At 36.9% G+C, this 288,358-nt stretch overlaps 1 protein-coding gene and 1 pseudogene across 2 annotated transcripts; one reads left to right on the plus strand and one right to left on the minus strand.

Moving 5' to 3' along the window:
• Positions 1-16,047: 16,047 nt before the first annotated feature.
• Positions 16,048-217,416, plus strand: ALCAM (activated leukocyte cell adhesion molecule). 2 transcript variants are annotated; one of them, XM_029214019.1, is made up of 16 exons: positions 16,048-16,773; positions 158,266-158,366; positions 162,242-162,461; positions 169,337-169,401; positions 170,630-170,717; positions 171,174-171,356; positions 176,219-176,346; positions 177,838-177,970; positions 182,148-182,260; positions 184,339-184,474; positions 184,582-184,715; positions 187,224-187,356; positions 189,462-189,500; positions 189,791-189,908; positions 213,284-213,399; positions 214,962-217,403. In XM_029214019.1, the coding sequence occupies exons 1-15, from the start codon at positions 16,701-16,703 to the stop codon at positions 213,369-213,371; spliced, it is 1,752 nt and encodes a 583-aa protein (XP_029069852.1). In that variant the 5' UTR covers positions 16,048-16,700; the 3' UTR covers positions 213,372-213,399; positions 214,962-217,403. The 2 variants fall into 2 exon arrangements, with proteins under 2 accessions (XP_029069852.1, XP_029069853.1); XM_029214020.1 differs by lacking the exon at positions 189,462-189,500 and having other exon boundaries at positions 214,962-217,416.
• An 11,572-nt stretch (positions 217,417-228,988) lies between these two features.
• Positions 228,989-235,471, minus strand: LOC114890265 (annotated as a pseudogene).
• Between the last annotated feature and the right edge of the window lie 52,887 nt (positions 235,472-288,358).

Genomic DNA, 288,358 nt, shown 5'->3' on the forward strand with positions numbered 1-288,358 from the left:
GAAAGTAGACACCAGAGGGAATGGGAAAAAGGGTAGGTAAAATTTAATGAGGGAGGAAAAGGCCTGGAAAGATCCTAAGTAAAAGGCACTGGTCCAGGAAAAATATTTTCCTGGCTGAGTGTAGACAAGGGGCATTTCCTGTGTGCTGTGCACATGTGAGAGAAAGGTGAAGGGAGAGTAGGACAGCAAAGATATAAGACATACAAAAAACTTTCCCAGCCATAGCAGAGGCATCATCTGGACATCAGAAGTGAGGTTCCAAACACCGCATTTTGCTGATAGTCAGAAAGAACTAAGACAAACAAATAAGGGATATCATCTTTACATCAAGTGTCCAGAGACCTGCAGCGAGCTTCCTTTCATTACTCTTCTTGCAGATAATTAATTAGCACCCCTCCCTTACAAAAAAGCAGTGGCAGATAGATGCTAGTTAGATTTACATGGACTATTTTCAAGCCTTCATTCATTCATGCATGTGGGAATTCATTTAACAGATATTTTTTGAGTGCCTCCTATTTGCTAGTCACTTTTCTTGGCACTGAGGATCCAGCAGAAAAAGAGTAGTCACCATCTCACCCCGCAAAATAATTCCCTGTCTCCACTGAGTGTATTCTCTGGAGCAGAAAACCACATGCAAAAAAACAAGATGAATATATAAATGTAAGGTGTGTTAAAGAGTCAGAAGTGCTAAGGAGAAAAACAAAGCAAGGAAAAAGAATAGGAAGTGAGCACATATGGAGAACTGTTGAAGTTTTTGATCAGATTTTAACTGCTTATTCAAACTAAAAAGGAGAGAGGAAAAATGCTCAAGAAAAGAGGATGTGTTGAGGTCCAGTGTGGGTTTTAAGTTCGTGCTTATGAATCACAAGTACTGTGAAAGATTTCATGGCAAAGTGAAAAGGACATTGAGAAAATCACTTCCCTTCTTTTATCTTCATTTCCTCATCTTTAAAATGGGACTCCTAACATTAGCCATCTAGGCCACATGAGGCAGGCATGTGTATGTCTCAAATGAGCGTGGGCTTCACAATGTAAAACAATATATACATGACTTCCCTTTACTTATCCTCATTTCCTCATCGTTCAAATGGAATCCTAATATTAGCCCTATAGGCTACATAAGGTGTGTGTATGTCTCAAATGAATGTGGCCTTCAAAATGTAAAACAATATATTGTATGACTTTACTACAAAAATATTATTTCTATTTTTGAGTATCCCCTCCTCATCTCTGAATATAGAGAGAGATAGATATATTCACACACACACACAAATACACACATGTACACACGTACACACAAATACACACATAGAGAGGGAGGGGAGGGGGGAGAAATTTTTGTAGAGAATGAGAAGGATACACACATACACACACACATGTTGTATCCAACCCATCTCGTATCGCATGTAATTCATCTACTACAAATATTCAGACAAGGAATAAGCAAATCCGGGGGACTCTGAGGCTCCCGGGAGCCTCTCAGCAGACCAAGAGCATCACATTCCTCTTCCACTCAGTTCTACTTGGATTACTGAACACTCTTTTCAGAGCTTTTTTAATCACCACCTGAAAAGCTGGTTTCCTTCCTCCATTCAAGATACTCAACAAAATGGAACTTGTCAACTGTGTTTATGGTAATAAATCTCCTTTCCAGCATTTCTCCTGACATTCTAATGCCTTCCTGAACATAATAGAAAGGTCATTTTCCACCTGAATTCATCTTCTCCAAGCTACCTTATATTTCTGCAAATCCAAGTTTCAACAAGTTTGATTTCATTCCTTCTATAGTATTGTATTTGCTTTAACCAAGCTAAAAATCCCAACTGCAATCTCCCGCTCTCCTCTAATTGCTTGAGTGGAGATTATGTTTTATTGGCTGACTGTATAATGTAGATACATTTTGAAAGTTGAACTGTTCCTTTTTCTTGAGTGACAGAGAATTAAATGCTCTTTCAGATATTGCCCAAGGATTTCTTATGATTTTTTTTCCTGCCTCAATTCAATAACTTCCTATGTGTCAATTATGCCCAGATCAGCATTCTCACCTAAATATAAAAGAGTCCCCCAGAACTCCTAAAACCTGAGTGGGGCTTTCACTTCCTGCAACCAACTCAGCTGTACTGTCAGCTATTTCACAATCCTGTCTTGGGCTTCCAGAGGAGAATTCAAGTAGTAGCCTTCCAGAAGTCACACATTCTTCCTTGGTAAGGAATTCCTTCCAGTAAAAGTAGTTTGTATTTAATCTGAGTAGGGTCAGGTGTTGATTTAAGTGCAATCATCATTTCTAAACATTTTATGGGATATAGAGTCATTTAAAATGAAAGTTTGTGGGGGAGTGGAGCTACTAAGATTTTACTTGGGAAAATCTTGGACTTCTTTTGGCCAGTGATAATGACAAGACAGAGGCACGCACTTGCTTATTTTGTTTAACGTATTTGTGGCCTTTGTTCCTCTATGTATATCAGTCCATCCACTTCCCGGAAACGGTGGATTAGCGGCTTCTGACCCAGGAGGCAGGCTGCGGCCCTTCATCTAGAGGAACAGAATCCCCGGACGATTGCAGCGGACCACACCTTGACCGTGATCTCTTCTGTGCGAGGCTGGAAGCAAGCGATCCGCCCCTGGCGGGTGGCGATGCCCCAGCCGGTTGGGGCAGCGGAGCACGAGCACTTCCGCGGCCAGGGCGCCGCCAGCCGGGCTCTCTCGGGTCCCGAGTCAGGAGCCAAGAACCGCCCACGGTGTCTGTCCCGAGGGATGTAGACAGGACAGTCCTCGGCCATGGAAATCAGTTTCTGCTCAGAAAGACAGTGCTTTGCTAAAGAGGAAGAGCGGGGGTTCCCCTTGGGACCCTGCCAACTCTCCCGGAGTGTCAGCGGGCCCTCCTCCCAGCCGCGGGTTCGGGGACGTAGGTGTGGGGAGGGAGGGGAGCGGGTGACAGCCGAGCACAGGAGCGGAGGGACCAGAGGAAAGCGAAGGGAAGAAGCGGGAGGAGAGGAGAGAAAACGAGAAGGAGGGAGAACTGGATCTGCTTCCTGGCCTGAGTTCTCAGGACCAAACCCAACTCGGGTCTGGAGAATGGAAACCACGGCCAGTTTCTGGGGGTCCGGCAGGACGCGGCGGTGGACAGCAAAGGCGAACCTTCGCGCGCGGGCTCTGGGCCTGAAGGAAGGACTAGGTTGGAAGAAGGGAGGAGGAAGAGAAGACGAAATCACGCCTCTTTTTTTCTGTTTTTATTTCTGTTTTTGCTTGTGTGTTTTCTTTACCGAGCGCAAAAGAGAATCAGCCGCTTCTCTGGCCTGGGGAGCACCCAACATTTGATGAAAACAAGAGCATTTTTTTCTTCTTTGAAATAAATTCAGCAGCATTGCTTCTCTTTTCACCACCTCGGTTTTTCTTCTTCCCCAGTTTATTTTCTGGTATACCATTCCCACAGCATCTCTGGTCTAATTACCAGGTGTCTTTGGGACCAATTGAACGAACTTGTCTCGGTTTTTACGTCCTGTGTATCAGGGTTTGTTTCGATTTTTGTTTTTGTTTTAATCTGTGTAAATGCCTTCAGAGTTCACTATTCCGCTAAGCTGGACTTCCACTCTCAATGTTCCAGTCCTTTCTAGTCCAGGGGTTTCATCATGAAGTGAGCTCTGTCCCTCCCTACCCGCTTCCTTGCAGGAACACATTTTCATTCTAAGCTCCGTGCATTCCAACCCCTCGCTGCGTTGCTGTTTTGCCCTCAGGCTCTCAGAGCACATCAAAGGAGTTTGCTTTGACTGCCCTTACAACCCAAGTGGTGCCTACTGGTGGGGCTGCTCCCTAGACTGGGAATCCTCACCATTTAACTCCTTAAAAAAGAAAAGAAAAAAACTGTTTCAGTTCTCGATAATAACAATAAGAGAAATGCTTAGACAGGCTCTGAAGAGCTGTTCTCTGCACGCCCAACACAGTACTTCCTTTCTCCCTCTCCTACCATCCTTTTTCTCCACTCCTCTCCCTCTCTATCAGCACCTCAGTTGTTGGCATCTCAAAAACTAATTCAACATCGTGGACTTAGATATGAGAAAAGAGCTGGTATCTGTCATTTTAGCTGCACTGTAAAGTAGCACAACCATTCATTCTACTAACACGCATTGAGTACTTACTAGATGCCAGACTCTGGGAACTGGTCCAGGAACTGAAAAGATAAATGATGTGTTTTTTTTTCCATCACTTTCTCTCCCTCTCCTGCTGTCCTATCTCCTCTGTCATCTCCATCAACATTGAGAGTTATTGAGCTATTGAGCCCTTAATTTATGCCAGGCATATGGGTAGGAGCTCTACACGCATTTTCTCTTTTAATTATTATAAGGACCCTGATAATGGAACATTCTATTTTATAGGTGAGAAGACTGGTGATTAAAGAAGCTAAGTAGTTTTCTCAAGCTCATTCATCTAGTATGTGTTGGTGCAGGGGTTTATAAACCAGACAGTCTGACTCCAGACTTGTGGCACATCACTAGTAAGTCACTGTTCCAGTGGAGGAGCCAGACTTGTAAACAGATAAATATAATTCAAAGAGGTAAGTGCTAGCACTGTAGAAATACAGAGACAGCATGACTAACACTGCCTAGGGGAATCAGGAAAGGCTTTTTAAAAGACCACTTGACATGTGATGTGGGTCTTGAAATATGAGGAGCAGTATCCCAGGAAAACAAAGGGATAGATGTAGTAGGTGCATTTCAAGCTGAGGGAAACATATATGTACTGACACAAGTTGAGAAAGACTGCCAGGGTATGTTTAGGAAACAGTGAGTTCAACCTGATTGAAGCATAGTATTCATGAGGGAGGGTTGTGAAATGAAACTAAGATGGGGAAATATGAAACTGGGATGAGAATGTCAAGGACTTTAGAGATCTTGCTAGGAAGATTAGCTTTCATTTGTAGGTAAAATGACTCCAGCAGAGATTTTAAAGAAAGGGAGTGACATAATCAAATTTCTGTGTGTGTGTGTGTGTGTGTGTGTGTGTGTGTGTCTGTCTGTCTGTCTGTCTAAGATGACCACAGGGAAGTCTGGAGAAAGTAGCTTAGAGCCATCCAGGTGATGGGAGACTGGTTGGAAACTTGCTGTACAGGTGATGGGGACCTGGGCTAGGAGTATTGAGACTAGAAAGGAGAGGTTTTGTTCACCAAAGAAAATTGGCATTAGGACTTTATCTGTTTCTAGAATAAAGGGCTTTAGGCGCAAAGAATTTTATTCAAAATAAAAAAGGCCTCTTGAGAGAGCACCAAATTAGCCCTCTTACTTTTACAGATATAGTTAAGTCTATGAAGCTTTGGAAGATTAAACCGCACAATCAACTAGTGGAAGAATAATAGCCACTTTTTATTAAGAGAAGACTGCCCACACATTTAGCATCCTTTAATACAAGCAACCCTCCTAAACTATGAAGCTAAGTGCAAAGCTGCTCTTTTGTCCATTTAACAGATAAGGAAGCTGAGGTCAGTAACCTGATGAAGTCTGCACAAATAATTAGAGGCAGAACTGGGATTCAAAACTAGAGATATTTGATCCAGGATTTCTTACAGTTTTGTATGCTGCGTTCTGCCATTAGGCATCCTCACTCTTAATCTAGTGCTCTCAGGCATCACTGGCCACACATTTTCGACGGTTTGATTGTCTTCTGTATGACTATGCCCTGAAGTAGCATTTATTGTGCACTCACTATCTACCAAACACACGAGGCAAGATACTCTGATGATCCTTTTTAAGACTGGGGGTTTTATGATAAAAGAAAGAGCAAATACAAATGACATCAACATACAGCCAGAAACATAGCTAATCAAAACTATGAATGGAATACACATGGAATACACATGAAGGGCTATTGAAAAAATAGCTACTTTTATTCAGCACTTTCCTGTGCCAGGGGCTTCACATGTATTATTTTACTTAAGAAAACCGATGTAGACAGGTGAGATAACTTGCTCAGTGTCACATAAATACTAGATCAATGAGCCAGAACTCAAGCTCCAGTTTATCTGACACCAAACACTATTAGAGTGGTTAGTGAAGAATGAAGTCAGTTCCATGGACAGTATGGTATGCTAGTAGTTTAAGAACCACGTCTCAAAAACTAAGCCAAAAACAGTCTGGATTTGTAGTGTTTGCCAATTTCCGATTCCCACAGTGTGTAAATAATTCCACAATGGCAACTCCAAGCTACCAGCGTGACATCACTGAAGGTGGCGTTTGGAAGCGATGGGCACAAGCAGCTCTGGAGAGCCTGCAGTCTACAACCGTACCACAGAGGAGGAGATGCTCGGGCAGTGTGTTAGAGGAGAAGTGGGAAAGATTTGGGGTAATTCTTGGAGAAAGAAGGAGTAATGCATGAAGGCTGGAATGGGGATTAGTTTAGTTACATTCAAAGAAGGTAGGTAGATTGAGCTAACTGTAGTTGGATCAAGTAGAAAGTGTGATTGATGATTGGCTGCGGACAGCTTCTTGCTTAAAATCACCATTCCTGAAGGGTGGCAATTTGCTTGAAAATAAAAGACCAAAATGTTGACTTATTTCATCCAAAACTTTCTACAGGCACTTGTCTTAATCACTGCTAAAACTGAAACTATACTTAAAAGACTGAAACTGGGGCTAGATGAATTATAAAGACTGGCCAATATGAATGTCTGGCTATTTATCTACTTTTCTCTTTCTTTATGTAAGGACAACAGCAGACTGATGAAGGTGATAAATCGATGGAAAATGAGCTTTAGCAAACATATGGACAATAAAGTTGAAAAGAATTACTCAGTGCTCACTTTCAAAAGAAGTCCTGAGGAAATACTTGCTTGTTTGGCAGACTTTCTGAATGTACTTTATATTGACCTGTATTCAGGGGAAATAAACATATTTGCAAATACTTTAGAATATTTATTTTGTCACTTTATTTCACATCCTTCTAAGCATAGAACAACACTAATGCTTCCTTCCTTCCCCACAGAATCAGAGAGTGCATAGGACAGTGAGGAGAAAAAACATTAGCAAGTACCTGCAAATAATGCCTGTTTTCCCTTTGTGTCAATAATCTAGCCCTTTGAAAGAAGCAAGGACGAAAATAAGTTTAGGTTTCCTATGTTGCAGAATATTTCTATTTTTTCCCTCCATAATCAAAGCTCTTGTTGTACACAATCTGGACAGAAAGCATATTGGTCCTAAGAATCAATTAAAAAATGACATAAAGGAAATGAAATGGTTGTCTACTGTTTTTGTCTGCTCCTTGGGGAATGGCACCCATCTCTGTGATTCTGAGGTACTGTCAAGCATGATGCCCACTTGCCCTCTGGCTTCAGGGGTGGACATATGACTCAGGCCTGGCCAGTCATGTCCATCTCAAGAGACGGACAAAGCCAATCATATCTTTTCTAAGAGTGAGAGGCTACCTCTAAGATTTCAATCTCTGTGGATATAGGCTTAGGTTTGAAAGTATCTTTTTGGTCAAAAGTAGGTTTGAAGGTACCTTTTTGGTATGAAGGAAGTTGGGCTGCAGTAGAGAAACTGAGAAAACAGTCCAAGACAAGCAAAGGCATGTAGAGCTGGAATATGGAAAAAAGGACAAAGAGCCTTGACAACTTTGCTCAAATGCTTTGATCGTGATATGCCTAAAAATATACATACTTTGGGGATTCCCAAAAATTTAAACTAGTAAGTAAATCATTTAAACCCTCTTCTTTTCTTTTCTTTCTTTCTTTCTTTCTTTTTTTTGTTTTTTGGTTAAACTCTTTGGACTGGGTTTTTGTCACTTTCAGTTGAAAGTATCCTGACCATTAAAAAACTTTAGTAAAAATTTCCTGACCTGATGACAAACTCCTTTTGGCTGACTGAGATTATGAAAATAATGTCTTTCTAGCTAAAAACAAACAAACAAAAAAACTAGCAGAGTAAAGGGGGTGGGGAAATACCAAGAACTAAATTCCCTTTTGGGCCTATATTCTAAGATATGCTTATTTAATTTTGTGTTTTCCTGACCTATGATTCATCTCTCTTTAAACGTCTCTTTCTTTCATTGGCACACAGGCCACAATACTTTCATTTCTCCTTTCATAAATTATCACGGCTTTATTATTTGATTCAAAATGCTGAGCTTTCACTGAATAGGCAAAAGACAAGGTACTAAGTTGAGAGGAAAAGAAAGGAGAAGGAAATGCTGATCATTTTAGAACTGGAAGGACAAATCAGCACTAGAAAAAAGGTCTTCACATCTTAAGTTTCATGGCAGGAATTCGAGCAGATGGTGAAAAATCACCTCAAGATAGAGTAACTTGGGAGTTTTTCTTAGACTTTCTGGGAAGATCTCAGAAGGTGAAGTGAGAATAGATAATGCTGGTGTGGAAGAAAGACCTGAGTAACCAAGGCTCATCTTCTCAGTCAGGCTAAATATGTATGATTCCCCCTCTAGTCACACTTCTCAAGCTGCCTTTTGACGTATCTCTGCCTTTAAAGGTTGAATTCAGAGTTCATTTAATCCTGAACTCAAGATTTGTCTCAGCCCTGAAAAAAACCTGAGAAATCACCATGGACCTTGCCCTCTTTTGAAATGTCCTTGAGTCTAGGAAAAACAGTCGAGAGTTATGTTCTTTGGGGATTCTCTTCTAACTTGATATGTTAATAACACATGGACAGTATGCTTCACTCTATAACTTGGATGTCATTCTTTATAAAAAGGCAAATCATTTTCCTTAAGAGATGTATCAATTAACTGGTTTTAATAGAATTTCAAAACTGGAAGCAATAGCCAAAAATAATTTAATCTACTTCCCTGCTGGCTCTGACACATCACAGATTCTGGTGATTTCAATGAAAGCATATACATGTTTATAAATCTTTTTGTGCACTGGATTTTATAGCTGTTTTTAAATGTATTGCGTTTTCTCGTAAGTTTTTCACCTTGAGGTACAATTATTAAGTGAATTTCTTGCCCTTACAAAGAAAAGTAAACACATTAAACACCTCCATGTAACGTTAAAATGTTGGACATCAAATTAAATCAAATATTTGTCCTATAGCACTGTTAGCTGAATAGGTTATGAATCATCTATGTTCGTGGAATACATTGCTTTGAATTATAATGTTGCCAAATCCACCAGAAAAGAACAAAGTATAAAGAACACTGAGGCTTAAAATCCTGAATACTGAACCACCACTGTAGACTTTGCAATATTGATACTGCATCCATAATCATGCCTTAGAGAAAGTTTATACAGAACACTATTCAGAATGTCTGTTCTGAAAAGAGTTTGGGCAAATATACTGTATTTAAAATTGATTAATAATGTCTTATATGCATCCAAAATTTTTTATTGTTCTGAGAATTTGACTAAAAATTTACAGAGTATCTTGTGTATTTACTCTACCAGAAAGTGGTCCATTTTCATTTAAGCAAGAGTGGTACCCATACCTGTGTAAATTTTGGTTAAGACTTCTGGATCCTGGGACCTCAATGACCTCATCTGTCGTATGATACTGACCTGGTGGGTTTTCTAATTATGCTAAAAAGCTTTGAAGTATCTAAAGGGGGAAGTGAAACTTCAGGCTACTTATCAAACTTCAGTCAAAGCAGCCTCACCTGTATCAGTTTATTAATTACCTTTCATTATAATTTATTATTCATCAAGTATTCAAGAATTGATGAACTCATTGGTCAAGTAGTATTATGTGTCTACTAATGTGTCTGTCTATTCTAGGCATATAGCAGAGAGTAACACAGACACACATTTCTGCCCTCATTGAGCTTTCAATCTATTATGCTCTATAGGGATAGAGACAACAGAGAAAAAAATGAAGCACAAAAGGGAGATAAGGAGTACTGGGGATGGGGGTTGAAAATTTAAATAGTTGTTCATGGAAAGCTTCAGTGAGAAGGTAATATTTGTGCAAGTACCTTGAAAGAGGTGATGGAGTAAGCTACACTAATAACTGGGTTAAAGAATTCCGAGGATTAGAAACAGCAAGTGCAAAGGCCCTGATGTGGGAATATGGTAGGTATATTTAGGAATAATGAGGAGACCCGTACGGTTTGAATGGGTCAAACGGGGAAATAGGAAATTTGACTTCAGAGTGAGCCTTCATTAGAAGAAAAAGGTTTGTTTTTAAATAAAGATTGAAAACTCTTCATCTAAATTATTGTAAGGCCCTAAGAAACATTAAAATTATAAGATTCTGTCATATATTACATAATCAATGAGACTTCATTCAGTGTTATTCATCTTTTTTTTTGCTAATTAATATCACTCCTTAGGGATTATGCATTTACGTAAGAATTTCTTCTTAATACTTTCCTGTAAACTCTTGCAACTATCTTGCTTATTTTAAGGAAAACTAGTATAGATAACCTGGGCTTAGTTAATACTTCATTTTGGTTTTCCAGAAGTCCATTAAATCCATGGTGATCTGTTTTAGGAAATCAAAAATACATTGTTTTCAACTTCTATAGTCATTGCATGTCCACTTCAAATTCCTGAATGAAATTATCATAGATCAGAATGCCTAGCAGATATATGACAAAGCAAGTAGCGATAACTCTGGAGAACTTTTTGAGGGGTAATCAAGTTGAAATTTCTTTTGAGGTATCAAACATTTGAATAACTACACTCTGAATCACTTTTACTTACCCCAAACTGAAAGAACCATATATTTCAGTTAAAAGTTGAAAACACATAGAGAACTCTAAGGAGAAACTCTCAAGTTGTAGGAGGAACTTAGAATGTTATAATTTTTGAGTAAATTTTATGCACCTACCGAAAGCGCTAATGAATTATGAGTGTTTAATACACTAAGAGTTTTGGGAATCTATTTTATAGTTATGGTGTATGTTTCACGGTCAAAGGGCTTAGCTAGATTCTTTCTCCATTCCTCATGTCTAACACAGGAAGGAAAACGACTAAGTGGATTTCTACTTCGACTGAAATAGCTATGAATTTCTTTTTGTACCCAGACATTGAGCGAGCTACAGTCTGAAATAAGAACATAATGTTTACCATAGGCTTTGAAAGTTTTTGCGCTCCTGAGCTCCAGTGATACAGCTTTATTAGCTGATGTTATTGAAGATGTGAGTTGCAAAATTTTATTCAAAACCATGACTGATATTACTATTAATCAAAATTTAAAAATAAAGTTCAAGGGAATATTTCTTAGGAGGACAGATACCCATCTGTTCCCCAGGCCTTATATAGAGTCATTTTAGGAATCATTGACTTAAAAACCTTAGGGTCCAGAAATAAAACAGAGCTTTATCTTATACCTGTGTAATCTCTGTGCCTCTTTAAATAGTTATATCTTCTTAGACTTAATATAAATGCCACTTAGCCATCTATTTCAATTTTCTCATCAGTGCATTATGCAAGGCCCTTGCCCATTCCCTTCCTGGTCACTTGAAACCTTTACTAGTCAGGATTCTATTCTCCTGTGGCTCTGTTTTCTTCTCACTGATAGCAAATAGTTTTTTTTTTTCACTCTCTTCTTCCTGTAGATTAGGTTTCCTCAGTTTATATTTCAAAGTTTTTCACTATGATGACTAGGTCTTGACTCATTCTCTTTGCTTTCCCTAAACCTTAGTTCTGCCTAGTTGTGATACTGTGTGTTATACTAAGAAATTTAATATTTGGTCTTGACTCCATCCCTGGTAAGAGCTGCTAAAACCCTTGTAATTTCCTACGTGAGTACAGTGGTAACATAATGGTGCGTTTTGCTGTGTTAATGAGGTAACTTTGGAAAGTCCCTAGGTCACCTAAGGATGGGGCCTGGTTGCCAGGAGATCCAATCTGACTCTGTGATTAGAGGGTGAAACTTTTAGTCCCAACTCTGGACCTCCTGGGAAAGCAGTGGGGCTGGAGATTGAGTTCAATCACCAATGGCCTAGAATGTAATCAACAGTGCCTATGTAATGAAGCCTCCATAAAAACTTGAAAGGTCTGTGCTCCAAGAGCTTCCTGGTTGATAAACACGTGGTTATTTGGGGAGAGTGGCAGGCTCAGAGAGCATGGATGCTCTGCTCTCCTTCCCACAGGCCTTGCCCTAGGTATCTCTTCTATCTGGTTGACACTATAACCAGGCTGATACTGTGAGAATTTAGTTGAATTGTAGAACATCAACCTAGTGTCCAAGAATTGCTTTGGTGGTATGCAAAAAAAAAAAAAAAAAACCCACACGTTGGAACTGGTACCAGAATCATACTAGTCCAATCATTGAAGGCTCAGTGGAAACAGCTTTCATCTCCTTATTTCATTCTCCCTGTTAAGTTTGTTTCAGGGTCTATGTTCTATAAAAAATTTTCCTCACTATTTATCATTCATACATAAATACTTACAGAGTACCCAATGTATTTGCAAAGTATTGGCTAGAAATGTGTAATCATTGATGGAGAGGTGGGGTCGGGGAGAAAGTGAGTCAGATTTGTTGCATGCTCTTGAATTGCATACATGTTTTGTTCAAAAACTAGGAAGGCACACAAAACACTATGATAAATGTGGTAAAGAACAAATGCCACCAGCCTCCAAAGCTATCTTTTGGAAATTTCATCTCCAGTGGGAAATTGTTTACGTTGATCAGAAGAAAAAAATCACGTCAACTCTTCAGATGCTCACATGCCCCACCTAGCTATGTTGTCACATACTGATGAAGTAGTACAGATGGGGCAAAAGTTCCTGGCCTGAGCCTCTGGAATCCTGAGATCTGACCTCAACAGATTCTAAGCAGGAAAGCTGCCTACTGTGCTGTCACTGCTTTGAGCATACTGTCCTGACTGATGATGAATTCTTTTATACTGGAGATGCAAAATGCTTCTCATGTTTCAGGTAACAAGAAATACATTTTCCTCTGGCTGAACATTATTCATTTTATTCCTTGCAATAAGCAGTCCCCATTATGATGCTCTGAGGCATGATTAAACTGGTAAATATCATTGGAATACTATGTTTTCTTGGTTGTAACAAAAGCACTTGTGGTCCAGATGCAGCTGGAAAAGCTCTTCCTGTTAAGAACTAGGTAAGGTGGATCCAACCCCCCATTCCCCAAATCTTGACAGACAAATACTCTCTCTACTACATTATTTTGTGGAGCTTCCATCTCAAGTTTATTTCCAATTCTGAGCTCTTACTTATGCTAAATTACTAGAAATGGTCTTGTCATCTCATATGCACTGTATCTGTCTCATGCAGATAGGGTGCACTGCCTTATTAATTTCCTCAAGGACAATGTATTTGAGAGTAGGAGGCTTTATTAATGTTTTAGGAATTTATGTTTCAATCAAGCCCCCCTCAACCAAAAAGGAAGTCATAAATTTATTTTTGCACATATCTGATAAGTGAAGTGGATAGTGATGAGCAAGTAGATGGAAATGAAGCTCTAATATCAAAGTGCCTTTGGTAGAATGGTGGCATTACTCTTACTATGAATCACGAATCACTGTGTGAACTTGGAAAAGTTACTTCATATCTCTGGGCTTCAGTTTCTTCATGAGTAAAATGAAGATAACATTAACATCTCCCTCGCAGGATTTTTTTGGAGGGAGAATTATTCCACTAGTTCATATAAATTGCTTAGAATAACCTAACATATAGTAAGTGTTCAATAACTGCCATTAACTAATTATTTATAATATATTTAAAGGTCTTCCACCATTTCAATTTATAATTGTATGGCTTAGTCTTTGTCCCTTCTTCTTTTCTCAGCATCCCTGTCTTCACTCCCCTGCCAAATTCTTATTTTTATTATTTTGTAATTCCTCATTTTATTTTTATTATGTTAGTTAATATAGAGTAGTTTCACCATCACTTTGTGGCCTTAGCTATATAAGACTAATAGCTTTTGAAGTTACTGCTCCAAGCGGCTTGTTAAGGCATTTTCCTACACTAGGACAAATTCCTCTCTAAAAGGAATTCTGGACCAACTGACTGTACTACATACAATCATACTTGTCATAAATGTGGGTAAGTATAATATACTTAATTTATAGAATGTATTTTGATCCGACATAGCTGCTCACCTTTGAAGTTGGTACTCTGATGTGTCATCATACTTATCATACTTTGATTATAAGAGACTGACTTTTGCTCAAGGTCACTCGCTTGTGCAGAACAGGGGCTTTACCTAGGCTCTGATTGCTCCCCAAAGCCCACACTCCTTCTACTGTATCTAGCCAGTTATTTGTGTGATCTCATTTAATCATCACAGAAATCTCAAAAGGCTAGCACTATTGTTATCACTTTTTACAAGTAAGGAAACTGAGGCTTAGAGGGGTTGAGTTCACCAAGATCATGCCCCTGGGAATGTCAAAGCCCAAATCAGACAGTCTGCCTTTGCAGATCAACTTTTTAACAATTAAGCTGTACTAACTCCCACCCCAAAATAAAGGGGGTCAGATAGACAGAGGGTGGGTTGGGAGGGATCCAGGTTAAATATATAGTTAGGATGATTTGTTCGAGTAAGAGCTACTTAGAGCTGCTGTTAAAGGGGAAACAATTCCCTAAAGGAATTCTACAGGATCCCATGGGAATGCTAGCAATTCAGCCATACTTAGCTCATGGAATACTGAATTAAAAGGCATCTGCCTCATAGCATTAGCCTTCTTGTAGGTTCATAAGATGCAAATGAAATGCTAATGTTAAAACCAAAAGGGAGAAACTACTTATTCTGAGAGGAAAAATATAAGAGCTCTACTCTAGAATACTGCGAATGTAATGTAAGGAGAACCGGGAGGACAAGACTGGCAGGCTTTCGATAAAAATCACAGCGGAAGATGGAGCTTAATAGTTTGGAGCAGGAAAAGAGAAAGAATTCAAAGGCGTGTGTGGGCGCGCGCGCGCACTCCCGCTTGTTTTATTATTTCTCCTGCCACAAACTTCCCTCATCCCCATCTAGCTGGTGACTCAAGTCTTCTGATGAAAGCGTAGTATGTGACGATTACTAGTTGGCGTTCTCTGCTGGAGACTAGTCTCACACAGGGGTGTCCCTGTGATGCACGGAAGGCTATTTAATGCCCCGGTGAAGTGGTTCTGGGACCAAGATTTTATTATGCTTCGTGGATGAGACTTGTGATCCCACATCCCTGATTTAGAGCCACTTAGGGCTCCGACAGCTCCACCCCGGTGTTCTAGAGGGAAAAATTCCTTCATGCTCTCTGCCTGATCTGAAAGCGACACATCTTCCTGACGTTCCGCCTGGGAGGTGGTTCAATCTTTAGAAATTGCCAGAGAAGCCTGTCCATCTGCTGGGATGCCTGGCTTTCTGGAACGGACAAGGAGAAACTTGGCTTTTAATCTGAGTAATTTGAGGATTTCTGTTTGCAACTTAAAATCGCCGCTTCATTCAAAATAAAAGAGACACTCGCTCTGGCTTTTGTAGACATTGGGAAAATCCGTGTAACGAAGTATGATCTAGAAATTCCTGATTTAATTTCCCCCGGGAAAGAGTGAATATTTTCTATTTGCTAGTGGGCAGTCGACTCAAGTAATCTGCCTGCAAAACAAGGTGCGTGCGAGAAGGGCACGTGGCGGGAGTAGGGCGGAGGAATCAGCCTAGTGAGTTACCCCCCCACCCTACCCCGCCAACCAGTAGCTGTTCCTGTTAACTCCCAGGAGGCAAGTTCCCCGATTTGCCACCTCCTCCAGCCCCTTCCTCTCTCCTTCGCTCTCACGCTTGGACCCGAAGTGCGAGTCCCCGGGGAGGTCCCGACCCCCACCTCCCTGCCCCACTACTCTCCTTATAGGAGAAGGAGGCTGAGATATCACGGCCGAAAAGTCCCTGAGGAGTGAGCCAGTGGATAGGCGCCTGGGGGCAAGAAAAGGGCAGTTTGAACCGTGGCGAAGCTGCGTGGGCAGCGTGAAGTGAGAATCCGTAGGACGATGGCAAAGATAACGCCACAGGGAAGTGGCAGTACTGGGGGCCCACCCAGGAGCGCGCAGCTCTTGGGAGGGCTCCCTATTGGCGGGCGTGCCCCAGGGGCGGAGCCACTAGAAAGCCCCGCCCACTTGGTCTCCGGGACTCGGTGAGCGTGACAGACCAGTGGAGCTCCTGAGGCGGACTTCGTCTCGGACTCGGTCCTGCAGCGCCTCTAGGCTGCAGATCCAGCTCCTACCACCTGCGCTTGGCTCCACGTCCCGCGAAGCTGGGGGGAGAGAGGAGAGAGGGAGGAGGCGAAGGGAGGAGGCAAGCGGCAGCTTACACACGCCTTCCAGTCCCTCCACTCAGAGCAGCCCAGAGACCGCTGCTGGCGCCGCTGCTATCGCTGCCACCGCCGCTACCACCTGAGGAGACCGCCTGGACCTGTCGCCCCTCCCGGCAATTCTTTCCTAGCACCAGGCTTTTTATGCGCACTGCCACTACCATTATTATTATTATTCCAAGAGAAGGAAAATAAAAAGAACCACGTATACCTTTCCGAATTACTCAAGTGTCTCCCGGGAAGAGAGGGTCGCCGGTCCCGGGAGGAGCAGCCGAAGGGGCCAAGGGCGGGTGTTGACGGGGAGACAGGAGGAGTTGGGGCACTGCGTGGTGGAAAGTTGCGAGCAGCGGACACCCGAAGGTGCAGCGCCACAGCCCAGGGGGCGGTGTGTCTGGGACAAGCCGCTGCCCGCTGCGTCCGGACCCGCGAGCGCGCGGGCAGCGCGGGGCCGGGGAGGACGCCCCCTCCTGCGGCGCGGACTCTGTCAGTGGTCCCCGAGGAGGAGGAGGAATATGGCATCGAAGGCGGCCTCCTCCTGCCGTCTGGTCTTCTGCCTCTTGATCTCCGCTGCTGTCCTTCGGCCAGGTAAGAGCAGGGGCCTCAGAGCAGCCCCAGGCCAACCTGGGCAGGGAGGGCAGTTTCCTAGGTCCCCGGCCCGGGCCTCGCACCCCCGGGGAGGCGCGCCGGGGCGCGTGGGGGAGGTAAGGGGACGGCGGTGCGGGCACAGAGCTGGCCCTGGGTACCCTCACCTGTACCGCATATTTGGGCTCGACCGGTTGGCCGAAGTTGGGGCAGCGACTGGGGGGACTTGATAAATCTCCAGGAAGTTTGGGTGCGGCCGGGGCCGGGGCTCCGTGGGGCCCACGGGCAAGATTCATCTGGCTCTCTCCCCTTCCCCCCTGCGGCTCCAGCCTGGGCGGCGAGCTCTCGCCCTCTGACCACCTCTCCAGTCTCTGGATATCAAAGTCCACGTCACTGCGCTCTGGGCAGTTTTCCTTTCGCTTAGCTCTTGGAGGCAATAGCTCTCACTTTTTCGTGATAAATCCCCTGGTAACTTCCCGTGGTGAGAGGCGAAGGGAGGGGGAGGGGTAGAGGAGGAAGGGAGGACTTTCAATCACTCCCTTTTAAAACCTCCTAAAGCTCCGACCGTGGTTTGGACGTCGTCTCCCCCATTGTCTGGGTGGGTGGTAAGAGTAGGGGTGATGGCGGGCAAAGAACGCAGCCTGGACTGGAATTCGCAGCCAGGTTTGTGAGCCCTTAGTGAGGGGGTTGTGGATTGTTCAGGACCTGTGACCTAACCTCAGTTCTCAGTTCTGTATTGAGCCTCATAAGAAAAAAAAAAGCAAAAGCCCCAACTATGAATATATCTCGCCTGGAAATCTCTTTCCTTGCCCTTAGGGACGTTCCCTGGCACTGTCATCCTGAGACCCGCCGGGTGGCTGAAGTGAGTTGACCCTAACAGGAAATTCTGTGTGCTCGCCGTCGCTTGACAGAGCAGCAGGTTAATTTTTCTCTAGACACGAAGATTTGGGGGGAAATTTTTTTCTCCCTTTGAAGTTTTGATCTCTAGCCCCTTGTAGACAATTGCAAAAAAACCTCCTACTTCTTGTTATTTCGGCTTCTGTTTGTACTCTTGCCCCTCTCTTTAGTTTTTATCAAAGAAAAACTCACTTCCTTTTCGCGTCTTTAATTTCTGCACATCCCTTCAGTTGTTGGCATGCTGAGGTCAAAGAAGGGGTTTGAAAGCCTCTGGAGCTCTCCCAGAAAAGGGAGGAGAGTGGGGCTCGGGGTTAGAGTCTGCAGATCCCTAGTGTTTGTGAACTGCCGCCGCGGTGTGTGTTAGTGGTGGTGTACGCGCGAGGTGCGTGCCCCCTCCCGTTCTGCTCTCATTTTTAAAGTTCCATTTCGAGTCGAGGTAATGAGCTCACCTGCTGTTTTGAGGCTAGAGCAAGAGGCGTCTGTGACAAATCGCCGGCTCTGGGGCTGGGACTGTGAATCGAGAGTCGAACAGGATTTAAAAGCAGGTGGAGGGGGGTGAGAACCCCCCGGGAGGTGGGAAGGAGAGACGCCCTTGGCTTTGGTACTGTACGGATTTCACTTTTTCCTGATCCCAGTGGCTGGTATGGGATGGAGGGGCACTCACTCTGGAGCCGAGGGGAGAGAGGAGGGAGGATGAGGGTTCTGTAGTTTGTTCAGTGCGAAGATCCACACACCCACAGTCCCACAGCTGGTTTTCGATTTAACCCCCTCGCCACTTGGAGAGCGTAGTCTCACCTACACCACTACGCTCGGACCACAGGCACACGCCCAGTTTCCTTTTCCGTGCCAGAATTTATTTTCAGTTGGGCCACTTCAGAGGACAGGTTTTCCGCACATGTAACTGCTAAAAAGGGAGAGGTTCCTCTTTCTGATCTTCGCGGGGATTCTTTTGACGCAGCAAGCTCGCGGGTTTCTAGCCGGCACCCAGCTGCGCGCTTTCAGCTAGCGGGGCGGGCTCTCTCACCGCCGCCTACCCTCTGCTGATCAGCGGGTCAGGAGACTGAGACCCTCAGATCAGCGCTTTCCTTGAAATTACCCGGCTGGCAAATGCGCCAGATTTTCGGTGCGGCGTCAGTGTGTTTTAAAGGAAAGAATTATGGCACTAAAAGCGCCACGTCCAGACTCAGGGTGCAAGTCCTGGACGGCAAGTGCCCCTCCTCCAGAGCCTTCTGCACCGTTGAGCCCGGGGGTGATGCAGCACCAATAGCTGGCTTAGGCAAGGGGACTGAATGAAGGGCTGGCCCGCCTGCAGCCCTTCATTTCCGGAGCGGTTTTGATAGTGTGTCCAGACCTAGAGAACAAAAACTAGAGTTTGTGAAACTGCCTCTGCAGGTCTGTCGGTCTGTAGTCGCTACGTAGCCATGGATATATTTTAGGCATGGCATGTTACCTGTTTTGAAGGCAGGAGGAGAATTATCTATGAACCACGGAAACTGAATTCGGAGATGAAGGCAATGAAGTATGAGCTCAGCATCCGAGGGAGCAAGAATTTTATTATTCTCGTAGAAAGAGCGTCAGCCTGTGGTAACATTTTGTATTGCTTTAAAAAAAAAAAAAAAAAAGGCTTTCCTTGATTATTTACAACAAGGAGATGGGCCCTGAACTGTTTCTTCTCTTGGATCATCTGTGTGCACCCCCTCTGGAATGTTTCTTAATTGCTCACTGATAAAAAGTTCATTCCAAGACGTAAGCACACTTAAAGCTTTTTTTTCAGTGGGTTATCATGTTTGGAATGTATCTGTTTATCTCAGTAGGCCTTGGGAAGAGCATCAATTCAAATAATGTCCTTTCAGACTAACTGATGTGGGACTATTAAAATTTATAATTTCAAAACTGCAAACTGCTTAGTAGGCAGTAATACTGCTTTTTCTTTGATGATTTATTTAATCCAATAGCAATTTATGATTTAATGGGGCACTATTTTCAGTAGACTGCTTTCCTAGGTTTGTTTTGGGACCACTTACCTTCAGACACTTGAGCAAGTCATTTCACCATTTTGGGTTTCAGTATTCTCATGTGTAAGGAAAAGGGTGGACTAAGGCTCTGCTCTCTGAGAGCTCTGCCAGCTCAACTATTTGTTTCTAATGACCTAGGGTAAAAAGCCCATTTAGGCAAGGCAGAGTCATTTTCCGACTGTATTTTTCTAATGCTTTCAAACAGCCTGGACAGACACGATTCATATAAGTTGTATTACTAGAAAAATGACAGTGGCTCCCAATTGCTAGCTTTCTGTCTTTTTTCCTACTTTTATACACTCGTATCTTGTGATTACTCCTCCAAGCCTGAATAAGGCTATTAAAAAAATTTATACTGGAGAGAATTAGTCTCCCATTCTCCTGGGAAAAGAGACCCCAACAGTCAGAAAGGGCTTTAGGTCATAAAAAAAAAAATATATATATATATATGCAACCCATCCCTTCTGGAAGACTGGCTCTATTTAAACTTCATATATAGTTCCTAGAATAAAATGTTAAGTGATGGTTGATGCTAATATGTTTATGTGACAAAGCCTTATATGTACACCCTAAAAAGGCTCCTAAACAAGGAAGTTGATTTGCTCCATGGTTGTAAGTACAATATAGAAGGAAATAGAAAATAATAATGCTTCCCCATTGTTTTCAAATCTATAGAAATCCAAAATATTTTCATGACTAGATTCCAAACTTTTTCTGACTTTTTAGAAAATTCAAACTAGCATATCTTTTAAAATAGAAATTTAGAAGAAAATGCTTGTCTACTGTGGACTTATTAAAAAGAAGAAAATCAATAAAAACCTACTTTAAGACTCCTAAGTGTCAACAAAAAATTCTTTATAATGGAGTCAGTACTCATGTGTTCAGTTTTTAGCTGTGCTGCATAAGAATGTTGTAAACTTGGGGGAAGTTATTTTTATACTCCTTTTTATTTCCCATCTGTAAAATTATCTCCCTATGTAGTACATTGTTCTGATTTTGGTGAGATTAGTAACTCCCTTGCTCAGCATTTTGAATTTTTCAAGTAAAACATGCTATATTAAGACTTTTATTATATTCTTAATAGAATAACACTCTTTAACTTATTCCACTTAATTATCACTTTGACCATTTTATTAAAAGCAGGCAAAAATGTTTCTTTTCTTTTTTTTCTCCCTCAAGTTTTCATGACACTAAATATAGGCCTTTGTAAAACTGAGCACTAAGTTGTCAGCATTACTTAGTGTAAGATGGCAGCTTTTTGTCATATAGTATTTTAAATGCTTTATAATCACCTTGTTTTATATTCCCAAACACACCTCTTTTTGTTCTGGCCATCTATTTCACATAAAACATCATCAAAGAGTTCTAGCTCTCTGACACATGCAACATGTTATCCCAAATATGCAGGAGAGCAACATAGGTACAGATATGATAAAAGAGTATCTCTGTACCTGTGTGTATACATGGAAACTTAAATTTAGTTCTTCTCAAAGTGTTAATTTTATTCTTCACTGTTAGGTTTTCAAAAGGCCCATTTTATTTCTCACACATGAGTGTATGTGGCATATTAAGATGAGCTAACTCACTGGAATACTAAAGAAAAATTTCTTGCGAGTGCTGCGTGATGAATTAATATTTATTTGGTTATTACTTTTGGATATCAGCTCCTTTTTATTTTCAATAAAATGTCCAGAAAAATGTCCATTTATATTTCTCATTGCTTTTTTTTATTAGGGCAGAAGTTTCCTTTCCCTGTGGAGAACAAAGCCAAGACTAAAATATATCTTCTATGTTTAAGAAGAGGATATTATAGGCTCTTTGATAAGGTTAAATCCTACAATTATTACAAGTATCCCTATAGTGTACAAAATGTTATCGTATATTTGGAGTTACTGATATTTTCATCCAGCTAATTTCTCTGTTTAAATAACAAAATTTATGTTCTTTCCCCCCAACCTTATTAGACAGAATACCATATATATTTCAGCTAGGACTAGTTCCAATTGTGCTATGATATTCAGTAATTGTTTTATGGTAACCTATTATCATAGCCCATTATTGTAGTATATGTTCCAAGAATGAAATTAGCTTTGACTGCTTCCTCTCTTATTTATCCAGTCAGTTTTCAATTATCCATTCCATTCAAGGGGCAATCAGAGTTGTGCAAAATCCAAAATAGCTTCTAATCAAAGGATTACATAATTCAACTTTGAGTTGAGGTACTTCAATGAACATGACTGTGTCTGATCTTCTAGCATTGCAATAAAATGAAACAAAATTGTGGGAGAATAGACTAATCAGAAATTAGACAGCTGTCCAGTTTCCCTGGCTTGCTTCCTTGCCTTTTTTCCCCTAAAGCTCTGTTCTCCATCACTCCATGATCCATACATCCTGGTATATCCAAGACACTCCTGGTTTATGCCTGGTTTATTCAATTATTAATGGTACCCTTTTTACTCTCAAAAGTGCAGTTTGGATGGCAAATTAGATGATCACAATAATTGTTAATGACTTGACTATGTGTCTGTCATAGAATACTTAACTATAAGACATTCCTCAACCTGACAAACTGAATATTTCTAACCTTTTTTTTTTAAGTATCAGCAATAGTGAAGTATCAATAAGGGGTTATATGCCTCTTTAATGTCAAGTATAAGAGAGATATAAGGTTATGGCTGGAACCCCAGAATATTGTATTACGTGTGGAACATTAAGGATTCCGTGGATTGGAATGGAAACCGAATTGACCTGAGATGCCAAGAGAATAATTATGTTTGAAATTCACCTGGGAGCTATACTTAGCCATGCAGTTATCTAGGGAAGGCCTGTTTCAATTTGATACTGAAATCCTTTCTTAGCCAACTGCACAATTCCCATTCTGTTCTTCTGTGAGGTTTCTCAGTAGCTCCACTATCAATTTAGATCTAAAAATAAATTACCAAGGATGTCTATAAAATTGAAGGAGGGTCTCAAGTCTTTTTGTACATGTGAACTACAGTTGTATCAGTTAGGTATGGTGACCTGACTTGGGACAGCCAACAATATAGCCAGAACAGTTGGTGCCAAGACTGACTATTCCTAATTGATCACCCACATGTTATTTGGTTCAAATATCTCTGAGTGTCCCAGATATTCAGAAAACTCCAAAAGCAAATGGAGGTAGGAATGGTGAGAGGGTATTTTCTAAGCACACGGGTAAAGGATGCCATAGATTTGTCCTTAATAAGACGGATTGAAGGGAGCGGGCATTGGACACTGTGGCTAAAACTCTTGTCAGCATATTCCCAAGTACTTTCCCTAATAGTAGGGAGGTTTCTGGCTATAAAATTTGCCTAGCTCCAAATCAAGCAAAAAACAGAAAAATAAGTCTGCTACTCTTATTAAAATTTTGAACCACAGTGTATCAGTTAACTATGCCACATAATAAAGTACTCCAAAATAAAGTGGTTTAAAACATCAACCATTTTATGTAGTTCATTATTTTGCAGTTTGGCAATTTAAGCTGGACAGTTGGGTGCTTTTCTGATTTTAGCTCCATGCCATTCTACTGTAGGCTGCTGTGTGAGTCAACCTCTGAAGCTTTGCTTCTGGGATTTGGCTGGTTGTTGTTCAGGAAAAATTAATTCTTCTCCATGGTCTTTCATTTTCTAATAGGCTTCCCTAGGCTAGTTCTCTTGATGGAAGTCTACCTCTCAGGATAGTAGTGAGGGGTGTGGCAACAGCAGGGATCCTTACTGCAGATCCTCAGCCCCATATTCACAGTCTACACCCTCTTCTTTCAGATTATTGGGCAAGAAATATTATAGAGGCTCATATATTACAGAGCAGTGTCCAGTAAGAGTACTGTTTCCTACTGCTCAAACTTTATCTTCCCCAGGAATAAAATTATGGAAAGTGTGTGTGTGTGTGTGTGTGTGTGTGTGTGTGTGTGTGTGTGTGGAGAGAGAGGGAATAAAATTATGGAAAGTGTGTGTGTGTGTGTGTGTGTGTGTGTGGAGGGAGAGAGAGAGAGAGAAGTTGAAGGGTTAAAGGCATGCAATTCATGATCAGAAGCTAAAATGTGGTAGAAGAGGGGTTATTGGAAAAATGAGAAGGTGCCTTAGATGTCTATCTTGTTCAGTTCTCTTATTTGACAGCTGAGATAGATGAAAATACAGGTAAAGAGATTACCTAAAATTCAGTAGAAGATTAACCACCATTTTTAGAGTCAACAATGTTCTTAGTTTGATGTATGTTTAGACCCATAGTTTCAAGGTTTTGGAGCTACAAAGAGCCTTAAAATTACTTAGCTACTTGCCTAAGGTCATATTGTTAACCAATCCAAAATTAAAACTCTTGTCAATTAACCATTCAACGTTTAATAATAGCATTCAATAAATATTTATTGTGCTCAATATGTGCAAAGCATTGGGCTTGGTGCTGGGGCTACTGCCATGAGCTAGTTACTAAATAGCCAAGGTCCACTGTCTCTCCAAGAAATTATGTCCTCTCTGGGAAACAGACATCAGTCAACTAATTATATAATTATTTGCTAGAACTTTTGCTAAGTACGGCAAGGGCACATAAAGAGCACTTTACATCAGTGTGGCCAAATTTGGTCTGGAGTTTAGGAAAAACTCAGAAAAGTTCTTTCAGGAAGTGATATCTGAAGTACGAGATGAGAAATAATCAAACAAAAGATATGGGCTGAGAGAATGGAATGAGTGAAGACACTAAGGAGGAACATGGCTGTAACTCCTGGAGGTGACCAGGAATTCCTTGAAGTTGTTCAAATACTTGTTTTTTAATTTCCCTAATTTACTTACCAGTTACGGGGTTCAGAAGAGGATCTCTTTGATTTTATTCAAATGCTTATATACTAGCACATATTTGCATATAAACTTCCCACCCTTTAAACATATCTAGTGAGAACGTACTGTACCTTTCCTTTTTCACTTTGCAGCACATGTTGGAGATTAAGAGAATATCTAATATCAGCACATATAGCTCTACATCATTTTTTAACATGGTGTATTGGAGTTTATTGTACACACCATAATTAACCATTTCCCCAGCTCTTGGAAATGTAGATTGTTTCTAATCTATTTGTTACAAACAATACGGCAGTGGACATCTTAATACTTGTTCTTGTCCATATGAGCAATTATGTTGGCAGGAAAATGTCTTAGAAGTGAAATTGCTGAGTCAAAGAATATGTGTATTTTTTGTTTAGAAAGAAATTCTAAAATTACGGTTCAAAGAGTATATACTATATTGTATACTTGAAAGTTGCTGAGAAAGTAGTCTTAAAAGTTCTCATCACAAGAAATGATTGTAACTATGTGTGGTGATGAATGTTAACTAAACTTATTGTGGTGATCATTTTTGCAATATATACATCTATCAAATCATTATACTGTACACCTAAAACAAATATATGTCAAATATATCTCTATTTAAAAAAGAGTATCTTTAGTCCCAGCTAAAGTATATGGGAATGTACCTTCCCCATACTTCCTCCATAACTCTGTACTATTACTATAACTTCTTAAAAACCAGGATATGTTGGTTCTTATTTATTTAAAGTTTATGGAAAAAATGAGAATTATAGGAGTAATAGGCACACACACTCATATGTAAGGCAAAAGCTATAAACAGATTTGTGCCTAAATTTTTATACATGAGATGGAACCACAAATGCAGGAAAGAAGTGCATTTATTATGAATTATTATCATTGCCCTTTCCATATAAGACGGGTAACTTTTAGAACATAAACCATGTAATTGTAAGCCATATTTTCTTCCATTTTAGAAGATTCATACTCTGTGATATGAGATTAACTGAAGCAGTGGATTAACAGGCAACAAGATGTGAACCTTAAGAGTAGTTGATAATGTTTTTCATTACACAAATGGTTTCCAAATATTCGTGTTTGTTCATTGTAGATGCAATATACGTCTAACTAATGCCATTTTGTAAACCCAGTTTAATAGTTTTACTAAACAGACTTCAGTTATTTTTAAGTAAATCATATTTTGAACATTTCTTCCAACAAGTTTGTTTTAACAGGCTTGTCAAAATTGTTTATGAGCTGATAAAAATACCATCTTCTGTAAATTTATTTTAAAAATCAGTGCTACTACATGTTTCACCCTGTAATTTTTGGACCTATTGTGAAAAGGAGTAAAATATATTTTTATAGTTACTTTTAAAAAAACATAAAATATGTACATGAAGAGTTTTCAACAAGCATATGCTGAAGATATATTTTTAAAACAAGGCAACAAACACTCATAATGAACTTAATATTAGTATGTACATACTGTAATTTTATGAAACTAAAGCAGTTTCTGCTTAGCATTTAGTTTTAAATGTCCAAACTTGTGGCATTTATACTTCATTCTGCAAGCATTATCTCTATGTGGTGATAGGTATGACACTTCCCAAGAAAAGTGTTTATGTTGGTCATAAGGCATAGGTTTTATATTTTTGCAGAGATGAGCATGACTCTAAATATGAATAATGCTTTTGATATCAGATCTAAGAGTAAAATGCAATACATATTTGGATTTACCCTGTTGGATTAATCCCCTACTCAACCCAACCCCAGTATATGGTAATTTAGTTCTCAAATAGAAATTTTCCTTTAGAAATGATTTATTAGCATATGATAAAATTGCTTTTCTTATCATAGTAGAATGGCAAATAAGTATCTGTTTATTAAAACAAAACCTGCATCTGTTCAGCTTTTTTTCTCTTTGCTGATAAGAAGTATGTCTTCTTTCTAAAATAAATGGTAAAACAGTAAAAAGAATAGAGTTTCCAGGTATAGTTTAGAGGTGATCACTTTTTAGAATTGATCCTAAATGTTCAGCTAGAAAGGATTTGAACTACCTGAGTAGTGAGTTTTTGTGTACAGTGTGGCTATACCTCAGTGGTATTAAAAACTAATTGCTTAATTTTTATAGACTGTCAAGGCTTACAGATTTCACAGACTGTCAATACATAGCATATATTCCATTGCACAAGAGCTCAAGAGCTTGGGCTTTGTATCAGAACATTAGTTTGATTACTGTCTCTTGTCTTTTTTTCTGTTTTGTAAAATGAGGATTACAGTACTATCAAGTTCATTTGATATGAATATTCAAAAAGATAATGAGTGTATGGCACATGTCTCAGTGCCTGGCACACAGTGGACTCTCAACCAATAATAATCATTATGAATCACATTTTTAAGTAATCACAATATTATAATAAATGCCAGTTTATTCATATCAGAAAAATATGTGAAATACCGCATTTTACTGGTTGGAAGATATATTTAGTTCCATTAAACTACATTTTTGAGTTTCCATAACAAAATTGGAATTCATTTTCTTATTAGGATGTATCATAGTCCCAGTATCTGTCAAATAACTTTTTAGTTTTACCAACTCAAGGAAAACAAAAGAAAAACGCAAATTGAAAACTGCAGGCTTAAAATGTAATTTCCTGCAAACAAAAACCGTGAAAGAGAAAGAACACATTCTAAAATTATAAAGACATATGTAATTTACAATATTATTCTTAGAAATTGATATTGCATATGTGCTTCTAAAATTTGAAAGGTACTAGAGCTTAGAAAGAGAAAAAATTTACAATTATTATAATAGAATTGTTTTGAAGATAAAATTGTGATCTTAAATACAAGGCATATTTTCTCAACCATAATTCAATAGAGGGAGCTCCACTACTTTTTTTTTGTGAGCACTGGAGGGTGCTTTATTAATTATGATTTTCTGGTGACCTCTAATTTAATGGTGAAATTATTAAAAATCTGTAATTTTAATATTAATGTTTTTTTGAAATTGAGTAATATCTTCCTCTTGTTAATGGAATTCAAAAAATGCTTCTACAAATAATTGTTTTAAAACCCTAGTTCTTAGTTCCCTATACCCTTTGGATAATAAATCACTAGAAGAAATTAAAGTAGGTGTACTCTTGAGAAGCATACTTTAATATAGCAAAGCATCAAAGGAGAACAAAGTTTATTTCCAATAAAATAATGAATATTTTGATAATACTTTTGTGGTATCTATTAAGTGAAAACAGTTATATATTAGAATAGGAGAAGAAAAATAGTATTTTTCTCACTCTGCCTAGATTTTTAATCAAGTGATTATAGATTTCTATGTGGAAATGGCCTATACTCATATCTTTCCTTCTTTTTTATTTTCCCCAATATCCCCTTGATTTAGATAACTCCAACTATATTTTCAATCTAAGTTGATATCCATCACCTGACAATTCATTTACCCTTTATGAGGTTCACTTTTGTCAAGGAAGTATTGTCTCATATGATTTCTAAGATCTTTGCAGCTTAAAAATTCTAAGATTCAAAATTATACATTGATTTAGAATATTTTATATAGGTTTGAATCAATGGTAAGCAATAATTTTTACTGGAGGTCCAATTAAGGAAAAAAAGGTTTTAAATGACGATCCCCATTTACTCTTTATTCAAAATGGAAATTATTTTTTTGAGTTCTGCAGAAAATTGCATAATCTCACACATAGACCTCCTAATTTATTTCAAAAATGCCATCAGTTAAAGAAACGGCCCAGTTGTCTGGTACATGTAAGAATCTCCAAAACAGAGACAGATTTTAAACATTTCATATTAAAATTAGGTATGTGCTCTTGTGGCAGTGCTGGTAGGGAAGCCTGGGATTGAGGCCTGTAGTTTATGCATTAAGGTTTTAAGCGTTCTTTCAAGTAAGTGCTGGTTTTATTTAGTTTTCTTTCTGTGATAGATTAGAGTTTGAGAATGTGGCTTCTGGAGCCAGACTGTGTGGTTCTGAGACCTGTATCACCATCCTCCACCCTCCCAGCCGGGTGACACTGGGCAAATTGCTTAACCCGTCTTCTGTCCTAATTTGTGCAGTAGGGACAAACTCATCCAATCGTATGACTGTCAAATAATACGCTCTCAATAAATTGTTAGTATTATTGAAATATTTAATTTCAGTTAATCTTTCCACCTTCCCGCAAATACAAATATAAACCCAGCTTACTCTGATGAGTACATAAAGAAGAGAGGTCTCAGGTTGTTCAAAATCATAAAATTGATAGCTGTAGCTCCTCCCCACTCCACCTTTTTTCCCTACTCAAGAAGTGGAATATTAATGAGTGATGTCATATTATTTATTGGGCATAACCTTGAATCTATTCACTATATAAAATAAATATATCATTCACAAATGCCTAGACTTTATCCATTAATTATTAGTATCATATTCATGATGACACAATTCTTATCTGATAATAAATCATCATTGCATTGTGATCCTGTGGTTGAAATCTAAACTTAGAGGTAAAATTAAGGCTAAAGAAGAGACACCTTGCAGATTGTAGTTCACAATGTCTGAGAGCATATTGCTGTTTTAGGTCATTTCTGTAAGTTGGCCAGAGGTAACTTAGGAGTAAGAAAATGTGTGTGTGCTTATAACAGATTTATGTAGACTCTAGATTCTGAGTAAAATAGAGTAGTGATCATAAGAAGTTTTAAGGAAGTGAACAAAATAAACAGTCTAAAGTTTTCCCTAACTTCAGTCTAGCTCCCCTCCAATCTCTTCTCCCCTCTGCCATTAAAATGAGTAAGATATGAATAGAATCTTGTAACTGCTCTGCTTAAAATACTTCAATGGCTCCCTGTTGCAGTAAGGATAAACTGCAAACTTATTAGCATAGCATTTAAGGTCCTTCATGCATTTCTCAACACAGTCTTTCTTGGAAGTCCATGCTCCAGCCATACTTCTAAGTGTGCCATGGCCTTCTTGTTTCCTGTGTTGTTATTCATGTCACTGTCTTCTTCCAGAACTCTCTCTGCACCCTCCCCCATCACCCTCCCTTTGTCTGAAAAATAGCTAGCATCTCCATCCTTCAGAACACAGTTTAGATTCCATCTTCTCCAGAAATTCTTCGTTGATCGTCCTAAAGTGTCCGTTCAGCGTAGTTCCAGAGCTAATTTCACTTATTGCCTATTGCCTGTTTATTCATTTCTCTCTACTTTAGAATATTTTTGTGTTCTAGAGGCAGGGGCTATGTCTTAGTCTTTTTTCTGCTCAGTGTCTACTGATATACAGTATATCCCCAGTACATATATGATGATTGAATAAACACAGTCAAAATTAGAAATATCGATTATTAATAAAGCCTACATATATTCACATATGAATTAGAAATACCTGTATTGAGACAATTTTTCAATTGCTTTTAAAAATTTAGTTAGAGAATGACTAATATCCTGAATTATGGTTCTTTAAAAAAATAAACAAAACAGTATTTGCTGTATTCTACCCAAGCTACGCAATGAAGTATAAAAAGAAATGAAATAAAGTTAGACTAATTTTTCTTCCAGGTGTCAATCCAGATTAACATAAAATAAAAACCTTAATAACTGTCTTCTTTGAGTTTTCATAGACATTGAACATTAAATGTAAGATCATCCGGAGAAATACAAAAATTTATTTAAACTGATTTATTTAACTAAGTTTTTCTAGGATAATTCTAGGAACACATTCTCAGTAGGCAGTAAACGACTGGTAATATTTTTATTTCTCCTGTTTTTAATTCTTAGATTAAACCTTTGGATCAGGGCATTTTCCTGAATATGGCAAAAATAGTATAGAAAAGATTTCATGAGAAGTTGATCAATCACACAGGCAATATTGAATATATTTGTACCACAGAAAATATGTGTGTATTGTGGACCATGCCTTGAATGCTGTTAACAGTAAAATATCAGAGATAATTCAGAGAAAATCTAGTGTTACTTTTGCAGAAGGATTTTTTTATTGACGAATTAAAAGAATTCAGACACAAACCTAAGAAAAAATTGAAAGATTTTGTTTTTACTGAAAAATAAACCTTGTGCTCTTGAAACTGACATCTTTTCTCTGGGCAAAATAATCTAAATCCTTATAATCTTTTTAATTAAAGTCTTTTTTTTTAATAAGCCTTTATTTTATTTTAGTTTATTTTTACTTTACTTTGGATCCTTCCCAGTTGTTCTGAATTTTAACTTCCCTATGGTTTTATTCCCCATAGAAAACATTGTTAGTAAATTTTTACTTCTATGGTCTGATAGTCAAGTCCTGAATTCCCACAGAGAAATTCTAATATTTTTCTAATATGTTATAAAAGTTACTTGTCCAGATAAACCAATATAAATGCAACATGTTGTCACTGATAGCTCCCATGTATTGTATGCCTGCTGTGCTCCATGCACAGTAGTACTTTACAAAAGAATGACCAATATATTTGTATAATCAATTTTAAATGTAAAAACTGTACTTTTTATTTTATTTTTTGAATTACAAAATACTCTCACTTTCAGCCTTTACAATATAAGACTTTGAATGCAGTATAGCATATGTATCAAAAAGTAATCAGAGCGAAGGTATTATCAAATAAAGCCAAGTAAATGAGACTTTCTCTTTCTTTAAATATATAAAACTGGTTGGGCCATACCAATGACCTGTTAAGAGTCTGGATTAATCAAGTAGTCTACATGAAAATTATTATTTTTTATCTCTTCTACTTGAAAAAATGTTACCCATTTTTATGACAAATATTGCATGGATTCTTGGGTTCTAATACAGATTTCACATTAATGATATTGTGATCCAACAAAATAATCTTCCCACAGACATGTCAGACAATATAAAAATAATAGAGATTTCACTTTTCCATGGAAGCAGAATCTAAGGTTAATACAATGAAATAATTTTCTTCATCAACGAGCCTTATTTTATTCTATGTGAATAGGTTTAAAAAGTTAAATTTTACTATAATGGGTGTAATTACAGGAAACGTTGAGTGTTCTGTATATGCTGTAGAGGACATGTGATACTTAAGTGGGCAGCTTGTACTACTGAGGAAGGTACAGGAGGGAATGAGTGGACCTCTCTACAGAGAGAAAAGAGAGACAAAACCTGAATGCTAGCATGAAAGAGAAATTGCTGTTTAAAAAGAGATAACCACAGATTGCTTACATGGACCAGTAACATCATACTATAAAATAATTTTTATTTTCGGCTCTGCATGGAGTTGATAATACACTCTAATAATTCCAAATTTGAATCTCTCTTCTCAATAACTAAAAATCACTTAATTTTTTATCTTGGAGAGGGGAGAACAATGGCTGGAAAGAAACTTCTTACAGAGAAATTTTGATGTAAATCTCTATTGAAATCCAGATACTTATTGACCAAATTTAGCAGTGCTTATCAAATTCTACAATAGCAGAATGTGAATTCATGGTTCTTTATCAAAGTTGAGTAATTCTGAACAGTCTAAGGCATATCATTTAATAGTGAAATTATATAAATATACATCTGTCAGTTTCCAACTGAGCGTATTTGTGTATACTCAGATCTTTGGTGAGTGCTAAAGGCTTATCTGTACAGATTCAGTTCCCTGAACCAGTGAGAATCTAGTAAGACAGTGTTTTTGAAACTACTCCCCCCAAGAGATGGATGGAACGTATACTATTAATATAGTATTGAATGATCTGCTCCAAACCTAGAGATCAGTGGGCCTGAGATAAGACTTGAGCATTGGGATTTTATTTCAAAGAGTGGGGCTGGGCTGGAATAAAGAGTTTACTTCCCAAGTGTGCAGAGGAAGTTAAAATTAGAGAAATGAGTATAACAGAGAGATGAGTGGGTGACTAGTCAAGTTCTGGACAGGGAAGTCTGATGGGTGAACAAATCTGAAGGAAGAAGAAATGGGTTTTAGAAAACCAGAGTTAGGAAGACAAAACTGAACCAGTGAAACGTGTTTGGTTAGAACAGGTGCCTCTACATCTGTTTGGAATCAACTACGCAATGGTTCATGCATGGGCCAACTGAATAGAAATATTCAAGGTCATAATAAACTGAAGATTTGGTTCTACTTACAGCTTCCCTCTCTTGGTTTATTCATAAAGAGAGAGCCCAAACAAATCCATTCTCATTGGCTAGGGACATTATTACCCATGCTTAGATTTTGCACGACTTTTCCCTACATCCTACCTTCCTACCCCTTTTCCCTGTGACCTTTACCCCTAGACATCAGACCCCACTTCCTGAGAGCCTAAACTTGACCTATCATCATATTAAAGTAAATATATATGTTTAGTTGCTTTCTTAGTGAGTTGTGGATTTTTTTAAATTAAAACTATGTGGAAGGTGTTTATTATTTCCTATCGAGTTAGGCGTATTTATGAGAAGCATACCTGTTGGGACACAAAGCCCAATTCAGGAACTACCAAATAACTGGTATCACTGTATGCCTTTTTCAAGCACGGTCTACAATGTTTAAAATGCTATCCTTCTGAGCTTAATCCTTGAACATGAAAACAAATATCAAAGGTAGTATGAAGAAGTTATCTAATAAACATTATTTTCCCAGTAGTTTTAATCTCACTCTGGTTAATATCATATTAAGTGTTAATGCTATTTCAAATTGATAAGTTTTGAGTTTTATCTTCTTTTTTCACCTCAGATCATTTTCTAGATAGAAATTCAGAGATTTCTCCATAAGAGAAATAGAATAGCTGAGGAGTAATTACATTTTCACATTTTCCACAGCAGTATTTAGTAGTCAGACAGGCTGAGCTTCCAAATGAATTTGCTATAGGAATGGTAGGAGGAAATAAAAATAATAAATGATCCTCCCCACCTCTCTCAAAAAACCCTAAGAAACCGTCAAACAAAGCCCAGAAACGCTTCAAACATAAGATCATCCTTTACTTTTTTGTTGGTTATTTACTTTGCCCTCTGGAAATATTGCACAACCTGTTAGCTTTTTCTCTTTAGATGTTTGCAGGATACGGAATGTACTACTAAGTTTAAAAAAAATAACATTGATTCTCACAGCAGAACCAGTGTGTACTGGTTAACCACATAAGTACACTGTTAAACATAGTTGCTTCACAAATAATAAAATAAAATGAAAAAGAAGAAAACAGGCCCCATGCAAACAGTTCATACACTCCACTAACTTTATTATTTAGTAATTAAGCTAGAAAACATTTAATAGTGAGTGTTGGTTTATCATTGTTGAATCAATAACAGTAACCAGGATCATTGTGGCGTTAATAACAGTGACCAGGAGCTTTCCTACTCTGTGGGGCTTGACTGCCCATGGTCAATGGCAGAGTGATGTAGAAGACTGGAGAGGGAATATGAGCCCCAATTTTCGGTTCTGCCTTTCTCAACAGCCCTGGGATTTTGGTTAGTCACTTCATATATTTGTTCTTTATTTCTTTGCTTGTTCAATGATGATATTAGGCCAGAACTGGGTGGATTTCCTTCCATGTGATTATGTGTTGTGTGATTTAATTCCATTGCCAAATAAAAAGGATCTTTGCATTGTATCTTTTGGTATTATTTGTTCTTCTTTTGTTCTCACCAGCATGCTCAATTAAGGGCTAGACATGTAACATTTTGCAGATTGAGATTCCCAGTCACAGTGGACCATAAATAAAATAATAAGTCATAGAAATAAAGAATACAGTACAGACAAGCATTAACAGTGTGTGAAATTATGATAGACAAGGAGGGATACAACTTCTCCCCTGTTCAACACTGAACATACTTCATAAGAATACACTATTATATTTCATTTTGGTCTCAATATTTTAAATAAAGATTTAGAGAAATTGGATTTGGTTCAGAGAAAAACAATAAACTTGATTAAACCTTATACAATACAGGTTCTGTGAGGAAGAGTTAACGTCTGGAGAAGGAAGGTGTAAACTGTGAATTAATAGCTGTTGTGAAAACACTGATTCATGATTTCCTGTCTTCACAGACAGCTGTCCCACACCAATAATCACAAAACAGGATTCAGCAGCTGAAAGAAAAAGCTAGTTCCTTGACTTTGAATTTGCTGCTTTTGAGAACGACTGAGCGACCGCTATTGCTGATAGTGTTAGAAAATGTTATAGTCAATTGTCTGTCTGGAATGTTTTATATGTATTCCATACTCAAGGCAGAGATGTTTCTGATATCTCTTTCAATGTAGACATCACTATGAAAGGATAATAAATTTGGTGATAAATACTTCATTTTTCTAATCTGTAAAGTGATATAAACTGTAATTTAAGATCCCTTCTGGTTCAAATTGTCTATGATTTTTGAGTGTTGGGATGTTGGATCTACACCTTAGCTTAATATTTGATTGTAGAAATATCCTTCTAGGAAACTTAGTTTAAGAGACCAGACTTTTCTTTCTTTTTCTTTTAAAAGATAAAATGGGTAGATTTTGAACTTAATAATTATTGCAATAGATTCCAAATGAGTCTAGCCACACCCTGTGGATCTTTTAGCTCTTGGAGGCTCAAAATCCTGAGTCTTTACAATCAAGATATAAAGACTATAAATTGAATGGTTATATTAAGGATTTTGTGAAAGAAAAGAGAAAGAATGAATAACTGAAACAAGCTACTTAAGTGGGCAAGTTATGTAATGTCTCTAGGTCAGTTTACTTATCTGTAAAGTGAAAGGAATAATAATAATTATATCAGAGTTTTGTTGAAAGAACTAAATGAGATAATCTTTGTAAAGTAATTAGCAAATTGAATGGCAAGGAGTACAGGCTTCAGAAATGTTAGCTATTACTGTTAATACTGCCATTATTATCAACATCTTAAATAATGTTTTAATATACCGTACCTTCCATGAAAAAGTTTAAATATGACACATATTCAAATATAACAGATAAGAGGAAAAAATTTTCATGTAAAGTGGAAAGTTATCCCACTATAATTTTATTTATCTTTTTTTATTAAAAATATAAGGATAGTAAGAAAAATGTGGTGACAGAACAATGTATATGATATGCTTGTTTGCATGAAAGTGGAATATGTCTTTAAACAGACAAAAATTTAACATGCCTGTATACACATAGCTATTTTTTTCTGAAAAATATACAAGAACATTTAGTAATGACTGTCTCTGAAAGAGAGGGCTGGGGATATGAGATAAAAGGGAAGCCATTTTTTTTAAGTGCATATTCTTTTATGTGATTTGAATATTTATAATTTGTGTATTATTTTTAAATAAACTACTAGCACAAAGATCATTATAACAATAGTGCTACTACCAAAACTGTAGAAGAGATACATCTACTCAAGTAGTAATGTATTTATTTTGAATTGAGAAATTAGAACACTTCATTGCATATAGTGCTATCCATGATTATAAAATTTTAGAATAACAGTTATACTCATTTTTGCATGTTTCTCGCTTCTCTTTCTCTTCTTTAGGCCCATGAAAGTTTTCTGATTTATTACAGTAAACCTACAAATATATTGGAATTAAAATGACCCTTCATTTTTATTCACATTTTACAAAATAGTAGTCCACATTTAAGTTTAAATCAATTTAAGACAAGATTGCAGAGTTTGCTTGTTGACTGGCATTTTGAAGTGATTTGCAAATACAAATGTAAGCCTAAATGATGCCTACTAAAAGATTGTTCAGACATATAGTTAACGAATTCACACCTGTGTAGACAAGAAAGTAAGCATGAGAAGAAAACATACAAGAAGAATTTAAATTTTGTATCAGTAATAATTTTCTGACACCAAAGTTGTTGAACCATGTTTTATGAAATGGATAACTTTAGAAGCTTGTGGCATCGTAGTCCTGGAGAAATGTTCCTCAGACTCTTAATGATGCCAATAATTAGGCCATGATCAAATTCATTTGTGAAATGGTGCACATTTATGCGCACTCTTAAAATTCAGAATATGAATAAACTTTGCTAATGCCTGATGTAAAGAAATTTGTTTAACATTGTTTAATCTGGTGTGTGACTTTACACTTGGAGAAGCAGTGCTTAGGAAACATTACTTTAATCACATTGACAAATAAAATATATTACATTAAATATATTATGCAAATGAAACATATTCTCCAAATTTAGGATTATTTGATTTCTGGTATCATCTAGAACTATATTTCTGCATTAAAAATAAAAATACAACAACAGAAGAGCAAAACAGCCTGCAAAGGAAGCCTACAGTTCATTTCTTTGAAGCTGCATATAAGATTTCTTCATAATTTGGAATTTATATCATCCAGTTTTTAATTTTAAGCTTACTTAAATTATGACTAATTTTAAATTTGGGGAAGTAGCCAGTTATAATTGTATTTTTTTATTATTTTTTGCCTGGTATGCTGAATACTTAGCATCTCATAAAGGGAAGCTAGAGGCCTCAGGGATTATCAAAGATATAACTTTACTACACAGAATAGGGAAAATTTGTATTGCCAAACTAATTTTATCAATCGTAGAAAATTTCGAAGCATAAATATCTGCACGTAAAACATTTTTGTTATTCTAATTTAAGGACTACTTAGAGGAATGGAAGAATATTAAATCTTATCTCTTCATTGGAGGAATTAAGCAGGGCTAAATTCTGTGCGGTAGAGTTAACCCTCCTAGCAATCTTTGCAACAATAAAGGATGATTCTTTTCAAGTATAGATTAATACAAAACATGTTTATAACTCACTTGAATCAAAGAGACACCACTTGGCCACAATCTCCCTGTAGCTGTTACCTCTGGCATTTTTCAGAAACATCACTCATAAAATGATTCTTTTCCATACTGGCAGTCTAATGGTGTTTTACTTTTAGATTGTATTCTGGTATTTAGAAATCCAAATTGGTCTGATTTCTAGGCCCTCCTTTGTATCTGACATTTATTTCACAGCTAGTCAAGAGCTAATTCAAAAGAGATTAGACTTTAAAACACATGTAAACATGTTTTAAAAGAAACAACTGAAAGAATAAGATACTAAAATTAAGACAGGTAGTAAAAGGTTCTTGTTTTTTTAATTGAAAAATATAATGAACACCTGCCTGTAGGTAATCAACAATTCCAGACTACTATAACTGACCTCACTTGTCAAGTATTGAAGCAAGGCTGATTTAAGTAAAAGTGCTTTCAATTTATGAGCTGGGATGAATAGTATATGAAAGGCATTATGAATCCCCTCAAATTGCCATAATAATCCCATAGCTACAGGAACAAACAAAAAGGCTTTGTGTGTTTTTAAAATATAGTTCTAGTCCATTTCCTCAAGAATGCCACATCAGTAGCCAGAGTCCTACAGCACTTTCACTGAGCATGGTAACAGCGTGTAAAACACCTAAAGCTGAAAGAATTAAAATTAATTCTTAGATCACTGAACCACTAAGAAAGTACGGAATAGTTTGGGGCAGTGGGTTGAGTGTATTTAGTTCCTCTTTTCCTTTTCCGTGTAGTCCAACACCTGACTCACTGCCTGTGTGCATCTGTCTGAGATGACAGTACCTAAATTGGACATATGAGCAAGGAGGGAAACACAGGCATCTTGAGACATTTCCAGTTGGCTGCTGTAGACACCACAGGCCTGGCCAGCCAGCTACCACTCTCACTCCCGGATGCTTGGGCTTTTCCATCTTGAAGAGGCACATGGCCTGTCAATCAACATTTCTTTGCTTCGTTGCTACCATTTATATTTACTAAGCCTCAAAGGTTTCCATTAACTCCTTCAACCTAGGCTGACTTTGTAAAACAGACCTTTGTCCCAGAGGATTTTTACTAAGTTATCACTGTTTTTTAAGAAAATGCAAGATATGAAGCATATTCCACAAAGTACTCCAGAAAATTATTATTTTCCTTATTTCAGAGTTACATTGTTTACACTTAGAACTACGCAGCTCTATGGCCTATGGGTCTCATGAATTTATTGTCATGAGCAAACTTATTTAGTCTGGAAAATGATTTTTTTTTTCATTTTAAGATTAACTGCAGCCATACATAAAGTGTGGCAGGCCAATAACTATATTTTGGAAAATTATTTAATAATTCAGTAGCTTACAGAGATTGCCTTTACTTTTTCTGAATCCATCATAGTGGCCTTATAAGGTTTTGCTTTATGTTGTTATCCTTTCCATTAATATGGAAAGTAGGAGTAGTTTTATAATTGGTGAAAAAACGCAGGGTAGGTAATAATAACCAGGTTCATATAGAGTTTTTCATAAGGTTATAAACTGGAAGTGAGGTAAATAAAGCATGCATCTCATGCCACAGAATTGCACCTAAAGCTTATCATAAGTTAACAATCAGTATCTGTGATTTAAATTTTAATCAAGTGACCTTCCTGCCAACTTACTGACAAGGGATTTGTGCTATTGAAATTTTTTAACAATTACTTTGGACTCTTTTATAGCTCTCCATTAAAAAAAAATATTTAGTGACCACAACAGAGTATGCTTTTACATTTTATGTTGAATCATATTCAATGGAACTTTTTCATAGTGATGTTCCACATATTGTCACCTTCATCCTGTATAGTAAAATAGGTATCTAGAGCTTTTTGTCCTTGGAGAAAATACAGAAATGTAGAAATCCAAAACAACAAATAGACTCCTACTTCTCACATGTAGATGTTTTTTCTTACTTTCTTACTCTGTATACTCATGTTATATATTCTATCTGATTTCAAGTTACTTTTCCACATTGGATTTCTATTTTAGATTATTTACCCTGAAAATATGCTTTCTCTTACTAAGTCAAAAGTAATTAACTAAATATGACCTATGATTCTGGTACCTGTGTTGCTTAGGATCTTTTATGGCAGTGACAGTGGTCTACTTGATCTAGCTTAAGCAAAAAAGGGGATTTATAATGAGGGTACAAAAAAAAAAAAAACCTCTATAACAAAGGGAGATGATACAACTAGGACTTAGAACTTGGGAACTAAATAGAATCAAGGGCATGAACGCTGTCAGTTCTCGGTCTTCATTTCTCAGTTCTTGTTTATCTTTGTGTGCCTTCTCTCTTTCTACAGACTATACTGTTTTGATTCTAATGCTGAAGGCTAGTCTATCTCCTGGATTTAGTTCTCCTCCACTCAATAAACTAACCATCATGGTTTGCCTAGTTTCAGTTCCAAATTAGCATGGAAAGGATTCTTTTTGGCTCAGCTAGGATCAGATACTGACTTTGGATCAGTCAACTAAGGTTGGAGGAGGGGAAGTTGACAGGTTTCTGTGCAGTTTCGTGAAAACTGGGCATGTGGTAACAGAAGGGACTGGGCAGGCAAAATAATACTTGCTTACTACAGCACTTTTAATTTAATTTAACTAACCTAATGTTTATTGGACATCCATTATGAGCATGCCATTACATATAGCTATTGTGTTGAATAAAGATGAATAAGATACAGTTTCTGTATCAAAAGATGTAACAGGACAGAGCAGCTACACAAATCATTGGAGTACAATGCAGACAGAGAATGGAGAGAAATAGGAGGTCAAGGAGATAAGAGGTTTGATCCTCTTGAGAATATTTGGAAAAGAAGAGATCTAAATATGTATGTGGGTCAACAGAAAAGAAGGAGCAAGCCAAAGGGGCAGAACTAAACTGGGAAGCAAATGGGGATTGATTGAGCAAACTGTTAAAGTTGGAGGAGGAGAAGCCAAGAAATGGGAGAAGAGTACTTAGGAACTTGGGCTTCTTCCTCAAAGGTGAAAACAAAATATGGATAAAGGCGTTAATACCAGTTGAATTTTAAAAGTAGATCTGCAGTGGACTTAATAAAGTTTTTGACATTCTACAGTGATATCTACTCCCTACGAGTTAAAATATGATAGAACCATTGCTTTCTTCACTGCCTGGTCCTCTGTTTCTTTTGTTCTTTTCCCCTGTCCTGGATGCTCCTGTTGTCAGCAGTTATTGGAATAGCTAACCCCGCAGAAGAAATTCAGGAGAAGAGATTGTTCCCTTACAGGTTATCATTCCTTTCCAAAGGTCATGGCCTCTGGATTCATTTCGTAGCAGTTCTATAGTTCTTTTGTTATACACCAGCATGTGAAATAGTAATTTTTATAAAAAGGGAATGTATATCTTTAGGCATTAAATTGTTTGTTGACTTTCTATTTGTTGGCTTTCAGCAAGTTTTCAGATCATGGTGACAGATTTCCTATTGCAGATGGATTGAATTAATTTTTTGAAGTAACATATTTTTGTGAGGCTATATCAAATGGTGTGCTAGAGTTAAAATGTATTACTTTGCCCAATTTCCCACTTTCTAGTAAAATTTATAATTCAAACAAAAATACAATAAGAATGCGTCCTAAAATTGTACTTTGTGAAATGATGATGGCCATTATTCTGCCCCTTGAGGCTCATAAATTATCCTCTTGGTATCTGTTCCCTTATTTAACTGGCAATATAAGTTTAGAGTTTACACATGCAATCCTTACTATTATTTTCAAGTTTTTATTTTTGTTCATTCTCTGTAAACACTAATTTGAAAAATAAAGGATAATTTTTGCAAATTTTACACATGTATATATGAACTGAACCTATCCAAAGTGCTACAGTTATTTTGTGACACAAAATTTAATGAATATATTGTTATGCTGAGTAACAAGAAGTAATAGCTAAAAGTTTAAATGGATGACTAAATTTAAAAAATAATTTTTGCCAGTTATGGAGAATAATAGGTAATAGATTTTATTTTTCAAGACCAATCCCTCCTCAAATAATCCTCCCCCCAACAACACCAACAAAAAAACCAACTAACTACCCATTCACAAATTCAAAACTATTTATGTAATGATTGTCACAATAACTTTTTAAAGAACATTTTGTTTTCCAACTACTATTGACTAAATTTGAATAAGAACGTATCCATTTTAATGAAGCTTTTAAAAAAGCTTAACTTCTGTTCTATAAATGAAATTATGTATTTGCTAGCACTAGAAATACCTAAAATGATAGTTTGGGATATCTTTTAAAATCTACTTTCTTTCAGAAAAAAGGTTTCTATTTTTAATGAATTCAATCAACAAACATTTGAGTGCTGGCCATGGGCTAGCCATTGTGCTAGGTTGGGCAGTGGGGATACAGCAGCAAACACAATATGGTCCCATGGAGCTTTCATTTCATTGGAACTGTGGTTCTCAAACTTGGACATGCATCAGAGTGACCTGGTTAGCTTGCTAAAACATAGATTGTTGGGTCCAGTGCCTAGAGTTTCCAATTCAGCACTTCTGATGTGGGGTCCAGAATTTGCATTTCTAAGTTCCCTTATGTTGCTGATACTGCTGGTCCTGGAACCACATTTTGAGAATGGCTGTGCCAGAGGAAGGCAATGTTGTCTATCTACCCAGTCTCCAATTAGCCTACCTTCTGCTGACCCACGCCCACTGCAGGACCCCCTTTGTAGTTATTTTCAGTAGTAAATATGCTTTCTGTAAATGCAGTCTGGTGTTTGGATAGCCCACAGATTGTATAGTTGCTTATCAAATAATCAAGAAATTTACAAGGTCAGATAGATACAGTTTTCAAAGACAAAGCTACCTAGTTTATCCCAATAAAAATGTATCATCAGCATTATGGCTTGATTTCCAATTTAATCATCACTTTATTTTAACATAAAGCTTTTCTTTCTGATCTTTTGGTAAGCTTCCAGATTTCCATAGTCTTTTAAAAGTGATGGCCAGTGGTTCATTTATTGCAATAATTAAGATGGATAGCAGCATGCCAGCTGGAATGACTACACTTGTGTTTGTTGTATAAATTATTTTCCTAGTATGAAAGCCTTTTTTATGGCTTTTGCTTTGGTCATATCTTTTGTATCCTAAACCATTAAATATAGCACATTTAGGAGAGATATTTATAAAGAAGCTGGTAGTATTTACTAATTTTTAATCACCATTAATTCATGTCTGCATTTTTCTTAGCACTGAAGATTGCCTTTCACTTTGTTCCTTCTGCCAAGAGCAGCAAAAGAAAAGGGCCTCTAGCCCTCATAAGCCTTTTTTTTTTTTTTTTTTGATTACCTTTACACTTCCTTTATTTTGTTCTGAGTCTCAGCCCTTTCCCTTGGGAATCTTAAGTGATTTGGGGCAGTTTACCCAAAGTACATAGAAGCACAGCCCCAAATGTGAATTTCTTATAAGGTATATTTGAAACTACCTTAAAATACAGATAGCAATAAACTTTTATATTTTAAAAATGTTACTTGAATTTGGTGGTCTTTTCCATTTCAAAAATAAATGCACCTCAGATTTTATAGGAATTATTCAGATAAAGTATGGATACTGGTCGCCTTATTTCTGTATCCATTATAGTGCCTAACACATTTTAGTAAATATTTGCTAACCTGACTATTTTTGTTATATACGTTTTAACTTCAGAGGAAATTGCATATCTGTTATTTTTCTGAGGCTTAGGATAGTCGCTGCTACATTTACAAGACTCATCTTCCCTTTTAAATTTTATAAATTTGAAAAGATAACTAATATATAACACTATGTAAGAATATTAATTTAGTTATTATCCATGTGCCAAATAACTAGTTAAAACAATTCAGAATATCTAACAAGAAATATTTAGCTATATTTTAAATATTTAGCTCAATAAACATAGTATTGCACATATATACACATATTAGACCTAAGTAGAATTATTGTCTGCAACTCTTTAGATTTCCTTATCAAATTTCAATATAATGAAAAACAGTAAATGAAATAAGCAAAAGGCTATGCCTAGTTATTGTTATTAATGTTAATGTCTCTATCTCATAATTGTTTAAGGTTCTATCTATCATGATAGTTTTGTGTTTTTCGGTCCAGTCTTGCAGGTTGGAATTTTCTGACCACCCAAACTGTGAAAACCTGCCCTCCCTGGAAAATCCAAAAGAGCTGGTCAGTTCACACAAAGACAACAAGGGTCACTCTGTTTGGAAAACTTTGGCTCTCTTTCAGCAGAGTTGCCATTGGCCTGAGAATACAGAGTATTTTTACCCGCTGGCTAAAATTAACTTGTTTAGTAGACAGCCTGCATCTCTTTGTATAAAAACTGTTCTTAAAAAGTAGCAAACATTGTTTTAAATTCCCTTACTGCATCCCTCACTACCATTGCCTACTTTCTGTCTCTGACTTACTAACAAACACCTTTATTCTTATATACAAATTTTATATGTTGTCACTACTTCTGTTTTCAAACAATTGACGTTAAAAGCATAATAGCTGTCTCCCTGGAATTTATATCTTGTATTTGATGGAGCGCCATTGAGACATGTAAACCCTGCTGAGTTCTATATACAGCTACTTGAGAAGCTTTTTAAGGAACTGTGATGCAGGAGCAACACAGTAGAGGAGCTAGACAGAATCTTCCAGAGATCATATTCAGAGAATTTTGTCATAAGAAATATGTTTTCCTTCCCAGTAAATTCATGGTTTTATCAGTATGGGTGTTTGTTCATTCATTTATTCAGTAAGTTTTTATCAAGTGTTTATTATGTTATTAATAAGGAACTACACCTGTAAATACAATAGTAGCCAAGATAGATATAGTCCCTGCTTTCATAGAACTTAAAGTGTGTCTAAAAAACTAATAATTTCAGTTCTTTCACAGGGTACTATGTAGAAGAAGTTATGTAAAGTTGCCATTCCCATACTACTATCCTTTCAGTGACCCCTGCCTTTAATCATTATTAGATAATGATTCGATGCTCTGAAACAAAGTAAATGGACCAAGATCGGTGGTTTTCAACCCTGACTGCACCATAGGATCATCTTGGGAGTTTTAAAAAATACCAATAACTGAGTCTCACCACAGGCAATTAAGTAAAAAAACTTCGGAATTAATTCTAATGTGCAGCCATGATTGAGAACCACTGCTTGAGAGAGAAAAACAGAGAAGAGAAACAGCAACGACTATGTAATTTTGGGATAATGAATAATGACAAACACCAAGCAAAGAGAATAATAAAAATAATATTTCTGAAGTACTTAAATAATACTTCAGGTATGTGGCTTATACAGAAAACAAGTGAAACAATTTACTCTTAGATAATCTAGTGGTTTCATTTATACTCAATGGAAATTTCTGTCAAGAAATGTGCCAATTCTAGACACTTTGTCATAGTAATAGGAATTTCTTGTCCCCAAAATAAATGGTTTACTGTGCTATACCTTGCCAACAGGAGCTATATGATTACAATGAATATAGGTCGGATTGGTCTATATTTAATATAATAACACCTACACGAATTTGAATTTGCTACTTGTAACTTTAAACTACTGGCTTTATTTTATCCTCACAGTCACCTTTGATGCTATAACAGGGCCATCTGAACAACCATCCATTTGCAGTTTCAGTCTCCAAGATCACCAATCTGGGTCACCCAGAATTAGCACAATGGGAAAGTCAGGTTGGACAGGCTGCGTTAGAAGTCACAAAGACAAGTTGTCTTACGTTGGAGGGAAGGAGGTAGTGTCTGCTGTGATGGCTTCCTTAAATCTATCAGAGAATTAGAGTGGGTTTAAAGCAAATCAGGGCAGAGGAGTTAATGTCCATTTCTTCTTTGTGTGTGTCTGTGTGTTTGTTTATGGTGTGTATGTGTTTGTGTACCCCAATCTTATTTTTAACTCCATGGAAATAGGCTTCATTTACTTGGTTGATGATCTTTGTTGGTTTACTTGAAAATCTAAATGCTAACTCATTTATTCTGTTACCTTTCTGAGGCAGGCTGTGCTTCAATAGACTTAACAGCATGCTAGCAACTCAGAGATTGTGAAATCTAATCACATTTTGATGCATCCTTAAATGGCTTCATATCCACAGTTTAGACTCTTCATCTGTGAAAATATGTTTGATGATGCCATACTCCCACATGGGGAGTTGTTTGAGGAATGAACATTAAAAATGATTGTGTGGCATTTTGAAAATACAAATTGTTTTGAAAAAATTATTTTTAATTATTTTCAAAATTCCCTTTGACATCAACTTATGAGAAGAAGTAATATTTCCCATTATAGATCTTTTTAAGAAATTTAATTTTTGGTTTATCCTTATAATTTTCTACATACTCGTGTGCAAAACGTCATAACCCATTAATGGAGTTGATAAACATCATATAATATTGAAAGATATTTCTGTTAGGCAAACTTTCAGTCATTCATGTTAATAGAAGAACATTAATGCAGATCTTACAAAATGACAGACTTTCAGAAAGCTCTCAGGAAGGATGAAGGGCCAGAAAACCTAGAGGCCCTGATCTCTATAAATTTGCTGTAGTGTCTTTGTCACCTGTGGATAATAATTGTGTTAGAAGCCATGTGATCAGGGAAAGCCCAGCTCAACTGTACAATTAAGAGGAGCTGGGAGTTGGGAGGAGGTGATGTCTAGCCTCCTAAAGCTCACCCTGGATGCCCCACATGGTAAAAGAAAGTGCATCTGTCAGGGTATAATAGCAGTAGAAGCAGTATCAAAGAAGTAATAGTAGTAGCAATAGTAGTAGTAGTAAAAGAGTAATAGTATTATTACTTAGTAATAATTATTAGTATAATTATAATAATAGTAGTGGCAGCAGTAGTAGTAGTAGTAGCAACAGCAGCAATAGTAAGTAATAGGAGTAATTAAAACAGTATCAATGGTATCAGGAGCAACAACTGACATTTATTAACTATGTGCCAAGCACTGTTCTAAGCTCTTCATGTGTTTTAACTCATTTAATTCTCAAATTAGCCCTTAAAACATGAGCTATTCCCATTTTACAGGATATTATCTATGAGAACATTATTCATCAAAATCAGCAAAGGGACTAAGGGCAAATTGGTATGCAGTGTTCAAAGCTTAGAGATGCTGGTTATCATCTGAACAGAGGTGAACAGGGGCTTCTTAGCAATGCTGCCTTTAAAGCAACAGAAGTCCTCAGGTGACTACTGACATGGACAGTTTCTGATGCTAAAGAGCAGAATATATAGAAAGCTCTACAGTCCTATGTGCTTGGAGTCTCAGAACCTAGGAGCGAAATATAACTTAAAGTGAAGCAGCAGAATGTGTTTACCCTAAAGATGAAAAGTATAAGAAATGATTCAATCGCATATAAAAATTTATACTGTAAATTGGAAAAAGGGAAAAAAAATCTCGTAGTGGTTAGGGCATTTTATGACCTGAAGCAAATTGCTGAAGGAGGAAATGAAATCTTTTCCCTTGGAGATATTTAATGTCAGGACTAATAGCATAAGTATAGAATGACATGAATAAAACCTGGAGAAAGAAGGGATAAACTTCTAGAGTCCTTTTCAGACCTCTGATTTTATAAAGTAATTCTTAAATTTTTGGTATCTCAGAATAGTACTCATAAGGGGAGAAAGAGATCAATGTATCCAAATAATTAGGACATCAGTTTTCTTCAGCATTTCCACTTTAACAACCTTGAAGAATGTGGTTAAAAAAAAAAAGGTCAAAAAGCATTAGAAACAAGTATGCTTTATTCTCGTTGTTAACTGAAATGGTAGATGATGTTTAAATTGTATAATTATAATTAATTTGTAATGTGGTACACAAAATTTAAACAAATATATCCCTCTCACAGTAACACTGTTAGAGGTAAAACAAAGTAGAGTGATTTTGTACTTAAAAGCAGTAAAATTAGTGATCCATAGACACTTCTTTTCATGCAAGTTATTAATCTTGTATTGCACTTTTGTGTTTGGGAAATGCTCAAATTTTAATTCAGAATCATATTTTTTTAATTGCCATACTGTTTCTTTTACACATGAGATGATTTACAATCTAAGTGATATGTTCTTCAGAAGAAAAATGACTTAGATATAGCACCACAAGTCAACATGAACAGAAAACAAATGATGGTTTTGTCTAGTTTAAGAAAAAATTTCCCTAGCCTACTAATTTTGGAAAATACTACAAGAACATGTGAATAAAAATATGAAATATAAGTTAATGTTGATCCAGTTTGATATTTTATATTAAATACTCAATAAGAACCAAGGGGTGTATTAACTAGGATATTAATTAGAATTTCTCTAAGGAAACATTTTGAAGTAAATGATCATAAATCTCATGCATGTAAACTCCTTATCATATGATAAACAATAATGAAAAGTTTATCTAAATTTAACATTTTCAGAGGCTTACGTTTTGCCTGGATTATATAAACTTGTGCATATAGTTAGGAAATACATTTTGCTATTCCAGCAGGTCTGGTTCTAAATCAATGTCCTACCACTAGCTAGCATTGTGACCTTGGATAGATTAATACCATCTCCGAGTTTCTGTTTCTTCATCTGTAAGATGTGTATAATGATAGTATTTACCTTAGTGTTCTTGTGAAGATTAAATTAATTAGTGAATTAAATGCATGGCACAGTAACTGGTATTTAATATGTCCATGAAGATTATATTTTTAAATTATCATATGATTTAAAATATATCTGATAATAACACCATATATTTTAGGTTAAGTATTACAGGTTGGACATTTAGAGAAAAGGTATATTTGCTTAGTAGTTCTTTCTGGTGTTGAATTTCTGTATAAATTTGCTGTACAAACCAGGATGAAAAATAGTTTCTCCATCTCCACTATACATGTTTGCACATAATTTCAATCTTGTAGACGTGGGAATTTGTACTGTAGCCTAGAACATGTCTAGACTCTATAGTAAAATATACCTGACTTCTATTTCCTGCTCTGGAACCTAATGGCTAGGCACAGGATAAGTCACCTATTCCATCTCTGACCTTCTCATATGTAAAATGAGAGGACTGATATAAGTTGTTTGGAATTATTGATATAACCATGTCAAGAATCTCTATGTTTTTTATACAGCAGGCTTAATACTGGATGAGTAATGTGTCCACAGCTCCTTTTTATTGCAACATGTGTTTGATCATTGTAGGCTTCCTTTTAGTTACAATCTCTTTTTATTAAAGAAACACAAATGAAAAGTAATTAGAAATAGAATGTGGAATATTTTGAATGAAGTTTTGCACTCACTGAATGGAAGAAAATGGTTTAGAACATAGTTTTCTTTACTTAGGCCTAAAATGGACATGTGCTATGATGTCATTTATCAAACATAATTCAGTTCAGTTAGCAAATGCAATGCCCACTATATGTAAAACATCATGCCCAATGCTGATAGCGGGGAATACATGTAAGTAGCTAGATAAAGCTCTGCTATTTAGTGATTTAAAATCCAGTGATGCACAAAAATGCAGAGTTTAAGATAAGCAGTGAAAGTTTTTGAAGGGATGCACTTTCAGAGTACTATGAATTTGGAAGAGAAATATAGATTTGTTCAAACTGGGATGAATTGGGTATCTTCTTTATGTAGCTGACCTACAAAGGGGGGGGAAGGCTGCTATGAAGTCTGAGTCTTTTGAAAACAGCTTGAGCAAAGAAACTCAAATTTGAGGAAGCTCAGAGCATGTTCAGGGAATATAGGGTGAGCGTGTGTGTGTGTGTGTGTGTGTGTGTGTGTGTGTGTGTGTGTGTTTATTTGTAAGACATGGACTAAGAGTCAGAGTGTAATGGGAGATAAAGTTCAAAAACTAAAGTTGTAATTAAACTGAAGAAGGATTTGAATTCTAAGCTAAGGGTTGTGGAGCTTATTTTGTAAACACATTAAAAGCTTTTTTGACTGGGGGAATGAAGAGACCCAATTTGTATTTGAGAAAGGCAAGTCTGATGATAGTATTTAAGATATGTTTGCAGAGAGAGAGAGTTTGAAAAGAGGGAGAGCATTTAGGAAGCTATGATGCAGGTAAGAGCAAGAGACAAACTGGATCTGATCCACAGCAGTAAGAGCAGAACTGGTAGAGCTGACTCAAGAGATATATTAGACAAAGCACAAGCAAGATCCGTGCCAACTTAGAAAGCTTTGGCTTCTCTGTAGAGTACTGTTTTGCATGCATTGTCAGGCTAGTAGCCTGAAAATGTTGCAGAGTCCTCTTTAGAGAGTGTGTCGGAATAGTTGATGGATGCCCATTTACTCTGGGCAAGATGCCTAAATTTGCTATTTCTCAGTAAACATGAATTACTTGCCTTCATCACTTTGGTCTCAGAGAGGTTTTAAGGACTGATTAGTTGAGATAAAGTTCTTTAGAAAGAAGAACTATGGAACATATGGTTTTCCCGAAACAAATAAATCTTATAGGTGTCTCTAGGCCTATGCTTTCGAAGTACATTTTTAAAAGGCAGAAATTTTGTAAAGTGAAAGGTTAGTAGAAATCTCCAAATAAGTGATCACCCAAGACCAGCTTTTGCAAGGAAGTGAACATTTCTGCCCACCGACGTATGACAGTTTATAGATAGTCCCTTCAGAAAACAACCTGCCGATCAGCCCCACGGCCACATAAATGCCAACCATGGAAACATTTATTGGTTCTCTTCTGGAAACCACATGAATGAGCGAGTATGTTGAATCAAAGTGGCCATATATAAATTACTTTTACTTGAATGTCAAACCTTTTAGTTATTACTGATAGAGTTATGTGTTGTATTTTTTCCACCAAGATTTTTGTCTTTGCTCTCTTTCTTCTTAAATCATCCCTACAATTTTATGTCAAAAGATATAGCTTCATTATACTTTTACCAATGGTAAAAGTATTATACTTTTACCAACTTTTCCTTGATGCCACCACAAATGAACATCAGAGAACATTCATTCCATAGGTTTTACCGTTTTTCGGCAGGTTGTATAGTTAGAATATAGTGAAAATAACTCAGATTTGGGGGCCTAAAGTAAGTATATTTTATTTTGTTTTTAGTATATTTTCCTATTGATTTTTTTTTTTTTTTTTTTTTTTTGTGGTACGCGGGCCTCTTAACTGTTGTGGCCTCTTCCGTTGCGGAGCACAGGCTCCGGACGCGCAGGCTCAGCGGCCATGGCTCACGGGCCCAGCCGCTCTGCGGCATGTGGGATCTTCCCGGACCGGGGCACGAACCCGTGTCCCCTGCATCGGCAAGCGGACTCTCAACCACTGCGCCACCAGGGGAGCCCTTCTATTGATATTCTTTATTGCATCTCTGTGACAACCAGGCACTCTCATGCACTGTCTTCCTGCCAACAGACAAGGCAGATGTGCTGGGTAACGCTATTTGGGGTAGTCTCCCAACAATCCTGCTTGTTTCCAAATTTGGCCCTTTCTATTAGCTTCTATGTGACTCCTGATTCTTTGTTCCATCTGTCATTCTCACCTTGACCTTGCTCTCTCTCTTTCAAGCATGTAGTATAGACTTTTCTGACCAATGATTTCCATTGGAGAATAAATTCATTAGGACATCCCCTTAGGACATTTAGACAACTAAGAGGAGACTTCAACAATGTCTTAAGTTATCTTTTTCCAAATATAGCATTTAATCCCTCTTTAACACTTTTTTCTTACACCCTATCCAGTTGGCATTGTTGCATACTAGCTGGGTAAGTTACCAAACTTTTTAGTTCTTAATTTTTTCACTTATAAAATTGAGATAATAAGAATAACAACTTCAGGGGCAGAGTTGGAGAAAATAGAAAATACATATAAGGCACTTAGCACAGTTTCTGCTGCGCAGTTAAAAGTTCAACGGTTGGTTATCATCATTCCTATTATTGATATAGTAACAATGTTATTTTTATGAAATTGCTCCTTATTGCCCCTTGTTCTGTGTTCCCATTCTTGATAAGCAGCACCACCATTCAACCAATTTTTAGACCAGTATTCTGAATTATCCTTGACACCTCTCCATCTGTCATATTCCACAGTCAATCAACAAATTCTGTTGATTTTACTTCTAGATATCTGTCTCAATAACTTTTCTCCACTTGTATAAGAAAGAAATTTTTTATTCATAGTTCATTTCTTCCTTGAGCTACTACAATAGCTTTCTAACTAATTTCCCCACATTCCTTTTGTAAACTCTACAGTCTATTCTCATATTACTGCTGGAGAGATTTTTAGAAAATCCAAATCTGATCGTGTCATCCCCTGCTTAAAATATTTCAGTGGCACCTTATAACCTCTTATAAAAGATCCAAAATCCTTGATATGAACTATGGGAAAAGTACAACACAATGGGCTAGTGACATTCATCTCCTCTGTCCCCAAGCTTCAGCTTTACTGAACTTCTTTTATTCCCCAAGAGTCCCCCTGCCTTACTCCCACCCAAGGCCTTTACACACACCACTTCCTCTGCATCTAAATCTCCTGCTTCTCCTGCTTAACGCTTACCCTTTAGTTCTAGGAACTTTTCCCCAAAGCTTTCCTGATGTTTCCCTCCCTCCCCACTCCACCCCCTGCTGATCTATTATTAAATCCTCTAGATTTTACACTACATTCATTGCATTGTGTTTACTCATTCCAGGCAAGGTGTTCTCCAGCTGATTCTTAAGCTCCTTGAGGACCATGACAATTCCATTTTTTCACCATTTTGGCCCAAGTACGTAACATAGATGAATAGATATTTAGTGAATACTTGAAAGAAATGAACTATAGTGAGAAGATAATAGTCTTTGGCTAACCATTCAGACTTGGACTCAAATCCCAGCTTGACCACTTGCTGACTCTATTACCTTGAACAAATTGTTTAGTCTCAGGTTTTGTGGGGTTTTTTGTTTGTTTTAAATCAGGAAGTTGGGAGATAATTATACTCTCCTCATGATGATTAGGAAAGTTAAATAAGGTAACATATGTAAAGCACTTAATATAGTGTATTTTCTATAAATGTTACTTCTTTTTTTCCATTTATGTTTAGAGGTTTTTCTTTTTCTTTTCTTTTTGAAGTAGTAGCAGTAATTTTGATTAGTGTGAAGCATTCATGCCCTTTTATTGTATATTCTCCTAGGACATGCAGAGCAAAATTCGTTCCTTCTTTTTGTCAGTATTCTTTAAATGATTGATGATGAGTCATTTTTGTGTCTTTGGGAATGGAGGAATTATTATTCCCCGCTTTTTTTCTTGAGGAGTGAGTATTATTTTCTTTGCTGTAAGTTGAGGACATGATGCTATGGTTAGAACTACCAGAAGAAAAGGAATTGTCCTTTTGCTGATTAATTTGAGTGGTCTGATTATGTGGTGCATTGGTGCTGACTCACCCTGAGTGAATAAATGTATTTCATTTTCATTTCCTCCTATGATATATGGCTGGGCTCATTCTTCTTACAGAGGTCTTTAAATTCTTCAAGTATAAGCTTTAATGCAAATCTTGTGTGTTTTGAAAATGTCTCTTACTTGGTTTTTAAAGGTAAAACAGAATAAAGGGGTTGAAGAAGTGACTCCTTCAGTTTTAAGAACATTAAAATACAATCTTCACCAGCTGTCCATTTAGAAATTAGATTTCCTTTTCTCACATGGGGCACTGTGTGTGTTGGTTATCTTTAGAGCCAGAATTTAAATGCTCAAAAAGCTTTGAAGCTAATTCTCCACTAAGAAACATCTGAGAGGTTGAGTATGACACCGTTTCTCCTTGATTCTGCAGTCAAGCAAATGTGCTTCATTAAATCAGTCTGCACTACGATGAGATTTAAAACAGTAATGACAGTTCAGATTCACTTCATAGAGTAAACTTTTCTAAAACCATGGATTGTGATGGTTGAGAACTGGATTGTTTTTCTTCTGACGTATGTGTGTTTTTTGTTGTTTGTTTGGTTGGTTGGCTTGGTCTGGTTTTGCTACTAAGTTAATTTGATGTATTAAGGTTCATCTGCCTCAGAATTTGGAGGGTTTTAGCATTAAAAAGCTATAACCAAAATACAAACAAGGAGTGCAGTGTTATAAAAAGTGCATTTAGGACAAAAGCTAGCGTTTGATATTTTAGGTATTCGATTATATCTTTAGCTTCTTGAGTCTCCCAAATATTCACTCCAGAAAAAAAGTGCAACTTGTTACAAATGGAATTTTTCCTGAGTTCTGTTTTTTTACACCAAATCCTAAAACATTTCCATTCCTTTCTTATGTATCATCGTCTACCTGCTCATTAATGCCATCTTCTTGCCTGCTTACAAATAAAATTCCTTATCAATTTCCATTTCTGTGTTTCCTTGAACAGTTGATACATTCTGCTTTATTTTAAGATCATTTCTCTTTCCCCCCAATTCCAGTGCATCTACAGGACCTCTGATTTTTATAGTCCTCTAAAAGAGGATGCTATAAGGTAGAAAATCATTATATACTTCTTATACATACAGAATAGTAAATTGTCCTCCTTTTTCTCAATAATGTAAAAGAATTAATTACATTACAAAATCACATTTTGAATTGTCATTTACTTCCTTAAAGGATACAGTGAGGCCAAAGAAACTTAACTTAGGGAAGAAATCTGGAAAGTGTTTAAGTTTAGGAGGCAACTTGATTTCTGAGTCAAATTCAGATTGGTACCACTTCTTTTCATTGCTGCATTTGAGAAAGTAGTGTCTAACAGTTAAATTTGGACTATTAAAGACAAAACTAATAAAAATGAAAACAAAAAACAGGAGTCAGGGAAAATACTAATGGTTCTAGAGCACTAATGGAAAAATGAGGTAATAAGTCAAGAGAGCTATATTACATTCGCTTTGAGAAATGAGAAAAGTGGTGCCCCAAACCACATCACAGTGAATGCAGTAACTCTGTGATGTTTTAAAGGTAATTTTGACAGGGAGGGTCCAGAGATAAAGGATGAAAATGAATATAAAGTGCCAAATTTTGTTAGGCCTTAAAGTAGATGGTAATAAACTTTCCTATAGGAAATGTCTTAAAATGTAGCATACTAGAAATTATGAGTGGTCCCAAAGGAGTCTTGTTTTTCCAGTTGAAGTACCTGCTACTGATCTGAGATTTAACAGTATGTGGTGGTCCACATAAACAGGTGGTTATGAAAAATTTAATTTCCCTGCAGAATGAATAAATAATAATGACATGCAAGTAAATGTAGTATCACATAGTTCACATTGTGATGGTCACATAGTGAAGGTAGAATTCAACTTTATTTCCCCAAATGAGCATTTGTTGCATGCCTACTGTGTGGCTGGCACAGCTATAGGTTTACTGTTTTAGCCATCTGAATATGTATATGGAAGGTGGATGGGGCTTACATATATAAGCACAAATACAAAAAATTTTTTGGAAATTTTGAAGAATCACAAATATTACTTCATATTTTAAAGTGAGAAAGATTAGCAAATATTAACTACTTTAAAAAATTCCCTAAAGTGTATGTGCTCCAATTTTACCATAGACAGTTGACTTACCTAACATTGTAGAGTCACTGTTAGATGTTCTCCTCTCTTACTCTCTTCTTCTTCATACACACACGCACGCACACACACACACACACACACACACACGATCTTCAAGTGGTCATTTTTATATTGGTTCTCAATAATAAAAGTTCAGAACAATTCCTTGACATGTAACTCAATTTAAGTCATGCTTGTGGACGCCTAAACTGATATGATGCATACATGTTGTTCTGGTGATAATGACTCAACATAAGTACAGGGGTTCTTGATGTGGATTCCACAGACAGGCTGCAGTATCTGCTCACTTGCATTCTTCTGAGGAGAATTTTCATTGCTTTCTTGGTTTCTCAAAAAGGCATTTACCTCTTAAAGGATGAAAACCAGTATAATAGAGAGAAAGCCTAAAAAGCCAAGAGAAAGGGAGAGTTCACACATCTCTGTGGTAGCCTCTCCCAAATTCCAGACCTCTGGATTGTACTTTAGGAAGAACTGGATAGGAGTCGATTCAGGGCTGTGCTTGGTAAGAGTCCCTGAAGTTCCTTCATTCCACAAGTAGCACACAGCCTAGAAAATAGTTACAAGGAGCGAAGATACTCAGGACCCGAATGTGAAAAATGAGAAGCCCGCCCTTTTTTTGCTCGAGAAGGAGCAGCTTTCTCCTTTCCAACTTGCCATGTATAGAACACTTGCAGCAGCTTAGACAAAACTTGCTTTTCTTAAAAAAAAAAAAAAGGTGCTCCAAAAGTGTTCAGTGCCTAGACATGTGATGCCCTTTATTATAGTCTCAGAGTTCTATATTGCAAAACATTGAGAAGACCATTTTAACTTAGCGAAATTCAAGGACAGTTTCCACACACTGCTCTCCACTATAAGAGAATCCAAATTTGACTCTAAGAATGTTTGCTTTGAAGAAATATTGCAGCTAAACATCAGCCAAAACCAACTAACTAGAGACTGAACTTTCAGGGAGCTGAATGAATTGATTTGATAGATGAGAGTATTTGGAATTATATATTTGACTTTTAAAACTTATGTGTCCCATCAAATAATAATTTTAGTACTATCTTCCTTAGCTCATAGAGTATTTATTTCTTAATGCTGCTCCTGGGCCATTCAGTTCAGCGATCATGTTCCAGCAGGTACCAGGTACTTTCCCTAGATGTACTCACAGTGCAGCCAAAATGACAAACATATTCACAACTAGCTATAATGCACTGGGATGGGGACTGTAATGGAGATATTGCTATGGGAACATAAATGAGTGAGCAATATATTTTGGTGGAGGTGTGGAAGGTGTCTGTGCAGAAGAGAGGAAGGAAAAAGGACAGAGATTTGTCATCTCTGTGGGAGTATGGAGTAAAAGATTCAGGGATTTCATACACAATTTGGTTGCATTTTAAGCTAGGAAATGAATGATGAATTAGTAGTAACTTTAATCTGGAGCAATTTTTTCAGGATTGGCAACCTGTGAGCAAATGATTTAGTAAACCTTTGTTTATAATCCTCAGACTCAATTTAAAACATTTTTAGATAAGAGGTGTTCTGCTTATAGTATCTCCCTTAATAGTAGCAATAACCCTCTGAGGTGAGTTGTTAGCTTTATTTCAGAGAGGAAGAAATAGCTTCAGAGAGAGTGAGCAAATGTCTCTGTTTACACAGTTACGAATCACTGCTAACGTTATGGCTGATTGAATTAAATGTAAGAGGAGAATCCATGATGAGGAAACAAATTATGGAATTGATAGAAAAAAAGAATAATATCTGTGCTATGTTTCTTTTTCAGGTCCATAAAAATTAAGTCTCTGTGTTGAGTATAACATTGAAAATATCAGATCTCAATAATAAACTTTTATCATAAGAAGCCAATCAAATTGGTAACTTGAAGAATTGCTTCTCACTATTTTTAAAATAGAAAAGCAAATAGATCACTTTTAATAGTATCTGTTCTTTTCCTTAGCCTCCTCTATCCTAATGAAGGATCAAGAAGGAGATGGTTTCTGACAGAAAAGTGCCACCCTAAAACATGGATTAAGACTTGTCGTCGATAGAAATCCTAGGTTCACAACTTTACCCAATCCGTGGCAATTAATTAGAGCTCCAAAGAAGTGATCTAGTTGAAAAAATTCCTAGGAGATCTTTGTTCACTCTTGAGTCAAAACCTTCATGAAGTTAAAAACATTTTACTCCACTTCTACTTAGTTTTGAATAATTTTGGCCTCTCCAAGGTGACAGTACTTTAAGACAACTAGTAATTCTGTGATTTTTTCAGTGGTACTGGTAATACACTCTGGCAGAAAATTTGTTGACTTTCCTCCTTTCATTTGAATCAATGCACTTTATGGACACCAATTAATGAATTAATGTTTCTAAAATTTTGCATTCCTCTGAGATATTTTGTAGCATTGGGCAAAAACATGTGCTCTTCCAGACCACAAGTTATAAATGGAGAAAATAGTGCCTTTTTTTCCAGTATTGTTGCACACTGCGGCAGTCACTTAATGTGTGCAACATGCTGGGTGTTATCATCATGATACAGTATTGGATTTCTTTGGTATATTATAGAGCAGAATATTGAACAATAATAAGATAGAACAGCTTTTCAAACAACCAGTGTTAGTCATTGATAATTACGAAATTTTGCCAGATAAACTTTTTTTTTCTCTAGCCACTTCGTAAAGAGTCAGTGGGAAACAAAATGCTCAAGTGCAGAAAGCACTAATAGAAAGAGCAAGTGTAGTCATGACTCTAGGGAATGACATAGTTCAACAACTGAACATACTTTTCAGAAATTATTAGACTCATAACTAACAGTTGTACTAGTTTTGTTTGAAAATATGGTAGCCATCCCATTTTGGAACATAGGATATAAGTAAGTCATATAATTTTACTGTAATCTTCCAATGTAAGTTTGTACTGTTAGCAATGAAACAACTGGCCACTAGTGCATTTTTGATAAAGCTAGATAAAATGGAAATTTTGTACAAGACCTTCATTTCTGTATTATAGACAGTGAATCAGAAAGTCTTTAGAGTAACAACTTTATTGCAATAATGTATTACAAACATTGTAATATCCTCAGTTCTTTAATATCCTTGGTTCTTTACTAAATCTACCCCCTCCCCACTATGCAATAAAAATATGTGATGTACTTTCTTCATGGCCTATAAAAAAATAAATATTGCAACAAGTAACTGTTAGCGTTGTTTGTGGAGTCTCACTTGCATACAGATTCTTTCAGGGGAGGACAAACAGGACTAAAGATTTAATAAAGACATTAAGCTGAATCAGTTATCCTAGGATTTCAATATGGAATTATTTTTGTAGGTGTGGGTGATAATCACATTTGCTGGGCTTTTTTTTACATCTTTTCTTTCAGAAGAAAAAAAAAAAACAGCAACATACAATCAGGTATTCTTAAGTTCTGTACTAATTCTAACGCTTTCCAGGACTATGCTTGTTTCTCTAATGACTAAGATTTGTATTAGTTCGGTATTAGCCAAATTAGTTGGTAGTAGTATTTTCACACATTTAACTAGAAAATTATATACACACATGTCATTTTATTCTATAAATTAATACTGTTCTAATTGTATAATATAAAGAAAATGTCTCTTAGTATTTAAGTCTAAAGCAATCAACACTTTAATAAACCTTGATCCTGTAGGTAAGAGTTCATGCACTTTTCATAGAGGAAAAATAGAGCTTATAAGGGTTTAATTATATATACAGTAACTTTGATTCATGGCAACTATTTTATCTTGAGTCAAATAAGCTACCCTTATTTGAATAGTTTGGGGGAAATACAACTAGTATTTTTCGAAGAAATACATTTTTATTAAAATTTCAGATTATTCATTTACTAACATTTTTGGTGCATATACCAGGTACACTACTACTATGGATACACATGTTTTTTAGAAGTTAAGCATGCCAGCTCAGAAGCCACACACTCTTTACTAGAAAATTGCTTTAGTTTTCCATGCTACAATTTCCTTATGTATGAGAAATAGTGTCTTATCTACTTCATAGGGTTATTGCAAGTATCAGATGTATAAATACATGTAAAAGGTATAGAATGGGGCATGAGCCACAGTATGATCTCAATAAATTTTATCTATTATTAGCTATTATTATCTCATTTAATCCTCACAAAAGCCTATTGAGTACTTTATCCCATTTTACAAGGAGCCATCTAGTCAAGTATCAGAATTCACATTAACACTTAGAATTTTTTGAATCCAAAAATCATGTTATTTTTACTATGCTGAGGATGAGAGGGAATTTCAGAGCAGAACATGTTGGTATAGGAATGAGAATTTTTATGATTATGCTGAAGAATTAACTTTGCTTATTTTAGAGTTATGGGTAAATAATATTAAATAATAATATTAAATAGTTGTGAGGCCAGTTTAGAGAATATCTTAAATGAGAGCCATTGTAATTTGGGATTTTTTAAATGCAGGTATTTAAAGGCACTGAGAACATTTGGAAATGTCTATAGGTGACAGAAAAGACAAATTTCTTTGGAAAAGGACAAGATTAGCAAGAGAAGTGAGGATGACCTTACAGAAATCTTGATGTGAAGTCCCAGCCAGACTAAAGTGACATCAAAACAATGAAATCATGTTCAGAACACTATAGTTATTTCAAAGAAACAAATGCTTTGTGATAGACTGACCATGATAGGTGAAGAAGAGGAAAAAGCAGCTTACTTTCTAAGCTGGGAGTCTGGCTTCATTCACTTAGGATGAACAAATCAAAACTGAGCACCTCCTATGTATCTTCCATGGTGTTAAGTACCATAAAGTAAAGTGGAAGAACTAGAACTTGAACTCAGGTGTTTCACATGGTCTTTACTCTTAATTTCACTGTACTGCCTCCAACCTGTGGGTGGCACCATGTTCAGCTATTTTGAGTCTCATTCTAGAGATAGGGAGAATGGGGCTCAAAGATGCCTCAAGTTATTTTAACCATAAGTAGAAGAATGAGTGCTAAAATTCAGAACCTTTGCAGTCTTGTTCTGTGCTTCATGATTATTAAATACTTCTATAATTTTTTCAGTGTAAGTGCTAATCTCTCTGGAAAGATTACTGTCTACTTGCGTAAAGGCTGTGCTGTATGTTTGGTGACACAATTGTTCCATTTGCTTTGCCTTTTTTTTTTTTTTTCCTGGTATATAATTATCTAGCTAGGCTTGAGGAATTTTCTCTTCTTCCAGAGGCGACCCTCTCAAGTTGTCAAAGGAGGAGCCTCCTTTAGAGGAATCTTGTTCTTTTAGGGCTTCTGCTGAACACTTTTGATTCTAGAGAACTGATCTTTGTTCTCCAGAAATGATTTAAAGAACAATTTATCATAAAAATTAAATAGATTACACTGTAAAAATCACAAATTATTCCTGTAAAACTATAGAGGAAAGCAAGCACAGAAAATTATAGTGTAAAGTTTTTAATTAGCTTCTGATTAGCTGTAAGCTTATATTTTAAATTTACCATTCAGTACCTAATAATTAGGCGTAAATTAAATAGCCACTGGTAGGTACATGGTAAAAAGATTAATACTGCAACTAGTAGGCATTTTTGCTGTCATAGTTTTGATACATTTTACTGTAAAGTGGGGTGGATTCTGTAGAGTGGGAGTATCCATCACATGATTATTGGAGTGGCAAAATATTCTTTCAGAACGTGAGCAATAGACTTTACCTAGTTGCTACGTGGTTGCCGATTTGTTCATTTCTTAGAAAATGAGAAGTCTTTCTTTCAAAAATGAGATCCTTGGAAGATTTCACTTATTTATTTTCATAGGAGACCTATTCCTCCAGTAGAAGGGAATGTTGGCCTTATGATCATAGCAAAACTAAACTCTACTTTGCTATTTTTGTAGGAGCTTTCTTGCTTATTTTAGGTTACACACTTGTTCCTCATTTTAGGGTTGGTGTCAAATCAAAATAATATTTCTATATCCATTCTAATTTTGAAGGTTCTTGGCACCTAAGTTCTTTCAATATTATCTTAGAAGTCAAAAATACTTAAAAGTATTTTTTAAAAAGCAACCCCTCAGTATTCTGACATGAAGAAAAAGGTTCAGTTGCTTTCCAGTTATGCAGATTGTTACTGCTTAAGCAACTAGGATTCTTCTGAATTAGACTTTGGATCTCATTGGGCAAAATACCATAAAATTCTTAAGCCTACCCAGAATTCAGTAAGACTTAGATTCAATCTCCAGACATCTCTGCTGGGATGATTTCTATCCTTTTGGTTACTTTTAGGATTAACACAAAATGGAGGAAAGACTATAACAAAGTTATAGTTTGGCAAACAAAGTTTAAGAGTGTATAGCATTGTCTGTTTTTGAAAAGGGTTTCTCTCAAGAATATAGGTGACCTTGGATATGTTAAAGGAGGTCTAGCCAATGTAGAATTACTACTTGCTTCAAATGCAAAATGTAAATTTGCATATAAATGTATTCTTCCTGGATATTATAAACATGGCTAGAATTTACAACAGAAAAGAATCACTAGAAAGACTTTTGTAAACTTATTTTTTTAATGTTTCCATTATTGATTTAAACAAATCACAATTTAGCAATATGGGTAGTTTTGTATTCATATACTATTGAGATATTTCTCTTACATTTGAACAGTCATTCCTTCTGGAGAGACATGGAGATTCTGCTGCCTTCCTCAATGCCAGGTGGGATTGTCCTGTCTTAGAAGAAATCCTTAAGGAGTGGGAAAGGAAGGAGAAAAAAAGGAAATCATTCTCTTTCCTTCACCACTGCCCATACTTTCCAAAAGAACCATCTCTAGTTCTTAGTAGTTCCTTATACAGTATGGAAATGGAAAGAAAGCAAACACAGGAGGGATAGAATATGTGGAGAGAGGGGAGCCAGGGTAACTAGGAGAGCAGAATGGCTGGCCAAGGTAATCTTTCTCACTCTTTTACCAGAGGACTCCCATTGGCTATGCTTCTCCTTTTCCTGATAAACTTCCACTGCCCTTGTTGTTATTGTGTCTTTCTTTCATCTGTAATAAAGAGCTAGAGGAGAAGGGAGAGGAAAAGCTGGGAGGCAGAGAAAAAAAAAGAGGGTGTGCGGGGAGAAGGGCAAACTCAAATTTAGATTGCCTTAAAACTTCCATTGCTGCCACTTCTTGCCCTCTATCCCTACTGTTTCATCATCGTAGGCTGAAGATTGCCTTTAAGTGGTGAAGGAAAGAAAGAGGAACCTGGAGACAGGAAAACTCTGGTCTCCCTCAGTATCCACCATTCTTCTTCTATTTCCCTGCCTTGTCTGACACCTTACTTAGAGCAAAGCCTCTTAAATCCTAAGCTTCTGGGAGGGAGGTTCCTTAAATGAGCTTCACAATGTTCTTTACTCCATGAAATTATTAGTTTGGGGTGTCTTTGAGGGTTTGGACAGAGAGAGTGCATAGAATTGACTAGATTCTTAGATATAGCCTGGACTTCAATTTGGTTCAGTGTAACTTAACTCACGTGTGCTTTTTAACTCTTTTCCTTGTCTTCTCTCCAGCTCTTTGTCAACCCTTATTTTGCTTCTGTGGGTTCTCCTGAAAATTTAACCACCATGTGTACAAAGTTCTTTCCTTTGGAAAATGTTTACAAATGATAAACAAAGGAAGTTTCCAGACAAAGAATTTTAAGATTAGAGACAACCTATAATATATATTAAAATAAAATGATAGACAAATCAAAAGCTGGATTGAGGTAAGATATACTTTATCTCCCCTGCCCCATACACAAAAGAATTTTGAAAAAGAAAGAAAAATATTTTTAAATCCTTCATTTGTAATCTTGAAGCATCTGAACTAAATATTTGAATACCTAGAAAGGCCATGGGTTGCTATGTGCTCTTGGGATCACTCTACTCATATCCTTTGTAAACTCCCCATGACTGTATAAATATTATCAGACAACCTTAGAATTAGATGCTTAACTTTTTTGACCAAAAGATTTCCAGGGCTAAAAGGCCCTTTTCACACAATGTTTCTCTTAAGGTTTAATGAACCTGGAAACAATAAACTCTAAAAAGAAAACCAGGGACATCAGAGTATTTTTCTATCAATTTTTCACCCTTATATTCTTGAGCCACTTTCTTTTCTTGATTTGAAAGGAAAAAAATTCTCTAAAGGTTCTTCTTTCCAAAATATTGTGATATTCATGTTTTCTGGCACTGGAAGAGATTGAGTACTCTACACATAATTTTTGGAATACTACATACAATGCATGTATTATAAATACTAGGAATGTATATACAAACACCATTTAAAATTTTCTGCTAATATCATTAATGATGGAATTGGATATTGAGGAAATTACAAGGAGTAGATATTACAGTCCTGACTTTTAATAAATATTTCAGAATTGCTACTTTTAAAAGGTAATTCATAAAACACTGCATTTATATATCTCTTAATAATTCCACTATTTCTCTTTCCTGTGGAGACATGGTAGTTGTTGTGTGGACCATTATACAAAGCAAAGGTAGATTAATACTATTAGTTTCTGAAACAGTTAACCAAACGTATTTATTAAAACTAAAAAGTGTGTTTGTGAGGGCATGCAAAAAAACAAGCCAGTGCCAGAGTGCTCTGGAGTTGGCCTCCAGAAGGGAATTGGCATGACAAGACCCTTAAGAAAGGAAGAAATGAATCTTTAATCTTTATGACTTAGTGACTTACATTTCTCCATTTATCCTCAGTATAACCTTCACACTGGACAAAAGCGAAACATTCTCAATGCATTTATGTTGATATTTTTAGTTACAGAAAAAAATCAAACGTAATATGATTGCATTCTAACCTTTGGTTGGAATCTGAATCTATGCTTCCATTTCATGCCCAACTTCAGATAATAAACATTAAACCAACATCTTGGGACTTCCCTGGCGGTCCAGTGGTTAAGACTCCTTGCTTCCAATGCAGGGAGCGCGAGTTCTATCCCTGGTCAGGGAACTGAGGTGCCCCATGTGGCACAGCCAAAAAAACCAAAAAAACCACCAACATGTTAAATTGTTTCACACTATAATCCTGTCTGCAAAAAGTCTATTTTGCTCTTTAAAACTTAATATTAGGTGTCAACCATTCTTCCCACCATCCTTCTCTTGGTTGCCATGTCAGTAGATGAAAAGAACAAAAGCATCTGCCTGAAGCAAATACACTGCAGTTCACTGTCAAACAGAGATTCCCAAGAAACCAAACAGAAAACGACTAAAAATGAGAGGCATGTTTTATTAAATGTCTTCTGCACTTGCTTCCTTTATCTTTTAGACCTGTTTACCAAAGCCCATTGGATATCCTTCATTTCTTTAAAGCCACCAAAGATATGAGATAGTCGTTATTTTTGTCACTGCACTGGACATTTGTCTCATACCATTAAATTATTAAGGATAATGGCCTAGCATTAAAAAATAATAATGTTCCATATATGTAGGGGACCTCCATGAAAGTTCTCCAGCTGAAAAAAGGTTATAGTTGCTAAGCAGGTTGGTTACTTATTAAGCTAGCATTGTAAATAAAAAGAATATTTAAACAGCTGGTATCTCTGTGATCCTACCATTAATCTTCTCCAGAAAGACTGTGACAAGAAGTGATATTTGACAATAATTTTAGAAAATGATAGTGAAAATTAATTGATTATGCAATTTACATTTAACTTTCAAAATTATGTTAAAATAATGTGCAATCTGTTCATTTAAACTCATTTTGGAATTAAAATTATTTTAACTTACAAAATTTATCTTTCAGAATGAGATACTATTTGTTTACTAATAATTTATAGTAAATTAGCAATCTGTTAAAATTCATCTCTCTATAGCACCGTTTGGGAAATTACAATTTTTCAGATTTTTTAAAGAAACTATGCCTGAAATTTCGACAGAACCTAACTAGGTAATAAAAGAGAAAACAAATCAGTAATACATAAGTAAAAACATTGTATATAATCAATCAAAACTTTCAGTCTGTACAGTAGAGCAGTGAATGATTCATTAAAAATAAAAAACATACTGGGCTTCCCTGGTAACGCAGTGGTTGAGAGTCCGCCTGCCGATGCAGGGGACACGGGTTCGTGTCCCGGTCCGGGAAGATCCCACATGCCGCGGAGTGGCTAGGCCTGTGAGCCATGGCCGCTGAGCCTGTGCGTCTGGAGCCTGTGCTCCGCAACGGGAGAGGCCACAACAGTGAGAGGCCCGCGTACCGCACAAATAAATAAATAAATAATTAATTAAAAACATACTAATTGTTACATGTTTTCAGGGACAGTATAGTTTTAATAAAAGTTTAATTTCAGACTATTTTGGATTTATAGAAAAGTTGTGAAAATAGCACAGAGTTCCCATATACTCCATAGCCAGTTTCCCCCATTTCTTTCTTTTTTTTTTTTTTTCCGGCACGCGGGCCTCTCAGTGTTGTGGCCTCTCCCGTTGTGGAGCACAGGCTCAGGACGCGCAGGCTCAGCGGCCATGGCTCACGGGCCCAGCCGCTCCACGGCATGTGGGATCTTCCCGGACCGGGGCATGAACCTGTGTCCCCTGCATCCGGCAGGCGGACTCAACCACTGTGCCACCAGGGAAGCCCCCAGTTTCCCCTATTCTTAACATCTTACCAATAGTATGGTACATTTGTCACAATTAAACCAATAATAATTATCAATTAAAATTCATACTTTATTCAGTATTTCTTAGTTTTTACCTAATATTATTAGAATACCACCCTCCATTCATTCATCATGCCTCTTTAAGGTCTTCTAGACTATGACAGTTGCTCAGATCCCACCCCCTCCTTTTGATTCATCTTAACAGTTTTGAGGAGTACTGTGGTCAGGTATTTAGTAGAATATTCCTTATTGGGATTTGTCTGATGTTTTTCTTATGATAATTTTGGGATTGGAGTATTAGGCTCTGAGGAGGGAAACCACAGAGGCAAAATGCAATTCTCATCCCATCATATCAGAGGTCCATACTATCAACGTGATTAACAACTGCTGTCGTTAATCTTGAACACCTGGCTGAGTTGGTGTTTGTCAGGTTTCTGCCCAGTAAAGTTACTCTTTTTCCCTCTTTCTATACCATTGCTTTTGGAACGAAGTCACTGTGCAGGCCTCACTTAAGGAGTGGGTATTTATGCTCTGCCTCCTTAAGGGTGAAGTATCTACCTAAATAACTTGGAATTATTCTGCACGGGATATTTATCTATTCTCCCTTATTTATTTATTTAATCATTTATATCAGTATGTGCTCATGGATATTTATTTTATGCTTTCAATTATATTCCTTTACTACTTTGCTTATTTTGTTGCTCTAACTGTTCCAGACATATCTTTTGAACTATTTATTTATATTTGGAGTTCTTAGCACAGTGCCAGAAACATAGTAGATACTCAATGAATGGTAATTTAATGCAAATCTAAATGTAGAAATATGCTCATGGGCTGTTTCCTGATTAAGAAATAGAAAATGTACTTTATTAAGGTAAACTTAATCCTTAATTGCAGTTACCCACTTATACCCTTAGAAAGAAAAAAAAAATGAGAGTAGACAGAGTATATAATTTAGATATTGCTGCAGTAATGTGGCATTATAAACAACCACCAAAACTTAGCAGCAGACAACAATAAACATTTATATAGTTTGTGAGTCTGTGGGGTTCAGCCTATCTGGGCTGAGTTTGGCTGATTTTGGCTGGGTTCTCTGTTACACGTATTGGTAGGTGTCAGCGGGTGGGAGAGTGGTCAGGGGGAATCAGCTGGCGCTAGTTATGCCTCAGGTAGCATAACTGGGGCAAATTAGCTCCAGTCCAAGATCGTCTCTCTTCATGAAGGAGGCCAGCCTGAGCATGTTCTGGGCAAAAGTGAGCAGAAATGTGTAAGTACTTTTCTGAAGACTCTGCTTGCATCACATTTGCTATCATTATGGTGGCCAAAGCAAGACACAAGGTGACCCCAAATTTAAGAAGAAGGGAAAGAGGTTGTGCTTCCTTAGCAAGAGGAACTAAACGGTCACATGGCAAATGTGGCATATACAAGAAGGGGTAAAGAATAGGGCCATTAAAGCAATCAATCTACCATGCCTAACTATGTAAGGGAAAGTGTCTAAGCTCTCCCAGCTGTGTGTTGATTGTTTTTGAAATAAGTTTCCACCCTGTTTTTGTTATAAATTATGACAGTAAATGGAAGTGCAGCATTATCATGAACTGTCATATTTCAAAAGCTGTTCTTTCCAAACTGAGGACCCAATCATTTAAAAGTATAAGATAGTAATTTACTTTTCAATTCTGCACACATCTTGGATTATAATAAAATCTTACTGAACAAAAGCTTTTTAATAGGGATGTATTTTCAATATGAATGAGAAGTTCATGCAGCAAAATTTGAAGTGTAATAATGAACAGGTCTGCAAAATGAAAGAATTAGCTAAGCCTATAAATCTCCTCCATATATATTTATGCTAGAATTAGACATATGAATAATCTATTCTTAGTGAATATTCAGGAAAGGATAAACTCATACTTCTAAAGAGGTCTCCATGGAAATGCTCTTTCAAATAGAGTTATTGACAACTGCAAAATACATAACTTGAATATTTGTTGTTTTAGGGTTTGTTTGAAATAAAATATGCCTTTAAGAATTCATGCATATCAAATCCTATTTTTTTCTGTAGGAAAATTGAAACAAACTGAAATAAGTATCTTTTTTCTCAGAACATGTGAAAATAATGTGTGAGATGTAATTAAACATAAACTTTTATGTTTACATCTTATACGCTAAAGACAATCCTAAAAGAAGCAGTTTCTATTACACTTCTCTTAGAAAGCTGCTTATGTTTGAGGTAGCCCTTTGTAGTGAAAAAGATAAAAGTTTCAGATCCAAGGAGATCTGCATTGAAATCTTGATTTTTTGTTTTGAAAAATTGGTTTAGCTGGGGTTTTTAACCTCTGCGAGCCTCAGTTTCCTTATTTGTAAAAAGGAAGTATAGTGTCTATCTCATGTTTTTCAATGAAAATTTAATGATATATAAAATGTCAAACTTAGTACAGTGCTTTACACATAAGATCATTGTAATATTTGGATATCACTGGTATACACTCTTACATTTATTTAATACCTTACTTCCCAATACTACCTTTAAAAAAAGTTTTCAGTCACTTGCCAGGGTACATGCATTTACTATTCTCAGGTTTAGATTATCTGCCATGTACCAAACCTGGTTCAAAAGTAGGCATTGGAAAATGCATGCTAGAAAGAAAATCCTCCTGCAGAGTCTGAGCAAAACAAATCAATGGTATAAACCAGTATGTTACAAGGTTTTATATATACACTCTCATTCTAATCACATTTTCTGAAACTTAACAGGAACATGTGCATTAACCAGTTTAATGTAACCAATTTACCCCACTAATACACACACACACACACATATAAATTAAACTGGAGAACTTTGTTCAGAACACTTTGAGCTTTGAGAAATGGCCATATAGGAAAGTAAACAGGATTGTAAATATTAAACTTCAGTTTAAGTATCAATTTTTCCTCCTTCCAGAGACAATGAAAACTCTTGCTTATAGCTATAATAATCAGGCTAGTATTTTAGATACATTTCTAAGAACTGTTCTTAGTTTGATTCTTCTGCTATTGCCAGATGCTTGTCACAGGATATCCTAGTTGATGCCAGGTCCTCAATGCCAGTGTCAGTGAAGGATACAGTCTCAGTCAATAAATAGATGTTCAATGTGCAGTTTTCAAATCAGAGCTTCCCCTGGTTCAATGAAACATTCTGATGTTCCAGCAAAGCAGTTTTTCACTGCAAGATCCTGAATATTGTTTTGCATAGAGTCCGTGAATAAGTTATGCCTAAGCTACCAAATTCCTCCTCTACCTTCTTTGGAGGGTGCTGAGGAGGTTTCTAAACAGAGCTTATTACTTCCATCACAGTAAGAAATGTATGCACACTCTGAGACAAGCTGACACCCTGTAACTGGATTATAGACAGTGTCTTTAAGTTTCGTGATAGACATATGATGAGATGGTCAGAGTGAATCTACCAATTACTCTTTATCCCACTGCAGAAAAGTGCTCCTGGGGCTGTTGCCGGGAAGAAGACTGGGTGATTAATTAAGAGCGATAGAGGTGTTTCTTTGTACTCATATTTCCTTCCCCTAAAGTCACTTACTTCATTGTCCCACCAACGGGGATATATGGAGGGTCTCAATAATTATCAATCAACTGATCTTAAAATATAAGACTAAGGTGCTGTTGATATTAAGAATTCCTTATGATTCATATCAACTTCAAAATCTATTTTCCCTGTGAAATGACTTTCTCTTTTAAATTCTTTGGTATTTATGGGATTAATAATGTGTTGCATTAACACAAAGCCTTTCATCCAGGAACTTCAAAGCACTTTTTATTTGTCACATACTATGGTTAATTTTATATGACTATAAATTGCTTTCATGATTGATGTTGAAGTGAGAAAACATTAAGAAAAACAGTACGATTTTGGGAAAAATTTCAAATGCCTAAGATTTTATCTTAACCAATTGTCTTAGTTTTCTATAGTTCATGGTAAGTGAGACTGAAATGTGGAAAGTTAGCTTTGTTAATAACTGTTTATTTGTTTATTTTTTAAAATTTTATACTGGAGTATAGTTAACAATGTTGTGTTAGTTTCAAATGTACAGCAAAGTGATTCAATTTTACATATACATGTATCTATTCTTTTTCAAATTCTTTTCCCATTTAGGATGTTACATAAAGGGTCTATTTATTTTAAATTGGATTTTAATTTTAAATGGTTTGTCCTTATTTTGAAAATATAATATGGAGAATATTTTGTCTCAGATTTTGAGTTTCTTTCACGAAAAAATTTCATATCTTAATATATGTAAACATATTCTACGTTGGCCTTTTTATCCTCTTGGGCAATTACTAAAGTAATTCATAGACCTGTTCTTATTGGTAAGTAGAGATAAATTAAATTTGTCGGGACACTAAAGTACCATTAGGTAAATTAAGATCCATTGACCTATAAGATAACTAATTCTCTAGAAATGAAACTGTTTATTTCTTAACTCATATAAGTTTATATTGGAATTTTGAGGGTGCTAATGAAATTACTGTTTAATGAGCTCTTATTTAGTAGTGTACAGTATGAAATTCTGCCCAATGATAATACATGTATGTAGAAATTGTGAACAAGTTTTCTACATGTGAATAGAATTCTAAGCCTAACTAAATATTTTAAACTCTTTATGTTTTGTGATTTAAAAGCAAGTCTCTGGAAAGAAATTACAGTGTGAAAATAAGTAAAATCCTAGTATGGTTTGCTGTGTTATAGTTTTTGCCTCTGCTACAAGGCAATGATACGACATTAGGCCAACCCCTTTCTTCAACTGTGAAATGAGGGCATGTATGTTGATTCCTCAAGCCATTTTAGGCCTCTATATGATTTAGTAAATTGTAACTCCTTCTAAAATATGGACTGTTCTTTCTCTGTTTTTAAACCATGCTTATGGTTGTGTGCTATTGACAAAAAAAAAAGATTAATTATCTTACTTCAGTTCTGTAGTCAGCCGAGCTGAAGCAACCAGTGGCAAGTCACACAAGGAAAAACACACCATCTAGAGCTGTTGGTGGAAAAATAAATGCTATTCTTTCTCCTTCCGAAATTTAATATGAGTAAATTAAAAAAAGAACACAAGCACTGCTAGACATTTCTAAGAATACACCATATGACTATCACTATTTTCCTCCCATGGTTATTATATGATCTAGCATCAGCATGGTGCTGTTCATTTCTTCCATGTATAAAGCTTTAAGTAATTAATACAATGGTATTGGAGGTTATGACTCAGTAGCAAGTAGGAATCTATCTCAAACTACATTTATAAAAATGAAATTTACTGGGTCACATAACTTCAAAATAGTGGGATAGTACTGGCTTCAGGCCTAGAATCCAGAGCTTGTATGATGCCAACATACACATCTTACCATCTCTTGGCATGGTTTTCTTTTGTCTTGACTTCATTTGAACAACTTCTTGCCATGGTGTGTGTGGTTAGGATGGCCAGTATCACAATTCTTCCACTCAGCAACTTCAATGTAAAAAGCTTCTCTTCCTTAATTGTCCCAGTAAAAGTTCTTCACCTGAGTTACCTTGGCCTGAGTCACCACCTAGAGGTCACATGCCATCTGAACCATATATTTGGCTCAATGGGATGGACTCTCCCTATTGTCCAAATTAAGTGTGTTCTCATACCTGGAACTTGCCAGGGGTGGAGGTGGGAACAATGTCAACCTGCCTGAATTGCATAGGCTAGGATCTGGGGAGGAGTGATGATGTAATGACAATTAGAGTGCTGTTCTTAGAAGAGAGAATGACTGCTGGGCAGGCTCAAGCAATAGGTAGCCACTCCAATAAGGAATCAGAAAGGAAGCAAAGTCAGAAAGTAAAGTACCACTCTTTCAACAACTATATTTTGAGTGTTGCTACGTGTCCCGTATACTTAGAACACAGAAATGGACAAAACAAACAAAAATCCTTATTCTTATGTTATTTACTCTGGTGGGAGAGACAGAATATGTGTTGACCTCTAGCAAAATATTGTGTTTCAGTCTGTTCTGGCTCCTATAACAGAATAACATAGGCTGGGTGGCTTAAAAACAATAGAAATATGTTACTCATAGTTCTGGAGACTGGGAAGTTCTAGATCAAGGCACCAGCAGGTTTAGTGTCAGATGAGAGCCCACTTCCTGGTTTATAAATGGTCATTTTCTCAGGTCCTCACATGGTGGAAGGGACAAGGGAATTCTCTGCGGTTTCTTTTATAAGGACACTAATCTCATTCATGAGTGCTCTACCCTCATGACCTAATCACCTCCCAAAGGCCCCACCTCCTAATACCATCATATTGGGGTTAGGACTTCAACATGTAAATTCAGGGGAACATAAACATTCAGCCCATAGTAACTGGTGCAATATACTTCATGATATGGGAACTATTTGGATTCAAGTTTGGTTCAAGACGGGGTTTGCATGATTAATTCATTTCTCACTTCCACCCACTGTAATTTTGAGGACAAATGCTAAGGATTTTGTTTTATTCTCCTTACAGTTGATTATTGCCTATAATAGAAACAAACCTCTGAAAACTTAACAACAGGATTTTTAAACCTGCAATATGTCATACATTATAGTAATCTTTGCTTAATTTCATTAGTAAAAAGATTCTTTTTCATATACCTTTTGGGGAGCTCATTAGCTGTCCTTTAGAAAGCTTTTCCCAATTTCTGGACTCCTGTTTCCATGATAATATATGACTTCATGGCAAAGATAAAATTAGTTTTTATTTTCCTATCCCTTCTACCCCTCAGCCTCCCCAGATATCTTGAGGCAAGGAAAATTTTTAAAGACTATTCCTTAGCATTCTTGATATTACCTGGAAGGATTCTCTTTTTTCTTTTCTTTTCAAGGATTCTTTTTTTTCTTTTCTTTTCTTTTCTAAAGGAATAAAAGCAAAATGATTTTTAAAAATCCTAGGTGTTTTGCAAAAGAAGTGCTAGCTGGTTCTTATGTGTTAAAATATTAGAACACTTCATCCACAACAGTTAATAAGAAAGAAAAGTTTAATGCATAAGGACATTTAAATTAATTCAACTCTACTACATGAACCTTTGGTATGTATCTGGTAGGAAACTCTAGTTAGCTATAATATTAAAGAAACTACTGTCCTAATAGTAAACCATCTTCCTGAGATAAGAGGCTCTCCCTGAATCTGATTTAACACTTTTTTTCCTCCGAAAGAGGAAAAAGGATGTAAGTTAGCGTGAAAAGTTTTCCTTTTAAAATCTACCCCAAAATTCATTACAATGTTATGAATTCCTTTTCAAATTACAAATGAATACAAAATGCTGTACTTAAACCATTGTATATAAATTGGAAGCAGCCTATTTTTACAGCCATGCATATGAAGAGATTCCTAAGCTCTCAGAGCTGGAAATTTTATATTTTTATCAATTTTAAATTTAGGCCACATTTCAATTTTAAAAGAAAAGTTGTAGCCTAAACTCAAACCCTATTTATGAATACATGATTCTGCACAACTCCTCATATAATGCAAAGTCATCTTTAAGGCATGAATTTGGCGTCTGTTGCCCATTCCTAACATGTTTTCTAAATATTTACTCTGTCATATTCTTTTTTTTGTTTTTCTTTTTGCGGTATGCGGGCCTCTCACTATTGTGGCCTCTCCCGTTGTGGAGCACAGGCTCCGGACGCTTAGGCCCAAAGGCCATGGCTCACGGGCCCAGCCGCTCTGCAGCATGTGGGATCTTCCCGGACCGGGGCACGAACCCATGTCCCCTGCATCGGCAGGCGGACTCTCAACCACTGCATCACCAGGGAAACCCCTGTCATATTCTTTAAAGAGAATGTGATCCTCCTTATGGTATGAAGCTTGATATTCCAGTTAATGGTCTTTTGCTCTTGGGCCTGATAGAGAGCCCCTAATTTTTTGGAGACTATATACTAGTTTAGGATTAATTTATCATGCTTGCTTTTTACATAACTCTTACTTATTTTTGACGTAGTGTGTTTATTCAACATTATGACTCTTTGGCATTTTATTTTTTTATTTTTATATGTGATGGGCACATGTAATTTTAAAATGTTAATCAAATTTTGAATTTCTTAGAAAAACATGAAAAAAAATCTATAATTCAATAACATTTATTCAGTATATACTAGGGAGAATTTAATATATAAACGTTAAAAAATATTTCATTGTGGGGGCTTCCCTGGTGGCGCAGTGGTTGAGAGTCCGCCTGCCGATGCAAGGGACACGGGTTCGTGCTCCGGTCCGGGAAGATCCCACATGCCGCGGAGTGGCTGGGCCCGTGAGCCATGGCCGCTGGGCCTGTGCGTCTGGAGCCTGTTCTCCACAACGGGAGAGGCCACAACAGTGAGAGGACCGCGTAACAAAAAAAAAAAAATTTCATTGTGGAATAGATATCAAAATTATATGACGATAAATTTTAATTATTACATAAACATTTCATTAAATATAATAGGCATTATTATTTTCTTGAAATTCTCAGTACTTGGATGTTCCATCAATCCTTAACTATCTGGCAAGTGTAGATTAAAGAGAAAAATGTCAAATTGCTGTTCCTACAATGAACCATTCATGTTGTTAAAGATATTGTATAGAAAAATATATAGAAATAATGTTATACTCCTGACCAAGGTATATGGGATTGGGATGTTATACGACAATTACAAAATAGGTGAAAGTGTTTGCTCTTCAGGCAAGGGTGAGATGAATGGAGGGTCCTAGACAGTGAGTAACCAAAGGTTGAAAGCAGAAACTATGTCTCTGTGGTTGTTAGTACCTAGGGTAACAAGTAAGGGAATTAGGCTAAAAGGTAGAGGATTATACTAAGAGTCAGAAGTCAAAGAATTTTAGAATCATTAGCTCAGAGTAAATAGGTCTCAGAGATTTTATTTAATTATTTAAATTATAAACATGTACTGAATGCAAGGTCCTGTAATGGTGATAATGCAGACTGGAATGGAATCCCAGATCAGTCATTTAGATTATCTGAGAGCCTTATGCAATTGACATGTGCCTCAGTTTCATTATCGATAAAAATGGCAAAACAAAACACAGTTTACCCTTGGATAATGCAGTGGTTAATCTGCCTGTAATTTATAGTCTGCTCTCCATATCTGAGGTTCCTCAGCATCCTTGGATTCAACCAACCACGGACCATATAGTATGGTAGTATTTATTGCTGAAAAATATCTGTGTGTAAGTGGATCCATGCAGTTCAAACCCATGTTGTTCAAGGGTCAACTGTAAAATGAAACTAAACAAAAACACCTTATATGTTTGGGATCTTTTTGGGGTTTTTTTTGTTATATATATAGAAAATCATGAAATTCACCTTCCACATGGTAAGCACTCAACAAATTATACTTACTATGATCTGGGTAAAGAAACAGTCTCTTTCTAAAATGAGTTTGTGATTCTGTTGGAAAGAAAGACATAAAATAAGTAACACAAATGAATAGGAATTGGGGATGTGAAGAATCTGGGTTCAGTGCAGAATCTGAGCTTGTTGTATTTTAAGATGGAAAGTTGGAGCAAGGGTTGATCTAGAATCTAAAAGGTCAGGTGCAGTAAGATCAGGATACAAGTATTCAGAGCACAGAATGAATCCAAATCCCAAGGCTGAGTGAGTAATTTCTGTGGTCTATTTTATATTTCCTGAAGGAGTCTTCCTGGCTGAAGGTCAAAGTAATAAGTATAGTTGCTTCATAGAGAGCAGAATCCCTGTGGCTGCAAAACTTGCCATTTTGTTGTTGTTTTCATTGTTGTTATTGGCTATAACATAGGAGGAAAAGTGTGGTTAAAGGAATATTTTTACAGTTCAGTTCTGGTCTGTGAATATCATCAAAAATAAAATTTAAAGTGTTAATAAATAATTATTCTAATATTATAACTTTATTTTATCTTAAATCATAGGTCCTGTTTTTGTGCATGACAGTAATTCTCCTTCTTGATTTTGAATTTATCTTAAAATAAAACTAGGCATGTGAAAGTCCCTAGCAGAATTTGTAGAACATTTCCACTCTCTTTTTGTTTGTATTCTTTACTTTTCCTTGCTCTGCTATATCATCATAAGAAAAATGCATATTAATTATTACTGTCTAAAAAGTAAATAAGAAATGTAAGGTTTCCAGGATTAAATGATGATGAAAGTAATATAAATAAAAGAAAAACCAGATTAAGTTTATATAGATAATATCATTTTTTTCTAATTCTTTTTTTTAAATGATGGAAAGAAATGAATAAAAGTGAATTTCATTTTACTTTTTAGCATTAACATTCAAGGCTTTTTTGGAAAACTTAAAAATAAATTTTTGTGTGACACTATTCTGTATTCTAGAAAAGATAATTATTTTATTTCAGCATCTTTGCAGTTTTGTTTTCAAAACTGTGCATTATATTGAATAATTTCTGAATGTGCATGCTATTTCTCTTCTCTCACTTCATTACTTATTTAGTTCAGGGCATAAATCAATATTTTGAATGAAAGCCCTCAACCTATAGCACCGTTAATCATAAAGATGGTAGTTACTCCCCCTGTTTAGCTTTAAAAGTTCAAAATACCAAGTGAGACAAACTGTAATTTTCTTTTACCTTATGATTTATAACTATAAATAATTTATAAGTCATTTTTTAATAATTGGTCATTGGCACTGTAAACAATGTAAAATCATTCTAGAATATTTAATCTTAATAGGAGAAATTTTTAAAATAAATTCTGTCAGAAAATACTGTCATGGTTGATTGAAGTGCTGTCCTTCAGTTTCATTTGTAAATTTTTTTTTTAAAAAACAGGCAAGAATGACAAAATTTAGAAGATGTACTTTTCCTCTGGTGGTGCCTTTGTGAAGATAATATCAAACGTTAATGCCTCAGAGTCAATTTTCATCAGTTTACTGAGTCAAAGTTTCAGTAAAACTTGAATAATTTTCTTTCACTAATGGTTATTTTAAATTCTTCCTACTTCCAACTTAATACAAATTAAGACAATTTCTTTGTTAGACTGCAGCATTTGACTTATTATCTTGCATCTAAAAGAATATGAAGTTATGGTCTCACATTGGGTAAACTTTCATTCTAAAGATGGTTTAGATACACAGTATTATTTCTTTCCTATGGGAAAAATATTAGTTGTATATCATTCATTCAAAATATGTAAAGGCCATTTAGCGTTTGCAAGGAACTCTACTTATCGATGCAGATTAAAGTGATCAAGGAGAAAACAAATTCAGAATGAGAGAAAACATCTTGGAGTAGTTTGGAGTAGTGGATGCACAAGGAATAGCACCTAAATCAACTCCTAAGTCAACCTTGGGGCAGGAAAGTCAAGAGAACATGAAACAGGAAAGGGAAACTCCTTCTAAGAGGTAGCACTTTTGATAGGAAAAATAAATAAACCATTTGTTGAACAATTCTAAAACTAAAAAGCAAAATATTTATTGATTATCCTGCTGCCTATTCTGGAGTAGCACAGAGTCTTTTCATACCTATTTTATTTTGCTTAATTTTTTGTGGTTGTGATGGAATGAGAGGAGGAGAGATGGTGCTGGGAGACAACTTCCTCAAGTTAGAACTTCTCAAGGTCGGGGACTGGAGTGTCACATTTATGTCCTTGCTTTCAGTACTTCGTTCAGAGGCCATCAAATGAGACTTTCAACTAAAATAAAAGTTGGTGCAGTCTTTAAAGGATTGCCAAGTTACTGACCTCTTATCTCCAACATGCCCTAGGGAAGACGTTAGCAAAGAGCACTGAGCCTACCACCTCCTGTCAGTAATCAAGATTCATTTATGTTAATAATCCCTTTTTTAAAAGCAAGTCAGGCAGGAAATTTAAGTGGATTCACACTTCTACATAAATTACCTCCATCAGATAAGCAAACAAATTGCTTTTCTGTTTATGCTATCTCAGATCTTCTGCCCCAGGATATTATTTCAGGCAGTAGAGGAGAGGTGTGAGTTTCTAATCTGCTTGGAGGAATAGAATGAGGGCATGGAAAAGAAACTTCCTCTTTTTAAAAATTTCACTTAGGGTCTTTGTATGAGTTAGAAAATCCTTTCAAGAGCATTTGTTCTAAGCTGCTGAGGCCTGAGCTAATGTAAAATAATAAGACCTGAATTTATGACTTTGTTCTGTACATCAACCATAATCACTGGATTATGAATAGAAGCCCAAATATCATTTGACCATTTGCCAATGGCCCAATGTACTCTGTGACCAAACAAAGAAAATATAAGTTCTAAATCTGACTTTTCTTGTGGGCTCACCATTTTTTAGCCCAGAACCAGATAATTGGTTTTGTTTTTCATGTTTATACATAACGTTTAATTATGGTAACTAATAGTAGCTACAGTGGCCAAAGTTCACAGATCAGCCTCTATGGAAATGCATAGAATCAAGTTTCTGTTCCCATTTTTATAAAAAGATTGACTAGAAGAGAACATTGCCACCTTATTCATTATGTATAGCTCATTAGTTCCCCTGTCAACTTTCCTTTGCTTTTAATCAATTGAAAGAGAAAGCCTTCACAGATTTTCAGTAGGAAACATACGGAGTTGTAGCTCATCAGTTAATGGGTGAACTTATATATAAAGGTGCAGCTGACCTTGAATATGCATCCTTCCCGAGTTGCCTCTTATAAATCCTGTGATCAATAAATGACATAGTATTCCAGCCCCTTCACAACTCACCTTCAAATACCTGTTTTTCCTACACGTTATCTAAGCTTCTGTAAAACTTCTTTCTTTTCCCTGTAACAGGCTCCAATCCTTATTATATTGTAAGTTTCATAAAAGAAGGGCTTAGCATTTCTTTTCAATTTTGAGGTATGACTATAAAATAATGAGTTAACAAGATTGGTATTTAAAGAAATCCAGCTCTACTTAAATATCTAAATGAATACTGCATATTTCTTAGGAGTCACCCTGAGTGGCAATACTTTTATTCCAAGGGTGTTGCCATTACATGAAGGTTATTGCTGTTGTTCTTTTGGGATGGCATTTAGAACGTATTCAGTATTTTCAAGCTTCGATACTTCATAGTCAAGCCTCAATTTTCATTATTTACTACACGTGAAGATTTTTTATTATCCGCTTTTAAAAATAACCAAGGGGATTTAATATACACCAATGTATATTCTTTTTCTCTGTATATATTTGTGAAAGTATTGGGAAGAATAGAAGATTGAAAATGGGTCGATACTGGATTTGAGACTGAATGAGATTTTATATTGTTAATTAGGACTAGATTATGACCAGAACCAACCTATCTTTGGCCTTTATACCTCCTTTTGTCTCCTGGGTTTAAGGTACCAGGGTACACATAGGGCCATCCTAACTCTCAGAGATACCATGAGCTTAATGATATTTATTGGTTTCAAAGTGTGTTAAAACATTGAATGATGTGAGCCAAGTAACTTTTAAAATTTATTTTAAATTGAAACTTATTTCCACTGCAAGGGAATAATGAAAATATCTTTTCACTTTGCTCCTTAGGATAAATAAGAAAAATATCAAATGTTTGAAGGGAAAAAAAGATTTTTTTTTAAAGAAAGAGATGCTTTTGTGAAAATGAGTAAATTCTAAGTTTTCAGATGGAAGAAGCATTTAATATATCAAAACATTATTAAAAGAAGTAGAATACTTCTTTTTCATAAAAAGAGTTATTTCAACTTAAAGTTTTTTTTCTTATTTCTCTTTTGAATGCACCCTTTCTAAGATATCAAGTATACTATTAAAATGTTAGTATGTATTATCTGGAAAATGAAATCAAAAGATTATTCATTTAATCATTAATTTTTGTATGAGGACAAACATAATTTCATGGGGTTTAAATCATGATCCTTAGAGATATTTTTTTCAAACTGCATCCCTACCTCCCCAGCTTTCTCTAGATTTGAAATGCCTCTTCCCTGTTTCCCCCATTTCTATTGTGATGAAAATTATTCTGTCGACTTGCAGTGTTTCTGGGTAAAGGATATTGTGCAAATGAGCTTCCTAAAATCTGAAAAAATGTTGAGAACCATTAATTAAATCATGGCTATCTAAAAGACATTGAATAATAGTAAGAGGTATACAATAAAATTCAATAATTCATTAATTAAAACCATAGCTGAGGTTTTTCAAAAATAATAAGCTTTTTAAACTAGAAAATATATGATATATCTAATTTAAAATGATTTCTCTTGAAACTATAATTATATATATATATATATATATATATATATATATATATATATATGGAGGCTTGGGTCTTAAACACTGGACAAATGTAGACTGAAACATCTTTGTTATTAAAATAGGCTTAGACAAGTTTCAAACGGTTCTACATATAAACTTGCTGACATACATAATTTCAAATCAGGCCAGTTATAGCTTTCATACTCTGAACTGAATTCAAAACTCCTACTTTCACAGTATTAGAAAGATAAATCAAATGTTTCTTTAATGCCTACTTTCATTCAATCTATACCCAGTTTTGGAGGACTGCTGTCATGATGCCAAAAACAGACTGAACTTTTAATAAAGTTCCCAATATGATAAAAAGAATCTGGGGTAATTGTATAGTACAGTCTAAGTGCTGAACTAATTTTATGCCTTTTAAATAAAATGAAACCACTACTCGTTTCTTAAAGGGCCTTTTAAGAAAATGATTGTAAGAACAGCATAATTTGTTCATCACAGAGCAAGGAATGCTGCTTTTTATAATGCATTCAAAATAAAAGGTAGTTATATTTACTTTTACAATGTTATTGCAATTTATCTTAATTGAAGTATAGTTGACATACAACATTATATTAGTTTCAGGTGTAGAACATAGTGATTCAACATTTATATACATTATTAATTGATCACTACAAGTCTAGTAACCATCTGTCACCATACAAGTTATTGCAGTACTATTTACTGTATTCCCAATACTGTACATTACATCCTCGTGACTTATTTATTTTATAACTAGAAATTTGTTCCTCAATTCCTCATCACCTATTTCACCCAACTCCCCACCTCCCTCCCCTCTGGTGAACACCAGTTTGTTCTTCGTATCTATGAGTCTGCTTATGTTTTGCTCATTTTTTGTTTTGTTTGTTAGATTCCACATATAAGTGAAATTATACAGTATTTGTCTTTCTCTGTCTGACATATATCACTCAGTGTAATATTTTCTAGGTCTATCCATGTTGTTGCAGATGGTAAGATTTCACTCTTTTTTTATGGCTGAGTAATATTCCATTTTGTTTTCATATCTTGGGTATTGTAAATAATGCTGTAGTGAAACTAGTGATGCAGATACCTTTTTGAATTAGTGGTTTTTTCCTTTGGGAAAATATCCAGAAGTAGAATTGCTGGATCATATGGTAGTGTTATTTTTAATTTTTTGAGGAACCTCCATGCTGTTTTCCATAGTGGGTATACCAATATTCAATCCTACCAACAACACATATCCTAGCCAACACTTGATTTTTGTTTTTTTGGTAATAGCCATTCTGACATTCTGATGGTAATAGCCATCTCTTCCTGATGGTATATTCTTTGCTCCTTTGTCATAAATTAATTGAATACATAAGTGTAGGTTTACTTCTGGGCTCTCTATTCTGTTACATTGGTCTATGTGCCTGTTTTTATGCCAGTACCATAGTTTTGGTTACTTAGCTTTGTAGTATACTTTGAAATCAGGGAGCATAATACATCCAGGTTTGTTCTTCTTTCTTAAGATTGCTTTGGCTCTTAGGGATCTTGGAGTTTCATACAATTTTATGATTATTTGTTCTAGTTCTATGTAAAAATGTCATGAGTATTTTGATAGGGACTAAATTGAATCTGTAGATTTCTTTGGGTAGTATGGACATTTTAATGATATTAATTCTTCTGATTCATAAGCATGGTATATCTTTCCACTTATTTATGTCAGCTTCAATTTTTTCTACAATGTCTTATATTTTTCAGAGTACAGGTCTTTCACCTCCTTGGTTAAATTTATTCATGGGTATTTTATTTTCTTATGCAATTGTTTTCTTAACTTCTCTGTCTGATAGTTCATTATTAATGTGGAAGAATGCAGCATATTCCTGTATATTGATTTTTTATCCTGCAACTTTACTGAATTCATTTATTAGCTCTAATAGGTTTTTGGTAAAGTCTTTAGGGTTTTCTAAATATAGCATAATGTCATCTGCAAATAGTGACAGTTTTGTTCTTTCTTTCCAATTTGGATGGCTTTTATCTCTTTATTTTTCTTTTTTCTTTCTTTTTTTCTTTCGTGTGTGTGTGTGTGTGTGTGTGTGTGTGTGTGTGTGTGTGTTTGATTGCTGTGGCTAGGATTTCCAGTACTATCTTGATTAAAACTGGTGATAGTGGACATTCTTGTCTTGTTCCTCATCTTAGAGGGTTCATCATACATGGTCTTTATTATGTTGGTGTATGTCCAACATAATAAAGTGGTGTATGTCACACTTTGTTCAATTTTTATCATAAATGGATGTTGAATTTTCTCAAATGCTTTGTCTCCACTTATTGAGATGATCATATGATTTTTAATCCTTCATTTTGTTAATGTGGTGTATCATGTGATTGATTTGCAAATATTGAACCATCCCTGGAATAAATCCCACTTGATAATGTTATATAATCCTTTTAATGTATTGTTGAATTCGATTGGCTAATATTTTGTTGAGGATTTTTACATGTATGTTCATCAGGGATATTGGACTGTAATTTTCCTTTTTTGTAGTGTCTTTATCTGGTTATGGTATGAAGGTAAATCTGCCCTCATAGAACATGTTTGGAAACATTCCTTCCTTTTCGATTTTTTGGGAATGGTTTGAGAAGGATAGGTATTATCTCTTCTTTAAATGTTTGGTACAATTCACCTGTGAAGCCATCTTGTTCTGGACTTTTGTTTGGTGGGAGTTTATTGATTACTGATTCAATTTCATTACTAGTGATTGGTCTGTTCAGATTTCAATTTCTTCCCTTAATAGTTATGTTAGATTGTTTATTTGGGATTTTTCTTTAAATAAACAACAATATTGACCAAATATAATAAAGTAAATTAAAAAAGCCACAAAACACATCTTAAAATTTGTTCTGAAGATGAAAAAATAATTTAAAATGCAGTGACCATCTAAATCAGGTCCCTCCAGTGTCCAAGGTATTCATCTTCATAATTAGAACCAAAATGCTTGGTGATATTATTTTTGTTTACACATACTTTTAAAAAGTATTCATCATGCTTTTTATCTTTCTGCTCTTTTATCTTTTTTTTTTTTTAAAGACAAGTAGTCAGGTAAGTAATCACTGATGCAGATCTTAACAAATATGAACAATGACCTTTCCTTTGAGAATATTGAAAGCTACCCTAGAAAGAAGTTTATATATATATATATATATATATGTATACATATATACATATATATAACTCATACATTGCAAGTACATCTAGGAAACAGCTAACAGTTTATTTGATGTATGATATATGTAACAAATTATTTTTGCGACCGTCATTCATCTTAGTCTGTAAGACAATAATAGTATTTATAATGAACTTAAAGAGCAACAACAACAAAAATAATTGGAGAAATTAACACTGAAGATATATATAAATTAAGTCACTCATCACACAATTGCCACATATTCAAATACAATAAATGTTAAATAATACATGAACAGGTAATTTTTTTTACCTTTAAAATTTGGAAGGATTAATGCTTCTTCAGCTAAGTTATTGAATAAAATATTTTTCATCCTAAAAAAAATTAAAAAATAAAATTTGGATGGATTAGCTAAGAGGGAAAGATGTAAAAGGGTTGCAATTTCAGTGCAGGAGTGAATTTCAGAATTTAAAGAGGTTGAATATATTTTTAAAGGTAAATCACCACCTGTCTTATTAAAAGGAAGACAAGTTTATGTTTATAATTTTAAAACATATAATCCTCTAAGCTCTAGCATGTTTTCGACAAGTGTTCTGCTTTTGTTATCAGATAATGCTGGTGTTTGGCAGTGGAATGGGGTTCAGTCTTCCTTCATAGCATTGTTACCAATAAACACATGAATAGAATGAAAAGATGTACTTCTTTTTCTCTTTATAATGTTCTAAGGAGAAGACCAAAAACATGAGAAAGATGTTTGATTGTCCTGATTATTATTTTTCATATAGATTTCTAGATTTCTGCAATTGGATGTGTTTTACATGAACTCTTGGTATATAGACACCACTACCACTAACAAAAAGGAGTTGTGATTATGAAGTTCTAATGGTATAGGAGACACTTTGTTTTTAGAGGAGAGGTTAGTTATTTAAAGGTCATCTGAAGCTGAACTGTAAGTATTTCAGTAACTTCCTGAAAGCATTTCAGTTCCAATTTAGAGACTTTCTTTTTCTGATCAATTCAAAATAGTTATCATATATATGAAATATATTTTACATATTATTTCTTTCTGTTTACAGAACTCTGAACTTTAGGATTTTATAAACAGTAGAAATGTGGTAAATAAATAATAAAAAATAGAGAGAGAGGAAGTGAGACATACACAGAGAGAGACCTGCTCTTTCTGATCAATTTTAAGCAATCTTCATCTGTACATATATGCATAAAATACATATATATGCATAAAATATTAGGCAGTATAAGATTATTCACCACTGATACAATGAAATTCTTTTAAGCTAAAGGAAAAATGTCACTTGTACTTCTTTAGTTTCATTAAAATAAACAATTCCAGTAATCTTCTGAATCCCTTTTCAGCCAACAGCTCTGTGACATCTTGCCTCTACACGTGATACTGCCTTCTTAGCCAATTCCAACTCAGAGAGATGAGTAACCATGGCTCCATCCAATTTTCCACATGACATCTGTGGCAGCAGAGGCATTCACAAGACCTCTCTCCTGGAGAGCTCTCCCTTGGGTGGAGCTTGAATTTCTGTTAGAAAATCATTGACACAGGAATTCAAACAGGACTTTGCTTTAGGACTAGATGCTGCCAGGGCTCAGACGCTGACAAGGCCATGTTTCTTATCTCTGGGATTTTCTGCCCTTCCCCCATGAAGCTCCGTTCCTCCAGGCTGGCAGGGAACTCGCCTCTGGACTAGAGGGTGACAGACCCCCTTTGATGATGAGCATCCACAAGCACAGGGAGCAGACTCTTGCTATTCATTGAGCTGCACAGCTGTGACAACTGGATCCTGCCCGGGTGTCAAAAATAGGGGGCAGGGCTTCAGTATAAGCAAAAGGGAAGACAGTTTAAATACAAATGAACTGCTTTACGCTCTGTGAATTTATCTTTCCCCAGTTGCCCTGATTTAAGATCCATGCTTTATTTTACTGAAACTTCATAGCTGTAAAGTGACCATCTCTTCCATAGGTGCATATGAAAAAAATAATAATCCTGTTTTCACACCTCAAAAGATATATTTTCATATGTAAATGGCTTGGTGGATCTTTGGCTTTAATGTTTTCACAACTATGTTCTCCCTTATTAAACACTGGGTTCAGCATAAAATTGGTTCTTACTGACTCATCTTCAATACTATTGTATGCTTTGCCTGACTGCAGGTTGTGTGGAATAATAATAATGACTCAGTGGATTTTTTTACCTTTTTTGTGAACAGAAAGCCTGAATATTTAATGAATAAACTGCTCACATCTTGAAGGAATACAGGCATGTTCACCAGGCGTTTTTAGAGTAACCTGAAAGGGAATCTGTAGCAGGTGACTATTTCCAGCTAAGCAAAGCTTAAAAAGCACATAAAGAGTTAATTCAACTCTATAAATGAATATGATAATCAGGGCATAATTTATCTCTGAAGAAACATATTTATTGTGTGTGCTATTTGATTAGATGGTTTCAGTGTTCAATTAATCAGTTATGTCTCAATATCGTTCCTGAGAGCTGCTTAATTAATCTGTTGCACTGCAACTCTATTCATTCTTCTAGCTATCCCTCGCCCCATTTCAAATGACAAAACCCAGGAACTGTGCCATGTAAAGACTTTATGTCAATGTCAGGTGAAGGTTGATAAGTGGCTGACTTTTTTTCTTTATTAGGTTAATCAAACCAATCAGCCTTATAAGATTTACATTTGTCAAAAATTTTAATGGGATGAAACTAATGAGAAATAGAGGAAGAAAATCACCAAAAGAATGATGGCATTGTTTGTATACCTCGATGGAAGTATACTACTTTTATCAAAGGGATTGTTTTCTCATTTTTTTTTCCAAACGATGAATTTAAAAATGCTGCTGGTTGAACCCAAACTAGTCTATTATGCTACACTACCACATCTGTAATTAACAAATAAAGCATGATAGGTCCTTGTGTCTTTGAAGAAGAAAGTGTTCCACATGTTTACTGCCTTCTGGGCACTAGTTATCGCTTCCTAAATGCTACTAATAGTTCCAATTACAGTACCATGAATATTTACAACAAATTTACTAGTTTGAAGGTGCTTCACATACAACATAGAGTAGCCACTCCAAGTAGTGGTTGAGATACTCCACCAGTTAAATCACAGGGTCACAGTATTTTCATCTCCTTATCTGTTTTCCATGCTTGGAATCTCTCTTCTCTTTCATTCTTTCCTTCCTGATATTGACTGAGACTCCATATTATCCCTCAGCGTCATTCCTTTTTGCCCTGCAGAAGCAGAGGCATTTTGGTAGAAGTTCTACCAAAATTGGTATGCAGATTTCATATCATTCCTCTTCATCTTCTCAATGCCCAGGGCCAACTGTCGTCTCCCAACACCACCTCACATAGACCCATTTAGCATTACAAAAAGGATTTAAAATACTTTGAATCAATCATGGTTATCCCACATAACTTCTAAAATAAAATAGTCATGAAAGTATAGGGTAGTGATTCTTTAATTGTGTGGGTGCCATAAGCCCCTTTGAGAAGATTAATAGTAATAATAATATTTGTATTATACTTCAGTACTTTTTCATTTGTCAGGTACAATTTTAATTTTTATATAAAATGTGTATTATTTCATTTAATCTTATCTTCAAATCATTCCTATGTGCTATTATCTTACCCATTATACACATGAGAAAACTGAGGCACTGGAAGATTAAATGACTTGCTCAAGAGCACACACCTGCCCTATTGAAAGGGAGATAACATTATATTTATAATATTTTTAATGTAATTCTGAAAATTCTAGCAGGACCAGGACAAGTGTCTTGCTTTTATCAACTAATTCTATAATCAAATAATACGTTTCTTATTCATATTCATAGAGACTAATCACAGAATTATCCAAGAGATTATCTATTAGCTAGGTTTCATTTAGTGGCAACTAACAGTAAACAAACTATTTTAAGCTAAAAAGAGAATTTATTGGCTTGGAGTGCTAGGAAGTACAGGGTACAGATGACTTTAGGTCTGGCTGGATTCAGATACTAAAACATGTCATAGGATATTGTCTCTCCTTATCTCTCTACATGCTTTCCTCTGTATTAACTTCATTTTTTAACATGGGAAGCTGAGTATCCCAAAGGCTTGGAAGGTGGACCATGAGTCAGCTTGTATTTCCGTCCTGGCTCCTTCATTTATTAACTAGTAATTTCCAGTGATATCCCATTAGAAAGAGAAATTCTGAATACACTCTTCCTCATTGTTTACTGCTAGATAGCACCTGGAATGGTGCTGGCACACAGTAGGTGCTCATTAAAATTTGTTGAATGAATGACACCATGTAATAACAAACACTTGTTCAGTTACTGTAAGAGGTTAAGGCAGACCCCTGTTTTTTAAGATATTTAAGTTAAAATGTTATTCATAAGCTTTGTTAGCTGTACAGTGATATTTTACCCAAGTTTTGATTTCTGTAAGAAAACATGTATTAGAGATGATAAGTTCAAAATATAGAAAAGGCAATGTAGATATGATACACATAAAAAACATGAAAGTGTAAATTGAATGACTTAAAAAGTTATAAATTGCCAATGGCAAAATGCAAATAGGTACTGGTAAGTTATTCACTAAATTGAGCCCTTACAAACAATTTCAGTGTTATATTAGGTACAAAGCATCATTACCTGCTGTTTTTCTATGCATTTTCAGCAAAAGCATATTCATAGTTTGTGTAATAAGTGTTTATCCAAGCTTGAATGAGACTTATAAAGCAACTAAATGGGTTTTCCCTGGACTCCTGTTTGTATTTTACATATGGATATATAGTCAGCTCAAACTCATTCAAGTACAGAAAGGTGATATGCTTCTTCTTAAATGAGTACAGCAGAGTCCATAGGTAGATTTTTAGCTACATTATATTAAAAATGTTTCTAAGTCAAACATATGAAAGCTTCTGCTTAATATAGACTTCAGGGAAAAACGATTCCAGTTAGGCATGTTTTCTCTCTAAATCTAAAGGTTTGTAAGTTTGTAAGTTTACAAATCTAAAGGTTTGTAAGTGTATTCACACAAATATTTACACAAATATTCACACAAATATGTAAAATTAACCATTTTTAAATGATCTGAGTATTCGAAACTAATGTGCCTTATTATATAGAACATATAAAGTTTAAACCTTTCTTAATGATTTAGGGGTGAACATCATGAATATCAGTTACACACTGATGCACTCAGGTGTTTGGGATTATTTGCCTTTGTTCTAAATGACGTTACTATTATCATGACCCCCATTAGAGTTATTTATTTATCTATACCCCATCTTATGCTAAAGGGCTTAATGTTCCTTACAAAATAATACATTTTTAAGGTCTTAAATAATTTTAAGAAAACGAGGCAATCAAGACACAAATGAATTAAGTAAAACCAATAAAGTGAGGCTGGGGATGATATTAGTACAAAGTGTGTGTTAGGAAGTGCTGTTTATTTGTTAGAGGAAGGCACAAGTGAGTAACAGCCAACAAAAACAGGGATATGTCACATGTACTGCAAGTTCTCATGTTCAGATGTGCAGAAGAATCAGAACTATTTCTGGTACTGAGAAAAACTTTCTGGTGTTTCCATGTGTTCCCATATGCTCTCTAATTCTACCTGGCATGTCTTACCACTCCTCACTGACTTACTCAAAACACTGCTCAGAAATCCGTGATGCATTCCTAGAATGGCATTGTTAGGTGCCCCTCCTTTGTAATACTGTCATTTGAGACATATCAGTATCATTGCACTTAAAACAGTGTATTATAATTATTTCTTTAATCATCTTTCTGCACCATGGTTTTGAAAGCTTCTTAATAGCAGTGGCTCTGTGTTATTCATTATATTTTATACAAAACCTAGCAGTGTCTGGAAAATTACAGATAATCAATAACTATATCTTGAATGAATGAAAGGGTACTGGTATTGTACTAAAGAACTTCCTAAACAATATACTCATTATAAAGATAAAAAGCTACTTTCTTAGAGCTATTTCTTTTAATCTTCCTTATTGTACATGCAGTTCAGAAAAACAACAACAACTTTATAGCTGAACCAACACATCTGCAATTAGGGGACTCAACTCGGAGATAAATTTTAGAGGAATGGTTGGATTAAGAATCATTATACAATCTTAAGAAGTTATTTCACCCAAATGCTTGATATACAGTAGTCCCTCAGTGGATGCCTGAAACCGCCAATATACAGCACCCTGTATATACTATGTTTTTTCCTATACATACATGCATATGATAGTTTAATGTATAAATTAGGCATAGTAAGAGATTAACAACAATAATAAAATAGAACAATTATAACCATTTACTGTAATAAAAGTTATGTGAATGTGGTCTCTCTCTCTCTCTCTGAAAATATCTTATTGTACAGATTGAATGCTTTTTCCATCTCAACTAAGCATGTATCCTGCACTGTGACTGCAACTTTTACAGGCTGAGGTGCTACAGCAAAACTAGCATGCATTTCTCTTTCATTCTTCACAATTTCACGGATAGAAGGTTCCTTCTTATCATAGATCTTAGCAACCACAACATACAATTTTTTTCTTGCCTATCAATTCACCTTTTTGCTTAAAGGAAGCACTTTATGGCTTCTCTTTGGCATATCTGAATTGCCAGCATTACTACTGTTATACTTTGGGGCTATTATTAGGTAAAATAAGGGTTACTTGAACACAAGGGCTGTGATAGCTCAGCAGTTGATCTGATAACTCAGATGACTACTAAGGGACCAACTACTAAGTGACTAACAGGCTGGATGCACTGGACAACGAGATGATTCACGTCCCACTTGGGATGGAGCCGACGGCACGAGATTTCATCATGCTACTCAGAGCAGCCGGCAATTTTAAAAATGTATGAATTATTTCTGGAATTTTCCATTTAAGATTTTTGGACTGCAGTTGACCAAGAGTAACTGAACCAAGGAAGTCAAAACTGAAGATAAGGCGGGACTACTATGTATTAAGCAGTATTAAGTTCAAGGTTACTTTCCCTGGAAAGTACCTTGAAAGCAGTGGTCCTATGCTGCTCCTTTAAATGAGGAGCTGTGTGCTTCACCAGTTAGTGAAACTGGGTGTACCATTGTCTTTTGTACAGAAACCCAGGCATATGTGGGCCAAGGCAGAATTCTACTTCAGCATGTAGAGAAATGTTAAATGTCATTAAGCATGCCAGAAATAAAGACTGCTCTAGTTGGTGTGGTTTTTTGTTTGTTTGTTTGTTTTTAAGGTTTTTTGTTTTTTTGTCTCTTTCTCTAATTAAGCTATTGGCTATCACTTCTTACTGCTCTTTGAAACCTACCTACTCAAAAATTTCAGTTTCTAGCTTAAGATGAATTGGTAAACTAGATATGTAGGCTTAATTTTTTTTTTTTTTTTTTTTTGGCTGCGCCTTGCGGCATCTTCCCTGACCAGGGGTTGACAGGGATTGAGCCCGTGCCTCCCTGCAGTGGAAGCGGTGAGTCTTAACCACTGGACCACCAGGGAATTCCCTAGGCTTATTCTTGACTTATCTAAATAAAATAAGATGAACCTCAAATAGGTACCTGAGGAATTTCCACTAAGCATGTGGTAGCTTAGGTGGATACTAAACCTGCTTTTCTTTCAGATTCCCTATCTATATGAAGGTCACCAAAGGCTATTCAATTATCCAAACTACAAATGTGAAAAACATTTTCATGTTTGAGCTCTCTCTTACCTCTTCATATCCAGTTATTCCACAAGCTATGCCATTTAACTTCTGAAATAGCTCTGCTCCAGTTTGTCAACTCTCCCTTTATTGGGGGCTCATATCATCTTATAAGGATGACTGCAGGAATGTCCTGTCTGGTCTCTGTACCTTTCATCTTAGCCCCTCCATTCCAACCATCACATTCACCTTTTGGAGACTTTTCCCAAATGCAGATCCTTCTATACATATGCAACATCCTTAGGATAAAAGCCAAACTCCTTATTCACTTATTCATTCACACAAAATTTTGACACACTATGCACTGTACTGGGTGCTTTACATATAAAAGCTTTCCAGGATCGTATTTCTTCCTTGATTCATCTCCTAGCACCCCCTGGTCAGATCCTGTGAGTACACTCACCATTCAGAACTATGAACTCTTCTAGAATGCAGAACGTTCTCTCACACTTCCAAGCTTCTGCACATCCTGGTGCTTCAGTGTGAAGTTCCTTTCTCTCTTCACCCTTCAAGATGCATCTCCTTCTCTGTGAAAACCTTCTTGGCACTCCTGCCCATTACTGGGCAGGGATAGAAACTTTCTCTTTGGTGCCCATATAGCCATGTTTTTCTAGCTAGCACTTAAGTGAACATTTTAATCTTGAAGTTTGTAACTGTTTCCTTGCATTACTTTCCTAATAGACTGTAAAGACGGGTATTATCTTGTTCATCTTGGTATTCCCAGAGCTTTACAGGACATCTAACAAATAGTGAATGTTTGGTTAATGTATACTGAAGAAATTACTGAATGGCCACCTCCCTGCTTCAGATGGGCAATACATTGATGGTGCTACTGTGATACAAGCCCTGTTGTATGTCTTGGTTATTTGTAAAATTATCTTCTACTTTCCCTTCCAGTTAGACAGTAAGGCCCTGTAGGGCAGTGAGTTCTTTTCTCCTATGTACCTAGTAAAAGCCTTTGCACATAGTAAGTACTCAATCCATAATTGTTGAATTGAATTTTGAAAGCACTCCAACATATTTCTCTGTAGTCTGTTTGAACTTCCAAAATGATGACTTCATTGCTGTATGCTCATTAAAGGGGTATAAAGAAGGAATTGGAGAACTTCCTAGGGAAATCATTTCTTCTCTGAGTTCCTGTTCTCTTCTGGCTTGCTACCACTCTGATTGACTAAGCATTAGGCTTGGGCAGAGAAGGGCCAGGAAACTGTGGGAGGAAAAGCTATATCATGCAATAGAGACTCCATCAAAATAAAAAGAAAATTGGATTTTTTGATGGCAGAAACAAATTGAAGAAAATTGTTGGAAATATTAATTCAAGGAGTATCGTGGGTGAGAGGAGGCAGAATCAGAAAACAGTGTGGGGGGAAGGAAGCAGTTAAAGTGAGGTAGTTTGACAGTCTGTGGTGGCTACTCTCTCTGGTATGACTAACTGAGAATTGATTGTGCATGCAGAAAGGGTATGTTTTATTAAGGGAAACGTTCTTCCCTTTTGTCTTTATGAAATCCGCTCCTCTGCAGATGTTATTCCCTTCCCATACTAAACCTTCATGAATTTATAATTCACTGCATTGCTTTAAAAGTGCTGTGCAGATTTCCTGTTTCTCTCACATACAGTGCTTCTAATAAAGTCAAGTAGGATATAGGTTGAAATGCCACTTGTCTTGAGAGCTGCATGCCAGACTTGCTGGTGCCAAAACATTTCACCAATCGTCTCTTAGATCATTGTAAATGTTTCGAAGTGCCATTTTGCAAGCTCCATGAAAGTAAATTTGAGCTCTAAAACAACTCTTTTACTATTGACTATAAATTGACTTTGGTTTCTGGAATCTGAAATCAACGCTAAATGGAGTCTCTTAGTGCGGCTCTGTTAAGTTTAAGGACAGGTACGCTCACAGAGCAAGGAGCATCATTTCACTAAATGCAGACTCTGAGGGCAGAGGCAATAGGAGTGGAGAGAAGAAAATGAGTCCCCCTCCACCACCGTAACTGCTCTCTCTGCCAGTAAATCTGACAGAACTTGGGAAATCACTGGATAACATTATCACTGGATAACGTTATCACTGGATAACGAAATGTAGAAGTCAAAATGGCTTTTCGATTTCTAGTTGCTCAACGTGCCGTTAGTGAAGATGGGAAATAAGAAGTAGGTTTAACACCATTTTTTAATTGAATCTTAAACAGGAATTGAATCTTAAACAGGAAGATAACTTGACAATTTAGATAATTTTTAAAAATTTAAACATTTTGAATATGAAATGCCTAAGAGATACCTAGGTAGAGACTTTGGGTCTTTTTAGAGACTTCAAGTAAGTTTGGAGTGTGATAGGGGGAGCTGTTTGTGGGGGTGTTGGAGTGGGTACATTAGGATGAAGTATCATCAAGGGTTAAAATCTCATATATCCCACAGGTTCAAGCTATGTGGGGATTAATGGGAATATGTGCCTGGACTAAATGGGCAATAGCTATTCAGCTCTGGTTGGTCACTGCCAAACGAGAAAGCAGGCCCAGTGGGACCATACTTTGTATTTTTCCAAGAGAAACTAGAAAACTATTTTTTTGTCATGCATTCTCAAATGAATATCTGCAACTAGCTAAACATTGAAATTTTGTGATGGTCAAATAAAACACGTATATGGGACAATTGAGCTACAAGTTTGAGACCTCTGGATTTGAGTCTTACTGGGGAAGTAAGACTCACAACGTGTTAAGAAATTCAAAAGAAGTATAAGCTATTAATTACATAATTAGATGTTAAATTAAATAAAATGAGGCGTCAGTTGACAAATTTATAAGTGTAGAAGGGGAGAGCTCAATGTTGGCTGTTGTTAAACCAGAATTATGTGAAGGAGTGTGATGTTATCTGAAACTTAAAGAATGAGTGGCTATTTGTCACAGTAAGCAGGGGAGGCAAGCATTCCAAACAAAAGTAGTATGAAGCCTAGAGATGATAATTTGGGAAGACAGTGAATAGCTTATACTAAGTGAGAACAAAGAAAGGACTAAAACCGTTTCTTCTAACCCCTAGTCCATTGTTTTCTCCTCCATGCTCTGTCACCTCCTATCTTGACTTAGGATGAAATAGAGGTATTCATTAAGAAACTAAATATTTATTGAATACCTACTCTGTGCCAAGCACTAGTTCAGGCTCTAGATGACAGTTCCTGTTAATACATGCTCTCCCATATGTATGGACACAGGTCAAACCAACCTTATTACAAATTGATTACATGGACAGTCACACTAGATACACTTTAATTATTCTAGAAGAAAGTGGAATTATTTGAGAATTTCCATAATCCTATGAAAATATAATCAAAAATAATATTTTGAATATGAGATTCTATAGTATGTCAAATATACTCGTGTCAAATATTTCTAGAAGCAAATGGGTATAAAACAATCTCATGTTCATAAAAAATTAGAAGTGGATAGTCAAACTAAAACAACAGTTTGGTCAGTTAATGAATAAATTCCATTCGACAACCATCAAAATGAATATTTATCATCAGGACAAATATTAAAATCAGTATAAGTGATATTTTTATACTTTGCTTCCTCACCTCTCATGCACTTTGAGAAGGTGCCACATAGATTTGCAGAGAGATAGGTAGAGAGCCTAAAAGAGAAAGAACAACTATTTTGGGGGGTGGGAGCAATACTGGTATGTCCCCCCAAAAATCTTTCATTATATATAACATTTCATTTTATGAAAAAACAATATACATGTATAAATATAAAGATACTTGGCTTTCTAGCTTCAGCAAATACCTTTGTACTTTCTAAAATATAGATTGACATATATATTAATTTTATAGATTGACATATATATCAAAAGACCCATATTTAATAGTGTAAAATGTAATGTGTTTAAAGAGTAATTACATTGTTAATCAATGAATATGAGTAAGTACTGGGCAGGGGAAAGCTTTATTCAATTGTTCATTGCCCATAGCAAAATAAATTGCAGAACATAAAGCTAAAGCAAAAGTCTATGTTGATGTTTCAAACTCAGTATTACTCTTAAAACACGATCAAACAGTTGGAAACCATTCCAAAAGCATGAAAGTCTAGGTAGTTTAATATAAAATATGTACTTACAAAGCTTGTATTGCATAGTGACATTCAGCTCAAAAATGCTATATTGCTGGCCTAACCTCTCTATCCGTTTCTCACAGTCTTCTTATCCTGGCACTCTTCCAAGACACACAGAATATTAGCTGTGCACTCTCTATATTTAACTTGAAAATTGAGAGAGATCAGATCCATATGTACAAGAAAAATAAAGTGTCAGCATGGCCATCTTAAATCTGTATCTTGGATATTATTTTTAAAAGCTACTCCTTCATAGCTGACATACTACATGCAGTTTAACCTTATTTTGTTGCATACCTTTCAGAAAACCATATTTCAATCATGAAAAGGGATACAAATCAATATCGCTTAATAATTTTGATTAAAAACTATATACCCAAAAGGAACATCCCAGCATTTGAATTTCAGTAATATTTCACCTTCCTCAGTCCTGTTTCTACTGTGTCAGCACAACATTATCTCGGGCAGCAGCTATTAGGGTGGTTGTGTCTTTAATGGTGGCTCTCTTGTGTACCTTTTACTGCCTGCTCTGATGGAACTTTTATCTTCACAAATATATTTCCTAATTTGTCTATTTCTGTGTCCAGTAAGTCTATATGCTGAGAAGGTAAATGTGCAGCAACCTTTAAGTGACATAACTTTAAAAACAGAATTTTCTAACAATGAACAACTCGACACACTTTCTTAAGGCATTTTGATAAAAAAATTAAAATTTCTTGTTAAGTTTTTTGATTTGCCATTTACAAGAATTGGGAGTTTGGAGGGTTTTGAGAAAAAGAGGATTACTCAGTGAGTACCACCTGCATCACAAGGCTAAACTAATTCTCTTGAAATTTTAAAATTTGCAATTACTCTAAAAAAATCCTTTGTTGACTACATTTTTCATAGTGAATGTGTTATAATATATAACTGTGGAATATTGAGGCCATGGATTCAGAGAAGAGATGAAGCTATTTAGGAATTGGGGAGATTTTGTTCTGTTACTGAAGTATTTTCCCTGAAGTCACTTAGTCAATAGAAGGAATAGCAGTTTCCCAGGGACTGCAGATTACTTTATCTGGCTGATTGGCAATTTATAAAATTTGCATCCTTTCTAAGGAAGGTTTTTTATAATGCACAGATATTTGTTCACCACAAGCAAGATTAAAATAAGCTAACAAAATGTGCAGTTTCTTTTGCCATAGTTAGTGCCTGTAAAATATCTGCTGCTCTCAAAGAGCCAATCTGTCAACCTCCATGTCAGTGCAAGGTAATGCATAGAACAGAGACAGACAGTTATGTCTTAGACAGTTAAGTATGTTTATTTTCTTGTCCAAGTGCATTATAGAGTGTTGGTAAATTCAGAAGTTTTCACCAAAATTTTCACTGAAAGCTTCTACTTAGAGGAATATTTGACTCATGAAATGCAACGTAATAGAACAATAATTGAAAATAATTAGTAAGTTTGCATTGTTTATGTTATTCATAATCCTGGTTCCCAAACATAAAGTTTCTGTATACAGAGTTTTTAGTTAGTAAAAAAAAAGTAGTGAGCATTTTAGAAAGGAAATTTTTCTAAATTGTTGTTACTTTTGGTTATTCAAGACAGGCAAATCTCAGTCTACAAAGAGATTTCAAGGGTCTTCAGTTGAGGTGCCTAGTTTTTTCTATATATTTTCTCCTTCTTAACTGTAAGCACACTGGGACAAATAAATTTTATTGCATTGGATGCCCATGGAATAATGTAGTATATTTTCTGTTTTATAGGAAAATGTATTTTATCATCAAAAGAAAGAAAATAGTCTTATCAAGAAATAATCCTTCCCAGATAGGTGACTACATTTGCTGATTAATGGGGTTTTAATATGAGGACTGACTGTGGTTGTCATTGGAAAAGTAGCTACAAAATAATATTGTGGTAGAAATAGCTAATAAGAGATGAAAGTATGTGACTAGTTTGGTGGATGAAATATGATAATACATGCTACACTTTCTGAACATGTTTTTGAGATGTAATTTGAATTTAGATCTTAATTGTACAGTTCAATGAGTTTTGACAATGCATTCAGCTAACCTAACCAAATAGAACATCTCTGTTACCCCAGCTAATTCCCTCACGACCCTTTCCAGTCAATCTCCCCTACCCCTGCCCAGAGACAATCAGTTACAATTTCTATCATCATAGATTAGTTTTGTCTGTTCTTGAGTTTCTTATAAATGAAATTATATGATATATACTTAGAAATTTTGATAATGAAAAAAATGAGAAAAAAATAGTAACACCTAGTAGTTAGAAGGGGCAAGGAAGGTTTTTGTCAAGATAGAAGAGACTTGTTTACATTGTTCATGGGCTCAGGGAAAGACCTTGTGTAGAGAAAGAGCTAGAGGATTCAAGAGAGAGGGCATAAGTAATGACGTGATTTTGAAAGAGTAAAAACATATCTTTTCTGAACTGGAGGTAACAAGATGTGTAAACATAAATTCATAATGATGTCAGTCAACACTGTTACATGACTTTTTCCAGCAAATTCTGAGCTGGAGTAGGTTCAGGGGAACCAGAAGACATAATTTAGCCAAGATTGATTATGGGCAAGATGGGTTCAGCAGATGATCAAAAGTGTAATGATAATTAGAGCGTAGTAAAAAATACATAGAGAAAAAAATTGGTAAAACAAAAAGAAAATGAAGGGAATGCAGTTATGAGTAAGGCACTTACACCCGCTGGTTATTTGTGGTTTGTGGTTTGAAGAGCTTGTGACCACTTTTAGCATAATATCTGAAAGTAACTATCTCCAGTTTATACCTGATTTCTTTTTCCAGCTTTAAACACAACATGGTTGATAATCCTTTAGCAAATGTAGGAGATTTTTCATTTTGTTATTATAGGTAAGCATTAAAACGCATTTGTTAATGAGATCCTTCCTCCAAACATGGAATTTTTGTAGCTTTTAATCTTTCATAAAAAATCTGTGTCTCAGGTTAAACTGGACTAGAGAGTTAGACCAGTGCCTATTACCAAAGAGGTAAATAGGTTTTGACTTTAAACACCAGGAAAAATACCGCAAGAGGGACGGTTGTTGTCCTTCAAACCCCAACTCTACAATGGTTTCACTAACAATCAAATCAATGCCACAACATTAATTTTGCATTCATCTTTTATTGAAAACAGTCAAATAGTCCCTAATATCTACTTTTTAAAAATTTCTTCCACCATTTATTTTTTGGTCCTTGATTTCTAACTCAAAGAATGTGACGATAACTGTTTCATTATCCCTGCTTTATTTATTTATTTAATTAAAAAAATTTTTTTGGCCACCCCACACGGCTTTTGGGATTTAGTCCCTGGACCAGACATTGAATCCAGGCTGCCTGCAGTGGAAGCACAGAGTCCTAACCACTGAACTGCCAGGGAATTCCCCTATCCATGCTTTATGATTATACTTTCTTAACTCTTCAGTATTTGGCAGGGAGCTCATGCCCTTGTAGGTCCAGATTCCCATAATTTCCAGTGCTATCTACATCTAATAAGTACCTTTCTGGTCATCTTGAATGTTCTCCAAGAAAGCATGGATGAGTAGGCCAGGGTGATGATGCTCTTAAGTGCAAATCACAGCCATTTCAGCAATCAGGGGCCAGAGATCAGGCAAAAGCATTCTTTAATGCTTCTTTAAAGCATCTTCACCTTTTTATTTAATGGTTATTCATTTTAATTTATTTTTTAAACATTTTTATTGGAGTATAATTGCTTTACAATGGTGTGTTAGTTTCTGCTTTATAACAAAGTGAATCAGCTATACATATACATATATCCCCACATCTCCTCCCTCTTGCATCTCCTTCCCACCCTCCCTATCCCACCCCTCTAGGTGGTCACAAAACACGGTGCTGATCTCCCTGTGCTATGCGCTGCTTCCCACTAGCTATCTGTCTTACATTTGGTAGTGTATATGTGTCAATGTTACTCTCTCACTTCGTCCCAGCTTACCCTTCCCCCTCCCTGTGTCCTCAAGTCCATTCTCTACATCTGTATCATTATTCCTGTCCTGCCCCCAGGTTCTTCAGAACCTTTTTTCTTTTTTTGATTCCATATATATGTGTTAGAATACAGTATTTGTTTTTCTCTTTCTGACTTAAATCACTCTCTATGACAGACTCTAGGTCCATCCACCTCACTGCAAATAACTCAATTTCGTTTCTTTTTATGGCTGAGTAATATTCCATTGTATATATGTGCCACATCTTCTTTATCCATTCATCTGTCGATGGACACTTAGGTTGCTTCCATGTCCTGGCCATTGTAAAGCTGCAACGAACACTGTGGTACATCACTCTTTTTGAATTATGGTTTTCACAGGGTATATACCCAGTAGTGGGATTACTGGGTAGTATGGTAGTTCTATTTTTAGTTTTTTAAGGAATGTCCATACTGTTCTCCATATTGGCTATATCAATTTACATTCCCACCAACAGTGCAAGAGGGTTCCCTTTTCTCCACACCCTCTCCAGCATTTATTGTTTGCAGATTTTTTGGTGATGGCCGTTCTGACTGGTGTGAGGTGATACCTCATTGTAGTTTTGATTTGCATTTCTCTAATGATTAATGATGTTGAGCATTCTTTCATGTGTTTTTTGGCAATCTGTATATCTTCTTTGGAGAAATATCTATTTAGGTCTTCTGCCCATTTTTGGATTGGGTTGTTTGCTTTTTTGATATTGAGCTACATGAGCTGCTTGTAAATTTTGGAGATTAGTCCTTTGTCAGTTGTTTCATTTGCAAATAGCTTCTCCCATTCTGAGAGTTGTCTTTTCATCTTGTTTATGGTTTGGTTACTCATTTATTAAGGCTGCATATGTTCTGAAGATTCTGCTCCTGTATATGAAGGTTTAAGTCCTCTTCTTATATCCATTTGTTCTTTTTTTATTTAAAAAAATCCTTCTCTTCCCAGCTTCATTAGTTATCAAAGCCATTCTTTTGCTTTTCATGTGCCAGGATGTAGCTCAAAGGTTAACTTGTCCATCCAGCTTAATCAAGAGGTTACTGTACTTTGGTATCTCTGAGACATGCAGAATGGAAAGGTTATAAACTCTGAATGTTTAGAACATTGTTTCAGCACATATTAATTAGTGACAAATGAGCTGAATTGATTCTATCTAGATCCAGGTCAAATGAGCAAGCAGGTATTTGACTTCTAGTCTCAGATGCTACAAACCTGGCTGTTGGATTTTTCCACCAGGAGACCCAGGGTCTAGTCTCAACTGTTTAAATGAGTTACACTTTTTTTTTTTTGTATTTTTTAACATCTTTATTAGAGTATAATTGCTTTACAACGGTGTGTTGGTTTCTGCTTTATAACAAAGTGAATCAGTTATACATATACATATGTCCCCATATCTCTTCCCTCTTGCATCTCCCTCCCTCCCACCCTCCCTATCCCACCCCTCTAGGTGGTCACAAAGCACCGAGCTGATCTCCCTGTGCTATGTGGCTGCTTCCCACTAGCTATCTATTTTACATTTGGTAGTGTATATATGTCCATGCCACTCTCTCACTTTGTCCCAGCTTACCCTTCCCCTTCCCCATATCCTCAAGTCCATTCTCTAGTAGGTCTGCATCTTTATTCCCATCCTTCCCCTAGGTTTTTCTGACCATTTTCTTTTTTTTTTTTTTAGATTCCATATATATGTGTTAGCATACGGTATTTGTTTTTCTCTTTCTGACTTACTTCACTCTGTATGACAGACTCTAGGTCCATCCACCTCACTACAAATAACTCAGTTTCATTCCTTTTTATGGCTGAGTAATATTCCGCTGAATATATGACTTTTGATTTTATCAGTACCGCATAGGGTAAGTGAGTAGGCTGTGCAGAAGTGATTTGCACTAAGCAAGCTCATCAGAAACTGATTTATGGAGCAAAATGGCATTTTATCAATTCACAGTGGAAAAGAAAGAGCATGAACTTTGGAACCATGTATAATGGGGTTTAATTCTCAACCTCACCATTCAACAGCTGTGTAACTTTGGATATATAATTTAATCCCTCTGAATTTAATTTTCCTATTTGTAAAATGAATATAATACTTATTCAGGACTCTGCTGAGAATTATATAGTCTATACATGAAAAATGTGAAGGAACTTCTCTGGAATGTATTATGGGCTGAATAAATATTACTTTATTTTTCTTCATTCCTGTTGAGCAAAGAAATGTTTATCTAATGAAAGTTTGGTGCACTAGTAGGTAGGTTCCTTCAGAAAGTCAATCTACAGATTAAATAGCTATTTTATAAACATAGAATTATACAGAGAGTGACATTTTCATCTAGTACAGGCTTGACGAATTGACCTTCTTCAACCTAGGAATATTTCTGGGTAGATAACTAATATTGGACTTTAGCCTTAAAAAACCTCTTCCGTAGAGAGTATAAGAGACATACAGAAAACATTTTACTATAAACCTCTCATTCTTCAATATTCCTTATTAGTTGCATACTTCCAATAGTATGGTCTTTCCTAGAAGATGACTTTCTTAGCTAATTTAACTCCTAGTCTTTTATGATGCATTTTTGATTAGGAAAATACTTCAGGATCTTTAGTGAGGTTTGGAGATACCTTAAATTTATCAGGAGTGATTAGGTTGTCATTTCTATAGATTTATGTTGGTTCTTATCAGCTTAAATATCAGATGATTTTCAAACCCTGAGTTTGAAGTGAGAAAACTTATTTGGTGCCTGCAGTGTACCCAGTAAAAATTACACTTATGAACAATAAAAATGAGGGATCTCATTTTGCAAAATAGCACTGTGCTTCTTGTAATCTTATACATCTGTCCACCACTGCCTCAGACAACTTGTAAAACTTTTTTTAATCATTTTTTCATCCCTCACTTTAAATCTTTCAGTTTTGTTGAGGTCTGGAAGTAGGAATCAAGTTTTTGTGACTCTTTCCATGTGGTTGCCTATTGCCACATGAGAAAGTAGCAGTAATTTATACCCTCTCTCAAGAAGTTTGACTATGATGAAGATGTAGGCAAGAAAAGGACAATTAAAATAGAATGGGCTAATTTCATCATTGAGCCATGTATATGGTGTAATAGGAGAACAAATTTGTTTTAGGAGAAGGAAAGTGTCTAGTTCAAACTGAACATGTACCTGAAGTTTGTCCAAGGAATAGTAAGACAGCCTTTTACTAAACCCTTGGCTTTACTGCTCTCTTTCTCTGACACTGCTACAGACTAGGATAACTATAAATATGTAATAAAACTACCTTGCTAATTTCCACTTAATAAAAGCAAGTTAGTAAGAAGTTTCATTGATCAACTGTTGGTTAGTTAGATAGTAATGCTAAGAGATCTAATGACATAGCTTTGACTACTGTATACCCTTCCTAAGCAATATCATATAGTGAACTTTTTATTTTTTACAGACTGTATCTGTAAACTTGACCAGAAACCATTTCTTTATGTTATTTTTTATAGAGTAATAGAAAATATGCATGTTTTTTGCATCATGTCAGCATTGCAGGAAAATCAATCCATGAACAGGCATGTCCACCGGAAGAAGGCTGTGGTTCCATGTCTGTGGTGGGCAGTGCATGTGACAGGTTGCTGATATAATTTACTCTGCCATCTCTATTCCTTTTCTGAAAAAGAATTTCTTACTAACAGGGCTGAACAGAGCCATAGACAGTGACCAAGGGCACATAAAATAATATTCAGTTCAGTTTTATTGTGAGTTCATACTTAGAATGTGAAGCTGGCATGTCTGAAAACATTGGTATTTATCTAAATGAATGCTATATGTCCACTCCAACCTCTTATTTCAGATATTGCATTTTTCAGTTCTAAAATTTTATCTGGTTTCTTTTTATTTCTTGGTGTCATTTCCTATTTGTTTACTGATTTTTTTTTTTTTTTTTTTTTTTTTTTTTTAGTAAATGTCTTTGAGTGTACTTATAATAGCTGCTTTAAAGTCCTTGTCTGCTAATTTGAGCATCTGGGTCACACAATGGCCAGTTCTCTTTGATTGTCGTTTCAGTACATGTGAATCACATTATCCTATTTTTTTTTAACATCTTTATTGGAATATAATTGCTTTACAATGGTGTGTTAGTTTGTGCTTTATAACAAAGTGAATCAGTTATACATATACATATGTTCCCATATCTCTTCCCTCCCTATCCCACCCCTCTAGGTGGTCACAAAACACCAAGCTGATCTCCCTGTGCTATGCGGCTGCTTCCCACTAGCTATCTATTTTACGTTTGGTAGTGTATATATGTCCATGCCACTCTCTCACTTTGTCACAGCTTACCCTTCCCCTTCCCCATATCCTCAAGTCCATTCTCTAGTAGGTCTGTGTCTTTATTCCCGTCTTGCCCCTAGATTCTTCATGACCTTTTTTTTTTTCTTAGATTCCATATATATGTGTTAGCATACGGTATTTGTTTTTCTCTTTCTGACTTACTTCACTCTGTATGACAGACTCTAGGTCCACCCACTTCACTACAAATAACTCAATTTCATTTATTTTTATGGCTGAGTAATATTCCATTGTATATATGTGCCACATCTTCTTTATCCATTCATCTGTCGAGGGACACTTAGGTTGCATGTCCGGGCTATTGTAAATAGAGCTGCAATGAACATTGTGGTACATGACTCTTTTTGAATTATGGTTTTCTCAGGGTATATGCCCAGTAGTGGGATTGCTGGGTCGTATGGTAGTTCTATTTTTAGTTTTTTAAGGAACCTCCATACTGTTCTCCATAGTGGCTCTATCAATTTACATTCCCACCAACAGTGCAAGAGGGTTCCCTTTTCTCCACACCCTCTCCAGCATTTATTGTTTCTAGATTTTTTGATGATGGCCATTCTGACCGGTGTGAGATGATATCTCATTGTAGTTTTGATTTGCATTTCTCTAATGATTAATGATGTTGAGCATTCTTTCATGTGTTTGTTGGCAATCTGAATATCTTCTTTGGAGAAATATCTATTTAGGTCTTCTGCCCATTTTTGGATTGGGTTGTTTTTTTTTTAATATTGAGCTGCATGAGCTGCTTGTAAATTTTGGAGATTAATCCTTTGTCAGTTGCTTCACTTGCAAATATTTTCTCCCATTCTGAGGGTTGTCTTTTCATCTTGTTTATGGTTTCCTTTGCTGTGCAAAAGCTTTGAAGTTTCATTAGGTTCCATTTGTTTATTTTTGTTTTTATTTCCATTCTATTTCTTTATATGTGTGATAATTCTGGATTGTGTACTGGACTTGTGAATAATATGTTGTGGAGACTCTGGGTTCTGTTATATTCTCCCAAAGAGTGATTTTTGTTTGATTGTTTGTTTGTTTGTTTTGTGAGGCAATGAATTCCAAGTTTTGTTCCAAGCTTGGGGAAGTAGTTGACATTTTTTTCAGATCTTTTAGCCTTAATTGGGTTTCTTAGAATCTTCACTGCTCATATGTAGTTCAGGACTCTGCTAGATATTAGGCAGGGTTTATCTACAGTATTTTTCCCCTGCCTCTCTCCAGCTCTTTCTTTTCCAAGATTTCTCCCCTCATTCTTCAGATGCTATTAGCTCCAAACTCTGGTTTTGTTAAGCCAGTGAGACTATGGGTCTTACTGTTATTTATATAACTTGAAGACACTGAAGAGAGACAAAAAGTAAGCAGAAAGCAGAGAGTAGTTGACAGTTGAACTTAGAAATAGAGAATGGCACTGGGTAAATTCAGATAAGTTTCCTGGTTTTATAGGATTTTACCTGCAGACCAAATAAATAAGGTGTGTGCAGAAAATATATACCATTACTGTTCCAGCTGACAGTGTGATTTCCATCTCATATTGAAACATAAAGTCATAAACTCTCTGGCTTACTTAACCTCACTGAGCCTAGGTTTTTACATCTATAAACACAGAAATAATAACTCTTAACCCCTAGGGACACTATGATATGTTGTATGTGTGTGGTTTTGTGTTATATATATTATATTATACTATGTATAACATTATATATACATATATCTATATAGTATTTTAATGTGGCTGACACTTTAATGTGGTAAGTACTCAGCAAATTATAGATTTAATTTCTGCCTACAATTTTTACCCAAATTGAAATTTTTCAATTGTTCTCTAAAGTCTTATAAGGTAGGAACTAGGTAGCAAAATTCAAGGGTGCCTTTTACATAGTAGGTTCATAATATTATTTAATAAATAGATAAACTGAAAATTATTCTTAAAAAAACCTGGATTACTATGCAGTTTCCTGTCCTCTCCTTTGGATTAACATTCTATCTTCTGTGCACTCCATATTAAGAAGGTATATAATCTCTCCCACCTTAAAAGTTCTTCATATCTTTACCAGGATGAGAAAGAACTTACACAATTAATTTATAACTAAAAAGAACCATTATTCCAGGTTCTTCTTTGCCACAGTAAATAATGAATGTATTTGTGTCAAAAAATTAATCAACCATGTCAGTGGAAGTTAGAAAGCAAGTGCATAGGGGTTAAAATATAATTTAAATAATTCATATTTTGACAATTGAAAATTATTTGTACATATAAAGTTAAAGTTTTTATAAATACGGTTAAATATAGTTGTCACTTTTTCAGAATTTTATAACACTCAGATTTGAATGAAAGAGAAAAGAGAAAAAAAGAGAAAGTGATAAACAGGATTTATTCAGAAGAGAACCTTCTATGGCATTTCTTGAAGATTTTGTATAATCTATCCAAACTCCTACATCATCCCAGAAATATACAATGAGAATTATTATTCATAATGATGATTCTGATTCATACAATCTAACTCATCAAATATGTTCATTCTCCTCCATAGATTATACTTAATAAGCCAAGAAGGGGATTAAATCACTTTCAAAAGATTTTAAAGAAGGATTGAAATTTTAAAAACATGTTTTTCCTCCCTAGTTTACTTTAAGTTCATGAGAAAATCTAATTAGTCAGAACGTCCCATTTTCCGAGCTTTGTACTGTTAGTGTATAAGGAATATTTCAAATCTCCAAGCTGCTCTGTGAAATGCTACATTTACCTTTACACTAATTTCCTGTCCTTCTTCTCAATATCACCTCCCCAAAAAGAATGAGGCTGGGGAAAGGAGAAGGAAGAAAATAGGAGAAATAGGAGGCCCATTTATTCTTATACATGTAGGTTAATTTATTGGTTTATCTTCATTTAATTTGAGTATTGCTTGGAAGATTTTATTAGTGTGGGAGAGATTAAATTTGATAGCATGGGGAATAAGATTCTTTTTTGTTTGATGATTAAAGCATTCTCTTTTGGAAGCCAGAATTTAAATTTACTCTGGCCAAACTGTTGAGAAAAGGAAAAAAGTTATATGAAAAAGAAACTTATGGGAAGAAACAATGTCTTTTCTAAGAACATCTTGGCTGAAAAAGCTTGATTACTGTCTTGTTAAAAGGTTAGCAGATTTCTTTCTTATATGCTTACATTTTCTCACCAAAAAGCATTATGACTAAGGAATATATGTATATTACTCCTACCCACAGTTTCATGGCACATTCCATCTCCTACCCCATCCTCTCCCTCTGAAGTCCTGGAGAGGTATTTAGGTTAATAAAGCCACTAGCCAATGTGGGCTCCTGATAACAATGAGGAACAAGACAATTTTTCTTTAAAAAGCAAAAGTGGTTGTCTTCAAATGTCTATTATACTCAGTTATTCAAAAAGTTACATTCAAGGTTGAAACCATGCTTTTAAGGGTCAATGACAACTTAACTATCAAATCCATCACAGTGGTTATGTACCTGTGATTCTATCAGTACCACAGGTAATGGTTAGAGTTTGTAGCATTCTGTTTCACTGTCAGAAGTTGGAAAAGTATTCTTTGAGGTTTTGGCAATTACCCAAAACATATGCTATTTTTCCAACAATGTCAAATAAATTATGTAGACCTTGTTACAAAATTTTGATGCTGTTCTGTTGCTTGCCCTCCCATGTTTTTGAATTAAAGATGTAATTAGACACTAAATAGAACTGTTGGAATGCAATCTGCATGTCAGCTTCTCTCTGTGGTGTTCGTGAAGCAGCTTCGTGTGTTTATGTATGTGCTCCAGTTTGTTCCATACTGCAATTCTTAGACTAGATTGAAGTATTATATGGAAAATTTTATGACAGTATATTTTCTCTTGTTCTGTGAGAGGGTGTTCAGTTTAAGTTGTCCCAAAACATAAGATTAATACCTAAGAGACTTATAGCAACCATATGTACCTTCATTCATAATTGGTCTAATTTTATAGGTAGCTCTGCTTTCAATGACAAATGAAAAATATTCAGATTTAAGCCTCTCCTTATTTTAAAAAAAGGGGTAAAAGGAGCTTTATCATTTATATTCAAAAGTTAGTCACTTTCTCTTCATATCTGGGAGTAAGTGATACCGATCTGCTACCTTGACAATGAAGAACATTGATATCATTGGCAGTAGACATACTATAATTTTTAATTATAAACTATAATGTTTCACTTACCATTATAATATATTTATAAGAATTATTGTTTTTCAGTCTCCTTTGCCTTCCCAGTTTTTATTTGTGTCACATAGAAAATGCTTTACAGGTTCCAGCCAGTGCATTGATTCAACTGGCCCATTGAAGATCATCCCCACAACAGCTCAATTAGAGCAAATAATATCTGATTATCTAACAACTGCCATGTTCTTGTAGATACAGCCAAACTCATCTACTTATCCCCCTGCTGTGGCTAAAAATCTGGCAGTGAACTTTCTAACCTATTTTCTCTTGATGGTGTTTGCTTACATTGTCAGTAGGCAGAGGGCATTTGTTTTGAAGCCTGGATTTTGAATTTAAACCATCAAGCAAAGTCTATTAACGTAGAAGGTTTTAAGTTTATAGTTTCCTCAATGAATACTTTTTTTTTTTTTTTTTTTTTTTGCGGTACGCGGGCCTCTCACTGCTGTGGCCTCTCCCGTTGCGGAGCACAGGCTCTGGACACGCAGGCAGGCGGACTCTGAACCACTGTGCCACCAGGGAAGCCCAATGAATACATTTTAAAATGGTACAGATAACTATATAACATCTTTCATGTGAGGTTGGCCTGTATGCTAGAAAAATTTTAAATGAGATTTTAAAAACACTCTGGTTGCTCTGAGGGGAAATCACTCAGGTAAATCTATAGAAATAAAACACTAAATTACAGTATGTGTTCTGTTCATCTGTTTCAGTAGTGTACTTTCCTGAAACTAATTTGCTGGTTAAGTTAGCATTTCCCTTTAAAATAGTCTTTACTGAGTAGATAAGACATATCTATAACTTTTCATTAACTGGGGCATAAGTTTTAAATAAAGAAGACAATCACACACATAATTTGGCAGTAAAGTTTCTCAGCATCAAATATAACTATGTTATAAATTTTATGCTCAGTAAAATATCAGATTATTTGAATAAGTCTAAGAGAAAACTCTTGTAAAATGTTGTCTCTGATTATTGGACTAACTCTGAAAACTTAACTCATATCTGTCATAGCTTCTCCCAGTTTCTCAGGAACTTCACACTCTCTATTTTTTTTTTTTTTTTTTTTTTTTTTTTTTTTTGCGGTACGCGGGCCTCTCACTGTTGTGGCCTCTCCCGTTGCGGAGCACAGGCTCCGGACGCGCAGGCTCAGCGGCCATGGCTCACGAGCCCAGCCGCTCCGCGGCATGTGGGATCTTCCCAGACCGGGGCACGAACCCGTGTCCCCTGCATCGGCAGGCGGACTCTCAACCACCGCGCCACCAGGGAAGCCCTCACACCCTCTTTTGTCTATACTCTCTCCCAGTGAACTGGATCCTTGCCATCATTACCATGCTCAAAATTTTGCCATGTTAAAAAATGTATTTCTATATCCCCCGTTTTCTTCATTCTTCAAACCACCACCTTCTTTCTCTTTCTTCTCTTTTAACAACCAAACTTCCTTTTTAACAACGCATGCCTTTCTCCTCAGGGTCTAATTTTCCTTCAAGCTTCAGCCATCTAGCAAAAAAGTGATTCCTTGTAAGATCAACAGGGGCCCATGTTGCTAAAGTGATGGGATTTTTGATTCTTTATTTTATATGGCTTCTCTGGTACACCACAAGCTAATCATGATTCCTTCCTCCAGACACTATTTTCTTGCCCTTCACCTCACTACACAACACTCGTTCTTTCCTTTGATCGCTCATTCTCATCTACCTAACCTTTAAATGGTGGAGTTCCATGAGCCTCTGATGGCATATTTCTGTAGCAATTCTCTTCTCTTTCTCTAAATGTTCTCATTTATAATCATAGCATTCATTGTCATCTCTGTGCTAATGATCCTCAAATTTACACCTCTAAACCAAAACACTTCTCTGATGTCCATTCTATGTTGAGCTGTATACGTGAATTCTTCCTCTGAATATCTTACAGCACCTCCACTAAAATTCAGTCTGTCCCAACAAGTACTCTATAATTCTTCCACAGATTTCTACCTTTTCTGTCTTTCCCATCTCAGCAAGTGGCATCACCATCTGCTTAGTTGCTTAGGCTAGAAACCTAAGAACTGGTGTTTACTATTCTCTTTGACTCTCCAAATTCAGAATATCTGCTATCCCTTTCCATTTTAAATCCCCCGTCTAAAGTGCATTAAATGGCTATCCATTGCAACATGAGAAAAAAGTAATTTACTTGGTCTGCCAGGCTCAGCTAACCTTGCCTGCCTTACCTGGAGACCATCTTCCTTTCTCTCTGTGCTTCACTAACAGGCTTTTCCTAGGGTCCTTCAAACACATTTTCCCCTTTCTGATTCAAACCTCACTTATTCCTCCCTCTATCTAAAACTCTCTCCATTGATTAATTAACTTTTGTTCATTCTTCAAAGCTCAGTTCCATTTTCTGTCACTTGAGGATATCTACTACATGCTTTGATATCACTATTTGCTTTAATTTCATAGCACAGTTATAATTAGTTAGCTATTTTTGTATTCTTATTTGCTTTCTAACTTCCCCACTAGAATATAAACTTTATTAGAACAGAGAATATGATTACATGCCTAACTTTTGGCATGATGCTTCACATGTACAGAGGGTATTTTAAAAATAATTATCAAGTTAATAAATACATAATGAGTGAAAATTTTCTTCTCTAATTAGATTTGAAAACATAAGTGCTTTAAAAACTAAAACAATACAAAATAAATGTTTGATTATATAAGTCAAATAAAAATAAATGTTTAGAGCTTTATTAAGATTTTTTAAAGTTTTCTGTTATTCACAAAGAATTGAATTAAAACTTTTCTTGTTGTTTGTTCAGGTTGCAGATTTTTCCATTACTGTATTTTAAATTGTGGAATCAATATTTTACAAACATTTTCTTCTTTTATTGTAAACATACTATACATATTTAACAGAGGTTTCTTTTCCAGGTTAATTGTATAATAACAAATAGATTTACAAATAGGTACAATCAGTGAAAAGTACTGAATAAAAAAGACTGATTAATGAGTTTTGCAAAATTAAAGTGCTTTTGGAAGTGTAGCAAAAAAAATACCCAATTTCATAATTATTTTTTACATTCATATTCCTTCCTTTTAAGGTCTTAAACAAAAACACGTAAGTTCTGAAAAACTTTCACTAACTAGCTCACTGACAACATGTATCTAAATATTTTGAAGACATTTAGAAGTAAGATCCCAGACTTTTGCTTACCTCTGAGCACTTTTTCAGCTCTTCAGTTCTATGAACAACTGAGTATACTAGAGTAATACATCATATCTATTGTTTTGGAAGGTTATTGTCTTCATAATTATATTTCATAAGTAACAAAAGCTTGGCACTTTAAGTAACAAATTTTTTTTCTAGATATTTTGTTGTTGATTCTAATTTAATTCCATAATGATCAGAGAAAATATTTTTATGATTTTAATCCTTTCATATTTGAGAGAGCTGTTTTATGACCCAACATATGTCTATCTTGAGTACATACTATGTGTACTTGAAAAGATCATGTACTTTGCATTTACTGGGTTATATTATATAAATATCAACAGGTTAAAGGTGCTTGATCATGTTGTTTAGATTATCTACATTTGTACTGTGTTTTTGTGACTACTTGTTCTATCAGTTGCTGAGAGGATGTTAAAAATCTCCAACTATGATTGTAGAATTATTTATTTTCCCCTTTACTTCTATATGTTTTTGCTTTCATGTACTTCTGTTATTCGGTTCATATACATTTATGATGGCTGTATCTTCCTAATTCTTTTATCATTCTGAAAAGCTTCTTTTATATTAGTAATACTCTTTGTTTGGGTCTATTTTATCTGATATAAAATATCCATGTTATATGTTTCTTATGTTTACTATTAGCATGGTCAATCTTTTTTTACATATATCTGTTTTGAAACTATTTCTTTGTACTTGAATTAAGTAACCATTCTTTATGAATTTAGATAGTGTGAATTAGTCCCATAAAATGTAATTACACCTAATGTCTGTATTTGCAAAGTTTTGAACAGATCATATAATATGGAGATTACACTCAGTTGTGGCTAATCTACTCCTACCCCATACCAGGCACAATCTGGAATGTAGCATCTCTGTATTCCTTACTACCTATCCTAACAGTATGAAATACACATTTTGGCATAATCCATTAGCAAACAAAGATATCTGGGAAAAATAGTGGAAGTGAGAATAATTTAAAAGTTTATTCATTCATTGGCCTCCAATTTCTGGTCTAGCTAGTGTTTTTTAAACCTCGTTTTGCTGGAGTGTGTGTGTGTGTGTGTGTGTGTGTGTGTGTGTGTGTGTGTGCATACTGTGAAGTTTTTGAAATAGTTCCTAAGAGGTGGTTTGAGAAGGGAGCAGAATTCAGAGCCATTGACTTAACAGAAAATCATAGAGCTCAGATCCAAATCCCTCCAAAGCATGGCTTCAGCATGACCAGACATCTGAGGTTTTTGAAGGGGCATGCTAGGCTAACATGTAGCAAAAAAGGTTGTTGTTAGAATGAGAACTTTTCTCCGTACATAGAATAAAGCTTGACTTCAGATTTTTTAAACTTTTATGTGCTATTACTTTGAGCCTCTTGTGTTTATGAAATAAAATTTCAGATACAATGTCTTTTCTGAGAACAATTTATTCATGTTAGAAACTGCTTACTCAAGATACAAGCACTGTCATTTGTTCCCCTAGTCTTACACAGTAATTCAACAGAATTGCTTGCTTGGGGATTCTTTCCTTTGCTTCCACTCTAGTGAAAAGAAGGCACCAGAGAGTGAAATCCTGTTCTCTGATTGATGAGATTTTGTTCAGCCTGTGACAGTGCATAACTTCTCTCACTGCCCTATCTGTTGACCCCCAGAGAGGCTGAAAGTAGTACAACCTTGGGAGATAAGAAGTTTTGACTTTGTTTTCGAACACTATTTATAAGAACAGAACCATCAGCAGTCATGATAGTGGAAAGCAGAATGTATTTTTTAGCCAGAAAGCTAAGAGAAAATTGGCGAGCTCAGGTTGTTTAATGGGACTAATAAAGCAAATGCCATCAGACTTGGCACTTATGTAAGACATATAAAAATATTTTGTTTTCTCAAACCAAAAACTGAGCACATAACTGTAGTCCATAATCCACCTTTTCAATGTTATTCAGTGACTGCAAGGGGAACCAGGGCCGACTTACATTATGCATAGCTTAGTGCTATTCATCTTCCCATACTGGGAAACAACGCAAATTTCATTTTTCACTGATGAAAGTGATGCCTTTACTTTCTAAAAGCCAGAACGTTCATAGCACAGGTTATATAAGTCACTAAGTTAAAATGTAATGTTTGGCATTAAAAGAAAGAAAAAGTGAGGGAAATGATGGTAAAATGTGGTGTGTAATTCTGCACCAGTAGTTTTTTCTTATCTTTTTCAAGAGCTAATTCTACAAGTAGTCCAGACTAAATACAGATTTTATTTTATTTTATTATTTTTCCCTTTTCAGTTGACTTAATGTAAAATGCTTTGGTCTTCCCTTGAGGTATGGTTGACATGCAATATTAATTAGTTTCAGGTGTACAGCATAGTAATTCAACATTTGTATACATTGTGAAGTGGTCACCACAATAAGTCTAGTAACCATATGTCACCTTACAAAATTAACAAAATATTATTGACTATATTTCCTATGCTGTACATTATATGCCCATGACTTATTTATTTTATAACTGGAAGTTTGTACTTCTTAATCCCCTTCACCTATTTTGCCTCCTCCACCCCTTTCCCCTCTGGCAATCACCAATCTGTTCTCTGTATCTATGAGTCTGTTTCTGTTTTGTTGTGTTTGTTTGTTTTGTTTTTTAGATTCCACATATTAGTGAAATCATACAGTATTTGTCTTTCTCTGACTTGTTTCGCCTAGCATAATACCCTCAAGGTCCTTCCATGTTGTCACAGATGGCAAGATTTCATTCTTCTTTATGGCTAGTATTCCACTGAATGTATACACCACATCTTTTTTATCCATTCATCTATACACAGACATTTAGGTTGCTTCCATATCTTGCCTACTGTAAATAATGCTGCAATGAACATATGGAGATGCTATATCTTTTCAAATTGTTTTTTTTTTTGTTTTCTTTGGAAAAATACCCAGAAGTGGAATTGCTGGATCATATGCTAGTTCTATTTTTAATTGTTTGAGGAACGACTATACTGTTTTCCATAGTTACTGCACCAATTTACAATCCTACCAACAGTGTATAAGGGTTCCCTTTTCTCTACATTGTTGCCAACACTTGTTATATCTTGTCTTTTTGATAACAGCCATTCTGACAGGTGTGAGGTTATATCTCACTGTGGTTTTGATTTGCATTTCCCTGGCAATGAGTGATGTTTTTCATGCACCTCTTGGTCATCTGTGTGTCTTCTTTGGGAAAACGCCTATTCAGATCCTCTACTCATTTTTAATTGGATTATTTGGGGGTTTTTTTGTTGTTGTTATTGAGTTGTATGAGTTCTATATATATTTTAGATATTAACCCCTTATCAGATTATGATTTGCAAACATCTTCTCCCATTCAGTAGGCTCTCCTTTTCATTTTGTTGATGGTTTCCCTCACCATGCAGAAGTTTTTTGGTTTGATGTAGTCCCATTTGTTTATTTTTGTTTTTGTTTCCCTTGCCTTTTGGAGTTCATCCCAAAAAACATTGCTAAGACTGACGTCAAAGAGCTTACCACCTTTGTTTTCTACTAGGAGTTTTATGGTTTCAGGTCTTCATTTAAGTCTTTAATCCATTTCGAGTTAATTTTTGTATATGGTATAAGATAGTGGTCCATTTTTATTTTTTGCATGAATCTTTCTAGTTTTCCCAACATCATTTATTGAAGAGACTGTCCTTTCCCCATTATATGTTCTTGCCTCCTTTGTTTTAAATTAAGTTCAGTATATATGTGTGAGTTTATTTATGGGCTCTTTATTTTGTTCCATTAATCTATGTGTCTGTTTTTCTATTAATACTATACTGTTTTGATTACTATAATTTTGTATTTTACATTTTTAAATCAGGGAGCATGATAACCTCCAGTGTTTTTCTTTCAGAAGATTCTTTTGGCTATGTGACATTAAATACAGGTTTTAAATGGTGCCTTTACCAAAAGGAACCAAATAGGGGAATATTTTGTTTGTTAAATTTCTCTACATATTTCATAAAGTGAATTAAGACATAGACTTCCACAAATTTAGGAATGAGAGGTTTTCTTGATGGAAAAAAATAAAATAAAGCTATGTTTTCCCTTTGTTGTTTAGGTATTCTTAGTCTTTTCTTTATAAAATTGTAAAGGTGTTCTTTGAGCTGCTTGACCAATTCATTGAAGATAATTTGTATGTTTAAATTCAAAATGAGAATTAAATCTATTGGCCTCTTCACTATTTACTGCATCATATCTGGTAATTAGAGAGTAAACAAGGCTATTATTTGATAAGTTTCATAACTGTAGACTAATTAACCCTGAAAAGAAAATTTAATGGAAAACAAATTTTAAAGTAGAGCCAGGAAATACTGCTTGAAACTTGACCATTTACTACTAATATTAATCCATATTATATGGGAAGAAATTTTCTAAATTTTCAAGGAGAATTTTTTCTAGAGAATATATTAGGAAAATTTGAATTATTACTATTATTATTATTAATACATAGTTTGTCCACCTCAGAGCAAATAAATCTAGTAAAGAGCACTAGAAATACCTGTTAATTTGGAGTGTCACCACATAGCTGAGACCAACCCATGGAGCTCACCTCACAAGAAGGTTGAGACTGAATCTTATCCTATAGCTTTATCAGTATATTTATTTAACCTATACTTTATATTAAAACATAAGAATTCATTTAAGTTTACAGAACAATATAATCTGCTAGTTAATCAAAGCCTCATGTTTCATGATTTATGACTAAAATCAGGGGCCAAGTCTTTCTCTGTGAGTCATTAATTTTGTAAAACAGAGATAGGAGGTCTTTCAGGAAAAATTGTACCCAAGAACATCTAAGCAGTCATGGCTACCTGGGGAGTAGAAAAGCTAAACTGGTCTTTATGGAAACCACTGAATTTCCCTTTGTCACCATCCGAATTTCTCCTGCTACTCAATCTGAAGAGATTAGTGGAAAACTAAGTAGATTATAAATGAGTAGATAAATTTATTCATTACCTAGGTTTTCATTCTTCAGAAAGACTTCCTCGAGCCCCAGCTTAGGTAAAGTACCTCTTATGTATGACTTTTCTTGGAACATAGCATGCATCACATACATGTCTCTTTGTTTCTCTCCATTTGCTAGACAGTGAGCTAAATGAGGGTAGAAACTATGTCCAAGTCATCATTCATTTGCTCATTCTTGTTCTATTCATTCATCCATAAAAATTTATAGAGCACCTACTGTGTGTTAGGCCTTACAATGAATTGTGGTAGAATGGGGAGAGTGAAGAGGAGACAGATGACAGACATCCATATAAGATGTTAGGGGGACTTTGTGTTTGATTAGGTGTGGGGAACTCAGGGTGGTAGAGAAATCTAGAGTGACACCCACCTGCCCAATTTGATTGCCTGTATAGATTGTTGAATTAGTAACCAAGTAGAAAATACAGGAGAAAAATGTCTTGCCTTTGGATGATAGAGTGAGGAAAGTAAGAAAATAATTGGTTCCGTTTGGACCATATTAAGTTTAATAAGATGTAAAACATTCAGTTGAAGAAGACTTGTGAGCAATTGCAAAGATGGGTCTGGATCACAGAAGCATGGTCAGGGCTGAATATACAAACCGAGAGATCCCGGCAACTGGATGCAGTTGATATAACTTAAACAGCCAGGCAGGCAGAGAAAGAAGAATTACTCAGAGAGGATAGAAGAGTAGCAGGAGAGCAAGATACCATGGACGCCAAACAAAGAATATGTATTATAGGACACACGTGACCACAAGTTACATTGGGGTGAAAGGGGGTGAAATGAAGTACATGTGATAACAAATAATTTTTATCAGATTTATAGTTTGCTTTACTCTGAACATCAGAGCTTAGGCTGTCTGGGGTTTTACAAAACCCAATTAAGTTACAAGTGCTTTCTAACAAGCTGAGGGTTCTTAAACAAGTCTCAATGTGTCTATATATCTTTTTCCTTTATTTGTAAAATTTAGAAACTCAATAAAATGATCCTTCTGGAGCCAATATTTTACATTCAGTATTGGAAATAAGCAGGTAAGCATTCTTGACCAGAAGCTATTTCCCAGGGGATAAAAGTAGACAAATAGAGCCATCATATGTCAAATTCATATCATATATCAGAAGATCAATGATGGAAGAAAATGTTGAAGTCGTACAAATAGGAAAGTTCAAGAGCAACTTTTGCTGTGTTTGCTCTACTGGATGAATTACTTTCATTATATAACAATTGGGAGACCAAATCGAGAATATCAATAATCAGGGCATTGGCAATGTTTTCCCTCACAAGCTTAATCCAAATGACATCTTATATGATTGTCATACCCAGGTCTCAAGGAAAAAATTGTTAAATCTAAATGATTCCAGATGAACAAAGATCAGTGAGTCACATTATTATTACCAAGTCAATATTAATACATACCTCCATGCAGAAAAAAAGAAAGATCTATTTGTTGAGTTATACACAGTTAACTGAAGAATTTTTTACCAAAACTCAAGCTTTCTTAACCAAAGTCAATGTGGATGACTTTTAGGGTGTTATCAGTACCACAAAGACCCAAAGATATTAGTACCTAATAACATCAGGTTTCAGACAATAGAGAGAGGGGAGAAGAGGAATCATCAACATCCAAAGACATTTGTACCTGATGCTAATTACCCCCAGGTGCTCAGATTAATATTCTTTCAATATAAACATGTGGGATAAACAGCTGTCATGGAAATGTGCCACCGAAATGAAAACTTCACTCAACTAGAGAAACAGTTTGGAAGCTAGTGACCCAGTACATGCTCATACTTTAGGAAAGCAAATACTTTTCACTAAGCCCATAAACAAACTTAAAATCAGGAAGGATTTCTTTGGAAAATAGTAGAAATCTCAAAAGCATGCTCAATATTTACCAAATGTCCCATAAACATTTGCTCAAAAATTAAAATGTATAACAATATTTTATTCATTGTCCAATGTTTAATGATCAAATGTTGAGTTACAAAAATAAACTCTGCTTTACATATGAAGACAAAAATAAAAGTAGATATTCTTGCAAAATAAAATATTGCATCTCTAATGCAGTATGAAAAGAAGCCTGTGAATGGTCCATCCAAATTGCTGGCATCAATGCTGACACATTTTTTGACTGCTTCTGGTCAAAAAATGCCCTTGCGTTTTGCCTTGAGTACTTCACTGATTTATATTTGAAAGAAATCTTGCAGTTACAGTCCTGAAAGGAATCCTGGTAGATAGTCTAGGATTGTTTTGGAGATGCCAGACAGCAGGACTACAGTGTGTGTGTGTGTGCATGTGTGCGTGTGTGCGTGTGTGTATGTGTGTTTGAGAGAGAGAGAGAGGGAGGTAGGGAAGGAGAGGGAGAAGAAAGAGAAGAAGAGAAGAGAGAGGTAGAGATAAAAGCATTGCCTATAACAAAAAAATATAGAAGAAATTCACCTGCTTCTATGCTTCCTGGAATGAAGAAGACCCATTAAATCAATATGGTTTAACCCAGAAAGTTGGATTTAAGTATTAGGTCTATAAGATGACTGATAGATGAAGGAGTTATGTCAACTATTCACTATTTATTTATTCATTCAATAAATATGTAGTGTAGACCAACCATCTGGGTTATTGAATAATAATCATGGTATTAATGAAATTATGTATCTACCAACCTTGGTTTTAGGTTAAACAATATGAAATTACCTACCTGTGGTCATTTTTAACCTCAAAAAGGGCTAATTCATATTTTGAACCTAGTATTTGATTTATCACTGAGTACTCTAATGGTAAATGTTAATTAACAACTTGTAAAGACAATTTAAGAAAAGCACAAATTAATATGAATCCAAAAAATGACATGCAAATTTAAGCTTTGACTCTGTTAGACAGATTAGCGCAAATTATACCAATTTACTAAAAAGAATAATTCTTACAATCTGTGTCAAGCAAGGCCTTGTTTCTCTTGATGTTTTACCAGCTACCAAAATAGCAAGATCAGATTTCTTATTAGAAAGTTACTGCTTACAGTACTTTTTGCATTAAACAGTTGTTTCAATAACCTTTAACTAAAGCATTAAAAGAGTTAATCTATATGTAGCAACTTTGAACCTTTTTAAATTTAATGTTTTTACATGAAAGCATTGATCTTCCTATTCATTAGAAAACAGCATCCTGCTGGGCAGTGTCATTACAACGATAGCCCTACTAGGAGAGACACCAGTCCAATTTATTGAATGAAGATCTTAAAACTGTGATAGATACTTCTAAAGCTCAGCTTGATTCTTTAAAAATGCTTTCATGCATAGAGGATGCTTACTGTACTCAAGTTATTTGAGATGTTGTGGCACTTACTGAATTTTCACATAAAGTGCAATTTTATGAGTAAGACTGTTATATCAGTTAATAATAGTCTGTTGTTAAATGTTCCAAGTAGGCATTCAACAAACTTCAATTGTGTCTTTATATTATACTTAACTGTAACTCAGTAATTCTTCTTTAAGGGAGAGGCCAGTAGAAAGAGAGCAAATTGCATGACAAAGTCCATATTATGGGGAATTAGCATTTGTTTTTAATAAGGAGAGAATGTGTTCTACATCATTTTGAATTCTCATCTTATGCATCTTAGTGAGTATGTACCTGTTATAATTACAGTGGTTGTTTACTAGTAATTTACCACAAAACAGGATGCATATACAGACTGTTAAATTAATTTGCTAGATATGGGCATTTAGGAAGGTCAGCTTCTGATAGTTAACCAATCCAAAGGCATTCCTAAAAATATAGATGAAAAATACTTTAGGAAATAGCTTCATTTATCTTTCAACATTAATTTTCAGATTGGTTAGCATGAGGTCTAACTTTAAAATGGATGAATTATATTTTTAAAATAAACACCTGCATTAAAAATTAGGTTATTTTTAACAGTGAATTATTCTTATGCTATCTCTCTGAGCAGAGTACTAACATATTTATTTAGTTAGTTGCTGTACTAGGCTCAGATTCAAAATAGGTTACCAATGAAGGAAGAGGATTTTTGCCTAGTTTTGCAAGAGTTTTATCTCTAAGCCCTATAAAAAGGAAAGCGTTCATTTGGGGAAATCAGCTAAGATTCAAGAGCATACATTTTAGAGGTAGAATAACTATTTTTTTAAAAATCTAACTATACAAAATTGTCTGGGGCCCATTGACATTTTTAATCAGAAGGTCTCCTCCCATTCTTTTCTTCCCCTTGCATCCATCTCCCAGATCCTCATGGAGATTTATGTGTGAGGGGAGATTCTAGGTAAATTATATCTTTTTATTACCCGTTAGGGTCTAAACTTGAAGCCATATGTAATCTGTGCTCTTGGCTAGCTGGGCTGAACTTCTACCTAATGGAGTGTATATCTAAGTAAGGCCTAGATTAAAATCTAATTTTGAGGTCAACTCCTCTTCCCTTTTTTCTGGTTTATGTCATAGGCTTGTGAGAAGAAAATGAAGTGTTCCTGTCCCATGTTCCCCTATTAGCTACACAGAAAGAATAAGCGAAAAATAACGCAAAGAGGACAAGTAATCCAAGAGCTATAACAGACCCCAAGAAAGGGAGGCCGGAAATAAAAGAGCTCTTAATAATAGTTTCTTTCACCAGAGATCATAATCTCCCACAATCATGCCTTTGCCATGACTAACTTTAGTACTTATTGTTAAGAGTTATGAGGTCAGAGAGGGAGGTGGAGTTGAGTTTTTTATCCTAACCCCAGACTAAAGACTTTACAGGGTAGAGAGCAAGACTTGCTCCTGAGAACTGATGATGTTGTAGGGGAAGATTAAATTACTACTTTAAGAAGAGTTCCTAGGCTGAGCCAGCAAAATTTAAGGAGCTTGCAGAGAGTGCCACCAACCTGAATGCAAAGGTCAATCCAGGCAGAAATGGAGACCAGGAGAACTCCAGCAGAAAATGAATAAAGCTTTAATTTAGGCACAGGCCCAGTAGCAATAATTGAACTAAGTGTGCAACATAAACAAATGGGACTCCTACTATAAGTCTTGATAAAGATATGTAGAGAGGAATCTAAGGGAGGATAAACCCATTAAACAGCTTTGACACTGATGTGTGGAAAAAGAGTGAGTACATGAATTTCAACAGAAAGCAAATTTAAAAAACAAACAAACAAAAGGGAATTGAGTGGACATAATTGAATGAGTGGATCTGTGATTAAGATAGAGTAAAAAGCAGAGTAAAAAGTATGTTAATACTTGAAAACATGTTAAACCAACTCACTTCATCTCTCTGGACTTCAGTGTGCAAATTGAGGGGATTAGATTGAACCTGGTAATTTATAATGTTCCTCAAGGATCTAAAAATCTAAGATTCATGGCTCTAAATGAATTGAATAATGTATCTATTTATCTGCAACAAATTTATTTGAACTCAGATTTTTTTCTTGAAGATAACATTTTGCTAAGGGTATGTTAGATAATGAAAATACTTCATGAAGGTGGACTGAAGAGTATCAAAGGGAAAAATTGAGTTCTAAGAACAGAAAATCCTGATTTCTCAGGTGGTAGTAATGAAACTCCATCATTGGAGAGCCTATTGTTGGAGAGTATTATGTTCTAAATCAGTGCTTCTCAAATTTAATGTGCGTAAAGATCTTGTGGGGATATTGTCAAAATTCTGATTCAGTAGATCTTTTTTGTACGCGGGCCTCTCACTGTTGTGGCCTCTCCCATTGCGGAGCACAGGCTCCGGACGCGCAGGCTCAGCGGCCATGGCTCACGGGCCCAGCCGCTCCGCGGCATGTAGGATTTTCCCGGACCAGGGCATGAACCCATGTCCCCTGCATCGGCAGGCAGACTCTCAACCACTGTGCCACCAGGGAAGCCCAGGGAAGCCCCTGATTCAGTAGATCTTGAAGGTGGGGATGATGCTGAGCTTCTTATTCCTAGCCAACTCCCATGTGATATCAATAAGTAGCACATTTTTTTTCATATCCCAGTACATGTTATATTCTGATGGTTTGAGGTGAAAGAAGGCAAATCCATGTATACCATATTTATTCATACGTCATATTTTGGCAATTATTACAGTAATATTCATCTAGAACTAGCTCTGTATCTATCCTGACGCAAGAAGAAGAAATGACTGCCAGGACTTAGCTAATGAAAAAAACTAGGAGTCAACTGTGTAGGTTCTTGTGTGAATATTTAAGGCTGCTGGATTTTATATCTCAGTTGTCTGATTCCCTCTTATGATTTAGTTCATGCTAGTGGAAGATAGTTTAGAAGAAGCAAGGAAAGGAAGGGAAAATCCTTAAACCAGACACACTAAAGAATTGATGGTTGACAGTGATGAAGGAGATTGAAGAATCAGAATCTAGAAAAACACAGCAATCCAGAAGGCATTTAGTTGATGGTCCAACACACTCAGACTACATGGTACCTCCCAGGCAATTCATTCTCTTAAATACAGGACAATAGTTTTGATCCTCATGTCATCTAAAATAGGATAGGTTATGCTCAGCCTGCTACCAAGTTTGATGGATAAATCAGTGGAGTGTTCAGTGCATTTTAGAGAAATTGCCACCCAAAATGTCAAAGCCTGTTTTGTTAATATAATTTTATAATTAAATGGGTATATTTTAGTTATCTTGAAAATTTTCTCATCCAGAACATTTTATTCTCCAGGGAAAGATATATAAAAGAGGTGTCACTGTAATTAGAAATGAAATAATTTGTTGTCTTCTTGAGGTGTTAATTTTTTCCGCTGAACAAACAACATATTCATTCAGAACTATGGGAACAAAAAGGGGAAAGGAAAGAAAGATACAAGAAAAAACAAGGAAGAGGAGAGGCTTCGAGATAGAATATATGTGCTCTAAAAAGTCACTTTTTCCAAATCTAAATTCTAACCTGACTTCAGTGAAGTTTAGCAATTATAAGCATTCTCCCTAATATTTCTTAAGAGCATTCTATGAAAAGTAGAATAATTATTGTTTTGATTTATGTTCTTGGTTATGCAAATTAAGAATTTAATTTGACATTTTATTCTATGCAAATAAACTTCAAATTAGGCATAAATATTAGGTGTATATTTTAGATTACTGTTCTCAGCAGGGTAATATGGGGGAAGCACTATGTTGAGTCACGGACTATGAACTGAGGAAAATCAGCATCAACTGGCTGGATGGCCTTGGGTAAATCATTTCCTGTCTCTTGGTCTCTAATTCTTCAACTGAGAAATGAGTGGTGTGGATGTGTTTGGGAGGTCAGTGTCACTCATGATACCTAAGTTACGAGAATCTATAGGCGTATGACCATGACAATGCCAATAAAATAGTAATGATAATGATAAAAATAATAAACTAATTACATTTATGGAGCACATTCTGAAGTACCAGGCTGTGGTAAGCAGGATAATGACCTGACCCCAACCAAACATGTCCACCTTCTGTTCCCTGGAAGCCATGAATATATTTCTTTACATAGCAGAAGGGACACTGCTGATGTAATTAATGTTAAGAACACTTAGATGAGGAGGAGATTATCCTGGATTGTCCAGGTATCCCAACCTAATTACATGAGTTCTTAAAAGCAGAAAAGCTTTGCTGCTGCAGTGAGAAAAACATGCAATGTTGCTGGCTTTGAGGATGGAGGAATGGGGCTATAAGATGAGGAATGTATTGCACACATCTTCTACAAGGCAACAGAAGGCAAGAAAATGGATGCTCCCACAGAGCCTCCAGAAAGGAACATAACCCTGCTGACACCTTGATATTAGCCCAGTGAGAACCAGGTCAGACTTCTGACCTCCAGAAACTGTAAGATAATAAATTCTTATTTTTTAGCCACTATGTTTGTGATGATTTGTTACAGCAGCAATAAAAAAAAATTCTGATGTATCAGGCTCTCTGCTACTGTAATTTAAATTAATTCATCCTGGCCTCACAACCCTAAGAAATAAAGACTATCATTATCCTCAGTTTATACATGAGGAAATTGAGGTTTAAGGTGTTTGAATATCTTCTCAAGCTTAAAGCTTATAAATGATGAAGCCAGCATTTGACCCCAGGACTGTTTTGTTCAACCAAAGATGATGTATTTAAAATGCCTTTATATATAAAACCAAGTAATAGTTTCCTGTTTTATTTCTCCTACTGTAGAATGAAACCAGTTTTTCTTTACCAGTTGCCTGCTGGAAAAATGGGCCAGTGAGGATACCTCTGTGAGGATTTGGGGTCCTTTAGAAAAAAATCACTGTGTTCATTGTGTAAAATTAGTTTCATTTCTCTTTCTAAAGTCATTAACTTTACTTTTCTTGTAATCAGAATGATTTTGATAGTATTTTATAAAGGAAGAATAAAGCATATCAGCACTAGTCTGACATATTCTAGAATGTAGCAAAGAATCTTTTATCTGATGATGGAGCTTCCTTACTCCCTTCCTTCCTTCCTTCCTTCCTTCCTTCCTTCCTTTCTTCCTGCCTTCCTTCCTTCATTCCTTCCTTCTTTCCTTCTTTCTTTTTTCCTTTTCACCCTAAGCAGCTAAACTCATTTATCTGAGAAAAAGGAAAAAAGGTTAGGTCTCTATTTTAAAAAATATGTTCAATGTCAGTTTGCCAGGAAGCAACACTTTCTCTTCACTTTTATGAAGCCCCCCCCCCATCTATTTATCTTCTCTTTTATTCTTATTGCTATTCCCAGATGCCCCTCTTCTCTTTGATGCATTAATGTTTCTTTCCCCCTTCTTTCAAAAGCTTTCCAAACTCCCTCCTTACTCATTCAAGTTGGGAGAGATTATTTTGCCTGGCAGCTTTGAACATTCTATATGTTCTTCACCGAAATACCACTTTTTCTGTGTCTGAGTGACATCTGATGTGATGAGCTCAAACTCCTGAGAGGTATGAGGTCTCTTTGGCACTACACCACGGCATTCCACATCAAGAAGCTGGAGAACCAAAGGTATCTTAGCCCTTTGGTTTCTTCTTCTTTGGTTCTGCAAGCCCTTGAGGCCACTTAGGGGTTGGCAGTTATCTCAGACTCTCTGTAAGAAGAATCCTCTGATATGAACTGCAGTACAAGAAGGACATTTTGGTGTGAAGAGGGGGAGAATGAAACTTGTTTTGTTTTACAAAGGAAAAGAAAAACATGATGATGGGTGTAGACAGAAAGAGAATCTGTGAAAGATAGAGTCCTGGTTAAAAAAAAAAATGACAGACTCAAACTTTGGCAATGGAAGAGTGAGGTGCCAAACTTGTAAAAAAGAAAAAAGCAAAATGAATAAAAATTTGTTTTCGTAGAACCTGAGGTTGTAGTCAAAGTATGCAAGCAGGGTGGGATACATTTTACACAGTGCAGCAAGAGCTTAGAATCAGTTTATGTCTAAAATTAGCAAACAAGATCAAAGTGCCATTGACTACCTTTGACAGCAAACAAATGATTAGCTGAGAATGAGTTGATGATTCTACCTAAAGATAAAGAAACTGTTAAGGGCATGGAAAATCATAGATTTACAGAGTACGTTTTATGAGCAATGCATATAAACTTTTTACAAATGAGAACTAAACTATTTCTGCTTTCTTGCTCTTGCTTTTTGTTAACTTTCAACAACTGACTGTTCTTAAAGCCTAAATAGTTCCATTCGTGGTAGGTTTAAAATGCTTATTAGAAACGGCAATGTCTTTTTTTTTTAATTTTTATTTTATTTATTTTTTTATACAGCAGGTTCTTATTAGTCATCAATTTTACACACATCAGTGTATACATGTCAGTCCCAATCGCCCAATTCATCCCACCACCATCCCCACCCCCACGCGGCTTTCCCCCTTTGGTGTCCGTACGTTTGTTCTCTACATCTGTGTCTCTATTTCTGCCCTGCAAACCGGTTCATCTGTACCATTTTTCTACGCTCCACATATATGCGTTAATATACGATATTTGTTTTTCTCTTTCTGACTTACTTTACTCCATATGACAGTCTCTAGATCCATCCACGTCTCCACAAATGACCCAATTTCGTTCCTCTTTATGGCTGAATAATATCCCATTGTATATATGTACCACTTCTTCTTTATCTATTCGTCTGTCGATAGGCATATAGGTTGCTTCCATGACCTGGCTATTGTAAATAGTGCTGCAATGAACATTGGGGTGCATGTGTCTTTTTGAACTATGGTTTTCTCTGGGTATATGCCCAGTGGTGGGATTGCTGGATCATATGGTAATTCTATTTTTAGTTTTATAAGGAACCTCTATACTGTCTGTTCTCCATAGTGGCTGTATCAATTTACATTCCCACCAACAGTGCAAGAGGGTTCCCTTTTCTCCACACCCTCTCCAGCATTTGTTGTTTGTAGATTTTCTGATGATGCCCATTCTGACTGGTGTGAGGTGATACCTCATTGTAGTTTTGATTTGCATTTCTCTAATAATTAGTGATGTTGAGCAGCTTTTCATGTGCTTCTTGGCCATGTATATCTTCTTTGGAGAAATGTCTATTTAGGTCTTCTGCCCATTTTTGGATTGGGTTGTTTGTTTTTTAAATATTGAGCTGCATGAGCTGTTTATATATTTTGGAGATTAACCCTTTGTCCATTGATTTGTTTGCAAATATTTTCTCCCATTCTGAGGGTTGTCTTTTCATCTTGTTTATGGTTTCCTTTGCTGTGCAAAAGCTTTGAAGTTTCATTAGGTCCCATTTGTTTATTTTTGTTTTTTATTTCCATTACTCTAGGAGGTGGATCAAAAAAGATCTTGTGTGATTTATGTCAAAGAGTGTTCTTCCTATGTTTTCCTTTAAGAGTTTTATAGTGTCTGGTCTTACATTTAGGTCTCTAATCCATTTTGAGTTTACTTTTGTGTATGGTGTTAGGGAGTGTTCTAATTTCACTCTTTTACATGTAGCTCTCCAGTTTTCCCAGCACCACTTATTGAAGAGACTGTCTTTTCTCCATTGTATATCCTTGCCTCCTTTGTCATAGATTAGTTGATCATAGATGCGTGGGTTTATCTCTGGGCTTTCTATCTTGTTCCATTGATCTATGTTTCTGTTTTTGTGCCAGTACCATATTGTCTTGATTACTGTAGCTTTATAGTATAGTCTGAAGTCAGGGAGTCTGATTCTTCCAGCTCCATTTTTTTCCCTCAAGACTGCTTTGGCTCTTCGGACTCTTTTGTGTCTCCATACAGATTTTAAGATTTTTTGTTCTAGTTCCATAAAAAATGAGAAATGGCAATATCTTTCTTTAAAATATGTGGATTTTGAAATTACCCAATTATTTTTTCTATCAGAAAAACTTGGGACTTCCCTGGTGGCGCAGTGGTTAAGAATCCGCCTGCCAGTGCAGGGGACACGGGTTCAATCCCTGGTCCAGGAAGACCCCACATGCCGCGGAGCAACTAAGCCCGTGTGCCACAACTACTGAGCCTGCGCTCTAGAGTCCGCAAGCCATAACTACTGAGCCTACACACCACAACTACTGAAGCCCACGCATCTAGAGCTCGTGCTCTGCAGCAAGAGAAGCCACCACAATGAGAAGCCTGCTCACCACAACAAAGAGTAGCCCCCTGCTCAGGGCAGCTAGAGAAAGCCTGCGTGCAGCAATGAAGACCCAATGCAACCAAAAAGTTAATTAACTAATTAATTAATTTTTAAAAGAAAAACTTACGGGACCTGTGAAAAGAGAAATATGATCAGAAAAGTTTTTCTACATGTGAAACGTTGCACATCATGACAACAAATTGCAACAATACAATGCATTTTTTAACATTAAATAATGTTTGTCACATAGAGGGATATATCTAGACTTTGCAAATCAGGTGAATGATTTCTTAGCCTATTCTTTTAGTTTAGATAGAGGCATGACGCTGCTAGTATATCTTCATTACCTAACAACGTTTCGTATTACTGTCTTAATGTCATTCAATATGGATTGATAGCCTTTAAGAAAAAGTCAATTCTGTTCCAAGAATTTACAAAGAGCTTTGCTTCTTATTTTGTGTGTGCAAAGAAAGCAGGAAATATGGGCTAAGGATGGAGGGAAAGGAGATGAAAAATTAATGTTTTACACACTATCATCCAAACAGAGTTTTTAATAAAGCTTTCTGTCCTCCTCAGTCACTGAAGAGGAAATATATATTTCCTACCTCCCTGATTGTCTTCAGTTTTGTTAGACTTTGCAGACATCATTCTGCATGCCCCCTCTCATTCTCCATTTTCTGCAAGGTCTTTTGACATTCTTGGTGTTAAGAACATTAACAGAACAGGGTGATTGAGGTAGATAGGACAATCTTAGGTAAAGTTGTGGGGTAATTTATTATTACTACAAGAGGTTGTTTCTGGAGAGATTACTTTTCACCGTACTCAGTGAGGTTAGATATTCTGGTTGTCCAATTATTTAAAATGTGTGTGTGTGAAAGAAAATATTTTAAAACATTCTTTATTTAAGCATTTCATGACAAATTAGATCTGAATGACTGTATCATCAACATGATAAAGTATATCTAAAAGTAATAACTGGCATTATACTTATGAGATTCTAGAATCACTGTAATTAAATAAGGTCAAAACCAGTTACTCTTGTAATCAGTCTTCTATTTTTTTAAAAATTTTTACTGGAGTATAGTTGCTTTACAATGTTGTGTTAGTTTCTACTGTACAGAAAAGTGAATCAGCTATATGTATACATGTATCCCCTCTTTTTTGGATTTCCTTCTCATTTAGGTCACCGCAGAGTATTGAGTAGAGCTCCCTGTGCTTTACAGTAGGTTCTCATTAGTTATCTATTTTATACATGTATCAGTAGTGTATATATGTCATCTCCCAATTCATTCCACCCCTCCTTCCCCCTTGGTATCCATACGTTTGTTCTCTGTGTCTCTGTCTCTATATCTGCTTTGCAAATAAGATCATCTATACCATTTTTTTTAGATTCCACATATATGTGTTAATATACGATATTTGTTTTTCTCTTTCTGACTTACTTTACTCCGTATGGCAGTCTGTAGGTCCATCCACAACTTTACAAATGTCCCAATTTCATTCCTTTTTATGGCTGAGTAATATTCCATTGTATATATGTACCACATCTTCTTTATCCATTCATCTGTCAGTGGACATTTAGATTGTCTCCATGACCCGTCTATTGTAAATAGTGCTGCAATGAACATTGGGGTGCATGTGTTTTTTGAATTATGGTTTCCTCGGGGTATATGCCTACTAGTGGGATTGCTGGGTCATATGGTATATAATCTAAATTAAAGAACATTGACTTTTGGAGTTGACCAACTTTGTTCTAATTCTGTATCTGCCACTTACTAGATTGTTGAGCTGAGCAAATCTCATTATTTTTCTGAACTTCAATTTTCTCATCTGCAGATAAAAATGGGAATAATAGTTCTCAGAATTCTTGTGAAAACTAAATGAGGTAATATAATTAGCTCATATATGCTTCATAAATAGTAGCTATTTTAAAATATATATGTAATTTATTATATGAATTTATTTTGTTGCTTTTAACAGTGCTACATGGACTATCATTGTACAAACATTTTACAAGCTTGTCATATTTTTTCCTTAAGATAAATTTTCTGTTGTGGAATTGCTTGGTTAAGGAAATGTGCTCATTTTGGTGTTTTGAAAATACTATATTTATAAATGCCTTTCAGAAAAGATCTGAGGATGCTATTTCCCTATACCAAGTCGAATTCTGTATATATATTTCATTTCTGCCTATCTTATAAGCGAAAAATAGTGTTTTATTTTAATTTATGTTCTGTGTTATATGTTGAATGACTTTGGATTTATTTTTTGGTAAATTTCCTAGTCTTGCCCTTGTCTTTCCCTTATTAATTTGTAAGAGCTTCTTACATATTAAAATATTTAATTCTTTGCTATGTAAATTGAAAATAAAGTTTTCTGGCTTGTTTGCCATGTGGTTTTATAAAAAAAAAAAAATGTCCGTGTGTGTGTTTATTACAGAAGTGTAAGGAAGAGACAAGAGGGAGCAGTGAAGAAGTGCAGTAAAGACTAGCCCTCAAATATGAAATGAATAGGCCTTTTACATCTCCTCTTTCACCTATTACCTCCTTCTAACTATTCTTAGTAGCTAAAGAAGAAAAGTCCTCTACTCTATTTTTGAATTGAGTCAATGAAGAACAGAAAGTTTTATGGTATCCGTTAAGGAAAAAATTCAAATAAAGTGTACTTCCCACCTAAACCCAGAAAACCATGAGAATGTTTTCTTTTTATTTATCTTTAAGCAACATTGACTCATTCTCACTAGGAAAGGGGGACTTTTAAAAGGTCACAGAATGTATTGAAGATAAGAAGTGATTTCTCTCTAGACACTAAATAGATAGAGGAGGTAGAGAAGGAGGAAGAGCATTCCCCAGCTAACCTAAATGATAAGGAACTTCCTTTAAGTTCTCTTTGTCTTTGAACCTATATGTAATATATCAGGATTGGACACCACTACAATTTATAAGAACATGAAAAGTATAATGCAGGTATCTTTTTTCAGAGATAATGACTTTTGGGGTGTTGTGCTCTAGTAAGTCTCCTTTCTTTTTAAAGTAAAAACACCAAAGTTTGTTAAATAAAATTCCTTTAAAAATGAATATTCTTGGATGCTGTCCTGCTGGCTACATTTCTCATAGCATGATAAATACCCATCAAGGTTTTGCAGTGACATTTCCAGTTTCAAATATTCTGTCCTGCTGTCACCAAAAATGCATTCATTCTTGGCAGACTGTGTCTCAATTTTTCCCTTGGAAGATGTGGTCACTGAACTCATATGTTGCCAAACAGGATTTCCTTGGCTCTTATTGTTTGAAAGTGAAAATTGGGCTATCCTTTGTGAAGCACCCACCATGTGTGGAGTGATTGTTGTCTTACATTCATTATCTACTTAATGCTGGAAGACAGGTACAATTATTCCCATTTTACAGTTTGTGAAGTAGAGCGGCATAGAGGATAAGCAATATATTAAAGACTATACATCTAGGAAGTCATGGTGCTAGGGTTCAAACCAGAACATTTGAATAGCAAACCTCTGGGCTTTTCCCCCATGCTCTGTAATATTCTGCTTCACTATTCTGTACTTTCTGACCAGGCAGACTAAATGTGAAATATCAGCATTACTGAGAAGTTTTCTAAATATTAAATGTGTGAATAGTGTGCTCTGGTCTTAGGTCTCCATACTAAATAGAGAAGAATCACAATGCAGTTTCTCTTAAGTTTGGTAACCTTTTTACCAGCATGTTATGTTTATCAGCCTGCTGTGTGTTGTGTGTGTGTGTGTGTGTGTGTGTGTGTGTGTGTGTGTGTGGTGCCTTAAATATCTACCTGCTTATTAGTATAATATATAGTATGTGTTTATCTGTCTTGCTGTCATCTGGTCAATGTGACATTAGATGGTAACTTTGTTCCATTAGTGAAGGTGTGGTTCATCACAAACTGCTCTAAAACAAAGTGAAACAATTTCTTCATATGTTATATAAATACTAATGTTTTTTGGAGTTTTTAAAATTTTATTGATATATATTCAAAATAATGTATATGTTTAGCAATAGGAAGGGCACAACCTATCTCACCTTTTTTAAAAGCAAATGAATGGCAATAAATTACAATAGTATATTGTCACAAAATTATTTGTGAGTTCATGAAAGTGGTTAAAATGTACCAGTTGAATAGAAATGATGTTTAAATCACTGTAAATATCTGAGCAAAGTAGAAGTTTCACAGCCATTTAGAGTGGAGATCTCATATCTTCAACATCTAAGAGCTAGAAAATAATTTTAAATGTGCTTGTATTTCATACCTTCTAAGAGTAAAAGACCTTAGGTAAGAGGAAACCAAAAATTGATAAGTGAGTTACCAGTTAAGACAAAAGATCAGACTAGAATGTTAAATTATAGCTAAAAAAAGAATTTAGAAGTTATGCAGTTTTTTCTTCATACTATAATATTACCAGTTTAGTCAATAGGCCCAGTGATAAGATATGTTTTATTAATTCTTTCCCAAATTCCCAGCCAAAAAAACTCATATAACATTAACATGGTTTTGATTTCCAACCATGCACAGAAAAGCCTCCTATCTTTCTAGAGAAAAGAAATATTTTTTGCCTTAAATATGTATTCTATAAATTAGTTCATGTCTATCCTTCTACATACCAATTAATTTCTATTCATTGGTTAAAATCCATTGGGAGTGGTGAGGTGGTTTTTTGATGTAATTAGCCTATCGTGTTTAAACACATGATTTTTTTTCACAATGCACCTTTTTTTATACATATATACAACAGGTTCTTATTAGTTATCTATTTTATACATATTAGTGTATATATGTCAATCCAAATTTCCCAATTCATCCCACCACAAACCCCTGCCCCCGCTTTCCCCCCTTGGTGTCCATATGTTTCTTCTCTACATCTGTAAACACATGATTAAATAGGGTAAACTTTGGCAGGGATGGCAGGCAGAAGCAAACACATATCCTCAGGATCCTCTGGTGGGAAGCTGATGTGATTTCTAGAGAGAACAGCTTACCCAAATCATCTCAGTTCAAATATGGCTACATTCTTCACTGCTGCATCTCCACTTAACTCTAGGAATCCCCAGGAGAGCTGCTTTTTAAAATAGGAATTTTAGAATTGCTGCACTGATGAACACTGGTTCTTTAAATTAATATGGTATCTCTTGTTTTTTATTTCAAATTATGTTACCTAACAACCACTTTGTTTTCAGAGCCTCTTTGAAGAAGGTCAGGGTGCTGTGGATTGGCTTCACTCACACAGTCTACTCAGGGTCCTCATTATAGGTTTTGTTTAGGGCACATATCGACCAATTAAAATCCTCCAATTTATTTCTTAGATGTTACACTTGATTTACCAGCACAGTTTCCACATTAATTGATAGTAGAATTTCTTCCCTAGAATTCTACTCCCAAAGCTAAATATGTGAATCATCATAAATTTGTCATGAGAATAAATCTGCAAATATTCAAAGCCAATTTCTCCTAACTAAGGGGAAAAGTGTACTTCATTTTTTGTTGTCGTTAAGTATAAACATGGTGCAAAATTGTTAGGTAATAAAAACCTAAAAATCTGGCTTTTCTACAGTGAGATATATAGGGTACTTTTATTTCATTATGCATTTTTTTATTGAGATGAAATACTATAATCTTAAAAGTCCTTGTTCCATTTTTCTTCTATTCCAGTGTGGTCATTTGACAAACAAGAGCATGAACTAGCTTGTATTAGGCAACTGTTTTCTTCCTACTCTCAACCCCTAAGAAGAATTACATATTAAGTCAAAGCTGTCATTCACTTGAACACCAAAATGTTTGGTATTAATTGTGTTGGTTAGTTGAAAGTGAAGAATTTAGGGGGAATAGTAATAAGTTTTTTCACACACCATCACTTAGAAGTGACCAATTTAGCCCTGCTGCCACAAAGGTAATTGAAATACCTATGCTGATTTAACCACAAACTAATTATAGTTAATATTAGGATAGGAGAAAATTATTGAAACACAAAAATTGCTAAGCTTCCTTAATATTAATATGCAAAGAATGATTTCAGTTTCCCCAGCTCTTCACCTTCCTTTCCTCCTTCCTCCCTCCTTTCCTTCTTTCTTTTTTCCTTCCTTCCCTCTCTCCTTCCTTTTTTTTTTTCTTTTCTTTTAGGATTTCGTATTTTCAAGATACAGGGTTTGTATGTTGGGGGAGTAGTCAGATAACATTTTTAAAAAATCAGTATCTCTTTTAAAATGTTTTCTCTTCAACTTTTGAAACTATGGAGAAAATACTGATAAAATATTTACAGTTTAATAGCGGGAAAGGCAGTCGTTCTATTACCTGCTTCAGTCCATGTCATAGTACATACACTTGAAAATATATTATCTTCATCATATCAATTGTGCCAAACTTCCAAAAACTCAGTATCTTAAAAATACCAAGGTCATTTAGAACAAATGCATGGTGTCGTGTTAATAGAGAGGACATTGATTGAGAGTCAGAAGGATTGTTTCCTTAAGTCAGTTCTGCCTTTAGCACTAAAAATTCTCTGGTCTTCAACCTCCTTAGTTATATGATGAGTAACCTGCAGTAAGTAATCTCCAAGGTTATTTCTCATTCCAATATGCAGTGTTTTTAAATCACTAGACAATTCGTTGTAAAGTGCAATAACAGAAATATTTTGTAGAGCCAGAGGCTTCTTATCCGCCAACCTCAACCATTCAGAGCCCAGCCAAGAATCTGTGGGAAACACATAGGTTCTGAGCAGCCAAAATAAATGCTGTTGTCCATGATCTAAACCTTATTTTTTAGGAAACTCCTTGGGACCCTCACTCAGAAGTTGTTTACTCTTTAAATAGAATCTCTTTTTAAGTCTGATTATCTTGTTTTCAAAGGCCTGGCACTTTGGTGGCAAATTGGAAAGGGACTAGGAGGCAATCACAGAATGGAGCAATGTATGGGAAAGTGCTTTGTAGGCTCTCAAGTACCGTGCAAATGTGAGCTGTTATCATTAGCAAGAGTGACAACTGACAGGAATAGTGAGAGAAAAGATAAATAATTTCAGACAAACATAGTGATGTCCAAATCCTCTTGGGCTGTGCTCTTTAGTATACTGGCAAATAGGTTTAGCCATTTCAGTAGTTCCCAAGATCCTCTCTGAATTATAGCACAGTATATGCTTGTAGAAATAACTGAATTATCACAAGAAAGTTCATTTATATTCTGAATGATACTTGGTTTAAGAGATGATGTTCTTGGAAAGTGCATTTTTAAGCAATGTATAAATGTTAGGTATTATCATATAATTTGATTTAAAGTCAAGACAATATGCAATGTTGTACAAATGTTATCCATCTAAAAGAATTAAAACTTTAAAAGCTATATGGTACATAAGGTGTTAGATTTCAATTACTTAGAAAATTATATCTAAATAATACTGAATCTATGAAGTACTACTCTAATTTTGAAAGGCAGTTAATTTTTTTATTATCCATAATGGAAGTAATTAAGATAAAATAATATTAATTCATTTCGCTCCATATTTAAACAAAATTATTCTATGCTTGGTTCAGAATTTTCTGAAACACTGTTTCTAACCTCATGAGCTTATTATGATAGTACTATTAGAGAGATACAAAACATGGTATATGTCAATACTTAAAACATATTACGTGCTGAGGCAATGTAATAAAAGTTTTTAATAATTCTTAAGTGACAGTTGTAACCAATCTAAAGCAAACTCAAGCTACATCTAAAAACACCCATCAATTCATACAGAGTTAGAAACCAAAACCAAACTTTGTTCAGTGTTAAGTTCCCAAAATATTCATTGGAAACTCCAACAGCAAATTAAGTTATGCAGCAAAAATAAGAAATCTGACATGTTCTCTTTTTTAAGATTTTGCCAGTCCAGACACAAAAGTAATATGGCTTCAAATCCCAGCTGAAAATTAACTGTATGCTTTTCCCATATAGGGGAATGTTAATCCTAGAATATTTAAGCCTTGTTTTATATCATATTATACATGAATAAATGGAGGCCCAGGAAAGCAAGTTCTCAATGATTTCGAGGTAAGTATGAGACAAGAACTCACGTTCCTAGACTCCTACGCCAGAGTTCTTTCAACTATGAGTTGCAGAACTGATATTTTATACTGAATTTTTAATAAAGTTTTCTTATCATCTACATAACATCAATGGCAGACATTTTAAGAATGAAAAACTGGATGGACTTGACAGTCCATGATCCTGGGGTCTTGAAGCCATAATTTTGGAAATCATTTCCTAAAGTCAGGGCATTTAAGGAGAGCACACAAAAGCAACTGAATCCTGAATAAGAGAAAGGACATTAGCCAGGCAGGTGCAGGTTAGTTGGATGGATTGACTTCCCGGCAGACCAGAGCACAGATTGCTCAATTACCCTTTTGTACAGCAGGGAAAGAAAGACAACAGCAGAGGCTGCTAACTCCCAGCTACCAACGACTTTGGAAAGAGCTATTTGAAAGATATATAAGTAATATTTTCCACCCTTTCCCTTTGTGGGAGGGACATTGTACATCAAGTCAAGACTGAAATTTACTGTTAACCAAAGTTAGCAGGAAGAGTCTTTGGTAACCATCTTTGGTCACACTATCACTTGAATTGGAATGTTTAAACAATAATAGTACAATGGCTTTGTACTTCATATCAGAGCTTTATGAGGTCCTTGCCCACTCATCTGTGCTTGCAGAAACACCTCTGGAGTCCCAAATGAATTCAGAAACTGCTCTAAAAGAGAAAAATTAGTGGTGTCTAAAAAGCACAATAGTGTAGGTCTTTTTCTTTTACGTTCCATTTTTGTGCTTTTTTCATCAAAGCGGTAATTGGTAAGCACAAAGTCTTTAAAAAGCAGCAAGATTTCTTTAGGACTATTTAAGTTCCAGCACCTTGGGCTTTTTTCTTTCTGTATTTTGCAGTGATAACCAAAAAGGATTTGCATGTGTTAAAACCAAAATGCATGTTACATTAATAATTTGCGTTTAGAAATCCAGGCACCTAACACCACCAGAGTTAATATTTGCTTTGGACTGTTCTGCTTATTTAGTCTCAAGTTTTTTCCAAAGAGCTAACACTAAAAGGCTGCTTTCCTATTTGCCTAGTGAGTGTGTGATTTCACACACAGTGCATGATGTGCTTCTACAGAGACGAAGTATTAGCTTTTCTTCCCGTGAACAGTGTACTCAGCTAGGTTGGGAAATGTGAACTTTGTAGTCTCATGATGTGTCACACTTACTGGAGCTCACATAGACTCCACTTTGGAAATGTCTCCTATTCACTGTGCTTTCTCTTCTTCATTCCCTGGCCCTATTTTGCTATGATTACATGACCTCCTAACATTTTAACTTTCTAACAAGGTTATTCTCCCCTAGTCCCTTATCCAGTTGGTCATCCTCCACACTACTGCTAAAGATAATTTTCAACAGCAGAAATCTGACCACTTCACTGCCATCCTTAAAATTCACCAAAAACCTTTCATTGCTTCCACATTCCTTACAGGATAAAACCCAAATTCTTTAAGCGGTTATTTAAGGGCTTTCCAAGTACCACTCCCAAAGCTACCTTCCCAGCTATGTTTCCTTCCATTGCTTCTCACATGCCCTAAGTCTCAGCCACACTGCCTGAACGAGATCATGACTCTTGCTCCCAGCCTTTCATCTGCATGGACTTTCCTTCATTCTCCTTTTCACTTGAAGAAATCCCTGTCTGTGAAGGTCATTATGAATGTCCTTTTGGGGTAAAGCCTTTTTCAGTCTATCCATTAATCTCTCCTCTGCTCCTACAACATTTGGCACATAATCTCTTTAATTCCACTAAATAAAAGACAGAGATATAATAGCTAACATTTTTTGAGTTTTACTGAGATACTATTGACAGATAAAAATTGTATATATTCAAAGTGTGCGATGTGATGCTTTGATATACATATGCATTGTGATGACCACATTCAAGCTAATCAGTGTATCCACCACTTCACATAGTTTCCCTTTGTGTGTTGGTGGGGGGGGATGATGAGAACTTTGAGATCTACTCTTTGAGCAAATTTCAGGTGTACAATACATTACTATTAATTATATTCACCTGTACATTAGGTTGCCAGAACTTACTCATCTTTTAACTGAAAGTTAGTACCCTTTGACCAATATCTCCCCATCTCCCCTTACCCAAGCCCTGACAACCACATTCTACTCTCCGTTTCTATGTGTTGGGCTTTAAAAAAAAAAAATATATATATATATATATATATATGTATATGTATTCCACATACAAATGAGATTATGCAGTACTTGTCTCTCTGCGTCTGTCATTTCACTCAGTGTAATGTCTAGTTTCGTCCATGTTGTCACAAATGGCAGAATTTCCTTATTTTCTTCTTTTTTAAGGTTGAATAACATTCCATTATGTGTGTGTGTGTGTGTGTGTGTGTGTGTGTGTTCATGTGCCTATATCACATTTTCTTGGTTGATGGACCTTTAAGTTGTTTGCATATCTTGGCTACTGTGAATTGGCTACTGTGAATAATGCTGCAGTGACCATGAGAGTGTAATATAACTTAGATATAGTGATTTTGTTTCCTTGGATATATACACAGAAATGGGGTTGCTGGATCATATGGTAGTTCTGTTTTTATCTGTACTGTACCATGATGGCTGTACCAATTTACATTCTCCTCAACAGTGTAGAAGGAAGGACTCCCTTTTCTCCACATCCTCACCAACACTTACCTTTTGACTGTTTTAGTAAGAGCCATCCTAACAGGCGTGAGGTGATACCTTGTGTGGGGTTTTTCTTGTGGTTTTTTTTTTTTTTTTTTGCCGTACGCGGGCCTCTCACTGCCGTGGCCTCTCCCGTTGCAGAGCACAGGCTCCAGACGCGCAGGCTCAGCAGCCATGGCTCACGGGCCTAGTCGCTCCGTGGCATGTGGGATCTTCTCAGACCGGGACACGAACCAGTGTCCCCTGCATCGGCAGGCGGACTCTCAACCACTGCGCCACCAGGGAAGCCCTATCTTGTGGTTTTGATTTGTATTTCCCTAACGATTAATGACGTTGAGCATCTTTTCATAATAGCTAACATTTATTGAGCATTTGTTGTATGAAAAGTATTCTTTTAAGCAGCTGATACATATTAATGTATTTAATATTCACAATAGCCCTTTGAGGTTGATACTGCTGTTATCTTCCATTTAATGGTTGGGAAACATGAGCACGTAAAGGTCAAGTAACTCTGGAGGTCACTTACCTTATTAGTAGCAGGGCTGGAATCATACCCATGCAGTCTTGTCTGTTGCCTCTTCTTCTAGATTTTAATCTCCTTTGAGTAGATAACTTATTTATGTTTGTGTGCCAAACAGGAATATAGTATCTGACATACTGTAGCCAACCGATTGCTTTATGGCACAATGTATTTAAATTATTATGAAATAGAATCTTTTGGGTTAAGGGAAATTTTATTTTCAAAAGCTTAGAGAAAAAAACTCTTAGAAAAATTAAGGAAAATACAGCACAGATCAGTAATTAAAAACTTATACTGAGATACATCCTATGGCTCTTGGAGTTTAGCATATATCTTTTACAGTTTCTCAATTACATCAACAATATTGGATAAATGTTTAACCCATATTTACTATCGACTATTCTTCAGGCACGTGCAATTTTACATTTTCAGTAGATTGCACTGGCTTTCCCATGTACATCATTATAAATTGTCTTAGCTATAAAGGTTTTAGAATAAATAGCACACTTCCAGGTGACTGTTAAGTAAGATGTTGGGTTGGAAATTTACTTTGTAGTATAGCTTCCAGTTTTTAAAATTAGAGGTTTAAGAATCAATGGATTTCTGAATAACACACTCTAAAATCATACTGATTACCTGGAAAGTATTTAATATATACAGAAAGATTGAACATGCACCAATAATCATATTTGTATGTTGAGGCTGCTGGAAATTCAAAAATGATAAAGAAGAAAACGTTTTAAAGTTGATTCCAGAGACTTGTTTATCATCTATTCTATATACACAGAGTGATAGAATTGTGGCTGAAGAATGCACACTTACAGCATGTTTTGGTAGAACTCTTAAGGGGGAATTAACTTGAAAATTGCCATTAGATTTTCAGACAGGGACAGAGTCTAAGCATCTCAATCTTTTCTATTCGGTTTGTTTGTTTTTTAAGTAATTTCTTCCTGTGGGGGGAAGCTTTAGGAGTTTTTTCAGTTATAGAACTTAAATGAGATTCATAAACAAAAGGCATAATACAATCTGAAGCCTTGCTAACCCTCTTACAGCTCATCTCTGTAACATAGAATTCTTTTAATGTGTAGGGATGGTGAACTTTTTTTAACCTTAATGACACTATTGTCTTTAAAAGCTGTTAAAAATAGCAGAGCCAAAGAGGTAATATTATAATATGCAGTTTAGGGAAATTTTGAGTGTCATTATCTTCCTGAGCAGTAACCATGAACAAATTGTCAAAGACATTGTCTCTTTTAAATGGAAAGATGAACCAATGTATTAGCACCTCAGTAGGATTGGGAATATGTGGGAAACATAATCATAAAACAGCAATTGCTGGGCTGCAGCACGGCCACCCAGGACACCGTTCAGCAGAGGTCTTGGACTTGTCAGCACCTGCAGAGATCTGCCTGGGGAGATTACCTTTGCTGGTAAATGCAAAGCTTTGCCCTTGAAGATTTTATGTCCTTCCTTCCATCTTAACCAAGAGAATTTAGATTAGATTGTCTAAATAGAGAATGCATTCCATAGGCTGAAGAAACCATGTGTATCAGTTTTTTTAATTAATAGAATATTTTTTATCTGTTTTAGGTTTATAAGAAAGTTGAATGGAAAGTAGAGAGTTCTCATATACTCCTTCAATACTCGCCATCCCTGTTTCCCTATTATTAACATCTTGCATAAGTGTTGCACATTTGTTACAATTGAGGAGTCAATATTGCTACATTATTAAGTAAAATCTATAAGTTATATAGGTTTTTCTCTTTTTGTTATATATTTTATGGGTTTTGACAAATGTATAATGATTTGTATCCACCATTATAGTATCAGAATAATTTCACTACCCAAAACATTCTCTGTGCTCTGCCTATCTGTCCCATCCTTCCTCCCATCAAACCCCTGGCAACCCCTCTTTTGACTGTCTCCAGAGTTTTGCCTTTTCTATATTATCCTATAGTTGGAGTCATACAGATTGATACAGAATATTAATCAGATTGGCTTCTTTCACTTAGCAGTGTGCATTTAAGTTTCCTTTATCTTTTCATGGCTTGATAGCTCATTTCTTGTTATTGCTGAATATTCCATTGTATGGCTGTACCACAGTTGGTTTATACATTCACATACTGAAGGACATCTTGGTTGCTTCCAAATTTTGACAATTATGAATAAAGATACTATAAACATTCATGTTCAGGTTTTCTTGCAAACTTACATTTTCAGCTCACCTAAAACTTGTAATTGTGAAAAGTATTTTTGATGGAGAGGAAAGGTATAGGTTTTGAAGTTAGAAGGACTTGATTTGAATCCTAACCTTCATTTTATTCATCCAATAAATTTTTCTTGGTAGTCTACTGTATTATCTCTACAGTGCTGGGTGTTTGAAATGCATAAAGTGCTACTCTGCCTGTCAACTGTGTGCCTTGTCTATATTAAAGAGCCTTATTATACCTCTGATTCCTTATCTGAAAGATGCCTACCTCCTCAGCTATTTGCAGTTTTCTACTGTGTTTTGAGAATCAGATGAGCTATCGTGGACAGGACTTTGTATATTTCCTGGCAATAAATGCTCAGTTGCTACATTACATCCCACTGAGAAAGAGGTGATCAAACTTAATAGTTTATTTTCTTTCTAGTCCTCCTGATCTATAGGCTTTTTAATGTTAAATATGGAAATTTTATTTAATACTAAATATGGAAAACATTTTAATACTTTTCAAACAATATTCCTAACTTAACCACAATTTAAAATGAAATAAGAACATGTCATCATTTTGATGAGTATTGGACTTGAGTTGAGAATTAATTTTGAGCTCTGGCTCCACTACCTACTGGCTTGGTGATGTTAGTTTAGTCTCTTGGCTTTGCAGGGCGAACAGTGTCCTATCAGTCAAAGGAAGCATCATAATATCTGTTCACCTCACACATTTATTTGCTCATCATACAGGGCTTTTGTGAGACTCAAATGCAAAAATGTACAATGTACATAAAAGAGTATTGCAAACTATAAGCACCATAAAATGTCCATTATTATTACGATTATTGTTCTAGTGTATTTTTACTTTTAATTTGGCTAACCCCTTACTAAATCAAGCTGTAGGGTTTTTCTTTTTTTCACTACATCTCTATTGCGATCTGAATTTTCTGGAATCCAATAGTCTACTGATGCTGGAGGGTCAATATAGTTATATTCTAATTTCAGTCATGTGTTAGGATCTTCTGAGAAGCAGATACTATACCAGAATGGATTAACATGCCAGGATTGTATTAGGGGAAACATCAGTGTGAGAAAACAATGGAGGAGGAGCTAGTGGGCTGGAAGAAATGTCAGATGGCATTATAAATCTTTTCAAAGGAAAAGGGGGACTTCCCTGGCGGTCCAATGTTTAAGACTCTGCTCTTCTACTGCAGGGAGCGCGGGTTCGATCCCTGGTCGAGGAACTAAGATCCTGCATATTGCATGGTGCAGCCCCCCCAAAAAATGGTCAAAGGAAAAGAGAAAGTGATGGAAGGTTGGATGGACACGTCCCAGACTGTCCTGAAGCCTAAAGAAGGTTTGGCAGGGAGTCCTTGAGCCATAGCCAGCCCTCAGGGAAGAACCTTGTCTGCCTTAGTATCCCTGCTGTGCTCAGTCCTGAGCTGGGAACAACTCCTGGAAAGTGTGGCCTCAAAACAAACTTGGTGATGGATTAGAGCGCAGCAGTTGGGGTCCTTGGTAAGTTACATTCCCAGCATTTGGGGGGTCTGTGAGGTGCATTTTAATGTCCATCACGCTTCACAAACATTTTTTTGCTTGAATAATAAAGAGAAAGCATTTATTTAGTTGATGCTTATATAAGAATATGAAGATGTGAAACAGGCAGGTGAGATATGATGCAAACCTTAACAAGCACAGAAAACCAACTGAATGCAGAAGAGCCATTTTCCTGCTGTAAGAACTTGTTCTCCCTTTCTAGATGTTTTTTTTGTTGTTGTTGCTTTTTGGTTTTTATTTTTTGCCACTTTGTCCATGATGGCTAGTCTTCCAGAAATCCTGCAGATTATTAAACCATTTCCTAAATCAGAGCAAAGATATGGCACATTTTAAAGTTACGATGGGCCTCTGAGGGTGTAAGACAAAGTGTTCAGCAAGTTAAAATCTTTGGGAGTAAGGGAGAGTTTCAAAGCTAGAGGCATATTCAGGTCCAGATCTTAAAAGATCTTTAAAAGCATTCCTCCATTCTGACATCCTTAGAAATGATAAAACTACCTTTCAATACAGCTTCCTATATTTCTTATTCCTACTCACTGCCTTCCTAAATTATCTTGTTCTCCTTCCCACTTTTCCTCCCACTCATCAATTAAAAATAATGACTGCCAGGGAAAGTGGCATCTATGAAAAGTTAATATTAATAGATGACAGTATTGTCTAAGTTCATGCATTTCAGAGCAACACCATTGAGTTCCCACTGTGGACAAGCTACAATGGGTACCGGTTTCTATGCTTACCTGGTCCTTGAGGCAACACAAAATCTCTTAAGGCTGGAAGATTATTTCATTTTCATATAAGAGGTTATTCTGTTTCCTGTTATGCAACTATTTGTTTTACTTTTAAATTTTTTAAGGAAAAGTTTATCTTTCCTGTGTTCTTAATCTCTTTCAAAAATTATATTGGACGAATGTTTCTATTTCTCCTTCCCCCTCAGAACTAGAAAACTAGATTTCATAGTAAGCTGAGTTTAGTTCTTAAAAAAGGGAAAATGCCATAGAAAGCCATCATTTTCTTCCTATGACCTTAACTTATATTACAACCCCTGTGGGGAGTTGTCAATTAAAAGCCTGGAATTTCACAAATCTAAGTCTTGGAAATCAGCCAGCAATCTGCACCAAATATGTGGGAAAACCTACTAAATCGCTTTTTAACCTTTATTACTTACTATGTTTTATTGTACAAATCTATATCCTCAGGAGACATAGGCAATGCTAATTGGGATTCGTGTGAAGGAAAGACCAAAAAGCTATTTCAACCCATGTAAACATTTTTTGGTACCTAGTTAAATACCTAACGGGGAATATTCCGGAAGCAGGCATACTGGACAAGATCACTCAACCAATTCAGAAGTAAGAGTTTACTACTCTGCTCATTGAGGAGCCCTGACAATTTATTTGCTATCCCCGGTAATTCACTACCTCAATTATAAGATAAAATTCTCTAATGCTGTTGATTACTTTAAATGCTAAAGCAATACAATTTAGCACAAGCTGTTATTAACAGAAGCTCTCTGTGAAAACAATGATGATCTTATTGGCTAAAAATCTTTGTGATATATTTTTTCTAAGGCATTTTGAGGAATATCAAAGCTATTAGGAATTTGTTGTTTGGGGGTTGGGGAGTGTTTTCAAGGACATCTTTGATTATCTCAAATCAAGAGGTCTTTTCGTTGTCATGGCATTAAATTATTTGCAGAAAACAAATTTAATAATGTCACAATAACTATGAACTCTTTCTGAAGACAGGCTCTAGCTAAATTCCAAAAAGTTTCCATTAGTTCAGATGATGCAGTTAAAAGTCATTTGTGAATCGTTGCGCCTGCTTTCCTGTTGATAGTGTTTTCATGAATACAGTACAGCTATTGTCTTTGCTAAAATAATTAAATCATATTCACAATTTCAGTACAACTTCTGTGGCAAAATGCAGGGGAAAATGTAATTTTTCACCATTCAAATAGAACTGATACTCTTAATTAAATGTGGAGCATAAATGTATTCATCTTTCCTTTGCAGTATTTTAACCTGGGGGAGTATTCAAATATGGGTTCCTTCTACCTACCTCTTTGGTTAAGCTGGTTCCAAATGATCCAGGTTCCTCAGGATCTGGTTAGAGACAATGCAAGAACTAATCAAGAAATTGAATTGGGGGAGAGAAACAAAAGGAAAATAATATTTTACTGATTCTTTTCATTGTATCAATTGTCTGAGTGGACTCTCCTTAAAGACACAGCATCAAGTCCTAGATAATTAGGAGAGAAGCATGATAGCAGAAAAGAGTCAACTTTGTGCACTTCAAGTTACATAAATTATTAATACATAAATGTTTTTAATTTTTACAATGAGTAAACTGTAGAATATAAAGGAAAATATGTTTAAACATTCTCTTGTTTAGTCTCCTTCACTATGAAAATCTATTTTAAAATAAAATGTAGAATACTGTTCTTTTCATATACAAATTTGAAATTTCTGGTTCAGTGTAGTCTCCCTGCCCCACCCCCTGCCACACACACACACAGAGCATGAAGTGTTTTTATTTGAGTTTATCCCTAAGAAAAGACCAGTGTCTTGGCTTGTTGACAGAGACCCCATAGCCCAGTCAAAAACTCATCACTGAGGAATGAGGACTTGGTGACACAGAGCTCCCCTGTGGGACAAATTTTTGGAAATCCCAGTCTCATCCTCAGAACAAGGAATGTGAGGAGAGTTGCCAAAGAAACCCTAAATCCTGATGCTTTTAGTGACATTTCAAATGTAAATCTAGATCAGTGCACTATTTTGCATTTACGTTATATTCCATTAAAAATATTTTTAAAGCAAAAATAGCTTTTTGGCAGGGAACAATGTTAAGGTATTGATTTTTAATCACCACAGTGCCACCCCTCCCCACCATCCTGGATTCCTTAGAATTTCGAAGAATAGTATATGGTTTTCTGGAATGTTAAATGCAGACTAAAGAATATGGGCCGTGAGAATATGATCTGATAGAGTTCCTTTCAGTGTACTGCAGTGGGACTTTATTTTATGCATTATTATTGAGCACCTGCAACCTTCATGGTGCTGCAGTGAATTTCAAAATGAGCGAAATGTAGGCTTTTCCTTCAAATAGGTTGCAACATAGTGGATAAATTAAACTGATAATTTCCCTCTTTTTGGAAAGAAATTAAATTTTAAAATACATGAATAAATATAAATGTCTAGAATTTAAGCTCCATGAGAGCAGGGATTTTTTCCTTTTATCAATTTGGATAGCCCACCCTAGAACAGCACTAGGCACAAAGTGGGCACTCAGTAGCCAACGAATGAATGATAAAAAATTATAAACACTGAAATATATATAGAAAAAAGGAAACAATGTATTTGGCTCTCATTTCTCTTCAGTGGGTTTGTGTAGAGCATTGTGTGGATACACACTCTAGTTTATATTTTTGCAGTAATGAACATTTAGGTTCCTCCAGTTTTTTAGTATTCAAATTAATGCCGTTATCTTTATATACAGTCCTGCACTTGTGCAGAAACTAATTGTAGGATAGAGTCTCAGTGGTAGAATTACTGGATCAAAGGGTATTAACATTTTAAAATTTGATAGATACCATCAAATTGTACTTCCACAACTTCTCTTCAATTTAGAATGAAACTTAAACATTTTATGTTTTAATTCAAGGTTACCTTTGACAACCTGATGAAAGCTTTGAATTCTCTTTCTTTAAAAACAGATGTTTCAGTGTACAACAATTTGGGAGTTTTTAAAATAACTTAGAGCGTTCATAGATGCCCTAATGTCCATTCATGGATCCTAAGTTAAGAAATTCTAACAAGCACAGTAAAATCTGTACATTTGCTGATGTAAAATTCACGAGGCATTTCTCAAAAAATAAAAATAAGGGTCCACAAATTAAATCATTTCTGTTACTTTTAAATCATCTCTAAATAAAGTTTTTGCTTATAATTTAAAAGTGACCCCAGGGTTTCCCTGGTGGCGCAGTGGTTGAGAGTCCGCCTGCCGATGCAGGGGACATGGTTTCGTGCCCCCGTCTGGGAAGATCCCACATGCCGCGGAGCGGCTGGGCCCGTGAGCCATGGCCGCTGAGCCTGCGCGTCCGGAGCCTGTGCTCCGCAATGGGAAAGGCCACAGTGAGAGGCCTGCGTACCTCAAAAAAAAAAAAAGTGACCCCAAATGGAATCCAATGCTAGTGTTGATGATGAAAGTAAAGAAAAAGTAAAAAGGTGTTACAGTTTATTGCATTTTATTAGGAAAATTTTATGTGCATTTATGAATTTGGGAAAACTGCCAGTCTTAGGACATGTTCCTTATGAAGATAAAAGATCTAATCTGTAGAAATTTCTATAATAAAAAATGGAAAACTACCAATGGCATTTTTCACAGAACTAGAACAAAAAAATTCACAATTTGTATGGAAACACAAAAGACCCCGAATAGCCGCAGCAATCTTGAGAAAAAAAAACGGAGCTGGAGGAATCAGGCTCCCTGACTTCAGACTATACTACAAAGCTACAGTAATCAAGACAGTCTGGTACTGGCACAAAAACAGAAATATAGACCAATGGAACAGGATAGAAAGCCCAGAGATAAACCGATGCACATATGGTCACCTTATTTTTGATAAAGGAGGCAAGAATATACAATGGAAAAAACACAGCCTCTTCAATAAGTGGTGCTGGGAAAACTGGACAGCTTCATGTAAAAGAATGAAATTAGAACACTCCCTAACGCCATACACAAAAATAAACTCAAAATGGATTAAAGACCTAAATGTAAGGCCAGAAACTATCAAACTCTTAGAGGAAAACATAGGCAGAACACTCTATGACATAAATCACAGCAAGATCCTTTTTGACCCACCTCCTAGAGAAATGGAAATAAAAACAAAAATAAATGGGACCTAATGAAACTTAAAAGCTTTTGCACAGCAAAGGAAACCATAAACAAGACCAAAAGACAACTCTCAGAATGGGAGAAAATATTTGCAAATGAAGCAACTGACAAAGGATTAATCTCCAAAGTTTACAAGCAGCTCATGCAGCTCAATATCAAAAAAACAAACCACCCAATCCAAAAATGGGCAGAAGACCTAAATAGGCATCTCTCCAAAGAAGAAATACACATTGCCAACAAACACATGAAAGAATGCTCAACATCACTAATCACTAGAGAAATACAAATCAAAACCACAATGAGATATCACCTGACACCAGTCAGAATGGCCATCATCAAAAAATCTAGAAACAATAAATGCTGGAGAGGGTGTGGAGAAAAGGGAACCCTCTTGCACTGTTGGTGGGAATGTAAGTTGATAGAGCCACTATGGAGAACAGTATGGAGGTTCCTTAAAAAACTACAAATAGAACTACCATACGACCCAGCAATCCCACTACTGGGCATATACCCTGAGAAAACCATAATTCAAAAAGAGTCATGTACCACAGTGTTCATTGCAGCTCTATTTACAATAGCCTGGACATGCAGCCTAAGTGTCTATATTGACAGATGAATGGATAAAAAAGATGTGCACACATATACAATGGAATATTACTCAGCCATAAAAAGAAACGAAATTGAGTTACTTGTAGTGAAGTGGATAGAACTAGAGTCTGTCCTACAGAGTGAAGTAAGTCAGAAAGAGGAAAACAAATACCATATGCTAACACATATATATGGAATCTAAAAAATGGTTCTAAAGAACCTAGGGGCAGGACAGGAATAAAGACGCAGACATAGAGAATGGACTTGACATGGGGAAGGGGAAGGGGAAGTTGGGACGAAGTGAGAGAGTGGCATGGACATATATACACTACCAAATGTAAAATAGGTAGCTAGTGGGAAGCAGCCGCATAGCACAGGGAGATCAGCTCAGTGCTTTGTGACCACCTGGAGGGGTGGGATAGGGAGGGTGGGAGGGGGATGCAAGAGGGAGGAGATATGGGGATATATGTATATGTATAGCTAATTCACTTTGTTAAAAAGCAGAAACTAACACACCATTGTAAAGCAATTATACTCCAATAAAGATGTTAAAAAAAAAAAAATGGAGTTTGCCGTAAGAGAGAAAACCAAGTATCACTCAGTGCCTCTGCCTGGTTGGTCCCTGGCTATGACTGACTGGTGAAGTAGTTCTCATCTTCCCATTTATAGAAGTTCAGTGTTCAGAGCAGATGAAATTTCCTCCAAGAATCCTAAACCAATACCCTCAAGCTTTTTGCTCTGATTCCCTTCTCTGCTTTGCCATACCACTTTCTCTACCTAATAAGCAGCTCATACAAATTCCATCATGTTCCTTCAGGAGTAGGCCTCAGTATCTTATTTATATATTTCTCTCACAAAGAACATCTAGCACTCTGCCTATAATAGGTGTTCAGTAAATACTTGATGCATGTTTGAATGTATGAATAGATGATTTTTGAGATAGGCCTTGAAGGATATGTAGGAATTGAGCCAGAGCAGATGGTCCCAAGGAACAGTGATAAAAAATGAAGCAGAAATGGGGTAAAGCCTAAACTAATTGAGAAGAATTGTAACTTATCCAGCCTCATAGATCATTCTATGCTTAGAGTATAATGCGGCATGTGGTAAATTGAGAAGATAATTTTCAGCACAGCAAATACTGGTACTGTATTTTAAAAGTTGTATTGTTTTTATAGATCTCCCTTCTATGGCATAATATGGATTATTACATTGACCTATACATCACTAAAAAAGATAAATATTTTGAGCACTTCCAAGTAACATGCCAAACTTGGAAGTAATATAAAGAACACATATCTTAAAACATATTCCTGAGTACTAGCAATAATAATTTGGTAAGATGTTTTTTTCCATCGAAATGTTATTCCACAGTGGAATAACATTTATCTAAAAGATATAATATAATGCATTTATAAAATTATAGGAACTGATGAGAGAAAGAGAAAAGAAGAATTACTCTTTTTCTTATATGTAGGCATTACACAATTATACCTACATTATAATATATAACACTTGTGAAAGGCAAGGTAGAAAGTAAAGTTTGAACAAATGTATTCCTACCTCTGATTCAGCAAAAACCCAACTTGACCCCCAAGTACCCAAGTTTATAAAGAGAAATTGAAAATGAAAAAGGGGATAGAGGGGCTTTCCAGGTGGCGCAGTGGTTGAGAGTCTGCCTGCCGATGCAGGGGACACGGGTTCGTGCCCCAGTCCGGGAAGATCCCACATGTCGCGGAGCGGCTGGGCCCGTGAGCCATGGCCGCTGAGCCTGTGCGTGTGGAGCCTGTGCTCCACAATGGGAGAGGCCACAACAGTGAGAGGCCCGCGTAACACACACACAAAAAAGGGGGGGGGGGAATAGAATAACTGTTTTCAGTATTTCTCAAAATGACATTCGATTCCCTCAGATGTCTTCTCCCACCTGCCATGCAGTCCAAGTTACTTGGGAATTATAGACCCTTGTACCACACACACGCACACAGACAAACACAAACAAATCTTACTTGTTATATATTACACGACCTTGACAAAAATTTTAAGCTCTTGTTTCATATAATAAATTTATGGGAGGAATTATGAGATAAGATAACTTTGTGTCATTGAATCATAAAATAAGGTTTGGAAGACTCTTTAAAGGCATCAGCTTTATTCTCTATCAGTAGAACTATGATATTTTATCATATCAAATAAAATATATATGATATGTACACTTTAGAAAGCATATATAGTAGGTATAATTTGTGCTTGATTATAGTATATGAAGTAGATTTGCTAAAACAGTATATTTTTTGTAATTTCTTGGATTGGATTGGATCCCAATATTTCAAAGTTAGAAATCAATCCTCCTATTATAGTTTAATATAATATGTTTCTGTGAGGAAAACAAATTTGATAATAACCAATGTTACTATGTGCCATTGCTTCCTCCATCCCTTCATTCATATTCAGTGATTATTTAGTCCTACACTAAGATTCTATTTTACAACAATGATCCCTTTATTGGAAACCACAGTTTTATTAAATGAGTGAAGGTCTAAATCAGTAGTTCTCAACTAGATGGGATTTCAGGGGGCAGTTTTTCCTCCCAGGGGATATTTGTCATGTCTGAGGATTTTCTTGTTGTCATAATGAGGAGAAGGTGCTACTGGCATCCAATGGGCAGAGACAGGGATATTGCTAAACGTACATAGGACAGTGCCCCACAATCAAGATTTATTCAGCCCAAAATGTCAATAGTAATGAGACTGAGAAACACTACATGTTTTAATTAGAGTTGTACATATCTTAATTCATTAATAAAGCAAACAAGGACACTAGCATGTTTATCTGTCAAAATCAGCCAAATAAATATGAACGTAATTTCTAAGGATAACTCTCATTTTTACCCACTTCCTCCCCAACAATTCATTTGCACAAATATATCTCTAAAATTTCTGTAGAACTGGAATTTAGTTTTTATTTTGTAAGCGCTGAGCCAATTATAATGTGATTAACCCTTCTATGGCACCTAACAGGGATACAGAGCTAAAAAGAGAAAAAGCTTTCAAGGATGATGATGCTTGTATTAGTGCAATAAAAAATAATTAACCATGCTAAATTACAGCATGTAAAGTAGACTCTGATGAACTCTGGTCCTATATTATTATATATTATTTGCTGTACTTCTGCTTGAAACGTGGTAGCAGATTCTGATGTTTAAGTGACCTCAACTCAAATGTCTAGTTGTCAGCAATGCAAAGAGAATGATTACTCTGACCTTGATAGTCCTTAAGAATTACTTTATACAGAAAAAGGAATTCTCATCAATATTGCCAAAATTATTACAGTTTTATTATTTTAATTAGAAATATAAAGTGTTCACCTAACTTCAAAAGGTTGCCAGTCTGTTTCAGTGCCTCTTTAAATTATTTGCAATGTAAAATGTGTAACAATAATTATCTTGTACTTTATGATCACTTGCCTGAGAATTCTACGTGTGAGAATTATTTGGTCAAGAGATTTTTCTTATGCTGTGCTTATCTCATTTTATTCCCACTGAATTCTCCTATATAGCCTTTCTAGGTTCTATTGTTCTTTATCTTTAGCTAATAACTCTTCATAAGAATCATTAAATTATTACACACTGCTTCTCAAATATAACACGTATTTTTTTTAAAACATCTTTATTGGAGTATAGTTGCTTTACAATGTTGTGTTAGCTTCTGATGTGTAACAAAGTGAATCAGCTATATGTATACATATATCCCCATGTGCCCTCCCTCTTGCATCTCCCTCCCCCACTCCCTATCCCACCCCTCTAGGTGGTCACAAAGCACCTAGCTCATATCTCTGTGCTATGCAGCTACTTCCCACTAGCTATCTATTTTACAGGGCACGGGGAAGGGGAAGCTGCGACAAAGTGAGAGAGTAGCATTGACATATATACACTACCAAACATATTTATGTTTTACTTTATGTCAGGACATTTTGATAGCAACAGTGATAATAATTCATAACACTATGTTAAAATTTTAAAACACATTTAATACAAAAGGTGATTTAGCCCAGGTTAAAGTATCTTATGACATACAATATACACATAGACATAACATGTATAGCACAGAAATACACACCCTTGTGCACACACACATTTCCTTCTATATTTTATATTTTGCCTCTTTGAGGAAGGACATCATAGGCATTCTGTATTTGCAATTGTATCCAATAATCTCTATGCTACAAAACCATGAATAATTTAACCAACTGATATTACAGGGAGAGAATTGCACGGGAATTCTAGTAGGTTAAATTTAATTCAGACTTGGCAATTCAAAGATAAAAATCTCTTGCTTCTATGAAAAGTATAAACAGAATTATTTGTGTTGACAGGTGCTTTGGGTCTCCCTGGCACTTCCTCTCAAAGACTGAGACGTCGCTAGAAACCAGGATGCTAATTCATCACCAAATCACAGTAGTCTTTGTAGCTACTTTATCCCTAGGGGGTTAGAGATATTAGCCCTCCCACATGTGTAAGCCTTACTCTTTCTATTAGATGAACCTGGAGCCCTTATACTCTTACCTGAAGAGGAAAGTTGATGATTATAACAAACTTGAAAATTATTTCTAAAATCATCATGACTGTGGCTCCTAATGCCACAAGTGATAATGCAAATGATTATCCTGCATTCTGCCCTCAGTCTGTGGACCAGGGCTTCTATCTGTAACTATTGCCTTTTTACCCACTGCCCTCATTCTTGTCAGATCTCTTATTTCCCTTGCATTTGCTGTGCTCTGAAGAGTCCTGTCCTGGATAATTTTGGATATCGAGCTGTCACTACAAGACCCAATCCATGAATTTTCAAATATTTTTTAAAAACAACTCTTTGCTTTGTGCTCATCACAAGTAAGGAAAAAGTCACTTCTTAGTGTCATTTGCAGATCACATAGCACAAACAATCCTTAATTTCTCTTGAAAGGGAAGGGAGAAATGCCCTCTCCTGTAGTTTAATCCGTAAACTCGTAAGAATGTTGGCTTTGTGTTTGTTTCTCTTCAAGTAAGAGAGGGCCATCCAAGCCCGAATCCATGTTCCTTACACATCGAAGACAGTGTATGACAGACTTTGCAGTATTTGGTAGGAAAAAGAATTCTCAAAGTTCCAGTGTGGTCAACTCCTCCCTGGTTTTTAAAGATGCTAATTTGATAACCAAAATGGAAAGGATGGCACAAGATTCAAATGAAAACTCATCTTATTAGATGTCCAGTAAATGCCAGACATTGTCCCTGGGATACAGTGATTAAAAATATATGGTTCTAAATTTTTAGAAATGCACAGCCTTCTGAGACTGACCCAGGAAGAAATAGAAAATACAAACAGACCAATTGCAAGCACTGAAATGAAACTGTGATTAAAAATCTTCCAACAAACAAAAGCCCAGGACCAGATGGCTTCACAGGTGAATTCTATCAAACATTTAGAGAAGAGCTATCCTTCTCAAACTCTTCCAAAATATAGCAGAGGGAGGAACACTCCCAAGCTCATTCTACGAGGCCACCATCACCCTGATACCAAAACCAGACAAGGATGTCACAAAGAAAGAAAACTACAGGCCAATATCACTGATGAACATAGATGCAAAAATCCTCAAAAAAATACTAGCAGACAGAATCCAACAGCACATTCAAAGGATCATACACTATGATCAAGTGGGGTTTATCCCAGGGATGCAAGGCTTCTTCAATATACGCAAATCAATCAATGTGATACACCATATTAACAGATTGAAGGAGAAAAACCCATACAATCATCTCAATCGATGCAGAGAAAGCTTTTGACAAAATTCAACACCCATTTATGATAAAAACCCTGCAGAAAGTAGGCATAGAGGGAACTTTCCTCAACATAATAAAGGCCATATATGACAAACCCACAGCCAACATCATCCTCAATGGTGAAAAACTGAAAGCATTTCCACGAAGATCAGGAACAAGACAAGGTTGCCCACTCTCACCACTATTATTCAGCATAGTTTTGGAAGTTTTAGCCACAGCAATCAGAGAAGAAAAAGAAATAAAAGGAATCCAAATCAGAAAAGAAGAAGTAAAGCTGTCACTGTTTGCAGATGACATGATACTATACATAGAGAATCCTAAAGATGCTACCAGAAAACTACTAGAGCTAATTAATGAATTTGGTAAAGTAGCCCGATACAAAATTAATGCACAGAAATCTCTTGCATTCCTATACACTAATGATGAAAAATCTGAAAGTAAAATTAAGAAAACACTCCCATTTAACATTGCAACAAAAAGAATAAAGTATCTAGGAATAAACCTACCTAAGAAGACAAAAGACCTGTATGCAGAAAATTATAAGACACTGATGAGAGAAATTAAAGATGATACAAATAGATGGAGAGATATATCATGTTCTTGGATTAGAAGAATCAGCATTGTGAAAATGACTCTACTACCCAAAGCAATCTACAGATTCAATGCAATCCCTATCAAACTACCACCAGCATTTTTCACAGAACTAGAACAAAAAATTTCACAATTTGTATGGAAACACAAAAGACCCCAAATAGCCAAAGCAATCTTGAGAAAGAAAAATGGAGCTGGAGGAATCAGGCTCCCTGACTTCAGACTATACTACAAAGCTACAGTAATCAAGACAGTCTGGTACTGGCACAAAAACAGAAATATAGATCAATGGAACAGGATAGAAAGCCCAGAGATAAACCCACGCACATATGGTCACCTTATCTTTGATAAAGGAGGCAAGAATATACAGTGGAGAAAAGACAGCCACTTCAATAAGTGGTGCTGGGAAAACTGGACAGCTACATGTAAAAGTATGAAATTAGAACACTCCCGAACACCATACACAAAAATAAACTAAAACTGGATTAGAGACCTAAATGTAAGACCAGACAGTATAAAACTCTTATAGGAAAACATAAGAAGAACACTCTTTGACATAAATCACAGCAATATCTTTTTTCATTCACCTCCTAGAGTAATGGAAATAAAAACAAAAATAAACAAATGGAACCTAATGAAGCTTCAAAGCTTTTGCACAGCAAAGGAAACCATAAACAAGACCAAAAGACAACCCTCAGAATGGGAGGAAATATTTGTAAATGAAGCAACTGACAAAGGATTAATCTCCAAAATTTACAAGCAGCTCAATATCAAAAAAACAAACAACCCACCCAAAAATGGGCCTAAATAGACATTTATCCAAAGAAGATATACAGATTGCCAACAAACACATGAAAGAAAGCTCAACATCATTAATCATTAGAGAAATGCAAATCAAAACTACAATGAGATATCATCTCACACCAGTCAGAATGGCCATCATCAAAAAATCTAGAAACAATAAATGCTGGAGAGGGTGTGGAGAAAAGGGAACCCTCTTGCACTGTTGGTGGGAATGTAAGTTGATAGAGCCACTATGGAGAACAGTATGGAGGTTCCTTAAAAAACTAAAAATAGAACTACCATACGACCCAGCAATCCCACTACCTGAGAAAACCATAATTCAAAGAGTCATGTACCAAAATGTTCAGTGCGGCTCTATTTACAATAGCCCGGACATGGAAGCAACCTAAGTGTCCATCGGCAGATGAATGGATAAAGCAGATGTGGCACATATATACAATGGAATATTACTCAGCCATAAAAAGAAACGAAATTGAGTTATTTGTAGTGAGGTGGATGGACATAGAGTCTGTCATACAGAGTGAAGTAAGTCAGAAAGAGAAAAACAAATACCATATGCTAACACATATATATGGAATCTAAGAAAAAAAAATGGTCATGAAGAACCTAGGGGCAAGACAGCAATAAAGACACAGACCTCCTAGAGAATGGACTTGAGGATATTGGGAGGGGGAAGGGTAAGTTGTGACAAAGTGAGACAGTGGCATGGACTTATATACGCTACTAAACGTAAAATAGATAGCTAGTGGGAAGCAGCCGCATAGCACAGGGAGATCAGCTTGGTGCTTTGTGACCACCTAGAGGGGTGGGATAGGGAGGGTGGGAGGGAGGGAGACAGGGAGACGCTAGAGGGATGAGATATGGGAACTATGTATAACTTGAAACTAACACACCATTGTAAAGCAATTATACTCCAATAAAGATGTTAAAAAATATATATATATGGTTCTCTTCCTGCTATGATTGTGCTTTCATCATGCTAATACATTATGTACTTGAAATTCATACAGCTTTAAAATCAATTATAAAATTTTTAAATCAATTATAAAATATAAAATTATAAAATTTGGTGTATATTAATGTTCTTTAGAGAAGAGGAAAGAAAACTGGTCTGTAAGAAAGAGCAAATCATTACATTTTTCGGAAAAGGAATTTTTTATTTCCCTGTGCCTAGCGAAGGATCCACCTCATTGGTACCTAAGCTGTGTAAACTGTTTTCACTCCTTGACCAACCATGGGCGCAGTGTCAGTTGTCAAAAGAAGGTGTGTTTTTATAATTATAGTAGATAATTAGAGGTGCATGTCTTACCATAATTTAAGAAGAGATTCACATTATCTTAGAGTCATTACATATTCAAGTGTCTTGCTATATATTGATGAAAAAAACAAAATATTAAATCACAAAATGGTTTCCATGGTTTGGCAAACCTGCATGAACAGATCCTAAAATACATGATATAAGTTCCATATTTAATATCCAAAGTATTGTAGAAAACAAGTACTATATTGTGAAATAAAGCAATTTCTTAACTGTCATCACTTTGCCTGTCTGCTACCACATATCTAAATCCTCACAAGTTTTATTTTAACAAGGCTGAAGAGACCTTATAGTCTTATGCTCTTCAATGATTTATAGTAAAAAGGAATTTAAAGTATGGTGGACACTAAACAATTAAACATTATTGATGGAAAAATTGTAATTTTTTTAACATCTTTATTGGAGTATAATTACTTTACAATGGTGTGTTAGTTTCTGCTTTATAACGAAGTGAGTCAGTTATACATATACACATATCCCGTATCTCTTCCCTCTTGTGTCTCCCTCCCTCCCACCCGGTAATTTTTCATTATAAAACAGAATGTAATAAAAATTTTAGTAAAATTTTGTCTCTAATAGCAAGTTAAAAACACATTCTCATGGCTTATACTTTGTATTCTTTATTTTAACAATGTTAAAAATGCTGGAAAGTAGTTGTGCAGTATATTTACATGAAATTTGTGTTCTTTGTAATGCTTTTGTTCACTGGAGCAAAATTGCTTTAGAGGAAAGTAGATTTCTCAATTGACAGAATTTTAAAATAGGAATTTTATTACCTTTTCTTTCTTTACTAAGGTTAATGATTTTTATCCCTATATGAAATTTTTATATGTTGTGGTTGATGGGTAACAGAGAGAGATAGTATCCACTGTATCTTGTTTCTTCAGAAAGTCATAAGATGGTCTTATTCATGTGTTGTAAATTGCCTTAGCTTTGCACTTTAGCACCACCTGGTGGACAAAATATCATTTCTTTTTCTTTTCAGTTTAAAATAAAGTTAGCCCCTTAACACTCTGTATCCAACTATGACATATCTTAACAGGTATTTAATTGTAAATGTATCTAACTTTAAAGATAGTTGTAAACAAAATAAGGTAAAAAGATCTGATATATTTCCTAAGTACTATACAATTGCCAAGTTAAATGCCTATGTTTCTTTAAACTTCATAAATATATACAGATTTGAATAGTATGTTACATACATATGCAAAAATGTGGGTATTGTTGATAATTTAATTATTGATCGTCACATTCTTTTCAGTAAAGAATTAAATAAGACCAGGAAGTTTTCTTTACCTTAGTAGCAAACTATTGCTTAAGTTGGATTGTCTACCCAAAAAGCAGTGTAATCACTTCATGAAGAAATTTCATACTACAAATACTTTTCTTTTTTTTTGGCTGCCACGCAGTTTGCAGGTTCTTTTTTTCTTTTTCTTTTGCAGTACGCGGGCCTCTCACTGTTGTGGCCTTTCCTGTTGCGGAGCACAGGCTCCAGAGCGCAGGCTCAGTGGCCATGGCTCACTGGCCTAGCCACTCCGCGGCATGTGGGATCTTCCCGGACCGGGGCACAAACCCGTGTCCCCTGCAGCGGCAGGCGGACTCTCAACCACTGTGCCACCAGGGGAGCCCCAGTTTGCAGGTTCTTAGTTCCCCGACCAGGGATTGAACCCGCACCCTCAGTAGTGAAAGCGTGGAGTCCTAACCACTGGAGTGCCAGGGAATTCCTTACAAATTCTTATCCTGTTAATATTTTATGTATAATTAAAATGAAAACTAGTATTTTAACCATTAATACTGTAAAGCAGGCCATTTTCATGCTCATTTTGCCACTTATATTTAAGATTCAGTTGTGACCTTATATGTATTAGTTCTTAGTTTTTAATAGTTTTTAAATTTTTCCAAATTTAAGCTTAACAATATTTTCAAATGAAAAACACAAACATATTTAAAGCTAGTTTTGAGAATTTTAAGCATGTTAATCTCTTTGTATAGTCCCACATTTCTATGAAATATAGTGAAGTTTTTTCTTATGAAATATAGTGAAGGTGAAAATAAACCCTCAGATTCCACACTGTTCCTTTGGCATATACTACTTATCTATTCCTCGCTAAACTGAGAGGTTTATAGATTTGAATTATGTGACATTTGAAGCCTTAGTAGCTAAATAAGAGCTGTTGATATTTATAGGAAATATGTTCTAACTACATACTTTGTTGTATGTCATTTAAGATAAAATTATAATACATAACCTTCATTAAGAAATGCATCTTGGGGCTTCCCTGGTGGCGCAGTGGTTGAGAGTCCGCCTGCCAATGCAGGGGACACGGGTTCGTGCCCCGGTCTGGGAAGATCCCACATGCCGCGGAGCAGCTGGGCCCATGAGCCATGGCCGCTGAGCCTGCACGTCCGGAGACTGTGCTCCTCAACGGGAGAGGCCTTTCAACAGTGAGAGGCCCGTGTACCGCAAAAAAAAAAAAAAAAAAAAAAAAAGAAATGCATCTTGAACTGAAGTTATTTACTTTATTTCAAGAAAACATTTAAACTCTTCTCTCTCTTGTGTTCCTGTTTTTCTAAAGGTCTTGGATGGTATACTGTAAACTCAGCATATGGAGATACCATTGTCATGCCTTGCCGACTCAGTGTACCTCAGAATCTCATGTTTGGCAAATGGAAATATGTAAGTGTGACCTACCTTGGACTTGGTTAATTGCCTCTAGTTTTTGAAATAAAATTCCTTCTGTGAGTAGATGTGAATTTCAAGTTAACGTAATGACAATATTCAACTGTGGATATAAATGTAAAAAGGTGAAATTAATGTGTCGAATATTTCAAAAGAATAATCCCTAAGTCTTACATAACAAATGCTATTTTAAAATAAAGCCCATAAACAGGTAATTCTTAGCTCAAATTAGTCTGAAAGATTCACCCTGAAGTGTTTGAGGCAGAAGAAAAGGCAGAGTTCCAGGGTAAAATCAGTGGAGTATAGGACAGAGCTTAGTGGAAGATGGCAGCCTTTCTCTACACACTCATGTTTTGTTTGGTGTGGTTACTGCAAAGGCAAGATGCACCAGAAGCCAGAGCATTCAAATGTTCACTGAAAATTAGTCATCAGTATTAGAAGCCTGTTACTGGTACTTGGTCTTAGAACTCAGTCGAAGTGGTAGGTCCTTTTAAAATTCAACATTGCTGATTTTACTCATTTTTTGCAGGTAGCAAAATCATATTTTCTCAGGTATCAAGGTACCGATGGGTCTGGAAATGAAGGGTAGATATCCTGGTAGGTGATGTGGAAAGGCTAGGTAACTTTGGTAAAATATCTCCATTTCATTACCAAGACCAACAAAAGGTGTCTGTGTGGCACAATTTCCCAGTGCTAGATCACATGAGACTCACAATGGTTTGCAAGCTTAAAAAGAGGACATATGTTTCATTGAACACAACTGGCAAATTTTCCCTAGGTCCATGAAATGTTAAAAGGTATTTGAATAGGAAAAGGATTTGATGGTCCAATTTTTTTTTTGACTTTGGGCATAGATTTTTATTATATATTATTCTTACACACGTAAAAAAAAGCAGAATTAATTGGTTGATATATTCCTGAAAGCATCTTACGCTTCTGAATTACTTCAAATCCAATCACACTTCTATATTACTTTAGTTCTTGTGATGGTCCAATAATTTTTGAAAAGTTTTTTTACTGCAGTACTTCTCAGAGCCTTTCCTATATTAAGATACATGATGAATTGTCTGAGTTCATTCATTTCTTAAGTTTATTGAACCACACAAATTTTCCTCTCAGATATCTGCAAGAACAAATGTTGTGCAGAATAGAAATGTATGTAAGTTGCACCCCAGGGGTAGTATAACACAATCTTTTAAAATATGGTTGTGAAGTCAGACTGACATGTTCTACCATGTGTTGGCTGTGGGATTCTGGATGAGTGAATTAATCCCCATTGTCTCATAGAAAAAAAATGAAATAATAATAATATTCCTTATAGTGTTGTGAAGGTTACATGAAGTAACTCATATCAGAATACTTACCTAGTACTTGGCACATGGTAATTGCACGAAAAGTGTAAGTTGTTATGAGTGTGGGGCTACTAAGCTCTAAACACACTGTGTGAAGGTCAGGTGAAGGCAAAAGAAGGAGGTGAGGCAGCATAGCACTTCCCTGATCCCTCCTCCTGTTATCCAGCTCACACTGGGTAATTTTTAACTATTTCTGGCTCCCTATAAAAATGGAAATATGAAGTTAAGGCCTATGAGGACAAAGTCTATTAGCACCCCTAAAATTCCAAGGGTCTGGGAGACTACCACCTCATTCACCATTGAGTCAAACTTAATGCTAAAATAAATGGAATACAGTGGTGAAAACTTCTGTGATTATAGACATTTCTGATGCCCAGGAAATAATTTTCACCTAAATGTAACTGGCACAGTAGCAATGAAAACAAATAATAATGGCAATTTTCTAATTGTTAATGAAACAAAAACCTTCAGTAATAAACTGATGAGATACATTTGAAGTACCATATGCTCTAAAAGCAGTCCTGATTCGCAGACATACTATACAACCTCTAATTTAATGTAACCTGAAAGACAAAGAGCAGATTTGGAAAGAGTGAAAGGGAGCAAACACAGAGGAAAGATGGATTAGTTTCTCTCTTACTGCACCGTAATCTCCCTGTGAATGGAGATCATAGCTCCCTGTGCACCCCGCCCTACCTCACTCCCACCACCTCTTCACCAGCATCTGCCTCTGTGCCTGGTACAGAAGAGGCATCTAACGGCTGTCGAGAATGATATAGTGTAGTTATAATGGAGCCAGGCTGTGGAGCTCCAGTCTTGGCCCTGCTGAGATACACTGGCTGGGGCAATGGACCAGTTATTTAACCAATCTCTGTCTCCATTGTCTAAAAATGAAGACAATATTATGTGTAATTTACAGGGTTGTTATGAATATTAAATCCATTAATGCATGGAAAGCCCAAAGAAAGTACACTGGCATACAGTTAAGTGCTCGAAATTCAATAACTATTATTTCTTGCATAAGTGAACAAATATATTATAGAAATTTAAGATACTGGTCTAACTGGTCTAACATATTTTTCTTAATGAAGGAATGATTTAGTACAAGGATTTGCATTGTAAACCTGTGGCAAAATTGAAAGATTTAAGGAGAATATTACTGATGTATTCAGATATTCAACCAGCTAAACCTTTTGGACTCCAAGATTAGCTTAGTAATTGTCTTAGTCAGCTTGGGCTGTTATAACAAAATACCACAGACTGGATAGTTTAAACAACAGTCTTTTATTTCTCACAGTTCTGGAGGCTGGACAGTCCAAAATCAAGGTGCCAGCTGATTCACCTCTTGCGGAGGGCCCTCTTCCTGATTTGCTGACAGCTGCCACTTGCTATGTGCTCACAAAACCTCTTCTTTGTGTTCTCATTGAGAGAGAGAGCTCTCACGTTTCTTCCTCTTCTTATAAGGGCACTAATCCCATCATGAGGGTACCATCCCCATGACCTCATCTAAACTTCAACACCTCTCAGGGGCCCACCTCCACTAATCCCACATTGGGGGTTAGGGCTTAGGCATATAAATTTAGTCCATAACATTAGTAAATATTAATAATTTTTAAAATGTTACTCCTTATAGCACCTTGAAATTTGTCATGCATTTTAGAATGTTTTATCATATTTTATTTTCTCAAAGGCCTTGTGAGGTAAGTAGAAGAGGGATTGGCCCTTATTTTAGATTATTGTTAGTAGGTAAGAGAATGTTTGTGGGAGCAGAGAAAGAAATGAATTATGTCTCAGTGCTCTTGGCATAATTGTATATGCCAGATTTTATATGAAAACCCTTCGAGCTAAGTTTTAAGATTCAGATAGCAAAACTATGGGTTTTAGTGATTAATCTAATTCTATTGCTTAATGGACATGATCATTTCACAAGGGCAAATACTGTTCCTCTATGAAGACTCATTAAGCTATGTTAGGTGTAAAGGTCAGCTATGCCAGTTCTGGCTGAAACTGAAAAGTGTGGACACAGAAAGTATGTGGATTAAAGTAATGAACATCTAAAGATAAATGCCCAGGATTTCTAAATGAGTGTTTGCAGCTCAAGTGTATGCTTGCTCTGATAGTTAGCTGAAAATCCTTTCGTAACATAATACTTATATATTTGTTTTCATCTATATTTTTTCTTTTACATTAGACATAAGGCCAACCCTTGTCATTTTCAAAACAGTTACTAATTCTGTCCTCCAGATGCAAGAAAAGCTTGGATTCCTAAAGTTCTGTCCTTTCATTTTTGTATATTTAAATTGATACCTGTAAAAGAACTTAACAGCTTCTCTTCTTATGAAGAGTAATTTTCTATAACCAAAGATTTATATGAGGCACTTACCTAAAATTATTCTTCTTGGACCAAACTACAAATTTTGGTGGAATAATACGGCCAAGAAAATTTTGTTGTTCTGGCTGTAATCCTGAAACATCTAAATATGCCTGTTTTTTAAAAATGTATTGTTATTTCAATTTTAGGAAAAGCCTGATGGCTCCCCAGTATTTATTGCCTTCAGGTCCTCTACAAAGAAAAGTGTGCAGTACGACGATGTACCAGAATACAAAGACAGACTGAACCTCTCAGAAAACTACACTCTCTCTATCAGTAACGCAAAGATCAGTGATGAAAAGAGATTTGTGTGCATGCTCGTAACTGAGGACAACGTGTTTGAGGCACCTACAGTAGTCAAGGTGTTCAGTAAGTAGTCTACAGTGTAACTGCTAAGTGGGCTTGATGGCTGGTACTAGAAAATGTTCTTTAGAAAGAAGACTGAACTCTCTGTAGTGTCTCCACAGTAAGCATCTATGTAAGAGGACTTCTAGAGATCTTCATTCTGCTCGTGCATGCTGTCAGTGAGGAAAACAAAAAACCTGAAATGCAAATAGGAGCTTTACAATGAGGAAATAAAAGAATATTCTGTTGTTTTGTTGGGTAAAATTTTCTGTGATATGAAGTACTGCTAAATGAAAACTGACACGTGATCCTTTACTTTCACTGACGTACAAATCAATGTTCTGTGATAAATATTGATACATAGATATATAATACATGCACATATTCATGCATATCATGCTTACATATATATGCATTTGGCTAAACCATATAAAAGTTGCCATTTGATATGTAAAAACAATAAAATACAAACAGGAGACCTAAGTTTTCTATATATGTATATACATGTGTGTGTACACACACACATTTTGACCTTTAATGCTTAATGCTTGTTGATTTACTTCTTGAGACTGTTCAAGCGGTTTAGAAAATTGCCCTAAAATAAAGAAGTTCACCCCACTCTAAATGTGTACATGGAATCCACCAAGGGGAAAAAGTAGAGGAGGGTTGGAACAAGAAAAGTTTGTAGAAGAAACTTGGAATAATTACTGGAGGTTACTTTTCCTCATGATAATATATAGTTAATGTGCGTGTACAACTAGCTATGCAAATGAATGACTTGAGAAGTTCTAATTAAAACTTTTTATCTTTTAATATTCTAATAAAATATCCCACCTTCATTACATCCTAATATCTTAGAAATTACAGGGAGAAAAATAGGTCTCGAAAGTTTCAGAATGCCAGTCTTTTTTAATTAGGGAAGAAGGTCTCACTTTTCAGTTTTTTCCTCTGCTTTCTGATAACTTGACAGCACCTAGAAATTATTAAAATAAACAGGGAAGAAAGAAACCCAGAGGGCCTTGCTACTACAGCAATTAACCGTGGATTTTTCCTGTTTCTCTCGTAATAGCCTATACAACTAAGTAGGACTGTCCCTTAAGCATTTATATGGACTTCAGTGCTCCTATGGACTCATGACAAGGATTCAAAGAGTGCTTATACTATCAAGGAGACCTTTGTTCTCCCGAAGAACCTTGTAAAAGCATGGTACATATTTCAGTTTATTACCTTTCAGCTTAGAAGGTACTTTCCAGAAACCATCCACTCAACTCAATCATTTTATGGATCAAACGAAGTACCAAGCGTTTCCCAGTTATGCCCCCTTCCATTAAACACCCCGGATAATCTCCATCCTGTATTTGCCAAAGTCCCATGTATTTTTTCTTTCTTGTCTTTTATTTCACTTTGATGTTATTAGGAAGATGGATGGTGTGCTGCTAAAAACACTTTTTCTAAAGAGAGCAACCAAAATCTTTTTATTAGGCCATGACATCGTAAATATAAGTACACAAGAATGTACTGCAGTAGGTACAGAGATTAAGTCACAGCATTTTAAAGTTATGTGTATTGATTTGTCATTGACATGTTTCTTTGTTATTATGTTAAAATTACCAAATATCAAGACAGTCTACAAGAAAGTTGAGAAAATTCAGGTTGTTCCATTTCGAAGAAACATTTGTGACAATTTTCAGAATATAATTTTTTAAATGCCATAAAAGTTCATTTGGCCTAATTTGATAAAATTTGTAAACTGTTTTGGAATACAGAGGATTTCTATGGCTATAAAAACAAACTTACACCCTGCATACCATCAGCTCCCCCTACCCGCTTCTCTTTTGAATGTTGTTGAAAACAAAGTGATTCTCAGAAACAGAATTTGCATTCCAGGCTCTGGGCCAGAGAGAATTTAAATAGACAAGTTACACACTTTTGAAAATGGGGTTTTATACTAGAAACTGTGGGACCCTCCGAGTCCAATTAAATAAACAGCACAGCTCATGATAAAGAAAGAGTTTGCAAGAGCATATAAGGGCTTTGCTTTTTTAAAAATAATGAATTTACACTGGATCATTATTTGTGAAGCAAATAGCAGCCGTGACATGGAGGCTTTCATTCTACACATGTATATATTGCAATCACTTAAGAGTTACTAGGCTCATCAATCAGTCCTCTGTTTCCTTCTGTCGAGTCACCTAGCACCTAGCAACATGCACTGTGTACCACACAATGAGTGTGGTTAACGTGAGCTAATCCCAGATCAGTTTGCTGCGGTGTCCTCCTGATGAGCACAAACTGTTTTTATTCAAACTAGAGGCCATGACTGATGACTTTATTACTTCTGATGTAAGTTTGTTTATTCAGTTTTAAGCTATATCTCAGATGCAAGAAGTCATGCCCATAAAGCAGACCAGATCCACGTAAGTCCCATGCTTTGTCACCAGTAATGAGGCATTTTTGTTTGGTTGGTTGGTTAGTAGTTGAATGGCATCAAAATCAAACTGTTTGCATTTAATGCACATTTGAAGTTAATAAAACCAAGAGTATTAATAAAACGAAGAGTAGATCTTAGAGGTTGAATGCTTGCCCAGAGAGCCAAATGGCTGTCGGTGGTACAATGGAAAAATCACTGAACTGGTCATCAGGAGATCTGGCTTTGTTAGATGTGATGCTAATTTCTGACCTTGGGCAAATGACTTCACCAGTCAGGGCAGGGGCTTCGATTCCCTTATCATCAGTAAATAAGTACTTTGGATTAGGCGGTGGTTTTCCCACTCTGTTCCTAGGATCCTCTTGACGTGCTAAGAGGGCTGAGGTGGGTGAGGAGCTGCTTCTACTTGATTAGCTATAATTCGCCCACTCAATATTTCGAAGTTTTTTCATGATATTTTGTTCAGGGGGAAAAAAGGGAGAAGGGCTTGTGTACTAAAAAGCATTTGAAAACCACAATCTAGCCTAATCTTCTGCACTGGTGTGTGTGGTATTAAAAGGAAGATTGTTCCCGCGACTTCCACCTGGACCAACCAGCTCTTCTAGTGATGGTTGACATCACAGTTATTTGAGCTTTCATTGGGACACTGTTCTCAATGTTTTATCAAAACTGAGCATCCCTCCTCCCACCCTCCCTGTGAAAGTTATTCAACTTTCAACTGCAAGTCATTTTTATTTTTTCAGAATGAAGGAAGCAAAAGATACCTTTTTAACAAATGAGATCTACACTGTATATTTCATTTTGATTCTTTAAATATAAAAAATACCTTTTCCCATCTCATAAGGAAAATAAACTATGATTTCATGCTCACAGTGATTTACTTAAAGTACATCAAGAGTTGATTGCTGACAAAGTACTGAGAGAAGCACCCTTGACTCAATGTAACCAGTGCACCTGCCTTTTCTTGCTCTCCTCCCGTATCCAATTGAGCCACATCCTCTGTGTGAGGTTATTGAGAATAACACTCATGCATCTGGGTGATATAGAGCAGTTTTGCATTCATCACTCCATCCTCACCTGGCTGTGAAACTCTTGACAAAATTATTTTACTAATGCAAATAAATTTGTGGTATGATTTTCCCTTTCAATTCTATACTTAGTTATGAATCCTTGAATCGTATTAAGACATAATTCACATAAAGTTTTTTTAAAACACTTTGGAATCAATATGCAGTTTTGCTAAAATAGTGCACCTCCTCTTTTATGGTCTTCTAACTAATACTCATCGATTGTTACAAGCTAATATAAGAGAAAGTTACATACAAAATATGTATTTAATATAGAGGGTTTGAAACAAAAGTTTGAGAAAATAACTCAGAGAAATGCAATAGGTATTACCATTACTTTCTCAATACCCACTGTGACTCTCTCTTCTAAATGGAAAAGTGAATAACAGTACAAAGAGGACTAAATTTTAAGCATACTTTCATCAGGTTTTCCTGGGTTTGCTGCAGTTTTATTTTATTGAAATAAGAATAAATTTTAGAAAGTGTTTATGGAAACAAAGCACACATGGCCATTGTTGGAAAAGACCAACAATTGTAACACATCAGTATTTATGGTTATATGGGGTTTATAAGTCAAAGTAGAGGAATATATTTGACTTTAGAGGAAGTATGTTCCAACTGAAATGGTATCTGATTTTGGTGAACTAGAAATTAGTACAACTTAACAAAACTGCCCATCCTCATTTTCTATTAAGAGCCTAATTTTTTGGAGGATTTTTTTCAAATCTCTCTATATATTCCAGGCGTAGATAGTACTGAGGAAACAAAAAACTATTTGCTCTTTTTTTCTTGTTAATCTTGACACTTGATCAACCACAAAAATTAATTTAATATCTTACCTCTCTTGAGCTTTCAGAGAGGTGTCACTGAATAACTGATTTTAGTTCCCAGAGAACTTACATTTACTCAAGCTCCAAGATTTTTGTTCTGTTTAAATATTTTGGATGTAGCCCTCTCTCAAAGGTATTAGACATTTGCCATAAAACATTGAATTCTGAACATAATTTAAGGTTTTATCAATAACTCAGAGTTGTAATTATGAACATTAATGATGTTACATTCAGATAATGGTAAAACCAAGACTTACTGATGTGTATTGGAGAAGGCTTTAATCCCCTACCACATGTTTCCCAGGAACTGCTATTTATGTCGTTTTGATTTTTATAATTTATTTTTTCTAATTGAAAAACATTTTTTAAATTGAAGTATACTTGATTTACAATATTATATTAGTTTCAGGTGTACAACATAGTGATTCAGTATTTTTATAGATTATACTCCATTTAAAGTTATTACAAAATAATGGCTATATTTCCCTGTGCTTCACAATATATACCTGTTACTTATTAATTTTATACATGGTGATTTTTACCTCTTAACCCCCTGCACATATCTTGTCCCTACCCCTTTTCCTTTCCCCACTGGTAACCACTAGTTTGTTCTATATATCAGTGAATGTGTTTCTGTTTTGTTATATTCATTCATTTGTTTTATTTTTTATATTCCACATATTAGTGATAACATACAGTATTTGTCTTTTTCTGTGTCAGACTTATTTCACTAAACATAAATACCCTCCAGGTCCATTCATGTTGTTGCAAATGGCAAAATTTCAGTATTTTATATGGCTGACTAGTATTCCATTAGGGGTGTGTGTGTGTGTGTGTGTGTGTGTGTGTGTGTGTGTGTACACACATGTAACATCTTCTTTATGTGTGATGGACACTTAGGTTTCTCCCGTATCTTGTGTATTGTAAATAATGCTGCTAAAAACATAGGAGTACATGAATCTTTATGAATTAGAGTTTTTCTTTTCTTTGAATATATGCCAGGAGTGAAATTGCTGGATCAGTTTTTTATATTTTGTCAGTTTTTTATATTTTTGGTCACATTCCTAACAATCAGGTAGCCAGGTGCCACTTCTTGTTTGTGTTAATATAATTGTCTGTTATGCTTTCCTATTTTTCTATGTTTCTTTTTTCCATTTTTTTATCTTTCTTATATTTTCTTTCCAATCTGTGCATTTAGAATATAGATAATCGCTCTTCAGAAAATTGTATCAAGAGAATTATACTTCTAGAATTAATAGTAAATAAGCCTCTTATAATTAAAGTGTAAGCTCAACAGATAGGCAGATTCACTATTATTATTAATTATTCTAATTTCTAATATAAAACAATTGCAAAGGGAAAATTAACTCAGGATGTTAACCTGAAGAAGCCTACATTATTTTTGCATACAATCTTGGTGATACCCATCTTGCTGTTCCAAAGACTTTTTGTCTTCATCCTTGTTTTCTATAATGGTCTGCGTAGGTAACATGTCGATAACTGAATTCCAAATTGAGTAATAATTATACAAAAGCAATTTAGTTTAGTTTGGTAATCAAAATTAAAAGTATAGAGATGGTAGACAATAAGACTATAGAAGAGAGAATAGCTAGTTGTTTTTGTCTATTTCTTTGAAAATAGAATAGCTAGTTCTCCATGAGACTCACAAAAATCAATGACAATGAGACAATATCCATTTTCTATAGACTAATTGTTAGAGCTAATTAAAAAGTTTAAAAATCCATCAATGATAGATAACTGATAGCTAAGAATAAAATAAGTTTAAATAATACCTTCCTGCTGCAATTTGTAATCAATTTTTCCCGAAGCCTCTATTAGAATTTATGCTTACAGAACTTCCTATATTTAAAACGCTTCTGTCCATTATCTCAGGTTCCAAATTTGAAAGATTTTCTCACATTTATAGTTTCATAATATAACTTCATTTAAAAGATAAGGTGTGAGATACACAGGAAACTTGGGCTTCTACATCCCTTAGCCACTTTGCATTTCCCATGATTTTAGAGCAGTGATTCTTAAACTCCACTGTGGCCAAGAATCCCCAATGGAACTTGTTTAAAAAGTAGGTTTATAGGATTTTCCCCAGATACGCTGATTTAGTTGGCCAGGTAGAGCCCAGAAATCTGCATCTTAAATAGGCGTCCCTGTGATTTAGATTCATGTGGGCTCAGGTTTTCATCTAAGGAGATGGAAATTATTAAGTAGAAAGTGCACATGGTAACCAATTGCAGATAACATATCCTCTTTAGTATATTAACCTCTGTTTACAATCTAAACCATACTCACTGTTTATAAAGCATCCAGAAAACATTACCAATATTTTATTCACAGGAATAATAAGCACTTAAAATAATATTTAATATAATAAAGCAAATATTTGGAAGGGGTAAATTAACCAGATTTCTTAATTATAGATTATATGAGAAATCTACTTTTTATTTTGTTGCTTATTTTTCTACTTTGAGTAAATGAATTATTTTTCTATAAACCAAACCACAAAAGTTCATTTTCTTCTCCCACATGCACTTAAAATCTTTCTCTACTTAACTTTAGAGCAACCATCTAAACCCGAAATTGTAAGCAAAGCCCCATTTCTTGAAACAGAGCAGCTTAAAAAGGTAAGAACTTGTTTTTGATTAATTGCCTTTCCTTAGCCTAGTGTTGAATGCCTTCTCCTGGCCTCAGATGCCAGGACAAATAAGATAGACTTTGCTCAGTGGAGCTGACAGCTGACAGTGTTCCAGGTGCCAGGCAGAAAGTCTGCACAAGGTAGAGAGGAGACACAGAGGAAGGCGTGGTCATTTCTGAAGGGAGGAGAGGGAGATGAGAGTAAAAAGAGGCATAAGTCTTTCCTGTTTGAACGAAATGGATGTTTAATGAAGTAACGACACATGAGTAGATTTTCTCCAGACCAAAGGTAAAAAGGGCTTTCCAACAATATGAAATAATACCATGTTAAAGAAAACGGCGTGTTTGGGAAACACATTATTTGCGTTGCTGGAATTTTGGGTGCTTAGCCAGTGGGCGAGAGAGTGCAACAAGAGATAAATCTCGAGAGTTAAAGACAAGCTGGATTATGACAAGCCTTCTGTCATGTATAGTGCTTGGTCTCCATCTTATTGACAAATTAAACTATTGAAAAGTTGAAGTTAAGGGATAAGATCAGATTTAAACAATCACAGTAGCAGAGGTTTGAAGGAAGTCTGTATTGAAGGAGGGAAAAAACTGGAGTTCCAAATATGAACACATCACTTGATTCATAATCTCATTTTCACTAACTAAAATAGCCAAATTTTCCTTGGCTGGGGGAAAAAGCAAGTTCAGAATTCTTTGAATAAGAATGAATTTGACTGCATAAACAACACTAAATATTAAGAACACATGTGAAATAAAGTGGTGGGGATTATAGATCGTGGTAAGTATATGTCATCTGAAATAAATGTAGCATGAAGCTGGAGAGGCAGCCTCATTTTAACACCATTAATGATTCTTGAATACACAGAGCTATGAACCATGGTAATAGCCAATGTTCATATAGTTATGTTATTTAGTTAATGTTAAAACTGAATACTGTCAAAATGAATTGGGTAATGCATTTAAATGAATGTGATTTCATTAATGGTGGCAGCATCTATTGCACATTTTAAAATGGGCAAGACCATAATTTTAAGCACAAAACATTGTTTTTATACAAGAGTGCATTCATTCAGTCCTTAGTCAAGGCTTGGAAAATGAATGGGTCAGGAAATCGCTGGAGTAACTCTGCATCCCTTGAGGAGTCAGGGGCTTTCAAATGGACAACCACTGATGGAACCAAGGTTGTAATATTTCCTCTTTATTTTGCAGTTGGGTGAGTGCATTTCAAAAGACAGTTATCCGGATGGCAACATCACGTGGTACAGGAATGGAAAAGTTCTGCAACCCCTTGAAGGAGGTGGGTAAGAAGTGGGCAATAAATTCAGATGACATGTTTTGCCTTTCTCTTGTCTAAGCATTCCTTAGACTATCCTGAGTCTAAATGCATTGCCCTCTTTTGATCTATGACTCTATACTTTGTTACTTTAAGTATCCATTAAATCAGAAGGAATTTTTAAAACATCATTTTAGGCCTTGTGCAGAAGAATCAAGAGCAGAGAAAATTATTTCTCTATATGGCATGTTCTAAAAGTTAATTAAAGTGAGTGGGAGATAGAATTCCAGGATTCTATTTCTGTCCATGTCTCTGATTCATGTTTTTGAAAAGACATCTACCTCACTACATGTCAATTTTCCCTCCTGTTAAATACAGTAAGAAGGACAAAACCACTTCTCAAAGTTGCTGTGACAGTTAATTAAGGACTGTGATTTTCCGATGAAAGATCCTACCATTAGTGTTCTTTATTTTCTTCAGCGGTGGTCATAATTTTTAAAAAGCAAATGGACCCAGTGACTCAGCTCTATACCATGACTTCATCCCTGGAGTACAAGACAACCAAGGCTGACATTCAAATGCCATTCACCTGCTCTGTGACATATTATGGACCATCTGGCCAGAAAACAGTTTACTCTGAACAAGCAGTCTTTGATATTTACTGTAAGTAACTCAATATAAAATTATGCAATTTTTATGTATTAGGAAAAATATTCCAATGCTATTTTAAGTCCCAATCCAAAAGCTCTTTGGAATCTACTTCCAAACCCCCATCCCCATTCCATGGTACCCAAATAATCTCTTCCTCTTTGCAAGACCTATAGAATAAATGCTTATCCATCTATGATATCTTTCACTCTCTATTTTGTTATTTATAATCATCTCTTCTGTATTCCACTAGACACTAAGTTCCTTAAACACAAGATCTCTAACTTAGTCTGATTTCTTCTGGTAGTCCTCAGCCCTGACGCACAGCCTTGGATTTTGGAGGAGTTCAGAATGCCATCTGATGGTTTTCTGAATGAATGACAGATGAATAGAAGCTTATGACTGATTGGTTTTTTTAAATATGGAATTTCCATTTTAATAAAGAAATTTATTTTAATAATGAGATCAATTGCATAAAAGTTAAATAGGATTTTGAATTCCAACATGTTTTGGTTAACTTAATAGTTTTGAATATTAGACTACAAAGGAACTTTTTTGATCATCTGATGTAAGTCCATTATTTTAGCTAGCAGTAAAGTGAGACCTAGAGACTTGCCCTAACTTAGCTGTGGCAAGTGGATTAGAATCCTTTTCTCCAATGCTGTGCTCTTTCCTGTAAGACAGGAGCCAAGATAATATGATTAAGAGCAAAGATGCTGGCAATCCAGTCCCAGTGCTGTTAGTTTGTATTTCTAGAAAAGAAGCTTAACTACTCTAGATCTCAGTTTTCCTATTTTGAAATAGGAAAAATATTAATGTAATACTTAACTCATGGTGTTAAGATTAAGTAAAATCAAAAATCTAAAACAGCACAATATATAGCACATTAAATGCTCATTATTAAATACTATCATCATTATTACGATATAATCATTATTACTTCATAAGCATAGGCTAGAGATAGATTTTGGGGAAAGATGCAAGAAAACTTTATTATTACTTTTTAGTGAATCAGAAATTCTCATAATACTGCCTTATGTTGTAGAATAACCTAGTACTTCTATGTCTATTTGAGAGAAAGGGTAGAAATGCCCACTGAACCTTCAAAGAGTTTTATCTCAGCTACATTTTTATTTTGGCTCCATGAAGTGCAGAACCTTATGGAAGAACAGAACTGAAGTTCCACATGCCCTAAACATAATGGGTTGTTTTGCCTTAAACTTTGTAAATAAATTTCAACTTGATTTAAAAGCAAGGATTGAAAGGATTTCATCCTGTACAGCTTATCTAAAATCAAACTATTATTTCTGTATGTGGAAGCAGAACTCTGTTCAAAGATATTCAGTTGGAAATAAACTATCTTGGTGTAAGTACAGGAGTACAAGATAGGAAAGAACAGCAAGATGAGTGTAAAGGATTGGGAAATTGGCTTAAGAAAGAACAGAAATGTATGTGAGTGTCAGGCATGGGCAGATAGATGGGCAGAAAAGTCCTTGGATGAGGAAGAAGGAAATGATTTTACTGTGGCTGGCTGTGTGGGGAGCACTGGGCACAGCTTTTGAGAAGGCACAATGTATGCAGTGCTGGGCTTCATGGCAAAGACCCAAAAGTGTTTAATATATAGTCCTGACATTCAAGGGGTTTACTATTCCAATAGGTAAGTGAGACATGTACATCAGAAGGAAATTGTCAATGCAAAGTTGCAAGTGGTAAGTGCCACAGGGACTTAGTGGACAGTCCTGAAAGCTCAGGTGCCCAAGGACAGTGATTCCAAAACTTCAGGATGTGCATCAGAATCACCTGAAGGACTTGTTAGTAAACAAGTTACAGGACCTGGCTTTATAGCTTCTCATCCAGTAGTTGTGGAGAGGGGCCCAATACTGTGCATTTCTAACAAGTTCCTTGGTGATGCTAATGCTAATCATCTGAGGACCACAGCTGGAGAGCCACTGCTCTAGGGTGACTTTAGAGAAGTGAAGGGGGAGCTAAATGGAAAGTACAGAAGAGTACATTCAAGAAAAAGAAATTTGATCAGTTCATCTTGAGGAAGCCTGAGAAAGACGTGCTGGTCCACTCCTTTACCCTATCCAGTCAGTAATTTTTATAGAATCCAGTCAGAAGTTTTATAGAATCTAGCTCTTTCATCTTTGTATGTGTCTGATTCTGCCTTCTGACACTGCCTAAGATTATGCCACTATTCCTCATTGCTGGTATTTTTGTAACAACTTCTAAAATAGTATTCCTGTCTGTTCACGCCAAACTGCCCTGCAAGCTCCTGCCAGAAATATCTTTCTAAAACACAAATGTGAACATGTCACTACTGTGCTTAAAACTCTACAGCGACTCCCCAGATCTCTCAAGTTAATCTTTAAACTCCCAATTTCAAAATGCCTTGAGTCGCCTATAGCCATGGTCCTGACATGTCTCAACCTTCATCATTTAACTACTTTCTGTAGTCTGTTCTATTTTCCGGATTCCTCCTGTAGAATACTATGTACATTCCTATCCATATGCTGTCACTATCTTACCTTTGTTATCCAGCAAACACCTCCTTATTCTTCAAAACCCAGCTCCAGGGTCAATTCCTACAGGAAGCTTCCCAGTCTGGCGGATCTGTAAGCTACCAGTGATTACTATGCTTATGCATCTTAGGCAGTTTTTGTGTTGTTACAGTCTTAATTGATAAGTTTGGTGTCATCATAAATAAACTGAAAGTTCATTGAGGGCAGGGAATTGCTGTTTTTGACTTTGTAACTCTTGCACTTAGTGCCTGCACAAAACAAATATTACCCAAATGAGTGAATAAATGAGTGGACAGAGGGTAAATGGGGAGAAGGGAGAAAGAAAAATTGAGTAGACTCTTTTGATCATTATGTAGGGGTATTTATGGAGTAGTGAGCTATAAGAGTCTTACCTGAACTAAGTTCAAGGCAATTGTGGATACCAGTTTAAGACATTTTTATTTCAATTTTTACATATTGGGAATGCGTGAAGAATTTTAAATATCATTGTAATATTCAAAGCAGTACTTCAAAAACTTATTTAGAGAAAAAATATATATATATAAAGATGTAGAAAAGAGAAAGGCTCACAGTGAAGGACCAAATGAATTTGAAGGCAATGTTTCAGGTGTAGATTAATTAGAGCCTGTGCTAGAGAAGTGTGGGAATAGAAGGGGAGAATCAGATGCAAAATATAAGGATTAATCATTAAGAATGGGTGATTGAGTGGATAAGAGAGGGCAAAGGAGAAAGCCAGAGCAACTGGCAGACTGATGATTTACTGATAGAGTCAAACTGAAAGTCAAAGGGAGAGCAAGAGATCTTTAATTTTGTTGGACGCAACAAAAATAGTGGGCAACCAGAAGGCTACTGTTAAAACTCAAATGTGTTACATTAACCTCTGACCCCAGTGTAGTTCTTCAACTCTCTAGTACAGAGCAGAGCCTATTGCAAAGGGGACACAGAGAAGGGGGGTTTTAAAATAAAGCATGAAGTCAGACCGATTATGATTCCTAGCTGTTCTGGCATCAGCTTTGGTCAGAGATGTGCTGCAGTGACGTGCTACAGACCAAGCTAGTCAGAGAAGGGCCATGAAAACGAGTGAGGGAGGCCTAGAAATGGAAGGCCAGTGGAGGACAAACTTTATTTACTTTCTGACTTAACTGAGAACTGCTGGTCAGGGAACTACCTCAGGCAAATTCAGAAAAATGAACAAGTATATTAAACCAATCTTTGATTAGACTCAGAACATTCTGGGCAAATATTCAGAGATGCCCAAGCATGGGAAAAAGAGAAGCAATCTATAACAATCCTTCTAGGTTGTTTTTGCTTCACTTTAATCTTAGAAAGGTAAGCAAATGACTGCAAGAGATAGAAAAAAGCCTCAAAATCTACCACTTATTCGTCTCATTTTATTAGCTAATAGCAAAATAAGTCTCCATAGATAATTTCTGGTGCTGCCGGTTTGGAAATATAGACACATGCCTCAGTAGTTATTAAGCCTTGTGGAAGAGGTTCTCTAAAATAAACCTTTGCCTTATATGATTTCAAAATTCATTGTATCATCAGCTACATAAAAATTGGATACATTAGAAAGTGGGTCATTTATAACTGCCAACACCACCTCCTTTTCTTTCCTATTAGCTGGATATGGTCCACTGTGTACTCAGCTTTTAATTTCTTTAGCATTCTACTGTTGAGCAGTAGCTTCAACTAAAGAATATGCTTTAGCCCTATTTTCACCATAAAAATGACCAAAATGGAATGAAAGTTGCATCTTGGCTCCAATGAACAGAAAAAAATTACAATACATTCACAGTTCTGTTGATTGTGTTAAGGGTCTTCCTCAGTTCATGGATTTATCTTTTTGAAAGCAGATCTACTCTCCGGCATGCCAAAAATCTTGCTGGTATTGTTTGGCTCATGTCCCTTTTTATTTAATATAAGGTATTATTGTGTAATAAGTGTGGGGGAGGGGCTAATAGTTTTAGCTCCTTTGCTAGCTGCTCCAGTCTTTCCAAACTGTAAGATACATATAATATAGTTATATGTCCTTATAATGAGATTATACAGTGAGATTGTTCCTACTGGTCTTGTACACATAAAATAATTATGCTCATTCCTACCTCAGGTAAAGACATTTTGCTAAGAAGAAATTGATTTTTATGTAACAGAGTCTCTTTGTAGTTTGCTCTAACCAAGATTAGTACTTGTCAAGTAGCTATTAACTTCAATCCTTCTATAAAAAGATACATTTAAGCAATTACCATTACTAGCTTCTTGAGAAAATTGTGTATAATTTAGTCATTTTCATTGTATGTACTGAGTAATTTGGTACTTGATGAAATGGGTAACTTGTGTCTGTGACTCTTGCAGATCCTACAGAGCAGGTGACAATACAAGTGCTTCCATCAAAAAATGCCATCAAAGAAGGGGACAACATCACTCTTAAATGCTTGGGAAATGGTAACCCTCCTCCTGAGGAGTTTTTGTTTTACTTACCAGTAAGTGCTTCAGAATTATTACTTGAATGAGACCACCATCATTCTGTCCTGTTGTTTGGCAGCTGGCTGACGTTAAGAATTATATATTCTTGGGCAGCGTGAGTGAGGAAAGGATGTTATTCTTGGAGTCAAGGGACACCTGTGGAATGTCCTTTAAAAGTTTTTTTGGCATCTGGCAGTGCTCTTGCCTTTTTTTAATTCACTGTTAAGGGAAATCAGGGACAAAGAGGAAAAAATCTGATCATAGGAAACTGTAATGGTAGAAACTCAAGGTCTCATTATCCAAATAAACTATAAGAATCTGCTCTTCAGAAGCAAACAAATATAAAATGAAGAATGATGACAGCAAATGGTCTGATGTGGATTCTAAATCTATACACAGTGCATTCATGAACACGTCCCTGAATTTCTGATATAGGGACACTTCTGTTGCACATTATATTTAGCTTGATAGAATAAAGCAATGGGCTATATCTTGCCATTGTATGTGGTCTTAAACAGCCATTTTCTCAACTTTTATCAGTATCACAGCTGAAAGAAATGATGTCTAGAGGATAATTTGGATGTGTTCTAGATGCTATGGAGCCAGACTAGGAGAGAGCTCTGTCTGAGGACACTTGTTGGCTCTCCCACAGCCTTCCCAAGTTGGCGTTTGACATAACCTTCCACTGGGAGAAGCCATATACAACTCTGTACTGCATTTACTGCAGGGATCTGTTCACAAATGTCACCCACTGCATTGTTCAGTAATGTTTAAGAGTATCATCCACTATATTACTCAGAAGACAAGTATAAGTGATTTCCTTTCTACTTAAATGTTGACAGAAAATTCTGTTTATCTTAATAAACTGACATATTGTTTTTGTCTAAAGCACAAATGAAAAATTGAAACTAATTATGTTTCTACCTTGATTTTTTAGGGATGACAGAGCCAAATTTGTGTCTTAGTTTTAACAACAATTATCTTTTTTGTTACTATATCCTCCTAATTCATCTATATATTTTTAAAATTCTTAGTTATTAATTCTTTTCTTTTCTCTTTTTAAAATTTCTTTTCCCCCTCTCTTTCTTTCTTCCTCCCTCCCCTTCTTCCTTCCTCCCTCCCTCCCTCCCTTCCTTCCTTCCTAATTTGGATCATATGTTATGTTTTCTTTTAAGCTGCACATCTTTTTGTCAGATTAAGCGAGGGATAAATGTAAAAATAAAATATTAGACATTTTTTAAAAATCTGCCTTAACAAACACAAGCCATGCTGTCAATAAAGTAGATGTCATCAATACAATGTAAATTAGCTTCTCAATTTCCTTAGAACCAAATTACCAATTATTTTTCCAGGATTCAGATAATACAAACTCTACTCTCATTTGTCCAATCGAAGAAATACATTCCTTTTTTCTCTTATCTGAGAAAATGTCATTTTAATCAAGAACTATAACTGCTCTTATTGTAGCTACCAAGGGTAATCATCTGACATTTTGCCTCTATCAAAAGGGACAGCCCGAAGGAATACGAAGTTCAAATACTTACACATTGGCAGATGTGAGGCGCAACGCAACAGGAGACTATAAATGCTCCCTGATAGACAAAAAGAGCATGATTGCTTCAACAGCCATCACAGTTCACTGTAAGTCACCTTATTCTTCATTACCAGCTTCACTTTAAAGGCCTCTCGTAGTCTAACTTTGCTATCTCTTCAAATAAATTGCAGGCTATATTTTTCTTAAATAATGTGGTTTCAATAGACTTACTAAAGAGCATCGGCGTGAACCCAACTTTGGTCCAGATTTGCCCTACAATATTGAAATCTTGAATGGATCTAATAATTGCAACTTTTGGCAGTGATAAACCTCCATCTTCTTTCTAAATTTCTTCATTGTGTGGTATTAATAAAATATTCACATACATCTTAAAGAAATAAATTATTTTATATCTTAAGAAAATATTTGGATATTCTCGAAGTTTACAAGGTTTGCATTTGGCCAAGAAAAGTGTAGGTTAAGTATCTTTTTTAAATTACAGAGTACTCTTAACACCCAAGCCCAAGCAACAGAAATTTTCTAGAAACAGAACCACTTCGAAATCACCCAGAACTTTTAACCCACTTTTATACTTCAGATACTCCAAAAGTTATATTTACTCCAGTAGATAGAAAAAAATAAATATGCATACAAAACAGGTACTTCACTTGAGTTCTTCATTTTGTAATTCCTGACAGTCTGTATTATTGATGTACCCTATGCATTGTAGAAATGGGAAACTAATTTGAACTGCTCCCTGGTGACACTAGAATACACAGAGTGCTTTGGGCAAATGTCAGTCTTGCTTGGAAATATAAGCCAAATTTTCTAATAAGTCCTTTGTACCCAACAGCACCCCTAGACATGATCCATTACAGTAAGGTTTCTCTAGACATGATCCACTACAATCCCACTGAATATGAGTGTTTCTTTGTTTCAAAATTGAAAGAGATATTAGAAACTGTTCTGAGGAAATGGTTCTAAATCTATTACTCTACCCATAACGCTTGGAAAACACGTAGGGTAGGAGCTAGAAGTTTGAAGGAGGTACATCGGGGAATAGAGTAACCAGATGGTTGCTTTTGAGTGTCTGATGTTGGGAGCACACCCTGGGGAGCCCTGTGGTTACAGTGGACTGTTAAGAAATATTCACAGCTAAGCTACTTCTCTGTTTGCTCTATTTTCATGTTGAACATATCTGAGTGTGTCTGCCATCAGGGGCTAGTTAGAGAGAAAACAGTGACCTGTCAGTATAACAACTGTGCTACTTTTTCTCTGAGGACATTTATCCAGTTTTCTCCATAGGGGAAAAGAAGTGAAGTGAGGGAATATAACCAGCAGATAAAATTGCCTGTGGAATAACTTTCTGATATCATTGTTCATGAAATCTTTGGGCCAATAACCAATAATCTCCAGTGCTTAGTGATGGTACAATCTGCTTATGTTTTTTGGGTTTTTTTTTTTTTTTTTTTTTTTGAGGTACGCGGGCCTCTCACTGTTGTGGCCTCTCCCGTTGCGGAGCACAGGCTCCGGACGCGCAGGCTCAGCGGCCATGGCTCACGGGCCCAGCCGCTCCGCGGCACGTGGGATCTTCCTGGACTGGGGCACGAACCCGTGTCCCCTGCATCGGCAGGCGGACTCTCAACCACTGTGCCACCGGGGGAGCTCCCTGCTTATGTTTAAGAGATGCTAGCTACTCAGGACGCTAAAGAAAGAGAACTGTCGTTTATATCACCTGTATATCAGGCAGAGAAGGATAGATGGCAGAAGGTTTAGGCAAAAGGCTGTGCTGCAGCTACATAATACCTCAATGATTAGCTGCGATTAAAAAGAAAGTAAACAAAAGCATATAACAGTTTAATTGAATTTCAGTGCATTTAATTGGATTTAAATACATTTTGGTTTTGGAAGGTAGGCTTTAACACTGGGCTTTAAGGCCTGTGTTGCTCTGAAAAGCTAAAATACCATATGCTAACATATATATATGGAAGCTAAAAAAAAAAAAAATGGTACTGATGAACCTAGTGGCAGGGCAGGAATAAAGACGTAGACATAGAAAATGGACTTGAGGACAAGGAATGTGGGAGGGGTAGGACATGGGAAGCTGGGGCGAAGTGAGAGTAGCATCAACATATATACACTACCAAGTGTAAAATAGATAGCTAGTGGGAAGCAGCCACATAGCACAGTGAGATCAGCTTGGTGCTTTGTGATGACCTAGAGGGGTGGGATAGGGAGAGTGGGAGGGAGACGCAAGAGGGAGGGGATATGGGGATATATGTATTTATATGGCTGATTCACGTTGTTGTACAGCAGAAACTAGCACAGTATCGTGAAGCAATTATACTCCAATAAAATCTATTAAAAAGAAAAAGCTAAAATAGCATTGCAAGTAAATAAGATTTTACTCTAAATTACATGAAATGAAAACATAAAAATCTTATTTTTGCTCATTTATTCTAAATTGTTTGCTTTCAAAAAAGATTTGTTTCCTTTCCATAGATGACTAAAGGGAGTAGATAGAGAAGCACCAACCAGTACTTGCACATATTAGCAGAACAGACCTCTCATCAGGCTTTTAGCCCACAGATCTATAGTTGCTGTTGAAGCATTTACTAGTCCTCTGCCAATTCACTCACATATAGATTCTTCATCCAAGCTTTCAAAGTCCATCATCATCCTTTAAAATCACTTCTTTTATCTTCTCACTGGCAAGTTAACTGTCCAGCTAAGAAAAAGCTTTAACTTGCCCTGAATTGAATTTTCATCTAAATATAATTCAACCAAATATTCTGAGGAAACTCCACTTTTCTATGTGATAATGCCTATTTTAATATTAATGAGAAACATGCTTCTTCCCTTCATTCATTCAACAATAGTTTTTGAGGGCCTACAATGTGGCAGACACTGTAGATACACAGTGACAACTCAAGTCATGGTCCCTATCCCAAAGATGCTTACAGCCTAGCAGGCGAAACAAGTGTTGAAAATAATGCTGTAAACAGTCAATAAATTACAATTATAACATGTAAAACCAAGGAGAAGCACAGGATGCAATAGCAAATCCCACTGCCATAGGATAAAGTCCCAACTCTTAGCATGGCAAGCACAGTCCTTAATCTGGCCTTAATTACTTGTATAGGCTTACCTTCCATGTGTTATAACCATTCATACCAGTTTACTCACCACTGTGAAATCTGCCAAGCTCTCTCACCCCTTTGCCTTTGCTTATGTGGCAGAAGTTTTCCCAACATCTCTGCTTATCAAAGCCCTTCTCAACCATCAGGGGCCACAAACAGATACTGCCTCCATGCAATGCCTTTATTACTGCTTTGAAAGCCAAGTTGGTTCTGTTCTCCACACTCCCATAAGTCTTCGCTTGTACCTCTGTCTGTAGCCCTTACTCTAGTTTTTCAGCAAATATTTCTTGAGCTCCTAATCTATAGTACGTTTGCCACTAGGTGCTGATTTCATGCTGCCGTGTAGTGTCATCACATATTTGAGTGCATATTACCTCTACCTCAAATTGTAAATTGTAAGCTCATTATTCATCTCAGTATCTCCTGTCAGTGCTTGGAACATAGTAGTTGTACAATAAATGTTCTTTTGAACTGGATTTTCCTCATACAGATCATACCATGACAGTAAGATTTTTATAGAAATTACTTTCCATCTGAAAGATTTTACTTCCTTAGATGTATTTATACTCTGTTTTTAAAAAATGGTATCTGCTGACAGTGTACCTAATAATAAATCTTATTTAAAATTTCAACTGCATGAGAAACGGGATAGCATTTTTGAAAAATATCTAACCATTATAGTCAATTCTCTCTGAAGAAACACGTAGACACCTAATGGTTTTTTAGTTTATCACCTGCTGTCTAAATATACTTGATTTTCCCATGGTGTGCCTTATCAACTCTTTTTATAATATTTACTTAGTCATCATCTTTCTTTATTTTCTTCCAGAAGTGATTTAAGAATTTTTTTCTAAAGGTGATAGGCCCCAGGTGAACACTTACATGCAGTCAAAACATCAATCATGTTAACTGCAAATAAATGCATAATCAATTAGATTGACCGTTCACTTGTCCAAACTGATCTCAAAGCTGGCTTGAAAAGCTAGACTGATTATGCTACAGTTCAGTTATTTCAGTCACATAAATCACTTCTGAATTTCAAGTGCAGTTAGAAGGATTTTTTTTCTTTCATCTATTTTTTTCTCAAAAAATATTTTGACTATCTTTCTGGAGTTGCATTTCAAGCATATTTTCTGCTTCACAGATTTGGATTTGTCCTTAAACCCAAGTGGGGAAGTGACCAAGCAGATTGGCGATGCTCTGCCTGTGTCATGCACAATATCTGCTAGTAGGAACGCAACTGTGGTATGGATGAAAGTAAGTAATATTCCTTGGTAATATTCCACTGTTTGAACTGATTTCTTTTTAGGCTTCTCATATATTTATACAATATGTTTATACACCCACACTCATACTCTGTTTCTCTCTATATAATACAAATCATACCACAATAAACTTTTTTAGAGGTACTCAGCATCACTATGGCATCCATAATTGATTCTCTGAAACTTAGTTTGGGGCATTAATTTAATTATGTGTATCTACTGAGTAATTATACACATACACACATGCACATGGTTACACACACATATACAGTTATATACTTTAGGGATTAACATCTTCCAATGTGTTTTAATCCACAACATTATAAACAGTGTGTTTACAACAACCATGTGAAATATGTAGGAAAATGATTATTTCCCCACATTATTCAAAAGAAGTTGAGGCAGGAGAAATCAAAGAGCCACAGGTGACAGAGTGGAGACGAGCTCAGGCCATACCCAGCATAAATACTGCACTCTAGTCACATAACCTTCTGCCTTTCTGCTGAAACTGACCTTAAGTGTCTGAATGTGGGTTCCATGAATTAGTAGCTCCTTGAAGGCAGAGATATCTTTTCACCCCTGGGCCATAGTAGAACACCTGGAACATACTAGGAGCTTTGTCTGTATTTCCTGAGTACTTATATTCTTGTAATTGTCTGAAATGTAGGCCATTACCTGGGGACCCAACCATTGGTATTATCTTTTTAGAGTGAGAAAGTAGAATTGGTAATTGGTGATTTGAGACAAGGTTATCACCAAAGGGAAAGGTTGTAACTATGTTCCCTCCACTTGAATCCTTGGCTAGTGTATCTGAACACCCAGTCCATTTATTACTAGAACATGGCATATAACAGAAGCACTTAACCAGTGATGTGTTGACAAAACACATACAAACCACTTAAAATAGGGGTTGGCAAGAATTATCTTTGTAAAAAAAATTGTGGGAAATTTATTGCTAGAGTTTCTTCTTGATGAAAATGTTAATTATTTTCTATTGCTTTCTTATCTCTTTTCATGCTGGATCCTCTGTTACTTCTTATCTTACTCTTAAAGCTCAGTTTCTTCTTTCACTTTCTTTTAAACACAACCTCATCACAACTTCTTATTTACTCAGATAGTTAAAATGCATATTTAGCATGAGGTATTTGTAGTAGTTAATGGTCAAAGGGCTAGAGAAGTTCTAGGCATATGAACACTCATAGTGTGTTTTACTACAGGACTGGAGAAACTAAATTTACTTGGCTAAGCCAGTTTCCACATCAGCTGCAGTCACTGCTGTTGATTAAATACCTCGTGTCAGTGGTGCCGATCAATATTGCCTGGCCATTGGTTAGTTGATGGAAATGGAAAAAAATTCGTAGTGAACAAATACCACATAATCTTAAGATTGTGTTTAGTTGTCTTCTTAGGAGCATTTCAATTTCTGGTAAATAGCATTATTTTCTGTCTATAAAATGATTTTCAAAATCAAATGTTGCGTTTCCTTTGTTCATAGGAATTAGGATAGTAATCTGTTATTAAAGGTTTCTTTAAAAATCATTTTTGTCATAACTGCCATGGCTGTGTAATGGACCCCCTGTCTTGAAAACTGTCTCCTATAAAATGACTTTCAGGTATTTATATCCATCATTGATTATGTAGCACAAGTCTCCAATATCTGTCAATTCAAATTCAGCTACATTTACTATAAGGAGTAGCTACTATCAACTGAGAATTCTCCTTAATGTAAACACATTATATTATGCATATAATTAAGTCCTCATAACAATTCAATATGGTAAGATTACTACCCCATTTTACAAATAAGGAAACCAAGTCTCAGAAGTTTATGAACTTGTTCCAAATTATAAATTCAGTAAATAGAAGAGTCTGACATAAAACTCTGATATGTCTAACTCTAAAAGTACAGAGGAAAAAGGAAATCTATTTTTGAAAGAATTTGAAGTTAAAAAAAGAAGCTTTCATTTTCATTAGACCCAGAAGTATAATTTTGGGCTTCATTATTATGTAATAAATACATGGAGAGTTATAATTGTACCATGTGACATAATTAACTTTTTATTTAATCAGGATAACATCAGGCTTCGATCTAGCCCATCATTTTCTAGTCTCCATTATCAAGATGCTGGAAACTATGTCTGTGAGACTGCTCTGCAAGAGGTTGAAGGACTAAAGAAAAGAGAGTCATTGACTCTGATTGTAGAAGGTAATAAAATACGTGAGCACCAATTTAAATTTTTCTTTGAGAATTTAATATCTCTTTCTTTTATGATCTCAGTTCAACATCTTATTTTAAGTGTAATGACATTTTAGGAAAACCTCAAATCAAAATGACAAAGAAAACTGATCCCAGTGGACTGTCTAAAACAATAATCTGCCATGTGGAAGGTTTTCCGAAGCCAGCTATACAGTGGACAATTACTGGCAGTGGAAGCGTCATAAATCAAGCAAGTATTTGTCTTCTTGTTATGTGCTGAACTTGGTCCAATGTGGGGTTTTATTTAGGTACCTAAACTGTAGGCTAGCTTGTTATCAACATGAAATTTGCAGTATATTTTAAGAAGAAGCTTTTGCTAACTTCTTAATTTTCCCAAAGGAAGACCATAACTCAAAGAGAAATTTAAAATCATAGGGCCATGGAGAATGGAAGAATCATTTTGTTGTGGTCAATATCTGTTTTTAAAAGGAAATAAATTAAGTGTTGTTCCATGATCATTAATTCCTGAAACTTGGGTGATTAAAGCACTAACGTATATGCTTTCCTGCATCATGAACTTCCACATCTGAGTATAAGTGGCCTCATTAATAGTTTACTTACTTATATACATTAAGTGTTATTTCTTCTTGAAACTGGGCCCTGGGTTGTGGTGAAGAACATAGTATACTGTGAACATATGGTCTGATTTGCGTGTGCCAGGGCCAGAGTAAGGCTAGCTAAATATATAGTGTCTAGGTTGGTTCCTGCTGAACAAAAATATTCATAAAGTATTCATAAAATAAACAGTAATATTTGTACCTTTGTCACACCATTTTAGTTGGTAGTAGTAAAGGGCTAAGAACTTATGAACACTACTGTTAATTTTCTTTGACACACACACACACACACACACAAAGATGAGAATATGGTCTATCACTAACAGTTCAGAGCTGTAATTCCATTAAATTGCCAGTCAGCTTGAGTTACTGACATACTTGTTAATTCCATCTTCTTTAAGACAGTCTTCATGTCCGTCTTCTCAGTGCAGCCACCTAAAGACTCTTCAGGAATACCCAGATGTGCCATTTGATTGTTTGAATCTTCTGTGCTGCCTTCTTCCCAGCTTCAGACCCAGTTGAAATCTGAGAAGGCATGCATAAACCAGAGTTTCAATATAAAGTTAAAATGTCCATTCTTTCTCTGTCTGGGGAAGTTGGGCAGCTGGTCCAGCTTATGCAATGTAGTTTTGCAGAGCAAGGTGAATTTTGGCTCTTTCACCTATGGGTGATGGATATAAATTTGCATAGCTCAAGTACGGAAGGTCCCCAAAGGAGTGGACACAAGCAAATGCCTCCTGATTTGGTTAAGTGTGATGCGGACACACAAGCAAGAGAACATGCCTGAGGAGGACAAAAAGGCTCTTGATTTCAGAAAAAAGACCTGAATTGCTGACAATGTACTCATCTATTTTTTGGCATAAAAAATGACTGTTTCTTTTCTATTCTTTTTTCTTTCTAGTTCAATTTAGTAATAATTACAGCAAAAATAACTTTTGGTACTGGGTAATGCAAACAAAGAAAATAGAAAAATAAGCATCTGGTAAATATTTGATGAATAAAAAGATACAAAGATTTGAAAGGCCATCCTAGAAATAAGCAAATGTATTGTAGAGATAAACATAATAAAAACAAAGACTCAGTGAGAAAGTTATGTGAAAAATACTAGTGGGAAATGGAAAAAAAGCAGGTGAACTTACTATGAGGATAAAAATAATAATGCCATTCTTCATTGTCAAGAAGGACTGATTCTGGCCCACTAGGTGATATGTTATTTTTCTTGTCCTAGGTTTGTGCTGATACATCCATATTTTTTTATTTGTTCCCTCCTCAATCACATGGTGAATCTATTATTTTACAACTACTGTTACTTGTGCCCCAACCCTACCCCAGGGGCTCCATGATGTCTCTAAGCATGAAGCTCTCTCCTGTCCTCAAGGCCTTTAAGATGTAGTTGAGGAGAAAGCACATAGAGAACAATACAGGATGTGGTGTGTATAATATGTCTCAGAAAAGAATACAAGTACATGCTTGCTTTAGTGGAGTTGGACTTAGGAGTCATGTCCTGGGGAAGAGATTAAAGTGAATTTTCTCTTATGTTTGAAGGAATTAAATGGCGGTGATGATCCTCATTAATACCTCACAAAAACCAAAGGAACTTACCAGTCACTGAAAAAATAACCTACCCTCTGTATTTAGCTCAAGAAAATTGAGGAAAAAAATAGTCTTCTTCCCATGAGAAAACCATACATACCTATGCACTTAGATATCATGGCTTAAGGTAAAGGGATTCACCCCTGTAGTGAAGAACAATGACATAGTTTACAAATAGAATTAAATTCATGTTTATTAGGAGAAAATTAGTGATGAGTTAATCTCTAACTAATTATTTTGAGACAGGTACTATCATGTCAAAATAATGACTAACCTGAGCATCTATTGAAAAAGAAGAGTTTAATTGATTTACTTATTAGAATTAATAATAGAAGCATAAACAGAAATCCAGGTATGGATTCGCTACTCTTTTTCCTCCATGCTGTGGTTATAAACCTAAACTGGTCTTATCTATGACCTTACATGTACCCTTGAATGCCAGATAACACGACGGAACACCACACCTATCCCATTTCATTCAGTATTACTCTTTCTCATGTTTTTAATTCATTTCCATTTCTAAATCCATTTTCCTTTTCTTTTTCCAGACAGAGGAATCTCCTTATGTCAATGGCAGGTATTATAGTAAAATTATCATTTCCCCTGAAGAGAATGTTACATTAACTTGCACAGCAGAAAACCAGCTGGAGAGAACAGTAAACTCCTTGAATGTCTCTGCTAGTGAGTATTTCCTTTCTGGCATTAAAAATGTAAGAAAATTTGAAGTTATTCTTCATTAGTTTAAAATCTTCAATTCCATCTTCCTGTGCTGCATTATGGTAAGTTTTATTTATTTATTTTGCATTTGGTATCATCATCATAAGGTTCTTCTTTTTTCTTTTTTCCTGGTATCCATTCTTGTACGATCCTTGTCTTGACAGTTAAATCATTTCATGTTTTATGGGTCAGAGACTTTATCTTGTACAGGAATATTTCCAAGATCAACAGAGGATAAGGATTAAGTTGCTCTTAATCCATGTTTTGTGTTCAGAGTACAGATAATTCAAAGATTATCTGAAAACATTTCTGTAACAATTTTAATTTTGGTAATTTTTTAATTCCCCTTAATCTGTTATTTTGCATTTCAATTCTTTGTAGTATTTATCCTATTCTTATTTTGCACAGGGATGCCATATGCTTAAAGTCATTCAGCAAGTTGGTAGTAAAACTGATATCAGAATTCCTGAAATCTAGTTTCAAAAATTGATGCTTTTGAATATCATATTTGAATCATAGGTTACAAAAACAAACAAATGAGATTATCTCAGAGAAAGTGACAAAAAAAATCTGTCAATGCTGAAATCAAGGTAATGGAAACATACCAGTAGCAGCTTCTTTATTTAATTTGAAATTATCTCTCATCTTCAATTCTGTAATTCTTTTTTTGCCATGTCAGTCTTAAATCAGGGCTAGCTTAGAATGAGGCTCAGTTCTGGACAAGATGCTAACTGACCCTCCAAACCTTCATTCTTCAGTCAGTTGGAATCCTGTATGTGACATTAGCAGGATAGAGATATACTAGCTAGGAATTAGCTGGAGCTAGGAGAAAATAATTATCTAAAGATAATGGTCCTTAACAGAATATGACTGGAATTTAAAAGCCTTTTGGATTGACAGGAGAAAAGAACCAAACGAACATAACTCTAAAATAGGAGTACTGACTTCTCTGAATTCAATTCAGTGAGTATTGATTTGTCCTACCTACAAAGAGAACTTATCCTTTCCTCCTGAACACAAGTCTCTCTTTTTATTCTAACCCATCGAATAGTGGTTTTCTAGACCTTGCAGTGGTTTGATCAACATCTAATACCATCATTTTCAAGTTCACTGAGCACCGAGAAATTCCAATATAGTATGTATGAGGAGGGGTCTAGGAATCTGCATTTTAACAAACATCACTGGAAGTTCTGATGCAAGCCCATGTGCATAGAAGGATATTTATTTAGTCTAATATTAGATGATAATCCACCACAGTGGCAATCCTTAACATGGGCCAGGAGCACGGCGCTATCAGAGTCATTTGGAGGGCTTTTACAAGCATCACATACATTGCCCCTTCACCTCTGAGATGTCCCCAGTTTTGTTTTTTTGTGTTTTTTTTTTTTTGCGGTACACGGGCCTCTCACTGTTGTGGCCTATCCCGTTGTGGAGCACAGGCTCCGGACGCACAGGCTCAGCGACCATGGCTCACGGGCCCAGCCGCTCCGCGGCATGTGGGATCCTCCCAGACCGGGGCACGAACCCGTGTCCCCTGCATCGGCAGGTGGACTCTCAACCACTGCGCCACCAGGGAAGCCCACGTCCCCAGTTTTAACCTCCACCCCTACCACTTTGAGAATGTCTCTAGTGGCAAATCCCTGACGCTAGAGGATGAAAATGAATTCTCCTCCATTGAGGTCAGAAAATTGGGAAAAAGTTGAGAAACACTACATTGAAGATTTCATACACTGCAACTTGTTTCTCTTAAAAAAGAAGTCCTATTAAAAGGTGGTAGATAGTGGGGAAATTAATATGGATTTCAGATCAATACTATAGCTTGTCAGTTGTGAAGTTATCTGTGGTAGATTAATACCTTTGCAGTTTTAACTACTCGCCTTTCTTTAAAACAAGATGAATTTCTTTGTAGGGAAGTTCACACTCTATTAAGTGTAAATTTTTTTCTACCCTTAGCTGTAGAATAGATATTTTATCTTTGAGTATTTTTACATCATACTATAATGGTAAAGGTGACTTTCATATATCAACAAATTTTGTTTTTAATTTCATATTAACATTTTTCATTTCAGTAAGTATTCCAGAACACGATGAGGCAGACGAGATAAGTGGTAGGTACTATGCTGCCGACTCTTCTTCCTTGACTATCCGCTCAAGATTTATGAAGTGTCATTGTATAAGTAATTTTCTTAGCTGTCACAATTTTGACTTGAATTAAAATAGCAAATGAGACAAGAGAGTAAGAATGCTAAAATTTTAATCCTTTAAAAGCACAAGTTTGCATGTTACTCTTAGTAGTGAGCCTCAGTCATTTTTAATAAGAAATAATAACTAGATTGACGTATTTTCACAAATGCTTGGCATTGTCTGTAATTGCATGGGCTTTTCTTTTTTGTTGTAGATGAAAACAAAGAAAAGGTGAATGACCAGGCAAAACTAATTGTGGGAATCGTTGTTGGTCTCCTCCTTGCTGCCCTAGTTGCTGGTGTCGTCTATTGGCTGTACATGAAGAAATCAAAGTAAGTTGTAGAAAAAAGATCTTCACTGTTCATTGACTTTCACTGGGAGAAAATAGTGTGTTCATTATGCTCATTTCAGCTGGGCATGTAATTTCTATAATAGGAAAGACATATCTCCCAAATCGGGCTGATCATGTTTTGTCTTCAGCTCACTGTGACTATATTACCAAGACTGGGGACGTGGCTTGGAGTGATTTCACCTGTGTCCCCTTATTTTTCTCCGTCAGTAGTCTGAATTCAATTATCTGATTTTTTTTCAATGCTTAGGTAGATTTTTAAAAAGCACGTAGTGCCTAAAAGTCAGCCATTCTAAACAGTTTGGCTGAGGTTGCTGGAGATTAAGTAAAAGCGGTTAGTACATCCTGCAGGGACAGCTGGGTGTCTTTGCAGTGACAGGTCTGGCCAGCAGTGCAAGTGTTGGTGAGGTAGAGCCATCTTGTTGTCACTACTTCTCTATGCTACTTAGGTCACTTTGTTCCACAGAAGAATCTAATTCAGGGAAAAAGTCATCATTATGTTGTCTTGAGTTTTAAAACAATGATTAGACAAAGTACCAAGATTACTTTAAAAATGATTTAGATGATGTTTAAAGATTATTAGAGTCATGAAATAATACATATGGTATCAACCTCACAAATCATCTAACAGTGGTTTATAATGAAAATCCGGTTGACCAATGAAGATTCTTAACATACACACATGCCTAGTATTCCTCATTGCCCCAGCTCTGACCCTAGGTTCAGATGCAACTGGTCAGAGATGCAATTCTAGCATTGCAGTTTTTAAAAGTTCCATTGGTGATTATGTGGTGTACCCCTGGTTTCAAACATGGGTTTCAAACTCCTGTATCTAATAAATGAGGAAATTGAATTTTGCAAGGGGATATGTATAGCTAGCGGCAACTTTAGACTTTATTTTATATTTTCTTGATGTCTTGATAATAACCCCTTTCAACAACTCAGGTAAGTTAACTTAAAAGAAAATCAAAAGAAAAAACAGACTCAATCAGATCCATGATCTCACCCTGTAAAGATACAAATGTCAGTGAAGTAACATTTGAATGGAGCTGCCATCAAATGGAGGCAGTGGCTCAGAATTTTTAAAGTCACGTAATGTGAGCATGTACTGAGTTATATTTCGTTCTCACAATCCATCTCTGAAGTAGGTACTCTTATTATACATATTTTACATTGGAAAAAACTAAGGCAAAGAATGGTTAAATGACTTGCTTGAGATTACACAGTTGTAAGGGATAATTATATTCGATTTAAGGCAGTGATATTTTAGAATCTTTGTGCTTAATTACTAGTTCTTATTTTCTCTTGTTATGCTTTACTTTTTCTCTTTTTCAGTCACATAAGGCAGAAACACATTGCTGTTGTGTGTTGTAGTTGATATACATGTCCACTCACACTAGGGCACAGTCAGTTCTAATCTTGGCACTTCAGTCCTCAATCTTGAACAGTCTGCACTATCACTTGATAACAAATGTGGGTTTTTTCTCAGCGAAAATTTTACCTACAAACACTTCATGTTGCTTTGTGCCCATGATTTCCATGGAAAATTTAGAAGATTGCCTGTACTACGTAAAAGAAAGGAAGTGCAAACAGTTGCCCAGAGGTGGTATCTATCTTACAGAAATTCTCCTTCTGTGTGTGTTTCCTGACTATCAAAATCTTATCCTACCTTTATAATCCACAGTGAGGTGCTCACAAATTTAACAGCTTGGCCTCTAGGGTATTTTGGTTTTATTTATTTAGGGTTTCTGAAGCACTCCAAAGTAATTTTATTTCTTAAAAGAATGAAAATAAAATTTCTCTGTATCCTGGAATTGAGCTGAAAAATAAACAGCAGTCCTCTACATTATGTTCAAATGAATGTTAAGTTCTTGGAGCTCCCCCAGCGTCCTTAATCATCCTATTCTGATTGCCAATGTCTCATCATACCCTGTTTGTCCTTCTATGAATAGAAAAAAATTGTGTGTGTGTGTGTGTGTGTGTGTTTTGTTTTTTTTGTTATGTCATTTGTCATTACCATATGGTAACCCAAAATTAAAATCATGGGTAAAAAAATGCTGGACATTTAGCTTCATAGTGTCTTTAGGTTAAGGGTTAAGACTTCATGCATTTCCTTTAAAGTACTTCATTAAATTAAGTGCTTATTTTACCATCTGACACGAACATTTGTCTAAATAACTGTTATTTAATTGAAAAGTGCACCAACTTTTCTAGTGTCAGTATTATTGGTAATCAAAATAATAAATTTCAATTCTTACCCCAAGCATCAAAATGTTTTTATTAAGAATTTGCAGAGCTTTTCAGATTTGCTAAGTGCTTCACATTTCTAACTAGTTATTCTTTCTACTGCCCTCTGAGATAAGCAAGCACTTTTGCTATATGAGTTATTGTTAACACCTGTATCCAGAGTAAGTGCTTCAGGGTAAGAATTGCTAAGTCTATTTTTGGGTCTACTATACTCTCTTTTTTTTTCTTCTAGATAACTTCACCTTTACAAATCAATATGAGAGTTTCATTTCTGTCTTAGCTTAATTCATCACCATTTTACGTGGATATGAGAGATTTTTAATAAAGATATGGTCCATACTTTTTCCGCAGATACCTAAAGAAATATACCCTTGTGTTTATCATCCTGCAAAATAATACCATCAACAATCTTAGTGAGTCACCCATTATTGCAAACAACTTTGAGCCACAATTATATTAGTTCTTTGCATTTGCAATTTAAAAAGCCAGTGGAGAGAGAAATGAGGGAAACAATCTTTTATACCCAAGTAGAATTTAAGAATACATTTGTTAACATACCTAGTGGCTACTCAAATAACATGCACTCCCCATTCCATTAATATGAGATACATATTTTTATATCTATTTTAAATATGGAAAGGATATGCTTAGCAGTTGCGCTTGACACTGTGATATGGTATATTCATTGCAGAATAAGGGCTCATGATTCCTCTGCTGTTTTGATTCATATAACTTCTCACTGGAATTTTTTTTTTTTAATTTGAGATATTTTGATAGTGAGAATGGATGACTCCAATCATTTCCTGTGTATGTAGGGTATTAACTGACAGTTCCAGGCAAAAGGTATTAATTGACTAAACCCAGTTCATATCTAGTTGTTTAACAGATAGGAAACATTAAAGACCTAGAGATAATTCAATGACTTTTTAAATTATTTACTCCCTTTCTCTCCATCCTGTTCTCTGAACATTGTTTTTATATCTGCAGGAAGTTGAATGTTACTATTTGAGTTCGAAATTCTCTCCTGCATATCTTATATTACAAGAACTAATGAAAAATTAAAAGAGTCAAAGATAAAGGAAAAATGTAAGGTAGCATGATGTAGCCACAAACTTATTCAGAACTGTATTAAAACCATAATTTCCAGGTTGGTTGCATTTAAGAGACCCTTGACCACCACCATACTTCTTATCACTAAACTGGAAGTAAGCAGTAACCAGACATTTGTAATCTCAAAATACACATTGTGTGAATACTGGAAGTTTACCAAGAGATTTATCTTTTGCAACTGTGGAACTCATGACTATTTTCATGAAGTTTTTGTACAATATGTAGGCAATATGGAAGTCTAAAAATCACAAATATCTTTTGTCAGTTTTGCCTTTTACAATGCTTTACTATTCTACTACTGTCCTAGGGAAAAAAAAAAAAAAAGTCCTAAATTGGCAAAAGACTAAAGAAGACTGCCTATAACCCCCAAACTTCAAGAAATACTGTTAAATTAAGGCTTTCTAAAACCCTTCTTATTAGTATCTCTTAATATATGGAACAGGATCTTGCAAGAAAGTTGATTTTAACTGAATTCTATTTCCAATCAATACTCTGTCTAAAATCAAATATATGTTCCCATGAGGGAACTTATTCAGACTCCCTGCTGAATCAGTTGAAAATATAGTGCTGAAGGACCATTTATAGCACATTTTGAGTGACTTTCCTCATTTATTACTATGTAAGCATCTTCTTCTCTTTTTGTACTTTTACTCAAATCCTCAAATTTTAATGAGGTAAATTTAATAAGGTAACCATATTTCATAGTATCTAAGGCTCAGTGAGTGTAATCTGCCTAAGATAACACATGTGATATCTTATTCCATATACCATATAAACTTTGAAATATATTTTGCTGCCTCACCAGGACTTCTTTGGAATTGAAACTTCGTCTCTGACTTTGATTGCCTGCTGGCATTTAATATAGTGCTAGGGGTGGAAGGGTGTGCTCTCAAGTGCAGGGCTGATGTGGCCTCTCACCTTGTATTAGACGTCAAGCTAATCCAAGTTTTCGTTTCTTTTTCCTTCCCTACCCATAGACTGGCAGGCAGCCAAAAGAAGGAAGAAATTATTCTATCAAAGCATAAATAACAGGGGAGACTAGAGGGGAAATAAGATAATGTGGAAATGCTGGAGTCCCCCTTTAGTCAATCACAAGGTCATTGGCCACCCAAAGGGCAGAACCATTCATGGCCCTGCCCTCTCCTACTACATGTGAACTGAAACATTTCCAGAGGAAAGAGATAGCATCAAAACATAATGTTTTCAATTTTTATCTCTTCTAGCTGTCTGTATGTATGCATTTCACTTTATTTTTTTTTAATTTCATGTGTTTGGTTTAATTATTGTTTCAAAGGTGAAGGGAAATCCTGTTCCTCAAGCATCTGCCTCTGACCAGGCTGTGTTAGCACATTACCCACCTAAAGGAAACACTTTGAATGATGATGCTGAATACATGCCAGTGGCATCCTGCTTTCATGCATATTCAGTACTGTTACATTTATTTTGATCTACTGATACTTTACATAATGGTGGTTCCCATATTTACTATTGCCCAAGTGAAAGCCATTTTCTATTTTTCACTGAGGACATTAGGAAATCTATTTTAATGGAGAGTTTCTTTGGAGAGTCTTAGAAATGCTAAGGATATCAAATTGAAACTTGTAATAAGTTCAACTATTTATTCTTCTTTGTTTCCTTCTTCAAACCCAGAAATTGATGACAACTGTCTTTCTAAGATGCAGTGGTTAGAGCCCTCCTCTCCTCCTGTAGCTCTTTATTAAGCTTGGCCCAGGAGGCAACTTACTTTGCTGAGAGCTGTGACCAGGGAAGAAAGAAAAATAACTATTCTCATGGGTATGACCCTAATTACCTGCACAGGTATCAACGACCGGTTTGCTGAAAGTGGCAATTCCACACCGCCAGGGTCCCAGTCTTAAATACCCATAGTCCTGGTGCCCTTCTGTGCTGTGTCCCAGGCATGCTATAAATTAGAAATCACAGAAAAGGCCCCTCTAAACAAGGAAGTGATAATAATTCCTCATGTTGCCTCTGAGTTTTCAAATTTGTTATACATATGCCTACACTTGGGAAACCTAAAGTCTTATGAACTCTTTCATGTGTGAATTATTTTACATGGGTATTGTTTTTATTTTCCAAATATACATTTCTGTTATAACACTTTATGTATCTTTTCAAATGACACCACATTCCAAGATTGTGATGTACTGGTTATGTGTGCAACTCCTATCCTCCTTCACTTTTCCTATCTCCTTCATCCCCCTCTAACCTATTTGTTAGCTGAGATATAATTGACGTATAACAATGTATAAATCTAAGGTGTACCACATGTTGATTTGATACATTTATATATTGCAATATGATTTCTACTGTAGCATTAGTAACACCTCCATCCAGTCTCTTAGCAACTCTGAAGCATTAAAATAAAGGCACACTGGGCTTCCCTGGTGGTGCAGTGGTTGAGAGTCCACCTGCCGATGCAGGGGACACGGGTTTGTGCCCTGGTCCGGGAAGATCCCACATGCCATGGAGCGGCTGGACCCGTGAGCCATGGCCGCTGAGCATGCACGTCCGGAGCCTGTGCTCCGTAACAGGAGAGGCCACAACAGTGAGAGGCCCGCGTACCGAAAAAAAATAAAAAATAAAAAAAAATAAAGGCACACTTAGAAGACACCACTAGATTAGTTCCCTACTTCCTTTCAAGGAGATCTAGAAACAAGTTTATGGTACTGGGGAAAATCTCACAAAAATGTTTAAGAATCTTCTAAAAAGTTATTTAAAAGCAACTTGAACCCTTAATAGCCCTGCACTTACAGAAATAACACAGAAGGGGAGTTGAGAGGGAGGACTGAACTCCCTTTGGCCACTCAGTAGCTATGTGGCCTGGGCAGCTGTCCATTACTCACCATCAGTTTTGTGAGTCCCTGTCACCTGCTGGGGGCTTTCACATACACTATACATTTATCCTCACACCAGCCCTGTGAGTAGATCCTATTGTCCCCTATTTACAGAAGAGCAAGCATCTTAAGAGGAGGGACTTGTCCAGGGACTTGCAGCTAAGACTTGACACATGAGGATGAGAACCCAGACTCACTGACCCCAAGGTCAAGACTCTTCTCTCTGCCTCACTAATTAGAGAGTCTTCCAATATTAATTTGTTGTGATTCTGTTATTTAAATTTTATCTCATTTTAAAGTTATAAAAAAAGCTGACTGATTGAGAACATTTAAGGCAAATAACTATAACAATTTTTATTTTAACCCAAGTGCTCGTTCTTTATAAATGCCTTAACCTCAAATCAGTTGACTGAAAAAAAAATGTTGACTGAAAATATTGCTAAAGGGAATGTTTTAAATAAGTTTTTGTTCTCTTCCAGTAGTAGATGGAAATCTAACCTGCTTTCAAATCTCTGAAATTTCCCCAAATTAAAAAGGACACTTCCATAAAATTACATTATTTTTACCACATCAATCTCAAAACTGAGCCCAAAAGTAATCAGAATAATTTTTAGAGGCTTTTCCCTGCAAGAGAGAGTGGACTCTCAGTAACAAAAATGGAGAAATTCATTAAAAATTCCAAGTAAATCTTATATACATAGACTCAGTGAATACCCCTTCCCCCAGCAGCAACACTATCTTTATTTCTATTTAGTACATTTCACAGTGGTTAACACTTAGCTTATTTGTATAACTTGGCACACCCGCTGGGAAGCCAGACTGCTGGAGCTTGAATCCTGGTTTTGCTACTTACTAGCTCTTTGACCACAAGCAAGCTTATTAGTCTCAATGTAAAACAGAGATATCCTAAGGCTAAAATAATTTAATACCTATGCAGCACTTAGAACAGTGCCTGGCACATTAAGGCATTATAAGAGTGTTAGCAGTTATGATTTTGGAGAGTGAGATTAAGAAAAGAAGGGAGATTGTTTTTACTTTTGTTTTGTAACTTTAAAATAAGAAAAATATCAGTTTGAAGTTACTCAGCTCTTATTCTACAAATATGTTTCATGTTGCTCTTAACAAACGCTTTTTTGTAATGCCAGTCTGAGAGCAGTGATTCTTAGCCTGATTCTACCTTACAGATATGCGGAAAGATATTATGATTTGCCCTGAATACCACAGAATTCCTTCGAGGGAATTCTAGTCACTCCCTTCCTCTGAATACCTCCTTCTTTTATTTCATAGAATTTGGTAAAATCACAGAAACAACTTTTCATCCCTAGACAAATACTAAATCCACCTAGAAAGTAAATAGTATTGGAAATGGAAAAGGTATCCAGATTCTCATTGTACTTTTTGTCTGGTTCTTTCAATCCCTGGTCATAAGGATCATGCTTTAGCTTTTCGCGGTATAATGTTTTTATATTAAGGTAAAACTCGCTTACATTAAATATGCAATTAAATCTATTTTGATAAATTTATACACCTTTGTAACCATTACTCCAGTCACGATATAGAGCATCCCATCACCTCAGAAAGTTCCCTTGGAATTCCTTCCTGTCCAGCCCTGCCATCCTTTTTCCCTTAGGCAACCACTATGCTGATTGTTATCACCAGAGATTACGTTTTCTTAATCTGGAACCTAATATAAATGGAACTATACAGAATGTATTCGTATCTGGCTTCTCTCCTTTAACACAGTGTTTCTGAGATATCAATACATGTATTAATGATTTACTTGTTTAGAATTGCTGAGTAGTGGTCCGTTGTTAGAATATATCACATTATTTTAATCCATTCTCTTATCTATGGACACTTGGATAGTTTCAAGCCAGTATGGGCTGTCATGAATAATATGGCTAAAACCAACTTTCTATATAAGCATTTTTCGTGGGCATATGTTTTCATTCTCTTGGGCAAATACCTAGAAATGGAACTGCTAGGCTGTAGGGTAGATACTTGTTCATGAGAAATTGCCAAATAGCTTTCTCAAAGTAGTTGTCCTATTTGCAGCCCCACCAGCAATATATAAAGTTTCAGTTCTTTTACATCTTGGCATAAATTTGGTGGTGGTGTTCTGTTTAATTTTAGCCATTCTAGGAGGTGTGAAATGATATCTAATTTTGGGTTTAACTTGCATTTCCCTGAGACCTAATGATTTTAAGCTCCATGTACTTATTGGTGAGCTTCTTTTGTACAGCGACTATTCAAATCTTTTGCCTATGATTTTATTGTTATTTGTCTTATGTAATTGCTCTGTAAGGGTTCTTTACATATTCTATATCAAAAACCTTTGTTATATATTGTAAATATGTTGTCGAAGTCTGTGGCTTGATTATTCTTTTCTTAATGCTGTCTTTTGACGAGCAGTTTTTAATTTTGATGGATAACAACTTACCAATTTTTTCCTATTATATTTACTGCTTTTCGTGTCCACTCTACAAAATCTTTGCTTATTCCAAAGTGGCAAAGATGTTTTTCTATGTCTTTTTCTAGAAATTTTATAGTTTTACATTTGAGTATATATCTGCTATTTTGTGTGTGGTGCAAGATAAAGTTTGTTTATTTGCTTGTTTTATGCTATATATATATATAGCATATCAAGTCATTCTAGCACCATTGGTTAAAAAAACTTCCTTTTGGCCTTGGCATATTTGTCATCCTCATCTTCATCCTCATCATCATAATAGTCCTTCAACTTTGATGTTCTGCTTCTGCTAGTAATTTTATATCTTTGTGTTTCCATATAAACTTGAGCAACTTGTTACTTTCTACCTCCCCCCCACCAATTTTTAAAGCTTCGTGAGACTATGGTTGCTTTGAATTTCTACATAAGCTTGGGTATACTTAACATCTTAAAAATATCTAGTCTTCCAAACATGACCATCCTATATATCTCTATTTACTTAAATATTTTCCTTTTTTTCTTAGCAATATTTTATAAATTTTAATGTAGACATTTGATATGTCTTATAAAGTTCATTCTTACGTTTTATGTACTTTGTAGCTATTATAAATGCAATTATTCTGTGAGTTTCATTTTCCATTTTTATATTAGTATATAGAAATATAATTAATTTTTGCTGTTGAAATGCATACAACCATCTTCCTAAATTCACTTGTTCTGTTAGTTGTTCTGTGAATTCCTTAAGACTTCTATGTAAACAATCATTTTATCTGCAAATAGAAATAATGTTACTTCATTTCTTCCATTTTATATGCTTTTTATTTATTTATTTTTTTTGCCCTCATAGAGACTTTCAATACAATGTTGAATAGAAATGTGGAGAGCAGACATCTTTACATATTCTCAGTCTTAGAGATTGAATTGTTCAGTATTTGCCATTATGTATGATATTAGCTGTACGTTTTTCATATTTGCCTACTCAGAGTTACTTAAGGGTAGTGTCCTCCAGACTGCCATGTCTGCCCAAGACTTCTGACTCCAGCTGCAAGGAGTTAGGGTCCAAATACATAGTTAGAGAGAAGAGTTCACATAAGACTACCCTCATTTCTGCTATCAACTCAAGCTTGGGGTTTTGCAAAACCACCCTGAGGTTTGATAATTTGCTAGAATACTCACAGAACTCATGGTTATATTCATTACAAGTAAAGGATACATTAAAATTGACTAAGAGAAGAGAAATGCAGGGCAGAGTCTGGGAGGATTCTAAATGTGAAGTTTCCTTTGTCCTCAGGGACCTGTTACTCTACTGGCCTCAATGAGTGGCAAAAGCATGGAGTATTGCTGATCTGAGAAGCTCACCTGAACTTTGGTGTCCAAAGTTTTTGTTGAGACTTCATTACATGGGCATGATTGATTGATTAATTATCCATGTGGTTGAACTCAATCTCCAGCCTCTCCCTTCCCCAGATGTCAGGCTGATATCAAATGGCCCAAAGCCCCCATCCTAAACTGTATGATTGTTCTTTCAGGTGTGGCCAGTCTCCACCCCAAGATGATTGGGTGTTGATGGCCCTGCCCTGAGACATCTCCTCAGCATAAACTATCAGGTGTGATCCAAGAAGCCCCCCACAAATAAGAAAGCCACTCCTATCACTCAGAAAATTCTAACTATTTAGAGATTATCTCCCAGGAACTGAGCACGAAGGCCAAACCTCTCTTTGGGCAAGGCCAAATTCCTTCCAACACAATGTCCTTTAACAGGTTGAAGAAATTTTTTAATATTCTTAGATTACTAAGAGTTTCTATCGCAAATCATTGTTGAATTTTCTCAAATGCCATTTCTATATCTACATCTATATTATATTCTATCTATATCTACATTATTTCTAAAAATAATCATATTGTTTTCTCATATTTTTTATTCTGATACAATGGTAAGTTACATTGATTGATGATTGAATGTTAAGCCAATCTTGCATTCCTGGAAAAAATCCCACTCTATTATGATGTATCATAATTTATATATATATTGATGGATACTATTTGCCAATGTTTCATTAAGGATTTTTTTGTCTACATTCATGAGGAACATTGTTCTGTAATTTTCTTAATTTATGTTTTGTTCCTTTATCATATATCATATATCATGTATCATCTTTTTAGGGAGCTTTCAATTTTCTTGATGATTTCAAATAACTAACTTTTTGCTTTGTTTTTGTTTCTATTGCTTATTTTCAATTTAAACTTTTTTTTGCTCTTGTCATTACTATTTTCTTTCTTCTAGTTATTTAGAGTTTGACTTGCTCTTCTTTCTCTAATTTCATGAAGTAAATGAAAAATTTAGATCACTGATGTTAGCATTTCTTTTTTTATAACTTAAGCTTTTAAAATTTTAATCTCCCTCTCAGCAATGGGTTAGCTGCATTCCACGAATTTCAGTATGTTATATTTTCATATTTACTCAGTTCAAAATATATTCCTCTTGTGGTTTCTACTTTGGAGCCATGTAACTAGAACTCTATTAACTTCAAAACATTTCTCATCTAATTCCGTTTTGTTCAGACAGCCTAGTCTGTATGCTTTTAGTCTTTTGAATACACTGAGGGTTTTTTTGTTTTTGTTTTTGTTTTTTTTGGCCTAGCATGCAGGCATGCAGTATTTCCAGGTGGATGCTACTCAACACTTGAAAATACTTACATGGTGGCTGATGGGTAGAGTGTTCTATAGTATATGATGTTAAAGTAGATAATAGTTTGTTTAAATTCTCTTATTCTTATAGATTTTTTTCAAATTATATGAAATCACTTCACATATAATGCATTGATAAGAAGGTTACAAGCATACACTTCCAGTACTAGAGCGAGCCCAGTACTAGTTATTTCATTATGATCATGCTTACTGAATTTTAGTCCATTTACCCTATCAGCTACTGAGAAAGATCTGTTAAATTCTCTAATATTGTATATTTGGCTATTTCTCCCTTTAGTTCTGTCACTTTTTGCTTTAGGCTTTCATTAGGAACATACACTAACAATTGTTGTGACCTGCTTATGTATTGAACCTGTTATAATTATTAAATGTCTCTCATTATGGTTGTAATATTCCTTGTGTTGAATTTTACATTGCCAGATATTAATATAGCCATACTGTTTTCATATGCTTACAGTGTACATGTGTATCTTTTTCTACCCTTTTATTTTCAGTTATCTCTTTATATTTAAAGTGCATCTCATGTACAGAGAGACTGATCAAACTATGGCTCCCAGGCCGCTGCTTAATTTCATAAAGTTTTATGGTAGCACAGCCGTGCCCATTTCTTTACATGTTACCTGTGTTGTTTTATGCTGCAAAGCCAGAAGAGTTGAAACAAATCCATGTGGCCTGCAAGACTAAGATATTTACTATCCGGACCTTTCAGAAAAAATCTTAACCCCTTGTATACAGCATGTAGTTGAGTCTTGATTGTTTATTATAGTCTGACAATTTTTACTTTATAATTGGAGGATTTAGCCAAGTCACATTTTACTTAATTATTGATATATTTACATTTAAGACCACCAGCTCCCTATTTGTTTTCTAGTTGTCCTCTGTTTCTCTTTTCCTGCCGCCTTTTGAGACACTCCAATAAGTTTTAGTATTACATTTTAATTTATCTACTGGCCTTTTAACTCTCTGTCTTTGTATTCTTTTATTGTGGTTGCTCTAGGAATTTCAATAAGAACTCAGTTTATAACAGTCAACTTATGTAATAGTCTAAAACCCCAAAACATTATAACTTCATTTATCCTCCTCCATATAATTGTAGTGTGAGGTTTATAATGTATTCAGTTGTAATGGATATGACAACAAGAACAAAAAAGATGGAAAAGGTTAAATGAAAATACAATTTTTCAAAGGTCATATATAATACTATATATATAGCATTAAATAGTTGGTTGTCTTTGTAAAAAAATTTTAATAGTATTTTATATTTTAGCACATATACAATCTATATTCATTCTTTCTTATATATCTGGGTTTCCATCTAGTATCATTTTCCTTCAACCAAAGAACTTTCTTTAATACTTCTTTTAGCACAGGTCTGCTAGTGATAATTTTTCCCAGTTTTCTTTTATTCAATTTAACATGTCTTTATTTTGCTTTTGATTAAAATATATTTTTACTAGATATAAAATTCTAGTTTGAGGGTTTTTTTCCAGCATTTTAAAGATGTTGAATTAACTTTGCTATGCATTGTTTTCTTGATGAGACATCATCTGCTTTTCATGTCATTGTTCCCCTGAACAAATTTTCTATGGCTACTTTCAAATCATTGTCTTTATATTTGCTTTCAATTACTTTCAGTATGATGTAATTAGATGTGTTTTTCTTTTTATCATTCCTCCTTGGGAGCTGCTGACCATTTTGGATGCAAGTTAATGGACATCAACAAATCTAGGAATATTTTTCATTGTTTCTTCAAATATATTTTATGCCGCAATTCTCTTTTGCTTCTCCTACTGGGACTCCAATTACACATTTGTTAGATTGCTCACTGTTGTCCCACAGGTCACTGAGGATCTGCTTCTTTTATTTCTATTATTTTTCTCTCAATTTTTTAGAATATATAATTTATATTTTTTGTCCTTACGTTCACTGAGTCTTTATTCTGCACCACCAATCTGGTGATAAGATAATTTAGTGAATTGTTAATTTCCAATATTGTGGTTTTAAGTTGTAGAATTACTTTCGTTTACATTTTCAGTACTGAGATTTCTATCTGTTCTCTCATTGTTACCACACTTTTCTTTAAGTCATTGAACATGTTATGTAATACTGATTTAAAGTTCTTAACTGTTATTTCCAGTCTCTATTATCCAAGGACATTCTCTGGACTTTGTGTTACATTATTTTACTCTTCATTTTTATGTGTGGTAACTTCTTATTCATAACTATTCTTTGTTTGGTGATATGTTGTAGAGATCCTAGGTTCTACTGTATAGGCTAAAGGATATGGATTGTTTTTCCTGGCAAAGAATTAGATTACTGGCTGATTTCCTTGATCATGTCACAGTTACTGTTACATTTTATATTTCACATCTGTCTTAGGGTGAATGCTGAATCTTGACACATAGTCTTTACTAAGTTTTTCTGGGATTTCAATAGAAAGATTGACATGATTGCCAATAACTCCTGGCTTGGTGAGGTTCAACTACAAACTCTGTTTCCTCTGTATGGGTAACAGCTAAAATCTGTGTCAGGTTTTTAAGCTTTCCAGGTGTTGCTTTCTTCTGGGCTACATGAGATTTCTTCCACACATGCAGTTTAGAGATCATTTTTGTAGTTTACACACAAATCTGGGCTCCTCACCACTCTTTGGCTCTCTCCTTTTTTGAGATTTTATTACCCTTGATTTCAAGGTTTAGTTCTAGTTAGCCTATGCCTCTGCAAATAGGAGATGCCCTCAGAGGAAAGCTTATGCAAAAGTAGAGGTCACCCAGTATAGGGGTCAACTTTCCTTCAGTTTCTAATTTCTTCTTGTTACTCTCAAGTATAGCCATATAGCTTATTCTGTATTTTCCTGAGAGTTTATAATGTTATAAATGTAAGGATTGACAAAATAGAAGTGGGTTGCTTTTTTAATCATTACTATTACAAGAGCTTCTTATAGTCCATGCTTTATTTTATTTTATTTATTTGTTTGTTTATAATTTTTGAATTTTGTTTTATTTATTTTTATACAGCAGGTTCTTATTAGTCATCAATTTTATACACATCAGTGTATACATGACAATCCCAATCACCCAATTCATCACACCCCCACCCCCACCCCCACGCCACTTTCCCCCCTTGGTGTCCATAGGTTTGTTCTCTACATCTGTGTCTCAATTTCTGCCCTGCAAGCCGGTTCATCTGTACCACTTCTCTAGGTTCCACATATATGCGCTAATATACGGTATTTGTTTTTCTCTTTCTGATTTACTTCACTCTGTATGACAGTCTCTAGATCCATCCACGTCTCAAATGACCCAATTTCTTTCCTTTTATGGCTGAGTAATATTCCATTGTATATATGTACCACATCTTCTTTATCCATTCGTCTGTAGGTGGGCATTTAGGTTGCTTCCATGACCTGGCTATTGTAAATACTGCTGCAATGAATATTTGGGGTGCATGTGTCTTTTTGAATTATGGTTTTCTCTGGGTATATGCCCAGTAGTGGCATTACTGGGTCATATGGTGATTCTATTTCTAGTTTATTAAGGAACCTCCATACTGTTCTCCTTAGTGACTGTATCAATTTACATTCCCACCAACAGTGCAAGAGGGTTCTCTTTTCTCCACACCCTCTCCAGCATTTGTTGTTTGTAGATTTTCTGATGATGTCCATTCTAACTGGTGTGAGGTGATACCTCATTGTAGTTTTGATTTGCAATTCTCTAATAATTGGTGACATTGAGCAGCTTTTCATGTGCTTCTAGGCCATCTGTATGTCTTCTTTGGAAAAATATCTATTTAGGTCTTCTGCCCATTTTTGGATTGGGTTGTCTGTGTTTTTAATATTGAGTTGCATGAGCTATATATATATTTTGGAGATTAATCCTTTGTCCGATGATTCATTTGCAAATATTTTCTCCCATTCTGAGGGTTGTCTTTTCTTCTTGTTTATGGTTTCCTTTGCTGTGCAAAAGCTTTGAAGATTCATTACGTCGATTTGTTTGTTTTTGTTTTTATTTCCATTACATTAGGAGGTGGATCAAAAAAGATCTTGCCATGATTTATGTCAAAGAGTGTTCTTCCTATGTTTTCCTCTAAGAGTTTTATAGTGTCTGGTCTTACATTTAGGTCTCTAATCCATTTTGAGTTTCTTTTTATGTATGGTGTTAGGGAGTGTTCTAATTTCATTCTCTTACATGTAACTGTCCAGTTTTCCCAGCACCACTTATTGAAGAGACTGTCTTTTCTCCATTGTATATCCTTGCCTCCGTTGTCATAGATTAGTTGGCCATAGGTGCGTGGGTTTATCTGTGGGCTTCCTATCTTGTTCCATTGATCTATGTTTCTGTTTTTGTGCCAGTACCATATTGTCTTGATTACTGTAGCTTTGTAGTATAGTCCGAAGTCAGGGAGTCTGATTTCTCGAGCTCCATTTTTTTCTCTCAAGACTGCTTTGGCTATTCAGGGTCTTTTGTGTTTCCATACAAATTTTAAGATTATTTGTTCTAGTTCCATAAAAAATGCCATTGGTAATTTGATATGGATTGCATTGAATCTGTAGATTGCTTTGGGTAGTATAGTCACTTTCACAATATTGATTCTTCCACTCCAAGAATATGGTATATCTCTCCGTCTGTTGGTATCATCTTTAATTTCTTTCATCAGTGTCTTGTAGTTTTCTGCATACAGGTCTTTGTCTCCCTGGGTAGGTTTATTCCTAGATATTTTATTCTTTTAGTTGCAGTGGTAAATGGGAGTTTTTCCTTAATTCCTCTTTCAGATTTTTCATCATTAGTGTATAGGAATGCAAGAGATTTCTGTGCATTAATTTTGTATCCTGCAACTTTACCAATTTCATTGATTAGCTCTAGTACTTTTCTGGTGGCATCTTTAGGATTCTCTGTGTATATTATCATGTCATCTGTGAACAGTGACAGTTTTACTTCTTCTTTTCCAATTCCTATTCACTTTATTTCTTTTCCTTCTCTGATTGCCGTGGCTAGGACTTCCAAAACTATGTTGAATAATAGTGGTGAGAGTGGACATCCTTGTCTTGTTCCTGATCTTAGAGGAAATGCTTTCAATTTTTCACCATTGAGAGTGACGTTTGCTGTGGGTTTGTCGTACATGGCCTTTATTATGTTGAGGTAGGTTCCCTCTATGCCCACTTTCTGGAGACTGTTTATCACAAATGGGTGTTGAATTTTGTCAAAAGCTTTTCCTGCATCTATTGAGGTGATCGTATGGTTTTTATTCTTCAATCTGTGAATATGGTGTATCACATTGATTGAGATGCATATATTGAAGAATCCTTGCATCCCTGGGATAAATCCCACTTGATCATGGTGTATGATCCTTTTAATGTGTTGTTGGATTCTGTTTTCTAGTATTTTGTTGAGAATTTTTCCATCTATATTCATCAGTGATATTGGTCTGTAATTTTCTTTTTTTGTAGTACCTTCGTCTGGTTTTGGTATCAGGGTGATGGTGGCCTCATAGAATGAGTTTGAGAATTTTCCTTCCTCTGCAATTTTTTGGAAGAGTTTGAGAACGATGGGTGTTAGCTCTTCACTAAGTGTTTGATAGAATTCACCTGTGAAACCATCTGGTCCTGGACTTCTGTTTGTTGGAAGATTTTTAACGACAGTGTCAATTTCATTACTTGTGATTGGTCTGTTCATATTTTCTATTTCCTCCTGGTTCAGTCTGGAAGGTTACACCTTTCTAAGAATTTGTCCATTTCTTCCAGGTTGTCCATTTTATTGGCATAGAGCTGCTTGTAGTAGTCTCTTTGGATGCTTTGTGTTTCTGCAGTGTCTGTTGTAATTTCTCCTTTTTCATTTCTAATTTTATCGATTTAAGTCCTCTCCCTCTTTTTCTTGATGCATCTGGCTAATGGTTAATCACTTTTGTTTATCCTCTCAAAGAAGCAGCTTTTAGTTTTATTGATCTTTCCTATTGCTTTCTTTGTTTCTATTTCATTTATTTCTGCTCTGATCTTTATGATTTCTTTCCTTCTGCTAACTTTGGGTTTTGTTTGTTCTTCTTTCTGTACTTCCTTTAGGTGTAAGATTAGATATTTTATTCGAGATTTTTCTTGTTTCTTGAGGTATGCTCTTATAGCTATAAACTTCCCTCTTAGAACTGCTTTTGCTGCATTCCATAGGATTTGGACCATTGTGTTTTCATTGTCTTTTGTCTCTAGGTATATTTTGAGTTCCTCTTTGATTTCTTCAGTGATCTCTTTGTTATTTAGTAATGTATTGTTTAGCCTCCATGTATTTGTGTTTTTTATGTTGTTTCCTCTGTAATTCATTTCTAATCTCATAGCATTGTGGTCAGAAAATATGCTTGATATGATTTTAATTTTCTTAAATTTACTGAGGCTTGATTTGTGACCCAAGATGTGATCTATCCTGGAGAATGTTCTGTGCGCACTTGAGAAGGAAATGCAATCTGCTATTTTGGATGGAATGCCCTATAAATATCAATTAAATCTATCTGGTCTATTGTGTCACTTAAACCTTCTGTTTCCTTATTTATTTTCATTTTGGATGATCTGTTCATTGGTGTAAGTGAGGTGTTAAAGTCCCCCACTATTATTGTGTTACTGTCAATTTCCTCTTTTATAGCTCTTAGCAGTTGCCTTATGTATTGAGGTGCTCCTATGTTGGGTGCATATATATTTATAATTGTTATATCTTTTTGTTGGATTGATCCCTTGATCATTTTGTAGTGTCCTTCCTTGTGTCTTGTAACAGTCTTCATTTTAAAGTCTATTTTATCTGATATGAGTATTGCTACTCCAGCTTTCTTTTGATTTCCATTTGCATGGAATATCTTTTTCCATCCCCTCGCTCTCAGTCTGTATGTGTCCCTAGGTCTGAAGTGGGTCTCTTGTAGACAGCATATATATGGGTCTTGTTTTTGTGTCCATGCAGCAAGCCTGTGTCTTTTGCTTGGAGCATTTAATCCATTCACGTTTAAGGTAATTATCGATATGTATGTTCCTATGACCATTTTCTTAATTGTTTTGGGTTTGTTTTTGTAGGTCCTTTTCTTCTCTAGTGTTTCCCACTTAGAGAAGTTCCTTTAGCATTTGTTATAGAGCTGTTTTGGTGGTACTGAATTCTCTTAGCTTTTGCTTGTCTGTAAAGCTTTTGGTTTCTCCATCGAATCTGAATGAGATCCTTGCCGGGTAGAGTAATCATGGTCGTAGGTTCTTCCCTTTCATCACTTTAAGTATATCATGCCACTCCCTTCTGGCTTGTAGAGTTTCTGCTGAGAAATCAGCTGTTAACCTTATGGGAGTTCCCTTGTATGTTATTTGTTGTTTTTCCCTTGCTGCTTTCAATAATTGTTTTTGTCTTTAATTTCTGCCAATTTGATTACTATGTGTCTTGGTGTGTTTCTCCTTGGGTTTATCCTGTATGGGACTCTCTGTGCTTCCTGGACTTGGGTCGCTATTTCCTTCCCATGTTAGGGAAGTTTTCGACTATAATCTCTTCAAATATTTTCTCTGGTCCTTTCTCTCTCTCTTCTCCTTCTGGGACCCCTATAATGTGAATGTTGTGTTTAATGTTGTGTCAGAGGTCACTTAGGCTGTCTTTATTTCTTTTCATTCTGTTTTCTTTATTCTGTTCCACAGCAGTGAATTCTACCATTCTGTCTTCCAGGTCACTTATCTGTTCTTCTGCTTCAGTTATTCTGCTATTGAGTCCTTCTAGTGTAGTTTTCATTTCATTTATTGTATTGTTCATCTCTGTTTGTTTGTTCTTTCATTCTTCTAGGTCTTTGTTAAGCATTTCTTGCATCTTCCTGATCTTTGCCTCCATTCTTTTTCCAAGGCCCTGGATCATCTTCACTATCATTATTCTGAATTCTTTTTCTGGAAAGTTTCCTATCTCCACTTCATTTAGTTGTTTTTCTGGGTTTTATCTTCTTCCTTCATCTGGTAAATAGCCCTCTGCCTTTTCATCTTGTCTGTCTTTCTGAGAATGTCATTTTTGTTCCACAGGCTGCAGGATTGTAGTTCTTGTTTCTGCTGTCTGCCCTCTGGTGGATGAGGCTATCTAAGAGGCTTGTGCAAGTTTCCTGATGGGAGGGACTGGTCCATGATTTATTTTTAAGTTGTGAAAATATTATATCCTCAAACTTATTATAACTTCCTTCTTCCCATACTGGTCAAAGTAGGTTGAAAAAAACCACAATTGCAAAATTGATTTATTACATTGCTAAATTTATTTTATTTTATTTTATTTTTATACTTATACAACATTGACTCTTTTATTTGTCTCTCTCTCTACTGGCTCCCTGCAAGTTGGAATTTTTACTTTGGAGGAAAGAATATTATTTAATGAAGTGATTTTGAAAGAATAAAAGAGAAAGAGAGGGAGTGAAAAGAAAAGTAGAGAGAAAAGGAATGAAGGAAAAGTCAGGGAGGTGAGAGGATGCAAGGAGAATAAAAGAAAAAGGTTTCAAGAGTCATGTAGTTTTCCTTGATTGCCACAATATCTTACTGATTTATAGAAATTATAGTTATTAGTATATATTAGAATATATAGCAAGGTGCTATTAGAATAATCAAGGTACATGTTTATGCATATAATTTTGTTCAGTTTTACCTGAAAACATTGGAGTAAGACGTCACTCAAGTTCTGTCATTTCAATGTAGTATTTTCTCTATTTTACCTATCTGTAAAAAAGCAGCTGGGTCAGTATTGACTTCATATTGCTGAACACTAATATCATCAGGAACAGTAAAAGGGATTAGATATAAACTGTAATAAAGTCAGTTAGTTCAATGCAGGAAAAAAAAAATCTTTTGGATGCCTACCATAATCAGACAGTAAGATATAATAAAACATGGTCCTTATTATCAAGGAGCTTACACTCAACTCAGGGAGACTAAAGAGACTGGCCACATTTGAAGTGTCATTGGACAGATGGCTGGAGGTCTGGGTAGAGACTCACTGAATGGAAGAGCTGGATCTCTCTGTGTTTAAGATCTGAAGAAAGCAAAACATGCCAGAGTCTCAATCAGAAACTTGAGAGGTCCATGACTTAGGAGTAGGGACAAACCAGATGTAGACTGAGTCTTACTAAAACTGCAACTGAGCTTCAGACCCTATCTGCTCACCTATCTGCAGTAAAGGGGGGACCTTATGTGATGGAAAATAGCATCATATGTAGTCTCTTCTGTTATTTTATATATGGTGTCATGCAAAAATAAGAGGACTAGATATGCAAAGAGTCAAGAAAATATAATCAATAATCAAGAGGAAAAATAGACAAGCAGATCTATGCATTATTTGGGTATTGTAGTTAACAGGCAAGGATATTAAAATAACTATAAATAAGATATTGAAAGGGGAAGAAAAGATGGCCAAAGGAGATGAATGGAATAGAAAATAGAAATGTACTTTAAAATATTTAAAAATCAAATTGACATTTTAGACTTGAAAAAGATACTATTAAAAAATAGGTCTATGGGGACTTCAGATAATATTAAAAAATAGGTCTTTGGGGACTTCCCTGGTGGCACAGTGGTTAGGAATCTGCCTGCCAATGCAGGGGAGCCAGGTTGGAGCCCTGGTCTGGGAGCATCCCACATGCCACGGAGCAACTGGGCCCACGCGCCACAGCTTCTGAGCCTGCATTCTAGAGCCCACGAGCCACAACTACTGAGCCCCTGCGTGCCACAGCTGCTGGGGCCCACACGCCTAGAGCCCATGCACTGCAGCGAAGAGTGGCCCCTGCTTGCCACAGCTAGAGAAAGCCCGTGCACAGCAACAAAGACCCAATGCAGCCATAAATAAATATATAAATAAAAGACTTGACCTTTTAAAAAAAAAATAGGTCTTTGGTGGATAAATTTAAAAGCAGACTGGCCACAGCAGAACATAAGAGAAGTAAACTGGAATACAGATCAATAGGAAACATCCAAGTTGAAGCACAGAGAGGAAAAAGAATAGATAAGATACACAAGAAAATGAGAGACATGTGGGACACACACAAAAGATCTAATTTATGTATAAGTGAAATCCCAGAAAGAACACAGAGCAAGAATGTCTGTTGCCAGTAAAATAGATAAATAAGCCCAATAACAAGCTATACAGCAATGAAAATAAACAACCTACAACCACATGCAACATTATATATGAATGTCACAAACATAAAGTTGAGTTTAAATAAAAGGCAGACAAATGAATACATGTGGTATGATTCCATTTATAACAAATTATAAAACCAGGTAAAACCATTCTGTGAGATATCAGGATTATAGTAACCTTTGGAGAAGTAGAAGTGACTGGAAGGGAGTATAATTGGGGATTTCTTCATCTGCAACTATTTTATTTCTTGAACTAGGTACTAGTTACATTCATGCACCCAGTTTTTGAAAATTCATTGAACTGTACTCTTATGATAGGTACATTATCTTGTGTGGATATTATTGAGGTTACTAAGATTTTATTCGTTACTAGTTAAGTAACTTATTAGCAAAAGAGACTAGACCTCAAAATATCTGTGGTATGTATATATGTATATATAATGTGATATATATAATGTAGATGGCATATATACCTTTATTTTCTACATGTAAATTCATATATATATATATATATATATATATATATATATATATATATACTGTCACATATTATAGGACTCAATCATATTGGCAGAGTTTGAGGTTGCTCTCCTGCTTATGAATCAATTTAGAAGGCTGTAGTTTAAGCTAAATTAAGAATTTTAAAATCACAAATTAAATTAAATTTAGGCTAAATATAATGAATGTCTCAGTATGAATGAGCCATATGTCTTTATCTCACTTGGACATAAATCATACACAGTTACACACTATTAACACTATGACACTCTTAACACTATCACACTATTAAGTTGTGATTCTTAGCAAATGAGTTAAAGAGTTCTATTTAAAGCATAGAAATACTTTTAGGGAAAAATGGAGTTTTCTACCCTAGCTTCCTTAACCAAGAGACACGTCTGGTACTATATAATTTTTATATAAAAGTAGAAGTATTACTAGGAATTATATAGCAGTAATAATTTGAAGTACCATATCACTGTGATTCCCCTGATGTGCTTATAACAAGGAGAGAGTTAGGGAATAAAGGAGGAATGGAAGGAAGGAAGAGAGAGGGGAGGGAGGGAGGAAGGAGGTAAGGAAATAGTACACTCTTGGAAATACAGTTATGATTTCTCTCAAGTGGTCACAAAACCAAGGAATTTAGCTGTGTGTTTAAGAAAACCTGATTTCAGCTCTTAAAAGAGAGAATCTAGTAGTCGTGTGTAACCCTGGAAGCCACTAGGGCAGTGGTTCTCAAACTACATGCAGCCAGACCACTAGGAGGTCTTGTTTATCATAGATTGCAGGCCCCATCCCCAGAGTTTCTTTTACATGCTTCTATGGTGGGGCCTCAGAATTTTCACTTCTGTCACGTTCCCAGGGGGTGCTGATACTGCTGGTCTGGGGCCACAGTTTGAGAACCACCACACTGGAGCTGCCTTATCTTCTGCTAGGATACAGGACATTGATTCAACATGGATGCATAATAGGGAATGCAGAAACTGAAAGCCCCTAATGAAACTTCTTCAGAAAATTTTTGTAGGATGTATTTTCCCAGAATGAAAATTTTGACTATCAAATGATAATAATTACTTCCCGGAAAGTAGAAAGAAAATCAACCCAGCCAAAAACATGATGCAACTAAGTATGTATAGTCTGTGTTCAAAATAACTGGCTTCTTTTTCTCTTAGCATACATTTAATGCAACCCTACAACCAAGGTAATTTCAGTGGAATGTGTTCTGTTACCAGTCAAGGCTCACAGATGTGGAATTGTTTGTCCTAGGGGCTTACCTGTATTAGATGTATAACATTTGCTTTTCAAAGATACATTAATGTGAACCCTAAAATTAAAAATAAGAAAGATTAAATATGTGTGTGTCAATGTGATAATGTTTAATTCTCTCATAGGACTGCATCAAAACATGTAAACAAGGATCTTGGTAATCTGGAAGAAAACAAAAAGTTAGAAGAAAACAATCACAAAACAGAAGCCTAAGAGAGAAACTGTTCCACTTGTTGTCCAGGTGGGTAGGCTGTTTGAGGTTTATAGAAATAATTCCAGGAAAGTATGAAACATCCTAGAGATGAAAGGGAAAGCCTTGACATTAAGATACCTTATAATTACAGCTTTCAAACAGGAAGAGAGTTTTTCAAAAGGAAACTTTGGTTACTCAGAAAGGTATTCTCAGAAGTATGGAATCTCAACGGATTCCCCATCCTCTGAATAAAAATCATTATCCTCAGAATAATTGAAATCAATTTTGAGATTTTAACATTCAATGAGCATTTTTTATTCTAATGCCAAAAATTTTGCTGAGTGCAAAAATCTTAATTTTATAAATTGATATTTTGATTAGATGAGAAGAAATTCTCATACTTTATTTTTAAAAGCAATTATGAGAATAATTTTAAAATATAAAAATTTTAATCCAAGGATTTAATATACTTAAAAGTGTCAGCATATTTATACAACCATCTCTCAAATCATTCTAATGAACAAATTTGTGTGTGTGTACACACACACACTTTTCCAAATAGTGTATATATTATATATGTGTGTATGTATCTATATGTGCATATATATGTATGTGTGTATTACGTATACATCAATATAATATATATGCATGCATATATATTGCATACATCAATATATAATAGCTATATGAGTATGATTTTTAAGATAATCTCCAAAAGAGGTATGTTTCCATGGTATTGCCACTTTCAATTTGAACTTTTTATTTTTATTTATGTTCTCTTGAGCCAGTCAAACAGAGAAGCCATTTGGACAAATTATTTTTTGTGTCCTTGAGAATAGTGTTACTGTAGTTTACTCAAATATATAAAAATCCCCAACAGCCATAGTAAAACTTTGGTTCATTATAAATAAACCGCAAGTTATGATTCGAGTAGGTCACCTAAATTAATCCCATAGAGGAGATAGGGAGTAAGGGAAAGAATTGCAATTAGAAGAATGCACACAGGAAAGAAAAATAAGAATGATTGAAATAAGACATTTTTATAATCTGGAAACCAGAATCTCAAAATGATTGGGTGAAAGGAGTGAGATCTGAATTCCTTCCCTTATCCTGCCTTCCACTGGAGACCAAGTACACAGCATTCCCACCTGATTCTTATTTCTGCTTCTCTAGGATTCGTTCCTCAATCCTCTGTAAATGTAGAGTTTGCCGTCTTTGTTCTTCAAAATCAGATAGAGTAAATTCTCAAAGGAAAATTGAGCTTGAGGACAAAGCCCACAAAATGGAGTGTGATTTGAAGGGATAAGTGAGTTTGTTAACCTGAAGAGAAACAGAATGAAATATTTTCCTGAAAAACCTTATAATTTTCATTAGAATTAAGCAGTTTTCACAAAAATACTTTCAACAATTCAAAAAGATTATTAGTTGAAGAGCTGCAGCAATACCTGGGATAACAGTTAGGTTCCGGGACAGTGGAGCTTTATAAAAAGCTCTTATGAAAAAAAAAAAAGCTCTTATGAAGTATCACTTTCAGTACAAAGCGTATGTTGATTGTGAAAAGTGATTGCTATGGTAACTTACCTGAATTGTGGTTTTTTTCATCATTTCAGAGAAAAGAAAACTATATAGACCAATTGAAGCATGAACGTGGATTGTATTTAAGACATATACAAAGACATTGACGGCAATTCATGGTTCAAGTGTTAAGCAGTTCATTCTACCAAGCTGTCACAGGATTTTAGAGAATTATCTCAAATAAAACAATGAAATGAAATTACAAACAATAACAACAAGTTTTGGCAGCCATGATAATAGGTCATATGTTGTGTTGGTTTGATTTTCTTTTCTGTAAATGTCTGCACTGAGAATTCCTTTTTGGTTTGCCTTTTATGTAAATTTTTTACGTAGCTATTTTTATACACTGTAAGCTTTGTTCTGGGAGTTGCTGTTAATCTGGTGTATAATGTGATGCTTTTATTTCAATTGTTTATATGGATAATCTGAGCAGGTACATTTCTGATTCTGATTGCTATCAGTAATGCCCCCAGACTCTCTCACAAGCACCTAAATCCCAAAGGTGGCAGCTTGTGAAGATTGGGGACACACGTTGCCCTAATCAAAAACTGATTTTTATTACTAGGGAAGAGGAGGCAAAGAGTGAGGTTGATAAGCACCAGATGAACTACTTCTGTGTATGTGCCACCAGCTGACTCTCAAGGAAATCACACGCACGTATGGACACACACATAATAATGGTGCTCCCAAACTGACAATTTTGCCTATTCTGAAAAAAACATCACGTAGAATTTGGGTAGCATTTACCTTTAGAGACACTTGCTAGTAAATTATTTTCTGTCAAAATAAGAAAACAAATCAATGAATGAGAGACAGTTTGAAAATATCATGGATAACATTCCCATTTTCATAGGTCACTATGTAAATCACTGTAATTGAAAATTGGAATTAAATCCTTTGGGTTATCCACTGCCTTAAAATTATACCTATTTCCTTTAAAAAAAACAAGATATCAGTCAGAATTGGAGATTTTTAACAGTGATCATTATCAAAGCTGTGTTATTTTCCACAGAATATAGAATATATATTTTTTTCGTGTGTTTTTGTTAACTACGCTACAGATATTGAATGCACCTTGAGATCATTTAGTGTTTTTAACTGGTACATAATTTATCAAGCAGTACATCAAAAAGTATAATAATAAAATGTCTATATACCTTTAGTTACATTCAAATTTGTAACTTTATAAACATGTTTTATGCTGGAGGAAATTTATAGGGTGGTAGTGTAAATGGAAACTTTTTGAAGTAGGCTGGATATGGGCCAATAGCTACTTGGGACTAGACTTTTAAACTTTGCTCTTTCAAGCAGAAGCCTGGTTTCTGGGAGAACACGGCATGGCCATTTTTGTCATGGATTTACATAACTTTATTGAAGAAAAATGAACATCAGATTTCCAGGTATAGAATTGTGTTCTTTTGGAGGAAAGGAAAACTGGTGTTCGTTTTTTAGAATGATGCAATAAAAAATTAGGAAGGCAATGAAAAATAAATTGAAGATTAAAGTCAGATGAAGATTAGGAATAAATACTTTGCCACTTCTGCATTATTTAGAAACACACGTTGTTGTACATTTGTAAACCATTTGCTGTCTGAGCAATAGTGACTCAGTTTAATAAAAGCTTCCTATAGTGTATTGGTATGAATTAAATACATAAAATATCCTATTAGACTCGATGCTGTATAAAATATTATGGGAAAAAAGAAAATATGTTATTTTGCCTCTAAACTTTGATTTATTGAAGTTTTATTTGGCAGGAAAAAATTGAATCTTGGTCAATATTTAAACCAAAGTGAAAGGGGAAAAACCAAAGTTATTTGTTTTGCATGGCTACGCCATTCTGTTATCTCTGTAAATACTGTGATTTTTTTTCTTTTATCTTTAGAATTTTGTTAAAAAAATTCTAAAATTTTTAAACACCTGCTTTCCACAATAAACCATGAACACTAAAATGAACTTATTTGCATATAAATATTTTTTCTTTTTATCTTTTGGTGTGAGAGATCAAAGGTTCAAAGTTTAATTCCTAAGAGACATTTGCATAAAGAAGCAATGCAACAATAGAAAGAGAGGTTTTTACTGCAGTTATTTCTTGGCGTCTATGGTTAACTAAGTCCAAAAACAGCTGTCAGAACCTAGAAAGCAGAACATGGGAAACTCTGAGCTTTGGACTGAAAGCAGAAAGTTTGCCTGGGGAAAAAAGAGACAACATTGTTACCAGTGAATCAATGCCTGGATAAAACGGAAAGCTTATGTGTGCAACTGCAGCCATAAGCACAGCAAGGCTGGGAAGGAATATAATGCACAATCCTCAACCTTTGAGGTTTCATCTTTCCAAACTTAACTCTTTGGCAACAGGAGACAGGTTTTGCCAGTTCAAGGTTCACTCCCTATCTGTGATTACAGGACTTGTATGTGGAAATGGATTAACATACCCGTCTATGCCTAAAAGATAATAAAACTGAAATATGTCTTCACATATCTCTCACAGCTGTCTGCCTCTTGTCTAAACTAGGATGTTCATGCATAGAAAGTAGTTGTCTTTATTAAAGAGTGGAAAACTCATTGTGACTCCCCATCTCCCTGGAGAAGTAATTCAGCAAAATAAAATTGTCCATGCCTTCCTATGATGTCAGGTAAGCCACTTCAGCTAGTCCCCGATTTCACAAGGGGTGATTTCTATAATGCGTGTATCTCCCTTTTCAGCCATAGAGTCACACTTATTGTGGGCCTCCCACGTGGCTGTCCTGGGAACTGACTTAAGAGGACCCTTGCCTGTTCAGCGTACCATCTGGAGTTACCTAGGCATGAACCTAGAAATGCTTCCCCCTCCAAGTAAGGTAAAGCCAGCTATATGCGTCAGAGAAAGTAATTAATATTTATTGAGCTCATACTGTATGCTTGGGCCATCTATACGTTATCTTTTTCAATCCTGAACGGTTATAAATTGTATTAAATATCCCCCGTTTCACAGCAGAAAATTAAGGTTTAGAGAGATTCCATAACTCCCAAGTACGTTTAGCTTCTAAGAAGATAAGTCAGGTATCAAACCGATCTGATTCTAAAGGTCATGCTCACCCCAGTCTACTATAATTCCCACACTTCTTTAATAAAGAAATCTTCCTTTTTAGAATATGTAAAATTGAAAAACATTAATTGATACATGAACTGGTTATACCTCTATAAAGGATTATTCCAAGATATCCAAATCACTTAATAGGCAAATATTATAATATTTTAACTGTATTTGGAGTATTAGACATTATATATATGATTAAAACACTTCTGTATTTAAAAATGTGATGTGACATATATATATCAATCACATCACACTTAAATACCTCCCCCACATATATATATATATAAATCTCACACACACACACACATACACTATATATATATATACCACGTTACATATTAAACACACATACTGCTCTCAGATACCAGTTACCTATTGTGAGACCTGGACTATATTGGTGTTTTATTTACACTGCTTCATTTGAATCCACCCACCATTCTGCTACAGGAGGTGCTGTCCCTATCTTACACATGAGGACAATGTAAATAAGTTTGTCTACAATCACAGACACCAGGAGTGACTAACCTAGGACCGGTACTCAAGATGACCAAGTTTAAATTCTATTCACTACATTGTTTATCATCCCTGTTGTATTGAATATACATCTAATCTATGCTTGGGGAGAGTGCCAAAAGATAGATTTGCATTGAATAACCTACTTGTTCCCCCTAGTAACTAATGCCATTCATATTCAGAGTAATATGATAAGAAATATGTGAAAACTGCTTTGAAAACAATAAATTATTATATAAATGTTAGTTTTTTATTACATGTCTAAGGAATTAAGTGTACTATTTTAAAAAATGCAGTAGATTTGGCTTTACAAGTATCATACTTTAACAATAAAAATTACTTCAGTTAAACGTAGAATGTATATTTCTTATCTAAGCTTCTGAATAAAAAGTATTTTAAAAACACTAGAAACATGAAGTCAGAATACTGGAGTTCATTTTTTCCCCCTCTTTACCTGTTCCAATCCAATTTCTTTTTCTTCAGCAAATATCCGTCTCTCATTTTTTCTTATAAATGCTCCTCAAATGCACAAATATTCATTGGAAAATGAACACACAAGCATAAGACTGCAAAGGCAGATGGCATTCTCAAGTTACCTGTCTTGTCTCTTTTTATTAGCTAGCTCAGGAAAAGGTTTTACCTTGTGATGGCCAAGCAGCTGAGTGAATTCAAAGATATTCAATTACATTTATAGGTGTTTACACGCACACATGCATACACATGCACACACAGACACACCCACACACACACACACATTATGGGCTACTTTACCCCATAAACCTGTAAGGGAGGATATAGGATTTGCTCATCAGAAAAGGAATTGTTTGAAGAGCTACAAAATATTTGTCAAATAGGAAGCAGCTACGGGGTAAAAATATTCATGGTACTTTGATGGGAGGCATTCATAATTGTAACAAAAGGTATAATAGCACATGTTAGACCCAATAGTTGCAATGAAATTTGTATGAGTAAACCTAATTGCATAAACTCTATACTACCAAGAAATAAATGAGGTCCTCAACATCTAGAGGCTCAACATAAATTATTATATTCTTTAAGAAAATGTGTATTATCAGAGAGCACAGGCTATGGTCTCCAGAAGGTATAGCATTTGACAAAACATGCCTTCAGAAGCTGACAGCAGCTCAATTTGGACTATTTGTGAGATAAATAATCAAAATGTCATCTCAACTTTTTCTATACATATTTTCTTTCTGATTATGTTTTCCCAGCTAGGCCAGCATAAATTGAGCTTCAGTTAGAAGTTTAAATTGATGGCTCGATTCATATACCGAGATGTTCACTTCCACAGAAATAATAGTTGAAATTTGGGCAACCCTGAATAATTCTTTGAATTCTCATTGGTGAAAAAAACATGTTATTAGTGAAATGAGATGTATTTACTGCTGGAAAATTGATTCATGGGACTCTCCCTGGGATGGCTTATTAAGGAAATGGAATGGTTCTGATAAGAAAAGTTTTATGTTTAAGCATCAGAGTCGTTCCTTACATGCTAAACTGTTAGTAAAAACCCAATTTACCCAGAAATTCTGGGCTTCTACATTGTTGGCAGTAACAACTAAGTTCCTTTTTCTTACCTTGATTAGAATGGCCACCAAAAGCTTTAAGATAGTATTTGCATTGACAGACAAATAGACATTACCTATTGTTGAGTCTGATTCCAAAAGGAAAGATGATTTTTTCAAACATTTTCAGGTTCATTTACAGGAATAATCGTCTGTGACTTTTCTTAATTTAGAGAGCTTTGTTCTTCATATATAATAGTTGCATATTAAGCTACTTGAAAGATGATGGGTTTTTGTCACACTGGCAACACCACAAAAACAACAAATAGACCTTCCTCCATATTCCTAACAGATAATCTGTTTTCAGAGAAATGCAATTTAAAAGTTGCGTGTAGTGATTACTTTCATTTTTTAAGTTTAATTTTTCTTGAATATAATAAAATAAAGTCATTAAAATATGAAATACGTACTTTATCACCAAGGACTCACTATATTTTTTGTTGTCCTGATGACAATAGCAATATATGAAATTAGTGTTCAATTCAAAGTGTTGTACAGATTTAAAAATAGTAATGCTGTAGTATTTATGGTGTTTCTGCAACATCAGTGAAGTGAAATTTACATTGATCCCCTCAGCATCGTTGCCCCGTGACTCTTGCATTGCACCAAAGAGAAACTGGCAGTAGACACTTCTTGTTGGGTCGGCTCCATTATTCCCCACTCTTACTAGTGGAAGTAGGATATGTATGTGTATAGGCTGGGGTGGAAATCAACTTCTCAGTTTCTTCTTTAAAATGATTTTTCCGGACGTTTGATCCAATGGGGAAACCATGTGGTTGGGAGCAAAGTCAAATGGGCTTTACCAAAATAATTTATATTCCAATTTAGACATGGAAGAGAAGAACAGAGCAGCAGACGTTTGGAAACTTTGATGAGCACAGGGAGCGTTCAGTTATGATTTGGTTTCCCGATCAGCTCGAGTTTCCAGATTTAAAGCACTTGTATTTATAATTGCAGTTAACTGATCTTTTGCTAAAAGATGACTTTGTGTGATGAAGCATATCACAACAGTTTGTACAGCCTTTGATCTTGTCCTTGGTTCATATTTTCTTCTTAGAAGAAGCAACTACAGCTATACGGTAGGATAAGTCCTTTCCTTCCATTCCCCTCTTTTTATGTTTCAGAAGACGTTTCCTAAAATTAAATGCTTTTGCAAGCATCCTGTTTCTGTTTCTTTTATGGTCCATCTGTTGCATTAGTAGCTAATATGCATTATATGCATTATATATTATATATATAATGCATATTATATTATAATATGCATTATCCTGATGATTTACCCTTCCCTGTCTTCATACCCCTTGCATGTGACTTTGTAGCTCTTCCCAGAAAAGGGTCAGAGCATATTTTCCCACCCCTTGACACTAGACTCAGCCCTATGGTTTGCTTTGGCCCATGAGATTGTGTAGAAGTGACCAGTGACCATTTTCTAGCTCTGAGTCTAGATCTCAAGTGGCCTACCATGTTTCTTCTTGCCCTCTTGTCATCACCATGAGAAGGATGAGCCAAGGCAAGCCTGTTAATGCCAGGAGGAGGTTGAGGACCCATGGAGCAGATCTGCACCAGGTAAGGTGCCTCAGACAAGACCAGGCCAGGGCAGAGCTCCTACCCAGCCCACAGTCACATGAGCAAGCCCAGCCAAGATCACCTGAGCACAGCCCACATCAGCTGTGACCCACAGACACAGGCGTTACAGTAATAAATGAGGGTTGTTTTAAGCCACTGAGCTTTGAGATTGTTGTTATGTGACAGTAACGAACTGGTACACCTCTTCAGAGGCAACTCTGAGTTCCTGGATGGCTTATTAGGTCAGGATAATATCAAGAAGATTCCTTCCTCAAAAAATCAGAGACATTTTATTAAAACCCCAATGATTAGATTTTTGTGCTTCTGAAATGCTTCCCTCTTCTCTGACCTTTCTGGGACCAACATTCACCCCTCCCCCAGGACCTCGAATCCCTCTGTATGGTATTAAATACTCTTTGGCATCAACACATAAGAATTATTTGTAGTAATGCCAGGTAGCTATTTAGAGATCTTAAGCGTATAAATTTTAAGCCAGTATACAAGTTTCTGGGCAGACTGGGCACATTATGGGTTCTGTCTGTCTCTGGCCCACATTTGTCCCTTTTCATTGTTCCAAAGTTCAGCACTCAAGGCAGGTTCATATAATTGCTCTCTCTATATGCTCACATAATTACATGCCAATACTTTTCCCCAAATTAGAAATTATATTCAGGCTAGATATTCCGCTGACACCACATTTCTCACCAAATGTCAGAGTCTCTTAAAAAATATTCTTAGCTCAAAAGGCCTAATTAAGTTTTCATTAATTCATGTCATTGGTCATTTGGACAATCATACTGATCAGTAAGCACTCAGGTATCCAGGCAGTAAATCGGAATATGAATCTAAAAGATCACAGGCAACATCCTGAAAGATATCCAAAAAGTTTTCTCACTGCTTTCATTAACCTTTTCCTTGTGTTTTCACATTTCAGGCACAAGTTCTGAAGACATAAAACTGCTCAGCAGGAAGGTTCAATGTAAGGAGAGGAAAATATGGATAGGACTATATACATAACAAATAATTGGGAGGGCATTATTAAACAGACCTACATATACATATGTACATATGTACGTACCCTCACCAAATCCTTCACAGATCCAGCAGACCTGACTATCCACCACATCCTAGATGAAGTTATGGTGGCGATGGTGTGAAGGGAGAGATGGTTACTTTGCTTTTTGTGTTCCCCAAATGGCACAGGGCATTCTTGAGGGACAGATGTACTTATTGACTTAATGGAAAAATTATAGCCTTTAAAAACAAGCAGACCTTGAATGGACTCCTAAATGAATGTAGGATCTGTGGATCTGTAACTTATTAGCAGTAAGGCCTGGAGCACAACACCAAACCCCTGAGCCTCAGTTGCCTCCTTTGTAAAATGTCAGGAATACTAATTACATTGGAGCCTGTTGTCCTTTAAAGAATAAAATGCACATGTTAAGAAGAAAATGACTCCGCGTGGACTATTGAGTGCAAATTGGAGATTTCTGCAGGGCAGGGAAGCCCAGTTCAACAAAGTATAGGTTACAAAGATGGAGGCAGTAAGCAAAGAAATAGATATGTTTGTTAAATATGAAAACAACGAGCAGTATCTTTTCCCACATTGGGAAAACAAAGTCTCTGAGAACTGCTGACTTGCTGGTGGTATCTGGTCCAATAGATTAGCTCTTGGGCAAACGCTGGCCTACCTGTTTGTAGTTACTCTTGGAAATGGTCTCCACACATACAGAACTGTCCTCATTCTAGCTTCAAGTCAGGTCTGTGCCGCTGTCAGCAGGCTCGATGGCAATGTCAAGGTTTGACATAGTCAGAAGGACTGCAGCACCTGCTGTATAGGAGATATTGGATGTTGTATGTGTGTTCATCTTACTTTGTCCTTGTCTACTGCAGTTTACAGCCACATGGACTTAGGTGACCCAGTATAGCTAAGATTGATGGAGTGAAGTTTGGGGTGACATCAAGTCTTCCAATTCAATCAGGTTAGTTACTTGCTTCCTTTGTTTCTTAGTCTATTGCAACTGTGACCCACTATGCTATGTTGGAGGGAAAAAAATTAAATAATCAGAAGACACAGGTTTAAATATCCTCCAAGGCCAGAGACCTTGAAGCCTACCTCCCTAAGCCTTTTCCCACCTCCTTTCCCATACTCCAGGTCCAGAGTCGAAGCTACAGATACAAAGCAAGGGTGTGGTGAGAATGGGGAAAAAAGCATTCACACTGCACTTCTGTGGTCAAGATTTAGTTAGAGCAAAATGGAAAATGAAAGCCTTACTTCACAATGAAGATTGAATTGAGACTGTGTTTTGTGATTTCAAGTAATTACAAAACTGTCTATTATCTCTCAGTGAACCTAAAAGCCATGAGTCCTGCCCAAGTTTCCAACCAGGGGTAAGGAACTCAGAAAGAAAACTTTTCTGCTGAGGTGTCTTGTTCTTTAGACCGAAAGTCATTGAATGGACGCTACAGCAACCAAACAATTGCTAATCTTGCCCCATTATTGCTTGTATACCTAGGCTTAACAAAGGAAAAATGGTCATCTGCACTGTGCAGTCCAAAAGTGGCAGCGGTTAGGCTGCCGAAAGAAATTAGGCAATTGATAAGAACCACATTAGTGGTCATTTCTTTCTTATTCTTTCTTCCTCTTTCTCCTCTTTCGCAAGGCTGCGCACACACCAATAACACGATGCCACAAATGATCTGATCACCACTGCAACTAAAGAGATGAGCTTTCTAGCGCACACAATTACAAATTCGAATTTGTAAACAAATCCATCTTTTGTTGTGTCCAGATAGGTAACTTGTAAACAGCCTTACAGAAGCCTCCCAATTACTGCCAGTGATAGTGGATTTAAAGGATTAGAGGTCATTGATTCTAAATTAGTGCATGGTCTGATTAGAAAACCCATTGCAATGCAATTCATCCTTCAAAGGAACTTTTCCCAAATTAAGATAACACGTGGTTAGAGTATCATTTCCTTGAACTTCCTCTGCATCTCAGGCAGCTAATAATTAACATGCAAGGACAATCATTCCAAGTGCAACATTTAATACCACTGACATGTCCCTCCCTTAGAAGCTAGCAATTTTAATTCCTTTATTACTAATTTAATGAATGCAAACTACTGTATGTGGCTGTGAAGGAACAGAGGCAAATCAGTGTTAGCCCATTGATTCATTTAAATTTAAATTGCTGAAGATGATATGCTCTTTAGCCTGTGATGTCAAGCAAAGAAAAAATATTCCCTGTACAAAATAATAGATTTGTTCCTATATGAAGAGTCCAAGGAAATATTTCAAATTCAAAATGACAGTGTGCATTTGGGATGATATATATTCTCCATGGATTTAAGGGAGGAAAAATAAAATTCATAACACACATGAACAACAGTAAAGTAACTCCAGAGGTAACTTAGTTAACCAGGAACTCATGTGCTAAATGAGAGGGTCATCTGGGCTGCAGACAACACCGTAGAGAAATATAACCAAGATAATTTTATAAACCTCATTTATGTTTCATTTTCCATGCTGTTACCTTTTTTGCGTTTCACTGATCATCATTTTAGGCAGAAGTTTTTCTTCTTCACCTTGAAGAATACATGACATTCTGTAGAAATAGCTCCATCCGTATTTTGATTTTAAAGAGTAACATACACATACAAATATGCACACATACACAATTTATTCATGTAATATGCAAATAAAGAATTTGAAGATCAGAAAAGTAATTTTTGAAGAGTCTAAATTGATAGTAGGAAAAAACACATTTTTATTTTGACTTTGTTGACTTACTTGTGGTAGTCCACATCTAAAATGTTTTTCTTAAGACTTCTCTTCCTTAAGACTAGAATCAAAATGGATAAGGGTGTGATCCTTATTTTATTTTCTAATGACTTCCAAGCACCTATACTAATGTCTAGTTCATGACAGACGTTCAATAAATACGAGCAAGAAAGAAGGAAGGGAAGACGGGGAGAAGGTAGGGAGAGAGGGAGGCTGCCCCTGGACCCATAGGAAGTAAGTAACTGAAGAAGAGAATTTAAACCCAGGCAGTCTCCCAGCTAGCTACTCTAATTCTGTCTCCACATCTCATAATGTTTAAGCAAATATGTTATTTTTAACTACTATATTTAGCAATCCTAAGGCCTGCATTTTTCTTTGTCACATTTTAACACCTCTGTAATCAAGATACAAGCTATGCCCAATGAACGCCTTATTTTGCCTGGCACCAATCATGACATAGTTGTCATTTTATAAGAAAATATGAAAATTTCAGCCTCAAAACTTGCAAAATTAAATTTCAGTACATTGGAGGAAAATCAGAAACACTCTTTTAACCCGTAGGATATAAACAATTGCAGGAGGAGGTGGGAAGGACATGAAAAAAATGGGTTAAGTTCCAAATGGAACTCAAAAGTAGACTACCTCTATATCATGGCAAAACTGACTTAAGAGCCCAACACCAGTGGACTTTGATTATATCTTGGGTCTTGATGGCACAAAGGAAAATATGTGGAAGAACAGAGACCTTGCTGACTGAATTGAAAAGCAATGTGAAAAAGTCATGAATGGTAAGAAATTTTAGGAATTCTTAGCCAGCATAGTTTGCTAATATTGTTGATTTTATGTATGATAAAAGTGATATATGATTCAAAATAAATGTCTAAATAATACCATAGGGATTCCTTCAATAGGTAGCAAATAAAAATTCTAAATGATAAAACACGGTATTTTATTTTAATTGATGGCATTTTTCTGGGTACATGAAATAATTGTGAGTCTTGCAATTGATGGCATTTTGAATCAGTTAAATATAGTATGTGCTAAATAAGTAAGCCAAGGACAAATCACAAAGAGTGATTTGCATTAGCTAGAGAGGTATAAGCAATACTTTCTTCAATGAATTTTCTATTCTACAGTCAAGAAAGCGATGATGTTGAACTTTTGAACCCTTCTTTGTAAGTGTTGGGTGTCCTTGGGCAAGTTATTTAACCTTTCATAAGCCCCAGGTTCTTCATTTGTAAAACAATGAAAATAATGCCTCTCATAAAAGATTGTGGTGAGAAATAAATGAGCACAAGAAGCCCAGTGTCTGGTCCCTAGAAAGCATTCACAAGTGACTGCCATTATTTTTATTTGTTTGTGTCTTCTCACTTCTCAGTCAGACATTCAAGGTCTTCAGAAAGCAGCTCAATGCCTATTTCCCACAGGAACTGCTTGCTGCTCCTTTGTTCCTGTGGTTTGATCCCTACTTTTAATGCTTTCCTCTCAGCCCTCCCTCCTCCTGTCAAACTTCAAAGTTCTGCTTACCATTCCAAATTCAACTCATTTGTCACTCTGTACTCCCTGTAAGCAGGTGGTTAAATGTGGATGCTTGAGTAGATTTAGTTGCAATTATCTAGTCAAACATCTCTTATAGGTTGTAATACGTAGTTCCTTTTGTATCACATCAGGACGCACGCACCTGGTAGTCTCACTTTAAAAAAAAAATTGTGGTAAATGCACCATAACATAAAATGTACCAGCACAACCATTTTTAAGTGTACAGTTCAGTAGTATTTATTCATTTACATTGTTATGCAACCATCAACACTATCCATCCCTGCAACTTTTTTCATCTTGTGAAACTAAAACTTTAAAACTATTAAAAAATAACTCCCCACTCTCCCTTCCCCCAGCCCCTGGCTACCACCATTATACTTTCTGTCTTTATGATTTTGACTATCCTAAGTACAAGAGGAATCATACAATATTTGTCTTTTTGTGACTGGATTATTTCACTCAGCATTATATTGTCAAGTTTTATCCGTCTTGTAGCAGAATTCCTTCCTTTTTAAGCATGAATAGTATTCCATTGCGTGTGTATACTGCAATTTGCTCATCCATTCATCCTTCAGTGGACACTTAAGTTGCTTCCACATTTTAACTATTGTGAATAATGCTGCTATGAACATGGGTGTACAGATATCTCTTCAAGACCCTGATTTCAATTTTGGGGGGGTTTATATCCAGAAGTGGGATTACTGCACCATATGGTAATTTTATTGTTAAATTTTTGAGGAACTGCCACACCGTTTGTCACAACAGTTGTATCATTTTACATGCCAACCAGTAGTGCACAGGGTAGTAACTTTTCCACATCATCACCAACACTTAAGTGTTAGTCTCACTTTAATGATGATTAGAGTTGGGGATGCAGGGTACTTCTTATGAAGTTCCCTATTAACCTTTAGCAAATGGTTGAATATCCATTAATGATCTTTTCCCAGTTCCATTGATAACCTAGAGGTTGCAAATAATGATTTTCTAATTCTTTCAGTATATATTAGAAAAGATTCTTCTATAAAGAACTTCACACATTAATTACTTAGTTACCCTAAAATAAAGTGTGTACAGGAAAGGAAGAACTGATGTCAGTTTTTAGAGAAATGACATTGGGTCTTATGAACTCCAAATGGTAACCAAGGAATATTTTTTTCTTAAGACTATTAATGAGCTAATGGGTTTTTATATATTGTGTGTGTTTCAATCTATGGTTGGCGTTATTATTATTATTATTTTTGATGCTCACATTATCTTATTTCAGACCATTGGGGAGAGAGTCCTTTCCGTTTGGTTTCTGTTTTCTCTCGATATGAGTACATTGGTCTAGATAAATTCCTTATTTCCTGTTTCAAGAAGATGTCTCAGGTTCATCTTCCCACTGCCTGCCCCAGGTCTGGCTATAAACAGTTGTTTCACCAAAAGTCCTAGAATATTTTAGTGGAAAATTATTTACAAACCACACAACTTCTCATTGCTACTAGGCCTTTTCTGTGGACAGAGTCAGGAAATGTAGGGGCTTTTTTAAGAGAAAAAAAATGTTTCCAATTCAAATTTAAGACTGTAGGTTTATATTTAACTTGTTTTACTTTACCTGTGTATGCTTTCTCCGTTTTCTCATGATGAAAACCCCTCCCTTAACTACCTTAATGTAAGTACCTAGTTTTATCTTAAACACACCTTTTGTAGTTTTAAAATAACGATGTATTTACTACTAAAAGTAATCACTTGAAGTTATTTTTTTAACCTGAAATAACTTTCATCTCTGTGTGGTTACATAATCAACAATTGAGTTCATTTGTTTTTTAATAAGAAATTAAAGTATTTGACGTTTTGTCATTCTGATATGTAAGAAAGGTATTTTAACTTACTGTTAATGTGACATCCCTAATTTTGAGCAACATTAAGTATCTTTTGTATTTCTTTTTATGTGAAACAGTCACAGAACACTTTTTTTTTTTTTTTTGAGAAGGCTGTTCCTTTATTGGCTGTCAGGCTACTTGAGGGGGAAGAAGCACGGGAAGTGGGTGGTCCTGATGCCGGGCCCACTGTACTTCACGGGCCTGTGGGTGGTGGAGAACTGGCTCAGGTAGGTGCCCATCATCTCAGGCTTGATTTCCACCTGGTTGAAGCTCTTGCGGTTGTAGACGCCCCTCCCATGCTACGCACCATCTCAGGCAGGACGATCATGACCCTCAGGTGCAGCTCTACCACGTCCGGCTTCTCGTGGGCGGCGCCTTGGTCTTGGTCTTGCGCAGCCGCTTTAGCCGGAAGTAGGCTTCCTCCGCAGGCTGGTTCCGCAGCCCCGCCGCCCCGCCGCCCCGCGGCCCAAGCTGCTGGTAGGACTTGGCCAAGCAGGTGGTCGAGGTTCACGCCAAGGTAGGTGAACTTGCGGAAGGTCTGCTTCTTCTGCTCATTTTATTCTTGGGTTGTTGGCTTTTTCTTCTAAATTATAGATACCCTTTATATTTTAGGGATATTGTATTAGCCAAGAGTCTCGAGAAGCAAAACCAATAGGAGAGAGAGAGAGAGACTCTGCCTTAGTTTAAGGAATTGGTTCACATGATTGTGGGGACTTGCGAGTCTGAAATCTGTAGAGCAGGCTGGATATTCCAGGCAGCGCTGTTGTTACATTGTTCAGTCCAAAATCTGCAGTCTGGAAGTCTGCTGGCTGGAAACTTAGGCAAGGTTATTATGCTGCGGTCTTGAGGCCAAATTGCCACTTTGGGAAACCTGTCTTTGCTTTTAAGGCCTTCAGCTGATTAGTCTCCACGCACAGTATGGAAACTGACCTGCTTTACTCGTCTACTGATTTCAGTGTTCATCACATCTAAAAATACCTTCACAGCAACGTCAAGACTGGCGTTTGATAAACAGTTGGACACCATAGCCTAGACAAGTTGACACGTAAAATTAATCATCACAGATACTAAGGATGTTTTCCTCAAGTGGTCAACTCTCTTTTAACATTATCTAAGCTCAGATCTTATGCATAATAAGTATTCAAATATTTGTTGAGTTAAAGTGACAGCAAGTTACAGATATTAGCCATTTTTATGGAACCTAAGATGCCCACTGAGAATTATTAAACTTAATTGGAGTCTTCTGTGCACTTCAGTTGGAATATTAATTTATGTGAAGGTTATGAATAAATAACTTTGCATTAATTTTTAAATCATAGGACTGCGGTTAAGTGAAAACTTTTTACATATTCACAGAAACATTGGGTTTCTTTAAGAAATATCTGCCACAAGATATTTCCACAAAAGGAAACAACCTCTTAACTCTCAAATCTGCAGATGTGTGGTTCTCCTACGGTGAATGAAAACATTTGAAAATCTGATAAAGAAGTCCCACAAAATAGTCCATTTATGTGAATTTTGTCTCCCTGGAGCCACACTCAAGCCCCTTTTTCTCCTAGGAAATGTTTTTTTTTTCTACTCTGTCATGCAAGTGGTCCCCACTAGCATCTTAAATTCCCTGCCTCCTGGCCACCGTGATGTTCCGATTAAGACAGAAGGATCAGGGTCCTTTCCTGAGACTTCTTAACTTGGGAAGAGAGAGAACCAATTCTTCTCTAGTATGGGTGATGTAATCGTCTGAATCCATGCCCCTCAATGTGTTTTCAAGAAGCTGGTCACCTGTGTAAAAGTGAATATGTTAAAACTAGGTTCGCCTCTTGGTGGGTGTTGAGCTGAAAGACAAAACCAAGCCAAAGGTCGGGAGAAGGAAGGATTTATCATTACCTGCAGCGAGTAAGGAGAACACCAGGGGTCTTTTCCAAAGCAGTGTCTCCCCGAACTGCAAAATTGGGGAAGTTCTAAGCTAAGGGAACATGCATACTCATGAAGGGGCTTGAGCAGAGAAGAATTCACTGTAACATTGGGGCAGCCGTTGCCAGAGTCCAGGCTTTAGTTGATTGAAGTCAGGAGAGTCAACATCATCATTCCATCCTCCAGCTGGGTGGGGGGCTTAGTTCCTGCAGAACTCAGACTTGTATCAGATTGTTATGTAGATCCCTTAAGGAGGAACTAGGACTCTTTTTTATTGCTGAACTATAGTTTCTTGACTGCTTTTACTTCTTTCGTTCCTGCATTCCCTTACTTCCCTTAAGAACATTAGTTACTGAGACCTGTTCTAGGGCAAGCATAATGGCCAGGCTTAGATCACAAAACAGTTTAGGCCAAAATGGCTTGTGTCAAGAAAGTCATGCCTGGTTGTCTTTCTCCAGGATCCCTCACCCTATCTGCTTACAGATAATGCCCATCTGCCGAAGAAAGAGAGCCACTAGGTGGAGCACCTTGGCTGTATTCCAAGCCCTGATTCCACCTGTTCCTAAGCTACCCAGGCTTCTACCTGTACTTTCTTGATAAAATAAGCTGGTATGGGTTCAGTTTCTGTCACAGCCCAGAATCCTAACATACACAGATGCCCAGAAGTTTTGCACATTGTTTTCAGGGTATTCATGGGCTTCCTGAAGAAGCCCATCTTTGAACCTTTATCCATGATCCTCAAATATGAACCTCTGTTCAAAGCTATTCTTCAGTTCTGTGAACATTGGCCTCTATATGATAATTACCCAGGAAAACACTAATTATCAAACTCTTTCACCTGGTAGCTTTCATGCACTTAATCACATTCAACTCTCATAACCACACTTCAGTCAAGTAGACATCTTCATCCTTGTTTTATACGTAAAGACACTGAGGCTGGAAAGGTTAAGTAACATTTTCTAAAGTGGTACAGCTAAACTAAACGTAGTGTTTTGTCTCAAATCTGGAGTTTTTCTCCTATACTAAAGTTGCTTTTAAGCATTATTGACTTTGATTGTTTTAAATTGTTTTAAGTTACAACTTTGAAATTTGTCTTGAAAATATATATATATATATATATAACTGAATTGGAACAGGAAAGTAAGCACTCTTGGCAATATAAAAATGTTAATAATGGAAAGATGTATAAAATATATTTTAAAAGAAAGTTTTAGATTGCTTATTTCCATATTCACCTCACCTCAATTTTTAAATAAATAAGCTGTGATGAATAACTCTGGCCTTCTAGAGCATGCTGAAATCACAAAGTCCTTAGGAGAAAAGAGCCATAGTAATAAAAGTGTCATTATAAATAATTAGAAATGTCTGTCACACATCCACCTTCAAAGGTTTGTAGAAAACAGCTGGCATGTAACCAGCCTGGATTAATCTTGCACTTCAGTTTAGTTTCTATGAGAATCTAGTTATCCCGGGGGAGAGTGAAACTCTCAGAAGAAAACCGTGTGAACAAAGCCCACGACTATGTGGGAGGCCTTGGGTTTTCTCCTAAACGCAAACACATGAATCCGCCCTTGCAAGTTTGAATTTCAGAAATGAGACGGCGGGGCATTATGCTCCCCATTATCTCGGGGTGGAACAGCCTGCTCTTCCGAAGGAGGGACGGATCCACCATAGAGATAAACAAGCCCCCGCCTGGCCTCTGCACACCTCCCCTGCCATTCCCAGCCTTTCTCTGGTCAAACAAGAGATTTTCCTTTTGATCAGGCAATATCCACAAAAGACAAATCAGAAATTTTAAGAAGGACTGAGTAAAGATAGACACCAGGAGGACTGTGGCTTAGCTGTGGCTTTATTGTAGCTGCTGTCCTAGATTTTGTCCTCTCTGCGAAGCAATCCCACAGCATCTACCTTCCCTTGGTTTACAAAAGGCTCCTTTGTGACTGGAATACATGGTCTCAGTGTTCTCAGAGTTTTGAGGTTGTTCAGCGTCTCTGTGATTTACAAGGCCTCCTGGGTGCCCTGGATCTGGTTAACTCCCAATTCCCTTACGCCAGGAATGAATATTTTCTGTGCTAACAGATAGAATACTTGCCAACTCAAAATGAGCTCTCCTTGAGTAGAGGGCACTGTGGTGTGACATCTTCCAGCTAACCTTGACTCCCCGGCTTCTCTCAGGCTTCTAAGCAGTTAGTGGAGGGAGCACCCAGGCAGGAGGCCCATCTTCTCCTTCCTTTGTCATCCCTCACTGAACCCAATCAGGTGCTTTGAGCCCAGTGGGAGCCCAGGAAATGTTCTTGTCTGTCAGGCTGCCTGTGGTCTCACAGAAGGTGGAACCATAGTGTCACTTCTTCCAAGGAAGGCACCATCCTTTCCAAGCCATCACCAAGCACTGAAGCTTTGGGATTGAAGCACTGAGGCATTGCTGCAGCTACTTGCTCACAGATTGCTTCTCTCAAGTTGTGACAGGGCTGAGTTGAAATGGGCAAGAGGTTCAGAGTAAGTTTTTAACAAGGGGGATTAAGAAGGTAGATTGAACAAATCTGTATAAAAATGGAAGACCCATTAAAAAGTTGAGTATCAACTACCTGCTAGGCATTTTCCTTTCATGCATTCACTTAAGCATCAACCATTCTTTACCAGAATGCATTCTCTCCATTTCACGATTGAGAGAAGTGAGGCTTAACTAATATAGGTCCCATACAGGGAGATAATAAGGATTGTATCATACTGTAAAGCCCTTGCCTCCAAGTTTACTCTGCCTCTTTGCAGAAGGGCTAGTACAGGAGTCACATTAGTATTCACTTCGAATCTCATGGCCAACTTCTAGGTGCCAAATAGAGCGGGGAAGGATTCTGGAAGGAGATTAAAAAGTCATACAACAGCTTAACTCTAGAGAATGGCTAGAAATTTCCTGGGAGAAAAGTTGCAAAACAAACTTAGGAATAAAATTGGCTTTCAAGATAAACATATAAACTGGGGCATCGTAGGTGGGCACTTATAATGAATGGGCTTTCAGTGCTTTGTAAGCATGCAAAGTTGCTGGAAATGGGGTAGTTAAGGATGTGATCACTCTTGTATCCATCCGGGACCAAATTCTGAATAGTTTGGCCACATTGGTTCACACACTGTATTTGGGATTTTCGCTCCTCCAGAGAAATGATCAGCTGACTATGGGCAATAAAGCATCACTGTCTGCTAACAGCATGTTTCCGGGGGCGCTTGTGTGGCAGTCAACAGCAGCCACTGCTCAGAAAGAGATAACAGGTTTCCATCAATCACTCAGTGTCGGAAAGAATATCGGGTGTACAACCCACGTATTCCCGTGCTGCATCCTCATGTCTGGAGTGGAGACTCTCACAGGAAATGTTTAGGAGGAAATCTCAGAAGACGTTGACATTTATCAATCACCACCTGCTTCCTAGTTATTATACATTAATTCCTTACAACAATCCTGAGGTAAATGTTACTGCTCCATTTACAGGGGAAGAAGTGGAGATTCAGCGAAGTTGAGTAAATAAGCCAAACTCTCGGTTGTTAGTAAGTGGTTTCAAAGCCAGGCTGATGTGATTCCAAGATCAGCTCTTTACATTATATCACAACTGACTCATTATGCATAATTGTTAATACCTAGATTATGTGTTGCCTCAGAGCCAGACAGTAGCAGCAGCAGTAGTAACAGCAGTAGCAATTTTTATGAGATTTCCATGTGCAAGGCATTTTATAAAGTTTGGCTCATTTAATAATCAAAACATCCAAATGAGTTAAATATTTTTTATTATGATTTGATAAATGAACTTTGTCATTCCTCCCCTTTGAGTCTGAAGGGTGTGTGTGTGTGTGTGTGTGTGTGTGTGTGTGTGTGTGTGTGTGTTGGAAGGGGGAGGGATAGAGATGACTGCTTAGGCTAGTGTTCACAGCACTGGAATGGATCTGATGAACTCTAGGCTCCATGACTGAAAACTAAACAACGGGAGGCTATCTTTTTAATCAAAATTTGGGGTGTCGGTGAATCTATGGAGCTTTTCCAACTAGGCATGTCTTGCTTGTCATGTAGGATATTGATGGTCAGTTGGGTTTATGCATATCATGGTCTTGCTCTTTTTTCCCCTACATTCTGGGCTACATGCATTAACCTAAGATTCTTTCTGACTACTACAGATTATTTCTTCTGGTGTTATCTAAGTCCTACATATACACTTTAGAATACATACATTTCTGAGCACCATTTTCTAAATAAACAGCACTCACTAAGCACACCCATGCAAGCATTTGTATTGATAAGTGTATATTACAAAACCTAGGGAATTATGTGAAGCCATTATCTAGTTTTGGAGAAGATAGAGTTTCCCATCAATGGAGATTCTCCCTCCTTGGTTCCTATCCCAGCCCTACCTGTCCCTCATAGTGGCAGCGGTAGAGCCCACGTATAGTTCGGGTCATGGTCTTCTTTCCCTTCCAGGTGTGTAACACTGAGTAAGTATTGCTCACTTGTTTTTCTCAGCTAATGTAGCATTAGATTAGCTCTCACTTATGTCAGTTGTTACCAGTTTAAAACTGCTCCATAGGTTGTGAACTAAACCTACCCATATCTGCCACTTGTGCCCTAATTCTAGCAGCTGCCTTCTGCTCAGAGATGGGAACTTTCCTGAAGGGAAAGAGCCAGTACCCCTCTGAGACTCGTCCACAAAATCAATTTTTACTTCCATTCTCAACTTGCCCTCGAAACACAGATGCTGTGCTTAAAAGACTAATTGATCATTTTATTTCAGTTGCACAGAAATGATGTTGAAAAAATGAACAGACCTTGGGCCATTAGAGCTCAATAGTTGGCAAAAGGCAATCTGCTTATCAATTAAAATCAGCAACTCAAATTCCTGTTGTTTCCGATTGTCAAAGTAATAAAGAAAAATGTACCCCCAAATGGTACAGTATTGAATACCAAATTCATTCTTGTGAAACTCTGTCTATGTTTATAATGTTAGCATTGTCAATTACAGTAGGAATCTACTGGCTGTAATAGCTAATAATTTATATGTATTTTCCTTCACCACAGCCCATAAGTTAAATGTGATATTCTTTATATGCAATAGATCCAATTTCCCTTTCCACCACATACTTTACATGAAATCATTTGCTATTATTATCATTTGTGTGATTTAATAACTTTCTCTCCATACCATTCTTTATATTTTACAAATAAAATGGCATTTGGGTCATTAGCAGTGAAAGAGGACCAGGAAATCCAAACTAAGAAAAAAGCCAAGAAAACAGGACCTTCATGACTAAATTATCACATCTCTTCTACATTTAATTACAGTTTCCAGTCAACATACACTCCATTCCAGTTATGTGCCTTGCACTGTGTTTAGCATTATAGTTGAATCAAAGAAACTTAAGACAAGGAACTGGCCTTCAAGGAAAACAGATAAAAAACAGCATAATATAAGGCCAACCAGGATCAGTAATAAGGTACTTGCAGGGTGTTGCTGGAATGCAAAGGAAGAAGGGATTCTTTTTGACTAAAGGATACTGACAAGATTCATGGAGAAAGTAAGAGAGTCTGGTTAAGAAATGAACAGAACTTTAATACACAGAGAAGAGGAGTTCAGAGCCCCCCCCAGCTAAGAGAAGAACATCAGAAAATGCACCTGGGTATAGAAATGCAGTTGTATCAGGGACTGGGTTGGGGGTTGGTAGGTCATTGGACCAGGAGGCTGGGTAGATGAATTAGGAAGTGAATCTGGAGGGTAAGGTTTGGCAGATGGTCTTTGATGCTGTGGTAGATTGCAAAAGCAGTCACAAATTCTTCTCATCCCGTTATGCATTCTTCCCTTTTTAAAAAAGACACTATTTGTTAGAGAATTTTGAATTTACAGAAAAACTGCAGAAAGAACAGATTCCCCATATACTCCCTTTCTCCCACCCGCCTCTCTCTCCCTCTCTATCTTGCATGCACACACACTCCTATTATTAACATCTTGCATTAGTGTGGTATGTTACAATTGATGAACCAATATCAACACATTGTTATTACCTGAAGTCCATAGTTCACATTAGGGTTCATTCTGTTGTACATTCTGTGGGTTTTGATAAATCCATAATACTATGTGTTCACCATTTCAGTATCATACAGAATGGTTTCACTGCCCTAAAAATCCCCTGTGTTCCACTCATTCATCCCTCCTTCCTCACAGACCCCTGTTATCTATCCATTGATCTTTTACTGTCTCTGTAGTTTTACCTTCTCAAGAACGTCATATATTGAAATCACACATTGGATAGCCTTTTCAGACTGGCTACTTAGCTATATGCATGTAAGTTTCTTCCATGTATTTTCATGGTCTGATAGCTCTTTTTTTTTTTTTTTTTTTAATCACAGGGTCACTGGATCAAATATGGGGTCTGAGAGAGTAGCTTAATCCTAAATCCCACACTGCCTGGCATGTCCTTCCTCTGGGTATGCACATCGGCACTCTGCTTCAATTAAGTAGCCACTCAAATATCACCTATCATGGACTTTCTTTGACTATAAATTCTAAAATGTCCCCCACTCCCCACAGACACACCCCTTATCCCATACCCTGTTCTATTTTTCTTTGCACTTAGCACTTCTTGTATATATATTTTTGTATAATTTGTTGTCTCTGTCACATTGTCCCCAGAAGAGTGCAATACCCATTAAAACAAAGGCATGGTTCTCTGGTGTGTCCTCAGGGCCCAGTACAGTACTTGGCTTTAGGTACTCAAGAAATATTTTTGAATTATTGAGTAAATGAAAGAATAATAACTTAATGAATAAATGTGTTGAGTCCAAGCATGGCAGGGCATGGAGCACTGTCCTTCCTCAGGAGAGGCTCAGGTCCTGGGACTCTTGCAAGCCTACATGTAGGCAGCATCTCTGCAGCATCTATGACAAACTAAGGCAAACAGAATCTGGCTGTTAGGACAGGTGACAAGTAATGGTAATCAAAATTCTCACTGATTTTATTGATTCTATTTATAGTAAGTCACATCATGTGAAAAGGTGTTGGTGGAAGAGTACACCTCACAATGATAAAACACAGTACTATCAATTTCATGGTAAGTCTCTTGGTTAATTATTTACTGGAGGTTGGAGATGGAGAGATAATTCAGATTGAAATCAGGTACCGAACTGGCTGAGATTGCCATTGTCCTATACAATATCCATTCTTCCCCTTCTCCTTGGTGACAGATCCCTGAGTTTTACCTTGAGCTCATTGCCTCTCAGAACTAAAGACTATATTCCCCAGATTTCCCAGCCACCCTTAGAGTGAGATGTGGTCATATGCTAAGTCCCGGCCAATGACACGTAGATGGAAGTTTTGTGTGGGACTTCAGAGAACATTGCTTAAAAAGAGCTGACTCGTTTGGGAAACACTCATTTTTAGCACTGTCTGCAATTCTCTGCATAACCCTCAACAGGGAGGTGATGGCTGGAAACCCTGGAAACCAACTGTCCTCTTGGAACATAAACTGATACTGAGGGTGGCAGCCATGTGCTAGGCGGTGAGGAAGAAAGACTGAAGCCTGGTCCCTGATGATTCCATAGGGTCACCACAGCGGCTCTAGTCTGCCCACCTCCACGTAGAGGCAAAAGGAAAAGAACTTCGGTCTCGTTCTGTTGTTGTTGGTATATGCAGCCAGACCTGATCCTAACTAATACATCTGGCTTCAAGAGTTATAATAGATTATCAATGGAAAAAAACCTGGATTTATATTGAGAAAATATGAGTTTCTGTTGCAGATTTCCCTGACGACTAAGTTGTCACTTACAACTGGGAAAGTAATTTAATCTTTCTGAGAACGTGTTCCTCCGCTTTCAAATTTGGGAAGATAATGGATACTTGTAAAATTGTTGTGAGAATTAAGTGTAAAATTGTATATGAAAGTGGATTCTATAGAGTATTAACAGTAATTATAATCAATAAGGGGTCTTTGCAGGAAGAAAAGTGGTCCTTGCTTCTACTGGCCTATTTAAACATTCCTAAGCAGGAATCAGGGTCTTATTGTACAATATAAGTAACAGTTTGGAACCACCTACTATGTGCAAATCAGTATTTGATATTCTGATGAAAAAGAATAAATTATAATACCAGCCACAAATCACCTCAAATCTAAATAGGAGAAAATTTTAAGAATCAGTTATAACCCAGTCGTGAATTACTGCTGCCCCCTCACATATAGACTAAAATGATGCAAGTGACAAAAATTAATTTTGGTTTCTATCCACCACAAATCTATGGCTAGCTTTTATCATTTCTTGGGATAATTGAAGAGACTGAGAATCTGCTGATTATTTTCTGACAGTTCTCATGCAGGAAAGCTTTCAAACCACATTTTAGAGTGAATTTGGCAAAATTCCACATTTCATCCTCCAGCTCCTCTATAGCATGGACAAAATATTTTGTTGAGAATACTTAGAAAAAGGAAAGTGGAGATTAAAAAGAGAAAAAGGAGGCAGTACAGATGGCAGAGTAGAATGAGCTGTTTTTGCAAGAAATAAAATAAGTGGGCAGGGCACAAATAGTGTCAAAACCTTAGAACTATACCTCTGCATTTGTGGGGTAGAAAAATGAGAGGTGGGTTGAGATGTTATTAACACAGTGTGGTAATCATTAGTGACGACTGCAATTATTTCTGGCTTCCCACCTTCTGGGTGTATAGAATAACGTGCTTTTTGGCTCCTTTGTTGGGTGGGCCATGAGTTATAAGAAATAGATCCCATCTTAGCCTATGCATTCAATTATTGCTGCGAGACCATCCCCTCCCACCCGCCACCTGCCCGCCAGAGCTCTCTTTCCCTCTGTCACTGTGACCAGCAATGTTTGAGATGGTGTTTGCTTCATCAGACTAGGTTCTGGAGTGTGGTGGAAAGGCACAATAGGTAAATAGAAAGAGCAAGACATATATTTAGATTTTTTTTCTGTCACCAAGATTTTGGATTTCTTTGTTACTACAACTTAATCTAGCCTATACAATATTAGAGAGTTTGCCATAATATGCCATGGAGAGGCCCTAGGTAGAGGTAGAGCTAGGAAATATAGAATTAATGAAGGAGATAGGAAAAATATATAACTGGTTGTCGGGGGGGGGGGATTCACTCCACCAGTTATCTGAAGCTAAGTGAGTTAAAAATATGAAAGAAAAAATGACAGAAAAATAATCAGCTATTTACTGACTTCTCAGAGGAATGGAGTATGGGGAGATTGTATTCTTTGCTGAGCAAATGGTGAGGCTGGGAATGCTGTTCAATTGCTCTGTACCTAGGGGAAGAAGTAAGGGAAGGATTATAGCAAGACCTGAGGATAGGAGTGGTGGGGAAAAACCAAAGCGAAGAGAGCTGCGAAAATTGGGTTCTGGAATGGTGAGAGGGAAATGACATGACTTTAAATGCATGAGGACTTTGGAGATAGAACTCAGATGTCTAAGGGAATTATATTGAGTATTTTTGTGTGGCATGCAAATACAACGCTCTCCTCCTTTTTTCTACAAAATCTTTATTGAATCCCCCAAAGCAAATTTGTTTTCACAAAGCCTTAGAAACTACTATAGGTTTTACTGAAATGTTAATTCCCACTTCAAGGTAGGTGTAGGATAAGACTGTTAAGTCCCCATGGGGCCCAGACACAATTGGTAAACAAATATTTTATCCCTATTTCAAGCATTTACATTACTCTGTGCTTCTAGAATCACACTGAGACTTTTTTGAGACTGCAAGAAAATGAGACTTCTATAAATGTAAAAGTTGTCAAAGATATAGGACAAGAATTTATAGCTACCATTTTTATAACTTTCAAATACATTTTGGGGGAAAACTTAGGTTGTCTTCCATTTTAATTAATTGCTATTTTTAAAAAAAGTGCAGCAGTGATTTTGTTCTCAGTAAAAACTTGCATAACCACTGATGGTTTTTAAACCAGTGGCAGCTTAACGGTAGGAAGGAGACCAAGGCGAGGGAACTGTCAGCTTCCAGCATGTCTCCCATCCAATCAGTGTCTTTGCTTTTATATATTTTAAATATTAGAATTCCAAATAAGAATTCCTAGTTTTTAAAAAAAATGTTTAAAAGCTCGGTTGTTTAGTGAAGGTTTAAATACTTAGTGTGTGTATTCTCTTTACTAGATAAAACATAGTCAATAACATCCAACCTAACCCCAGATTTCAAATACTTGTCTGCCTGGTCTCTTCTGAAAAATCTCCCTGATAGGTTCTTTCCATATATCCCCCTCCCTCCCCCAATTAACTCTACCTACTTTACTTGTCATAAAGCTCCCTTTATTGTACCCTCAAGACAACTACAAATCTGCTCTGCTGACCTTATGTGTTAGAACATCTGTGGCACTTATCTTGACTTCTGCATCCTTCTCTATTTTCTATTAATGATTTTAATTTCACATTTTGATTTTAGACTTTTATTTTTAGCTTGGTATTCTCCCATGTGGCTCTGACTCCTTCAGCCTTGAGAGTTGCCTGTGAATTTGTCAAATCCCAGCACCACCACTTCAGCTATCCCATCTTTGATTAAAGAAATAAAACAAAATCAAAATATCTTTAGAGCAGAAGTTAATTACCAGTCAGTTAATACGCGTGTTTTATGGCTCAAATTAGAGCTCTAGGGAGGGTGGGAGGGAGAGGCAAGAGGGAGGAGATATGGGGATATATGTATATGTATAGCTGATTCAATTTGTTATAAAGCAGAAACTAATACACCATTGTAAAGCAATTATACTCCAATAAAGATTAAAAAAAAATACAGGTTTAAAAAAAAAAGAAGGGATTCTGCTGTATTTCAAACATAAACAACTCACGTGCCAGGACAACTCCGCCAGGGGAAATCACAATAAAGGGACAAATCTTCCAGATCTTTTAAGAGAACATCAGTAAAGCAGGTGTCACTTTATTCTTCAGTCAACTTGTCACAGGGAGCTTTCTCATGAAACCAAAAATGTGGGTTGAGGGAGAGAAATCAATGCATTAGGTTGAAGTGTGCTATATCAATCACCTGCTTATGCAAATTTCTTGGGCCATTAGGAGCTACTCAAGCCCAGTCTCATATATACCCCTTCCAGTGGCTAGTGCAGTGCTGCTGCACATGCCCAGATATGGCTTAGGGGAGTGGATGACGCTCAGTGTAAGAGGGGTAGTTCAAGTTCCTGGTTACTGGCTCTATGGTGACTGACTTCTTCAGTCTCTACTAGAACCCACAACAATCCAGAGCTATGTCTCAAATGGAGAGTAGTTGCTGAAGGGAGAATTTTATTGCTCAGAACTCTGAAACACTCATGGAGGTTTGTGGCAGGCTCCCTTTAGCATTCAACTAGCCCATGGGAAATTTAAGCACCATTAGATCAGCTGGGTGTGAAGGCTCAGGTGATAGAGCTCTTGTAACGCAACCTCGGACAGCTGCGGAGCCTTCTCTAGGTTATATTTAAAGATGTACAGGTTATTTGGTAAATGGTCAGAGCAGCACATCCAAATATGATTTATGTTGCATCCAAAAATCAAAGAGGCTCACTAAATGTTTAACTTTTTCTCTGTGGTTCGTAGGACAAAGTGCAGCAATTGTCATTCCTTTAAGGCTGTAACATGCCTGAAAAACAGACATCCAGAAATTTTCCTGAACTGGCATGTCCTTGAATTTTCTTGGGGTTTATTGCCCATTACCTTGCATGCATTTTTCTTCCTGATATTATGTCAATTATCCTCATCAGGTCCAGTAGATATGATGTCTTTAATGTAGTGGACAGGTAATGTTCTGTGGAAATGTGAGATGATGAAAATCCCTATGGACCTAGATATGATAGAGAATTAGAAAGGTAACATAGAGATGAACTAAGATTGTAAAAAATACTGTCGGCTCTGCCAAGTGAAAGAAAATTGATTCTGATAGACTTGGTTTATTATTACTCAAAAAAATCTTCTGCCTTCTCAATAACTCCATACCAATTACTAGAGGCTTTGTTGATTTTCTTCAGTCAAGGCGTATCTGATTAGTCAGTTCTGATTAAGGTTACCACCTGATCTGTTAACATATTGCGATGTCATTCTTCAACACCCATCTAACTTTTTCAGTGATGAAACGGAAGTTAAATGAAGATGGGAAACAGATAACGTCTATATGAGTTTCCTAGGGCTGCTGTAACAAAGTACCATAAACTGCATGTCTAAAAACAACAGAAAATTTATTTTCTCACAGTCTTCGTGGCTAGGAGTCCAAAATCAAGTTGTTGGAGGACAATGCTTCCTCAGATACCTGCAGAGGAGAATCTTTTTTGCCTCTTCCTGGCTTCTGGTGGTGCCCATCAATCCTTGGCATTCCTTAGCTTGCAGCTACATCATGTCAGTCCCTGACCCCTTCATCACATCCCTCTGTGAGTAGCTGTGTCTTAACATGGCATTCTCTTCTCTGTCTCTCTTCTCTTCTTATAAAGACACCAGTCATATTGGATTAAGGACCCACCCTACACCAGTCTGATCTCATCTTAATTTAACTGATTACCTCTGCAGCAACCCTATTCCCAAATAAGGTCACATTCTGAGATACTGAGGGCCGGGATGGCAACATAACTTTTGGAGGGGAACACAACTTAACCCATAACAGCACCCCAGTATCTTCTCAAGACTTGACGTTGGTACTCATTTCTGAAATTTCTCCAAAGATTCAGTCTTGTGTTTTATGGGTAAGGATTACTCCAGAGGTTTCAAATATGCCCTTTCTATTTTAGCAGCCTTCACTCCATTGGTCAGGGAGCCAATAGTGGGGTTGCATGTAGTTGCAGTTTATGTATATACCAACAGTGCATTCAGAAACAAGGAAAATAACCTCAGAGTGTATCTGCAAACTCACTAAGCCTATTCTGATATGGACTTAGAATGAAATTCTAATTTCATCTAATGAAATTCTGATCCCGTGCCCTCAGCCTGTCTTGTCTCATCCTGGTGTTCAGACTCCCAGAACCAGTGCCCTTTCCTAGTTGACTGTAACTCTAGTAAAGAGGTGCAGCACCTTTGGAGGGAGGCCGAAGAAACCTCATATTACATCCTTGTGACAAGTATGTGTCAAAAGGGACACATTATCTCTTGAGTCAAAGGCCTTAGATAGGCCAGTCTAGATAAAACAGGTCTGGGAAGTGGGTGAGAGGCAGTGACACTTCATTATAATGATAGTGATTCAAGTTAGGTGTACACAGGTCAGACCTATAGTTTGATAGGTTTTTTGGTGGTGGTTGTAAGGAACAGCACCAAAAACGGAGGAGAGCTTAAACAAGCTTTATTTGGGAATGCTCCCGGGCGAGGTTCACTTGTCCGAGAGAAAGGGGCCAGAGAAGTCGTGCCCGGGTGCGGCGCGAACAAAATTTATAGGGGTGGACGCAGGGGAGGCACTTGCTGTGTGAAGCAGCCCCCTTTTTTGATAATCTTTCAGGTGTCATGGCAATGTCAGGTGTCACTTGCATCAGCCTCAGAGCCGTTGGTTCCGCCCCTCGGGGAGCGGTCGGTTGCATCAGCCTCAGAGCCGTTGGTTCCGCCCCTCGGGGAGAGGGAAGACCGGGGCCGAGTGGAAAGTCCCGAGTCTGTTTCCTGAGCAGGTGGAAAGTCCCGGGCTGATGCCACTCGTGGGTTTGGCTGCATCAACCACCCTGGTGGGGGTTCCGTCTGACTCCCTGGGCCCTTCCCCGGACCTGCTGGCCTTACATCCCGACTTCTTTGGTGTAATGGGGCGACGTTTGGTCTCTGGCTACTTCCTGCTGTACGGGGGTGCTGGAAGGGAGTCGGGTGGCCAACGGTCTGGAGGTTAGGGGAGGGCGGCAGTGGGGGTTTCTGTGGGTAGTAAGGTATATGGGTGGAGGAGCATCTGATTCACCGCCACCCGAGAGACTTCTTGTATACGGCTGCGGAGAAACCTGAGGAAACGGGGCAAGCATGAATAGGATGCAGATAAGGATGAAGGGGCCTAGGATTGGTGTCAGCCAGGTATAGAGGGTGGACCGCCACCAGTCGGGGATGGGGGAGGTGGATTGTCGCTGCCTGCGTTGGAGTTCTTCTTTTAAGCATCGGAGAGCATCTACATTGTCTTCAACGACCCCTGTCTCATTGATGTAGTAGCAGCACTCTTCCTGTAGGAAGAGGCAGGTACCTCCTTTGTCGGCTGTCAGAAGGTCCAGGGCACGTCGATTTTGGAGGGCAACTCGGGCTACTGAGGTGATCTGGCACTGGAGGGAGGTGATGAAGGTGGCAGAAGCCTCGATGGCTAGCTGGAGTTTCTGTTCTAGGTCGCGGGATGTTGAGACACTGTGTGTTAGGGCTCCTCCCCCGATGCCCGCAGCAACGGGAGAGGAGGGGAGGGAAATGACTGCGACCATAGGGAGAAAGATGGCCCTTTTTTGTCAGCCAAAAAGTTGTGTGGTAAGTGAGAGAAATTCGGCTTGGCCATATAACGTGAGTTGTGGAACAAGGGTGACGGGGATACATGGGAAGGGGGAGGAAGAGTTGACCTCTTTTGTAAGGGAGCCATTACACCAAAAGAACAAGCCTGGTGGGGCCCCCATTGGCATAGTTACAGGGAGGGATGAGTTGCAAGGGAGTGCATCATTAGTTAAGTTTGGGTGGCTGCCATAGCAAATTGTGAGGTTCTTTTTTTCTAAATCAAGAAATATGGGGACTCTTAAAGGGGGAAAAGGTAAGCTTTGGGAGGAATTGAGGAGGGTAGAGGTGAAGGGCTGGTTGAGTGGGACAGCAGTTAATGGTGGTCTGCCAAGTGAGGCACATAGAAAGCAGTCAGAGATGTTGCCTATCCTGGTGTGATTAAGCATTTGCACCCCCTGGCAGATGAGGGCCAACCAAGAAAAAGGGTCCGTCTTGTGGTCAGGGTGGGGTAGTTGGCATTCTAGGGCCTGTTCCATCTCTTGGACCATGGTGGCCTGCTCGCTCAAGTGCTGGATAATTTCAGGGATCACTCTGACGTATGGGCGGAAGACCCTGATAGAGTCCACGGGGTAGGCATCAGTTGCCCACTGGTAGATTTTTCCTTGTACCCCTTTTACCATCTTGTGTCCCAGGGATCTTTGATGTTGATGAATAATTGACCCTTGCCATTTGTGGTGAGCAGGTGGGATTGTCGGAGCGAGCTCCTGGTATCTAGTTTTGCCACATGGATGTTACATGAGTGATAGGGGCACCCCCCATAGGTCTCATCCCACCATTGACAGTAGTCTCGGGTCTGATCGTAAGTGAAGCAGACAGTGGGGGTGGACCATCCCAGGGGAACACCTTCTATGTTAGAGATGGGGATCTGGACTGTTACCAGGGCCTGGCACCCATCTGGTTGGCAGTCTCCCGTGCCCAGGACTCGGGCGTGGGTCCGACCTTTAGCTTGCCATGTCCCGTGGACATGGAAGTGCCATAGGGACATCTGGTGAGTCCTGGGTGGCAGGAGGAGCAGCAGGAGGAGAGACAGGGTGACGGGCAAGCCGTAGTCTCGTGGGACCCAGCAGTAGGGCCGTCCAAGTCTCTGAAGTTGGGGCCATTTTAAGGCGGGAGACATGGTACCAGGAGGGGTGTCCCAAGAGTTTAGCTGCCGTGGGATTGGTGAGGATCACCATATGGGGGCCTGTCCACCATGGCTTGAGAGATTGGGGGTGTAATTCTTTGAGGAGGATGCTATCGCCGGGTTGTAGAGGGAGAGAGGAAGTTTCAGAGGCAGTGACCGTCGGCAGGTTGTGGTCAGCATGTTCACGGAGAAGGTGGCGAAGCAGAGACAGGTAGGGGAGGTAGGAAGCTAGGGGTGGGTTTTGCGTTGGTAGGTTATGGAGGAGAAAAGGGCGGCCGTAGAGCAGTTCGAATGGACTGAGACCAGTAGGGGTCCGAGGTGAGGCTTGGATTCGGGTGAGGGCAAGGGGGAGCAGGTTGGGCCATGAGATACGGACCTCAAGGGACAGCTTGGTGAGGTGGTCTTTCAAGATTACATTGGCACGCTCAATCTTACTGGATGACGGGGGGTGGTAGGGGATGTGGAGTCTGCAGGTGATCTGAAGAGCCTCGGATACCTGTTGAACCACCTGAGAGACGAAGGCGGGTCCGTTGTCCTACTGGATGGAGATCGGCAGGCCAAATCAGGGGATGATATGTTGGAGAAGGATGGTGGCGACCGTATCCGCCGTTTCTCAGGCCACTGGGAAGGCCTCGATCCAACCTGGAAAGGTGTCAACGAGAGTGAGCAAATATCGGAAGCGTTTACAGCGGGGCATGTGGGTGAAGTCAATCTGCCAGTCCTCGCCAGGTTGGTGTCTGCCCATCTGGTGAGTAGGGATTCGGGGCCGTAGGCCTCCTTGTGGAGAGACGGACGCGCAAGTCTGGCAAGCCACGTGAGTTTTTGAGATGGCATCTCTGAGTCCAGGCATGTAAAAGAGGGGATCTAGGAAACGGAACATCGCCTTCGGGCCAATGTGTAGGGACTTGTGGACGTCTGATAGGAGGCTGGCCGCTTGGGCTGAAGGGAGGGCAACTTTGTTGTCCATAAAAATCCATCCTTTTTTGGCCTTGTGGCCCCCTTTGGATAGTAGAGCTGTCTCTTCATGGGGGTCGTATGCGGGTCGGATTGAGGTGGTGAGGAACAAGATCGGAGCTGGAGGGGCCTCTTTGGTGAGCTCACGGGCCACGGAGTTGGCCTTTGAGTTACCTTGTGCTATTGGGTTAGAGGGAGACTGGTGGCCCCTGCAGTGGATGACTGCCACCTCAGGCAGCTGGAGGGCATCCAGGAGTTTTGCAATGAGGGAAGCATTGACCACCGGGGAGCCCTTGGTCAAAAATCCGCGCTCCCTCCAAAGAGTTGAATGGCTGTGCGCAATCAGGAAGGCATATTTAGAATCTGTATAGATATTGACCCTTCGGCCCTTCGAGAGATTGAGGGCCCATGTGAGTGCAATCAGTTCAGCCCTTTGAGAGGTTGTCCATTCTGGGAGGCGGTTGGCCTTGATAATGGTTGAGATGGTTACTACCGCGTAGGCACCCCAGCGGCGTCCGTCGGGGCCGAGTATTGAGCTGCCATCTACGAAGAGGGTGCGGTCCGGGTTTAACAGTGGCGTATCAAAGAGTCCCTCCCTCGGCGGACTGAGGGCCTCTATGACTTGGGGGCAGGAGTGGGAAGGGGAGGTCCCAGTATCGGAGATAGGCAAGAGGGAGGCTGGGTTTAGGCGGGGGTGGGGTGGGGGGTGGGGGGGTGGGGTGGCGGGGAGAGGTCGAGGGAGATAGCAGGGTTTTCAATGAATAGCAGGTGGAATTCCTGGATGCAGGAGGGGCCCAAGAGAGAGAGACTTATGGCCGAAGCGGTTGGCCAGTCGGTGGGAGGAAAATACAGTCAGCGGGCGGACCAGGGTCAGTTTGAGTGTTTGTTTGGTCAGCTCGGCTGCTGCTGCCAAAGCTCAGAGGCATGGTTGCCATCCCTGAATGGTTGGGTCAAGTTGTTTAGAGAGGTAGGCCACGGAGCGATAGGAAGGCCCTACGGGTTGGGCAAGGAGTCCAGTAGCTATTCCAGTCCATTCATCTACAAAGAGGTGGAAAAGACAGTTGGGGTTAGGCAGAGAAAGGGGAGGGGAGGATATCAGGGTGTCTCTGAGGGTGAGAAAGGCCCGTTGAACAGTGGAGGGAGAGGTAAGGGGTCCTTGGGGGGTTTCTTTAGCAGCTAAATATAGGGGTTTAGCAAGAAGAGCAAAGTTAGGGATCCAGTGTCGGAAAAATCCTATTAGGCCCAGAAAGGAGAGAATCTGGTCAGCTGTCTCTGGAGGTTGGAGGTCGTGGATGGCCTGGGTGCGGTCGGCTGTCAGGCTCTTTGTTGTGGGGGTAAGGTGGACTCCCAGGTAGGTTACTGAGGGTGTAGACAGTTGGGCCTTGGTTGGCGAGACCCGATAGCCGCGAGAGCCGAGATAATTGAGGAGGTCAGCAGTGTGTTGTTTTGAGAGGCTGATAGGCTACAGAGGAGGAGGTCATCCACGTTATTGGAGGACTATACTGGGGGTGAGAGGGCAGGAAGCGAGGTCCCGCGCCAGAGCCTGGCCAAAGAGGTGGGGGCTGTCGCGGAAGCCCTGGGGAAGAACCGTCTAGGTAAGCTGGCGGGAAGCCTTGGTATCCGGATCTGTCCAGGTGAAAGCAAAAAGGAAGTAGGAATCAGGGTGTAGAGGGATAGAAAAGAAGGCGTCTTTGAGATCTAGGACCATAAAATGGGTGGTGGACGGGGGAATATGGGAGAGCAAAGTGTATGGGTTTGGCACAACTGGGTGGAGGGGAATTATTGCCTCATTGATCAGTCGGAGGTCCTGGACCAGGCGGTAATCTCCTGAGGCCTTGTGGACAGGCAGGATGGGGGTGTTGCAGGGAGAGTCCGTGGGGACGAGGAGCCCCTGGTCTAAGAGTCTGGTGATAATAGGCTGTAAGCCCCTTAGATGAATCTCAGAGATGGGGAATTGGGGCCTGGATGGAAACTTGGAGGGGTCTTTTAGACGGATTAGGACAGCGGGGTGGTGTGTCGCAATTATGGGTTTTGATGTATCACAGACCTGGGGGTCTATCCGGTTGGGGGAGATGGGAGGAGGAAGAGAGGAGGGAGAGGGCTCTGCTGCCAGACCGAGGAGGGGAAGCAGGAGTTGAGAGGAGGAGGCCTTAGGATCAAGTCTGGCAGGTTGGAGAGAGGCCCCTAATTGGAAGAGAACATCACAACCTAGCAGAGGAACCAGGCAGGATGGTATGACTAAGAAAGAATGAGTGAAAGGGAGCCTCTCGATGTAACATGAGAGGGGGCCGGTCTGGAGCGGGAAGGACGGCTTACCGTCGATGCCCATAACCGAGATCTGGGAAGGAAAAACTGGCCCAGAATATGTAGGCAAGACCGAATAGGTAGCCCCCGTGTCCAGCAGGAATGAGATGGACTTACCCGCTACCTGTAGCGTCACCCTAGGCTCGGCGAGGGTGATGGGAGTCTTCGAGTCCGGGTGATGTCAGTCGTCAGCCAATCCCAGGAGTTCGAGTGGTAGAGCCGTCGGGACGGTTCGCCCTCCACGTGGAGGTGCTGAGGGAAGGCCGGCCATAGGGCAGTCACTCTTCCAATGGCCTGTTAGCCCGCAGCCAGGGCAGGGCTTGGAAGGAGGCCGGGGATTGGGACATTGGCAAGCCCAGTGCCCTTCTTTTCCACATTTGAAGCAGGCCCCTGGTGGGGTTGCCTTTGGCGGGTCCCGTGGATGTTGTCCAAGGGAGATGGCCGGCCGCAGGGCGGCTACGAGGGCTTGGGTCTGGAGGGCCCCCTTTTGGTGCATCCGCTGTCGGCTGGACTCTGCCAAATCTTCACAGGCATTGTAGACTTTAAAGGCCATTTTTATCAGGTCTCGGATGGGAGTCTGGGGGCCGTCCTCTGCCCGCTTAAGTTTTTTTCTGATATCAGGGGCTGATTGGGTGATAAAGTGGGTGGACAAGACCGTTGCGCCTGCAGGGGTGTCAGGGTCCAAGTGGGTGTAGAGAGTTAGGGCCTCTGTAAGGCAGTTGAGGAAAACGGCTGGATTTTCATTGGGCTCTTGGGTTATCTCTTTTAGCTTTTTGAAGTTGACAATCTTGTGGGAGGCAGCCTGCATACCAGCCAGGAGGCATTGGATCATTAGATCGCGTTTGCGGCGACCGTCTTGGCCGTCCTGATAACTCTAGCCCGGATCGGTGCCAGGAACGGCAGTGGCTCCGACGGGCGTAGAGTTATCAGTGAGGTGGACCTGATCTGCGTGGTTTCGGGCAGCAGTTTGAATTCTTTCCCTCTCGTCAGGGGTCAGAGTAGAAGATAGGATCACAAAGATGTCGTGCCAGGTTAGATCGTAAGCTTGAGAGAGGTAGCGAAATTCTTTGATGTAGCGGGAGGAGTCGGCAGAAAAGGAGCCTAATCACTTTTCTATTTGAGAGAGATCTTGGAGGGAAAAGGGAACATGAACCCTAACTAATCCTTCCGCTCCGGCCACCTCTCTTAAAGGACAGAGAAGGTTTGGGTCTTGGGAGTCGTGGTGGTGAGAGCGGGTGTGTGAGCTGATAGGCGAGGAGAGGGGCAGGAGAGAGAGGTGGAGGGGGAGGAAGCAGGGAAAGGGGAAGCCAAGGGAGAGGTTGCCGGGGGAAGCGGGGCAGCGGTGGGGGGCACTGGGGTGGGCTCAGGAGGGAGAGGGGCTGGTCCAGGGTAGGGTGGGGGTTGGAGAGGAGCTCTGGAGGGGGGAGAGGCGAGAGATTCGGGTGGGTCGGCTAGTGGAGAGGGGTCATCGTCAAACGAAATTAGGGGCTTGGATATAGGAGATGTCTGTTTGGCAAGAAGGATCTGGGAAGTGGAACAATCGATGCAGAGGGAAGGGCGGGAGCGTAAATACCAGAAGGCCTGGATGTAGGGGACCTCGGACCATTCACCTGTCCTGCGGCAGTAATTATCTAAATCCCAGAGGATGATGAAATCGAAAGTCCCTTCAGGAGGCCATTTAGATTGATTGTCTAGAGCGTACTGTGGCCAGGCCTCGGTGGAATAAACTATGAGCCGCCTGTGGCGGAGATCTTGAGAAAAGCCGAGTTTTGTAAAGTTGGCCAGGAGACACCCCAGGGGTGCCTTGGATTCTGGTTTGGATTCTGAAGTCCCCATGACCTCTGGTCTGTCCCCGGGGGAACAGAGAAAGAGAGAGACGTCTCTGGTCGGTCACGGCGGATCGGAGAGCAGTCAGGCGGTTGGGACGTCTCCACAATCGCCCGAGGCTCGGAGGGAGGATGGAGGAGTCCCTGACGCGGCCGCGGTTAAGGACAGGGAGTCCGGTGGGTAGGGACCCCGGGGGTCGAGGGGAACGAAGGAGGAACTTACCCCGCTTCCGCCAGATCGGGTGGGTGAGCAGAGGTCCCTAGTCGACCCCTGGGGGTGGGGAGGGGTGGCCCCGCGGTAATTTGTGGGGCTGGGTACCCCTCCCGGGTTTCGGCACCAAATGTAAGGAATGGCACCAAAAACGGAGGAGAGTTAACCAAGCTTTATTTGGGAACGCTCCCGGGCCAGGTTCACTGGTCCGAGAGAAAGGGGCCAGAGAAGTCGCGCCCAGGTGTGGGCGCGAACAAAATTTATAGGGGTGGATGCAGGGGAGGCGCTTGCTGTGTGAAGCAGCCCCCTTTTTTGGTAATCTTTCGGGTGTTGTGGCAATGTCAGGTGTCGGTTGCATCAGCCTCAGAGCCGTTGGTTCCGCCCCTCGGGGAGAGGGAAGACCGGGGCCGAGTGGAAAGTCCCGGGTCTGTTTCCTGAGCAGGTGGAAAGTCCCGGGCTGATGCCACTCGTGGGTTCGGCTGCATCAACCACCCTGGCGGGGGTTCCGTCTGACTCCCTGGGCCCTTCCCCGGACCTGCTGGCCTTACAGTGGTTCATACAAAAATCTGTTTGGCAGCAATATTCTACCCAAATATTTTAAGCCACTGAGGATGATTCCTAATTATCAAAAGATTTTGATTAATAATCTGGACTTGATTTCTATTACAGTGGCCATGCTTACTGATTCTGGTGCTGTCATTTGTCCCTCTTTCTGCCTGAACCGGTGGGAGAGAGAGATATCAAGGAATTGGCTTCCATGATTGGAGGGCTGGAAAGTCTGAGATCTGCAGGGCAGGCCAGCAGGCTGGCAACTCTCAAGCAGGAGCTAACTGCAGCCCATAGATGGAATTTCTTCTAACTCAGGGACACCTCAGTTTTGTTCTTTTTTACCCCAGTTTTATTAAGAATTAATTGACACACACCACTGTACAAGTTCCAGGTTCATGGCATCATGGTTTGATTTACATATATTGTGAAATGATTACCACAATAGATTCAGCTAACATCTGTTATCTCAAGGAGATACAATAAAAAGAAGAGAAAGAATAAAGAAAAAAAAATTCTCCTGTGATAATTGTTAGGATGACTCTCTTAACAACTTCCTGTATTATATCATACAGCAGTGTTAACTATAGTCATCATGTTGTACATTAAATTCCTAGTACTTATTTTTCTTATAACTGGACGTTTACCTTTTGACCACCTTCCTCCAACTCCCCTCCCCCAACCCTCAGCCTCTGGTAGTGCCAAGTCTGACCTCTTTTTCTATGAGTTTGTTTTGTTTTTTTTATGTTTTTAAGATTCTGTATATGCGTTCATACACTATTTGTATTCTTTCTCTGATTTATTCCACTTAGCATAATGTCATCACGGTCTGTCCACACTGTAACAAATGATAGGATGTCCTCATTTTTATATTCCATTGTGTATATATATAACTACTTTATCCATTCATCCATTGGTGGATACTTAGGTAGTTTTCATGTCTTGGCTATTGTAAATATAATGCTGCTACGAACAGAGGGGTGCAGATATTTTCACGTTAGTGTTTTTGTTTTCTTTGGATATATACCCAGAAGTGGAATTGCTAAATTATACAGTATTTATGTTTAGGCATTTTTGAGAATCCTTCATATTATTTTCCATAGTGGCTGTACCAATTTATATTCCCACCAGTGATACACAGGGTTCCCTTTTCTCCACATTCACGCCACCATTTGCTATCTTTGTCTTTTTGATGATGGCCATTCTAACAGGTGTGGTGGTTTTAATGTGCATTTCCCTAGTGACTAGGGATGTTGAGCATCTTTTAATGTACCTGTTTGCCATTTGTATGTCTTCTTTGGAAAAATGTCTATTCAGGTCCTTTGCCCATTTTTAAGTTGGATTGTTTGTTTTTTGCTTTTTTTTTGTTATTGAGTTATGTGAGTTTTGAAATATATTTTGAATATTAGCCCCTTATTGGATATATAGTTTGCAAATATTTTTTTCTCATTCTGTAGGTTGTCTTCTCACTTCGTTGATTATTTCCCTTTTTGTACAGAAGCTTTTTAGTTTGATGTAGTCCCACTTGTTTATATTTGATTTTGTTGTTTGTGCTTTGTGTCATATCCAAAAAAATCATTACCAAGACCCATATTGAGGAGCTTTATTCCTATGTTTTCTTCCAGGGGTTTTATGGTTTTAGGTCTTACATTTAAGTCTTTAGTCCATTTTAAGTTAATTGTGGTGCGTGGTTAAGATAGGGGTACAGTTTCATTCTTTTACATGTGAATATCCAACTATCCCAGTACCATTTATTGAAGAGACTATTTTCTTCATTGAGTACTCTTCGCTCCTTTGTCAAATATCTGTTGACTCTCTATGCTTGGTTTTATATTTTGGCCCTCAAATCTGTTTCATTGGTCTACTGTTTTGATGACTGTAGCTTTATAGTATAGCTTGAAATTAGGAAGTGTGATGCCTCTGGCTTTGTTCTTTCAGGATTTCTTTGGTTATTCAAGGTCTTTTCGGTTCCATATAAATTTTAGAAGTGTTTTTTCTACTTCTGTTAAAAAAAAATGCCATTGGAATCTTGATAGGGATTTCATGGAATCTATAGATAGCTTTTGATAGTATTGATATTTTAACAATGTCAATGAATAGGGGATAACTTTTCATTTGTTTCTGTCATCCTCAGTTTCTTTTATCAATGTCTTGTGTTTTCAGAGTAGATATCTTTCACCTCCTTGGTTAAATTTATTCCTAAGTATTTTATTGTTTTTGATGCTATTGTAAGTTGGATCAATTTCTTTATTTTTCAGAAAATCTGTTGGTAGTGTATAGAAACACTACTGATTTTTGTATGTTAATTTTATCCTGAAACTTTAGTGAATTCATTGATTAGATCTAACAGTTTTCTGGTTGAGTTTTGGGGATTTTCTATATATAAAATTATGCCTTCTGCAATTCTGATGCCTTTTACAACTTTTTAATTCTTTTTATTTTATTTTTTTCCCTAATTGCTCCAGCTAGGACTTCCAGTACTATGATGAATAGAAGTGGTGAGAGTGGGCACCCTTGTCTTGTTTGTGATCTTAAAGGAAAAGCTTGCAACCTTTCACCATTGAGTATGATTTTAGCTGTGGGCTTGGTTTGTCATTTATGGCCTTTATTATGTTGAAATATATGTCTAATATATGCCTAATTTGTGAAGAGTTTTTGTCATGAATGAATGTTGAATTTGAAAAATTCAAATGCTTTTTCTGCATCTGTTGAGATGATCATATGATTATTTTCTTTTACTAATGTGATGTATCATATTAATTGATTTTACATATATCAAACCATCTTTGCATTTCAGGGATTAAGTCCCACTTGATCATGGTGAATGATTCTTTCAACGTGCTGCTGAATTTGGTTTGCTAGTATTTTGTTGAGGATTTTTGCATCTGTATTATCAGGAATATTGGCCTGTAGTTTTCTTTTCTAGTAGTGTCCTTTTTGGTTTTGGTATCAGGACAGTGCTGGCCTCATAAAATAAGCATTCCCTCCTCTTAGATATTTTGGAAGAGTTTGAGAAGGATTGGTGTTAGTTCCTCTTTAAGTGTTTTGTAAAATTCACCAGTGAAGCCATCTGGTCCTGGGCTTTTCTTTGTTAGGAGATTTTTGATTAGTGATCCAATCTCCTTACTATTAATTGGTATATTCAGGTTTTTAATTTCATCTTCATTCAATCTTACTAAACTGTATGTTTCTAAGAATTTTTCCATTTATTCTAAGTTGTCCAGTTTTTTGTAGTATAGTCATTCATAATGACCTCCTGTGATTCTTTGCACTTCTTTGGTATCAGTTGTATCTTTTTTCAACCATAATTTTGTTGATTTGTGTTTTCTTTTTCCCTTGGTTAGTATAGCTAAGGGTTTGTCAATTTCATTTCTTTTTGAATAATCAACTCTTTTTAAAACATTTTTTTATTGGAGTATAGTTGCTTTACAATGTTGTGTTAGTTTCTGCTGTACAGCAAAGTGAATCAGCTATATGTATACATATATTCTCTCTTTTTGGGATTTGCTTCCCGTTTTGGTCACCACAGAGCATTGAGTAGAGTTCCCTGTGCTGTACATTAGGTTGTCATGAGTTATCCGTCTTATAATAGTAGTGTATATATGTCAATCCCAATCTCCCAATTCATCCCCCCCTTTCCCCTCTTGTTATCCATACATTTCTTCTCTATGTCTGTGTCTCTATTTCTGCTTTGCAAATAAGTTCCTATGTATCATTTTTCTAGATTCCACATATAAGAGATATTATACGATATTTTTCTCTTTCTGACTTCACTCTGTATGACAGTCTCTAAGTCCATACACGTCTCTGCAGATGGCACAATTTCTTTCCTTCTTATGGCTGAGTAATATTCCATTGTATATATATGCCACATCTTTGTCCATTCCTCTGTTGATGGACATTTAGGTTGCTTCTATGTCCTGGCTTCAAATAACTCAACTCTTAATTAATCTTATTTATTGTTCTTCTGTTCTCTATTTCACTTACTTCTACTCTAATCTGTAGTGTTTCCTTTATTTTGCTAACTTTGGGCTCAGTTTGTTCTTCTTTATCTAGTTCCTTAGGGCATAGAGTTAGGTTGTTTATTTGGGAATTTTCTTCTTACTATAGATGTTTATTTCTCTGAACTTCCCTCTCAGTATTGCCTTTGGCTGTATCCCACAAGTTCTGGCGTGTTTTGTTTGTCTCAAGAAACTTTAGAATTCCCCCTTTAATTTCTCCTTTGATCCATTGGTTGGTCAGGAGAGTGTTAATTTCCATGTGTTCATGGTTTTCCCAGTTTTATTCTTGTTACTGATTCTTGGTTTCATGCTGCTGTGGTCAGAGAAGATACTTGGTATGATTTCAATTTTCTTGAATTTGCTAAGACTTGTTTTGTGGCCTAAAATATGATCTATTCTAGAAAATGTTCCATGTGTACTTCAGAAGTGGGATAGAATGTTCTGATTATGTTTAGTCCATTAGATCCATTTGGTCTATAGTGTTATTCAAATCTACTGTTTCCTTACTGATTCTCTGTCTGGTGATCTGTCCATTGTTAAGAGTGGGTATTAAAGTTCCCCAACTAATACTGTATTACTATTTATTTCTCCTTTTAGCTCTGTTAGCTTTTGCTATGTATATTTAGGTGTTTTGATGTTGAACACATAAACATTTACATTGTTAAATCTTCTTGATGGATTGACCCCTTTATCATTATGTAATGACCTCTTCATCTCTTTTTACTAGTTTTAGTTTAAAGTCTATTTTGTCTGATTATAAGTACAGCTACTCCTGCTTTTTTTGGTTACCATTTGCTTGAAATGACTTTTTCCATCCCTTCACTCTCAGTGTGTTTATGTCATTAAGACTAACATGAATCTCTTTTGTAGGTAGCATATCATTGGATCTTTTTATCCATTCAGCCATTCTATGTCTTTTGATTGGAGAATTTAACCTGTTTATATTTAAAGTAATTAGTTATAGATAAGGACTTATTACTGCCATTTTGTTAATTGTTTTCTGGTTGTTTTGTAGATCCATTATTCCTTATTTTTTAAATATTTATATATGTATTTATTTGTGCCAGATCTTAGGTGTGGCATGTGGGATCTTTAGTTGCAGCAATCAGGCTCCTTTACTTGCAGCATGCAGGATCTAGTTCCTTGACCAGGGATTGAACCCAGACCCGCCTGCACTGGGAGCGTGGAGTCTTAACCATTGGACCACCAGGGAAGTTCCCATTATTCCGTATTTCTTATCCTGCAGTTCTTTTTTTTTTTTTTTTTTTGATGTCTTTTGGTACTGGAGTGCTTTGACTTCTTTAACACATTCTCTTGTGTAGTTGCTACAGGTTTTCCCCCTGTGGTTACCATGAGACTTACATAAAATATCTTAAAATTATAACACTATTTTAAGCTGAAAAAAACTTAACTTCAATAGAATTCCTAAACTTTACACTTTTACTTCTTCTCATCCTCCTCATATTTTAGGTTACTTCTATTATTACAATATTCATATTTTTATGTTGTGTAATAAGATTATTGTTGTTATGGTTATTTTTACATTTATTTTCTTAACTTTTAAACTAGAGTTGTAAGTTAATTATGCTCCACCATTACCAATTTACAGAGTCTCACATTGACTCTATTTTTACCATTACCAGTGAATTTTACACTACCTTTTCCTGTTTTTATTATGTTAATTGGTGTCCTTTTACTTTTACTCAAATAACTCCCCTTAGCATTTCTTCTAAGGCAGGTCTAGTGGTAATGAACTCCCTCAGCTTTTGTTTGTTCAGAAAAGTCTTTATCTGTCCTTCATTTCAAAGGACAGCTTCACCAGGTGTAATATTCTTGGTTGACAGTTTTTTTCTTTCAATATTTTGAATATGTCATCCCATTATCTCCTGGCCTGAAATGTTTCTGTTGAAAACTCTGCTTCTAGTCTTGTAGAGGTTCACTTGTGTGCAATTTTTCTCTTTTGCTGCTTTTAAAATTCTTTCTTTGTCTTTGACTTTTGACAATTTAATTGTAATGCGTCTCAGTATAGACCTATTCAGGTTAAACCTGTTTTGGTCTTTCGGAGCCTCATGGATCTGGATGTCCATTTTTCTCCCCAGGTTTTCAGCCATTATTGCTTTATACATACTTTCTGTTCTTTTCTCTTCTCTTGGAATTCTCCAATGTAAATATTGTTTCTTCTCATTGTATTCTGTAAGTCTCATAGGTTTTCTTCATTCTTTTTTATCCTTTTTTCTTCTTGCGCCTCTGACTGGACTATTTCTAATGTCCTATTCTCCAGGTTGCTAATTCTTTCTTCTGCATGGTTGAGTCTGCTTTTGAAATTCTCTATTAAATTCTTCAGTTCAGGGCTTCCCTGGTGGTGCAGTGGTTGAGAGTCCGCCTGCCGATGTAGGGGACACGGGTTCGTGCCCCAGTCCGGGAAGATCCCGCATGCCACGGAGTGGCTAGGCCTGTGAGCCATGGCCACTGAGCCTGCGCATCCGGAGCCTGTGCTCCACAACGGGAGAGGCCACAACAGTGAGAGGCCCGCGTACAGCAAAAAACAAAAAAAAAATCTTCAGTTCGTTATTTTTCAGCGCTAGGATTTCTGTTGGGTATTTTGGGATGGTTTCTATTCTTTATCCAACTTCTCATTTTGTTCATACATTGTTCACCTAATTTTTTTTAGTTGTCTGTCTGTGTTCTTGTAGTTCACTAAACATTTTTAAGAGGATTATTCTGAATGTTTTAACAGTACAGATCTCCGTTTCTTTGAGGTCAGTTATTAGAGCTTTATTAGTTTCCTTTGATGGCATTATATTTACCTGGTTTTTCATGATCCTGATTCCTTATGTTGATATCTGTGTATTTGAGCAATTGGGTTCCTCTTCCATACTTTACAGGTTTGCTTTGACAGAGACAGATATTCACCAGGCAGCTTGGTGTGGGTTTCTGGGCATGTCTGCTGGTAATGTCGTTTAGCAGGAGGGACCTGCTATTATGGTCTGTTTTGGGGCTGTGGCAACTGTTTAAGCTCTCAGGTTGGGGATAGGGGTGGGGCACTGGCTAAAAGCAGTTGGATAGGACTGCTGACTTGGTCCCCTACCTAAGTGAGGCCATAGGATGGGCTCCACAGTTGCCTGGATTCTCTGCTCAGGCTTACTAGATAACTGAGGGTGGGTACTATATTCAGTAGTAGATGGGGCTATGAATTAGCTTCCCTGCCCTGGCAGGGCAGCAGGATGGGACTCAGGGCCTGTACGTCTCATTGTTTGGGAACCTGAATTAGGCAACAGTGTACACTTAATTCCCTGGTCAGATGAGACCACTGGTTTTGCTCTGCAGATAGGGAAAGCCACGGGTTGTGCTGTTGAAGTGCTACTATAAGCAGCATTGTTGAACGGGCTACGCAGCTTCCCATGTGCTCTGGTTAGGTTCCCTGGTCTTGTGGGCTGAGAGTGTATTCAGCAATGAATGTGGCTGTGAATTAGTTTCCTTGCATGGGAGCAGTGGGAGAAGCAACTCTAAAGCTGGTAAAGCTCTTTGCTGTCTTAAGCTGATCCATGCCCTAAGCTCCCTGGCCGAACAGGACCACTGGCTATGCTCCGTAAACCATTGACTCTGTCTTCCCTTTTCTTAGCTTGAGCACCCCCTGGGTGCACAGCTTCCAGGTGTTATTGCCAGCCCTCTGGTCAAATGGGGCCAGGAGCCACAGGGAGTGGGACTGTGTTTCAGCTGCCTTGCCTGGGTGGAAATGGGAGGGTCCACTCTAGGCAACTCTCAATTTCCCAAACAGGTTCACCAGTTGGGAGGGGCTGAGTGCCAGCCTTAACTCAGCTATGTTGGTTAATTGGCTGTGAATCAACTCCCCTACCTATGCACAGCAGGGGAACTCTCCACGCTCAGTATTGACTTTGCTCTGGGAGCAGTCAGCTCTGCCTGCCCACCTCTTGGTATGAGGGTTACTGAAGTACAGAGCTTCCAGATGTTCCTGCCAGGCCCTCTAGTCAGATGTGACCTGGAGCCACTCTCCACAGCAGCTGGAGGTGTGATTCAGCTCCTTGCCCAAGGCATGGGAAAACCAGCCTCTAGGGCCAGCAAAACTCCTTATTTGAGAATCCAATTCAGGCAGATCTGCACCCTGCTGAATTCCCTGACTCACAGTGTGCCACCAACTTGGTTTTGTGGATGAGCAAATCCTCTGGTTTGGATCTACTTAGGCACTGCAAGTGTGAGCTCTGTGTGCTGGTTTTTTGCAAGTCCCCTTCTCTATCCCCGTGAGATTCCTAGAGACTGGGCTCCACAGATGCCCCTGCAACCCCCATGGTGAAAGATCAGAGTAGGGCCTCCCACAGAATAACCCACAGTGCTGGAGGGGGCTGATGTCTTTTCTCACTGGAGGAACCAGAGGCTCAAGGGAGACTTTTCTGCATGGTGCTGAGCTGGCCCGGGGGAGAGGCAATGCAGTCAACATGTAGCCACTTCTCTTACCCATCTAATGCAGTATGTTTTAGACTCTGTGGTTCGGTGGGGGGTTCAGCCCTACCCCCATGTTGTAGGATTCTTTCAGTGGTGCCTTGTTCTTTTTTTTTTTTAACATCTTTATTGGAGTATAATTGCTTTACAATGGTGTGTTAGTTTCTGCTTTATAACAAAGTGAATCAATTATACATATACATACGTTACCATATCTCTTTCCTCTTGCGTCTCCCTCCCTCCCTCCCATCCTCGCTATCCCACCCCTCTAGGTGGTAACAAAGCACCAAGCTTATCTCGCTGTGCTATGCGGCTGCTTCCCACTAGCTATCTATTTTACGTTCGGTAGTGTATATGTGTCCATGCCACTCTCTCACTTTGTCCCACTTTACTCTTCTCCCTCCCCGTATCCTCAAGTCCATTCTCTAGTAAGTCTGTGTCTTTATTCCCGTCTTTCCCCTAGATTATTCATGACCTTTTTTTTTTTTAAGATTCTATATATATGTGTTAGCATACGGTATTTGTTTTTCTCTTTCTGACTTACTTCACTCTGTATGACAGACTCTAGGTCCGTCCACCTCACTACAAATAACTCAATTTGTTTCTTTTTATGGCTGAGTAATATTCCATTGTATATATGTGCCACATCTTCTTTATCCATTCATCTGTTGATGGACACTTAGGTTGCTTCCATGTCCTGGCTATTGTAAATAGAACTGCAATGAATATTTTGGTACATGACTCTTTTAGAATTACGGTTTTCTCAGGGTATATGCCCAGTAGTGGGATTGCTGGGTTGTATGGTAGTTCTATTTTTAGTTTTTTAAGGAACCTCCATACTTTTCTCCATAGTTGAGGTATCAATTTACATTCCCACCAACAGTACAAGAGGGTTCCCTTTTCTCCACACCCTCGCCAGCATTTATTGTTTGTAGATTTTTTGGTGATGGCCATTCTGACCAGTGTGAGATGATATCTCATTGTAGTTTTGATATGCATTTCTCTAATGATTAAGGTGTTGAGTATTCTTTCGTGTGTTTGTTGGCAATCTGTATAGCTTCTTTGGAAAAATGTCTATTAGGTCTCCTGCCCATTTTTGGATTGGGTTGTTTGTTTTTTTGATATTGAGCTGCATGCTCTGCTTGTAAATTTTGGAGATGAATCCTTTGTCAGTGGCTTCATTTGCAAATATTTTCTCCCATTCTCAGGGTTGTCTTCTGGTCTTGTTTATGGGTTCCTTTGGTGTGGAAAAGCTTTGAAGTTTCATTAGGTCCCATTTGTTTATTTTTGTTTTTATTTCCATTTCTCCAGGAGGTGGGTCAAAAAGGATCTCGCTGTGATTTATGTCACAGAGTGTTCTGCCTATGTCTTCCTCTGAGAGTTTTGTAGTGTCTGGCCTTCCATTTAGGTCTTTAATCCATTTTGAGTTTATTTTTGTGTATGGTGTTAGGGAGTGTCCTAATTTCATTCTTTTATATGTAGCTGTCCAGTTTTCCCAGCACCACTTATTGAAGCGGCTGTCTTTTCTCCACTGTATATTCTTGCCTCCTTTATCAAAGATAAGGTGACCATATGTGCATGGGTTTATCTCTGAGCTTTCTATCCTATTCCATTTATCTGTTTTTGTGCCAGTACCATAATGTCTTGATTACTGTACCTGTATAGTATAGTCTGAAGTCAAGAAGCCTGATTCCTCCAGCTCTGTTTTTCTTTCTCAAGATTGCTTTGGCTATTCAGGGTCTTTTGTGTTTCCATACAAATTGTGAAATTTGTTGTTCTAGTTCTGTGAAAAATGCCAGTGGTAGTTTGATAGGGATTGCATTGAATCTGTAGATTGCTTTGGGTAGTTTAGTCATTTTCACAAGGTTGATTCTTCCAATCCAAGAACATGGTATATCTCTTCATCTGTATCATCTTTAATTTCTTTCATCAGTGTCTTATAGTTTTCTGCATACAGGTCTTTAGTTTCCTTAGGTAGTTTTATTCCTAGATATTTTATTCCTTTTGTTGCAGTGGTAAATGGGAGTGTTATCTTTTTTTCTAACATCTTTATTGGGGTATAATTGCTTTACAATTGTGTGTTAGTTTCTGCTTTATAACAAAGTGAATCAGTTATACATATACATAAGTTCCTATATCTCTTTCTTCTTGCATCTCCCTCCCTCCCACCCTCCCTATCGCACCCCTTCAGGTGGTCACAAAGCACCGAGCTGATATCCCTGTGATATGCGGCTGCTTCCCACTAGCTATCTACCTTACGTTTGGTAGTGTATATATGTCCATGCCTCTCTCTCGCTTTGTCACAGCTTACCCTTCCCCCTCCCCATATCCTCAAGTCCGTTCTCCAGTAGGTCTGTGTCTTTATTCCTGCCTTACCCCTAGGAACTTCATGACATTATTTTTTCTTAAATTCCATATATATGTGTTAGCATATGGTACTTGTCTTTCTCTTTCTGACTTACTTCACTCTGTATGACAGACTCTAGGTCCATCCACCTCATTACAAATAGCTCAATTTCGTTTCTTTTTATGGCTGAGTAATATTCCATTGTATATATGTGCCACATCTTCTTTATCCATTCATCCGATGATGCGCATTTAGGTTGTTTCCATCTCTGGGCTACTGTAAATAGAGTTGCAATGAACATTTTAGTACATGACTCTTTTTGAATTATGGTTTTCTCAGGGTATATGCCCAGTAGTGGGATTGCTGGGTCATATGGTAGTACTCTTTTTGGTGTTTTAAGGAACATCCATACTGTTCTCCATAGTGGCTATACCAATTCACATTCCCACCAGCAGTGCAGGAGTGTTTCCTTTTCTCCACACCCTCTCCAGCATTTATTGTTTCTAGATTTTTTGATGATGGCCATTCTGACTGGTGTGAGATGATATCTCATTGTAGTTTTATTTGCATTTCCCTAATGATTAATGATGTTAAACATTTTTTCATGTGTTTGTTGGCAGTCTGTATATCTTCTTTGGAGAAATGTCTATTTAGGTCTTCTGCCCATTTTTGGATTGGGTTGTTTTTTTTTTGTTATTGAGCTGCATGAGCTGCTTGTAAATTTTGGAAATTAATCCTTTGTCAGTTGCTTCATTTGCAAATATTTTCTCCCATTCTGAGGGTTGTCTTTTGGTCTTGTTTATGGTTTCCTTTGCTGTGCAAAAGCTTTGAAGTTTCATTAGGTCCCATTTGTTTATTTTTGTTTTTATTTCCATTTCTCTAGGAGGTGGGTCAAAAAGGATCTTGCTGTAATTTATGTCATAGAGTGTTCTGCCTATGTCTTCCTTTAAGAGTTTGATAGTTTCTGGCCTTACATTTACGTCCCTAATCCATTTTGAGCTTATTTTTGTGTATGGTGTTAGGGAGTGATCTAATCTCATACTTTTACATGTACCTGTCCAGTTTTCCCAGCACCACTTATTGAAGAGGCTGTCCTTTCTCCACTGTACATTCCTGCCTCCTTTATCAAAGATAAGGTGACCATATGTGCGTGGGTTTATCTCTGGGCTTTCTATCCTGTTCCACTGATTTATCTTTCTGTTTTTGTGCAAGTACCATACTGTCTTGATTACTGTAGCTTTGTAGTATAGTCTGAAGTCAGGGAGCCTGATTCCTCCAGCTCCATTTTTCATTCTCAATATTGCTTTGGCTATTCGGGGTTTCTGTGTTTCCATACAAATTGTGAACTTTTTTGTTCTAGTTCTGTGAAAAATGCCAGTGGTAGTTTGATAGGGATTGCATTGAATCTGTAGATTGCTTTGGGTAGTAGAGTCATTTTCACAATGTTGATTCTTCCAATCCAAGAACATGGTATATCTCTCCATCTATTTGTATCATCTTTAATTTCTTTCATCAGTGTCTTATAATCTTCTGCATACAGGTCTTTTGTCTCCTTAGGTAGGTTTATTCCTAGATATTTTATTCTTTTTGTTTCAGTGGTAAATGGGAGTGTTTTCTTGATTACACTTTCAGATTTTTCATCATTAGTGTATAGGAATGCCAGAGATTTCTGTGCATTAATTTTGTATCCTGCTACTTTACCAAATTCATTGATTAGCTCTAGTAGTTTTCTGGTAGCATCTTTAGGATTCTCTATGTATAGTATAATGTCATCTGCAAACAGTGACAACTCTACTTCTTCTTTTCCGATTTGGATTCTTTTTATTTCCTTTTCTTCTCTGATTGCTGTGGCTAAAACTTCCAAAACTATGTTGAATAAGAGTGGTGAGAGTGGGCAACCTTGTCTTGTTCCTGATCTTAGAGGAAATGCTTTCAGTTTTTCACCATTGAGGATGATGTTGGCTGTGGGTTTGTCATATATGGCCTTTATTATGTTGAGGAAAGTCACCTCTATGCCTACTTTCTGCAGGATTTTTATCATAAACCGGTGTTGAATTTTTTCAAAAGCTTTCTCTGCATCTATTGAGATGATCATATGGGTTTTCTCCTTCAATTTGTTAATATGGTGTATCACACAGATTGATTTGCGTATATTGAAGAATCCTTGCATTCCTGGAATAAACCCTACTTGATTATCGTGTATGATCCTTTTAATGTGCTGTTGGATTCTGTTTGCTAGTATTTTGTTCAGGATTTTTGCATCTATGTTCATCAGTGATATTGGCCTGTAGTTTTCTTTCTTTGTTACATCCTTGTCTGGTTTTGGTATCAAGGTGATGGTGGCCTCGTAGAATGAATTTGGGAGTGTTCCTCCCTCTGCTATATTTTGGAATAATTTGAGAAGGATAGGTGTTAGCTCTTCGCTAAATGTTTGATAGAATTCGCCTGTGAAGCCATCTGGTCCTGGGCTTTTGTTTGTTGGAAGATTTTTAATCACAGTTTCAGTTTCAGTGCTTGTGATTGTTCTGTTCATATTTTCTATTTCTTCCTGATTCAGTCCTGGCAGGTTGTGCATTTCTAAGAATTTGTCCATTTCTTCCAGGTTGTCCATTTTATTGGCATAGAGTTGCTTGTAGTAATCTCTCATGATCTTCTGTATTTCTGCAGTGTCAGTTGTTACTTCTCCTTTTTCATTTCTAATTCTATTGATTTGAGTCTTCTCCCTTTTTTTCTTGATGAGTCTGGCTAATGGTTTATCTATTTTGTTTATCTTCTCAAAGAACCAGGTTTTAGTTTTATTGATCTTTGCTATTGTTTCCTTCATTTCTTTTTCATTTATTTCTGATCTGATTTTTATGATTTCTTTCCTTCTGCTAACTTTGGGGTTTTTTTCTTCTTTTTTCTGTAATTGCTTTAGGTGCAAGATTAGGTTGTTTATATTCGAGATGTTTCCTGTTTCTTAAGGTGGGCTTGTATTGCTATAAACTTCCCTCTTAGAACTGTTTTGCTGCATCCCATAGGTTTCGGGTCATCGTGTCTCCATTGTCATTTGTTTCTAGGTATTATTTTATTTCCTCTTTGATTTCTTCAGTGATCACTTCGTTATTAAGTAGTGTATTGTTTAGCCTCCATGTGTTTGTATTTTTTACAGATCTTTTCCTGTAATTGATATCTAGTCTTATGGTGTTGTGGTCGGAAAAGATACTTGATACAATTTCAGTTTTCTTAAACTTACCAAGGCTTGATTTGTGACCCAAGATATGATCTGTCCTGGAGAATGTTCCATGAGCACTTGAGAAAAATGTGTATTCTGTTGTTTTTGGATGGAGTGGCCTATAAATATCAATTAAGTCCATCTTGTTTAATGTATCATTTGAAGCTTGTGTTTCCTCATTTATTTTCATTTTGGATGATCTGTCCATTGGTGAAAGTGGGGTGTTAAAGTCCCCTACTATGAATGTGTTATTGTCGATTTCCACTTTTATGGCTGTTAGTATTTGCCTTATGTATTGAGGTGCTCCTATGTTGGGTGCATAAATATTTACAATTGTTATATCTTCTTGGATCGATCCCTTGATCATTATGTAGTGTCCTTCTTTGTCTCTTCTAATAGTCTTTATTTTAAAGTCTATTTTGTCTGACATGAGAATTGCTACTCCAGCTTTCTTTTGGTTTCCATTTGCATGGAATATCTTTTTCCATCCCCTTACTTTCAGTCTGTATGTGTCTCTAGGTCTGACGTGAGTCTCTTGTAGACAGCATATGTACGGGTCTTGTTTTTGTATCCATTCAGCCAATCTGTGTCTTTTGGTGGGAGCATTTAGTCCATTTACATTTAAGGTAATTATCGATATGTATGTTCCTATTCCCATTTTCTAAATTGTTTTGGGTTCGTTATTGTAGTTCTTTTCCTTCTCTTGTGTTTCTTGCCTAGAGAAGTTCCTTTAGCATTTGTTGTAAAGGTGGTTTGGTGGTGCTGAACTCTCTCAGCTTTTGCTTGTCCGTAAAGGTTTTAATTTCTCCATCAAATCTGAATGAGATCCTTGCTGGGTAGAGTAATCTTGGTTGCAGGTTTTTCTCCTTCCTCACTTTCAGTATGTCCTGCCACTCCATTCTGGCTTGCAGAGTTTCTGCTGAGAGATCAGCTGTTAACCTTATGGGGATTCCCTTGTGTGTTATTTGTTGTTTTTCCCTTGCTGCTTTTTATATGCTTTCTTTGTATTTAATTTTTGACAGTTTGATTAATATGTGTCTTGGCGTATTTCTCCTTGGATTTGTCCTGTATGGGACTCTCTGTGCTTCCTGGACTTGATTAACTATTTCCTTTCCCATATTAGGGAAGTTTTCAACTATAATCTCTTCAGATATTTTCTCAGTCCCTTTCTTTTTGTCTTCTTCTGGAACCCCTATAATTCGAATGTTGGTGTGTTTAATGTTGTCCCAGAGGTCTCTGAGACTGTCCTCAGTTCTTTTCATTCTTTTTTCTTTGTTCTGCTCTGCAGTAGTTATTTCCACTATTTTATCGTCCAGGTCAGTTATCCATTCTTCTGCCTCAGTTATTCTGCTATTGATCCCATCTGGAGTATTTTTCATTTCATTACTGTGTTGTTCATCATTGTTTGTTTCATCTTAATTCTTCTAGGTCCTTGTTAAATGTTTCTTGCATTTTGTCTATTCTATTTCCAAGATTTTGGATCATCTTTACTATCTTTATTCTGAATTCTTTTTCAGGTAGACTGCCTATTTCCTCTTCATTTGTTAGGTCTGGTGCGTTTTTATCTTGCTCTGTCACCTACTGTGTGTTTTTCTGTCTTCTCATTTTGCTTATCTTTTGTTTCTAGGTATTTTTTGTTTTCCTCTTTGATTTCTTCAGTGATCTCTTGATTATTAAGTAGTGTATTGTTTAGACTCCATGTGTTTGTATTTTTTACAGATTTTTTTCTGTAACTGATATCTAGTCTTATAGTGCTGTTGTCAGAAAAGATAATTGATACAATTTCAATTTTCTTAAATTTACCGAGGCTTGATTTGTGGCCCAAGATATGATCTATCCTGGAGAGTGTTCCATGAGCAGTTGAGAAGAATGTGTATTCTGTTGTTTTTGGATGGAATGTCCTATAAATATCAATTAATTCCATCTTGTTTAATGTATCATTTAAAGCTTCTGTTTCCTTATATATTTTCATTTTTGATGATCTGTCCACTGGTGAAAGTGGGGTGTTGAAGTCCCCTACTGTGATTGTTACTGTCGATTTCCCCTTTATGGATGTTAGTATTTGCCTTATGTATTGAGGTGCTCCTATGTTGGGTGCATATATATTTACAATTGCTGTATCTTCTTGTTAGGTTAATCCCTTGATCATTATGTAGTGTCCTTCTTTGTCTCTTGTAATAGTGTTTGTTTTAAAGTTTATTTTGTCTGATATGGGAATTGCTACTCCAGCTTTCTTTGGATTTCTATTTGCATGGAATATCTTTTTCTATCCCTCACTTTCAGTCTGTATGTGTCCCTAGGTCTGAGGTGGGTCTCTTGTAAACAGCATATATACCGGTCTTGTTTTTTATTTCCAAAACAAGAAGTTTGTTGTTTTGGGAAGTTTTGAACTATAATCTCCAAATATTTTCTCAGTCCCTTTCTTTTTCTCTTCTTCTTCTGGGAACCCTATAATTCGAAGTTTGGTGCATTTAATATTGTCCCAGAGGTCTCTGAGACTGTCCTCAGTTCTTTTCATTCTTTATTCTTCTCTGTGGCAGGTATTTCCACTATTTTATCTTCTAGGTCACTTATCCGTTGTTCTGCCTCAGTTATTCTGGTATTGATCCCTTCTAGAGAATTTTTAATTTCATTTATTGTGGTGATCATCACTGTTTGTTTACACTTTACTTCTTTTAGGTCCTTGTTAAACGTTTCTTGTATTTTTTCTATTTCCAAGATTTTGGATCATGTTTACTATCATTATTCTGAATTCTTTTTCAGGTAGACTGCCTATTTCCTCTTCATTTGTTAGGTCTGGTGCGTTTTTATCTTGCTCCTTCATCTGTTGTGTGTTTTTCTGTCTTCTCATTTTGCTTAACTTACTGTATTTGGGGTTTCCTTTTTGCAGGCTACAGGTTCATAGTTCCCATTATTTTGGTGTCTGCCCCCAGTGGCTAAGGTTGGTTCAGTGGGTTGTGTAGGCTTCTTGGTGGAGGGGAGTATTGCCTGTGTTTTGGTGGATGAGGCTGGACCTTGTCTTTCTGGTGGGCAGGTCCACGTGTGGTGGTGTGTTTTGGGGTGTCTGTGTCCTTATGATTTTTAGGCAGCCTCTCTGCTAATGGTTGGAGTTGTGTTCCTGTCTTGCTAGTTGGCATATGGTGTCCAGCACTGTAGCTTGCTGGTCATTGAGTGGAGCTGGGTCTTGGTGTTGAGATGGAGATCTCTGGGAGATTTTCGCTGTTTGATGTTGTGTGGAACTGGGAGGTCTCTTGTGGACCAGTGTCCTGAACTTAGCTCTCCCACCTCAGAGGCAGTACCCTGATGCCTGGCTGGAGCACCAAGAGCCTGTCATCCACACAGCTCAGAATGAAAGAGAAAAAAAAGAAAGAAGATAAAATAAAAAAATAGAGTTGTTAAATAAAAAAAAAATTATTAAATATTTTTTGGAAAGTAATAAAAAAATTAAAAAAAGAAAGAAGAGAGCCACCAAACCAAAAAAACAAATCCACCAATGATAACAAATGCTAAAAAGTATATTTAAAAACAAACAAACAAATAAAAAAAACGGGCAGACAGAACCCTAGGACAAATGGTAAAAGCAAAGCTATACAGACAAAATCACACACAGAAGCATACACATACACACTCTTAAAAAGAGAAAAAGGGGGAAAAAAAAAAATATATATATATATACTTGCTCCCAAAGTCCACCTCCTCAATTTGGGATGACTCATTGTCTATTCAGGTATTCCACAGATGCAGGATACATCAAGTTGATTGTGGAGATTTAAACAGCTGCTCCTGAGGCTGCTGGGAGAGATTTCCCTTTTTCTTCTTTGTTCGCACAGTTCGTGGGGTTCAGCTGTGGATTTGGACCCACCTCTGCGTGTAGGTCACCTGAGGGTGTCTATTCTTCGCTCAGACAGGATGGGGTTAAAGGAGCCTCTGATTTGGGAGCTCCAGCTCACTCAGGCCGGGGGTAGGGAGGGGTACGGAGTGAGGGGCGAGCCTGCGGCAGCAGAGGCCGGCATGATGTTGCACCAGCCTGAGGTGCGCCGTGTGTTATCCTGGAGAAGCTGTTCCTGGATCCCGGGACCCTGGCAGTGGCGGGCTGCACAGGCTCCCTGGAAGGGTGGTGTTGATAGTGACCTGTGCTCGCACACAGGCTTCTTGGTGGCGGCAGCAGCAGCCTTAGCATCTCATGACCGTCTCTGGGGTCCACGCTGTTAGCCGCGGCTCGCGCCCATGTCTGGAGCTCCTTTAAGCAGCGCTCTTAATCCGCTCTCCTCGTGCACCAGTAAACAAAGAGGCAAGAAAAAGTCTCTTGCCTCTTCGGCAGCTCCAGACCTTTTCCCGGACTCCCTCCCAGCCAGCTGTGGCGCACTAGCCCCCTTCAGGCTGTGTTCACACCCCTAGTCCTCTCCCTAGGATCCGACCACCGAAGCGCGAGCCTCAGCTCGCAGCCCCGCCCGCTCCGGCGGGTGAGCAGACAAGCCTCTCGGGCTGGTGAGTGCCTGTCGGCACTGATCCTCTGTGCGGGAATCTCTCCGCTTTGCCCTCCGCACCGCTGTTGCTTCGCTCTCCTACGCGGCTCTGAAGCTTCCCCCCCGCCCCCCCCCCCGCCACCAACTGTCTCCATCCGCGAAGGGGCTTCCTAGTGTGTGAAAACCTTTCCTCCTTCACAGCTCCTTCCCGCTGGTGCAGGTCCCATCCGTATCCTTTTGTCTCTGTTTATTCTTTTTTTCTTTTGCCCTACCCAGGTACGTGGGGACTTTCTTGCCTTTTGGGAGGTCTGAGGTCTTCTGCCAGCATTCAGTAGGTGTTCTGTAGGAGGTGTTCCACGTGTAGATGTATTTCTGGTGTATCTGTGGGGAGGAAGGTGATCTCCGCCTCTTACTCTTCCGTCATCTTGAAGCTCCCCCCGATGTCTTGTTCTTGAACAGTTATTAGTTCCTCTTCTTGTGAGGTAGAGTGAAGTCAGGAACAACCTATGTCACTGTATTGGTGATGTTGCTGTCCTCCAGTTTTGCTCGTAAGGCTTTCAGCTGACTGGGTGAGGCTCACCCAGATTATCAGGATTAATCTCCTTCACTTAAAGTCAACTGATTATAGACATTAACTTCATGTACAGAATCACTCAGGAATAGTGTTTAATTGAATAACTGAGCACTATATCCTATCAAAACTGACACATAAAAATAACTACCACATTTCTCTCTTGGGGATCCATCCGCTCAGTGAAATAAGTCAGACCATGTAAATGGCAGCATTTACCACATTAATGCTGGCCTGTAAGGGACAGTGTCTATAGAGCTTTATGATAATCTGGTACTTCTCTCAGTTATGCATTTCTCAGTGCTTTGGTGAAGAGTGTGCTTTTTGGGTTCTCCTACAGACGTTAATTTCAGTTTGAATAAGTAAGCTATAGGTAACAAATCTGCTCTATCATTCTTATCTTCTTAAATCTTTACATTCTTCTTTCTATAATACGAAGAATTTTCTGGAATGTATATTTCATTCTACATAAGCCAATCTTGAGTCAGAAGCACTCCCAGATACTTGAGCTAGCACACTGAATTACAAATCTCTGGAAAATGTACACACATTGATAAATTAGACCTAACCTAAAAAATTGAAACTCTTTTCCTATTTAGGACCTCAGGAATCTATTCTTGAACAATTTTTTTTATATTGATGCCAAACAAATTAACAAAATCTAGAAAATGTTTGCTGTAAAGCTATCTCATCCCATGCTGGGTTTTGGTTTTGGTCCCTGGGTATGCAGAGTCTGACTATTCTAAGTCAAGAGGCAATGATTTTGTAGCTGTGTCATAAGGAGAGTGGGTATTTGCTTACAAATTATCAATAACTGCCTCATGTGAGGACTTAACAGGATCTCCAAACAAAGTAGAATCAGCTTTATAAGACTGGAAGGAGAGGCTGTTTCTGCTGACATGGGAAGATGAGTAGGTTTGGAGGGCCCGAGAGCTCAGATTCCTTTGAATCCACCTAAGTATGTTCATTCCAAGCGGGAGAATTTTTTTCCGGAAAACTTGTGCTAAATTGTATAAGAGAGTTGATGACACTGTACTTCAATATGTATTTTAATTTGGTAGCCTACATGGTCAGCTTGTGCCTTTGATTTTTAGCTGTATCATACTAATAAGAGATCATTTTACAGCAGGCACAGACTTCTTGATAATACCATTACCTTAAGCAAAGAATTTAAAAATCTTGATTTTTGTCTTTTTCTTCAAAGCATCCTCCTTTTTCCCTCTATCCTTTGTTCTGTCTCTCCCTGCCTCTCTTTTTCCTCTCTCCCTCCCTCCCTTCCCATTTTCCTCCTTCTCTTTCCCCTTCTCCTTAATCTATATCTGATGGAATAGCAAACTGCTAGTCCAAATTACAGTCTCTGTATGCCTTTTTGTCTCTGTCACGGCCCATTTTAGACATCTGTTGTTTTAACAAAGTCTAGTCTTTATTTCAGGTGACACAGTATAATAATTTCAGTAACTTTCTTGGTCATTCATGCACTTTATTTTGCACGTTCCCATTTCCCAATGACATCATGCCATTACTGCCTTTAATCCAAACCAGGTAAAATAATCACAGATGATCATATTAAGTGTTAACTTCTTACTCCAAATATTTTATGTGTTGAAAAAAGAAACCACTTATATTCAGAAGAAGAAGTTTAATATAGAAAATTAGGTGGCTAGAACATCATTCAAAGGGCTTTAGGAGAAAGTTGTAGGTTTGGTCTATAGGCTGACTTTCAGATATATACAGGACTGACTCACAAAAGCATTATTTCACTAGAGGCCAATACTAGAGCTAAGAGTTCAAGAACACCCTTGGGGTTCTGATTCGAGCTTTGTAAAATTGGAAATAAGAAGCTGTCATGGAAACCCTATCTTAACATGGAGGAAGAAAGAGAATAGACACTTAAACATTGCCTCTTAACACTGCCTCTCTTAAGCCTTCCAAATATTAAACCAGTTCATATAACAGGATCTAAATCAGATAAAGAATCTAAGTTGCAACGGAGTCTGGAAAAGACAATTGACACCTTTCCAACCTAATAGGATGGTCGGTTAGAGGATGAGTGAGCCCTTATTCAATTTTTATCAGAAGTGGAAATCTGGATGTCACCAAGATGGTGACATAGGAGGCTCCTGAATTCCCTCCTCCCATGGACACATTGAATATACAGCTGCACACAGCAGTTCCCTCTGAGAGAAATCAGGAAACTAGCTAAGTGTCTCCTACACATCAGGCAACTGAGAAAAACCAGTATCAAAACAGGAAAGTCTGAGACACACTCTCAACAAAAACCCCACCCCAGTCACAGTGCCATAGAATTGGGAGGGAACTCCCAACTCCCAGCTTTTCCCTGAGGAGTGAAGGGTTTGGGCCATACATATAGAGCCCCAACTTTTAATGCTTCCTCCACCCAAGCAATGGGCCCCCAAATCACCTAAGTGTGAAAACCAACAGGGCTTGCATTCATGAGTCCCGTAGGACCATAGCAATCGAAGAAGCAGTTGTTAACAGGCATGGGTGCACTGGCCGTGGCTTTCCCCCCAGGGCTCAGTGCAGAGAGCAGGCAAAAACATCCATCTCCCAGTGTTTTTCTGGAAGGAGTTTGATTACATACTTACCAGGCTGGTAACTGAGGGTTCAGCTTCTAATCAGACTTAATCTAGCTGCAGACTGTGATCCTTCCAGGAGCCCAGAGGAGTCAGTGTACACTTCCCCTGCCTTCCTCTGTCTCCCTTCTGTCTCACTCCAACCATAAAACCAAGACGTCACCTTCTCCCTGGAAGGAGCTTGTCCACACATTTGATGTTCCAACTTTTGAGGCAGCCACTCCACTGAGGCCTGCAAATCACCAGCTCTGATAGCCAACAGGGCTCAGCCTTCACAAGCACTACAGGACCATATTAAACAAAATAAAGCAATTTTCAAATGGATAAACAGACACTTCCTGCAGCTGTCCACCCAGGGCTAAGCACAGAGGGAGCAGGCAAAAATATTCACCTCCCAGTTTGTCTTTGGAAGGGATTTGACTGCATACCTCCCCAGCTGCTGCTTGAGGTTCTGGCTTCTAATCACTGCGTGTGCTAACTGGGATCCTCCAAGGAACCTGAGAGAGCTGGTGGGCACATCCCTTGATATTCCCCCCCAGCTTCCTCCAACAATAAAACCAAGTGTCCATTTTCTCCCTGGAAGGAGCTTATCCACATATGTAGCACCCCAACTGTTATGGCTGTCACCCAACTCTTATTGACTCCCAAATCTAGCACTAGGAGCTGACAGGGATTGGCATTCGTGAGTCCCAAGGGACTACACAAAACAAAAAAGCAGTTCTGTTTGGGCACATAAACAATTCCAGAGACTATTCCCTCTGGCTCAGCACAGAGTGAGTGGGCAATATACCCACCTTCCAGTTTCTCCTTGTTAGAGGCTGGACTGCATATTTAACATCCTGACTTTTCCAGCTGCTGCCTGAAAGTCGAGCTTCCAGTTAGTCTGCATTGGGGAGCTGAAGGGCCAAGCAATTATTAGTCATCCTGGAGCCTGAACAGGCATAAGGACATTTCCCACGCCTTTGGGAAACTGACAGGTCTTGGCATATCCTCAACTTCCGGGAGCCACTAATTACCAAGACGGTGCCTTAGACGATCACAGAGGTTTGAGAGGCAACAAGGAGCTCTGGTCTGGCTAATTGACAAGGTTCATCTACACAAGGCCAGTTTGTCAAGATGGAGAGAAGTTCCTGTTTTATCTAATGTGCAGAAACCAACACAGAGTTAAGGAAAATGAAGAGACAGGGTTATATGTTCCAACCAAAAGAATAAGATAAATCTCCCCCAAACCAACCTTAATGAAACAGATAAGTCATTTACCCAATAAATAAGAATTTAGATAAGAGTTCAAATTAATAGTCATAAAGATGCTCACTGAGGTAAGGAGACCAATGCATGAGCAAAGTGAGAATTTCAACAAATATTATTTGAAATATAATTTCAAAAAATATTAAAAAGTACCAAATAGAAACCATAGAACTGACGAATACAATAACTGAACTGAAAAATTAAGTAAGGGGTTCAATAACAGACTAGATCAAATTTAAGAAGATTTAAATCCTGTCATGCATCTTCTGCTATTACAAAAGTATGAAACCAGAAATCAATTACACGAGGAAAACTGGAAAATACACAAATGTGGATATGAAACAAAATGGCTCCTGAACAACCAACCAATCAAAGAAGAAATCAAAGGGGAAATCAAAAAATAACTTGAGATAAATGAAAATGGAAACAAACATTCCAAACTTACAGGTTGCAGCAAAAGCAGTTCTAAAAGGGAAGTTTATAGTAATAAATTAAGAAAAAAAGGTACCAAATAAACAACCTAACTTTAAATCTCAAGGAACTAGAAGAAGAACAAACTCAACCCAAAGTTAGTAGAAGGAAGAAAATAGCAAAGATCAGAGTAGAAATAAGTAGAGCCTAGAAAGACAATAGAAAAGATCAATGAAACTAGGAGCTGTTTTTTTTTTCTTTCTTTTTTTTTTTGGAGAAAGTAAATTGACAAATGTTTAGCTAGATGAACTAAGGGAAAAAGAGACAAATAAAATCAGAAATGAAAGAAGAGACATTACAATTGATAACAAGAAATACTAAGGACCATAAACTACTATGAATAATTATATGCCAACAAATTAGATGACCTAGAAGAGATGGATACAGTCCAAGAAATGAACAATCTACCAAGACTGGATCATGAAGAAATAGAAAATCTGAACAGATCAATTACTAGTAAGGAGATTGAATCAGTAATCAAAAACCTCTCAACAAAAGTCCAGGACCAGATGGCTTCACTGTTGAATTCTACCAAAGATTTCAAGAATTAATGCCAATCCTTGTTAAATTCTTCCAAAAACTAGAAGAGGAGAAAATACATTCATATTCATTTTATGAGGCCAGCATTATCATGTCACCAAAGCCAGACAAAGACACTAAAAAGAGAAGAAAATTACAGGTAAATATCCCTGATGAACATAGATGAAAAATGTCAACAAAATATTGCCGAAGTTCAACAGTACATTAAAAGGATCATACACCATGGTCAAGTAAGATTTATTCCTGGGGTGCAAGGGTGGTTCAACATAAGCAAATCAATAAATGTGATACATGACATCAACAAAATAAATAACAAATGTTATATGATCATCCCAATAGATGCAGAGAAAGCATTTGACATAATGAAGTATCCTTTCATGATAAAAACTCCCAACAGATTAGATATAGGTAGAATGTGCCCCAACATAATAAAGACCATATGTGACAAGCCCACAGCTAACTTTGTACTCAAAGGTGTAAAGCTGAAAGCTTTTCCTCTAAGATTAGGAAAAAGATAAGAATGCCTACTCTTGCCATGTTTATTCAGCGTAGTCCTAGCCAGAGCATTTGGGCTAGACAAAGAAATAAAAGGCATCCATATTGGAAAGGAAGAAGTAGAATTGTTTCTCTTTGCAGGCGACATGATATTTTATACATATATATATATATATATGTGTGTGTGTGTATGTGTGTATGTATATATATATATACATACACACACACACATATAAAATTCTAAAGACTGCCAAAAAACTAATAAAAAAATTCAGTAAAGTTACAGGATACAAAATCAATACACAAAAATCAGTTGTATTTCTATACACTGACAAAGAACTATGAGAAAGAGAAATTAAGAAAACAATCCCTTTTACAAAAACAACCAAAAGGAAAAAAAAAAATTAGGAATAAATTTAACCAAGCAGGTGAAATATCTGTACATAGAAAACTATAAAGTATTGATGAAACTAATAATATATAAAGAAAGAAAGTAGAAATAAATGTGTTTATTGTGTTCATTGACTGGAAGAATTTATATTGCTTCAATGTCCATATTATCCAAAGTTATCTACAGATTCAATACAATGCCTATCAAAATTCCAATAGCATTTTCCACAGAAGTAGAAAACAAACATTTCTAACATTTGTGTGGAACCACAAAAGACCCCAAATAGCCAAAGCAGTCCTGAGAAAGAACAAAGCTGGAGACATCCCACTTCCTGATTTCAAACTATATTACAAAGCTATGGTAATGAAAACAGTATGATATTGGCACAAAAACAGACACATAGATCAGTGAAATAGAGCAGACCACCCAGAATAAATCCATGCCTATATGGTCAGTTACCAACAAAGGCACCATGAATATACAATGGGGAAAGTATAGTCTCTTCAATAAATGGTGCTGAGAAAACTGAATATAGACATGTAAAAGAGTGAAACTGAACCCCTACCTCATACAACACACACACACACACACACACACACACTCAAAATAGATCTACTCTTGAATAAGACCCAATACCATAAAACTCCTAAAAGAAAACATGGGGTAAGATGCTTGCCATTAGTCTTGCCAGTGAATTTTTGGATTTGATACCAAAGCAAAGACAGTAAAGCAAAAATCAACATAAAAAGCTTCTGCACAGCAATGGAAACCACCAGCAAGATGAAAAGGGAGCCTACCAAATGGGAGAAAATATTTGCAAATCACATATCCAATAAGGAGTTAATATCTAAGATAACAAGGAGCTCATACAATTCAATAGAAAAAAAAAAAAACTATTTAAAAATGGGCAAAGGAGGACTTCCCTGGTGGTCCAGTGGTAAAGAATCTGCCTTCCAATGCAGGGGATGCAGGTTTGATTCCTGGTCGGGGAACTAAGATCCCACATGCCACAGGGCAACTAAGCCCACACCACAACTATAGCTCACATGCCTCAGTGAGAGAGCCCACGCTCTCTGGAGCTCATGTGCCACAACTAGAGAGAGAAAACCCGCATGCCACAACTAGAGAGAAGCCCGAGCACCACAACAAAGAGCCCATGTGCTGTAATGAAAGATCCCACATGCCTTGATGAAGATCCCATGTTCTGCAACTAAGACCCGCTGCAGTCAAATAAATAAATAAATAAGGAAAAATAAATATTTTTTTTTTAAATGCAAAGGACCTGAATAGACATTTTAACAAAGAATACATACAAATGACCAACAGGTACATGCAAAGGTACTCAACAGTAATCATCAGGGAAATGCATATCAAAACCACAAGACAGCACTTCACATTTGTTATGATGGCTCTTATCAAAAAGACGAGATAGCAAGTGTTGACATGGAGAGAAGGGAAATCTTTTGCACTGTTAGAGTATAAACTGGTACAGCCACTATGGAAAATAGTATGTAGGTTCCTCAAGAAATTAAAGATGGAACTACTATATGATCCAGCAGTCCCACTTCCAGGAATATATCCAAAGGAAATGAAATCATTATCTCAATGAGATATCTGTACTCCCATGTTCATTGCAGCATTATTACAATAACCAAGGTATGCAAACAACCTAGGTGTTCATTGTTCATTGATGGATGAATGGATAAAGAAAATGTTATGTATATGTATGTATATATACATACATATATATGACACATACATACACACAGTTATAAATGTATACAATGTTATATATATATACACAGTGGTATATATATCAGTATATATACACAGACATGATGTTATATGTATATATATGTATATACATGCAATGTTATGAATATTATGTATACATATACACACACAATGGAATATTATTCAGCCTTAAAAAAAATAGGGAAATCTTGCCATTTGGGACAATATGGATGAATCTGTAGTGCATTATGCTAAGTGAAGTAAGCCAGACAAAGACAAATACTGAATGGTATCACTAATATGTAGAATCAAAAAAAAAGTCATACTCATAGAAACGTGAATGGTGGTTTCTGGGGCTGGGGCCAGGGCCGGGGGTGGGAGAATCAGGGAGATGTTGGTAAAAGGGTACAAACTTTCAGTTATAAGATGAATTCAGTGTGAGGATCTAATGTATAACTTGGTGAGTATAGTTGTTAACACTGTATTGCATAATTTAACCTTGCAGAGAGATTACAACTTACGTGTTCTCACAAAAAATGTAGAAATTTATGCAGTGAAGACATGCCTTGTGAAGTTGTTAAGGATTTGTCCTGCAGCCTTCAGTCACATGTGGAGTCATGTGTTGTTAAAATCCTACAATTTCTGTTGTAGATTACAGGATGCCTGGCCCTCATTCTGACAGTGATCCGGCTCTGTCTGTGCCCAGGAAGTAGGTGACCAGTAGACTGGAGACAGGACTGCTGTGAAGGGCACTGAGCTCATTCTCAGGACCTGTCTGATGTACCACCCAGATGATTAGCCTAGACAGGCCTCCCTATTTCATAGTAGGGATACTGACCATAGATCTGACACATTAATTATTCTATGCCTCATATATGACACAGGACCCTAAGACACTTAAAAAATTGGGGGTACCTCTACAGTGGTGGGATGGTAAAATAACTCTGGGGTTGGAGGAGCCCTGATTTGTGCATTAAGTGTTTTCAGAATGTAAGTTCTCCCTCTGAGATCATGGCCAGCCGATGTGGAGCTACCAACATGATGCCATTGAAAATGGAAAGAGATGTGCATAATCAGCTCTTGAGGACCTTCCAGGGAGGGCTCCGGCACCTCAGGCTTCCTAGCAGAGTGGAAGAAGTGTTCACTTAGGTACAGCTTTGGCTTGCCCTGGAGGCAGACTGAGGCCTGTTAGGACACTTGCTCAGTATGGTTCTGAAGCTATTACCACTACTGGGTAGTTCTGGAGTAAAGGGAGAGGGTTAGAAGGCTAGCAGTGGTGTTTGCTTCAAGGTGTTTGGTACAATCTCTGTGACTTCTGTCTGAAGAGGGATAGAGGGCGTGTCAGTCTGGGGTTCCCAGGCTGGCTGGTTGGGCCACCTTTAGAAAGCTGCTGAGTACACACCCGATGATCCTTAAATCTAGGACAGCTTCTTTCCTTCTCATAATTTACGTCAGTTCATTATAGATATTCATTAGCATCTCTATCTGTGCAGTGCCTTTCCATGAAAGAGCCATGAATATTTGAACCCTATATGCTTTTACTCATTATTGTGTTCCCAATATCTAGTAGTGGCACCCCAGACCAGCACATAGTGGGAATTTCCAAATAAATATTTGTTGAATTAATGAAAAAGTAAAACTGTGCACATTTTGAATAGAAATAAAGTGATGTTTGACGTCTTTGAAAAGTATAAAATGCGCAGAGAAGTTCAGTTCTGTCTAAAAGCAGTCTACCAAATTGCTTGATTCACTTACATGCCCATGAACTGCCCCCAGATGGTCCTGGATTATGTTACAATAAAATAACTAAATTATCCTTTTGGATTCCTTGTGAGCAGTGTTCAAATACAGATATACTTTCCATTTGTTTTGATAAATAGACAAATGTGTACCTGTTAAACCTTCCTTATAAGTCAGGTGCCTTTATATCCCTCTTCTTCAGATATTGTGCAACCAAATATTGAATGCAAAGAAATCTATCCTGGGTCTCAATAAAGTAATATTTCTTTCTTTTATTTATGATAAAGACCTTCATATTATTCACATCTAAGAACACAGTAAAATCTCAAAAGAATGAATAGTGAGAATTAATAATAACTATTATTAATATAAATGAGAAGTATTTTGGGTAATTCTTCAATTGTGGAAGGATTCAGAGGTGCCTCTTAGTGAGACACTGAACTTGAGAAGATGGAATCTACTTCAATGACTTTCTGTCTCCATTTCTAAATCAACCTGCCAATTTCTTATCTACAACTGAGATCATTCATTCAAAAATGTGTTATATAACTACAGTCTCAACCTGCCAATTTCTTATCTACAACTGAGATCATTCATTCAAAAATGTGTTATATAACTACAGTCTCTGAAGTCCTCTTTGCCCACCTTTAAATTGCTGTGATGCATAGGCGGCTATGAATTTCTTCAAGGGAGATAGAAAAGAAATCTAACCAAAAGATAAGTGAAAATTAATTTCTAAAACACTTAGTGCAAAGAGCCAAAACTAATAAAGAACTCTGGAACAGTAGATGACAATACCTTTTTGATTGTCAGTCTCATCAGTTCATCACAATTTAAATATTTTAAGAAAAATTCAAAACAGTTTTGGAAAAAAATTTAGCCTTACACACTAGATCCATGCCACTCGTTTTGTGGTCTCAACGGTCTCTTTCTTGTGCTGTGTCCCCTACCAAAGACAGTAGTAATTGATTAAGAAACTTTTCAGCTGGAGAAAAACTGTCAAAACAGGTGAAAATCTTACAATAAAGGTTGACCTAAAATGGAAGCCAAGTTAAACTAAGGCTGGATTTCCACCAGACGGGAATATTGGGGCAATATTTTTACATATTAGATGAGGAGTTGATCTAAATGATTTATAAAGCACTCTTCCTCCCTAAAATTCTGTCTCCACATACAAAAATAAATGATGGATGTTTCAGTCATTGAACTGTATCATAGAACCCAAGTGTACCGTAAAGTTACCTGTCTACATATCGTGATGTCACTTTATAAGCTTCACAGAGTCATGGAATATCCAACCCTCTATTTAACAGATGAGGAAACTGTGCTTACTACTGCTTTGTATCACCATAAAATAAAATAAAATACCTAGGAATAAACCTACCTAGGGAGACAAAAGACCTGTATGCAGAAACCTGTAAGACACTGATGAAAGAAATTAAAGATGCTACAATCAGATGGAGAGATACACATGTTCTTGGACTGGAAGAATCATTTTTGTGAAAATGACTATACTACCCAAAGCAATCTACAGATTCAATGCAATCCCTATCAAACTACCAATGGCATTTTTTACAGAACTAGAAGAAAAAATCTTAAAATTTGTATGGAGACACAAAAGACCCCGAATAGCCAAAGCAGTCTTGAGGGGAAAAAAACAGAGCTGGAGGAATCAGATTCCCTGACCTCAGTCTATACTACAAAGCTACGGTAATCAAGACAATATGCTACTGGCACAAAAACAGGAATATAGATCAATGGAACAGGATAGAAAGCCCAGAGATAAACCCACGCACCTATTGTCAACTAATCTATGACAAAGGAGACAAGGATATACGATGGAGGATATACAATGGAGAAAAGTTTCTTCAATAAGTGGTGCTGGGAAAACTGGACAGCTACATATAAAAGAATGAAATGAGAATACTCCCTAACACCATACACAAAATAAACTCAAAATGGATTAGAGACCTAAATGTAAGACCAGACACTATAAAACTCTTAGAGGAAGACATAGGAAGAACACTCTTTGACATAAATCACAAGCAAGATCTTTTTTGATCCACCTCCTAGAGTAATGGTAATAAAAACAGAAATAAACAAATGGGACCTAATGAAACTTCAAAGCTTTTGCACAGCAAAGGAAACTACTAAGAAGATGAAAATACAACACTCCAAATGGGAGAAAATATTTGCAAATGAATAAACGGACAAAGGACTAACCTGCAAAATATATAAACAGCTCATGCAGCTCAATATTATAAAAAACAAACAACCCAATCCAAAAATGAGCAGAAGACCTAAATAGATATTTCTCCGAAGAAAACATACAGATGGCCAAGAAGCACATGAAAAGCTGCTCAACATCACTAATCATTAGAGAAATGCAAATCAAAACTACAGTGAGGTATCACCTCACACCGGTCATAATGGGCATCATCAGAAAATCTACAAACAACAAATGCTGGAGAGGGTGTGGAGAAAAGGGAACTTTCTTGCACTGTTGGTGAGAATGTAAATTAATACAGCCATTATGGAGAACAGTATGGAGGTTCCTTAAAAAAACTAGAAATAGAATTACCATATGACCCAGCAATGCCACTACTGGACATATACCCAGAGAAAACCATAATTCAAAAAGACACATGCACCCCAATGTTCATTGCAGCAGTACTTACAATAGCCAGGACATGGAAGCAACCTAAAAGCCCATTAACAGACTAATGGACAAAGAAGATGTGGTACATATATACAGTGGAATATTAATTAGCTATAAAAAGGGACGAAATTGGGTCATTTGTAGAGACGTGGATGGATCTAGAGACTGTCATACAGAGTGAAGTAAGTCAGAAAGAGAAAAACAATACTGTATATTAACACACATGTGGAACCTAAAAAAATGGTACAGATGAACTAGTTTGCAGGGCAGAAATTGAGACCCAGATGTAGAGAACAAACGTATGGACACCAAGGGGGGAAAGCGGCGGGGATGGTGGTGGAGGGATGAATTGGGAGATTGGGATTGACATATATACACTAATATGTAGAAAATGGATAATAAGAACCTGCTGTATAAAAAAATAAAATTCGAAAAAAAAATTGCTGTAGAATTTCCCCCTTGTTTTGAAAACTTCTGAGAGCAGTTTACAAAGTCTGCCAGTAGTTGAAAGCTGCTTTTTAAATGCACTTTAAAAAATACAGTGCACTTAGAATTAAATCACCAGGCAGCTCCCAACTATAAGGCAAATGAAACTACACATTGCATTTATAGGGTACATTGTATCAGGAGGAATCCCAGAGCACTTTATAACCTGCTTAGAAAACATCTAGGAATCAGCACACCTACAGTGCTGGCTGTGGGGCTATCTGGCAGCTCTTTAGCAAGACAGCCGAGCCACACTTAGACAGGGGCAAGGAGGCCCCAGCCTAACCAACCACATGTCGACTCCCAATTCAGTGCTGTGAAGCTGGTATTACAAAGCATGGTCTTTACACTGGGACCAGCCATATGGGAAATTATAGTATTTTTCTCTCATAGCACAATGAATAAAGCATGGGCTTTGGAGTCAGACCATCCTTGGAGCAGAACCCAGTTTGACCATTTTACTAGCTTTGTGACCTTGGGCAAGTTATGTAACTGCTCAAAATCTCAATTTCCTTATATACATTACTTTATATAGTAAATGAGATGATATAAGACCTTAGCTCAGTGCTTGGGACATAGCAGATGTTCAACAAATCTTCATTTTCTTCTTTTGCTTACTGATTAGAAAAATCATCTTTTCCTTTTAAACAGTATTTTGTACCTAAATTTGCTTTCTTATGCTCACCACCATTTTAGATACACCCATATACACACATAGTATATAATGTACATGTTATATGTATATCAGGATACTATTATTTTATTTTTTAATTAATTTTTTTGGAGTATAGTTTCTTTACAACGTTGTGTTAGTTTCTACTGTACAGCAATGTGAATGAGCTATGCATATACGTATATCCCCTCTTCTTTGGATTTCCTTCCCATTTAGGTCACCACAGAACATTGAGTAGAGTTCCCTGTGCTCTACAGTAGGTTCTCATTAGTTATCTATTTCATACATAGTATCAATGGTGTATATATGTCAATCCCAATATCCCAATATTTGAATTCATGTATATACATAAAATATGATGTGCAAATATGTACATGGAGAGACTTTCATTTGTTACTATTGCCCCGCACCCTGCCATTGTTAGAGGAAGGTCTGGAGAGAGAATGAAGCCAGCGAACGTGTAGAGGATGGCTTCCCTTAGGAGAAGGGGAGCCTTCTGCCTTGTCAGGTGAGGAAGCTGAGTGCAGGCGCTCATCGTGGGTGCATGTGGTAGTGGGAGTCTTAGAGAGTTTTTACTGATTGCTTCAATTGTCTAATTTTTTCAGTGAAGTGGAAGCAAAATCAGCTGAGAGTGAAGGTAGAAGGTTTGGGATGTTTGAGGAGAGAAGTGGGTAAAAGAATCTCCTAGACAACAGTGGGGATAAATGGCCAGGGTAGATATGGCAGGATTTCTGGCCAGTGTTACAGAATGTCTCGAGGTTCGTGGGGTCATGACTCTAAAGTGAGACCAGTCAGAATGTTTGTATTTCTCTTTTGCCATGTTCAGCTTCATCACTGCAAGCATGGAGTAGGCAGAGAACTTGATTTAACCTGGGCTTGAATTTAATCAGGGTTTAGTATGGCCAAAAAAATATGACAACAAGAGAGGGGCAAGGGAGTGGAGAGTGTGTGCAGGGATTATAATAATTGGCCTCGAATTTAAGCTGTGACAGGAGGGAAAAGAGGACACCAAGCATATGAGGGAGAATGACTAGATGGCAGAGTCAGTAGATGGGAGTCACTGGTAGGGTTGAGGGGTCAGGAGTCAGGATCCTAGGGGAAGATAATGGTCAGATGCCTTGCTACATGAAGTTGAGATTATCGAGGGTCGCAGTTTTAGCCCTGATAAGGTTTCGGGTATGCCTGTCGGAGTGAGTGGCTGAGATGGAATAGAAGACAAGATAATTGGAGGGGAGAGGGTCAAAGTGCTAGGACGCTACTCTGTTGGAAGGATTGTTAACTTATATATTAAAATCACTAATATTTACATCAGTAATAGTGTGAGAGAGAATTTTATGCATCTAGGACTTATATTAAGAAATGATGGGGAATGACCCAGGAGCTGGGAAAGGACTGCAACAGTAAGGGGGATGTCATCGATTTAATAAAATTCCATGAGAAGCAGAGCTTGTGGGATGTGATGGTCCTTCTTGACCTTTGTTGATGAAAATAAGGAGATCCGGGGGGAAATTCAGAATAACACATGATCTCACCACCCGGAGGTGATAGTATTTTAGAATCTGTTTCTGCAGATTCTTAAAGATACTTATCCATACTGAATGGAAGGAATAGTAGAGTCAGTAACATAAAGAATCTGTGGGTCTGCTGCCCTGTTTATCTCACTGGAGGCACCTATTATTGATGTGAGGAAAACAGTTACGGAGTGATCAGATAGAAGAGGAACAGGGAAGAAAGGTTAGGCCACCCTCTCCCTCAAGGAGTTAAACATGGAAACTCCAGAAAAATTCATCCACTTTCTTGGTGCAGGCACAAAAATTATGTTCTGGAGCCAGTCAGAGCACATAAATTGTGGGAATTTGGGACTAATGTCCCTAGATATGGACTGAATATTCTTTTGCTACCTGTGACTGCTGATATTATTCTGTGTTATCAGATTTAGGAATTTTATCTGTTGGAGCTTTCATTCCCGTCGCCCCAAGTTCCCCCCACAGAGGCGAAGACTATTCAGTCCACTATCTCACATGGTGGAGAGCAAACTGGCTGAGGAGTAAAGTCATGTTCCCCAGTCAGCTATATCAGTAATAAAACCGATTTTTTGACCTCCATCTCATGAGCCTCATTCCGCAAATCGTTCTGAAAAGTGGGAAGGGAAAAGAGGGAAGTTATGTGTTTGTCCACCCATTGCACACACACACACACACACACACACACACACACACACACTTTCTCCCTTATGTTTTCTGGCTTTAATGTCTGGTTTCAAAAGGTCTTCCCGGGGACTTCCCTGGCAGTCCAGTGGTTAAGACTCAGCACTCCTACTGCAGGGGGCACGGGGTTCGATCCCTGGTCAGGGTAAGATCCGCATGTTGCGCAGCACGGCAAAAAAAAAAAAAAAAAAAGTCTTCCCCAAAAGGAGATAATATGTTTTCCCACAATGTAGTCTAGCACATTTATTATGGTTTCATCTTTCATATGTAAGTCTCTAACCCAGCTCAAATTTCTTGTATGAGATAGCAACTTAAATTTATACTTTTAAAATTCCCAAAGCCATTTTTGATAGCCTAAATTTTCCCCACTGGTTCAAAATTGCAACATACATAGCCCAAATATTAGAAAAGGTCACCTTATCTTTTGGACATCGAATGAAATGGTGTTGAACTGGAAACCTGGAATTCCTCTACTCTTTGGATATTCTTGTGGAAATTTCTGTTCTTCTAGTCATCTTGGGCTTAAATTGAATGGTGTCAGCTTTTGTTTGTCTAAAAGAAAATTGTATTTAGTTTTCTTTTTTTTTTTTTGGAGGTTGCAGATTCTAGTTTGAGATTTTTTCTTTTATCACTTTAAAAATGTTATTTTTCTGTATGTAATATTTCTTTTTGGACAGGGAAGGAGCTACTGCTAAGATTTTTCTCTCAATATTTGTCTTTTGGAGTTGAAAATGTTGTGATTTGGTATGGTATTCCTAGTGTTTATCTTAGGATTTGTTGAACATCTTGAGTCAGTGTCTATAGTATTTACCAAATTTCAAATTTCTCAAATAACATTTCTCCACGTATTTTTTTCTATGCCCCTCTCTCCTTTCCTCTTGATTCTTCAATCATATACATGTTAGAACATTTGGAATTAGATCACAGGTCAACTGATGCTCCTTCTTTTCCAGTCTATTTCTTTATGCTTCATTCGGATATATGTTGTTGATATTTCTCCAAATAATATGTTTAATTTGCTGTTAAGCCAGTTCAGAAGTTCCTTTTATTTTTTAATATCTAACATTTCTCTATCTAATTTTATCCATGTCTTTCTTTTCTTTTCTTTATTTTTTAACATCTTTATTGGGGTATAATTGCTTTATAATGGTGTGTTAGTTTCTGCCCCATAACAAACTGAATCAGTTATACGTATACATATGTTCCCATATCTCTTCTCTCTTGTGTCTCCCTCCCTCCCACCCTCCCTATCCCACCCCTCCAGGCGGTCACAAAGCACCGAGCCGATATCCCTGTGATATGCGGCTGCTTCCCACTAGCTATCTACCTTACGTTTGTTAGTGTGTATATGTACATGACTCTCTCTCGCCCTGTCACAGTTCACTCTTCCCCCTCCCCATATCCTCAAGTCCGTTCTCCAGTAGGTCTATGTCTTTATTCCTGTCTTACCCCTAGGTTCTTCATGACATTTTTTTTTTCTTCTTAAATTCCATATATATGTGTTAGCATACGGCATTTGTCTTTTTCTTTCTGACTTACTTCACTCTGTATGACAGACTCTATGTCTATCCACCTCATTACAAATAGCTCAATTTCGTTTCTTTTTATGGCTGAGTAATATTCCATTGTATATATGTGCCACATCTTCTTTATCCATTCATCCGATGATGGGCACTTAGGTTGTTTCCATCTCCGGGCTATTGTAAATAGAGCTGCAATGAACAGTTTGGTACATGATTCTTTTTGAATTTTGGTTTTCTCAGGGTATATGCCCAGTAGTGGGATTGCTGGGTCATATGGTAGTTCTATTTGTAGTTTTTTAAGGGACCTCCATACTGTTCTCCATAGTGGCTATACCAATTCACATTCCCACCAGCAGTGCAAGAGTG

This window comes from Monodon monoceros, unplaced genomic scaffold (genome assembly GCF_005190385.1).
Source record: "Monodon monoceros isolate NGI ecotype Baffin Bay Population unplaced genomic scaffold, NGI_Narwhal_1 Super_Scaffold_11, whole genome shotgun sequence".
Taxonomy (NCBI): domain Eukaryota; kingdom Metazoa; phylum Chordata; class Mammalia; order Artiodactyla; family Monodontidae; genus Monodon; species Monodon monoceros.

Excerpts from the sequence above, each read along its gene's own strand:
- ALCAM (XM_029214019.1), top strand. The coding sequence starts at position 16,701 with ATGGCATCGAAGGCGGCCTCCTCCTGCCGTCTGGTCTTCTGCCTCTTG. Across the intron at positions 16,774-158,265 it reads CGCTGCTGTCCTTCGGCCAG|GTCTTGGATGGTATACTGTA; the intron begins GTAAGAGCAGGG and ends GTTTTTCTAAAG. Across the intron at positions 171,357-176,218 it reads AGCAGTCTTTGATATTTACT|ATCCTACAGAGCAGGTGACA; the intron begins GTAAGTAACTCA and ends TGACTCTTGCAG.